The sequence below is a fragment of the Bubalus kerabau genome, chromosome 20, assembly GCF_029407905.1.
Source record: "Bubalus kerabau isolate K-KA32 ecotype Philippines breed swamp buffalo chromosome 20, PCC_UOA_SB_1v2, whole genome shotgun sequence".
Lineage (NCBI taxonomy): Eukaryota > Metazoa > Chordata > Mammalia > Artiodactyla > Bovidae > Bubalus > Bubalus kerabau.
In genome coordinates, this window is record NC_073643.1 from 56,511,627 (window position 1) to 56,774,730 (window position 263,104).

A 263,104-nucleotide genomic window follows, 5' to 3' on the forward strand; every position below is an offset into this window, starting at 1 on the left:
CACGCCAGGCCTCCCTGTCCATCACCAACTCCCAGAGTTCACTCAGACTCACGTCCATCGAGTCAGTGATGCCATCCAGCCATCTCATCCTCTGTCGTCCCCTTCTCCTCCTGCCCCCAAATCCCTCCCAGCATCAGAGTCTTTTTCAATGAGTCAACTCTTCACATGGGGTGGCCAAAGTACTGGAGTTTCAGCTTTAGCATCATTCCTTCCAAAGAAATCCCAGGGCTAAACTCACACATAACAAGGCTTAAAGGACAGCCTCAAAGATATCAAACTGTTTCTGCTAACTTAACTGCATCTCAGAACAAAGATCAAAAATATTTAAAGAAAATTTAATAAATCCATCATCCAACATTAAATCCAGAATAACTTAAGAAAAGTACTAAGCATGCAAAGAAGCATAGAAAAGTGTGAGCCATAATGAGGAGAAAACTCATTCAATTGAAACAGATCCAGAAATAATGTAGGTGATAGAGGTAGTGGATTAACATTAAAACAGCTATTTAAAAATAGTCTATATATACAAGAAGATAAATAAAAGCAAGGGCATGTAAAGGAGAGATATGGAAGATATAAAAACTCCCAATCAAACATCTAGAGATTAAAAGTAGAATGTCTGAAATATAGACAGGATTAACAGAAAGTTTGTTCCAGCAGAAGAAAATATTAGTGAACTTTATGAATAGTGGTGGAAACTATCCAAAATGAAATACAGGAAAAGGAAGAGGAGGAAGAGGAGAAGGGAAAGGGGCTGAATACAGCATTGTGGGCTATGAAGCAAGGGGCCTAATATTCATAGCACTGGTGTCCCCAAAGGAGAGAAAAAAGAAGCTGATGGAAGCACCGGAAAAAATATCCTAAGAAATAATGGCCAAACATTTTTAAATGTCGATGAAAACTATTAATCCACAGAATCAAGCAGCTCAACCCACTTCAAGCACAGGGAAGATAAAAATACACTATAAACAAACTGCTTAAAACTAATGATAAAGAAAAAACCTTAAGAGCAGTGAGAGAGAAAGCACAAACTGTAGCGAGACAAGGGAAAGACAAGAACAACAACAGACTTTTCACTGGAAACACTGAAAGCTAGAAGAAAGTGGAACAACACGACCAAAAAACAGAAAGAAAAAAGTGTCAACGTATAATTCTATCCACAGTGGGAATGTCTTACGAAAATGAAGACAAATAAACAATAAGGGATGGTAAAGATGTGGAAAACTGGAACCGTGGGACATTGCCAGTGAGACTGAAATGGTACAGGTACTGTGGAAAGTAGTCTCATTTAAAGGGTATATACAGAATTACTACATGTGTGCATGTTAAGTCACTTCAGTCGTGTCTGACTCCTGGCAACCCATGGACTGTAGCCCACTAGGATCCTCTGTCCACAGGATTTCCCAGACAGGAATATTGGAGTGGGTTGCCATGCCGTTCTCCAGGGGATCTTCCCAACCCGGAGACTGAACCTGTGTCTCTTAAGTCTCCTGCATTGGCATGAGGGTTCTTTACCACTAGCACCAGCTGGGAAGTCTATGACCCAGCAATCCCACTCCTAGGTATATACTCAGGAGAAATGCAAACAAATTTCCACACAAAAACATGTACATGAGTGTACATATGTAACAAATTATTTGTAGTAGGCAAGAGTGAAAACAACCCAAATCTTCATCAGCTGATGAATAGATAAAATATGGAATGCCCCTATGATGGAATATTTCGCCATAAAAAGAATGAAGTACTGATACATGCTGTAACACGGACAGATGACAAAAACACACTAACTGAAAGAAGTCAGACACAAAATGCCACGTACTGTGTTTCCAATTACATGAACTGTCCAGAGTAGGCAAATCCATAGAGACAGAAAGTAGAACAGTAGTTGCACAAGGTTGTGGAGAGGTGGAGAATTAAAAGTGGGTGCAAATGGGTATGGGCTTTTTTTGTGGGTGACAAAAATGTTCTAAAATTAGATAGTGGTAATTGTTGAATTATACATCAAACTGCACATTTTAAAAGGGCATATTTTATATGTAAATTATGCTTCAGTGCAACTTAAAAAAAAAAAAAGACTTTTCAGACACACAAAAGCTGAAAGACCTCATCACAAGCACTGAAATGTTAAACAAACTCCTTTAGGAGGAAGGAGACTTATAATCAGATGTAAAATATGGACCAATACAATGGAATGAAGAGTACTAGAAATGAGACACAGAAGGGTTAATAAGAAATATTCTTTAAAACATCTCTTTAAAACACAACTGACCATTTGAACGTAAGATAGTAATTTATTGTGGTTTCATAAAATAAGGAGAATAAGATGCAGGACAGTAATAGCTCACAAGGTTGAAGGAGAGTGAAATGTCCTATTGTAAGCTCTTCCATGCGTGGCATGTGGCGTACTGGAGTATAGAGACTGTAATAAGCTAAAGACACAGTACAGCACAGTGCTAAAGAATCTGCCTGCCAATGCGGGAGACACAGTTTCAATCCTTGGGTCAGGAAGATTCCCTGGAGAAAGAAATGGCAACCCATTCCAGTATTCTTGCCTGGAAAATTCCACGGACAGAGGAGCCTGGAGGGCTGCAGTCCATGGGGTCAGAAAAGCGCTGGACATGACTGCTTGTGACGGAGCACTCACGCATGCAAACCTGAAATCAACTGCTTAACAATCAGGCATGAAGTAAGCCAACAAGGAACAGAAAATAGAACCATAAAAGTAGTTGATTGGCCAAAAGAAAGGAAAAGCAGAAAAAGAGGTGATGGTGAGATAAAGACTAGGTAGGACAGATTGAAAGCAGACAGCAAGAGGGTCGATATAAACCCAATCATACCAATAGTCACATTAAATTTAAATAGCATCTACACAGGAGGTAGATATTGTCAGACTGGATAAAAAAGTAAGACTTAGCCATATGTTGTCTACAGCAACCCACTTGGAATATAAAGATACAAATCAGTTTAAAAGGAAAGTACAGGAAAGGATCTACCCAGCAAACACTAATCTAAGGAGAACGGAGGTAGTTATATTAATATCCCACAGTGAAGCAGGATTCCTTGGGGGTAAGCTGGTTTAAAAGTGGCTTCCTAGATTCTACCTGGGGACCAGACCACCCCCATAGGGCTAGGAGGTAGTGAGCCTTGAATGCCTGGCTAAGGAGCTGGCACGGAGCAGGCAACAGTGTCCCTGCAGGGTTTGGAATGCATGGGGGCAGTGTTGCTGGAGACATAGCCAGTTAGACAAGCATGATGGAGGCCTGGATCACTGCAGAGACAGCTAAGGTGCATGATGTGCTTGAGAGACCACAAAGGGGGACTGAAGGGCCGAAAGCGGAGGCCAGGTAAAGGAGACAATCTGCGACAGGGAAAATGGGAAAGTGAGGAAGAGTTAGCAAGTAAGGAGATTCAGACTGGAGAAAGGATGTTGATCCATTCAGCATTTACTGTGCATCTGTGGGGGCTTCCCAGGTGTCACTAGTGGTAAAGAACCCTTCTGCCAATGCAGGAGACTTAAGAGAAGCAGGTTCAATCCCTGGGTTGGGAAGATCCTCTGGAGAAGGGCATGGCAACCCACTCCAGGGGGTATTCTTGCCTGGAGAATCCCATGGACAGAGGAGGCTGGCCAGCTACAGTCCACGGGTTCGCAAACAGTTGAACACGACTAAAGCAAGCAACTTAGCACGCACACACATGCATGCGTCTATCATGTGACAAGCCCTGAGCTATTGGCACTGGAGAGAGTTCAGAGACAGGGAAAGCTCAGAGCCCAACTTCCAGAAGCAAAATATGTCCATGTGACCAGCATCTGTATTATCTCGCTCTGCATCATGAATCTCGAAGAATGCTCCACAATGCAACATGTCCCAAACTCATTCAACCATCTGAAGAGCAGAAGCACAGGAGTCGTCGTCAGTCACTGAGCACTTGTTGTGTCCCAGGAGATTTCTCTGTAGCCGGGCTTTCAGGGCATCTCTAAGATGTCAGGAGTCCCCCTCACAAAGCCCCAGTGGCACGGGTCTCATTCCTATAGATGTCCTTCTTCCCCCACGACAAGGTATTGGAAGACAGGGAATAAATGTCAAGTCCTGTTGGGAGGAAAGAGATGTCAGCTCAGACAGACAAAGCATCCCACTGGTGAGCCCAATTGAGTTAGGGTCTCTAACTCAGCTCTGTACACTCTGCAGTGGGTCCAGGAGTCCCCTTCCCAATTTCCCAGCCCCTGGTCACCTGCTGGTGCTGGTGGTGTTACATCATCTGCAGCAAAGTGAGCTCCAGGAGACAGCCACCCATGTTTAGGAGAGGGCTCCCTCATTTCTTCCCCTTTGAAGCAATAGGACAAATGTGCCCATTTTACAGATGAGGAAAGACTCCTGGGTGTTTGCATGAGTTGCCCATGGAAATAGTAAGTGGTGGGATCTGAACCCAGGTCAGTCTGACTGCAGAGTCCAGTTTCTTCCCTCCTGCACTGTGAGGCTTCTGAGGGTTGGCATGTTAGAGCAACAGAGTTTGAAAATGCCCCTCTGCAGGATGACAAATCCACATTTGTCGTAAGTGGAGAAAACAGGGGCAGGAATATAAGATCAGCCTGCAACACCCTGTGCCAGAAAGTAAAGTGTTAGCTGCTCAGTCATGTCCGACTCTTTGTGACCACATGGACTCTAGCCTGCCAGGCTCCTCTGTCCGTGGGGTTCTCCAGGCAAGAGTACTGGAGTGGGCTGCCGTTCCCCTGAGTTGCCATTCCCTTCTCCAGGGAATCTTCCCAACCCAGGAGTCAAACCTGGGTGTCCTGAATTACAGGCTGATTCTTTACCATCTGAGCCACCAGGGAAACCAGAAAATAAGGAAGTATATAAAGAATATGGGTGCACATCTAAAGCACACAGGAGGCAGTGTTAAGGAGCTCCCACTGGCCAGACCTGGGACCATTTGAGCATCAAAATAAACAATCACAGTAACAGATCATAACCTATTAAACACAGTGGGAATCCATGAGTCCACACTGAGTCCACACATAATGAGTGACTAACTGGGAGAGCAGAAAGCTTTTCCTTATATTTGGATTGCTGATCGATCCATTAGAAGGGAATGGCAGAATCAGAAAATCACCATTTGGCAACTGTCATAGTACTAATGCTTGATTCAGGGTAAAATCAAGTATTGATTCTGATGAGGGGGCTTGAGGTGAGGCAGACACAGACTTTGTTTTGTCACTCCCAAAATATCTGGGGTTGATAGGGTATCACATTAGCAACTTACTTTCAAGTGGTTTGGGGTGGGGGCGGGGTGGGGGAGGGCAGGGTGGAGCTCTTTGTACCGCTGCTGCAACTTTCTGTAAAATGTGAAATGATTCCAAAAAAGAAATGGAGCTACTTTGGGGGAACCTTGCTGAGCTGTCAGAAAAGGAAGGTGTCTGCCATGGAAGGAGGTAGGGGACTAATGCATGCATGCATGCTAAGTTGCTTCTGTCGTGTCCAACTCTGCAACCTCATGGACTGTAGCCCGCCAGGCTCCTCTGTCCATGGGATTCTCCAGGCAAGAATACTGGAGTGGGTTGCCATGCCCTTCTCCAGAGGGTTGTCTCAGCCCAGGGATCAAACCTGCTTCTCTTATGTCTCCTGTGTTGGCAGGTGGGTTCTTTACGGTTAGTACCACCTGGGAAGCCGAGGGGCCTAGATCTAGGAGACCCATAAAAAGGCTTTCCCTTCCCTTCCCCAGCAGGCAGAAACTAGGGGGCTTCCTAGGTCTCTCCCACCTTGGGAAGCACCAGCAGCTGCCAAGGGTGGGTCAGGAGACCAGCAAACTGCAGATATCTCAGGCAAAGGCCTGGGTTCACTCCGGAGACCTCGGTTTGAGGCCAGCCTTCTTCACTTGCACACCTATAGCAATGCAGAGCTCACCACCTGAATGGTAAGCTGACTATCATACTCAGCAAGTTCTTCCTCTTATAACTGACAATCTGCGCCCTAGAAGGACTGGGTCCCTTCTGACTTAAGCATCAGGTCAGTTTCATTGGGAAGTGTTCTGAGTCCTTCCAGCTCTCAATGTGGGGGGCTGCAGTGATGGCGCCCCCTTGTGTCCAAGAAAGGATGTGCAGTTGCCTCAAGCCAAGATCCTTCCAGGGGAAAGGCATGATACCTCCCTATTGTCCTCACCCCAAACTTACTCCCCCTTGGACTAGCCAGGCCACTTATTCCCATTCATTTAGGCATTAATTCTTTATTTTTGTTCATTTATTCATCCATTCAAACAATCACTGCTCTCTAGGGAGCTGGCTGTACCTCACCTAGGAAGTACATACTTGGGTCATTCCTAGGCCTTACTATCAAAGAGCTCTCAGTATGATAGAGGGACAGAGTACTACACCACAGCAGAGTCTGTGTCTCACGACTGGTAAGTGCAAGGGGCTTTGGGAGCACCCAAAACAATCTGGGAAGTCTGGGAGGTAACCACAATTCAGCTCCTTTCTGTCCCCTGCTACCACCTGCTGGGGGCTCTCCAAAGCTCCCGGCCCTCTCCTCCCAGGCTTCTGGATCTGTCTAGGCCTGGGTGAAGCTAATGGAAGCAGAAGAGATTAAGAAGAGGTAGCAAGAATATACAGAAGAATTATACAAAAAAGATCTTCATGATCCAGATAGCCATGAAGGTGTGATCACTCACCTAGAGCCAGACATCCTGGAGTGCAAAGTCAAGTGGGCCTTAGTGTTCATCACTGTGAACAAAGCTAGTGGAGGTGATGGAATTCCAGCTGAGCTATTTCAAATCCTAAAAGATGATGGTGTCAAAGTGCTGCACTCAGTATGCAGCAAATCTGGAAAACTCAGCAGTGGCCAAGGGACTGGAAAAGGTCAGTTTTCATTCCAATCCCAAAGAAAGGCAATGCCAAAGAATGCTCAAACTACCACACAATTGTACTCATCTCACACACTAGCAAAGTAATGCTTAAAATTTTCCAAGTTGGATCATTGAAAAAGCAAGAGAGTTCCAGAAAAACATCTATTTCTGCTTTATTGACTATGCCAAAGCCTTTGACTTTGTGGATCACAGCATACTGTGGAAAATCTTTAAAGTGATGGGAATACCAGACCACCTGACCTGCCTCCTGAGAAATCTGTATGCAGGTCAAGAAGCAACAGTTAGAACCAGACATGGAATAACGTACTGGTTCCAAATTGGGAAAGAAGTATGTCAAGGCTGTACATTGTCACCCTGTTTATTTAACATATATGCAGAGTACATCATGGGAAATGCCAGGCTGGAAGAAGCACAAGCTGGAATCAAGATTGCCAGGAGAAACAGCAATAACCTCAGATATGCAGATGACACCACCCTTATGGCAGAAAGTGAAGAGGAACTAAAGAGCCTCTTGATGAAAGTGAAAGAGGAGAGTGAAAAGGTTGGCTTAAAACTCAACATTCAAAAAACAAAGATCATGGCATCTGGTCCCAGCACTTCATGGCAAACAGATGGGGAAACAATAGAAAGAAACAGACTATTTTCTTGGGCTCCAAAATCACTGCAGATGGTAACTGCAGCCATGAAATCAAAAGATGCTTGCTCCTTGGAAGAAAAGCTATGACCAATCAAGACAGCATATTAAAAAGCAGAGACATTACTTTGCCAAAGTCCATCTAATCAAAGCTATGGTTTTTCCAGTGGTCATGTATGGATGTGAGAGTTGAGAAGGCTGAGAACTGAAGAACTGATGCTTTTGAACTGTGGTGTTGGAGAAGACTCTTGAGAGTCCCTTGGACAGCAAGGAGATCAAACCAGTCCACCTAAAGGAAATCAGTCCTGAATATTCATTGGAAGGACTGATGCTGAAACTGAAGCTCCACTACTTTGGCACCTGATGTAAAGAACTGACTCATTGGAAAAGACCCTGATGTTGGGAAAGACTGAAGGCAGGAGGAGAAGGGGACGACAGAGGATGAGATGGCTGGATGGCATTGCCAACTCAATGGACATGAGTTTGAGCAAGCTCCAGGAGTTGTTGATGGACAGGGAAGCCTGGTGTGCTGCAGTCCATGGGGTCGCAAAGAGTTAGACATGACTGAGCGACTGAACTGAACTGAATCGAGGCCTGGCTGACAGAAGCCTGCTCTTCCAGGGTCCTATACTCAGAGGTATCACAGCTCAGTGAGTCCCTTCAGGCAGCCCAGGAACATAATTTCCCCTGCTGGCTATAGTACTGATGACAATGACATTGATATTAATAATAGCAGCCGACATCATTGGAAAAGACCTGATGCAAGGAAAGACTGAAGGCAGGAGGAGAAGGGAACAACAGAGGATGAGATGGTTGGATGGCATCACGGACTCAATGGATATGAGTTTGAGCAAACCCTGGCAGATAGTGAAGGACAGGAAGCCTGGCGTGCCATCCATGGGGTCGCAAAGAGGCAGACACGACTCAGTGACTGAACAACAACAATCATTTAGTGAGTCTTGGTTTGTTTCAGGTGCCGTGCTCAGAAATGTATGATACTATGTCATGTAATCCTCACAACTACCACCAAGACTGTGCCCATTTTACAGATAAGGAAACTAAGGCCCAGTGAAGTTAAGGAGGGGATCTCACCAATCACCTTCCAGGCACTGGGTCTACAGCTGCACGTGGTCTGCACCCATTTTCTCCCTGCTGCTCCATCCCCTGAAGGTCTCCACTCATCTCAAAGTTCAGCTCTGATCCCATCACAGCGCATGCTCTGGGGGCCAACCCTGCAGTATTTGATAAGCTCGAATAGTACTGGACGTCTCCTCCCATCACAGAGGAGACTGGGCTGGGACGCACTGGAGCCGAGAGCATTGTGCTTTCCCATGCCCCCAAGTCTCCTCCTTATGCAGGCTCAATCCACATTTGCTATTTCAGGGAAACTGCCTCCTGTTTTAACACCTCATATTGGTCTAAAGCTCTCAGAACTTTTATTTCTATTAAGAGTGCCCAAGCTGACTTTGATATTAGGCTGGACTCCTACGACGCCAGGAGGTACAGAGCTTGCATCTCGGGGGGTGGACATTTCCCGGGGCTTGGCCTGCGCCAGACTTGGTTACGTTCATTGTATCGGCGGTTCCTCACCACAGCCCTTCCATGGAAGATCACGGTGTCCTGGACACCCTCGGATCTATATTCCAGGCTGCTGCCCTTCCTCCTGCTCATCTAACACATACTCAACCCTGTGCACGGCCCTGCCCTCTGCTCGGCCCCCAGAACCATGTCCTGACCGGCTCCTGCCTGTCATTCAGGTCTCAGCTCATCGTCCCCGGCTCTGACCGCCCTGACTGTCCCACCTCCCCTTCTGCCTCACCTCCCCGTTCAGCCTGCTCCGTGGCTCCAACCACGCACTGAGATCCTTGTGTGTTCCCTGCCTGCTCGCTCACTGCCTTTATCTCCTGCAGGTACACGAACCCGATGAGGGCAAGGTCTCTGCCATCCACACAGCCAGGGTCTGGAGCAGGGCTGCCACATTGTAGGTGCTCAGGAAGTATTTGCTGGGTGAATCAACTTGCTCTCAGTCCCTGTGCACCTGACTTCTCACGACTCTTTCACAAGGACCCCTCTCCCAAAACACACACACCTCTCTTGGCTGCCGCTCTAACCACGGCCCTGACCACCAGTGACATTCGCAGTAGCTACTCAGGTGTTCAGTCCAGTCTACAGAGTCGTCTTTCTGATCACACTTCTGTTCACACACCTCCTCTCTTCAAAAACATTATTGTCATCATTATCATTAGGACTCTTCTCTGATGAAGACTGAATCTGCCATCATCATTGGATTAAAAATCCCCCCAGTGCCTCAAGCTTTTTGTGATTTCATTTCACAGATAGGGGGCCAGAAGTTCAGAGAGGTTAGCGACTTGACCAAGGTCACGCAGTGACTAAGTGGCAGCACCGGGGATTCGAGCCCTGGCCAGCGTGCTTCCCCAAGGCCCCACTCTCTGCCGCTGTATTCTTCTAGAGCTCAGCCCTCGCCACCGTCAAATCAGAGCATGCATCAGGATCCCTGGGGCCCATCAGAGCACAGATGCCTGGACCTCAGCCCCTGAGTGTGTGACTCAGTAGGCCTAGGGCAGTGCATTTGCTAACAGGTGCCCAGGAGAGGCTGCTCCTGAGGGCTCACACTACAAGAACTACCAACTTAGAAACACCGTGTCTGTGATTTCAGCAGGTTCTTGGACCTCCCATAATCCCTCCACGCACTTTAGGCAGCGGGAGGGTCTGAGGACCACTCCTGAGTCTCAGTCCTGCTCGTTTGGCAAATCAGACTCTTCCTTAATAAAAGTGAGTTATCTGACCTTGAAACACACCATAGCTGACACTCCATGGAAAGGCCTCTGCTTGTCTTAGCGACGCGATGATAAATATAGGCCCTGGAGCTTTGTGTCAGTATTTTAATAATCGTTGAGCAGAGCCTTGGGAGCCAATTACAGAACTAGGACAGGTTTTTTTTTTTTTTTTCTTCTTCTTCTTCTTCTAAAACTACTTGGTTTCCAACTACTAAACCTTGTGGGCATCTAAGACTGATGGGTCCAGAAGGGTTTTGACTTAGTTTCCCCCAAGTATGAGTGCTGCACAGAATTTGAAATCTCGTTCCAGTAAAGCGGATGCACTGATGCGCCCCTCCGCCAGGCCTCCTCCTCCTCTTCTTCCTCCTTCTCCACCTCCCTCACCTCTTCTTCTCCTCTTTCACCAGCTTCCTCTCTGAAGCTGAGTCAGCCCAGGATCTGAACAGGTGGGTGCAGCCCTGCCTGTCACCAGCCTGCCTCCTCCTCCTCCTCCCACGTGGCCAGAAGCTGAGAACCTGCGCTGTCTGGAGGTGGGAGGGGGCTGGGGGGCCAGGACCCTGGGGAGCTTGCCTGGCATCCCCCTCCTCACCTGCAGACAACTGCGTCCTCCCAGGCCATTGCGGTGGTGAGGGTGGAGCTGTTGCTGACTCAGTACAGACCAGTAACAGGCACTGGTCCTCAACGCTCCCACCCTCCACTACCCCAGGAATAAAACAAGCCTCCCACTTGGTCCAGCCCCCACCACTCTCACTGACTGCACCTCCCCTGTGCTCCCTCTCAAACTGTGCTCAGACACGCTGGCCTCCTTGCTGCCCTCCAAGTGCACCAGGCAAGACCTGTCTCAGGACCTTTGCACAGCCTTTCCCTCCTCCCCAGAGACCTGCATGGCTGGTTCCTCACATGATTCAGGTCTCTGCTCAAAGGCTACCTTCCACATACCCCCATGAAGAGCTCCTCCCAGCCCTCTCCCCACACCCTGCTCTCTTTTCCTGGAGCACTGGTCACCACCCTCATTGCAGGACTTGCTCTGTGTCCATTATTGTAATCTCTCTCAATAGAGTGTAGGGAACACAGAGGCACAGCAACCAGGCTTGGGCTCAGCTCAGCACTGTATTCCCAGGCCTGGACTCACAGGAGATGCTCAGTAATCGTGAATGAGTGAACGCCACCACCGATGGAGGAGAGCATGAGTGCTGGCTGGACGATTTTACGCCTATCCTCTCACCCATGCTGCAACGTAGGAGTCACTGCCCTTTTTTTCATGTGATGATGGCTCAGCTAAGCAAGGGGACTGAGTTACCCAGAGTCACACAGCAGTAAGGGGACCTGGGCTAGGAACCCAAGTCTGTGTGCCTGCAGGCCCAGGGATGGGGAGTCGGCTGGACCCAAGTGAGGGTGCCTCCCAGGATGGGACCAGGCCCGTGGTGATGGAGGGCAGGGGGGAGGTCAGAACATGGGGTCAGGCAGCACGGGGTGGCTGTGGCCCTGGGTCTGGGGGTGCCCATAGAGAGAGACTGAGGGCTGAGGCAGGACCCCAGATGGACTTCACTATAGGACTTGGAGCAAAAGCTTAGTTCTCCAGAGTGGGGAGGGGGCTTGTAGAGACTATCTCAGGGCTAGGGTTGGCCAGGGTGGGCTGGCCCCAAACCTTTCCAAGCCCCACACACATGATTTATGGAGCTGGGCTTCTGACATGACCCTGTCCTGCCAGGATGGGATTGGGCAGGACCAGTGTAAGAGATGGGGTGTCAAGAGATGGGGTGTCAGCAGAGGCCGGAGCTGGGATCATACACCCTGCCAGAGGACTGTCAGCTCCCAGAGGGGCCATGGGGTCTCAGTGGAGATAATGGGAATTGGCACCGAGTGGAAACAGTGCCCAGTGCCAGGATGACAGACAGGCACATCTCCCTGGGAGATGGAGAGGTAAGACCAAAATGAACCAGCTCAGAATGACCTGACCGGGAGGGAATGGGGACCCACCCCAGATTCAAGCCTCGGGGACTGTGGGCAGATTAGCAGGAACTGTAACAGCAGCCTGGCCGGGTGGAAGGCAGCCGCCCTCTCCCATTCCTGCTCCTGCATACATGCGCCTTCCTCAGCTTCCTCATCCCTGAGACAGGACAGCTACCCCAGCCTTGAGGGGGGTGGTGTATGTGTCCTAGGACATATGAAAGGTGTCATCACGGTTCCTCACCCACAGTCGTAGCTCAAACCATGGTTATCCTACAGCTTCCTTTGGTCCCCCCGGGAGGAGAACATCCGCTTCACTCCCAGAAGCCCCTGGCTCCCTTCGGAGAACTCATGTTCCAAAGCACTTGCAGGAGAGGGGCTCGGGTATCAACTCCAGGTCTGTGCTTGAGGCCCGAAGTGAACCAGGTGCGATTCTGCCTCAGGAGTCCCACAACTGGTGGAATGGGCCTGCAAGCAAATTAATGATGACATCAAATTCCAGTCCCTTTGAATATATTCAGGACATGCAGACCCCACCCTGCAGCTGTGGATTCAGTCCTTGACCACTTCAGTCCCTGGGAGCCAAGGCCAGTGAACAAGGGGCATGACCCAGTTCAGAAACTCTGGAAACGGTGGGCATGGGCTCTGGAGTCAGACCTGGGTTCTTCCTCTGGCTGGGAAAGTGCCCCAACTTCTCTGAGCCTTAGTCTCTTCTGCTGTGAAATGGGTGCCCCCCTGGGCTGCGCAGCTGGCGGCAAGGAGATGAGATTAAAGCTCCGAACACTGAGTGAGCCCATGCCTGTCGGGTGGTGAGGGCTCTTACAGGTCCCAGCCTTTCTTAGGACGTTCTCACTTCTCAGCCTGAGCCCCCCGGGTGGGCACAGAGGCGGGGGAGGGCAGGGCAGTGGATAAGCGTGGGAAGCGGAAGGGCAGTGCCACGCCAGCAGAGCCTCCTTCACTGTGGGGACACCGTCGGGACACTGTTGGCCTTAAAAGCAGGACAAGCCTGCCACCCAGTGCTGCTAGATGCCACCACAGCGGCAGTGCCAAGCAGCCACCTCGCCTGGCTCCAGCTCCATACTCTCTAGCTTGGGCCTGGGTCTGGGAACTACAGTAGCCTTTAGGGAGCTGATGACCCAAGGCTGCCACTGCCTATTCTCACCTGAGAAATCACTCTCACGTCTGATTCTCCAAACAACTCACAAGTCCCCAGGGAGGCTTAAGACTCCATGCAGGAAGCCCAGCAGGTGCCAAGAAGGTCCCGCGTGGCTGGAGTGACTCCCCGCAGGAAATGACTAAGGATCCAGAGCGGCTGCTTCCTAAGGCGGCTCAGTGGTAAAATAACCCACCTGCCAGTGTTGGAGACTCAAGAGTTATGGGTTCGATCCCTGGGTTGGGAAGATCCTCTGGAGAAGGGAATGGCAACCTACTCCCGTATTCTTGCCTGGGAAATTCCATGGACAGAGGACCCTGGTGGGCTACAGACCACAGGGTCGCAAAAAACGCTGGACACAAGTTAGCGGCTAAACCATCCACATTATTTAAATTTTAATTTTTCTTTTCTTTTTTTTTTTTTTTGGCTGCACCATGCAGCTTGTGGGACCTTACTTCCCTGACCAGGGATCAAACCCACGCCTCCTACACTTGAAGTGTGGAGTCTTAAGCACTGGTTCTCCAGGGAAATCCTACTCTTATTTTATGATTAATATTGCCCAGAACTGTTATAGGACTTTGAGACACATTATCTCATTAATGCTCAATCTCTGACCTGTGACCTAGGAGCCATCACTTCCCCCACTTTACAGATGAGGAAACTGAGGCACGGAGAGATGAAGTCATTGGTTCAGTATCATGGAGCCAGGAAGAGTCAGAGTGGGGATTTGAACCCTGATCCTGGCCTGAGCTTCTAAGCTGCAATAACACAGAGGCTTCTGGGTCTTACAAGCTTCTTCAGCTCACTAATACAAATCCTGGAGGAAAAGACAGTTTCTTGAAAAAAAAAAATTTTTTTAAAGGTCTGGTAAGAAACAGTTCCATACATCGCTTCTTTAGTCATCCTTTATAAATAGTGGGTCGCTGAGGGTTGGACAAGACTGAGCGACTTCACTTTCACTTTTCACTTTCATGCGCTGGAGAAGGAAATGGCAACCCACTCCAGTGTTCTTGCCTGGAGAGTCCCAGGGACAGGGGAGCCTGGTGGGCTGCAGTCTATGGGGCCGCACAGAGTTGGACACAACTGAAGTGACTTAGCAGTAGCAGCATAAATAGTTTTATAATTTTAAAGAAGACAGAGGGGGGGAAAAAGAGGGAAATCACCCGCACCAACAGGAGTGGTCCACAGTGGACTGTGGAGGGAATGCTGACCTCTGACCCTCTGCCCTGTCTTTGGCCCTTTTTCTCCCTCAGCAGGGTCCTGTCCCCATCCTCAGCCTTCCCTCCTCTTACTTTTTAAACCCTTGCCCTTGGGAAAAGTCCTGTTCAATGGATCAAAAAAGAGAAGGGCTTTCTTGGTGGTCCAGGTGTTGGGACACTGAACTTTCACTGCAGGGGGCACAGGTTCAATCTCTGGTTGGGGAACTAAGATCCCACATGCTGCACACAGAGAAAACATATGATGGGAAATAGGCTTTAAAGGCAGAATTCCAGGCGGAAGGCGGGAGGCAAGAGAGAGGAAGACAGAATGAGAAGAGGAGGCCGACAGAGAGGAAGGGAGTCTGGGGTTTACTGTGCACAGACTTGGCTCCAGATACATTCTTGCACCCCTTTGTGAGCACCGCTGCCAGCCTATGGAATGGGCACTGCTCCCATTTAAAAGATGACAGGACTGAGGCTCCCAAGGGTGCAGGGATAGTGTGAGGTCACCCACTAGGAAGTGCTAGAACCAAGATTCATACCCAGTCTCCTCAACTTCCTGTGTGGTTCACTGGGTGTTTTCTGAGCCCTGGAGTGAGCCTTGGGCATGCTGGGAGCTGGGGTGGGGGGCGTGGGCAGGTAAACGAGACCTAGCTCCTGGCCTTCAGCAGCTTGGGCTGAAGCCTCATGTCCAGTGAGGCTCCGGTGCCTGGACTCCTAGTTCAGATTCCTGGCTTTTGGACTATTGGAATATGGAATATTACACACCCAGCAGAAAGATTCTCAAGACAATGCTCTCTACTTGGACACTAAAAATCTAACAAAGGAAGAAGTGGAGCTCATGTTTAAAAAAAAAAAAGAGGTGAGAGTCAGTGTTTTAAGTGACTCTGCCTTGATTAGCTGTGTGATCTTGGGCAACATATTTGGGCGACAATCAGTCTTGGCTAAGTGTCTTCATCTGTAAAATGGGTCAGTGCCTTGGGTCACGCTACTCCAGAAGGCTGGGGAATAACATAACAGATATGTAAGCAATCTATAAGTTGAAAAGCATTTCACTACACAGATGATATCACACTAATAAAGAATCATTGATTGCTTTCTGAACTTCTCCTGTCAGTGAAGCTGCTTGTAAGAACTTGATCATTGGATTTTGAGAAGCTGAGAGTGGCCTGGACCTTGGTGACCCTCACAGGGGCTCAGAAACATTGCAGAAGTGTTAAGCCCTACACTTGTTCCCCAGCTCCCATCATCAAAAGTGCTGATACTGCTACACTCTCCAGGGCAGTAGGCATCTCCTCCAGTTCTGTAGATGGAAAAACTAAGGTCGACTTGCCTCAGCCTGTAAGCCACAGAGTCCAGACACACCAGATTCCCTGCCTCTTTCTACACCTCCTCCCACTCTTCCCCTCTCCCCGCCCCCATCCTTCACAAGGATGAAGACAAGAGGCAAAGCTGACATGAAAAGGCAGCCCAGTGGCTAAGGACCAAGATCCCAGCGAGCAGAGACCTCATTTATAAAACCAAAGAGAGTCCTGAGGAAAGTTAATTGAAGTGAACGAAATCCTGAAGAATTTAGCACTCAATTTGAGAGGCTATTTTTGGCTGAACCAAGATGAAAAGACAAAAGAAAGTGCACCAAAATTGAAGAGAAACTAATTTGGAAGACATAATAGGGAGCAAACTTCTCAAATTTCCTCAGAGCCCGGGAGACGTGATTATTCAGGAAATAATTAGATGCTATCCTGGGGGTAATAAAAGCTAAAAATGAAGAGGAAAGAAATTGAAAACTGCCAGAAAGGTCATGGACTGCTCTCAATACTTTTTTTTTTCCTTTACAGATTTGAAGATGCAAGAATTAATTTGCAAAAGAACAACAAAGCAGTACAAACTAATCAGAGAGGAAATTGAGTTGGGAGAATCTAAACACCTCGCCCATCTGTTCGGGATGACTCTGCTGGGAAAGGTAGAGCTAGATGTGTCCTGAGTCTAAAAAGGATGGCAGTCCCTCCTGAAGGTGCTGGAGGCACACAGAACCTTGACACTGCCCCAAAGCTGAACTGCCCCCAACCTGAGGGTTCAGCACACTTCTGTAAAGAGCCAGATAGAGAATATCTTCAGTTTTGAGGGCCAGGTAATGCTGCAACTAAATTCTGCTGGTGTAGCACGAAGGCAATAGCAGTCAGAATGTCAATAAGTGGGCGTGGCCATGTTCCAAATAAAACTTTATTTATAAAAACAGACAGCAGGCTGGATTTGGCTTTCCGGTGACAATCAATTCCATCCCACCTGAATTAGCACACCTGGTCTTCTTATTTGCAGTCTAATCCTGCTTCTATTTACACAAAAACACTGCCGATTAGAACATGCTTTCTAAAACCCAACTAATAGTAATAATGATGATGATGAAAAAGACAGCTGCTAGCACAGAAGCACAGAGTTTCTGGTATACGCTGCTTGTGGTTCTGGGCACTTCAATAACACCTACTATCTTCACAATGACCTTTATGAGGTAAGTACAATCTTACAGATGGGTACTGATGCCCAGAGAGGTGAAGTAACTTGCCCAAGGTCACACAGTCAGTGAGGGTCAGAGGCAACATTTGAACTCACAGTGAGTCCATGCTCTCAGCCACTATGATTTATTGCCTCTAATAAGTTTGGGTCCAGATTCTTCAGGAGCTTCCCACTGCCTACAGAATCAAATCCACATCTCTTAGCTCAGCACACAATGGCATCTGTGACTTAGTATTTCATCTCACCTCTCTAGCCTCATCTTTCTCCAAGCCTCACCCTTGCCCCATGCATCAGAACTGCTCAAAGAACCCTATGTTCCCATGCCTTTATTCATGCTGTTCCCTCTGCCTGCGACTCTCTTCTCCTGCACTAATATCTGTTCTACCTTCCAAACTCAGCACAAGTGTCATCTCGAAACAGGTGTCTGCTCCAGGTTGATCAAGTCACTTCCTCTCTTTGGGTCCTAGTTCCAATGCCTTCAACGTAATTGGTGGAAAGTAGGGGAATGACTGATTCCCTAATAGCCATGAACACTTTAATATAAATTACACTATCTGATTAGCTTCAATTTCCTAGAAGCATCTTTGTTTTTTGTTTAAAGATTTTTTTTTTGATGTGGACCATTTTTACAATCTTTATTGAATTTGTTAAAACATTGTTTCTGTTCCATGCTTTTTGGGGATATTTGCTCCAAGGCATGTGAGGGCTTCCCTGAAGGCTCAGACAGTAAAGAATCCGCCTGCAATGCTGGAGAGCTGGATTCGACCCCTGGATCAGAAAGATCTGCTGGAGAAAGGAATCACTACCCATTCCAGTATCCTTGCCTGCAGAATTCCATGGAGAGAGAAGCCTGGTGGGCTACAGTCCACAGGGTCACAAAGAGTTGAACACGACTGAATGACTAACACATACACGTGGGATCCCAGATCGGGGATCCCAGTTCCCTGATCAGGGATGGAACCCACACCCCCTTAGAAGGCAAAGTCTTAACCACTGGACCACCAGGGAAGTCCTGCTAGGAGAATCTTGAAAGAATGAGATACAGAAGAAATAAGCCCAAGTATAGGAGAGGAAAAAGATTGTTCATCATATGACTCAACTTAGGTTCAAAGTTTTGATTCTACCCAAACAAGCCTGACAACTTCTCTCTCCAGCCTATATTCTTCCAGGGCACTGAGTTCTGTCAGCCTGAGCCCGGAGCTCTGTATCTGCTTAAGGAGAGCATCCGCTTCACCAGAAGCCAGATTCCTTAACTCCAAGAACAGTGTGACTTGTTTCCAACCCCATACTGCATAAAGAGCTGCACTTGTCAGGACAGGCAGCTTGATTAAAACACCCCTTCACGATGCCAACTCCTGCTCTAATTCCAATCCTCTGAGGGAACTTTGACCTATAAATTGGTTTTCATCCATAAATCTGATTCAAATTATTCCCCAGTGCACTACTCAAAAAAAATTTTTTTTTACTCTTTCGCACATTCTTTCATTTCAAAGTAACTTTGAACTAGGAGTGTTAACTCTGATGCTAGCATATTATCCTTCTGTCTTCTATCCATTCATCCTTCTATATAGATAGATAGACACACGGACAGACAGATAGAGATGGCTGCATCAGGTCTAATCGTGGTGCTTGGGCTCTCTAGTTGTGGCACATGGGCTTAGTTGCCCTGTGACATGTAGGATCTTAATTCCCTGACCAGGGATTGAACCCATGTCCTTGGCATTGGAAGGCAGATTCTCAACCGCTGACCCACGAGGGGAGTCCCCATCATCCTTCTTTCCATCTCTTCTTCCACCCATCTGACCTCCCATCCATCCTCCATCCATCTATCCTTCCTTTCATCCATTCTTCCATTCATCCTTCCTTCTACCCATCTTTCCATCCAACCTTCTTTCCATCCATTTCATCCATTCATTCACTCAAAAACGGGTTGGGTGCCCACTGCAAGCCTGGCCCATTACTGGGGCTCAGTGGTTGGTGCTGCACCCACAGGGAAGGATTTGACCTCTTGGGGCTTACCACAGAAGAGGGATGATGTATGGGAAGAAACATTTGTTGTCCTTCTGTCTAAGCATCTCTCCTCCCGTGCCATTATTTCCATGAAGTGCTGCGTCCTGTTTCCTGGAGGCACTTGAGGTCCTGCCTGCTCATCCTCACCCTCCTTCACCTCTTACCCTACATGTCTCTGAGCCTCAGTGGTCTGTGTCTTCTCCACCCCTGCCGCACTTCCCTTTCTAGGTGAACTCCTCACATGCCTCCCTTCAGTCCCTTCATCTCATTCTTTCCTGCCCTCTGCAGCCCCTTGCCTTTCCATTCACCACCCCACTAATTATTTTCACATTCCTGGCTATATGATGTTTATATTCAGCAACTCCTTCTCTGGTCTGAGTCCCTGGGACTCTGGTCTGGATGCCTGAAGAGCTGCCTCACTTATCTCTCTCGCTGCCCTGAAGTCTTAACAGGATAGCCAAGGTTCTCCACATAAAATGACAATCAGGCATTAATATCTGTCTGCTCCAAACCCTCCACGGGAGCCCATTTCACTCCACGTAAAATCTGAAGTCCTGACAAGATCCCATCCAGCCTCCTAGGATCGCTGACTCTCCTGCTGCCCTCCCCCCAACCCCACTCCTACCCCAGGGCCTTTGCACGGAGATTCCTCCCACTTGGAGCCCTCTCCTTTCAGCTTTCCCATGGTTCATTCTCCCTTCATTTGGGGATTTACTCAAATATTCCTCGGGCTTCCCTGGTGGCTCAGATGGTAAAGAATCTGCCTGCAATGAGGAAGGCTCAGGTTCAATCCCTGGGTCGGGAAGATCCCCTGGAGAATGGAATGCCAACCCACTCCAGTATTCTTGCCTGGACGATCCCATGGACAGAGGAGCCTGGCGAGCTACAGTCCATGGGGTCACAAAGAGTCAAACACGATTGAGTGACTAAAACACACACACACATACACATACACATACCCCTCATCAGCAAGGTTTTCTCAAACCACCATCACAGAATAACCCCCCAGCCTTCATCATTCGCTATCTCATTTCCCTGCCTTATTTTCTCTCATGACATTTCCTACCACTGGGCACACAATATATTTGGGTATCTCTTTGGTGCTGTCTTCTCCCACGAGGATGAAAACCGCTGAAAGCAGGGGCCGTTCTTGGTTTTGGCCACTGCTCTACCTGCAGCACCTCTCACAACGCCTGGCATGAAGTAGGGACTTGATACCTCCGCAGAATGAATGAACGCAGGGACGAATAAATGTCTCCCTCTCGAGCGAATCTCTCCACTCAGCCTGCAAACAAGTCCAACCCTCTATTTTTTTAAAACAAAATTAAACAAAATAAAAACCTCCCCTTGCCTATGTAGCTTATCACCTTTGTTTTTCCTTTCACCACCAACCAGAGGCAGAACTTCTTTTCCCATAATTGCTATCAATGTGCATGGACAGTTTGGAGCTCTCCTTTCTCAACTCACCACCCCTGTATATGCTGACTGATGTTTTGGATTCAAGGTGGTTTGGGGGAAGGCTTCCCACAAGTCTCCAACTCTGGATCCACTTCCCAGCTTTTGCTACATCCTTAACACTCCCTTTACACTCTTTGATTCAGTATCTTTCTTGAAACAACTGATCTATTTATTTAAGCAAGGTTATTTGGAAAGAGATCTTATAATGCAACCAGAAATAGAAAATCTGGGTGACTAATCATAATTGAGATGCAACCGCAAAAACAAAATGAAAACAAAGTGATTAAATTCTAGATGGAGGCTGTCACTTGCTGGGGGCTCTGGGCTAGAATGTCCCTCACCTCCTTTCTCTTTGTGGAAAAAGAGCTCAGAGGGACATCAGAGACACTGTGTCAGGCCTGTTCCATGGTAACTGCTGTAAACAGTGCTGTGCTGGATCTTGGAAGTTAGCAAAGAGAGATCTCAAAACATATATTACTTAACCTGCAACCATTTCCCAGTGCATACCTATATCAAATCAAAGCACTGTATATTTTAAATACATACAATGTTATTTGTCAGTTATGTCTCAATACAGCTGGGAGGGAAACAGGACCTGGGAGTTCCCTATTAGTTGGAGTCACCAGGACCAGAGGAGGACCTGGGAAGTGCCTGGACATTCTCAGCACCTCTTGATGGTATTTAATGCCCCTGAATTTATGGCACTTAATGTCCTGCCTGCATGACCTCCCCCACTTCAAACTCACTTTCTGAGTGAGGCATAAGCCTCCCCCTTTGGAAGATTCTAGAATGGTGGAAAGGGAGCTGGACTGTGAGTCACCCTGAGGCCAGTCCTTGCCCCATTCCAGACCCACATGCAATCTCAGAGAACTCACTTCTCTCTCCAGAATGTGCTTTCCATGCCATTAGCAGTAGGAGTTGATATTGAGCATTTTAGACATTTATAATCCGCTGAGACCTTATGTTTATCATTTTAGTGACAAATTTAATATCCCACTAAATTAATACATCACAACTCACTTAACCCCAGCATGAGACATTCATATAGTCTTTGGCCTTTCACAGCTCTAATTCACACTGTTATAAATGTGTTTTCCCATTATACCAGCATTTTCCCTATTTCTGAGTTATTACATAGGATAAATGTCCAGAATTGGTATTCCTAGACCAAAGCATGTGGGTCTAATCCTCTCTGGCCAACGACCCTCCCGCAGGCTTGGACCACTTCAGAACCACACACACAGAACCAGGGAGTGGCTCTGGGAACTGACCACAAGTGTTAGCAGCAAGGATATCCCCTTTAGACATCTCAAACACATGGAAGTTTAGGAAGATGTGAATTTAAAGGGAAGAGCTAGTCCGTCTTCAAGCAAATTTGTGATGTGGCTCAGAGCAGATCCCTTGAAAGCCCCAGGGGCCTCAAACCCTCCCCTCCCTCTTGGTTCCACCTTCTCCCCAATTGTCTGATGCCTGGAACAAACAAAGCATTCTGGAGAAAGAAACTTTTCCCCCCTTGCTTTTTCTCCTGTGGACCTGTCACATCACCTGCTTCCCTCTAATGAAGAGGCCCACAGCCTGGGTGCCTCTTATACCCACCAAGATGGAAATCTGAAACTTCACCCTTTGAGATCTCTGTGGATGTCTGGGAGCATCTTATTCTTGGTTTTGAAGAAGGAGGTGTGTTTCTTCTACATGAGTTCTCAGCTTCATCCAGCAGCAGATCATATTGACACTACCTTCCTCCTGAGGGACACATGTCAGCTCCCTGAGGGCAGAGATTTGCATCTGTCTTATTCACAGCTGCGGTTTCTGAATCTAGAGCAATTCCAGATTCAGAGTGGCAGCTCAGCACATACTTGAAGGAATGGCTGTTGCAACCAACTTCCTCCACTTTGAGTTGCATCTGGTGTAGGAAGTGGGTTCAAGCCATTCCAAGTCATATCTTTTCAGCTCCAATGGGCATGATGATGATCTAATAACATGGCAGCTTATGGAGAAATACAGTGTTTCTAGTCTGAACAAATGTAGGATTCAGAGATTATTCAAGTTCAAATCCAGACTGAATACAGTGAAGTCACTGAGAATCATTTTTTAAAGAAGATGATTAGAATGTGATTCTTTCTGCCCCTGAAGGAAGTGGATATTCATTCTGAGAAGAAAGAGAAAAGAAAGAGAAAGGAGAAAGACGGGGAAAGAGAGAGAGTGAAAGATGAAAGGGAGAAGAGACAGATAAGAGAGGAGAATATGTGACTTAGTGAACAAATGCAATCTAAGAATAGAAAGTTTAAAAGTTCCAGACCTATGTTGAAAACATTTGTTCACTAAGTCAGTTTTAAATATTGGCAGGGAAAGGTAAAACAAGGTTTTAAAAATTGCGTTTAAAGCCGATTATTAGGTTTCTGAATGCATTCCAGGGTGGTGTGGCAGAGCTGCCCCTGAGCCCTGAGCCCTGAGCCCCGCTGTCAGGAACCTGGGTGGAGGAGCCGGCCTCCAGGGCAGGGAACCAACGCCAGAGCCAGGTCAGGACCCTGGAGAGCAGCGAGCCTGCAGGAGGCTGGGAGGTGCTCAGCTTGCCCAGTAAGGCAGGAGGAAGAAGGCTCCTTCCCCCAAACCTCTTCTGAGGATTAAGGACTGGACCCCTTCCCTCCTCACTGGGGCCCTGCAAGTGCGGGATGTTGAGACTGAAAAGCAGAACCGTGGGGCTGAAAACTGATTGTCATGGCTCTCCTTCTGAGATTCCAACCTCAGATCCAACTACATCACAGATCACTCCTCCTCACTGCCGGCTTCTGGGTTCTGTGTGTACTTGATTCTAGACACCATGGGTCCCCTAGTCTGCCCACAGTATAGGTGAGAAAACTGAGCTTCAGAAAAGTGAAATCAAAGTCACCCTGAGAAGATGTCTCACATTCTGAAGGGGAGGCAGATGTGCAAAAAAGGTTTTGGGGCCTGTCAGATGATGACTCCTCCTCAGAGGGCAGTCCTGGACCCTTGGGGGTTCACAGATATCCCTGTCTAATAGTCCCAGAGCAGTGGTTCACAAAGACACTAGATTATAGTTCTTTGTACGTCACTTTATCTTGCCTTTCCTCTTTTCCCTTCAGAAAGCCTACAACAGAGAAGCTAAGTAAAAACCAGCAAGTGGTTTCCTTTCCATAAGGAACAGTTGCTGTGCTTGTCCAGGCTCCTTGCCAGCTGAACAACTTATGAAACCCCACACTGCCCCCACATTTTCTCTGCTTCTGCTCTGGATAAAGCTTAGATCCTTCTGGAGCTCATCGCTGGGCAGCAGTCAGTGGTGAGTGCAGGAAAAGCTAGGAGGCGCTGGTGACCACAGCAGTGCCAGATAGCTGGACCCTGACGCTGGCCCTCTGAGGCTAGAATCACAGTACAGCTTAGAGAGAGAAAATGCTGAAGAGGTCAAGAGCAAGCACACAAGTTGCTGACCTAGCGCTGTGGACAGGGACCGCTCTGAGCCTGCGAGAGAGAGTCGTGTCTCAAAGCAAAGCCATCAGTACTGGTCTTCAGGGGCCTGTGGGATGCTGTTGAGTGTCTGGCACTGGGTCTCATCCCACTGCATGTTATGAGAGCCATAACATGAAGAGACTTGTCTCTGAGTGTCCCCTCCTCTAGGCACAATGAGGTCAGAAATCCCACTCTGGAGAATCCTGACTAATGCACTATCCCACTACCCAAGGCTAGAGACCCAGCCCTGGAAGTCTTTTATCTTGGAGGTGCTAGTTATACCATCTATGTGTGTGTGTGTGTGTGTGTGTGTGTGTGTGTGTGTATCAGTTCAGTTCAGTTGCTCAGTCGTGTCCAACTCTCTGCGACCCCATGGACTGTAGCACGCCAGGCTTCCCTGTCCATCACCAACTTCCAGAGCTTGCTCAAACTCATGTACATTGAGTCGGTGATGCCATCCAACCATCTCATCCTCTGTCATCCCCTTCTCCTCCTGCCTTCAATCTTTCCCAGCATCAGGGTCTTTTCCAATGAGTCAGTTCTTCACATCAGGTGGCCAAAGTATTGGAGTTTCAGCTTCAGCATTAGTCCTTCCAATGAATATTCAGGGCTGATTTCCTTTAGGATTGACAGGTTGGATCTCCTTGCTGTCCAAGGGACTCTCAAGAGTCTTCTCCAAAACCACAGTTCAAAAGCATCAATTCGTTGGCACTCAGCTTTCTTTATGGTCTAACTCTCACATCCATACATTACTACTGGAAACACCACAGCTTTGACTAGATGGACCTTTGTTGGCAAAGTAATGCCTCTGCTTTTTAATATGCTGTCTAGATTAGACATAGCTTTTCTTCCAAGGAGCAAGCGAATTTTGATTTCATGGCTAAAATCACCATCTGCAATGATTTTGGAGCCCCCCAAAATAAAGTCTGTCACTGTTCCATTGTTTCCCCATCTATTTGCCATGAAGTGATGGGACCGGATGCCATGATCTCAGTTTTTTGAATGTTGAGTTTTAAGCCAACTTTTTCACTCTCCTCTTTCATTTTTATCAAGAGGCTTTTAAGTTCCTCTTCACTTTCTGCCACAAGGGTGGTGTCATCTGCATATCTGAGGTTATTGCTGTTTCTCCCAGCAATCTTGATTCCAGCTTGTGCTTCATCCAGCCTGGCATTTCACATGATGTACTCTGCATATAAGTTAAATAAGCAGGGTGACAATATACAGCCTTGACATACTCCTTTCCCAATTTGGAACCAGTCTGTTGTTCAATGTTCAGTTCTAACTGTTGCTTCTTGACCTGCATACAGATTTCTCAGGAGGCAGGTAAGGTGGTCTGGCATTCCTATCTCTTGAAGAATTTTCCACAGTTTTTTGTGATCGACATAGTCAAAGGCTTTGGCATAGTCAATAAAGCAGAAGTAGATGTTTTTCTGGAACTCTCTTGCTTTTTCAGTGATCCAGTGGATATTGGCAATTTGATCTCTGGTTCCTCTGCTTTTTCTAAATCCAGCTTCAACATCTGGAAGTTCATGGTTCGTGTATTGTTAAAACCTGGCTTGAAGAATTTTGAGCACTATTTTGCTGGCGTGTGAGATGAGTGCAATTGTGCGGTAGTTTGAGCATTCTTTGGCATTGCCTTTCTTTGGGATTGGAATGAAAACTGACCTTTTCCAGTCCTATGGCTGAGTTTTCCAAATTTGCTGGCATATTGAGTCTAGCACTTTAACAGCATCATCTTTTAGGATTTGAAATAGCTTAACTGGAATTCCATCACCTCCACTAGCTTTGTTCGTAGTGATGCTTCCTAAAACCCACTTGACTTTGCATTCCAGAATGTCTGGCTCTAAGTGAGTGATCACACCACCGTGGTTATCTAGGTCATGAAGATCTTTTGTGTACAGTTATTCTGTATATTCTTGCCACCTCTTGTTAATATCGTTTGCTTCTGTTAGGTCCATACAATTTCTGCCCTATATATATATATATATATATATATATACATACATACATATATAAAATAAATATTAAAAAAAAATATATATATAAAATCTGGGATATCTATCTATCTGTCTATCTGTATCTCTGAGCAAGTAAGTGAGTGAGAAGGAACGGGGGGTGGTTATTATGAGAAATCGGCTCACATAATTATGGACGCTGAAAGCCCTAGGATCTGTCATCCGCAGGCTAAAGCTCCAGGCAAGCCAATGGTGTAGTTCAGTCTGAGTCTGATGGCCTGAGAACAGGGAGCTGATGAGGACAGCCCCAGTCTGAGGTCCAGAGAAGATGAGATTAAATGAGATGCCCAGCTCAAGCTGTGAGAATCTGAAAAGGGACAAATCCCTCCTTCCTGCACCTTCTGTTCTATGTAAGCCCTCAGCAGAGGGCAATCTCCATCTACTTGACTGACTCCACTGATCCAAATGCTAATATCACCCAAAAACACCCTCACAATAGGCCCAGTATACCCAGAAAAAATGCTTCATCAGGGCACCTGGTGATCCAGTCAAGTCGACATAAAATTAGCCACCACAGGCGGGGACCAGACCCTGTCCGGGTCCCTCCTGTCCGCGCCCCTGACGCTGACGGTGGCTGCTCCATCCTCAGCCCCACGCAGGGCTTCTCCTCTAATGAGAGTGCTGCTGCACTGTTTCCATTGCCCACGCGAGTGGGAGGTTTGCTCTGAGGCTGCACATGAGAATCACGGGGCTTCTGAAAACCCCAGAGCTGTGGCCACACCCCGATCACCTCTGATGTTAAGGCCATCTGACCAAGCCTGCATTTATCTGGGCATTTCCTACGCTCCAGGTGCTACACCAGGTGCTTTATTCCCATCAGCCCATTCGCTGCACCACCCTATAGAGCTACAGTCCTCCCCAGTCTACAGAGGAGGAGCTGAGGTCACTCAGTGCCAGGACCAGGACTCAGGTATCTGATTGCAGAGATCCCACTCCTAACTCTGCCCTGGCTCTTCTCGGAGAACCGACCTCTTTAATCATGCTGGGGTTGCGAGAGTATATATACAACACATACAATCCCTGCCCGTGAGGAAGCTGCAATCACGGGGCGAATGCAGTGGGGGGATTTCTGAGCATGTGCGCTTTGCTTACATTCTCTCAGTTGTTTATATGACAATCCTAAAAAGTAAAGGCATGATCATTCCCATTTGACACTCTGAGGCAGGGCTCAGAGAGGTCAAGTAACTTTCCCCAGGGTCACACAGCTGGGTCCAGCAAGACACGGGAGGGGCAGGTGAAGAGCCCACCTGTGGTGTCTGGGTGATAGGTGAAGGTGTGAATGTGAGTACTGGGGCTTTTTCAAACCACCCTGACTCCCTGCCCCTTCCAGAGCTGGAGTCCACTGAATTGCAGCAGGGGAAGGCTGGTGTCTTCTTGCCATAATCTGGAATTCCTAGAGGCAGTTTCCCTGCCCCCAGTTGGCTGTATGGCTTTGAGCCCTCTGAGTCATCATGCCGCCCTCCCGGCAGGGTCAGTGTGATGGTCAAATCAGACAGACCATGGACGAGTGGTAGCAGACAGGGGCGCCAGCACATATCAGTCAGTTCTCCCAAACCTCAGGACGGCGGTGAGGTTGTGGCAGATCCACACCCCCACTGGGAGAACCATTAACTGATAGAGGGCACGCTAACAAGTGGCCCCAGGCCCAGAGATGCAGCCCCTCTGGACTCAGCATTGGTTTTCCGGCGTCTGTGAGCCTCTGAGTACTGCCCAATGGGGCTCAAGGGGCAGAGGCCTTTCCAACACTAGTGCAATATTCACCTTGGCCACAGGAGGGCAGCATGCGCCCGTGCAAGGCCCAGCTCCTGGGAAAGTGATTCTGGGGCAAGGAGCACTTACTGCTTCTCCCAGGGGAAAGGGGAGCTGAGCTCATGCACAGAAACTGGGGAGAGCCCTCCACCCATGCCCACCCACCCAACTCTGCCAATGTTCTTCCTCACTATCCTCCTGCTTCACAGATACCACCAAGTCTTCTCTGTAAGGTAAGTGCTTAGTTTAAGATTTACAGACACAAGGTAGATGGTCTATCATCACATTCCATTCAGCCGTTTTACTGAAAACCTGCTTCATGCCACTATTCCAGGTGCTGGGCACTCAGCAGTCATAGGCTAGCCAAAGATCCCTGTTCTCACTGAGCTCACAGTCTAATGCCAAGTTATTAGCTGCCTCCCCTCCACATAATATCTTATTATGAAATTTTTCAAACATGCAGAAAAGTTGAAAGAACTGTCCAGTGAACACCCACAGACTCACCACCTTTATTGCGTATCTATCCATTTATTTCTTCTTCTATTCATCCATCCTATTTTTCTTTTGAGCACTTCAAAATAAGCTGTGAATCTCTCTCTCCCTGCTGCAAAGCATGACTGGAGTTCATGCTCTTTTAAAGGTAAAATTGATACATAGTAAAATGGGCAGGTCTTAAGTGAGCCAATGCATGAGTGATGACCAGTGCACATGCTTGTGCACCCACATCTAACCAGGGCAGAAGCCATTATTCACTGCCTTTTATTAGTTCTGCAACTCTGGGCTGCTTACTTAACCTTTCTGATTTAGTTTCCTCAGTTGTTTTTTTTTTTTTTTTTTAAGAATTAACTTGTTGGGCTTCCCTGGTGGCTTAGTGGTAAAGCATCCATCTGCCAATTCAGGACACACAGGTTCGACCCCTGATCTGGGAAGATCCCGCAGGCTGTGGGGCAACTAAGCCCATTTGCCACAACTGTGGAGCTTGTGCTGCAGAGCCCAGGGAACCACAGCTGCTGAAGCTCACGCACCCTAGAGCCTGGGCTCCACATCCAGGGAAGCCCCGCAGTGAGAAACGTGCACGCTTCAGGGAAGAGGCGCCCCCTCTCACCTCAACTAGAGAAATTTCCACTGTCCAGCAAGGAAGACCCAGCACAGCCAAAAATAAACAAAACCACATTAAGAAAGAACCAACTTGCTGAGAGCATGAAACGAACTGATAATATGAGAGTCCCTGGACCATGATAAACACCCAGTTACACAGTCAGCCTGCCTGGCATGGGATTCACTCTCTTCTGGCTGTGTGACTTTGGGCAAGTCGCTTAACTTCTCTGAGCCTCTACTTCCTCCTCTGAAGCGAATCATAAAACTAACCTTTTAGCAATAATCTTAACCCTAGGTGAATGCTAGGATCACCTGAGGAACTGTCAAACATAACCTACACGTCCCAGGTATTTAGAAATGTACAAGTATACTTTCAGAAGGAGAATGACTAGAGCCAGGAGAACTGAGTTCAGGTAACTCTTCTGCAGACGTGGCCCGACCTTGGGTAAGAAGCACGGAAGGTCTCTGGGCCTCAGCTTTTTCACCCTTAGAATGGCCGAATCATGGGCTCCTTATGAAGTACAGATGAGCTAGTGGATATAAGAGGAGGCTGGGAGCTGTAGCGCATTCCACACTTATGCTGCTGTGTGTTCAGTTGCTCAGTCACGTCCTACTCTTTGCAACCCCGTGGACTGTAGCCCATCAGGTTCCTCTGTCCATGGGACCTCCTGGCAAGAATATTGGAGTGGGTTGCCATTTCCTTCTCCAGGGGATCATCCCGACCCAGGGATCAAATTCGTGTCTCTTGCATCTCCTGCATTGGCAGGCGGATTCTTTACCACTGAGCCACCCAGGAAGACTCTACACCTATGAGATGCAATTATTTAGGGACACTGGGAGTCAGAAAGGATCTTCCAGGTCTAGTTGGACAGAATCAACTGTTTTAAAGAAGGGGAACCAAAGCATAGGGAAGAATTAAATTTTTTTTATTACATCTGAGTAAATCCAATCTGGTCCAGATGATACCTCAGACCCCAGGGGGTGCAGTGACCCCAGAAGTTCACCTCTTCCCTTCCTCAGGCAGCCTTTCCTAGGAGACATCAGTCTCTTTTCTCTGTTGCCTGCTTTACACAGTTAGGGACTTACAGAAACTCCCGTGTTTTCCATTGTGTTCAGTTCAGTTGCTCAGTCATGTCAGATTCTCTGTGACCCCATGGACTGCAGCACATCAGGCTTCCCTGTCCATCACCAACTCCTAGAGCTTGCTCAAACTGAGGTCCATTGAGTCAGTGATGCCATCCAACCATCTCATCCTCTGTCATCCCCTTCTCCTGCTTTCAATCTTTCCCAGCATCAGAGTCTTTTCCATTGAGTCAGTTCTTCGCATCAAGTGGCCAAAATATTGGAGCTCCAGCTTCAGCACCAGTCTTTCCAATGAACATTCAGGGCTGATTTCCTTTAGGACTGACTGTTTTGATTTCCTTGCAGTCCAAGGGGACTCTCAAGAGTCTTTTCCAACACCACAGTTCAAAAGCATCAATTCTTCGGTGCTCAGCTTTCTTTATAGCCCAACTCTCACAACCATACATGACTACTGGAAAAACCATAGCTTTGACTAGATGGACCTTTGTTGGCAAAGTGATGTCTCTGCTCTTTAATATGCTGTCTAGCATATTAATTTTTCTTCCAAGGAGCAAGCATCTTTTGATTTCATGGCTGCAGTCACCATCCGCAGTGATTTTGGAGCCCAAGAAAATAAAGTCTCTCACTGTTTCCATTGTTTCTCCATCTATCTGCCATGGAGTAATGGGACCGGATGCCATTCCATGGTGTAGAAACAGAGAAATGAAATGTGTGGCACATGGACCTTCGGTAGCCACTCCTGTGCCCCAAAGAGACATGAATAGCTGACCGCTGAACTTCTCCCCACCTAGTCCACAGCTGCCTTAGACATACATCCATACATCCACACTGCACTGAAGTCGACATCACCAGATAATCAGCACTGACAGCCGAAATGAAACCTCTTTGCTCTTTTTCCTGATATGAAGTTTCACAAGCCAGACATGCTCCCCTGAGCATGACACAGGATGAAAAAGTCACCCACCAGTGCCTGAAGACAGTGAGCGCTTGATAAGCACTTGTCACTTCACCTGGCAGCTAACGCAGGTATTCGTTACTGCAAAGGTGGCAATTTCTGGGACACAGCTAGATCAAGAAAAGCTGGGGTGAGATTGTGTCTGGGGAGCTCCTGGTACCCAGTAGAGAAGGAGGTTGAGGGCCTGGCCATGCCAACTGGCAGAAGCAGGGCAGGTGTGTCTGGGGACGTACTGACCTAGAGGTGATGGGGAAGAAGGCAAGGCTGGAAGATGGGGCAGTGAGACAGTCCCATCCAGATGAATGAAGGCAGCAAGGGGAAGGTGCCTGTGTGGGTCCCAGCAGGTGAGACAGAGATACCTGAGAGCAGGTGATGGGCACGGGTCCAGGCAGTTCGCAGTCAGTTGGTACTCACTGAGTTGGACCATAGAGAAGGCTCAGCACCGAAGAATTGATGCTTTCAAATTGTGGTGCTGCAAGAAGACTCTTGAGAGTCACTTGGACAGCAAGGAGATCAAACCAGTCAATCCTAAAGGAAATCAACCCTGAATACTCATTGGACTGATGCTGAACCTGAAGCTCTAGTACTTTGGCCACCTGATGCAAAGAGCCAACTCACTGGAAAAGACTCTGATGCCAGGAAAGACTGAGGGTAGGAGGAGAAGAGGGTTGACAGAGGATGAGATGGTTGGATGACATTACCAACTCTATGGACATGAGTTTGAGCAAGCTCTAGGAGAGAGTGAAGGACAGTGAGGCCTGTGTGCAGCAGTCCATGGGGTCACAAAGAGTCAGACACAACTGAGTGACTGAACAACAACTCACTGAGTGTGGAGGTGTGGATAAGAGTCAAAGAAGAACAGGAGAGAGTGGAGCACCCAGCCGGGGCTTGGCTCCAAGAATGAGGCTTCCTCAGTTCAGCTAAATCAACAAGCAAAGTCAGGAGGCTGGGTCATATGTGCCTGCTCCTGGGATCAGCAGTCGCTGGGGGCCATGAACCCACCCCTCAGCTGCACTCGTAGCTCTCAAGGTGCCTGGGCCACCAGCCTGGGGAGCTTCCCCGAGCAGCCCCCTCCGGCCCACAGAGCTGCACAAACTCTGCCTGCTTCTCCATCAGCAGCTGTCAGAGCACATCTGCCGTCATAGCGTCATCCATGCTCCAGGAAGCCCGGGAGGCAGGGCACTTCAGGGAATGGCCAGATTTAGTGATGCTTCAGATCTCTGGATGACTTCAGCGGACTCGTGTCCTGGCTAAAACAGGGGAAGCAGGACTCGGTGGGCTTCCAGGGGGAAAAGGGAAGAACAATCTACTCAAATGCCACCGCCTTGGTCGCAGTGGGCCTTCCAAACACATCCTGAATGGAGTAAGAGCTGAGATCCCTCCATTCTTGTCCTCTATTCCGTGATTAAGTTGCTGTGTGCTACAATGGTGTAGAAATTGGTTCAGCCACTTCTGATTCTTTGCGACCTCATGGACTGTAGGGTCCTTTAAAGGACCTGGTCCCACCAGGCTCCTTTAATTGTGGATTTCTTCAGACAAGAAAACGAGTGGGTTACCATTCCCTTCTTCAGGGGATCTTACCGACCCAGGGATCAAACACGAGTCTCCTGCATTGCAGGCAGATTCTTTACCATCTGAGCTACAAGGGTGGTCTCCCCATCTGTGAAATGAAGACAGCTACACTTGCCCTGATGAATGGGGCAAAAAACGAGTCTCAGATGTGAGTGAGCTGTTTGGAGAACACAGACGGATGGACTAGGGACAACCAAGTTGTTCTCCTGAGTGTCAGCTCTGCTTGGCAGTGGCTCCCTGATCACTGTTTGAGAAGGATTCTGAAGCTGAGATCAAGCCGGGCCAGAAAGCGTGCTGTGATGGCTTAGCTGTATCTGCTGTGGTGTGAGACGGGAGGGCACCCCCTCCTATGCAATCTTCGCACATGTGCGTGCTCAATTGCTTCAGTCATGTCTGACTCTTTGTGCCCCCATGGACTGTAGCCCACCAGGCTCCTCTGCCCCTGGAATTTTCCAGGCAACAATTCTGGAGTGGGTTGCCATTTCCTTCTCCAGGGGATCTTCCCGACCCAGGGATCAAATCCACATCTCCTGGGTCTCCTGCCTTGCAGATTTTTACCACTGAACCACTGGGCAAGTCCCCCTCTGCTATCCACTTGCTATTTTTGTCTTAAATAGCTGTAAGATATCATTATTGGCATTTCTTCTTTAGGCCACTGCCAAAACCAGTCTGAGAAGAGGCCAATATGCAGAATTCACAACTCAGAGGCAGTCCACGGGCCCCCTTCCGGGCAGTGAGTGCAGAGCAAAGGGCCTGCCACCCCGAGTCACATCACATGGCTCTCCAGCCCTCACTTGCCTCATTTCCAGCTACATCCCTTCTTCATTCCAGTTAAAAACAAATGTTTCAGCTACTGTCTATCACACCACACACTTTCAGGCCTCAAAACTCATCCTTCTGCCTGGAATGCACTTTCCTTCCCTGCCTGGCAAACTCCTACGCATCCTTCAAAACCCAGTGTCCATGACAGATCTTCTGGGAGGTCTCAGGATAGAACAAATCTCTCTCTCTCTCTTTTTTGCTGTATTAGAATGAGGCTGGAGAGGGCACGCACCCCTGGCCCACACACAGTAGGTATTTGGCTAGCACAGGGATCTGCACCAGTACCTCGACCCCACTCACCCAAGACTGGCATGTGTTCAGCCTTCAGAACACAACACAGGCTCTCTCCTGACTGTTTACAAGCCCTTGATTTGCGTTTGGCTTGGCCCATGTTCTCCCAGACACCATGGAGCAAGGCCGTACCGGGGGAGCCACGGGATGCTGTGTTCCTGTGTGCCTGGGGTGTGCGGGAACAGAGGGGGCAGTGGTCACGGACGAGCCAACTGGGAGCTCCGAAGGCCGCCCATTGCCATGGAAACGGGGCCCTGTGGGCCAGCCAGGCCCAGGCTGGTCAGTGAATGAATAAACGTGGCCCATTTTTCTGCCTTTGTTAGGAGCCTCCCTGGGGCTTCCTGCTGTCAGCCCCAGCTGTGGGGAAGGCGGAATTTGCCTGATATCGCCGGGCCTCCGCCTGGCAGCGCTGAGCCCAGCCCGGGCTGCCCCACGCCAAGATTCATGCCCGGCTAACAAGCCCCACTTTGTTCCTGTGGGAAAGTCCAGCCCCTCAGGAAAGAGCCCTCTCTCTCCGGCCGGCCCCTGGTCTGGGGACTCAGCGAGCCAAACAAAGCTCCATCCGCTGGCGATGATTCACAGGCCCCAGTGTCCACCTCCGTGCCCGGCGAGGCCAGCAGACCTGCTCGGAGAGGCAGAACTCCGGTGCATCCCTTTCCTGCTTCTCCAGGAGGCTGAGGTGGGAGCCACTCATTCCCAGACCTGGTCCCAGGTCTCCCCACTCACCTCCGCCTCTGGTCTCCGAGTGAGGGCTGTGTGAGAGGCAGGTGGGCCTGGGCTGGGAGCAGCAGGAGCAGAGCTCAGCTGGTGCACATGTGAGGCACGGGGGTTGGGGGAGGGGTTCGGCCTGGCCCCCTACCCTCTCCCCAAGGTTGAGGTTCAGAGGACTCGCATTCTCCCCCTCCCCTGTCCCAGGGCGGTGTGGGGTCCTGACCCAACCGCCGTCCACATGAGTGGCCTTGGCCTTATCATGTCGCCTCATCAGCCTCAAGACAAGGATGCTGATTCTGGCTGCCTCCCAGGATGTCATTGATAGAGGCTGTGATTAAGGAACAGCTGATGCTCCTTTGCCAGGCTCTCTGTAAAGGGCACCCATGGGCTATCTCATTGCAGCGTTTCTTGCGGTAAGAATTCACCAGCCCAGACGTCCATGGGGAATAGCGGGCAGGTAAATGAAGGAGTGCAGAGTCCAGGGAGGGGACAGCAGGAGCTCCAGGAACCAGGGGTCCTTGCGGATCCCTATACCACCTACCCAGTCCATCCCCAATGACTTAGAGCCGACAACTGTTACCATGTGGGGATGTGGGTCCAGCATGGTTGGGTCTTCTGACCCTCCTTACAGGAGGTTGGAAAGGTGGGTTTTGATGAGAAATCCCAGGAGGCACAGGGGTAAAGAATCTGCCTGCCAATGGAGGAGACTCAAGAGACGCAGGTTCAATCCCTGGGCTGGGATCAAACCCAGTATTCTTGCCTGGAGAATCTCCATAGACAGAGGATCCTGGCAGGTTACAGTCTAAGGGGTCACAAAGAGTCAGATATGACTGAGCGCACATACATGCCTGCATCTCAAGTTGTGAAAATGCGACATGAAACAGTATGTCATTGACATCGAGAGTAAAACTATGACTAAGAATGAGATGATATGCACAAAATTCATCACAGTGGTGACCTCTTGGGGTTGCTGGGGAGTGAGGATCCAGGGGTGCAACAGTCTTGTGGTTGGTTTATTTCCGAAGCTAGAAGGTCGGTACGTAGATGCTTATTATATGAATCTTTAAACAAACATCATATACTTTGGAATGCATGACACAGACTCCACAATAAAGTTTTAAAACTACCTGTTTGCGCTAAGTCGCTGCAGTCTTGTCCGACTCCGTACAACCCCATGTCCTGTAGCCTGCCAGATTCCTCTGTCCATGCGATTCTCCAGGCAAGAATACTGGAGTGGGTTGCCACTTTCTCCTCCAGGGGATCTTGCCCACCGAGGGATCGAACCTGTGTTTCTTATGTCTCCTGCATTGGCAGGCGGGTTCTTTACCACTAGCACCACCTGGGAAGCCCTAAACTATCTGGAGACCAGATAAAACCTACTTGGAGGCCACATCCGGCAGTCAAGCCTCCTGTTTGTAACACCTGCCCTGTGGCTCAGGTAACATTATCCCCATTTCACAGATGAGGAAACTTGAGCCCTGAGGGTTGAAGCCACTTGTCCAAGGTCTTACAGCTCTTACTGACTGTGTGCTTTGGGTGCTCCCAGAAGCAGCCTGAGCCAAGGGTATCTGAGCAAGTGTTTTTTGGAAGGTGAGACCCGGAAACACAGCTAGGAGCAGGAAGACAGACAGCGAAGGAAGCCAGACCATCAAGCAAGTGACCCCCATGGGCAATTGGAGCTCAGTCCTGCCAAGAACCTCTGGGAGACAGCATAAAACATTTACCCCCAAGTTCTCTTGCCCGATGGATGAGGGAGTTGGGTTATTTATGAGTGCTTAGTCACTCAGTCATGTCTGACTCTTTTCGACCCCATGGACTGTAGTCCACCAGGCTCTGCTGTCCATGGGATTCTTGAGATAAGAATACTGGAATGGATTGCCATTCCATTCTCCAGGGGATCTTCCTGACCCGGGGACTGAACCCAGGTCTCCTTCCTGCATTGCAGGTTGATTCTTTACCATCTACTGTTATTGTTCAGTAGCTAAGTCGAGTCCAACTCTTTGAGACCCCATGGACTGCAGCACACCAGGCTTCCCTGTCCTTAACTCTCTCTCAGGGTTTGCTCAAACTCATTTCCATTGAGTCGGTGATGACATCCAACCATGTCATCCTCTGTCGTCCCCTTCTCCTCCTGTCCTCAATCTTTCCCAGCATCAGAGTCTTTTCCAATGAGTTGGTTCTTTCCATCAGGTCACCAGAATATTGGAGCTTCAGTCCTTCCAATGAATGTTCAGGGTTGGTTTCCTTTAGGATGGACTGGTTTGATCTCCTTGCTGTCCAAGGGAGTCTCAAGAGTCTTCTCCAACACTGCAGTTCAAAAGCATCAATTCTTTGGCGCTCAGCTTCTTTATGGTCCAGCTCTCACATCCGTACATGGCCACTGGAAAGACAGTATCGTCTGGTATTTATACCCGCTTCCTATCAGCATTGGTTCAGGACTGTTCTTAGGAGGTGTAAGTTCCCCTGGCTCTCTGTTCTGCTGTTGATGAGTAAGCATGGCTCTGGGACACAAGAGTGTCCTCAAGAAAGGGACGCAGAGCTGGCAGGTGGAAGTCAGGCAGGTGTGTGCTAAGAGATCAGGGCTGGGCCTGGAGCAGGACTCTGATGACCGTGCTGGGACACTCTGGTGGCTGAGCATCCTACACTATGATGTCATCGCCTGCTCAAATTCACTTGCTGAGGAGCTCCCTACCCTATAGCTACTGAACATGAACTTGAGGGGAGAGGAGAAAGGATAGGCAGATGTGTTTTTAAGATGATCCCATGTAATCCTCTTGCATTAACATCTTGGCTGGGGGGGCTCTTTATATCCTACCCTGCCATTCACACTCAGCCCCCATCCCTGCCTTCCTGCCCCAGCCCCCTAGGCTACAGCCCCCAGGCCCCCTCAACCTGCCCAATTATCTCTCCAAGAAACAGCCGGCCCAGGAAATGCAATTCTTGCAGAAAAGTTCATGTGCAGCAATTTCAGACTCTGAGGATTTAAGAAACTGCCCAAATTGAGGGTTTCTGAAATTACTCCACTTATCTCTTCTTGGCCTTATGACTGCTTTTTATAAATTGAGATGATGGAAATGTTTCTCTCTTCCAAAGAGATGCATAAAGGGAACCAATTCCATTCGGCAACCCAAAACAGAGGCCTTAATTTTCTATTTCCTCTGGAGCCACAGTAAAGCTGTTAATCTTTAAACCTCCACTGATGTTCTCATGTGGACGTCAAAGGAATCTGAAAGCTCATCCTGCCTCCCTGGAGCTTATCCGAATTCAGCCCTGTAAACAGACATGGCAACTGAAGCCTTGAGTTCACTAGGGGTCCTTGGAGCCTGGAGGTGTCTCTGCACTGTGGTGTCAGCATTGATTGAGCGGGAACTCTGTGCCAGGCATGGCGCTGGGTCATGGGAGTGCCTGGGTGAGTGAGCAGCAGCCCTGACTCGGGGACCTCAGCACGGTGGGTGGGGAGCCAGATGGAGCAGCAGATCACGGGCTCACCACTCGGTGCATGTCATGCCTGATGGGGTGATGTCTGAGGGGCAAGGGCATGACCTTGACCGGAGCCCTGGCACCATGAGGACACCACCCTCACCTGGGGGTGAGTCCAGGTTGAACCTTATGCAGAATCCACCCACCGCAGTTTCTACACTCACTCCCTCCTCACTCTTTCCAGACACATTTTTAAAGATCACTGATGAGAGGAATCTGAGCACAAAATTCTTCAGAGACTTGAGCCTGTTTTTCCACCGGCTGTTCAACGTTTCTGATGCCTTGAGGATAGTACCTCAGTTTGGCACTAAGGCATCTTTAATACTCTCCTATTCTACCAGAGCACGCATGTGCTCTATCACTCAGTCCTGCCCAACTCTTTTTGATCCCATGGACTGTAGCCCATCAGGCTCCTCTGTTTATGGGATTTCCCAGGCAAGAATATTGGAATGGGTTGCCATTTCCTCCTCCAGGGGATCTTCCCGACCCAGGGATCAAACCTGCATCTCTTGTGTCTCCTGCATTGGCAGGCAGGTTCTTTACCACCGAGGCACCTGGGAATCCCTTCTACCAGAGCAGGGCTCAGCCAAACGGGCATTTAAACCAGTCAGGCATTCAGTCAAAATCATCCCCTGGAGGTGACATCTCATCCTTCCTGCCAGAGAGGAGTGACAAGGTGACATCATTCAAAAGAAGAAGAATGTCTCCTTAAGTGGGCTCCTGAGTTCTCCTTATATACTTCCACACAAGCTTATTCTATGGGGCCAAGGGGTCCGTGGAATACCAGTGCCCCATGCCCTCCAGCAAAAGGTTTATGATCCAATAAGTCTGAGAACCTACAGGGGTCTCAGCAGGATGGATTGGGATGGACTGAAAGACACCAGTGACGTCATTGAAGAGTCCAATGTTTCCTTAGAGGCAAAGGCCATAGAAACAGACTGGTTTCATTTGGAGTTCAGAGACAAATCTGGGGCTATTCCAGCACATGTCTGGTGGGGACTCCAGGCTCCCTGCACTTCTAAGTTCCTTCCAGAGACACCAGGTCACCTGTGCTACCAATTATATAGTAGAAGTTTTCTGTCAGCATTTCAACATTAGATCATCAGTTTCTTTGGGGTAGGTATATTCCTCTTATATGTCTGAACCATCCTGAGCATTCTGGCTCGAGCTTGTCTGCTTAGCAGATGAAAGAAACTGCTACAAATCAGTTGGCTGCCAGATCAAGCCTGTGCAAGGTCAATTCCCAAAGTTATCCTCCGCCTAGAAGTGAGCTGCCATTGGAATCCATGGCTGCCAGGGGAGTGCTAAGAAGCACGCACACGGAATCCCTTAGGCCGTGGGTCTAGCGTGTGGCCTGCACATTAGGCTTTCTTTCAAATCTTCCCAGATGATTCCAGTGTGCAGCCAAAGTCAGGAACACTGGCCTAGAGGGACCAGGCAGTAGGCCCAGTTGACTCTCTCCTTCAAAGGCAACAATTCACATGCTATTAAAGATTCTGAGAACCGCTGTCTTAAAGACCCCTCCGTAACCCAATGCGTCCCAAACTTACTTAACCACAGAACCTTCTGTCTCCCAGCACTTACTGACATTGGAAAAATAGCATTCCACACAACACACTGAGAATGTGCCAGCAACAAAGCATTCTACAGGGGGAAAGGGTTCATGGGGTGCTGGGAATAAAGGGCCAGCACCTTTATGGAAGACAGAAGATCATTCTGAACTTTGCCTATGATGAAAGGTTGACTAATTGATCAAAATATTTGGTGTCTCTACATTGACCTCTGGCGTGGCCATGAGCTCTATCCTGGCCAACGAAACATGAAAGGAAGAGACGCATGTCCTTTGCCAGCAGAAGGTTTAAGAGTCATTGCCTGGTGTCACTGAGTTCTCTCTTTCCCTTTTGCTGTGAAACAGAAAGTGTTAGTGGCTCAGTCATGTCCGACTCTTTGCAACTCCCTGGACCACAGCCCGCCAGGCTCCTCTGTCCATGGAATTCTCCAGGCAAGAACACTGGAGTGCTCATCCATCCCCTCCGCCGGGGATCTTTCCAACCCAGGGACTGAACTCTGGTCTCCTACATTGCAGGTAGATTCTTTACCTCTAGTGCCACCTGGAGACAGCGATGTTTCAGACAGGGATGTTCTGTGAGGCTGGGGCGTAGAGTGAGAGAGACATGACACAGACCCCCAGCCAATCCCCAGTGGACACGTAGCTTGAGCAAGACATAAATCGTGGTGGTTGTAACCACTTAGATCTCGGGGTTACTTGTTACCAAGCATAACTTAGCTTATGCTGATTGATGAACCTATGGAAATGGTGCTGGTAACATGCTTGTTCTTGCCATAAATTCCTGAAAAATTAGGCTGGGTATTCAGATTTTCTGCTTTACTTGAATTTTTACTCTCAAGCATGTATTTCATTAAAAAAAAACAAACAAACTGATTTAAAAGTGTTTCAAATTTTACCCTCATATTGACCTTTGCAGATGGAATCTTTCTCCTGCTCAGGCTGGCAGGGTCAACTGGAATCTTTTTAAGGACATTATTTTGCTCAGGCAAGACAACGAAATGCCTTTCCTGGAGGAGATGCCTAACCTTTAAAAAATATCCTTTTGGAACTCAGATGTGCAGAAGGGAAATGCTCTGGGGGACATGGCTTTAAAATCAGTGGATGCTATTTTTGGTCTCTGCCCAACATACATAGGACCTGGGTCACCCACCTGGAGGGGAAATAGCTCAGTCAACATGTCAAGGCAATAACTTCCACAAGACCTCTCGGTTTCCTTCTTCAGGGACAATTAGGCAGTGGAGAGTAATGTATATCCACCCTCTGGAAAGACATTCAAGAGCAGCATGGCGCTCATCCTTTCACTGGTCCACTTGAGTCAGCTGCAGTCCCCTAGGGTGGACCCCCTGTGTGAACATCACTCAGTCACTACTGTGGTGCCTGTAATTCCACCAAGGAAGCTTTGTTCCTTGCAGCCTCCCGCCCTGGCCTGTGATGGAGCCAAACAGAGTGGGACAGTGCGCCTGCTGTCTCACGAACAGAGGTGTGCAACTGCTATCAGGTTAGAGGATCTAAAGGGTAGATTGTGAGCTGGAGGAGTGGCCTGGAGCTGTCCCTTTCAGAACCAGGCAAGACTGTGGCTAAGACAGGGATAAGCCTGACACCACAGACCTGGTCAGGGCTGAGCGCTGAGCGCTGAGCAAACCCTCTGCAACAACATAGGAATCACATCCTCAGGTCACTAGCTGCTGTCCTTGAGGGTTGAAGCTCTAACAGTGGGATCTCAGGCACAGTGACCAGTGGTGGGAAGGACCCAGCCATTCTGTCTGCCCCTGCAACCCTTCCCTCCATCTATTGACCAAAAGGAGTGGAGCCTCTTGGGCAGAAGGTACCCTGAAAGTGATTTGGTTTCTACCAGCTGAACAGAAGGCCCATGGGAAGGGAATGTAGGTGGTGGACACCAAAAAGTGAAGAAGAGGCACAGAGGGAGGTAGAGTAGGGAGGGGGCCCGAGACAAGGCTCTCTAGCTTCTACGTGCAGAGGAGCACATTGTACTCTGAAGGGGAAGTGGCGGCAACAGGCTGGGAAGAGAATATCTCTTGAATGCTTGTACTCAGTGGGTTTCCATCAAGATCAGAGCTCCTGATGTACTCAGGGTGAAATGTCTGGGAGACAGGCAGGGCTTCTAAAGCCCTAAAAACCTAAAGAGTATCCAAAATATACAAAGAGTTCCTACAAATCAATAAAATGATAGCTAGCCCATTAGACACTGGGGTAAAAGACTTAAATAGGTGGTGTACAAAGAGAATGTCCACAATGTTCCTGATGGTACAGTGGATAAGAATCTGCCTGCCAATGGGTTTGATCCCTGGTTTGGGAAGATTCCACATGCTGCAGAGTAACTAAGCCTGAGCACCACAATTACTGAGCCCAAGCTCTAGGGCCTGTGAGCCACAACCGCTGAGCCTGCATGCTGCAATTACTGAAGACCATGCACCATATAGCCTGTGCTGCACCACACGAGAAGCCACCGCAATGCAAAGCCGGTGTACCACAACAGAGTGTGGCCCCCACTCGCTGCCACTAGAGAAAGCCCGTGTGCAGTAACGAAGACCCAGCACAGCCAAAAATAAAATAAGTACATTTTTTAAAAACGGAATATCCAAATGCCCAACAGGTGTATATTAGGAGGAATGACCTCATTACTGATCAGAGAAAGGAAAATTAACACCACAATAAGGTACCTCTGAACACTCACCATGATGACTAAAATGCAAGACAGACAGTGTGGGTGTTTGCAAGGATGGGCTGACCATGTTGGAAGTGTACGGATGGCTCTCACCAACACAACACTGAAGGAAGGAAGGCAGACACCAGCACTACACACTCTAAGAGTCTGTTCTTATCCAGTTCCAAAGCCAGACTCGGGAGAGTGTATTGGGAAGGACATGATGGGGGCTTCTGGGATGGTGGTTCTGGTTCCAGAAGCTTCTTAACTTGGTGCTGGTTTCATGGATGTCATCAGCTAGTGAAATTCATGGAGCTAATCATGTGCAATATGTGTGTTTTTCTGCATGTCTGTAAGACTTTAGTAAAAATACCTTTAAGAAAGTATTTCTGTATTCATTCCCTCCATTAATTCACCTATGTATGAGGACAGAAAAAGCACTAAGAGATACCTATTTCCTGAAAAATATTTACCTGACTACACTCCTGTCCCTTTACGCAACAATGAAAGAACAACCACGTCTAGCTAAAATATGCCTCTCCAAAAAGACTGCTCGGTCTGCAGAATCTCTGTATGGAGGAGTGAGAGGGCTCTGCAAGTAACCAGCACCCACAGTGTTTGAGAAACTTTTGCCCACAGGATCTCATGTCACACTCCCAACAACCTGTGAAGGAGAGAGGATGACCCACATTTTAACAGATAAGGAAGCCAAGGCTCAGAGAGGATGGACGGCATTCACCGGGCCACATGGTCACGTGCCAGACTGGGATGGGAGCCCTCGGATGTCTGGCTCTGAGTCTAGCCCTACTCTATCCCAGGTCACAGCTGCCTGTTCACATTAGAGCAAAAGTTCTGAAACTTGAAAGGAAATTCTAAATCAAACACCATCTTTCATTAATTATAGATTGTTTCCCTTCCAGCCGTCTATTCCTGTTGAATGCACACAAACACACATGCAGCCCTGATCAAAGAAGTCTGGGGGCCCTGGGGGCCCCAGGAGTCCCCGGGTTGTTGGGGTGGGTCATGGGGAAAGGCAGACCAGGGTCATGCCCACACAGTCTAAGGGAAGCTGTGGCTTTTTCCTCCAGGACAGCACAGACTGCCTGCCCAGGGGCCTCATACAATCTGCAGAGCAACTCTATGGATGTCAAGTCCAGACAAAACTGGAGGGCAGGACTCTGTCCCACCTGGAGAAAGCAGGGAAGGGTTTTCTGAGAGTGAGTGGTGGCAGGGCAGGATGCCTGGGATCAGGCACCAACTCCAGCCTCCCAAAGGTTGGGGGGGCTTCAAGCTAGTGAAGTAGTACCTCCATTTCCTCGTACCTTCTCCAGGTACCGAGAACCCCACACCCCTCTCTCCTCTGGTCCTCACAAAGAGACAGAACCACTCTGGTGTGAAACCTTGGCCAAGTCTCCATCACACTGTAAGCCTCAACCTTGTCATTTAGAAGATGGAAAATCTGGACAATACAAATCTCATAGCCCCTTTCAGTTTTCATGTCTGGGCATGTCTCAGACCTTAGTGAAAGCAAAACACACAGGCCCCCAACCCTGAAGATTCAAGGCGGCAACCAGGTTCCAGTGCAGCTGGATCCGCTGTGAGTTTCATCGTGACCCCTGAGCACCTTCGCTAGTGCCTGTTGACCCTCTAAGACCACGGGCCCCACACGTGACTTGAATCGGCACTTTTAATCAGCTCCCAGAGAACCTGCCATGGGTAGAGGTGTGTGAAACGTTGGGCCCCAGTTAAGACAATCGCTGCTGGCCTAAGCTCCCCTAATTGGCACCCACATCAAGCGACCTAACCGTGCCTCAGTTTCCCGATCATACTGTGGAAACAGTGGAGGTTCACTCGAGTTCCTGGAGCGGTGTGGCAGGGCGCCAGACCCCGGATCCCCATCAGAGAGAATTCTAGGCTGTATCTCCTGGATGAGGCAGGGTCGGGGCAGCAAGCCCAGCCCCACCTCATAAATCAAGAGCCAGGAAACGCTGAGCAGAGCCCTTGCCTCCATATATACCACATATTAGATGCTTCACTGGTGCCCCACAAGGGAGCTTTGTGAGGTGCAGGCCCCTGGGAAGAGGGGCAGGCAATTAACATAAATAAAACCGTGGGCCAGCTCTCCCCCAGGGTCCTCCAGCTCTTCAAGAAACCTCCTCACACGGGGGCTGGAAACACAGCTTTTTTTTTTTTTTAATTGGAGGGAGAGCATTTGGCTCTGAGTTTGAGGGCACACAAAAGGCTCTCAAAAAGGAGACAGAAATCTATTACCCGCCTGGCCAGAAATAGCCCTGTTGGAGGCTGGGCTGAGGCCAGGAGCTGAGAAGCCATCCCAGGGGGCCTGGGGAGGCCTCTGAGGGGGGACCAGGGGGTCACTCGCCAGGTCCCCGGGGGGCTGCCAGCTGCAGCCTTGAGGGTGCATCTTCCCTTTGGAAACCGCAAGCAGCGCGTGTGCTCTCGGGCTCCCCACCAGCCAGGCGTCCAGCTGAAGAAGGACTCAGGGTATCTCTAAGGAATGGTAACTTGGGGGCATCAGTTTTCAGGGGTGAAGCTATGTCCTGAGCAAGTGCCAGGCCCGGGGTGGAGGAAGTTGCTCTGGTGAGGCTGAACACCCAGCCTGTGCCCCACCCCGCCCCAGAGGGAGCACCTCTGCGCACTTTATCTGCTCAGGGGGCAGCGCTTCACCCCATAGAGACAAAGGCTCAGTCTAGGTGGCAGGAGGCCCTGGCCAAGTTTGTTTGGTCAGATTAACAAAGATGGTGCCCATTTTGGAAGTAATTTCTCTGTGGCAGGCACTGGAGGCCGCTTAGCCTACTGGTAAAGAAATAGCTTTAGAGTCAGAGCTAGCATTTCCTAGCTGTGTGACCTTGGCCATGTCACCTCACCTCTCTGTGCTGGGGTTTCTCCAGCTTCAAGACACAGTTAATGTGGCTGCCTTGAGGATTCAATAAGACCATGCAAGTAAAAAGGGACAGTACCCAGTTGTAAAAAGGACAGTGAGTGCTTATTAGAGTAGAGGTTCTCTGTGTTATCTTTTTAGGTTCTTTACAACATGGAGATATGATTATGTATTGGTTAGCACAATGCCAGCTGCTGTAACAAATAAACCCCCATGATTCAGTAGTTTAACAAATATTTTTACTCACATGCTCCAATGCTGGTGATTCTAGTTGGCAGGCAGCTTCTCTCCACATGGTGATTCAGGGACCCAGGCTTAGAACTCTGCATCTAGGAGAAAGTTGAGAGAGATGATGGAGAAGATACAGCTGCTTCTTAACCACACTGGGCCTGGAAGTGACACACATCCCTTCCACTCACATTCTGTTGGTGAGAACCCATCACCTAAGAGCAGGGAGCACTGAAAAATGCCATTCCAGGCCTGGGCAGCCTCTCCAGCTCTGTTGCAGAAGGAGGTGCACAAATCAGAGGACAGTTACCCTTCTCTGCCCCCTGTCATTCGAGGCTAAAAATGCTGAATCTCAGAGAGATGGACTTGCTCAAGCAGAGAAGTTTGTACATGGTGGTGCTGAGACCTGAGCTCAGTTCTGTCTGCCTCATAAACTCGTCCTTCCACTCACTGTGCATGCAGCCCTGCCTCTGCCTGGGGCATCGCATCTCCTCCTGGCTGAGGGAAAGGGCTGGGACTTGACTCTGAAATTGTGGCTGCACCAGCCACATGTTCTGAGCAGACTCAAGGGTCTTAGTGGATACTGGAAAAGGCTGCCATTACAATCAATGGAGCAGAATGGAGGGAACTCAGACTATGAGCAATGTTTGAGGTCCCAGCAGGCAAGATGCTAAATGGGAACCATGGTCTGGGTGGTGGGGGTACAACAAGTGAGAGAGGAAGGGTAGGGAGACGAGGCTGAGCCCTTTGGGCTGAACCAGCATGTGTCTTCCAGGGAGCTGGTCTCTGAGCTGGGAGGGGCAGCCAAGAGACTCTAGCAGTGCTGTGGAGTGTGTCTTACTTTGGTTTTCCCAGAAATAGACTTGAGGCAAGTATTCAAGCATAAATTGAGTATCTGGACGGTGATTCTAGAAAATTTCAGTAAGGGAGATGGGGCAGGGGACAGGAAGGGGAAGGCTGTTATGAAGCAGACGACCCCCATGGGCAACGAGAGCCCAGTTGTGCTGGAACTTCTGGGGGACAGTGTAGAATACACCTCAGAGATATCCCAACACGGCTTTTAATCCACCAGTCCCCCAAGTAGGCACCGTCAGCCCACAGGTGGGTACCGGTAGCAAATCAACAGCATCTGCTCCCTTGGTACTGTCCTAGGGCTCAGAATTATGCAGAGGGACCAGATGTTGGTGCCAGGGCAGCTGGTATATTTCCTGCCTTGGCCAGGACCGGCTTAGAAACTGGGGTGAATCCATGGCTGTGTGCAGGCAGCAAAAGGCCAGGCATGACCCTATGATGTGGGAGGGAGGGAAGTAACAGGATCTTCCGAGGAGGAGGATGAAGGCATGGAGGATGCCTGAGGCACCCCAGCCACTGCCCCGAGGCTCACCATCAGCAGGACACATCCCCTCCCACCCTCCCTCTACACTTTTCAAGTCCACATCCAGATCGCCAGACAGCCCAGAGCACGCAGCAATTCAACACTCGGCACAGCAGACAGCCAGGCTGGCACCCACGCAAGCCAGGTGGCCAGGTGGCCAGGGCACCATCCTCCTAGGAAGCAGTGCCCTCCTAGGGAGCCAGCCCATCCCCAAGGCCAAAGGCCCTTGAAGTCATACCTGTGAGGACTTTTCTCCCCTCGTTCAAAAGGGTCCATGGAAGACATCAGTCAGAACAAATGCTCAATTAAAAGCACTGAGAGGTAATTAAGTGCCATTTCCCTGCTGGAAATGCAAACACAGCTGGGGGGGTGGTGGGGACAGTGGCATCTTTCAGCCAATCCTTGGGGTCCCAGATATGTGGCCAGGGAGGTTTGAAGTTTGGGGGAGTGGAAAGGGTTGTGGGCAGGAGCCCATGACTCTGTCTCCCCAGAAGAGCACAGGGACGCCCGGAAGGTATCTCGGTGCTCCATACAGAAGCACAGGCTGACGTCCAGAACTGTCAGTACTGAAGCTCTTCAGCCTGCACACAGGGGGCTGAGATGGGGGGTCTGATTGGAGATGGGGGTTCAACTTGGAGAGAGCGCTCATGGTAAACCCCCAAAAGAGACAGAGTTTTGGATCAAACATCCAATGTTTCATTGATTATAAGGTATCTGACTTTGACCAGCTGATGTTAACTCTTGAATCTGTTTCCTTAACTGCAAAATGGGAACTATGCTAGCAGTACCTACCTTCCTGGTGACCAGGAGGATTGAGTGGGACAGACTACAGAAAATGCCTGATATGTAGTGCATGCAAAGCCCTTTCAGTCGTGTCTGACTCTTTGCGACCCTATAGACTGTAGCCCGCCAGGCTCCTCTGTTCATGGGATTCTCCAGGAAAGAATACTGGAGTGGGTTGCCATGCCCTCCTCCAGGGGATCTTCCCGACCCAGGGATCAAAACCGGGTCTCCTGCATTGGCAGTTTTTTTTTTTTCCCCACTACCGGGGAATGTGTAGTAGACAATCAATTACTTATTAAGGAAGACAGATAGCTGTGACATAACACATGTACTAGCATCTCGTGGAGTACCTACTCTGTATGTGCATGCATGTATGTCACTTTAGTCATGTCCAACTCTTTGCAACCCCATGGACTGTAGCCCGCCAGGCTCCTCTGTCCACGGGATTCTCCAGGCAAGAATGATACTGGAGTGGGTTGCCATGCCCTCCTCCAGGGACCTACTGTGTTTGGACACTGCCAAATACTCTTTGGCCATTTGTTTGTTTTCTCCTCTAAAGCAGGAGGCTGGGCTCAGGTAGAAGTGGAGACTGGACAAACTAACTGAGCCATTAGGGTGGGTCCAGGGTGATGGCCAGCAGGGGGACAGTGGGCATAGCACACTTGGGCTTGGGGGCAGCAGGCAGCTATGTCAGAGGAGCTGCCTCTGTGGGGCGAGCAGGAGACCCCCGGTTGCGGAGACATCTGAGTCCAACAGGCAAGGAATGTGGCTTAACTGGGACGCCAGCTCTGGGAACTGCTGCCACCACTCTGCAGCCTGTGCCTCTGGCAGGCATGACTAACCCATCACAGAGTGGTCCCTGGAAGTCTCCCGATCCTTCTCAATGAGAGCTGTCAGATGAAGTTAGTTTGCTGTCTTTGTATCTATAGATGAACCCTTGGAGAAGGGGTAGGTGTGAGAGACAAGAGTCCCTCACGTAACACTTGGGGTGCTGCTCTTGGACCGAGCCTTAGATGAAGTGTGGCTTCATCATGCTGGCAGGGAAGAGATACCTAAGACCTGCTTCCCCATACATACCCCTGTTGGCCAGGATTGACTAAGAAAGGCAGCGTGGGCTGAGTCTCCAAGTTCAAGAGCACTGGGACCGCAGCTGAGTAAAGGCGGGAGGTGGTAGAGGTCACTGACAGCCCATGAGCCAAAAGGGGCTGCAACTTCCCCACCTGGAAAATACCTTGGATGGAGTAAGCTCTCCAACAGCCTCCACTTTACTAAAACCCAGTTGGCCAACCCTGCTGCAGGCATGCCTCCAAAGATGTTTGTGGCAATGAGCACAAACTTGAGTCTGGCTCCCAAGCAGCTTCCCTGGGAAGAACTGAGGGTGCAGAGCGGAGATTGGGAACCTCTGAAAGTTGGACAGAAGCCGAGCTTCATCAGGCATGTTACAGCCATCTTCTCCAGTCTTCTCTAAGTGTGAACTGTTCGTTTAACCTTTTCCCGGAGCCGTCATTCAGTGAACCAGCCAGCAGGGACCACCTGCTCCATGCCACCTCGAGCACCATGTAGGAAGAGCCAGAACCTGGTGCCCTGCAAAGACCAGCGTTCCGTCCGTGTTCTGCTTTACTCAGACTCTGCCTGTCTCTTCTCCCTCACCTCTCTTCTCCACATGTTGTCTTCGGTATTTCTTTGATCCGCTCGTCTGAGCATTCTCCCCTCCCAGTTGCACAACTGTGCCTTAAATTCCTCTGCTCTGTTTGCTTTGTGTGCTTTCTGACTGCTGATGTGTGTGCTGATGCCTTCTTACAGGCTCTGTCAGAGAGTCAGGATGAGCATTTTCACGGGTTTTCAGAAAGCAGGAGAGAATTGTACAGAGCAGAATGTTGAAGTCATTACTGAGTGTTTGAAGTGGCAAGTCTCTCCACTTTATATCTATAAGGTTCTTGCTCAAGGCCTCTGGCTTTCTGTCTCCCCTGGGTGCCTCTCCCTCTTACACCTGATCATTACCCACCCAGGGTGATTTCTGCCTCTTATCATCACCTGGAATCAGATCCAGGCGGCAGTGAGCCAGCTGCGGCATCATTACAGAATCAGAAGGGAAAGGACTCTATGGTTGTAACCAGGAGGAGATGGAGTTCAGAGGCCAAGGTCGAGGGACGAGGGGTGTTTAGCTGAGGAGGCAGGGCCACAGCCACAGTTAATCAGTTGCTGAGGCGAAAAACGAGCTGGGTGATGAAAACCAAGAAAACCGCATGTCTTGTGGTGATGTGCCATGCTCAATCATTCAGTCGTGTCTGACTCTTTGCAACCACGTGGATTGTAGCCCACCAGGCTCCTCTGTCCATGGGGATTCTTCAGGCAAGAATACTAGAGTGTGGTTGCCATGCCCTTCTCCAGGGGATCTTCCTGACCCAAAGATCAAACCCTCATCTCCTGCGTCTTCTGCATAGGCAGGCAGATTCTTTTACCACTGAGTCACCTGGGAAGCTCCCTTGTGGTGATGTCTGAGAGCAAAGTCTCTAGGACCACCTCCCCATGCATGGACTTTTCTGCAAAGCCTGGCTCCACCAAGCAGTCAAGGGGTGTCTCTGAGAGCAGAGTCCAACAGCTCCATCCACACGGCAAGTTAAGTCTATCGGCTTGACTGCCGGTTTTTCCACTTGTGTACATTTCGTCTTATGTTGTTGTTCAGTCACTTAGTTATGCCCCACTCTTTGTGACCCCATGGACTGCAGCACACCAGGCTTCCCGGTCCTTCACCATCTCCCCGAGTTTGCTCAAACTCATGACCATTGAGTCAGTGATGCCATCCAACCAGCTCATGCTCTGTCATCCCCTTCTCTTGTCCTCAATCTTTCCCAGCATCACGGTCTTTTCCAATGAGTTGGCTCTTCACATCAGGTGGCCAAAGTAGTGGAGCTTGAGCTTCATCGTCAGTCCATCAATGAATATTCAGGGTTGAGTTCCTTTAGGTTTGATTGGTTTGATCTCCTTGCAGTCCAAAGGACTCTCAAGAGTCTTCTGCAACACCACAGTTCGAAAGCATCAATTCTTTGGCACTCAGCATTCTTTATGGTCCATCTCTCACATCCATACGTGACTACTGGAAAAACCATAGCTTTGACTAGACGGACCTTTGTCAGCAAAGTAATTCATCTTATGAGCCAGACACTAAGCCTGGCGTGGGAGGGTGGGGTCCTGTCTTCTTTTTAATACCCCAGGAGGTAAGTACAGAGGACAGTAGATGTACCTGGGCCTCGAGAGCTGGCGTGGGCAGGTCTGGTACCAGCCCTGGGATGCTCGGCAAACCTGAAGCACCAAGGACAGAGTCGACGGCCTTCCCTAGACCCAGGAGTGCTGTAAGGCCCCCTTGCGCCAGTGTGGGAGTCTCAGGCAGCTGCATCAGTGCTCAGCCTCTCTGTGCACATCCCAGCCCCACGGGCCCCTCACAGGCCTGCTGCACTGCTCACCCAACTTGTTCTCTCCTGCCTCGTATCCACCCCCTCGACCTAGACTCCAAGGATGCCCACATCCGTATTTCCCACCCTGACCTCTCCCACAGACACAAACCCACAATTCCAAGAGCCTGTTGGACACATTCACTGGCTACCCCACTGGCAACAGACACTTTCACATGTCAGCACCAAAGTTCTCATTTCCCCTGCCTGCCTGTCAACTCTTTCTCCAGGGTCCCCCAGCTCAGGGCTGACCATCCATCCAGCTGCCCCAGCAAGAACGCGAGGACCACCCTGGACTATTCCTTCTTATTCTTTCATCTCCCACCTCTCTCCCTCTCTGTCCCTCCCTGGACTGGACCACTGGCATCTGTTGCCAGGACAACAGCAACACTCCTTCCCTGATGGTCCTCGCCTGGATTGGAATCTCTCTCCTCACTGCCATCCGGGGTTTTTTTCCCCAAAACATAAATATGCAATGCAATCATTCTCCTGCTTAAACAAGTTCAGGTGGACTAGATGATAAGTTGCGTGGGAGTGGGGACCTCATCTGCCATTTGTATGAGTCCTGGGAGGAGATGGATGGCACCCGTGCCAAGCTGGGTAACTGAGGGCAGCTTAATGAAGGGGCTACTTAGAAGGGTGTGTAGAGTTTAAGGAGAGCAACAGAGATGGTGCAGCACCCCAGACAAGAATCAGCAGGGAGCCATTGCCAGCCCAGATGGGCTGAAGGGTCAAGGGGAAGGAGTGGTTTCCTGATCCCCAGAGATTTATGTGGAGAGAGCAGAATGACAGCAGCCATGGGCTGAGAGATTTGGGTGCTGTAACCCCACAGGCAGGGGACCAGGCTGACAGATACCCTGATCTGTTTCCCCCTTCACCTTCTGGTCTCTTGCTAGTGCTCTAATTTCCCACCCCTAACCAGCACCCAGGAGGCTTCCCAGGTGGCTCACCTGCCGGTAGAGAGCCCACCTGCCAATGCAGGAGACGCAAGTTTGATCCCTGGGTCAGGAAGATCTCCTGGAGGAGGAAATGGCAACCCACTCCAGTATTCTTACCTGGGAAATCCCCACGGACAGAGGAGCCCGGTGGGCTACAGTCCCTGGGGTCACAAAGGGTCAGACACAACTCCGTGATGGGGCATGCACACACACAACCAGCAGCCCAGCTGATGCAGTCTGCATGGGTCAGCCTCCTGGGGATCAGGGCGGTGCAGAGGAAGGCTCCCGGTGGCCTGAAGGCGCTAACGGGAGACGCTAGCGCACCACCGGCTCCACTGGCACCCAAGGGCCGACCACTCAGATAGCGCGATAAACCAAGGAGCCAGTAAACGTTTCCAAACACGTACGAGGACGACGGAGGCCGGGCTTGTAGGCCAGGTATTTGGAGACTCTCACATCTGATCCAAACCCCCTTTCTAATTGCTCCACTTCCAGTGATGGCACTGCTCCTTATTCAAGGCGCGTCTCAAATGCCACCTCTTCTGGGAAGCCTTACTCACTTCTCCAGAAAGTTATCCCCTCAATATGGACCTCATTTACCCTCGCCTTTATTACATCAGGCTTCCCCAGTGGCTCAGCTGGTAACGAATCTGTCTGCCAGTGCAGGAGACACAAGAGACGTGGGTTTGATCCCTGGGTTGGGAAGATTCCCTGGAGAAGGGAACAGCAACCCACTCCAGTATTCTTGCCTGGAAGATTCCACAGACAGAGGAGCCTGGCAGCTACAGTCCATGCGGCCGCAAAGAGTCGGACATGACTGAGCACACATGCCTTTATTACATCAGGCCACGCGCTCTGTTCAGATCTCTTCGCGTCTCTCTCTCCATCAACAGGAGCACCATCATATTTCTCTCCACATCCCCAGCATCTGGTCCACATTAAGTTCTCAACAAAATGTTCAGTAGTTAATCAGACAGCGTGACCTTGTGACATATGATCATTCCTAGCAACCCCACTGGAGATAATGAGCTTTTCTAACCATTGCCAAAGACAGTGAGGGTTTTTCTACCTTCTGATTTTTTTTTTTTAATCAATGTGCTATCTTACAGACTTGAGATCAATGCTGATGTAATTTTTTACTGTATAATAACCGAGGTAAAAGATGAGTAGGTGCTTCAGTTCGTATCTAAGCAAAGCCAAAGCCAGTGAAGCTAAAGCCGGAGAAGCTGGCACCGAGGGAAAGTTCCCCACTGCAGGGGAGTGCGGACACCTCAGCTCCTCAAGCCTCATAAACTGATGGAAATGAAAACCACCGCTTGGAAGCAGCGTTTACAGTCCACTGACTGACGGAGAGGTACTTTGTGAGCGCAGGCAGTGAAACTTGTTTTCATCTTCAAGTTTTAAAAATCTAATTTCCATGTAAATAGGAGAGGATGCATCAGTGTGGAACTTGGGATGTTTGAGCACCAGGCGGCATGACTAATATTTGGGGCTTGGAAAGTGGCCAAGGACACTTAAGGAATCCCAGTGTTACAAAGGAAACCAAATATGTTGTGATTAGAGCATTCACTGTCCCAAGCAAATAAATGAGCTGGCTCAGAAGAGGAGCCGCTCTGCACTGCCCATCGGCTTCTGAGCCATTCTGCTCCCAAGAACCTGTGGTCGTGTGAGAAGAACCACTGTTCAAACTTCGGTTAAAAACTCATGTATTCAAATGTTTTGAAAATAGGTTTTTAAATATTCAGAGGAAGGAAAAAGGGGGAAATGTTAGGCCTGAGGGACAGGGACCTAACTGAGTTTTAAAAAGTAATCTACTTTTGTATTCCATCATGGTGAGCCTGATGCTGGGAAAGATTGAAGGCAGGAGGAGAAGGGGATGACAGAGAATGAGATGGTTGGATGGCATCACCGACTCTATGGACATAAGTTTGAGTAAACTCCGGGAGTTGGTGATGGATAGGGAAGCCTGGTGTGCTGCAGTCCATGGGGTCTCAAAGAGTCAGACATGACTGAGCAACTGAACTGAACTGATGGTGAGCCTGAACTTGAGAAGTGAGAAGGGAGAGGTAAGGATTGAGATGCCTGGAGTCTGTCTCCTGACTAAAAAGGGAAAGAATCATGAAGAATCTGGTGTAAAGATTTACGAAATCCCCAGGTTTTAAGAAATCATTCTAGTAATGCAGAATTCAGCTTGCCTTCAAATGGGATGCAAAAAGGATAAGAAAGCAAAAGCCGCTCAGTCGTGTCCGACTCTTTGCGACACCATGGACTCTATAGTCCATGGAATTCTCCAGTACAGAATACTGGAGTTTAGCCTTTCCCTTCTCTGGGGGATCTTCCCAACCTAGGGATCGAACTCAGGTCTCCCACATTTCACGCAGATTCTTTACCAGCTGAGCCACCAGGGAAGAAAAGTTCTTATTTGAATAGGGTGGGGCTGGGGTAGGGTGGGATGAGGCAGGAGAGACAGCATAGGAAGTTCTCAAGCAGAAATAGTTTGAAAAGGGCAATTACCTCATTCTATCTGAAAGAGCAAGTGAATAGTTAAAGACTTAAAATAATCAATCTGAAGTCTCTACAGAGAAAAGCAAGATGTTGAGCTGGGGACTCAGGAGGCCCAGAAAGCCACTGTGTCTTCCTAATGCCACACCAAGGACCAACCTGAACGACAGATACTGAAGTTTAATGTGAGAAAAGATGCAACTTGGATCTAGATGTTTGTAATTTTCCCTATCTTGGCCCAAATCTGATACCGCAGTTGAATCAGATTCCTATTGCTGTGATAAAGAGCTAGACCTGTGTGTGTGCGAAGGGGAGGGAAAGAGAGAGCGAGAGAGGGAATTATATATATGCTTAGTCACTCAGTAGCCCACTGGGCTCCTTTTTCCATGGAATTCTCTGGGCAAGAACACTGGAGTGAGTTGCCATTTCCTTCTCCAGGGGATCTTCCCAACCCAGGGATCGAACCCAGGTCTCCTGCATTGCAGGGGGATTCTTTACCATCCGAGCCACCAGGGAAGCCCATATATATATAATAGAGTGTAGACAATGTTAGTTGCTCAGTCGTGTCTGACTCTTTGCAATCCCAAGGACCGTAGCCCGCCAGGTTCCTCTGTCCATGGAATTCTCCAGTCAAGAATACTGGAATGGGTTGCCATTTCCTTCTCCAGGGGATCTTCCTGACTCAGGGACTGAGCCTGGGTCTCCTGCATTGCAGGCAGTTTCTTTTACCATCTGAGCCACCAGGAAGATCTCATATATATAATATATCTTGGTCCATTGCCCCAAATCTGCAGTAATCACTACCTCCCCTAGTGGCTGTATCCATAATTGCAGGCCTGCATCTGCACAGCCCCTCGGCGAAGCTGAAGAGTTTTGTTTTACAGTGATTTCTGGTCTATTGTTTGTCTCAGGGTACAAATGACATGGGAACATGAGTCACAAATGCTCCGAAGGTTCCAATTAATAGGACTGTGATTTCCTTATCACCTGCCTGGGACTTAACGTGGAACTCTTGGCTCTGGAAAGACTGAGCAAGGACTCACAATTTCTTTCTGACTTCTTGGCACACAGCACCAGAAGTACTGCTACAAGCCCCTTCTCTGTCCCAGGAGGAGAACCACATTCATTAACGTTAGGTCTCCTTAAAAGGCTAGACAGCTATCGGTCCTCTCTTCCCACACCAGAAAAGCTGGCGGTACGCGAAAGATCTGTGGCCTGACAGCTACTGATCTCAATTTTTGTTTCATTCCTATTTATGCTCAAACAACTCCTAGTTTGCATTTCTGTCGCTGTTTTAGCCTAGTATCCTGGCAACCACCTCCAAGGTTCTTACTGTCTGACAAGAAAGGAGGCAAGGAGGGAGGAGTGGGAGAAATGTGTCTTAAGTTGGGGGGAAGGGGAATAAAAGGTAGACATGAGGGAGGGTAAGGTGGAAAGAAGGGAGAAAAGAAGGGGAGGAGAGAGGAAGCAGGAGTGATGAGAAGGGAGAGAAAACATGAGTTGAGAAAGAAAAGGGGATGAGATGGGGACTGTTAGGGGAAGGAGGTTTGTATCCAGCAGGATAGAATTTCCAGGGCCCTGGAATCTCAGTGGTGACCCCAAGACAAACAAGTGGATAAATGAAGTGATGTCCTAACATCTGACCCACTCTAGCCAGAGATGGCCAACTTGGTGACTCTGGAATCCAGGACAGCCTCTGCTCCCTGAGATGGGGTGATAGGAAGGCTACCCATCAGGCCCCTCGGTTAGGAGGTGACTTTAGCTCAGAGGCTCATGGCCCCACCTGGGCCTCACCCTGACTTCACTGCTACCTCTAGTCCCCACCCAGATTCTGGAGAATTCTTCTGGTTTCTGACTCATGAACTATTTTTCCTGGCTCCAGCCTCCAGGGAGCTGCTGATTGTAGGAAGTGATTTCCAGTGAGGTGTCTTAACCCCTCAAAAGGAGCTCTAAATCCTGGCTACCACGAACCTGGTGATGCAAACATGTATACCAGTTTTCCTTGGACGCTAGGAGACTCTTGTTGTTCGGTCACTAAGTTGTGTCTGAGTCTTTGGGACCCCATGGACTATAGCACACCAGGCTTCCCTTTCCTTCACTCTCTCCCAGAGTTTGCTCTAACTCATGTTCTTTGAGGAGACTCTTAGCAAGCTGTATTTTCCAACCCATCTTAGCACAGCACACACACACACACACAGAGCATACAGACTTAGCCAACAAGCATCTCAGGCATTCCAAAATATGTTTTCACCTCACTAAAAACCCAACAACAATCTGTATGCATTCACTTAACAGCGTGTAAAGTGTAGTTGAAAGTGAAAGTCGCTCAGCTGTATCCGACTCTTTGCAACCCAGACCAGGATACTGGAGTGGGTAGCTGTTCCCTTTTCCAGGTGATCTTCCCAACCCAGGGATTGAACCCAGGTCTCCTGCATTGCAGGCAGATTCTTCACTGTCTAAGCCACCAGGGAAGCCCAAGAATACTAGGGTGGATAGCCTATCCCTTCTCCAGCGTATCTTCCCAACTTAGGAATCAAACTGGGGTCTCCTGCATTGCAGGCGGATTCTTTACCAGCTGAGCTACCAGGGAAGCCCAAAAGTGTTGTTCCACGCTACCATAATTTTTCTCCTAAAGTGGTGGGATGACTTTCCTGGTCTTGCCTTTGGCCCGTGGGTATGCTGATAAAATAAAACTGACACCCTCTGCTGTAGGAAACTTTACATGAGTGGATGTTCATGTTGCTAAAAGGGGAAATTTTATGCCATCATTCTTTGAAAAAGATAACTTGCCAAAATGAAAACAAGAAGAAACACTAGATCTGAATAGTCCTATATTCTTTCAAAAAGACAAACAAGTCTTCCTACATATTTAAAAAATACCAATATACATCATCTTGTCCCAAAAATAAAAAGGGGAATTTTCTCAACATTTTATTTTGAAACCAACTCAACCCTGGTACCAAAACCAAACAAGGATATTAAAAGAAAATAACATTACTGGCCAATACCATTCATGAATAGAGATGCAAAAATGCTATACCAAATATTAGCAAATTGAATATAATGATATATTTTTTAAAAGGATAATCTAGCATGACTGAGTGAAGTTTATTTGAAAAATACCAGTATAATTTAATACACAAATATCAATCAGTGGATTTTGCCATGTTGAGAAGAATCATATCTCAAAAGAGTATTAAAAACACTTGATAAAATTAATGCCTATCTATATAAAAATTCCTCAGCACTAGGAACAGAAGGGGACTTCTTTAACTATGTAATGAATATGTGTAAAATGCATGCATGCACGCTAAGTTGCTTCAGTAGTGTGCAACTCTATGGACTTCAGCTTGCCAGGATCCTTGGTCCATGGGATTCTCTAGGTAGGAGTACTAGAGTGGGTTGCCATGCCCTCCTCCAGTGGATCTTCCCGACCCAGGGGTTGAATCCCTGTCTTTTACATCTAAATTGGTAGGCAGGTTCTTTACCACTAGTGCCACCTGGGAAATAAGATATCCACAGCTAAATTATAGTTAATGATGAAATACTGCGTTCTTTCTTCCTGTGGTTGGGAACAAGATAAGGATGTCCACTGTCTCATTTGCATTCTTAGGAGCAAACTATTATAATTAATAAGTGAAATTTTCAAGGCCACTAGATACAGGATCAATGTAAAAATCAATGCATTTAGCATTTCCTTGATGGTCCAGTGGTTGAGAGTCCACCTGCCAATGCAGGGGACACAGGTCGGGTCTCTGGTCCAGGAAGATTCCACCTGCCGCATGGCAAGTAAGCCGTGTGCCGCAACTGCTGAGCCTACCTGCTGTGACTACTAAGCCCAAGCACCCTAGAGCCCCTACCTTGCAACAAGAGAAGCCACTGCAATAAGAAGCCAGTGGTTTAGCGACTAAACCACTACCATATAACAATAAATTAAGCATTTTTAATGAAATGGATAAACTTCTTGCAAGATACAAATTACCAAAGCTCACTCAAGAATAAATGTGTGTCCTACATAGCCCTATATCTAGTGGAAACTTCTTCTGGTAGTTAAAACCCTTCCCACTCCAGGGCCAGATGGCTTCACTGGTGAATTCTATGAAACCTTTAATAGAGAGCATATCAATTTTACACAAATTCTTCTTCAAAATCAAGGAGAAGGAGCACTCAATTCCCAACAAATTCTATAAGGCCAACATCAACCTGATAGCAAAGTCAGACAAACACATTACAAGGAAAAGGAAAACAAAACCATAGATCTGTATCTTTCATGAATGTAGGCACAAAAATATGAAGTTTAGTAAATTGTAACTACAACATGTAAAAGGAATGACCAAATAGAGTTTATCCCTGGAATGCAAGGTTGGTTTTACACTTAACACAAATACAAATGTAATTCATCATACTTATGGAAGAAAAAGAAGAATAAAAGCATTTATCATCTCAAAAGATGTGATGAAGAGGAAGAGGAGAAAGAAGAATAAGGAAGGGGGAATAGGAAGAGGAGGAAGCAGGTACAAGAGCAGTATTTGATAGAATCCAACAACCAATCATGACAGAAACTCTAGGCAAACTAGGAAGAGATGGAAACTTCCTCACCCTGATAAAGGTGATCCATAAAAACACATGGCTATTAATAATATCATCATACTTAATTGTGACAGACTGAATACATTCCCCACAAATATCAGGGGAGAGGCAAAGATGTCTATTCTTAAAACGTATATGACATTATACTGGAGGGTCTATCCAGTGTAATAGACAAGAAAACTACTAAGACATGTATAATTTCAAAAGGAAGAAATAAAACTGTCTTTATTTATAGACAAAATTATAAGAAATATTGTCTATTTTCTGTCCTTAGGGCAGAAAATCCTAAGAAATTCACCAAAATATGTTGAAATAAGTGAACTTAGGAAGGTAAAAAGATACCAAGTTAACAACAACAACTAATTATATTTATATTTATACATATTTACATGTATAAATACATATAAATTTATACATAAAATTTATACATATTTATATGTACCAGAAAAAGACAATTTGGAATTGGTAATTTTAAAAAACAATATGATAGCATCAAAAATATAAAATACTAACCAAATCTTTAGATAAAAGTTACACAAGACTTGTACATCAAAAACTTCAAAACACTGCTAACAGAAGTGATAGAAAATCTAAATAGATGGAGAAATACATTATGTTTAAGAAATGGCAAAATCAATACTAAGATAGCAATTCTCAGCAAATAAATCTATAGACACAGTCAATCTCAATCAAAATTCCAGCAGGTTTTGTTTTTTGTGGAAATTGACAGCTTGATTTTAAAATTTATATTAAAATCTGAAGGACCTTGAACATGCAAAATAATTTTGAAAAAGAACAAAGTTGGAAGGCTTAGACTACTTGATTTCAAGATTTATTATAAAGCAATTCTATAAAGGCAGCGTGATATCTGCATAAAGATAAAGTAACAGTGAAAAAGAATGGAAAGTCCAGAAATAGACCCACATCAGTTAAGTTCAGTTCAGTCGCTCAGTCGTGTCCGACTCTGCGACCCCATGAACCGCAGCATGCTAGGCTTCCCTGTCCATCATTAACTCCTGGAGTTTACTCAAACTCATGTCCATTGAGTCGGTGATGGCATCCAACCATCTCATCTTCTGTCATCCCCTTCTCATCCTGCCCTCAATCTTTCCCAGCATCAGGATTTTATTTAAGTCATACCTGAATGGTCTAGTGGTTTTCTCTACTTTCTTCAATTTAAGTCTGAATTTGGCAATAAGGAGTTCATGATCTGAGCCACAGTCAGCTCCTGGTCTTGTTTTTGCTGATTGTATACAGCTTCTCTATCTTTGGCTGCAAAGAATATAATCAGTCTGATTTTGGTGTTGATCATCTGGTGATGTCCATGTGTAGAGTCTTCTCTTGTGTTGTTGGAAGAGGGTGTTGGCTACGACCAGTGCGTTCTCTAGGCAAAACTCTATTAGCCTTTGCCCTGCTTCATTCTGTACTCCAAGCCCAAATTTGCCTGTTACTCCAGGTGTTTCTTGACTTCCTACTTTTGCATTCCAGTCTCCTATAATGAAAAAGACACCTTCCTTTGGGTGTTAGTTCTAAAAGTTCTTGTAGGTCTTCATAGAACCATTCAACTTCAGCTTCTTCAGTGTTACTGTTCGGGGCATAGACTTGGATTACCATGATATTGAATGGTTTGCCTTGGAAACGAACAGAGATCATTCTGTCATTTTTGAGATTGCATCCAAGAACTGCATTTTGGACTCTTTTGTTGACCATGATGGCTACTCCATTTCTTCTAAGGGATTCCTGCCCACAGTAGTAGATATAATGGTCATCTGAGTTAAATTCACCCATTCCAGTCCATCTTAGTTCACTGATTCCTAGAATGTCAACATTCACTCTTGCCATCTCCTGTTTGACCACTTCCAATTTGCCTTGATTCATGGACCTGACATTCCAGGTTCCTATGCAATATTGCTCTTTACAGCACTGGACCTTGGTTCTATCATCAGTCACATCCACAACTGGGTGTTGTTTTTGCTTTGGCTCCTTCCCTTCATTCTTTCTGGAGTTATTTCTCCACTGATCCCCAGTAGCATATTGGGCACCTACCAACCTGGGGAGTTCATCTTTCAGTGTCCTATGTTTTTGCCTTTTCATACTGTTCATGGGGTTCTCGAGGCAAGAGTACTGAAGTGGTTTGCCATTCCCTTCTCCAGTGGATCACATTCTGTCAGACCTCTCCACCATGACCCATCCGTCTTGGGTGGCCCCACACGGCATGGCTTAGTTTCGTTGAGTTAGACAAGGCTGTGGTCCGTGTGATCAGATTGGCTAGTTGTCTGTGACTGTGGTTTCAGTTTGTCTGCCCTCTGATGCCCTCTCTCAGCGCCTACCATCTTACTTGGGTTTCTCGTACCTTGGACATGGGGTGTCACCTCACTGCTGCTCCAGCAAAGTGCAGCCACTGCTCCTTACCTTGGACGCGGGGTAGCTCCTCTTGGCCACCGCCCCTGACCTTGGACATGGGGTAGCTCCTCTCGGCCACTGCCCTTGATTCTGGACATGGGGTAGCTCCTCTTGGCCACCTCCCCTGACCTTGGACGTGCGGAAGCTCCTCTAGGCCACCGCCCCTGATCTAGGACGTGGGGTAGCTCCTCTTGGCCACTCCTGCCCCTTGCAGCCCCAGCTCCTGTGCCACGCAGATAGACCCACATACCCGTGGTCAATTAATTTTCAACAAAGGTTCCAAGGGAGTTTGATGGAGAAAGGATAATCTTTTCAACAAATGGTTCTGAAACAGCTGGATATTTGAAATAAAAAATTAACCAGATAAGTACTCAAACCATATATAGAAATTACTTAAAATGTATCATAGATCTAGGTGTAAAACCTTAAAACTATAAAACTTCTAGAAGAAACCATGAGATAATACCTTTGTAATCTTATATTTGGCAAAAATTATTAAATAGAATACAAAAAGCGTAAACTATAAAAGCAAAAATGATTTAACTAATGTCCAGCAAAATAAAAAAAAACATTTGGTCTTCAACAGATACTGTTATCAAAATGAAAAGGCATGCCACAGACCAGGAGAAAATATTTGCAAAGCATAATCAACAAAGGATTTGTATGTAGAATATGTTCTTAAAATGTGTAACTCAATAGTAAGACAAACAGCCCAAAGAAAATGGTAAAGGGTTTGGTTTGATCTGATATTTCAAAAAAAGAAGATGCCAAATAAGTACATCAAAATATGCCCCACATCATTAGTCATTAAGGAAGAGTAATTCAAAACCACAATGAGATACCACTTCACAATCTCTGTGACATTATATATGCACTGTGTACATGCTCAGTCATGTCTGACTCTATGCGACCCCAAGGGCTATAGCCCACCAGGCTCCTGTGTCCATGGCATTCTCCAGGCACGAATACTGGAGTGGGCTGCCATGCCCTGCTCCAGGGTACCTTCCCAATCCAGGGATTGAACTTGCATCTCTTACGTCTCCTGCATTGGCAGGCTGGTTCTTTACCACTAGCAGCATCTGGAACTAGGATGGTTCGAATTAAAAAAACTGACCACTCCAAGTGTTAGTGAGGATGTGGAGCAACTGGAACTTTCCTACTCTGCTCATGGGAATATAAAATGGTATGGTCACCTTGAAAAACAGATTATAGTTGTTTAAAAAGTTAAAAATACCTCTTCCTTTCCTGTTTGGATTCCTTTTATTTCTTTTTCTTCCCTGACTGCTTTGGCTGTGTGTACGCTAGTCGCTCTGTTGTGTCTGACACTTTACGACCACATAGACTGTAGCCCACCAAGCTCCTATGTCCTTGGAATTCTCCAGGCAAGAATACTGGAGTGAGTTGCCATTTCCTTCTCCAAGTGACCTTCTCGACCCAGAGATTGAACCCGAATCTCCAACATTGCGGGTGGATGCTTTACCATCTGAGCTACTAGCGAAGACTGACTGCTTTGGTTAGGACTTCCAAAACTATGCCGAATAAAAGCATTGAGAGTGCATATCCTTGTGGTCTTCCTGATCATACAGAAAATGCTTTCAGCTTTTCACCACTGACTATGATGTTATCTGTGAGTTTTTCATATATGGCCTTTACTATATTACAGTATGTTACCTCTATACCCATCAAATTGTCACTGTTTGCAGGTGACGTGATACTATACATAGAAAATCCTAAAGACCCTACCTGAAGACTATTAGGGCTCATCAATGAATTTGGTAAAGTTTCAGGGTACAAAATTAACATACAGAGATCTGTTGCATTTCTATACATAAAAATGAACTATCAGAGAAATTAAGGAAACAATCCCAATCAAAAAGAGTAAAATACCTAGAAATGAACCTACATAAGGTAGGGAAACTCAGCTGGGAAAGAATCCACCTGCAATGCAGGAGACCCTGTTTCATTTCCTGGATTGGGAAGTCCTCCCAGAGAAGGGATAGGCTACCCACTCCAGTATTCTTGTGGCTCAGATGGTAAAGAATCCACCTGCAATGTGGGAGACCTGGGTTTGATCCCTGGGTTAGGAAGATTCCCTGGAGGAGGGCAAGGCAACCCACTCCAGTATTCTTGCCTGGAGGATCCCCATGGACAGAGGAGCCTGGTTGACTACAGTCCATGGGGTCACAAAGAGCCATACACAACTTAGCAACTGAGCACACAGCACAAGGTAGTAAAAGAACTGTACTTGGGAAACTAGAAGACAGTGATTAAAGAAATTGAAGATGACAAAAAGAGATGGAAATGTATACCATTTTCTTGGATCAAAAGAATTCATATTGTTAAAATGACCATACTACCTAAGGCAATCTACAGATTCAATGCAATCCCTATCAAAATACCAAGGGCGTTTTTCACAGAACTAGAACTAATAATTTTAAAATTTTGTAGAAAAACACAAAAGACCCCAAATAGCCAAAACAATCTTGAGAAAGAAGACAGAGTTGGAAGAATCATGGTGCCTGACTTCAGACTATACTACAAAGTTATAGTAATCAAAATGGTATGGTGCATGCTGAGTTGCTTCAATAGTGTCCAACTCTTTGAGAACACATGGACTGTAGCCCTCCAGGCTTCTCTGTCCATAGGATTTTCTAGGCAAGAATACCGGAGTGGTTTGCCTTGCCCTCCTCCAGACTATATTTCTGACCCAGGGATTGAACCTGCATCTCTATGTCTCCTGCATTGACAGGTGGGTTCTTTATCCCTAGCTCCACCTGGGAAGCCTGAAAAATAGTATGGCACTGGCATAAAAACAGACACATAGCTCAGATAGAATGTAGAGCCCAGAAACAACCCACACAATTATAATCAATTAGTGGAAACAGTGTCAGACTTTATTTTTTGGGGCTCCAAAATCACTGCAGATGGTGATTGCAGCCATGAAATTAAAAGACACTTACTCCTTGGAAGGAAAGTTATAACCAACCTAGATAGCATATTGAAAAGCAGAGACATTACTTTGCCAACAAAGGTCTGTCTAGTCAAGGCTATGGTTTTTCCAGTGGTCATGTATGGATGTGAGAGTTGGACAATAAAGAAAGCTGAGGGCCGAAGAATTGATGCTTTTGAACTGTGGTGTTGGAGAAGACTCTTGAGAGTCCCCTGGACTGCAAGGAGATCCAACCAGTCCATCCTAAAGGAGATAAGCCCTGGACGTTCATTGGAAGGACTGATGCTACAGCTGAAACTCCAGTACTTTGGCCACCTCATGTGAAGAGTTGACTCATTGGAAAAGACTCTAATGCTGGGAGGGATTGGGGGCAGGAGGAGAAGGGGACGACAGAGGATGAGATGGCTGGATGGCATCACCGACTCGATGGACATGAGTTTGAGTGAACTCTGGGAGTTGGTGATGGACAGGGAGGCCTGGCGTGCTGCGATTCATGGGGTCGCAAAGAGTCGGACATGACTGAGTGACTGAACTGAACTGAACTGAAGTATGACAAAAGAGGCAAGAATACACAATGGAAAAAAAGACAGTTTCTTCAATAAGTGGTGTGGGAAAGCTCGACAGTTACTTGAAATTAGAAGATTCTCTAACATGATATACAAAAAAAGAACAAAAGCAAAACTTCAAAATGGATTAAAGACCTAACTGTTAGACTGGATCCTAGAAAACTCTCAGAGGGAAACTTAGGCAGAATAGTCTTTGACAAAAACTGCAGCAATATTTTTTTTGGATGTCTCTTAAAGGAAATAAAAACAAAAATAAACAAATGAGGCCTAATTAAACTTAAAATCTTTTACACAGCAAAGGAAACCACTGACAAAATAAAAAGACAACCTACTAAATGGGAGAAGATATTTGCAAATGACATGATTGATAAGGGGTTAATATCTAACATATGTTAACAGCTCATACAACTCAAAAATTTTTTAAAAAATTAAAAAATGGACAGAAGAACTGAGTAAACATTTTTCTAAAGAGGAAATGCAGATAGCCAACAGGAAAAGATGTTAATCATCAGGGAAATGCAAATCAAACTCACCATGAGATATCACTTCAGACCTGTCAGAATGGTTATCATCAAAAAGAATATAAATAAAAGATGTTGGCAAGTATGTGGCAAAAAGCGGGCCCTCCTACACCGTTGGTGGAAATGTATATTGGTGCAGTCACTGTAACAGTATGGAGGTTTCCTAAAAAACTGAAAATAGAACTACCATATGACCCAGCAATTACACTCCTGAGTGTGTATTTCGGAAAAAAAAAAAAAAAAAAAAAAACCCCAGTTCAACCTGATACATATACCCTAATGTTCACAGCAGCATTACTTACATTTGCCAAGGTATGGAAGAAACCTAGGTATCCAACAACAGATGAATGGATAAAGAAGATGTGATATATTCAATATACACTGGAATACTATTCAGCTATAAATAAGAATGACATTTTGCCATTTACAACAACATAGGAGGACTTGAAGGATATTATGCTAAAAGAAATAAGTCAGACAGAGAAAGACAAATACTGTAGGACATCACGTATACACAGCATCTAAAAAATACAACAAACTAGTGAATATACCAAAAAAGGAGACTCACAGATATAGAGAACAAATTATTAGTTACCAATGGGAAGACAGAAGTGGAAAGGGGCAATATAGAGGTAACGGAAAAAAAGGTTATTCCTGGATGCTATGAAAGCATGTTTGTGAAACTTTTACAAATTGTATAGCATTATAGAATTTAAAGAATCTTTCATTCAATAAAAAATTAAAGTATCTTACTTAATTTCCATATAAAAAAGTTAAAAATATTATATATTCCATCCAACTCATACTCAAGACGTGAGAAATGAAAATAAAAGTCTGCAGAAAGATTTGTACATAAATATTTGTAGTTGCTTTATTTGCAACAGCACAAAACTGAAAATAGTTAAAATACCCATCAACTGATGGGTATGATGAAGATGGACAAATGAACTGTGTTACATGTATGTAATGAATGCTAACTAAACAACAAAAACAGAAGTCAACTACTGATACATGAAGCGGGACTAACTCTCAAGATAATTATCTTTGTTAAAGAACTCCTATTCCCCTCCCCCAAATAAGTACATATAATATGAATTGCAACTTATATAAAAATCTATAAAATGCAAATTAATGTATATTGACAGAAAGCAGATGGCTTGTTGCATGTGACAGTCTAGGGAAGGAAGATACGGAAAGCATCGTGATAAAAGTTTTGGGAGTGACAGACATATTCATTATTTTGATTATGGTGATAGTTTCACTGTATATATGTATGTCACAACTTATCATTTGTACACTTTTTCCAGTGGTCATGTATGGATGTGAGAGTTGGACTGTGAAGAAGGCTGAGCACCGAAGAATTGATGCTTTTGAACTTTGGTGCTGGAGAAGACTCTTGAGAGTCCCTTGGACTGCAAGGAGATCCAACCAGTCCATCCTAAAGGAGGACCAGTCCTGGGTGTTCATTGGAAGGACTGATGCTGAGGCTGAAACTCCAATACTTTGGCCACTTTATGCGAAGAGCTGACTCATTGGAAAAGACCCTGATGCTGGGAGGGATTGGGGGCAGGAGGAGAAGGGGACGACAGAGGATGAGATGGCTGGATGGCATCACCGACTCGATGGACATGAGTTTGAGTAAACCCCGGGAGTTGGTGATGGACAGGGAGGCCTGGCGTGCTGCAATTTATGGAGTTGCAAAGAGTCAGACATGACTGAGCGACTGAACTAAACCGAAACATGTACAACTTACTGTACCTCAACTATACTTCAAAAAGCTGTAAAAAAAAAAAAAAATCAATTGTGTCTCAATGTGTTTTCATGAAACAAGAAATGGGAAAAAGATTTTAAATACCATCTCCAACCATCAGATCGGGAAAGGAGGATGTCAAGGCTGTATATTGTCACCCTGCTTATTTAACTTACATCCAGAGTTCAGTTCAGTCACTCAGTCGTGTTTGACTCTTTGTGAGCCCATGGACTGCAGCACACCAAGCCTCCCTGTCTGTTGCCAGCTCCTGGAGTTTACTCAAACTCATGTTCATTAAGCAGAGTACATCATGGGAAATGCTGGACTGGATGAAGCACAAGCTGGAATCAAGATTGTCGGGAGAAATGTCAATAACCTCAGATACGCAAATGACACCACACATACGGCAGAAAGCAAAGAAGAACTAAAGAATCTCTTTTTTTAATATAAATTTATTTTAATTAGAGGCTAATTACTTTACAATATTGTATTGGTTTTGCCATATATCAACATGCATCCGCCATGGGTGTACACGTGTTCCCCATCCTGACCCCCCCTCCCACCTCCCTCCCCATACCATCCCTCTAGGTCATCCCAGTGCACAAGCCCCGAGCATCCTGTATCATGCATCGAACCTGGACTGGTGATTCATTTCACATATGATATTATACATGTTTCAATGCCATTCTCCCAAATCATCCCACCCTCCCCCTCTCCCACAGAGTCCAAAAGACTGTTCTATATATTTGTGTCTCTTTTGCTGTCTTACATACAGGGTTATTGTTACCATCTTTCTAAATTCCATATAAATGCATTAGTATACTGTATTGGTGATTTTTCTTTCTGGCTTACTTCACTCTGTATAATAGGCTCCAGTTTCATCCACCTCATTAGAACTGATTCAAATGTATTCTTTTTAATGGCTGAGTAATACTCCATTGTGTATATGTACCACAGCTTTCTTATCCATTCATCTGCTGATGGACATCTAGGTTGCTTCCATGTCCTGGCTATTATAAACAGTGCTGTGATGAACATTGGGGTACACATGTCTCTTTCAATTCTGGTTTCCTCGGTGTGTATGCCCAGCAGTGGGATTGCTGGGTCGTATGGCAGTTCTATTTCTAGTTTTTTAAGGAATCTCCACACTGTTCTCCATAGTGGCTGTACTAGTTTGCATTCCCACCAGCAGTGTAAGAGGGTTCCCTTTTCTCCACACCCTTTCTAGCATTTATTCCTTGTAGACTTTTGGATAGCAGCCATTCCGACTGGCATGAAATGGTACCTTATTGTGGTTTTGATTTGCATTTCTCTGATAATGAGTGATGTTGAGCATCTTGTTGAAAGTGAAAGAGGAAAGTGAAAAAGTTGGCTTAAAACTCAACATTCAGAAAACTAAGATCATGGCATCTGGTCCCATCACTTCATGGCAAACAGATGGGGAAACAATGGAAACAGTGACAGACTTTATTTTGGGGGGCTCCAAAATCACTGCAGATGGTGACTGCAGCCATGAATTTAAAAGACGCTTGTTCCTTGGAAGAAAAATTATGATCAACCTAGACAGCATATTAAAAAGCAGAGACAGTACTTTGCCAACAAAGGTCCATCTAGTCAAAGCTTTGGTTTTTCCAGTAGTCATGTTTGGATGTGACAACTGGGCAATAAAGAAGGCTGAACGCTGAAAGAGTGATGCTTTTGAACTGTGGCATTGGAGAAGACTCTTGAGAGTCCCTTAGATGCAAGGAGATCAAACCAGTCAATCCTAAAGGAAATCAGTCCTGAATATTCATTGGAAGGACTGATGCTGAAGCTGAAACTCCAATACTTTGGCCACCTGATGCGAACTGACTCATTGGAAAAAAACCCTGATGCTGGGAAAGATTGAAGGTGGGATGAAAGGGGGAAGACAGAAGATGAGATGGTTGGATGGCATCACTGACTCAATGGACATGAATCTGCATAAGCTCTGGGAGTTGGTGACGGCCAGGGAAGCCTGGTGTGCTGCAGTCCATGGGGTCACAAAGAGTCGGACACGACTGAGCAACTGAACTGAACTGAAAACCATCAGAAATGTCAAATACCAAAGAATAAATCCACCGAAACATGTTTAAGACCTCTAGACTGAAAATTACAAACATGATTGAGAACAATCAAAGCGGAACTGAGTAAAAGGAGAGAAATTCCATGTTCATGATAAGAAGACTCAATATTGTGGAGATGTTAATTATCTTTCATGTGATTGCATTCAGTGCAATCTACATCAAAACTCCTAATTGGTTTTTTATGGAAATTGAGAAATTATTTTAAAAATATATATGGAAATGCAAAGGATCTAGATAGCCATCTTGAAGAATCAAACAAAGTTGCAGGACTTATGTTACCAGATTTCAACTTGTAGTAAAAAAAAATTATAACAAGTAAGACAGCATGGTATTAGCACAGATACAGACAAACAGACCCATGAAACAAAACAGAGGGTCCATAAAAGATCCACACATACATGGTAACACAACAGAGTCACTGCAATTCAGTGATGAATGAATGATCTTTTTAATAAGTGCTGCTGCAGCGATTAGATTACCATCTGGGGAAAGAAGAATACTTCTAGCTCATATCATACACAAAAATAAATTCCAGACGGATTGCAGATCTACATGTGAAAGATAAAACAATATTACTTTTAGAAGAAAAATGAGAAAATACCTATATGCCCTCAAGTATGCAAAGACTTCTTAAACTAAAAATAAAAGCACATAAAAGTTATTGCAAAGGAAAGCCACATAGTGGGAGAAGATATTTATGATATGTGCATCTGACAAGACTCATATCTAGAATTTAATAGGAACTCCTAAAAATAAATAAAACAGCAAAAAAACTCAGTGGAAAAATGGGCACACAACCTAAACAGCATTTCACAAAATAAAACATCTAAATGTTCAGTAGACAGGAGAAAAGTACAAAAAAATGCAAAAATGAAAATTAAAAACCCAATACAATACCATTATTCACCCATCAGAATGACTAAAATTAAAAAGGCAGAAAATACTAAATGTTGGCAAGAATGTAGAGCAGTTAGTAGTAGTCTCATCTATATTGTTGGTAGAAGTGTTAACTGTGTAACCATGTTGAAAACTCTGCCAGGATCTATTAAATCAAACATACAAGTACCCTATGATCCAACATTTCTACTTAGGAGTATATCTGACAAGGATGTGTGCATATGTTCAAGCGTGCATGCTTAGTCACTCAGTCATGTCTGACCTTTGCCACCTCATGGACTGCAGCCCTCCAGGCTCCTCTGACCATAGGGATTCTCCAGGCAAAAATACTGGATGGGTTCCCATGCCTTCTTTCAGGGGATCTTCCCAACCCAGGGACTGAACCCAGGTCTCCGGCATTGCAGGTGGATTCTTTACTGCCTGAGCCACCAGGGAAGGCCAAGAATACTGGAGTGGGTAGCCCTATCTCTTCTCCAGGGGATCTTCCTGACTGAGGAATTGAACTGGAGTCTCCTGAATTGCAGGTGGATTCTTTACCAGCTGAGCTACCAGGGAACCCCAAAAAGGAGATGCTGTAGTTGCATGGGCTTGGAATATGTTTTGTATATGTTCAAGACATATACAAAAATGTTCACAGAAGCACCATTCCTCATAGCCAGAACTGGGAACAACTCAAACGACCATCAACTGTAGAATTAATAACAAACAAGCTACAAACATAGATGAAGGCTACGCTGATGATACTGAGTAAAACAGCCAGCCAGACATGTAAAATTACATGCAGTAGGACTCATTTCTATCAAGTTCATAAGCAGGGAAGGGTAACATACACATGCTGAAAGTCAAGGTAGTGGTACTCTTAGGAGCAGGAACAACTGAGACGGAGCAGAAGGAGACCTCTAGTACTGTTCTGTTACTTGATCTGGGTGCTGGTTATGACGGGCTCACTGTGTGAAATTCACCCACCTGTACACTTATGACTTGAATATTTTTCTTATGAACGTCACACTTATCAAAAAAACAGTGACCCTCTGAGTGCAAAGGGCTTCCCTGGTGACTCAGATGGTAAAGACTCTGCCTGCAAGGCAGGAGACCCAGGTTCGATCCCTAGGTGGAGAAGATCCCCTGGAGAAAGAAACAGCTACCCACACCAGTATTCTTCCCTAGAGAATTCCAGGGACAGAGGAGCCTGGTGGGCTACAGAACATGGGGTCGCAGAGTAGGAAACGACTGAGTGACTAACACTCTTGAGTGCATGATGAAAACCAATAGAATTCTGGAGAGAGAATTTGGGATGTTTATTTAGCTGTATTTAAAGAAAACTAAGATTATGATATCTGTTCCCATCACTTCAAGACAAATGGAAGGGGAAAAAGTGGAAGCAGTGACAGATTTTCTTTTCTTGAGCTCCAAAATCACTGCAGATGGTGACTGCAGCCATGAAATTAAAAGACGCTTGTCTTTGGAAGGAAAGCTATGACAAACCTAGACAGCATATTAAAAAGCAGAGACATCATTTTGCCAACAAAGGTCCTTATAGTCAAAGCTATGGTTTTTCCAGTAGTCATGGACAGAGGTGAAGAGTTGGACCATAAAGAAGGCTGAGTATCGCTAAAGAATTGATGTTTTTGAAGTCTGATGCTGGAGAAAACTTGAGAGTCCCTTGACTGCAAGGAGATCAAACCGGAAAATTAACCCTGAATATTCATTGGAAGGACTGATGCTGAAGCTGAAGCTCCAATACTTTGGCCACCTGATTTGAATAACAGATTCATTGGGAAAGACCCTGATGCTGGGAAAGATTGAGAGCAGGAGGAGAAGGGGGCAGCAGAGGATGAGATGGTTGGATGGTATCACCAACTCGATGGACATGAGTTTGAGCAAACTCTAGGAGCTTCTCTGGTGGCTCAGGATGGTAAAGCATCTGCCTACAATGCAGGAGACCTGGGTTCGATCCCTGCATTGGGAAGATCCCCTGGAGAAAGAAATGGCAACCCATTCCAGTATGCTTGCCTGGAAAATCCCATGGACCGAGGAGCCTGGTAGGCTACAGTCCATGGGGTCGCAAAGAGTTGGACACGACTGAGCGACTAACACTAGGAGATACTGGAGGACGAAGGAGCCTGGAGTGCTGCAGAGAAGCCTGGCATTCATGGGGGTCTCAAAGAGTCAGACATGACTTAGCAACTGAACATCAACAACAAATTATGACATCCTGGAGTCCTGACTTTGGCCCTCAACTATCTTCTCTCTGCTACTGGGAAAAAAAAAGAAAGATTCTTTCTTGAAAAGCAATCACTTGTCTAGTTAGTCACCCTTAGCTGTTCACTACTTTTCTTCAGTATAGAGTAAGAATGAGCAAACCACAGCTCATGGATCAAACCTGGCAGACAGCCTGTTTGGGGAAAGTTTTATTGGTTGACATATTGTCTACCGCTGCTTTGTGCCACAACAGGAGAGCCGAGTGTTACAACAGACTGCATGGGCTGCAAAGTCTAAAGTATCTGCTGTCTGGCCCTTAAGGAAGAAGTCTGTAACCCCTGGGTATAAAGCTTCAGTGGTGCTTGGGCATGGTCATCAACCCCATGTATCCCACTGTGTCCTCCATCCCTGTCAGTCTCCCAATGCTCCACGCCTACTAGAGCAGTTCCTTCCACAGATCCACCTTCGATCCCCTTCTTGTGAAAGTTATAACAAGTGGGCTGCCTCTGCTATGTCAGCCACCAGCCACGGGCCCTCTCACCACCCAGGCAGTGAGGGTTCTCGCTCCAACAGCCCATGACCTGCCTTCTCAGACCAGCTCTGGCACCAAATGTTGGAGGTTCTCCAAGAGTAGATGCCCGGATAGTTCGGGGTGCAAGATGACCCTTTTGCCATTTTCATTTTTAACCATAATATCTATTACTCTTTGGTATTATTTATTTTTCATTCCTTACTACAAAATAAAGAAGCTTCTTGAAAAGAGGGGCTCTGTCTGATTTCTTGACCACTGTTGTCAAGTGTCTAGCACAGGTCTTGGCATTTAAAGGTGATCAATAAATATTTCTGAATTAAAAATGAGTACGGGAGGAATTTCCAAAGGATCTGGAAGAGGACAAAGGCAAAGTGTGCTGCTGCTGCTGCTGCTGCTAAGTTGCTTCAGTCGTGTCTGACTCTGTGTGACCCCATAGACGGCAGCCCACCAGACTCCGCCATCCCTGGGATTCTCCAGGCAAGAACACCGGAGTGGGTTGCCATTTCCTTCTCCAAGGCATGAAAGTGAAAAGTGAAAGTGAAGTCTCTCAGTCGTGTTCGACTCTTAGTGACCCCATGGACTGCAGCCCACCAGGCTCCTCCATCCATTGGATTCTCCAGGCAAGAGTACTGGAGTGGGGTGCCATTGCCTTCTCCGCCCAAAGGTGCTAGACAGACATAAAACACCAGCTAGAGCATCCACCATTGAATTCTTAGTGATTCATTTTTAGGAAAATCGACAAAACAACTGCTTTTTCAGTGAGCAATATATACATACCTAAATAAAAGTCAGTGATAAGTCAGTGATCTCTGGTTTCTCATTGATTTCCCTGACTGGCCTGAGACCTTCTGCTTGCTTAGTATCTACTAGAGCCCAGCAGATAGTAGGTGCTAAAATAAAGGCTATCTCTTAATCCAGGTTCTGAAACAGGAACGTGAATTCAAACAACCTACTGCTGTTGTTCAGTCTCCAAGTTGTGTCTGACGCTTTGTGACCTCAGGAACTGCAGCACACCAGGCTTTCCTGTCCTTCACCATCTCCCAGAGTTTGCTCAAACTCACATCCATTAAGTAGGTGATGCCATCCAGCCACCTCATCTTCTGACACCCCCTTCTCCTTTAGCCTTCAATCTTTTCCTAGCATCGGTGTCTTTCCCAATGAGTCAGCTGTTTACATCAGGTGGCCGGAGTACTGGAGCTTCAGCTTCAGCATCAGTCTTTCCAATGAATATTCAGGGTTTATTTCCTTTAGGATGGACTGGTTTGATCTCCTTGCTGTCCAAGGGAATTCTCAAGAGTCTTCTCCAGCACCACAATTCAAAAGCATCAGTTCTTCGGCACTCAGCCTTCCTTATGGTCCAACTCTTACCACCATCCATGACTACTTGAAAAACCATAGCTTTGACTATACAACTATACAGACTTTTGCTGGCAAAGTGATGTCTCTACTTTTTAATACACTGTCTAGATTTGTCATAGCTTTTCTTCCAAGAAGCAAGTGTCTTTTAATTTCTATTACCTGGGGATTTGTTAAAATGCAGGTTCTGATTTTAGTAAGTCTGGGTGGGGCTGAAGAGTCTGTATTTCTAACAAGCTCCCAGATGATGCTGCTGGTGTGAACCATGCTGTGAGCAGAAAATCTCAGTCTACTAACAAGAAATCTGTGGGCATCTCACAATACAAACAGGTAAAATGAAGAGCCAAGAAGACCTTTCCAGAAAGAAACATGGTAGGAGGGTCATGGAACCCAGATTCTAATCCCAGGTCTCCTGTCTATAAACCTGTGAACTTGGACAAGTTTCTGCACCCTCTGAACCTCACCTGCCAGGTCAGGACTCCCTGACCAGCCCCATGCTCCTCAAACACTGTCTGAGCAGAAGTACTGAGGGTGGGGAAAGGTGTCTAAGGTTGAATCAGACCCAGTGCTGCCCCTCTGAGCTCTAAGAACATAGACGGTAGCCTGCCTTGCAAGTATGAGAAAAGGAGTTAAGATCAACAAGGACTGGAGAAAAGAACCCCTGAACTCTCACTGCTGCCAGACAGCAGGTTTCATATCTAACACCAGTTCATAAATCCTCGGCATCCACATGCTGGTTGTTTTCAGTCTCCTAAGGCTGCTCTCTACCACTAGCTGGACCTCTCTCTTCAGCACGGATCTTCTGATCTCTGAATCTTACCCTACCTTCTTCCTGGAAAAACAAAACACAACACAACGCAAGACTCTCTTCTGCCTTTGCAGCTCCACACTTATTACCTAGACCATATTCATGTTTCCCAAAATGCAATAAACATCAACTACAGCCTGTGATACACAGACAAGTGTCACTCTGATAGTTCTATTATTAAGGGGTTACCATCTGTTTATGGTAAATGCTAGTCTTTCCACTTAGAGTAACAATGTAAAATCTCCTTTAAATATAAACCAAATGAATCTATAACAAAGAAAAGCAAATCAAAACCATAATTAGATACCACTTCACACCAAGTAGAATGGCTACAATTTTTCAAAAAAGATAATAATAAGTATTGAAGAAATTGTAACCCTCATACAACAGTCTAACAGATCCTCAAAAGGCTAAACATAGATTTATCATATGACCAGGTAATTTCACTCCTAAATACATCCAAGAGAACTGAACACATATGTCCACACAAAATGTTCGTAGCATTAGTCACAATAGTGAAAAACTGAAAACAATCCTGATGTTCATCAAGAGATAAACGAATAAATAAAATGTGACCTATCCATACAATGGATTCCAGCTATAAAAAATAAAGTTCTGATATATGCTACAATGTAGATGAATCTTGAAAACATTATGTAAATGAAAAAAGCCAGACACAAAAAGCCACATATTTTTATGATTTCATTTATATAAAATGTCCATAATGGGAAAGTCCATAGAGAGAGAGAGCATATCAGAGGTTTCCCAGGGCTGGAGATTGGGTGAGCTGGGGAAAATGGAGAGTGACTGCTAAAGTATACATGGCTTCTTTCTAGGGTGATAACTGGGGTGTTCAAAAACTGATGAGAGTAATACTTATATAACTGTGAATATACTGAAATCACTAATTTGTATACCTTAAATGGGAAAGTTGTATTAGGTGAACTATATATCAATAAAGATGCTATAAAGTATGTAAAAATATTAGGTAACACTACAGGTGGCATACAAATATGAAAAAAAATCATAAGGAGACAAAGCAAAGATTAGGAAACACTGGATTAGATCAACAGGCCTAATAATCCTATGAGGCAAATGCTTTTTTCTTTTTATAAGGAAACTGGTTATGGTTTTTCCAGTAGTCATATACAAATGGAAGAGTTGGACCATAAAAAAGTCTGAGCACCAAAGAATTGATGCTTTCAAATTGTGGTGCTGGAGAAGACTCTTGAGAGTCCCTTGGATAGAAAGGAGATCAAACCAGTCAATCCTAAAGGAAATCAATCCTGATTATTCATTGGAAGAACTTATGCTGAAGTTGAAGCTCCAATACTTGGGCCATCTGATGCGAAGAGACAACTCACTGGAAAAGACTCTGATGCTGGGAAAGATTGAGGACAGAAGGAGAAGGGGGTGACAGAGGATAAGATGGTTGGATGGCATCACTGACTCAATGGACATGGGTTTGAGCAAACTCTGGGAGATAGTGAAGGTCAGGGAAGCCTGGCCTGCTGTAGTTCATGGGGCCACAAAGAGTTGGACATGACTTAGCAACTCTATAACAGCAAAGGAAAATGGACTAGTGAGAGGTGAGAGTGTTCATTTAAGAACAAAGAATTTTAAGTGGATTCTGAACCCAAGCTGTTGACCCCAAGACCAGTGCTCTTACCTGACATGCTCTACCGCTTCCTGGGGTCCCAGTGCCAGAATTCAACTCCCATCCATACTTTTTCTCATGATGCCTCTCTGAGACTTGGGTCTGAACTACACCACTGAGTATCACCTACAACTCTGACCTGTGTAACCAGAATAACATAGAAATGATGGTGTATAATTTCTGAGGTTAGGTTGGATTCCCTTACTTTGGAGAATGTGTGTGTGTATGCTCAGTCATGTCTGACTCTTTGCAGCCCCGTGGACTATAGTCCACCAGGCTCCTCTGTTCATGGGATTTCCCAGGGAAGAATACTGGAGTGGGTTGCTATTTCCTACTCCAAGGAAACTTCCCAGCCCAGGAATCGAACGAACCCATGTCTCTTGCATCTCCTGCATTGGCAGGGGGGTTCTTGACCACTGAGCACAAGGGAAGCCCCTTGGAGAACATTAGTTGACATTCTGAGGACACTCAATGAGCCTTAGGGAAAGATCTACATGGCAAAGAAAACTGAGGCCTTTTGCCAACAGTCATGTGAGTGAGACATGTTGGTAGCAGGTCCTCTGCAGTCTCATGAGAAGCCCTGAGCCAGAACCACTCAGTGAATCTGCTCCTTATTTCCTGACCCTAGAAATCGAACCCGGGTCTCCTGCATTGCAGACAGATGCTTTACTGTCTGAGCCATCAGGGAAGCCCAGAAATCATAAGGTACTATATATTTGGGCTTCCCTGGTGGCTCAGAGGTAAAGAATTCACCTGCTAATGCAGGAGACGTGGGTTTGATCCCTGAGTCAGGAAGATCCTCTGGAGAAGGAAATGGCAACCCACTCCAGTATTCTTGACTGGAAAATCCCATGGACAGAGGAGCCTGGTGGGCTACAGTCCATGAGGTTGCAAAGAGTAGGACATGGAACTCAGCAAGTAAACAACAACAATTATGTATTTATGTTTTTATGCCACCAAGTTTTGGGGTAACTTGTTATTCAGCAATAGATAACTAGTTCACACTATGACTAGTTTCTGCCAATGATACGTGAGCTGAAAAGTCACACACTACTTCCAGGTCCAGGATGTGAGCGTGCCTTTTCTACTTTCCCTTCCTATTCCTGTGGAGACCTTTTCTTCATAGCAGCATTACTCACAATAGCCAAAAGGTGGAAGCAACCCACGCATCCATCAGCAAATGAATGGGTAAACAAAATGTGATCCATCCATACACAGAATATTATTCAGCCTTAAAAAAGAGGGAGATTCTGACAGGTGAATGAACTTTGAGGACATTATGTCAAGTGAAATAAGCCAGTCACAAAAGGACAAAGACTGTGATTCTACTTCCATGCGGTCCCGAGAGCAGTCAGAGTCCTGGAGACAGAGAATAGAAGGGTGGTTACCAGTGGGTGGAGGAAGGGAGAAGGGGGAGTTAGGGTTTAATGGGTACAGAGTCTCAGTCTGGATAGATGAAGAGTGTTCTGGAGATGATGGTGGTGATGGCAACACATCAGGGTGAATGTACTTAATGCCCCTGAACTGGTCTCTTAAAAACAGTTAAGATGGTAAATTTATGTTCAGTTCAGTTCAGTCACTCAGTCGTGTCTGACTCTTTGCAACTCCATGGACTGCAGCACACCAGGCTTCCCTGTCCATCACCAGCTCCCAGAGCTTGCTCAAACTCATGTTCATTGAGTCTGTGATGCCATCCAACCAAGTAGGTTATATCTATTTTATCACAGTAAGAAACATCATGATATGCCCAAAAGGTGTTATTCCCTCTACTGACCCCCTAAGCACCTAAGCTAAGGTCTGAGGCTTGTGGGCTAACTCTTTTTCCATCCACTGTTTGCCCAGAGTCCTGTTGTGGACAAAAAGAGTGGGCTCCCTGTATTTAGGATATAGGCTCAACTGCACGGATGAGGTAGGCAAAACAACAGTGGCTTAAATGAGATAGATACCCTTTTCTCCTGTGTACCGTCTGGAGGCAGGTAGTACGGGGCTGGCATGGACACTGGGCTCCACGTAGTTAGTTATTCAGGGACTCTGCCTAGGTTCATGTGCTCTGCCATCCCCAGGGTAATTTTCTCAACCATGTGGCTCAAGACCATGCCTATGTCCTGAGCAGCAGGGTAAAGAAGGCAGGGGAGAGGGGCAAACCTCCTCTATTTAAGACATCATCATTTGGGGTCCCTGCCCTAGAAGCGGAATGCCATTGCTGCCTGATGTATTTTCCCCAAACAGAAAGTGAAATTGAAAGTGTTAGTTACTCAGTCATGAGCGATTCTTTGTGACCTCATAGACTGTAGCCCACCAGGCTCCTCTGTCCATGGAATTCTCCAGGCAAGAATATTGGAGTGGGTTGCCATTTCCTTCTCCAGGGGATCTTCCCAACCCAGGGATTGAACACGGCTCTCCCACATTGCAGGCAGACTCCTTACCCACTGAGCCACCAGGGAAGCCCTGTGACATCCCCAAACAGGATCTCAGCTATGTTCTGTCCTTTCACACAGCCATGGGGGCTTCCCGGGTGGCTCCATGGTAAAGAATCCACCTGCAATGCAGGAGTTGCAGGAGACGCAGTTTCAATCCCTGGGTCGAGAAGATTCCCTGGAGGAGGGCGTGGCAACCCACTCCAGTGTTCTTGCCTGGAGAATCCCATGGACAGAGGAGCCTAGTGGGCTACAGTCCATAGGGTTGCAAAGAGTCAGACACGACTAAAGTGACTTAGCATGCACATGCACCCAGGGAGGTGACTGGCAGAGATCTTAGGAGCCCCATATTAAAATTAATAGGACCTCAACATGGGTGGAACCTGGGTCCTTGTATCACTGCATAGAAAATGGCTGAGTGGGCTTTGCATACTGAGAGTAAATCTCAAATGTATGTAAGCACTGGGGTTTCTGTGTTCATGTGTTACAGCCACCAGCATTCTCTTAACTAACACAGAGCTCTGTGATGGGAGCTTGGGAAGTGTTCATAACACAACAAGGCTGAGGCCAGGTCAACAGCCCTGGGAGGCAACAGGAAGATGGCTTTGAAATCCATAGTGCCCTGCTTATGAGCTATGTGGGTCATTCAAACTCTTTCAGCCTGGTTTGCTCAAATGTAAATTGGAGGAGACAAAGATATGCAAAGCACACACTATTTGTGGTTGGGAACTGAGTGAGGGAATCTGCAAGAAAGACAGTTGAGAAAAATCTACTTGGGGAAGCGACAGACACCTGTCCCCTTGCCACTCTCCAAAGAGGAGAACAGATGGGCATTTAGAAATGGGCACAGCGCACCGTAACTCACAGCTTGATGAGAAGCAAATGGCCCACTGGGTGGGGTGGGGGCTGGGGGCTAATCTCTAAGTCATGGCTGTATTCTCAGCCTCCGGCAGGAAGCTGTCTCAGGCTTGGCAACAGCTTTGATTCAAGACCTCAAATGGGCCCCTGAGAGCTTACTTGGTTGGGACTCAGACTGGGTTTACAGCATAGACCAGGCAGCCCAGGAATGTGAGTCTGGACCTCTTCTCAATATATCTCAACAGGGTTGCACTGGTCTAGAAAAGCTGGGACATTCACGCTCTGGCTGCCACTCTGGGGACTGTGGCCACCACGGCGCTCACAGCAGCACTGGAAGCACAGATGCTTTGGGGACCGCACAGAGCGCTTATCAATGTGAAGAGGCTGGCTGCCATATAACAGGGAGTGACTGGTACTCCGAGCTGCGCGGCAAATCGGGCATGCGTACAGGCTCATTTCAGCCCACAGCCGAACTAAAGGCTCAGATCTGAATTTATTGCCCGCTATGGCCCCAGTTTTTATAGACTAATAGAAATATGTCACATAAGTAATTTAAATTGTTCTAGTAGCCACATTTAAAAAGTGTAAGGAGAAAGATGAAATTAATTTTAATATTCTATTATACTTAACCCAATAGATGATTCTGATCACCAATTCCAATATGGGTGGGGCTTTCCTGCCCCCACCAAGCAATTCTCAAGACACCAGCTCAATGTCCTACCATTCAGATCAATTCTAACGTTATCTACCCAGAAATAGCATCAGATTCTTCAGACTAAGGGCTCTGTCCCACAAGACTGCACCCTCCCCGACTTCAGACGCCAATCACAAGTGCAGGCTGTCACCTGTGCTTCTGGCCAACAGGCTATAAATCCCAGGATCCCACTGCCCACTCCTTGGGTCTGATTACTGTGCTAGAGCGGCTCAGAGAACTCAGAGAAACAGCTTACTTACTAGATAATTGGCTTCCTATAAATGGATATAACTAAGGAACAACAGATAGAAGACAAGCACAGGGCAAGGTACGGGAAGGACATCTTTGTGACACTAATCTAGAAGTGATTAGCCTGTCCATTTAGATTTTACAGAGGCTTCATGATATAGGTCCTGTCACTTCATGGCAAATAGAAGTGGGAAAAGTGGAAGCAGTGATTTTATTTTCTTGGACTCCAAAATCACTGCAGATGGTGACTGCAGCCATGAAATTAAAAGATACTTGCTCCTTAGAGGGAAAGATATGACAAACCTAGACAGCATATTAAAAAGCAGAAATATCACTTTACCAACAAAGGTCCATGTAGTTCCATAGCTTTTCCATGTACAGATTTGAGAGTTGGACCATAAGAAGGCTGAGCACTGAAGAATTGAAGCTTTCAAACTGCGGTGCTGGAGAAGACTGTTGAGAGTCCCTTGGAAAGCAAGGAGATCAAACCAGTCAATCCTAAAGGAAATCAGTCCTGAATATTCATTGGAAGGGCTGATGCTGAAGCTGAAGCTGAGGCTCCAATATTTTGACCACCTGATGTGAAGAGTCGACTCATTGGAAAAGACCCTGATGCTGGGAAAGACTGAGGGCAAGAGAAGAAGGGGGAAACAGAGGATGAGATGGTTGGATGGCATCACCTACTCAACAGACATGAGTTCGAGCAAACTCTGGGAGATAGTGAAGGACAGGGAAGCTTAGTATACTGCAGTTCATGGCGTCGCAAGGAGTCGGACCTGACTGAGCGACTGAACAATAAAGGGATAACTGAGGAACAGCACATAGTAGAGATGTGTGGGACAAGGCACGGGAAGGATGCTCTGTGTTCACTAATCTAGAAGCTCTCCCAGTCTTATCCAGTTGGGTTTTATGGAGTCTTCATGATACAGGCATAATTCATTGACCATGAGTGATTAATCTGACCTCCAACCCCTCTCCCCACCCTAGAATCAGGGAGCGAGAATGAAAACTCCACCCCTCTATTAATGGTTGGTTCTCCTGGCCATCAGCCCTCATTTTTAGCTGTTGTCCAAAAATCACCTCATGCTATGACTGGAAGCTGTGGTGGAAAGAGACTTGCTATGAATAAAAACATACCATTTCCCTGTTATGGCTCTCAAGGATTTTAGGAACTGAGGACAAGAGACCAAATATGACAAAAGATGTTTCCACTGCCCTTTTTATTCAGGAAGTCCCAAGGGTTTTGAGTGCTATGAGCCAGGAACTGTGGATGAAGACTAAAAGTATATGAGAACTAGAGTTTGATCATCTGAATGTTTAAATGCATATTTCTTATAAATTACAATATCACACCCACTAATCCAAAATATTACCATTTCAACATATAACCAATGTTAAAAATACTGATGAGCTGTTTTACATTCTTCATTTTTATACTAAGTCTTCAGAATCTGGACTGTGCTTTATTTCTCCAGTAAGACCAGCCACATTTAAAGCACTTAGTAACCACGTGCAGCTGGTGGCTGCTCTGCCAGACACTTCAGTCTTAGGTAGTTGTGTGTGTGTGTGTGTGTGTGTGTGTGTGCTCAGTCATGTCCAACTCTTTGCAACCCCATGGACTGTAGCCCTCCAGGCTCCTTTGTCCATGGAATTCTCCAGGCAAGAATACTAGAGTGAGTTGCCATTTCCTCCTCCAGGGGATCTTCCCAACCCATGTCTCCTGCATCTCCTGCACGGCCAGGCAGATTCTTTACTGCTAGAGTCACCCGGGTTGGCATGCCCCAAACCAGTGAGCATCTCCACACCTCTGTACCTCTGCCTACACTGTTACTTCTGCGTGGCACAGCCTCCTCCCCTTTGCCTACCTGAATGCCTGCTCATACTTCAAGGGCTTAGTGCAAATGACACCTCCTCCCTGAAGCCTTATCCAGTTCCCTAGGATGAGGACACTCTTCCCCCTGTTCTCCCATAGGGCCTTGTTCCCACTTCTATTTGAGCACCCACCACACTGGATTATGTTTGCTAACTTGCTGAAAGGCCAACATCACATCCGAGCCATCAGTAGCGCCCAGGACCTTGCTTAGCACACAGCAGACTGTGGAGCAACTTCAGGTTCTTTCTGGGATGAGGAAATTAGGGCGCCAGGAAAATTTCTTTAAAAGTTCCCCATTGATTTTTTTTTTTTGGTTATGGATAACAAAAAACCAAGGTGGTGTAGAGAACATTGCCTAGGGATTACTGTTAACAGAGAAATGGACCCAGAGAGCTATGATTTGGGGCTGGATGTATCGTTGATAGTCACCCAGTTCTTAGCTTATGCTCCTTACTGGAAATATCTGAGCAACCTTGATGTACAGCTGTAAGGCACTGTATATCTGGAGCCCACGGGGAGCGTAGCCATCTCCCCACTGTGTAACCTAGGGTCAGGTTGCCATGTGTCATAACAGGGTCAGGGCTACCACGTTGCACAATTCCCAAGTGACAATGTGAATGGTGCCGCTGGGGCTGAGCACACACAGCCTGTTGGCTGGATGTGGTCATTCTGTAAGCCCCACGCATAGGTAAACACAAAGGTCTTGACATGTCACTGGCTTCAGACGTCTGAGCCAGGACATCAGGGAGATGAGATACAAGCACAGGGAAGCTCAGAAGTGAGGAACCACGAGTGTTCACAACACAGAGGCCACCCAGCTCCAGAAGGGCTGTGGCTCAAAGTCCAAGTGTAAAATCAGGGTTTGGAAACTTGGAAAGACTCTCCTCCAGAAAGGGCCCAGATGGAGCTGTTCTTCCCAGCTTCACATCCAGGATGTAGTGGTTAAATTTGGAGCTAATGATCTCAGGCTCAGATAAGGAAGAGGACAAGGACTTCTTCCTTTGTTCTCTCCTTTTTCTGCTTAGATCAGACAGGGAAAGGCAAAGTTCATGTGAGTGAAATCACTAGCTGGAAGAGGACTGTGGTCAGACCTGGCAGGTCAAAGAGTAATTCAGAGAAAGAGCTGAGGTTCAATTCTGGTTCCACTGGACGAGGGGCTCAACCTCTATGAGCTTCAGTTTCGTTGTCTGTAGAATGGAAATATTATATTATTCCTCCCCCAGAGTGGTGTTGTACAACATAACAGAGAAGGAGTATACAAGGTACCAAGTGCAGCCTGTGAAAAGTGTGTCAGTCAGGGACTTCCCTGGTGGCCCAGTGGCTAAGAATCCACCTGCCAGTGCGGGGCACATGGGTTCAATCCCTGGTCCAAGGAAGATCCCAAATGCCTTGGAGCAACTGAGTCTATGTGCCACAATTACTGGAGCCCACATGCCCTAGAGCCGCTGCTCCACAACGAGAGAAGCCACCACAATGAGGAGCTCGTGCACTGCAACGAGAGAGTAGCCCCTGCTTGCCACAACTAGAGAAAGCTCTCCTGAAGCAACAAAGACCCAGTGCAGCCAAAAATACAAATTTTTAAAAAAGTGTATCAGCCCTTTGTGTAACAAGGCCCCTGTCCCCTTCTGGGGTAGGGGCTGTGAGGACAGCAGCCATGTGGGGAGTGTTCTCACAATAATGTCAGCAGATAAGTGGGCACAGCCAACTGTGTAGAACAGTCAATCCACTGCTTGGCCACTGTGAATCACATGGGTGAGCCCAAAGTCAAGGCAAGGAGAAGGACAGTCTGCCCCTCATGGGACCATAGCAAGAATGAGGATATGAACACAACTACGGGGGAGTGAAGAGACAGGACCAATCATTCAATCTACTACAGTATACAGACAGATTTGTCATCTACTGGTGCTCATTCATGCAAACATTTCAGTGGAAAATCAGGTAGTTCTTTTAGTATTTCCTTCCTATAAAAGACAGCTGTCCCAGATATTGTGGCAGGAGGTAAGTAGATGGAGTGAAGACTTAATGGAGATTACTAGTGGTTAAGGAGAGGGACGCACTACCAGCAAGGCTCCCCCGTCCTTCCATCTAAATTCTGGTGCTACCAGTAAAGACCTTGCCTGAAGCCAACACTGAGGGCTTTCAGGGGAAAATATTTCTACAGGGACCTGCCTGGGGGCATGTCGTTGGTCTGATGTGTAAGGGTTACAAAACAAAGCCTCATGCTGGAAGATTCAGTCATCAGGGAGCCCCAAGAGTTCAGAAGGTGGAGAAAGAATTTTAGAATTTGTGAAGGTGAGCATTAATATGGTCTTGAGCGAATGAGCTGCTCATCCCTAAGGCATAAAGGGGGGTATTAAAGAATGGGAAGGACCTGAACAAATGTGTATAAGCCTCACCCAAATCAGTGGCTCAAAACAACAGGCTTTGACTATTATGGCTTTTAAGTCAGGAGGCAGCCTGGGCTGGGTTTGCTCATCCTTCTGTGGGTCACTGCAGACTCTGCTTCAGTTCAGGTTTGTCTGGGGGCACTTCAGCTGGGGAAGTTCTGCTCTGTATCTTGTTTTCCTCCTGGACCAGCAGACTGACCTGGAAAATACTTTTGAAGAAGCAGGTGAACAGAAAGACAGTCCATCGAGGCTTGGAACTCACACATCCATCACTGGATTGTAGACTTATTAGAAAAATGTAAGCTTATCAGAAAAAGGATGGTGGTAATAATGATGAATCGATGCTTTCCAATTGTGGTGCTGGAGAAGACTCTTGAGAGTCCCTTGGACTGCAAGATCAAACCAGTCAATTCTAAAGGAAATCAACCCTGAATATTCTTTGGAAGGATGTTGCTGAAGCTGAAACTCCAATACTTTGGGCACCTGATGCAAAAAGCCAACTCATTGGAAGAGACCCTGATGTTGAGAAAGATTGAAAGCAAAAGGAGAAGGCGGAGGCAGGGGATGAGATGGTTAGATGGCATCACCGACTCAATAGACATGAGTTTGAGCAAACTCTGGGAGATAGTGAAGGACCTGGGAGCCTGGTGTGCTGCAGCCCATGGCGTCGCAAAAAATTGGACATGACTTAGTGACTGAACAAAAACAACAATTGGGCAAGGTGTTTCCAGAAAACTGTGTTCTCTGTGCCTCCCATAGTTGGGGAATCCCATAGTTGGGGAATCCCATCCCTAAGTTCCCTGCCGTGTCCCTGCCACAGGCCGGTCCAGCTTCCACCTGGACACTCCGGCTATGAGGAGCTCACCACCCCCTGGAACAGACTATTCAGACCAGACAACTTGCAGGAAGCTCTTTCCGGAACCCAGTGCCTTTTTGCTTCCTGTCTTTGATCCTGGTCCTGCCATGCAGGTTTTCGGTCTGGCAGTCATTCACACGGTTGAAGACCGTGCTCGAGTCCCCGAGTGAGCCAGCGGTGGGCACACCTGGACAAAGGTGAGCAGGACAATCACCCCACCCAGGGATGCTGAGCTCCACCCACCGGGAGATTTACCTGACACCACGCCTTCCCTCGTCCTCCATATCCAGTCCCAGGCTGAGCCCTCTGCGTTTCACCTCTCCCAACCCCTCCCCCATGCCATCTCACTCTACTCCACCTTCTTCTGTTCTTCTCCACTGTCACCTCCCTCCTCTAAGCTGCCATCCTCTCCTCTGACCAGGATCACTGCAGTAGCTTCTTCACTGTCCCCACCCTGCCCCGTAGCCCACTTCTCACCCTGCAGCAACAGTAGTCTCATTATAACACAAAGCTGCTCATACTGCCCGCTGCTAAAGCTTTCCCCACTCTGCGCTCCAGCCTCAGCCCTGGGGATCATTTATCAGGACCCTCACATCCCTCCTCACTGCTCTTGTCCCTTCAGGCTCTGGCTCACCTGTCACCTGCCCGGACCTCCTTGACGAGGTCAGAGCTCTCAGTTACAAGGTCTCCTAGCGCCAAAGACCTTTCCTTCGTGATGCATACCACCGACTTTCCATTCACTACTGTGACTACTTGACTAGCAGCTGCCTCCTCCCATAACAGCGGGTGGTACGCTGGCTGGGTAGGGTGGGTAGGACTGATTGACAGTGTCTGTAGCATCTGCAGTGCAGACTTCCGTGGTGTAAATACAACTACCATGACAGATTTCAAGCTACCAACAATTGTGGCTTGCAAAAAACCCTGAAAATGTCATCATCAGCTTCCCCCAGGTGGTCTGAGGGGGTCTCTAGCATCCCCCTGGGGCAGGCCTTGTATCTGCCCCCCTCAAGACCAATACAGTATCTGAAAAACAGCTCAGGAACCATTAAGTATTTGGTGAATGAATGAATGAACAATGCTGAAGTTTAAATAAGCCTTCAGGACAGTAATTGCTGATTCTAGAAGATAAAAGACTTCTAATGCTTGCCTCAGGAATGGGACTTCCCAGGTGGTACAGTGGTAAAGAATCTGCCTGCCAATGCAGGAGACGCAGGTTCAATCCCTGGGTCAGCAAGATCCCCTGGAGGAGGAAATGGCAACCCACTCCAGTATTCTTGCCTGGGAAATCCCATGGACAGAGGAGCTTGGTGGTCTGCAGTCCATGGGATCACAAAGAGTCAGACACAACTGAGCACGCACATACATACACACACCCCTCCAAGAAAAGAGTAGGGAGTCATGGCATTTCTGTTCTCTGAAGACTATTTCTACATTTATTTAACAAAATGTCTACATTAGGCACAGATTCCCAGTGCTTTTCAAATGCTAACCCATTCACTTCTCATAGCAATTAAAAGGCAGATATGTCTAGTATTCTCATTTTACAGATAAGGAAACTGAAGCTTAGAGTAATTTGCCTAGGTGGTGGAGCCGGGCTTTGAACACAGTATGACGGTAGAACCCATGCTCCTAACGACTATGCTATGCTGCATCAGGACCAGCTCTGGAAATGAGACATGCCTCGTATCCCCATCTCTGCTCCAACCTAAGGACATCCAGCCCATGGATATGGTGTGCGCTCATCAGGTCACTGAACCTACACAAAGAAATAACCTAATAGAAAAGGTCCAGAGTTGAGGCTGTGAAACGATAAGGGAGACGTGGCTCTTCCGGATAAAGACAGAGGAAAAAGAGGAAGGCTTTTCAAGAGCCATGAAATAATCATGGAGATGGACTTTAAATATTTATTTACTGAATTCTAGCAAGAAGACCCTGACCTGGTTAACTTTCATGAAGGGAAATGCTAAAACTTGAGAGGTGAGTTTGGGACATCAGGATTTGTACAGTGTTCTCCGCATACGGTCTTGCTTCATCTTGAAGACCACCATGGAAGATGAGGATAATCAGCTCATGTTAATGAACTGGAAACATCAAAGCTCAGAAGTTAGGGGAGGTAGCCAATGCCACAGAACCCATCAGCAGAACTGAGCCCGGGTTCCCCACCCCCTCGTGCTGCTAGTTCACGTTACTTCCCAAGCAGGTCTTCTAAATCCATAGCTGCTCAGAGGAAGTCAATTCCTGTAGCTAACTATGCTGATGGGCTGTACAAAGTGAAAATATAATTAGCTTTAAAGGAGGTTTACATAGATTCTGGGGTATAACCTAATATTGCAATAACAAAATCCAGGAATATATCTCTAATTTTAGATGTAGCTGTTCACTTAACAAATGAACTCCTAGGTGCTTATTATGTGTAGGGACCATCAAGGCCAAAGACGATTTTGACTGCTCATTCTGTATGCAGCACTGAGGATCACTGCAAAGAAAATGAAAATGCTGATGCAGAGTTTTTAGCATGGGAGAAGATGGAATCAATCTAGAAGGAAAGTCTGGGACAATCAGATTGTGGGCATAATTCAAAATGCCAGGGTCAGGGATTTGATTTTATCCTGTAGGAAAAGAAGGACCAATGAAGGAATGACAAAGGAATGACATCACCACCACCATCATCCTGATCACAATTAAAAAAAAAAAATACTATTCACAGAGCACCAACTGTGCTCAAGACAATTATCCCTCAAACTCAGCCCATGAGGTCATAACTGATATTAACCACACACTACAGAGGAGAACCCCGAGGCAGAGGTAATACAGCTTATAAGGGGCAGAGCCTGGATCTTCCTGAGTCCAGTTCACTCTCATCCTAAACACTCCACAGGATCTCTGCTTTTGAGTATATGCAGGACAGCACCCGGGAGTGGAGGTTTGGGAGCTATCAGCGTTTAGTTGGATGGCTAATGTATTGAGAAAGACCCAGTTTCTTTGGGAGGAGGACCAGAGAAAGAGAGGAGGACCAGAGAAGCGGAAAGAGAAAGAGTTTAAAAAAAAAAAAAAAGGCAGGCAGTGCCAAGGAAACCATGCAGGTAGAAATTTTAAGAAGGAAAGACAGGTATAATGGTGCAGAAAGCTACCTAGAGATCAGGCAGGATGGGGAGGGACAAGGAACTGTAGGATCTGTCAACTTAAGAGGGCTTCCGGGACTTCACAGACAGCATTTTCAGGGGAGTGGCGGGGGTGGACGCCAGATTGCTGTGGGCTGAGGAATGAGTGGGAGGTGAAGACAGGGCAGGCAGCATGTAAACTTACTCTTTCAAGAAATATGATAGTGAGGGGGAGGGTAGGGAGGAAGCCTGAAAGGGGAAGATGGTAGCTGGAAGCATTTTCTGTGGGAGACAGAGGTGGGGAGAGACTCAAGCAGTTGTACACCATAATGAAGGAGAAGCTGAGGCCACAAGACAGGGAGGCTCTTCTCCAGAGCCCCAGAGAGAGTTCCAAGGGATGGATGGAGGGCTAAGTGGGTGGTGTTACAGACAGCTCACGTGGCTGGACTTCTTCAGGGCTGTGAAATCACAGAGCGAGGGTCTGACAATCTCTGTGGCCCCTTGCAAGCCTTACCTCCTTCTGCTTTTTTTCTTCCTTCTTCTGGCCTTTCCTTCCTCTCTCCACAAATACTTAGTGAGCACCTACTATGTGCAGGTTCTTGTGTTAGGTTCTATGCCTTTTATAATAAGCAAGGTAGGGTACATCACCCTCTCAGTTGAGTGGAAAGACAGATATTAAACAAGATGATACATAACCATATGTGACTACATAGCGTAGGATAATGTTCATAAAGCACTTCCAATACTTGTAAGCATTTTCGTATTAAGTCCACACACACATTTGTAACAAAAGCACTATTTGCAATATTGGTATTCCTATTTGCAAACCAGGAAACTGAGGCACAGAAATGTCAGATGACTTCTTCACACGACTAAAAAGACTAAGATAGATGGCGGTTCAAATTAGATTTGCCCATTTCCACAGGCAAATCTAACTGCCACACTGTCCTGAGTCACTGTGTTTAGAACGGTGGGCACCAGGATGGACAAGATCTGGAGGCGTCACTAGCCTAGGGGAGCTCACAGTCTGAGCGCTGGGAAGAAAGTTCATTTTCTTTCCCAGAAGTTCATTTTCTCTCTTCTTCCACATTGTGGTCCCTGCCAACATTACTAGCACCACCTGGGCGCACACGTTCCAACAAACGCAAAAGCTCCAGTCCTGCCCCACCCACTACATCAGGGTCTGCAGTTTAACACGACGCGCAGGCGCTCAGACTACAGAAGCCTGTTCTACAGCCGCTTCTCTTATTAGAGGTGAGAAACTGAGACCCAGAAATTCGGAGATCACAGAGTGGTGAAACTTCAGGGCTTGGTGTCTAGAGCCCAGCCTAGGCCTGAATGCACGCTTCCACTCTTCTAAAGAGGCCAGTTTGTAGGACCCAGGGAGGGAGGGAGCGCGCGCAAGGTGCTCGGCGCGCGCAAGGTGCTCGGCGCGCGCAAGGTGCTCGGCGCGCGCAAGGTGCTCGCGGGCTCCCGGGCCCGGCCTAGCCGGGCTGAGGCGACGCGGGCGCCCGGCGGGGCCCGGCCGCCGCGTCCCCGTCCCCGTCCCCGCGCTGGCCCGGCCCGGCCCGGCCCCTCAGCTCCACCCCCTGCCTCCCCCTCCCGCCCGCTCGCGCCTCCTGAAAAGCAAGCCCGCCCGGGGCGGCGGCGCAGAGCCGGGCCCGGCGCACGAGGAGGCAGCCAGCGCGGCCATGACGGCGGAGAAGGCGCTGCCTCTGGGCAACGGGAAGGCTGCCGAGGAGGCGCGGGAGTCTGAGGTGCTGAGTGGCGGCGGCGGCGGGGGCGCGGTGTCCGCGCGCGACAAGCGCGACAAGGCGGTCCACGAGCGCGGCCACTGGAATAACAAGGTGGAGTTCGTGCTGAGCGTGGCGGGGGAGATCATCGGGCTGGGCAACGTGTGGCGCTTCCCTTACCTGTGCTACAAGAACGGCGGAGGTGAGGCGGCGCGCGCGCGGCCCTGAGGAGGACGGGGTGGGAGAAGCCGGCCCTGTGGGGGAGGGGAGCCGGGCCCCCTCCCGCGCCTGCGTGTGGCGGGACCCCAGTCTCGCGGGGACGCCGGCCGGCCGCCCGGCCCGGGGCCACCTGGCGCGAGCGCGGTGCGCATGCCCGCGACCCCCGCTTCGCACCTGAGCGCGCCACCTGCTAGCACGCGGGCACTCGTCCGCCGGGTGTGTGTTCTGTCCCCGGGTGCATGAGGTGTAGACCGAGGCCGGGAGCCCTTGGCGGGAGTTCGGGGGCAGGAGGCAGTCCCTTGGAGCCTCAGCTTTCCTGACTGCAAACGCGCGTGAAGGAAAGGGGACTTTGGTCATCCGAGCAGCTTCGGGGTTCTGAGGGCTTCCCGAAATGCCAGCCTCTGGACTCAACTTACCTCATCTCGTTTCACAGTCGTCTTTGTAGGTAGGGGTATATACCCCGTTTTTCAGGGCAGGAAACTGAGGGACAGAGAAGTTGCCCACTCCCCAAGGGGTAAAGGTGGGGTTCCGACACCAAAGGCCTGGTTTAAAAAGTGAGATTGGACGCACAACTGGGAGCACTTTTTTAGGTGAGGACCGTTGCCGTTTGGTTTCCCTTCCTTTCATTTGCCCCTAGGGCCCTTTCTAGGACTGTCTGGTGGGAAGATGGGCACCGAACAGCTTCTTTGGTCTCAGAACAGTTAGCAACAGTATTGACTTGCTGTTTAGAAGGTGCTTAGAGCTTGCTGGGGTCAGGGAAACGAAGGTGACCAGAGAGTCGTTTCTAGTGACATTATGTCCGAGGCTGCGTGGTGGAGACGGAGCAGTTAAGTCCTCAGATCTCCCAGCTCCAAGAAGGGCGTGGCGGGGGGGAGGGGGGCTCCAGACCTGAGGAGCCCCCACCTGTCATATCAACAGGACAGCTGGCAGGGCCATGGCAAGGGACCCTGTGAAACCTCGAGGGGCACAGTTTCTGCAGAGAAAAGCCCGTGTCTGTGTTTTCCTCCTTCTCTTTGCTGGGTCCCTTCAGCGGATCCCCAGAGCCCAGCAAAGGTGGCTCAGAGGTTTGGCAGGGACCACACTGTCGGGCTTTACGGGGCAGGACTTCCTGTGCGGGCAGCTGCAGGGAGAGAGAGAAGGGGACTGCCTGGCCAGGGCCCTTTTCTTTGGAGACATTCATCCTGAAGGCACAGGCTGCTCCAAGCCTGCTCTGCACTGGTAATGAAGTGGCCGCCGGTGTCGGTGGCTTGGCACCGGGAGAGAGGGAGTGGCCTCAGAGACCCTAAACATGCCCTGAGCCCTCAGCTGGGAACCTGCCTCTCCTCTTTGCACATTCAGCCTGTGTAAGCTGCTGTCTCTGCTTAGACGCCTGTGGAAACCCTTTAGGATCGTCCCAGGCAAGAGTTGTTTAAACCTCTCCCTTTTGTTTTTTTTAAGCAGGAAATTGTTATACCAAAACCAGAAACGCATTCTTAAAATCAGAACATTGTATAAGCTGCATTAATTACAAACTCTCAGATTTTTTTTAAAAAAGGTTGTAGTGAGTGCAGTTTAAAAATGAGTCTTTTTTTTTTTTTTTTTTTTTTTTTACTCTAACTCAACAAGAATCTCCGCTGGGTATACAGCTATCCTGGTTTAATTATCTTAAGGATTACTACCTTTGTGAGTAGAGAGGCCACAAGGCTTTCAGAAAGTGTCATTTTATTTTAAATTACAGCATGTTTGGGAAACTTCTGTGGCTTGTCTTAATCACTTAGATTCAGCAAACAGACCCTTTTATCTTCTTTCAGGCACTTTTTGCTTTCTAATATAGTTGGGGTATCTGCTTATCAACTGTTTAACTTTCTTTTAAAAAAAATCTACACAGCTCTACTCTTAAGTTGCAACAATACTTTAGTATTTCTTTCCCAATGTGAAACTTTGTAAAAATAGAAAAGCTAAGACCCTTTCACAACCTGGCAAATATTGTCCTATTACCAGGATTGATCAAAATCATTGCTGTTAATCCTGGGTTAAAGGGACTTCATTTAGCAAAAAGCAATTTCAGTGAAAGCCTTCATTCGCAAGATCAGATGGTGGGGAATAGCTTGTGTTTTCATGCTTTGTTATTAGACAGGAGAGAGAGAATGAGGGATTTGGGAAAATCCCTTTCTGCTTGTAATGGCTCATGTTCACCTCAGTTATTTAATTTGTTTCACAGAAAGGCCCAGGCGGTGGGCATTGTGTTTCAAAACAGGAGCACTAAAGCTTATGGTGGTCTTTTCTCCAGGCTGATTCAAAGCCAGCTCTCTGGCTGTATTCTTGCTATGAACTCCTCGTATCTCAGCTCCATACCTGGGGCTCACGTACAGGGACCCGTTATGCTCATTGTATATCTCCTTGAGAATGCCTATCTTTATGAAGATTTTTTGCAGGTTACTTCCAAAGTAAAAAGAAGAGGCCCCCTCCCCTGGCCAGTTGAGGTTACTTTGTAATATAAAAGGAGGATGCAGCATTCAGGGAGGGAATAGATTTGACTTGTGCTGGAGGGTCGAATGCGTAAATGAAAGAGTCAAGCATATTACACAGTTTCTTAAACTTTATCATTTTAACTGTACAACCATTCTGTGAGATAAGTGGTGCAGTTCTTACATATTAAAGCCTTATTTTACAGGTGAAGAAGTTGAGGCTGGAAGATGTGACATGGACTTACTCAAGGGAATAGGTGGCAGAGAGTCCGAACCCAGGCTCCCATTGTCTGACTCTGGTCCTCATAGCAGGAACTTGAACTCAAGCTCAGAGCATATGCTGTCTTGCCTCTAACAGGTTATTCAAGGGCTGAAGTGGCGGAGGCAACTTTAACTTCATTCCTTTCCTTTGCATCTTTGCAGGGGCATTCCTGATTCCCTATGTGGTGTTTTTTATATGCTGTGGGATTCCTGTTTTTTTCCTGGAAACAGCTCTGGGACAGTTTACGAGTGAAGGTGGCATTACATGTTGGAGGAAAGTGTGCCCTTTATTTGAAGGTACGTGCTGAGTTAATCAGAAAATGAAAGAATGCCTGGGTATTGTCAGGCTGTGAAGGGCAGCTTTTTTTTAACAAGTTGGAGAGGGACTCAGATCACTGCCTTTTCTTTGTTCTTTCAGGCATTGGTTATGCAACGCAGGTGATTGAGGCCCATCTAAACGTGTACTACATTATCATCCTGGCATGGGCCATTTTCTACCTGAGCAACTGCTTTGCCACCGAGCTCCCCTGGGCCACCTGTGGGCATGAGTGGAACACAGGTATGGCCTCCCTGGAGGCTGTCTCTGCTGGTCTTACTGGGCGAGCTGGGATTGGTGGTGTGTCACGTGTCTTGCTGTGAGTTCAGATTCCACTGAAGCTGGGGGTCATTTCTGTACCTGGTCTGCATACTCGCATGAGCTGAGCACTAGCCCAGGGACTGGCACAAGGAGAAGAACTGTGGCTTTCTTACCTTGCTTTGCCAAATATAGAGGCTGCGTCCTTTGGGCACACAGTAAGGATGCAATTATAAAGTGCTAAACTGAGATCCAGGGGTTCAGGCTGTGATTCCAGCCCTGTCTCTGAGTGTCAGATTTTCCTCTGTAAAATGAAGGGGTTAGACTAGATCAGGGGTTGCAGACAGGAGGGCTATCAGCCAATTAGGCTTTAAATCAGTGACCAGCCCATTTTAAAAATGTATTTGTTGTATTTGTATTTTCAAAAGTTGAAAAATCAGAAGGCTGGGGATGAAAATCCAGATTCCCAGCTTCTCTTGAAAAGCTAAAAAGATCTGGCAACAGCAGAGCCACATTCCCACAATCATACTTGGCAGCAGTGGCTGCAGCTGAGAAACGGCTGTTGTCTGTGGGTGAAGCATCTGTCCTCAAGCTGGCCACAGTCCCTACCCAGCTCATACGGCTCATTCATTCTACCTGTCCACCCCAGGTAGACACTTGAATTCACCACCCGCCTCCTTCCTTCATTGGGTAACTTTTGAGATTACTTTGGATTCTAATATACTGTTTACTTATCAATTTGTCAACCTGTCAGGACTGAGTCTTACAATCTAGGGAAGACAAATACTTCTAAACCCCTATGTATGGAGACTGCTCTGTACAGACATCACTAATCGACTGTACAACTCTTTCCTTTTGAGTCTAGTTTTGGCCTTCGAGCTCTGCTCAGTACTGCTGTAGACAGTCACTGCCTTTTGACTGCAGTCAACATACCTGCTCTAATCTATTCACCATCTGTGTTGTAACCTTTGGTTAGGTTGTCCCTATAAGTGGCCAGTCATCCTGAAAGCTGAGATACAGTAGACAGGTCAGGATATTGGTCACTGGCAGAAGGAACAGCAGTCATTAGACCAAGAAAATGCTGTGAACTAGTTTTTATCCCTGCAAAACTTTACCTTGTTTCCCAACCCAGCACATTCTGGGGGGGGAGGTTGTGGAGAGTCTCATTTTCTCTCCCTGGTTCTTAACCTTTCTTTGCCCAGGAGCATAATCAAGATGTTTATCAAACTAAAATTCAAGGACATATTCTTGGAGGCCTGCAAGTTGTCCATGATAAATTAATTGTGCAAATTTATTTTGAGGGTACTCTAAAAATAGGTGCATGTTCTAATCATCTGTACATTCACCTTGTAAATGAGGATGGTTGGGGATCTCAATGCCTGACTTTGTCCACCTTGACTATTTAAGATGCATTCTTGGTGAATAGGATGGATGATGGTGGCCAAGGGAAAAAGAGATTTAATTCATAAATGGTCATTGATACTAAGTCCAGACAAAAATGCAAAGAACTGTAGGAACAAAGGTTCTGCAAACACATGACCAGAGAAAAATGGAGATAAAACTGAATCTCAAATAGCACATGGAAAAATAAGCAAGTTTAGCTCCATAGACCTTGCCTCCTACCTGTCAGGTCCATTTTTCGGTTGGGAAGTCAATTTAATCTCACAAGATGGCATTATCGTGCATACCTGTTTTATGCTATCAATTTGAATTGTGTTGGTTCAGTAGGATAGTTGGTGTTTAACTTGTAAAATCTGGCTTTATAGTTGTCTGAATACTTGAATCACAAAGGCTTTATAACTCATTGCTTATTTGTAAAGGATTAAATATTATTTTAATAAAAATGCCTTGTCAACTTTGGTTGTCCGAGAAATTTTTTTACTCTACAAAAAAAAGTTGAGAGATACTGTATTAGAGAATCTGATTAAAGCCAAGGGCTCCTTGCTCTAGAAAAAGGCACAAGGGCACATTCAGGTATTTTGCTTATAACTTTAGGTTCCCAGACTTCTCTTAGGACTGACTGTGGACCCCCCAGACCATCTCCTTTCCTGGTATGGTTAGCACTTGTCCAGAGAAGTGGGAAGGGAGCAGACACTTGGGGGGCTTTTCCCCCAGTGGGCTGCAAAGCTTTCTTCCACTGGTTTGCACTCCCCTTTCTCTGAAGGCATGTCAACACTTGTAATGTGTAAAGTGTCATGTACAGGAGGGCTTCATGCTCCAGCGATTATAGACGTAGTTGGAGGGTTTGTGCATACATGAGCAGAGTGAAGGGCCAGCATGAAGCTAAATGCAGGCTTCAGGCTGGTCACCGTGCTGGGTGCGGGGGCTTTGAAGTGAGTGGGTGCACACGACGCTGTCCTCGGGGAGCTCACAGCATGGTGACTAAGGTGGCTCTATGAACAGGGAGGTGCAGTAAAGAGACCTGGATTCCATGGTGGCAGATAGAACCAGGCAATAACCATGGCAAAGGAGTGGAGCCTTGGCTGGACTGTTTTCTTCCCTTAACTGGCTGGTGACTTGTGAGCAGGGAGAAGGTATGGGCAGGGGTCCCTTGACTGCTTCTGACCCTTGATTCGTCCTCTTCAAAATAAAGGGAGTTGGAGAAGGAGGTTTCTTGGAGGACCTTTAAGTTCTAACTGCCTTAGAATTCAAGAGAGGGACATCAAAGAAGGCTTTTCTGGAGGAGAGGATAATAGGCTGATCTGGGCTCAAAGGACAGACACTCATGTTTTTACCTTGAGATTCAAATCCCCCTTGGTCATCAAGTCTCATGAAATGAGAAGAGATATTCAATAAATCCTTTCTTAGATTGAATGAGTGAGGGAATGATGAAGGAACCAGGGATTCTTTCACATTCGAATATTGTTTCATCCAATTGTCAGGTCTTTCTGAAGTAGCTGTGACTTTAGCCTGAGTCTCACCTGCGTTACTGGCCCAGGGACACCATGGCTGATGCCCGTTTTTAACCCTCACGTTCCTGCCAGGGTGGAACAGGTAGATGCCATGAACAAGCCTTAGGCAGGGCAGTGGAAAAGGTGAAAGATTCAGGAGGAAAGAATTGGACAGGGCATACTAATGGGAAATAGAGGGAGGAGGTGCCCTACCCCCAAAACTTCTTTTCTGGTTGGAATCAAGCCAAGCCTCCCTGTTAAACTGTTTGTACATGATTGATTTTCCCCACAGCGCTCTCTGAGGCATGTTTACCTGGAGCGGCTGGGTAAAAACCACCTGGTTGCACCATCCGCTCTGAATGTTGTCTAAGCACCAGCCCTCGCAGAGGGTAATTTTCTTGTGTTTCTTGTCCTGTTTCCCGCTGCAGAGAACTGCGTCGAGTTCCAGAAATTGAACACGACCAACCATAGCCACGTGTCCCTGCAGAACGCCACCTCTCCTGTCATGGAGTTTTGGGAGTAAGTGGAAACACTTTGTCTCCTTCGGCCTTTGGGTCTCTGCCCTGGTTGCTGCCACCCCACCCCTGAAAAAAGCCTGACCCTGCCTCCAGCCTCCAGCCTCGAACTTCCTGGCTTCTGTGGGCATTTCTTTAGAAGCCAGAATGGAGATCTTGAGAGGTTTTCCAAAGGGGCACAGCTGAGAAAAATGCTTTCTCATTCTTTGTTGACGTGTCAGCATGCCTGGTTATTTACTATGGCAAGAAGTGCTTGGTAAAATGATGGGCAGTTTAAAAATTCATTTTTAGCAAAAGAGAAGGTTTGGACTGTTCGCAGTAAACCAAGTCAAGAGTATATTTAGCCTGGAAAGCAGAAGTCTCCTGGGGGGACAGGTAGGCTTTCATTCAGTAGCTGCAAGGTCACGCGGAAAGGACGTAGATCAACTTGAACAGGGAGAGGTTGTAAAGAAACAAGTACTTAAGGAAGAGTGCAGTCCCACAGTGGTGTCTGCAAGTACTTTCACAGGTCGTGAGCCCTCATACCTGGAAGTGTTTGACCAACAGAGGCTATTGATGGTTTTGGGGACAGTGCCTGAATCCACTGACTTTATAGGCAGTAGTTGTGTGGGTGGGCATTTTCCCAGAGACGGGCATTTGTCATCAGTGTTCCAAAGGGATCTATAGCCCTTGGAGTTGCAGGGCTGCCATATACGGTTGTATAAGTTGTTTACTGCACGACCCTAGAGGGCATCATTTACACTGTGAATGTGCAGAATTGTGCAGTGCCCCAGGAATGGAAGAAAAGTTTCCTCTATGGGTTGAAGACTGGATAAAGGCTCACTGAGGCTTTTCAGTTTGAAAAGGTCTGACTTCATTGAAGAACCTCCCCTACCCTAGTGCTGATGAATAATAGTGTAGAGGAGCAGTGGTTTTATGAGTGACTTTTTAAAAAAATTTAGCCAGATACCATTCTTAGTGTGTGGCTTTTCTTCACTATTTATGTATAGTATACGGAAGTTTCAACTATATTGAATTCAAAGCTGCCAGTATTTTTCTTTTTGGTTTACACAGTGAGTGTCTTACTTAAGATATAGTTCCCTACCTCAAAGTTGCAAAACAAACAAACAAAATATATATATATATATATATATATATATTTCTGGGTTTTCTTCCAAGAGTTTTAAAGTCTTTTTTTTTCACATTCAGGAATATAATCTACCTGGAATATTATTTTGTATAAGATACGAAGTAGGAATCCAGTTTTATTTTTATATAAATTTTTATATAAATAAATAACCAATTTCTCCAGCAGTATTTGCTGAATCATTCATCCTTTCCTTACTGATTTGTAATGCCATCTTCCATATAAAGTTTCTAAAAGCATAGATCTGTTTGAGGGCACTGTGATCTCTTCATCTGTTTTGCTGACTGTGTATCAGTGCTATACCTAAAGTTTAATTTTAAGCCTTGAACCCACAAGACAGGTCCCTCGCTTTGCTGTTTTCCAAAATTACTTTAGTCTTCCAGATGAACTTTAGAATAAGCTTGTCAAGTTAAAAAAAAAAAAAACAATAGCGATAAAGAACAGAACAACTCGGTGGGGTCTTTGGCTGGGAGGATAATGGATTTATAGGTTAATCTGAGAAAACTGACACCGTGGTGATTGAGCCTCTCTGTTCATGAACATGGTATAGCCCTCAGTTTATTTAGGTCGTTTAAAATGCCTGATGAAGTAGTGCTCCCTAATGTGGTTGGCAAAGAAGCACCGCGTGGTTGGAAATGCAAACTCTCCAGCTCTGTCCAGACCTGCTGTTGTTCAGTTGCTCAGTCATGTCTGATTCTTCGAGACCCCATGGATCGTAGCATGCCCGGCTTCCCCCCTTCACTATCTCCCGGAGATTGCTCAGACTCATACCCATTGAGTCGGTGATGCTCTATTTGACTATGACCTACTGAGTCAGTCAAATGATCATCCATGTGACACTGTGCCAGAGTGAAGGCTGCTGTGTGTGTGGGGGGGTGGGAGGGGCACCACCTGGCCTGTTCCAGCCCCAGTGGACTGTGGTTTCCTATAGGCATGTTTTGGACCTGCACATTTGAGGATGGCAAAAGATGGTCTCTGTGGTCCCTCAGAGAACAGAACTCGAAGTCCTACACTGGACGAGGTCTCTGTGTAACTTACATTGTTGTGTACCATGCGTTTCCTTTGTAATGTGTATGGGAAACCTGGATTAAGTTCTTATTTGTGCAGCATGTTTGTCTGAATTCCCCAGGAGGCTGTCATGAAGCAGCACCTTTTCTGGTTTTGCTCCCCACTGCTGGTATATGGAAGACCCTCAGTGAATATTTACCAAATGTAAAGGTACATGGGAGGAAGGCGAGCAGACAGTATTTTCTAGAAAATAGTACATGAGGAGAGTCAAAGTGGGCTCTGGCAAGTACTCATCTTATCCCTAAGCTCCTCAGAACAGCACTGACTGCTTCGAGGATCCCTTTGTAATATCCATGTGTGCATGCATACTTGATCGGTTCAGTCATGTCCAGTTCTTTGCAACACTATGGACTGTAGCCCACCAGGCTCTCTGTTCATGGGATTCTCCTGGCAAAAATACTGGAGTGGGTTGCTGTGCCCTCCTCCAGGGAATCTTCCTGACCTAGGGATTAAACCTTGGTCTCTTGCATCTCCTGCATTGGCAGGCAAGTTCTTTAGCACTGAGCCACCTGGGAAGCCCATAATATCTATGTTACCCACTCATTTGGACACCAAGTAGTGGGAGGGGACAGTTAGTCTGTGTCCTCACATGTAACTGGGCCTTTTTGCCTGCTACTCAGTCATTCAAGATGAAAGTCAATGGCAGAATGAGCCCATGGTTCCAGTTTTCTACTCTGATTGTATTTGTATCATCTATGTTGTGCATTTCTCCGGTGGCTCAGACGGTAAAGCATCTGCCTACAATGAGGGAGACCCGGGTTCGACCCCTGGGTCGGGAAGATCCTCTGAAGAAGGAAATGGCAACCCGCTCCAGTACTCTTGCCTGGAAAATCCTGTGGATGGAGGAGCCTGGTGGGCTGCAGTCCATGGGGTCGCAAAGAGTTGGACACTTCTGAGAGACTAAACTTTCACTTTTCACACGGTATTGAATTCTACATCCAATTCTGGTGTGACACTCTTTCCTTCCTTCATAAGATGTTTGTATCAGACAGCTCTAATTCATCTTTTCCCCAGAGGTGAACTTGGAACATAGACACTCTGTGAGATGTTTGTAGCATCCTGTGAAAAACTGTTTGGGGCCACATAAACTTGAGAAGGGCTGAAAGCTGTGCCCTCCAATAAGACTATCCATTACCTTTGATTAGCTCAAATTCCCAAACGTATTTTCCCATGCAGTCGTTTGGAATCTTTCCCCTCATCCCCCTGCCCTCCCCAACCCCAGAATGCTAGCATTCCACTAAACACAGCCTGGCAAATGCCATGCTAGGAGGAAGTTCTTCCTTGAATTCAGCCAAAGATTGGCTTCTGGGGCTTTAGAGGAAATATGCCTGATTCTTTCCCTGTGTGACAACGCTTCAAGTATTGGATCAGGTGTCCTCGAAAGTGTGTCTTTCCTGGTTCTCTTGCTGTTTCCTCGTGTGTCTGATTCCTGTCTACACTGTGCTCTTAGTGTCCTGTCCCTGCTGCTTCTAACCCCAGGGATCTCATTCAGGGCCACACGGCTTGGTCAGAATAGACTACCTCGGCTGGGTGCTTGTTCATTCATTCAGCAAACACCTGAGCTCCTGGTGCATGTGAGAAGGAAACTGGCATAGCTGGGAGTGGTGGAAGTAGAAGATGCGGTCCTAGCCCTCTAGAAACGGAGGAGAGACAAGCCTGTGGATCTCATAAAATCAGTTATAAGCTGCTACTTCCCTGCCCATGGCTGGCCCTGCCTTTACCCTGACCTTGGGCTTCTGACATCTTGAAGGTTCATTTCCCCTTTCAGGGAATAATTAAAATGACTGTCTTAGCCACTGAGAACAGCTCAGGCTCTGGGTCAGTCCCGGGTTCTGGGTCGGGCAGGGGACCTCTGGGGCAGGGGCGGCTTGTCTTCCTGATGTCAGATTTCAAAACCAAGCCACCCTGGTTTCCCTTAGTAACTCATTATGCGTCTGGCACCTGTGCATTTATCTCAATGTGTTTGCAAGTCTGCATTTTAAGCCCGTGTGCCCTGTGGGGATTGAGTGCTATAAGAGTGTGGCCAGCATTGTGGCATCAGATGGACTGTGTTCTTTTTCACTTCCTTTTCTAGGCACTCTCATCTCTCTTGTCCACGGTTTTGCAAGTGAGTGCATGTTCGCCATGCGTACAATTGAAAGTGCTTTTGCATGGCATCCGTTCAGCTCACATTTGTTGTGAGCATATTGTGTGCTGAGCCTGCATTAAGCTCTAAGGGTAATTTCTTCTCTATCTTTATTCAGAAGGATGCAGTCTTGTCTTTTTGGTTTTTCTTACTGGAGGAGGTTTTAAAAATTTGTGTATTTTTAAATCACGTGGCCACTTGGTTTTTATTTGGATACAGAATTTGGGCTCAGAGTTGCTGAAGTGACACTCTTAATTCTTTCTGTGGTTCTGGGGTTGCCCCTGCCTCCCTCACAGCCTCATCTCCCCTTCTGCCCACTCCCCTTCTCTGGACTGGTGCCCTTGGTATGTCCTGGGCCTGTTCTAGGCTCAGTCTCGGGCTTTTGTAGAGAAGAGTCCCTTTGCTTAGAAGATTCCTCACCAGTTCCTCGTGTATCTGGCTCTTTCTTATCATCAAGTCTTAATTCAAATGTCATTCAGTAAACTCTCCCAGCCCATCCAGCTGAGTCAGTACCCTAGTCCTTCTCTACCCCATCTATCTGTTTTGTTGTCTACATAGGACTTATTTGAAATCCTTGTGCCTTTATTTACTAGTTTATTCTCTTTCTGTCTCTGCTAGACTGAAAGCCCCATGCCAGCAAGGACTGTCCTGTTTTGTTCCCTGTTGTCCTGCCAGCACATTCTAAGTGCTCAATAAATATTTATTAACATGCATGGGTGGAAGACTGAATGAATGAGTGAATGAGTTTCTTAACCCTGTGGAGGTCAGTGTCGTCTTAGTTCACTTTTGCCCTGTGTATTGAAGAGTGTACATTGCCAGGTTCAGAAACGTCATTCATCTCTTAGATCAGCTCCCCTTTATAGAAGTGGGTTCTCTGGTGAACACTTGATTTCCTTATTGCCAAAGTCACCTGTGCTTTCTTGTAGAAAAATGTAGGAAGTATGTCTGAGTAGAAGAAGGAAAAAACTGCATACAATGCGATTTTATTTTCCATGATGCTAAAGCAGGGAAGAGTTACTTGCCTAAGTCTGTTGTTCAGACTTGCTGGTATCCACCAGACCCTCCCTGGATAACCATCCCCGAAGCATGAACCATGCCTCCCCCCACAGAGCAGAGAGCAGTGCTTCTTCACTCTCGTTGCTGCTGGCAATTGTCTGCCCTGGCTTGTCAACACCAGGGGTCCCTGCTTGCCCAGAGCCCCCGGGGCCTAGAAGGACCAATAAATAGATGAGGAGGTCTGAACACGATGCTGAGAGCGGAAGCTCAGGGTGGAGGCACTGCTTGTATATCCAGGTGCTGAAATGTTCCAGAGAAGTGTAGTGATAAGATGCGCGGATGCAGACAGAGACCTAGGCTTTAAAGCCAGACAGCAAGAATTTAAATACTGTTGCTTCCACTTATCAGCTTTGGGCTCACTGCTTGAATCTGTTTGCAGCTCATTTTCTTTGTCTGGAAAATGAGAGGAGGATGGGGAGGAGGAGGAGGAACAGTTGGGCTTAGTAACTGTGGAAGAGCTGTGATCTATAAAATATTACTCATTCTTGAACATTAGAGTAAAGATACTTGTATATAAAATCTGCTATGAGGAGATTTGTTTTCACAAATAGTGGGTGTCTCACACTGAGTCATGGGAAGCAGGGATTTACTGAACTGCAAGAGTTGTGTCTGAGGTTCCTTTTACATCCTGATGCATGCAGGAAGAGAAAGGAGGTCACGGTTTGTTACTAAGCACTTGCTGTGTACCCTGGCCCCAAGCATGGCCCTCCAGGCCCATCGCTTCATTTACTCCACCCGCCCATGGGAGAGATGGTTCGGCATCACTGGACAGATTCTCATCTCAGGGGATTCTGAGGCAGGAAGAGGTTAAGGGGCGCATCCAGAGTGCCTTTCTTGGCGAGCAAGAGCTGGAGCTGGGCTGAGAGCCGGCCTCTCTGATCCCTGCTGTGTGCCTCCACCCTTCCTTGCATGTTCCTCTTGCCCGTGACTGAAATGCCATCAGCTGCCTGTTTTATCTCGGGGCAGAATCCCACTGGCCTGTCCCTCCGCTCTGCAGTCCTGAGGCACTAGGTTCTCAAAGGGAGAGTTTTGCGGCAGATTGTAGTTGTTCAGTCACTAAGTCGTGTTTGAGCCTTGGCGACCCCATGGACTGCAGCACGCCAGGCCTCCCTGTCCTATATTATCTCCTGGAATTTGCTCAGACTCATGTCCATTGATTCAGTGATGCCATCCAACCATCGCATCCTCTGTTGCCGGCTTCTCCTGCCTTCAATCTTTCCTAGCATCAGGGTCTTTTCCAACGAGTTGGCTCTTCACATCAGGTGGCCAAAGTATTGGAGCTTCAGCATGAGCATCAGTCCTTCCAATGAATCTTCAGGGTTGATTTCCTTTAGGATTGGCTGGTTTAATCTCCTTGCATTCCACGGGACTCTCAAGAGACTTCTCCAGCCCCACAGCTCTATGTAATTGATGGAGGGAGGGAGGGATGAACGAGGAAGGACCTAAGTCTCCAGCGCCCAGCACAACCAAAACACAGAAAACCAGTTGGCTTATGTCTTCTTGGATTTCAAAAGGCACCTTTAGGAAATGACTTGAACCTTGCTTTTAGCAGAACACTGGTTTCCAGCTGAGCCAGATGTTGTGTGTGAGGCGAGCAGGCTCTGAACTGCTGTGATGACAGATGGAGATTGAGGCTGGCCCCCCCTCAGTGTGTATTGTGGCCCCGCAGCTGGTGGCACAAGGGGTTCATGAATGGCTTTAATTCAGGCTCAGGCAGAGAGTCACACAGAAGGGCCTGCTCCCAAATTTTAGTGCATTATCTCAATTCCGTATTCTGATAAAGCCAAGAGAAACTGTTTGAAACTCTCCAGATTTTACACACACACACACACACACACAGTCTCTCTCTCTCTCAGCTCCATGCTTTCCCTGGAAGACCTGGAAGATTAGGAAGAAGCCCCAGAGCTGGAACCTGACTCTCCTACTCACTCATGGGGACCCTGGCATGCAATTCTGAACTTGAGCTTCCTCCCTGGAGAAACAGGTGTGCCCGCCACCCTTCCAGGTGCAGGCGCAGTCAGCAATACAGAGACGGAGGTGGGGCGGGGGCCAGTAGTCCATCAACAGTCGTAGCTCCTCTCACCCCTGCATCTTACTCATCCTCAGCCTGTCCCCGCTTCCACCCCACAGCTCAGGTGGTTCAGGTGACATTTAAAGAATGGAGGCCTCCTGGTGGGATACCCTGGACCAGCGGGTGTGGGGGGAGGACCGGGGGGAAGACCCCCCCACACACACACACTCCCACGCCGGATCTCTCATCCAGGACTTTTCCCATGTCATGTGTGTTTCCTGCCCACCGCCCCCTCTAGAGCAGACAGTGACTCTCTGCCAGCCTTAACACAGAATGTGGTGTCAGACCCTCTCTGAGCCTTTGGCTACTTGTAATACAGAGCTGCTATACTTGGGAGGTGTGGAAGGCTTGGGCAGCACTTTGGAGCTATGCTGAGTCCTGCCAAGGGGGAGAAGGGCAGGAACCCCAGGGTGCTGGGACCCCAGCCTCGGGGCAGCGAGGCCCTTTCCGTTGCATGGGATCCCTGCGTATAGATGCCTCTTCTTATTGCCTCCTGTGTTGCTGATCTTACCCTCCAGCCATGCGGGACTAGAACAGGTGTTGAGCTTGGGGTCAGGAGATGGGGGTGCAAGGCCAGTCTCTGCCACTCACTGCCTGTGGTCCGTGGCAAGGTCCACACCTTCCTGGAGCCTGAGTCTGCTCTGGGCAGTGGGTGTGACACAGGATAACCTGCACACCGTTATCTCTGCCAGAGCGTGTTCTGCACACTCTAGACGTATTGCTTTGGAAAGGCAGAAGCATGGTGGGGCACTTCCTTCTTAATAGCCTTTAAATGACTTGGTGGTATATTTACATACCATAAACTGTACCCCTTTTAGGTGTATAATTTGAGTAAATTTGCCAAACATGAAGTTGTCACCACAAGATTGTTTTGGACTATGTTCATCATCCTAACAAGATCTCTCATGCCCATTTATAGTTCATCTCAGTCCCACTGCCAGGCAACTACTCACCTGCTGTATGTTTCTTGGATTCATGTAGTCTGGATATCACATACTCAGTGGAGTCATACAATGTGAGGTCCTTGCTCAATGCCCTCTTTCACTTACTTAGCACAATGTTTCCAGGCTTCATTCATGTTCCAGCATGTGTCACCGCTTTATTCTTTTTTGTGGCTAATATTCCATTTAATTACTTAATTTAATTTCGTTTGTCTGACTGTGAGTTGATGGACATTTGGGTAGTTTTCAGTTTGGGGCTATTTTTGAATAACCTAGTTTACTTCAGTCATTCAGTCATGTCTGGCTCTTTGCAACCCCATGGACTGCAGCACGCCAGGCTCCCCTGTCTATCACTAACTCCCAGAGGTTGCTCAAACTAATGTCCTTAGAGTCGGTGATGCCATCTGACCATCTCATCCTCTGTCATCCCCTTCTCCTCCTGCCTTCAGTCTTTCCCAGCATCAGGGTCTTTTCCAATGAGTCAGTTCTTCGCAACAGGTGGCCAAAGTATTGGAGCTTCAGCTTCACCATCAGTCCTTTCAATGAATATTCAGGACTGATTTCCTTTAGGATTGACTGTTTTGATCTCCTTGCGGTCCAAGGGACTCTCAAGAGTCTTCTCCAGCACCACAGTTCAAAAGCATCAATTCTTTGGCACTCAGCTCTCTTTATAGTGCAACTCTCACAGTCATTCATCACTGCTGGAAAAACCATAGCTTTGACTAGATGGACCTTTGTCAGCAAAGCACTATCTCTGCTTTTTAATATGCTGTCTAGGTTGGGCATAGTTTTCTTCCAAGAAGCAAGTATCTTTTAATTTCATGGCTGCAGTCACCATCTTCAGTGACTTTGGAGCCCAAGAAAATAAAGTTTGTCACTCTTTTCATTGTTTCCCCATCTATTTGCCATGAAGTGGTGGGACTGGATGCCATGATCTTAGGTTTTTGAATGTTGAGTTTTAAGCCAGCTTTTTCACTCTCCTCTTTCACTTTCATCAAGAAGCTCTTTAGTTCCTCTTCACTTTCTGCCATAAGGGGTGGTTTCATCTGCATATCTGAGGTTATTGCTGTTTCTCCTGGCAATCTTGATTCTAGCTTGTGCTTCATCCAGCATGGCATTTTGCATGATGTACTCTGTATGTAAGTTAAATAAGCAGGGTGACAATATACAGCTTTGACATACTCCTTTCCCAATTTGGAACCAGTCTGTTGTTCCTTGTTTGGTTCTAACTGCTGCTTCTTGACCTGCATACAGATTTCTCAAGAGGCAGGAAAGGTGGTCTGGTATTTCTGTCTCTTGAAGAATTTTCCACAGTATGTTGTGATCCTCACAGTCAAAGGCTTTGGTGTAATCGATAAAGCAGAAATTTATGTTTTTCTGGAGCTCTTGCTTTTTCAATGATCCAGTGGATGTTGGCAATTTGATCTCTGGTTCCTCTGCCTTTTCTAAATCCAACTTGAACATCTGGAAGTTTATGGTTCAGGTACTGTTAAAGCTTGGCTTGGAGAATTTTGAGCATTACTTTGCTGGAGTGTGAGATGAGTGCAATTGTTTGGTAGTTTGAACATTCTTTGGCATTATCTTTCTTTGGGATTGGAATGGAAACTGACCTTTTCCAGTCCTGTGGCCACTGCTGAGTTTTCTAATTTTGCTGGCATATTGAGTGCAGCACTTTAACAGCAATATCTTTTAGGATTTGAAATAGCTCAACTGGAATTCCATCACCTCCACTAGCTTTGTTCATAGTGATGCTTCCTAAGGCCCACTTGCCTTCACATTCCAGGATGTCTGGCTCTAGGTGAGTGATCACACCATCGTGATTATCTGGGTCATGAAGATCTTTTTTGTATAGTTCTTCTGTGTATCCTTGCCACCTCTTCTTAATATCTTCTGCTTCTGTTAGGTCCATACCGTTTCTGTCCTTTATTGTGCCCATCTTTGCATGAAATATTCCCTTGGTATCTCTAATTTTCTTGAGGAGATCTCTAGTCTTTCCCATTCTGTTGTTTCCCTCTATTTCTTTGCATTGATCACTGAGGAAGGCTCTCTCATCTCTCCTTGCTATTGGAACTCTGCATTCAGATGGGGTTTGAAGAACCTAGGGGTTTTGCAAAGGCTGAGTTTTACGTTTACCTTTTTAACAAACTGGCAGACTTTCCCAATGTGGCTGAACTATTTTACATTCCTGCGAGAAATATATGAGTTCCATTTCTCCGTATTCCATTTTTTTTTCTTTTTTAGCAGATGCTCTTGATTTATTCAGATTGGCTAGGAATATACTCTTTATGGGTCTATCTTAAGGAGTTACTCCAAATATTATTTTTTATACTAATTAACAAGAAAGTGATGAGATAGAAAAAATTATACTCGAATAGTACATTTTTAGAAGTCAAAGTTCAACAAAAATTCTTGAATATGTATGAGTGATATTATGATTTCGATATGTTGACAGAAAAGACTGTACATTTTTGGTGGGATGAGTACACATTTTGATTTCTCTGGTCCCAGTGTGATTGCTTGCCTTGGTGTAATTTTTTTTTAATTTATTCATTTTAATTGGAGGCTAATTACTTTAAAATATTGTGGTGGTTTTTGCCGTACATCAACATGAATGAACCACGGTGTACATGTGTCCCCCCGTCCTGAATCCCCCCTCCCACCTCCTTCCCTATCCCATCCCTCTGGGTTGTCCCAGTACACTGACTTTGAGTGCCCTGTTTCATGCATCGAACTTGGACTGGTCATCTATTTCACATATGTTCTTGAAGATACTTATTATTGTCTATCTTTTTGATTAAGCCATCCTCGTAGGTGCACCCTTGTGGGCATGAAGTGGCATCTCATTTTGGTCTTAATTTGCACTTTAATGAAGAATAGTTCTAAGTAAGTTTGGGAAACATTGGGTTAGACAGAGCTATTGTTAGTTGCTCAGTCACATACAACTTTTTTTGACCCCATTGCCTGTACCCTGCCAAGTTCCTCTGTCCATGGAATTCTCCAGGCAAGAATACAGGACTGGGTAGCCATTCCCTTCTCCAGGGGATCTTCCTGACCCAGGGATTGAACCCTGTCTCCTGCATTGCAGGCAAATTCCTTACCATCTGAGCCACCAGGGAAGCCCAGACAGACAGAGCTATAGAGATGCCTTTATTGCAGGACTTCTCAGAGCCTTTAATATTCTAATGAGCACTGGGACTCTCTAAAGAGGGCCATTCCTCAGTGAGGTCCCTGTATGACCTCAGGGTGCCATACAGGATTAGTGTTCTTTGGGAAGCATTAGCCTAGGACAGAGGTCAGAAAACCATGGACCAAACCCATCTGCTGCCTGTTTTTGTAAATAAAGTTTTATTGGAAGACAGCCTCAGCATTTGTTTACAAATTGTCTCTGGCTGCTTTCACACAGCAAGGGTAGAGTTGAATAGTTGGAACAGAGACCATGTACCTTGTGAAGCCTAATCCCATACTGTCTGGCATTTTATATAGAAACAGTTTGTGCACCAGGCATTTCTAGGTCAGAGGTCAACATAGATGCTTACTGCATCTTCAGGGTTAAGGAGGTTCTCGGTTTGGTTCTTGGTCTGTACAGGTACAGACCAAGGAAGCACTTGGTAAGGTTTTGTGTTATTTGAGCTGGTGCTTGCAGGACAGGCACAATTGTGAAGGCACGTGAGAATTGAGAGGGACATTCCTGGCAGAGAGAACTGTGGGATGGATCCTGGGGAATGGAGAAGTGTAGGATGTGTTCAGGACTGGAGGGGACTTCCACACGATCTGGGAGGATTTCTGCAGCCACAGAAGAAATTGGTGCGGGAACTCCACACGTTACAGACCAGCTTCATTGCCTTGTTGTCGACCCTGAGTGACACATTTCTGGTCCATCTTCCCAAGACAGGGCTGTGGGTCCGAGCTCTGGCTCTCAAGCTGAGCACTTGTGGCTTCAGTGTCTGCCTTTCTGGGCACATTGCTTCCCTAAGCCACGGTTTTCCCATCTGTGAACTGGGAACCGTAGTTGCACTGACCTCAGTGAGCAGGAAGGAAATGCCAACTGTCCCTGTCCTTGTCATCACCCGTCTCCTCCCAGAGGGCAAGCCATCTGCCTTCCTCATCACCGCAGCCCCTGTTCTTAGGGCACTGAGCAGCCCGCAGGTAACACTCGGTCATTCTCCCGAGGGAATGCGTGATGCGGAGGCCTGAGTTTCCTGCCAGGAGGGTCCTTGCCCTGAGTCCCCAGCTCGGTTTGGTGCCTCCACCAAGGGCCCTGCAGGAGCAGACCCCTGATACGAGGAAAGTTGATGGCCCGCACTGGGCCAGGGAGGTGAGCGCAGGACCCCGAGGGGGCAGGGAAGACGCCTTTGTTTGGGTGATCAGCTGTTTTTTTGTTTGTTGCTTTGGGAGACCGGACAGGAGGCCCGAGCAAGGCTATTTATAACTCGGCCCCTCAGTGCCAGTATTTAGGGCGGTCTCCACGTCCCCAGCAGCGCTCCCATCCATGACGGGTTAAAGAAAGGTAATGTGTATACCAGCTACATGCTGGACATTAGGATGAGGCCCCCCCACCAGCTGGGGGCCTGTTCCCACACCGCCTGCCCCGAGCTCTCTGCCGTGGTGGGAGAGGGGCCTGCTCCACCTCTGCTTCCTCAGGTCAAACCGCTCTCGGGTCTGGAAGCTGGTGTTTGGAAGGGAGGTGCCAGGTGTGGGACTCCCCTCCAGACTCAGCCCCTCTGTGTGTAAGGGGCGGGGAGGGGGGCATGGAGAGGGCAATGAGGGTGTTGCAGGATCAGATCTAGATACTTCCTTGAGACCATGGAGGACAGAAGAGAAGCCTTGAGCAGAAGGCCTTCTCTTTCTGGGGCCAGCTTCTGCCAAGGCTGTGGGCATCATCATCTGAACCCTGTTTTGGGTCCCAATCTGGGTCAGTTGCTTGGCCTTTCTGGACCTCAGTTGCCCCACTTGTAGAATGGGTATAAGAATGTCCTCAGGGTGGTTATGTTGCCGTGAGGACTGAATGTGTGACATATGAGGACTCTCACGTGGCACCCGCCACAGTCACTTCTGCCACCAGCTCCTTCTTGTTCCTTCCTCCGAGAATCTCTTAAAAAGGATGGTTTGCTTTTAAACTCACCTGTTGGATTCCCCAACTCTTTCCCTCCTCTTCCCGCAGAAATGACGTCTCCACCTATGGACTTTGCCCCTGTTGCCCATCTCAGAGACTTCTACCTGCTCTTTCCTCCCTTGTCCCCCATTCCATCCTGTATTTGAAACTTTTCCCTCCCTCCTGACTCTTTCCCAGTCGTGCCAACCTGAAAATAAAACAAATGTAAGACAGCTCTGGTACCCTGTGGCCAAGAACTACCAGCCTTCGACCCCATCAGAGCAGCTTCCCCAAAGAGCCGTCTCAGCAGGTCTCACCTCCCCACATGCACTGCTATCTAAAGCCTGCCCCACCAGGGCTGAGCAGCTCTCCTTGCTTCCCCTACCTCCCGGGTTCCGAACCCCACAGCGCTGTCCCTCTCACCAGGCTGTCGGAAAGCCCTTTCCTTCTGCCTGCAGATGCCGCCTTCTCCAGGGATGCCCAGCCCTTCTCTGTCCTCTGAAAGGGCTCCTCCATCGTCTTCTCTGCCTGTAAATGATGGGGCTCTGGGTGCCCCTCCTGCTCATTTCTCCACCTCTGCCCAGTCGACTTCATGCTCTCCCCGAACACTTGATGGCCAAGGGCTCAGGTCTGATCTCCTCCCTGTATCTCTGTTGTGAGCTTTTACAGCCAGAGACCCAGCTGCCTCCGGCCCTTGCAGCCTCCTGGGGGTTCCACGGGCATCTCAAAATCGCCTTATCTAAAAGACTGGCTGACTGTCCACCTCCTCCTCTTCTACCCTACTTAATGGTTCACTCCTGCTCAGCTAATGACTCCCCCTGCCACCCCCGTGTATCCATTCAGGTACACACCTGGTGTCAGCCTGGACCTCTCACTTCCCTGCTACCTGCCACCCCCAGGGAGCCACCTGTTGTCCCTGCTGCTCCTCAGCCCCCCTTTTCCCCTCCAGGGTCATTTCCCTACCTTAGTCCAGCCCCTCCTTCTTTATTGTCCTAGTTAATGCAGAAATTTCCACACCTGGCACCTTGCTCCATTCCACGCCTACCGTCCAATCTTCCCACTGCAACCAAAGAGAGCTTTCCAAAACATGCACCTGATGGAGCCTTGCCCCTTTGTGAGGTTCTCCTAGGCTTCCATTACCCTCAGGAGGAGGCGCCCGCCCCTCAGCAAGGCTCACCTGCTCATCACTCCAGCCTTGTCCTCACCCTTGCTTCTCACCCCGCTGCCTGCTGCACACTGAGCCCTTTGGCCTCTGGGAGCCTTGGTTCCAGCCTCCCAGCTTTGGCCTTTCTGCCCCCAATGCCTCCCTCTTCTTTGTTAACTGTCCTCCTGCCCCCCGGGACCTCCCCACCCCACCCCCTCATCCTGACACTGGCTGGACTTGCAGTGAGGGTCCCCTGCTGCTCCCTGTCTTCACCCTCTCCGCACTCTGCTCTGTTCACCGGGCTGTCTTCCCCAGTGGACCGTGAGCCCCTGAAGGGCGCCAAGTGTAGCGCAGTACCCGACACTGAAGACACCTTCATAAGCGCCACTTGAATAAAGTGAGAAATGCATGAAGGACGCATGCCGGGTACTGCTTTTACCCAGCACATGAAGACACGTGAAGTAGCTTTGGGGTACATGCCTTTGATTTGTAAAGACAGGAAGGGTGATTTTCATGTCATGGGGGAGTCTAAGGAGCAGGCACCACAGGTGAATGTCTGGGCCCTGGAGCCAGGATCCCTGGGTTCAGATCCCGACCCTGTCACTTGCTCTCAGTGACTTTGGGCAAGTTACCTGATTGCCTGGCATGTCAGTTTCCCCATCTTTGAAATGATGATAACAACTGTACCTTCATCAAGGATTGTTAGGAGGGTAAGATGAGTTCCTGCTTGAAAACCAAGAGAGACACAGACCTAGGGAGCAGACTTGTGGATATGGTGGTGGGGAGGAGGAGACGGTGGGACAAATGGAGAGAATAGCATTGAAACATAGACATTAACTGTATGTAAAAGTAGATGACCGGTGGAAATTTGCTACATGATGCAGGAAGCTCAAATCCCACCTAGAGGGGGTGGGATGGGGTGGGAGGTGGGTGGGAGCTTCAGGAGGGAGGGAACATGTGTATACCGATGGCTGATTCATGTTGATGTATGGCAGGAGCCACCACAATATTGTAAAGCAATTATCCTCCAATTAAAAATAAATAAATGTTAAAAAAAAAGACTAAGAAAAAATACAACAACAAAGAGAAAACCTATGGAAAGGGGTGATGTCCCTTCCCCAGGGTCGCACAGCTGGTCGGGAGCAGAGCTCGGTTTCAAGCCCAGGCATTACTGTATGTGCTGAGGGCTGAAGAAGCAGAGACATTACACCTCCCAAGTGCTGGGTTAGGGTTAGGAAATCTCCAGGCATAGTCTTAATGGCCTGAAAAAAAATGCTACGTGAAGAACCTGCTTTCCTGCCTGTCTCACAGTAGGTGCACAGTATAACCCAGGTCAATGAATGCCTCCGAAGGGCCCCATGCAGTCTGCAGCATCTCCTGCTCCCCAAACGGTGTCGGGAGGTCTGTTCCTGGGTCCTTTTTGGCCAGGGTGTTGGCAGCAGACTCTTCTTTATTCAGACCGTTCTTCTGTCCCAGCACTTCATGGGGGAGGGTCATTAAGAAAGTTTTTTTTTCTTTCCCCAGGAAGAGCTGTGCCTTCTCCAAGTCTCTGGAGTTGAGTGTCCCAGCCCCCAGGCTCTCAAAGGCTGCCCTTGTGGGTTTGAAAACAACCCCACAGCCCTGCAGGCTGAGAACCTGGCCCCCCGAGCCTCCTTTCTTTAGAAACTCAAGGTCCAATGCTAGTTAGAGTCAGCGCTGGTAAAACCTAAAGAAAATAGTTTGAGGATGTTTTCAAATAGTGTCTGGTGGAACAAAAGAGCCATTCATCCCGCGTAGCTTTTAGTAGTGTGCTTCCCATTCTGGGAACTAGATTGTTCAATTAAGCGAGAGGGCGCTGAAGCCGGCTGCATGACTCGAAAGTGTGCAGCCTCCAAAATGTGGCTGAGGGGGCCTGCGCCAGCTCGCTCCTGGCAGGTCTAACCCCTTCTTTGTCCCCGGGTCCCCGCACTGTTTGCAGTTTCAGATGCTCCGTTCAGAAAAACCACGACATTAGTCAGAGGGCATGTGTGTGCGTGCAGCCCTGCTAGATCTGAGTCCTCGGTACCCCGGACATCTCCCGCTGCCTCGGCCACTTTCTCTTCTGCTCCGGGTTGTCCTTTCCCATTCGCCGGCTGATGGATGTTCTGGAAGCTTTCAGGGGCCGGGGTGGGGAGATCGTATGCGGTATGTCAGGTGGGAGTATGCATCCTCGGCTACGAGGCTCTCGGTCTGGAGACAAGGAAGTCGGTGAGCACCCTGAAGTTCCTGCAGAATTTTGGGGGTGAGCGGGCACAGCAGTGTATTGCTGTGTTCTGGGGAGACAGTGCATCCCTTCAGTAACTTCTCAGAGGACCCCAGCTCCCTCTTCAAGTAGTGATAGTGGTAGTGAAAGTCACCCAGTCGCGTCCGACTCTTCGCGACCTCGTGGATTGTAGCCCGTCATTCTCCTCTGTCCATGGGATTCTCCAGGCAAGAATACTGGAGTGGGTTGCCATTCCCTTCTCCAGGGGATCTTCCCGACCCAGGGATCAAACCTGGGTCTCCTGCATTACAGGCGGATTCTTTACTGTCTGAGGCATTAGAGAAGCCCCCTTTCCTTCATGTTCTCTCTCTCTCAAAAAAAAAGCCTTGTTGTTTATAAGTTATTCCTTCATTACCAGAAAATTCTACCCCTGCACAAGCAATCCTTGGGAAAATGTAGCAAAATGCAAGCTTCCTCAGAACCATTCCATAAGGATTCAGACCTGATGGGTCCAGTATGGGACCCAGGAATTTTTACATTTTCAGCAGCCATCCCACAAGGATCATGCTCTGGATCTTGCTGCTCGGTTATAAGAATATGCTCAGTTGCTCAGTTGTATCTGACTTTTTGTGACCCCATGGACCGTAGCCCGCCAGGCTCCTCGGTCCATAGGATTTCCCAGGCAAGAATACTGGAGTGGGTTGCCATTTCTTTATCCAGGATGTTATAAGAATAGAAGTTTCACTTAATACAGCCCTTCACTTTAAAGTGAATTAAAGCCAAAGACTGCTAAGACATGAGAAACAAATAAAGTAACCCTTATAATGAAGCAGCTGTCTCCTTTCTTTCTCAAACAGGTGGTACTTCTTTTTGCCCAACTCCTCCTAATACAGGGCAAGAGCTGCACATGCATACTTCTTTATCCTCAGTATAATTGCAGTGCCTGGCACCTAGTATGTGCTCAATAAATGTGTATTTAAGTAGATGTTCCCCTTTCTGGCTATCAGTCTAGTGAGAGCTGGCTTTCTTCAGAGTAAATCCCTGACTGCACGCAGCCCAATTTTGTCTGGGGGCCTGCCTGATTTCTCCAGCAGGGTTTGGGGCTGGAGGGAGCCTGCAGACCAGGGCTAATTGTTGTCATTGAGTAATTAATGCAGAAGCAGGCCCCGAGTGGATTCCCAGGGAGATAGACACTGAGGGAGGCTTTCATGCTTGGTGGGATGGGAGCTGCTTTTCTCAGAGGACGTTCCCAGAGTGCCCAGGCGACTGGCGTGGTCCGGTGGGGGTGGCTTGGCAGCCGAAATGGGGTTCGTGGAGCAAGTGTGGAGGGGGCTGGTGTTGATGCCACGGTTCTGGACAATATGGAGCATGGAGAGTCTGACTCGGGAGAAACACAAGCCCCAGGATCTGCTTTGAAAGACAGGCCCGTGTCAGCTCTGAAGGATGGGTGGGTTCCAAGCGAGGCTGTGGCTGGATGCATCCTGTGGCCTGGGCCCCCTGGACACCCCTGCCCCTTGGCCCGCTGTTCAGGGCTCCCAGTGATGCTTCCTCTGTATATCTATCTGCCCTGCTTTTCCCTTCTGCTCTCTGGGCCCCCACGTTCCCTGAGTACTCCATGCTCTGTTTTCTGGCCATTGCTCGTGCTTGTCCCTGGACCTGAAGCTATTTCTACCCACTCCCTCTTCTGGCTAAACCCGACCATCCTTCAAATTCTAGCTCAAATGTCACTTCTTCCACAAAGCTTTCTCTGAGCCCCGTGGCAGTCAGGATAGTCTGGGTTGTGCTGCAGTAACGAAGATCTTAGTAGCCTGAAGAAATCGAGTTCTGTTTTTTTTTGAATGAATGATTATTTAAATAACACAGTGCTTTACAACTTTGAAAAGTGTCACACACATGACTTTATATATTCCCGTGTGTGTTAGTCGCTCAGTCATATCTGACTCTTTTGCAATCCCAGGGACTGTGTATCCCTCCAGGCTCCTCTGTCCTGAGTTTCCCAGGTAAGAGTCCTGGAGTGGGTAGCCAATCCCTTCTGCAAGGGATCTTCTCAACCCAGGGATCGAACCTGTGTCTCCTGCGTTGCAGGAAGACTCTTTACCATCTGAGCCACCAAGGAAGTCCTGTAATAACCCTGTAATAACTTTTTTTAAAGAAGCTCCTACCCTATATTTCCCCTTGCCCTGCCTTCCTTCTCCCCACTGGTAACCACTAGTTTGTTCTCTGTATCTGTGAGTCTGCTGCTCTTTGGTTTTATTTACTAGTTTGCTGTATTTTTAGATTCCTCGTACAAGTAACATCATCCAGCACTTGTCTTTCAGCAGAATTTCTTTCTCGCTCACACAGTGGCTCTGACCTAGGGTGGCCGGAAGGCTCACGTATCCTCTCATGAACTTGAGCTTCTAGAGGGCCGCTTGGAAACATGCTTCTGTTAGGGCAGCAATACTCGTGTGAAGAAACAGGGCAGACCACACCGCCTGGCTCTGAGTGCCACTGTCTGAAGGGCCGTGTGTGCCATTGGCCACAGCAGGTCCTCTGGCCAGAGCTGAGCTCAGCAGGAATGTGTCGTCACCCCTTGCCCCTCAGGGAGGGACCTGGAGTGTTTATGGATGGTCCTGCCGTCTCCCGGGATCCCTGAAGTAGGTTCAGTGCTTCCCCTGGACGTCCTCCACATAGCTCTTACTGTACTGTCCCATACGCCATCTCTGAACCCCCAGCCGGTCCCCTTCACCCCTCAGGGTGAATCCAGGATGGCTGGGGGCTGGGTCTCATTCCTTTCTGAGACCCCCACACCGGCCCTGGTATGACCCAGAGAAGACGCTTGGTGAACGGTGGGCGCATGGCTGAGTGACCTGCCCCTGCCGCTTCTACAGCACTAGCCCCTGCCCATGGTGGGGTCTGTGTGGGCCATCTCCAGCCCCCATGACTCTGGGCCCTCCATTCTGCAGGCGCCGGGTCCTGGCCATCTCGGATGGGATCGAGCACATTGGGGACCTTCGCTGGGAGCTGGCCTTGTGTCTGCTGGCGGCCTGGACCATCTGTTACTTCTGCATCTGGAAGGGGACCAAGTCCACGGGAAAGGTAAGAGATGGATCTTCAGCTCGCTGCAGGAGGGGAGGGGGCAAGTGGTCCTCGTACAAGCTCACAGGTGACCCAGAGAGCGCCAGGGGCATCACAGTACAAAGGCCAGCTCCTGAATTGGGAGCTAGGAGCAGCCCTGTGCAGTGCTCTGGAGTCCAGAGTTGAAATCCCCTGTCCACCAGCTGTTTGCCACACGCCTTGAGATTGCTCCCGTCCTCCTTCTGCACCTTGGTTTGCTCACCTGTGAAATAGCAGAGCCTCATCCTGCTTTCTTCCTGGGTTGAGAGTCATATACGGAAAGGAGAGTTGAAGTGCTCTAGACACCAGGGAGTGCTGAACTACGACCATGGGGGATTCTGTGATGAGGACCTGGGCTCCAGGCATGTGCTCGGGCAGGCGGCACGGGCCATTTCCACCAATGGACCTGGAGATTTCACCCGCCTGCGGTCCGTGAGGGGCAGGGCAGCCACCTCCACCCTTCGGTGCTGTCTGTACCACGTGGCCTCTAGTGCCTCATTGTTGTTTGTTTGTTTTCTAGTCAGTCAGTCGTATCTGACCCTTTGCGACTCCATGGATGTAGCCCACCAGGTTCCTCTGTCTGTAGGATTTCCCAGGCAAGAATACTGGAGTAGGTTACTATTCCCTTTTCCAGGGCATCTTCCTGACCCAGGGAACAAACCCACATCTCCTGCATTGCAGGTGGTTTCTTTACGGCTGAGCCACCCAGGACCATAGGAGAAGAAAGATGGGAGCAGACAGCAGGCTCTGAGCTGCCCTGGCCTGAAAGTCACAGCAGCTCTTCCACTCCCAACCCGCTGGCCAGAGCCTGAGACACGGCCTCACCAGCTGCCAGGGAGGCTTAGACGCGAGGGGAGCAGAGGGATGTCTGATGACTGCAGCCGTCTGTGCCACAAGGGTCACAGGTGCAGCTCATGGCCAAGTCCAGCCCACTCATGTATTTTATTAAAAAAAAAAAAAAAAAGAAGGGGAGGAGAAATCGTTACCAAGATGTAGAAACCAGGTAATTTCATTTGAAATATATGAAAAAACCAACAGGATTCCATTGTCCCTTGGAAAGTTGGAAGACTGGACACCACTGGGCTTGGGTACCTGCCTGGCAGTCTTGGGCTGAGCTGAGCAGCAGCCACCTGCTTCTATGGGTACTCGGCTGGCTGCAGTCCACAGTCCTGTGGCTGAGTGTCAATGCCATGAACAGCGTTAGTTGCTCAGTCATGTCTGACTCTGTGTGAACCCATAGGTTATAGCCCGCCAGGCTCTTCTGTGCATAGAATTCTCCAGGCAAGAATACTGGAGTAGGTAGTCATTCCCTTCTCCAGAGGATCTTCCCGACCCAGGGATCAAACCCAGGTCTCCCATATTGCAGGCAGATTCTTTACCGTCTGAGCCACCATTGGCTTCCTCATTTGTGGGAAAAAGGAAGATAGGGCTTTTTTTAAATGCCTGTGTCACCCTGACCGTGTCATAGTCCCTGACTGCCGGCTTCTGGTAGGCAGTTGCTCGTAAGCTTTACTCTTGAGTCATTGGCGGAGGCAATGCATGGAGACAAAACCTCTGAGGAAGTAAGAATGACTCTGGGATCTTTGGCAAAAGATGGTACCCTCAGCTCCCAGGGTGGTAGGTGGGATGAAGAACCAACTGCTAAAATGTGGGAGGTGGGCAGACCTGAGTGAGAGGACTTAGAAGAACACAGAAGAGACGTCAACAAGCCTCATGTTATGAGCTATCAGGAGGCTGAGGACGTACTAGAAAGTAATCATGAATGTGCCTCAGAGACCAGAAAGTAGGACAGAGACTCATGTCCCTTCAGACGAAATGGTTTCGCTGATCTTTGCTTCCTCTGGTTTGTGTCTTAAAGACAATAGGATTTTTTTTTTTTCTGTTTTTCCAAAATATAAAAATCATTGTATTATCAATCTACTATTTTAGACTACATGCATCCTGCTCCCATGCACCACTCCCTTCCCGCCTGCCCCCAGCCACTGCCTTTTTTGGCTAAAAAAGAGGAGACAGACTGCAGGAGGTGAGAACCAGGATCTAAAACCAGGGTCCATATCCCAGGTCTGTCTCTCACTGACTGAGACCTGGAGTGAATCACTTACCTTCTCTGAGCCTGTTTCCTCTTTGGCCAAACAGGGATTGATAAGTGAGCTCGTCTCACGGGGTGGTTGCAAGACTGAAATGCACGGCTGCACATTTTAACGCTTAGCAGAATGGAGACCTGATCGTAGTGTGAGAAGCAGATGGTGATTTTTAAAAATCTTGTTGTCAAACTTATTCATCCAAGAAATAGTTTCCGAGTATCTGCTTGATACCTGGCATTATTCAGTGGGTATCTAAGATGAAAAAAAACAGCCTCTACCCTCCGCAGGTGACCTGTGTGACAGGGCTTCGTGAACCATCTGAAACAGGGAGGAGAGCTGTCATGCTTGGTGCTCTTGTTGCTTCTACTACGATGACCAGCTTTTCGGGTGTTCGTGCGGGGCCAGTGGGGCCTGGCTGGGTGGCGGTTGTCCAAGGCTGTGGGGAGGACAGTGCAGATGAGGTTTTGATGTGTGCACATGTGTGGGCTTGTGTGGCCTTGGGCTCTTGGGCCTGGGCATGGGCCATGGTGGGAGGAAGCTCAGTCCCAAGACAGGACCGCTTACCACTGGCGGGACCATCAAGCCTGTGTGTCGGAGAATCCTAAGGCAGGGACCCAGTATCAAGGAAGGACCAACAGGCTACATGCTGAGAGACTTCAGAAGAGGTTTGGGGGAGGCAGGATGATGGTTACTGAGTGCTTCACAAGCCTATTCCATTCAGAGCTTGAAACAACTTTATGAGACAGATGGGCTGGCATTATCTCCACTGTACAGACGAGGAAACTGAGGATTTGCGGGGTTATATAAGCCCACAAGGACACTCAAGAACACTCAAGTGGGGAAGGGGGAGGGGCTGGGATTGACCCTGCGCCTTGGTGACTGCAGAGCCCAGGCCTCTGGGTGAGTGCACCATCAATCCTGTCACGTGTGGCCTGAGGACAGTGACAGTTTCCTTACAGGTGGCTTATGAAGAGGCTGTTAAGAGCACATAGTAGGTGCTCCGTGACTGTGGATGCAGCTAAATGGTCCTATTAAGGGAAATGTTGAAGTCACATGAGCAATTAAGTCCTTTCCTTAAGACTGGGCTTCATGGGCTCTTCTCCGTGTTCCATGCCCAAGACCAGGGTGAGTGTCCAGGATAAGATGTGGGTTTCAGGACCTGAAAGGCTCCTTGGAGACTATCCACACCCATATTTTATGGATGAGGAAACTGAGCTTCAGGGAGCAGAAGGGATTTGTTCACAGTCACATGGTGAGTAAGTGTCAGGTCAGGACCTGCTCTGGTGGTCCAGCTCCCTTGTTGTTCAGCCGCTCAGTTGTGTCCGACTCTTTGCGACCCCGTGGACTGCAGCATGCCAGGCTTCCCTGTCCATCACCATCTCCCACAGCTTACTCACACTCATGTCCATCAAGTCGGTGATGCCATCCAACCATCTCATCCTCTGTCACTCACTTCTCCTCCTGCCCTTAATCCTTCCCAGCATGAGGGACTTCTCTGGCTGCTTATCAATGACAGGGTTCTGGAAGTCACATCTGACAGTTCGAGGAGACTAGGCGACCCCAGATCAGCATGTGGGCTCTAGGATCTGATGCTTTTATTTATTTATTTATTTATTTTTTACTGTTTATTATTCACCTCACCTTGGATGTGAGCCCAGTGTCCAAAGACTTTTCAGATTTTATATAAAAGCAGTTAAAAATAAACGCAGGTCATCAGAATCTTCATGAGTGGGCAGAGGTCGCCCCTGCCACCTGCCTGCAGGACTCTGGCCAGAGTCGCCCACAGGGTTCAGTTCAAGGAAGCGGAAGGGACTCCATCTTCCTGCTGTTGTCCAGGCTACGCCCGAGCTGGCATTTCCTCTTCACCACAAGTTCCAGCCCTCTATCCATACCTGGGCCTCAGGAGAAATTTCATCAAGTTGAGGAAAAGTTCCTGGCTTCATCCCATCTCCAAGGCAAAAACTGTAACCCCAACTTTAACTCAGTTGAGACCACAACCCTTGCTCAGGAGTGGATGCAGACACTGTAGGCTCAGCCTCTTGGCAGGTGCTTCTGTAAGTGTGGATTTGGGATCAGGGCTTCCCTGGTGGCCCAGATGGTAAAGAATCTGCTTGCAATGCAGGAGACCCGGGTTCAATCCCTGGATCAGGAAGATCCCCTGAGGGAAGGCATGGCAACCCACTCCAGTATTCTTCCCTGGAGAACCCCATGCACAGAGGAGCCTAGTGGGCTACAGTCCATGGGGTCACAAAGAGTCAGACACAGCTGATAGATTAACACTTTGTCTTTTCACTTCACAAATAAGTAGATCCCAGATGAGGCTGTGGCAAGGCCGCAGGTGGAGGTGTGACAGTGCTCTCCGTTGGTCTGCGGGGCGGCATGTGGGCCCCGAGGCTGTGTTGGCATCGGTGTCCCCCACCCCACGAAGGATAATCGCTGCATGTGACCTTCAGCTCCATCTTCTGTACCTTCCTCAGCACTTTCCATCCTTCTGACATCACAGACCCACATTCAGGGTCTCCCAGGGTCTGAGTGAGCAACCTGGACACTCAGAAGAGGCTGCTCTGGCTGGAGAGATGGTCTCTGGGTTCCAGCTTCAGTGCAGAGCAAGTGGTACACAACTGCTGCTTAGTAGACTTTTGTGGAAAGGTTGAATCCCGCCTGTGCAGGGGCTCCCTGCGAGGTGCCAGGATGCACCTGGGAGGATGGTGGACAGTCTTGCCCCCGCAGAGTCTGCAGTCCACACTGGGTGCAGGGGACAGCAACAGATGAGCAATTATGATTCTGTGTAGTAGTGCTCACATTAAGCAGTAGAACTAGAGAATCAGGTCCTGTGAACAAGGGGATTCTAATGGCAGAGACCCAGCTCTGGAATGTTAGAATACAGCTTGTCTGAGCTGGGAGGGTTTAAGTCCAAACCCTACTGTACAAGTAAGGAGGTGGAGGCCCCGAGAGGTCGCGAAATTTGCCTGAGGCCATCCCGCTTGGAAGGAGCAGAGCTGGAATTCAGTTCTGGGTCTCTCTGCTTTCCCTAAGCCTGGTCCTCATCTGTTCTGATACCTCCAGCTGGGGGCTCATGTCCAGCGTCAAAGACAACATGTAGATCCGATTTCTGAGCGTGTGGCAAGAGCTTAGGAAGCCATTTATTTTCTTGTCCTGGTTTTAGTTCCACACAGTTATTCATCCCCTCTCTCTAGACGGTATTGAAAATTCCCAGAAGTCTGGATTAACAAAATAGATAAGAACACTTCTCAATTGTAAATGAGTAAATATAGGTTTCTGAAACACTTGGTTTCTTTAGGAAGAAACTTCCAAGCTGTTAATAAGTTGTCATCTTCTGGATGATAAACATTTTCAGTATGGATAATTGAAATCAAGTGGCTAAGACATGGAGACAGCTTTGTGATTTTCCTGTGTTCTTGGTTTTTTGTTTTGCTTTTAGAGATTTTCTCTTTAGAGTAGTTTTACGTTCACTGCAGAGTGAAGCAGAAAGTACGGGGATTTCTCATCTACTCCCTGCCCCCACACTGTGTTACCTCCCCCATTATCAACAACCCCCACCAGAGCGGTACATTGGTTAAAACTGATGAGCCTACATAGACATATCATATCCTCCCAAAGTCTATAATTTATGTTAGGGCTCACTTTTGGTGTTGTACAGTCTGTGAATTTGGGCAAATGTGTGATCCTGGTGGGCTACAGTCCATGGGGTCGTGAAATGTCTCACACGACTGAGCAACTAAGCACAGACATAACGCTTAATGCCTAAATCACTCGTGGGTCAGACAGTAAAGAATCTACCTGCAGTGCAGGAGACCCTGGTTTGATCCCTGGGTGGGGAAGATCCCCTGGAGAAGGGAATGGCAACCAACTCCAGTATTCTTGCCTGGAGAATTCCATGGACAGAGGAGCCTAGCAGGATACAGTCCGTGGGATTGCAAAGAGTTGTACACGACTGAGCGAGTAACACTTGCACTTTCATAATGTATAATGACATGGATCCAATATTAAAGTCTCATATAAAGTAGTTCTACCACCCTAAAAATCTGTGCACTTCCTGTTCATCTCCCCCCACTTTCCCCATCCCTGGCAACCACCAAAACCCAATCTTTTTGCTGTCTCCATACTTCTGACTTTTCCAGAATGCCATATCATTGGAATGATACTGTTTATAGCTTTTTTTAAGATTGACTTCTTTCACTTAGCAAGGTGCGTTTAAGTTTCCTCCATGTCTTTTTGTGTCTTGGTAGCTCATGTCTTTTTATCACTGACTAATAATATCCTGTTGTCTGGATGTGTACCACATCCACCTGTGGATGGACGTCTTGGGTACTTGCACGTTTGACAACTAGGAATAAAGCTGCTATGAACATTCGTGTATAAGCATTTGTATGGGCTTAGGTTTCAACTCTTTGGATAAATACCAAGGAGCTTGACTGCTGGTTCTTATGGTAAGAGTATGTTTAATTTTATATGAAACTACTGGACTATCTTCCACAGCGGCTGTACCATCTTACGTTCCCACCTTCAGTGTAAGAGAGTCCCTGTTGCTCTGCATCCTTGCCAGCATTTGGTATCATCAGTGTTTTGGATTTGAGCTGTCCTACATCCTGACTGGTATGTGGGGCCTCCCTGGTGGCTCTGTGGTAAAGAATCCACCTGCCAAGCAGGACACTCGGGTTTGATCTCTGGTTCAGGAAGATTGCCTGGAAAAGGAAAAGGCAACCCACTCCAGTATTCTTGCCTAGGAAATCCCATGGACAGAGGAGCCTGGCGGGCTACAGTCCATGGGGGTCACAAAGAGTCGGACACGACTCAGCAACTAAACAACAATAGCTATGTAGTGGTATCTCCTGATTATAGTAACTTGCATTTCCCTTATCACAGGTGCTGTGGAGCACCTTTGCATATGCTTATTTACTATCTGTATATCTCTTTGGTGAGATGTCCGTTGAGGTTTTGACCCATTTCATAATTGGTTGTTTGTTTTCTTATTGTTGAGCTTTAAGAGCTCTTTGTGCATTTTGGATAACAGTACTTTATCAGATGTGTCTTTTGCAAATATTTTCTCCTTGTCTGTGGCTTGCTTTCACATACTTTTGACATTGTCTTTTGCGTAACAGAAATTTTTAATTTAATGAGGTCCAACCTGTCAACTAGCTCCTTCCCAGAGTGTGCTTTTGGTGTTATATTTTATCTAAAAGCCTTTGCCATATGTAAAGTCTAGGTTTTCCCAAGATGACTTTGTTATAGTTGTGCGTTTTGCATTTAGATCTCTGACCCATTTGAGTAAATTTTTGTAAACGGTGTAAGGTGTGTGTCTCGATTCATTTCTGCATACGAATGTCCATTTGTTGAAAAGTCTTTGCTTTTTACTCGTTTTTTTTGTCAACCAGATTCATCTTGCCCATCCCTGCCAACAGGTCCTCTCTATGGTCTCATAGGCCTGAAGCCACTAACTCATTTGGACAACTTCTCCTCTAACATCTCATCTAAGTATTAACCAAGTTTACCTTATAATCACCTTAGAAAACAACCTGTCTTCTCCTTTTTTGTTGTTCATCCATCCATTCACCTACTCACCTAGACATTTAACAATAGCTCCCCAGGTCCTCCAGAGAGAAACTTGCTCTTAGAATTTCCCATTTGGACAAACATATTGAAAGTGAAAGTCACTCAGGCTTGTCTGACTCTTTGCAACCCCACAGACTATACAGTCCAAGGAATTCTCCAGGCCAGAATACTGGAGTGGGTAGCCTTTCCCTTTTCCAGGGGATTGTCCCAACCCAGGGATTGAACCCAGGTCTTCCACATTGCAGGCGGATTCTTTACCAATTGAGCTATCAGGGAAGCCCGTTGCTGACATGCAAAATGACACAACCAAAACCCTTTATGCTCTACAAAACAATAATTTAAAATGCATTCCAGGTGTTCTCGTCTTTATTCTGTGTTGTCGCACTACAGCATGGAAACATTAGAGTAGGGTGATCCTAGCACCGGCTCTGCGTGCTTGCCGAAGACTGAAAGACTCGTCTTTACCATGTGCCCTTCTCGTGTGGCTTTGCTAGGCCTTAGCCTGACCCACGGATCAGTCAGCATTGGCCTTTCACAGAATCTGACCCATGACCTGCTTTTGTAAATAAGGTTTTGTTGGAGCACAGCCACATCCATCTTTCTGCGTTGCCGTCAACTTCTTTTGTGCTGTACAATGACAGAGTTGAGTAATTGCAACAGAGTATGTGGACCCACAAAGCCTAAAATATGCACTATCTGGCCCTTCACAGAAAAAGTTCTTGGATCTCTAATCTGTTAAACTAACTCATGAAAACTGTTTGCCACACAAAAAGAAACTAACATCAAAATCGTTGTCACCCAAAGCATGGACCATTTGAGATACTGAAAAGTTACAGTGATGATTTGGGATGGAGAGCTTTTCCAAAGGATCCTTAAAAATCTCACCTCAGCCTTTCCAGCTCCCAAATGTGCTGAGTCTTTGTATCTAAATGCTCACTTGCAGTGAGTGTTACTCATTGACTATTTTATTAATCCACTAAGTGCCTTATTGCTCACCTACTGTGTGCCAGGTACGAGACTGGGGGGCTCTTCAGACTGTGAAGCTGATTGTCAGATGAAGAATGAGCAGTTATAGGAATATTGTGGGTAGAGACTGGGGGCTGGAGGGGGAAGAATGAAGGCAGGAGATCTCCTTGGGGTGAGGGGGGTAAAGGAAAGCAGTACTGAGTGGGGCCCCCATCTGTGATGTCAAGGATGGGAAGGGAGTGTCCAGGTGAGCAGCACAGATGAAATTCTCAAGTGAGGGAAGGACCTGGTGAATTGGAGAGGTGACACAGAACTGGGACCAGATGGAGTGGATGGTGGCATGTGATAGGGCAGGGCTCAGACCTTGCAGCTGTGCTGAGCGGTCAGGGGTTTTATTCTAAGGGCAGTGGAGAACCACTGGAAGATTTTAAGCAAGGGTGACATGATCTGACTTTCATCCTTAAAAACTGGCTCTGGCTACTCATTGTGAATGGGTGGCGAGGTGGGGTGTGGAATGGAGAGGTTAGGGAACCCAGTTAGTGGGTGTCCAGGGTGGAGGTGCAGTGCACAGTGAGAGGTGGTCCAATCAGAGACGCCTTCTGGTGTGGCATCTTCGTTCTGCAGGACCTGATGGTGCACCGGAGTTTGAGATCTTTCTCTTTTTTGACCTTTTTAAAAAATGTATCTATGGCTGCGCTGGGTCTTCATTGCTGCTCGTGGACTTTCTCTCGTTGCAGAGAGCATGGGCTACACTGTAGTTGTAGAGCTCAGGCTTCTCACTGTGGTGGCTTCTCTTGCTGTGGAACCCAGGCTCTAGAGCACATGGGCTTCAGTAGTTGCTGCACGCAGACTCAGTGGTTGTGGCTTATGGGCTTAGTTGTCCCACAGCATGTGGGATCTTCCTGGACCAGGGATCAAACTGGTGTCCCCTGCATTGCAAGGTGGATTCTTAACCACTGGACCACCAAGGAAGCCCTCTTTTTTGACTTTTGAATGGGGTGACTGGCCCAGCTCTTGCCTGGATGCTTTGCCCTCTGCAGGCAGCCCTCCCTGCCCACCAGATAGTCAGGTGCCCTCTCCTGCTGCCCTCACACCCCCCGGGCTGGCTCCTGTTCTCTGCTGTGTCTCCCTGAGCGTTCCTCCTGTCCTCCTCTGGAGGATGATTTATGGATTTTTCCCCCTCGTTTCCTGGTCTCCAGGAGCAGTGGTTGGGAGGGGAGGGTGCTGCAAAAACAATTCTGGGCCCCTCCCCTCTCCTCCTGCTGCCACTTTAAAGGAAGCTGCAGGATTAGCTGGGATTTTAAGAAGAATCCTGCCTTTTCACTGCTTTAGGCCACTGTTTTTATCCTTTTGAGAGCTCCAGGACACCAAGGCAGGAAAAAAGAAAGCACACACACAGACAGACACACTCACACAGAAACAGCTGCAAATAGCCTTCAATTGATTTTTTTTTTTTTTCTTTTCCTTCCTTCATTCACCAACAAGTAGAGGAGTTGGAGGTGGTACAAGGACTCTTTTTTTTTTTTTCCATTTATTAAAGTGTAGTTGACTTACAATATTAGTTTCAGGTGTACAACATAGTGGTTCAGTACTTTTATAGATTAAACTCCATATGAAGTTATTTTGAAATCTTGGCTCCACTTCCTGTGCTGTACTTACATCCTTGTAACTTATTTATTTTATACCTAGTAGTTTGTACCTCTTAGTTCCCTTCACCTATCTTCCTACTGGTCACCGCTAGTTTGTTTTCTGTATCTGTGAGTCTGTTTCTGTTTGTTACATCTGTACAAAGACTCTTTTTTTTTTCTTTTAATTTCATGTATTTATTTAATTTGGCTCTGCTGGGTCTTGGTTGCTGTGTGTGGGCTTTCTGTCGTTGCAGTGAGCGGGTCTACCGTTTCATTGTGTCATGCCAGCTTCTTATTGTAGTGGCTCCTCTTGTTGCACGTAGAAGCTTGGTGGGCTGCAGCCCACGGGCTTGCAAAGAGTCAGACCTGACTTAGCGACTAAACAACAACAGAAATTCTTGTTGCAGAGCATGGGATCTGGGGTGTCTGGGCCTCAGTAGTTGCAGTGCGTTGGCTCAGTAGTTGTACTGCAGGGGCTTAGTTGCTCCACAGCATGTGGGATCTTCCCAGACCAGGGATCAAACCATTATCCCCTGTGTTGCAAGGTGGACTCAACCACTGGCCCACCAGGGAAGCCCTGTACAATGACTCTTAAACAGCCTGCCTCTTCTGCATGACGCTAATGGTAAAGAAAATGCTTAAGTGGCACTTTGATCTGGGCCTTGTTTCAAGGCCCTTGCTAAATTAACCCACTGAGCATTCCCTGGTGACTCAGACAGTAAAGAATCTGCCTGCAATGTGGGAGACCTGGGTTTGGTCCCTGGGGAAGGAAATGGCAACCCACTCAAGTATTCTTGCCTGGAGAATTCCATGGACAGAGGAGCCTGGAGGGCTACAGTCCATGGAGTCACAAAGAGTCAGACACGACTGAGTGACCAACACACACACAGATGAGAACGGTACAGTTGATATCCCCATTTTACAGATGAGAAGACAGAGGCTCACAGGGCTTAGCTGCTTGTGCTAAGATCCTGGGGGAACAGATGCCTCCAGGATCGGGGAGGGGCAGGGTGGGGCCCCTTGGCAGGTGAGGGTGCCTGCTCCAGCCAGCTTACCCCTGACCTGCCAGATGGAGATGCAGGCTGGGGGGTGGGTATCAGTAGCTCCTCCTCGAATGTGTGCCTTTCCCCGCCCCCTCCACCCCACTACCACCAAGGCAGGCCGGAGCTGCCAGCAGGGGAGCCATCAGGAGCCCCACACAGAAAATTTATTCTTCAGGAGCACCCTGTAAAGTGGCTGATGGATTCAATGAGGCGTAAAGCAGCAGCAAGGGGGCAGGGGGAGTGAAAGGGAAAGATGTGTGAAAGGGAAGAGAACAGGCCCAGGAAAGGAACTGGGCAGCGCTGTCTCTGGGCCCTCAAGTGGCCTTTGTTGCAGCCCGAAGTAAGCGGGGACGGCGTTGGTGGTGGGGCTCTCCCAGTGCCCGGCTGCTGTCTGCATTCAGAGAGGAAACTAGAGCGTTCATGAGATGCATGCAGAGAGCCCCGCGAGGAGATCTCCTGCCCTCCAGCCCCGGGGCCCGAGGACACCCGAAGCCGCTGCCGAGGGTCCTTTGTGCGGCGTTGGGAGCTCTCACACCGCTGGTCTGGGCAGAGCCATCGATTGTCACATGAAGTCAAAAGAGTTTAGCGTCTTGATTCAGCCCTTTCTTTGGCCTTGAATGACAGCGCTTCACCTTTAGCGGGAACCCTGGCAGCGAGGAGGGTTGGAAAGGAGGGAAGCTTTGCGACTGGGTAATACCGTCTTTATTGAAGCATAAAGGCCCCCCCCAAAGTCCGAGTGGTTACTGGTAGGAGGGGTCCTACAGGGCTGGCCGCCTCCTGAGAAAGCCCTCAGCACACAGAGCGGGGCCCAAGGGGACTGGGTGCTGTTAACCCTTCCAGAGCACCCCGGGGAGCCCAGCCCCGCCAGAGCCCATCCACGCACACCCGTGTCGCTGGGAAATGAGCTGCCCTCCTGAGTGGCAGAGGCGAGGAGTCCAGATGGCTTTGAGCTCCACGTGAGACCAGGCATGATGCCACAGATTCAACCAGAAATGGGCAGAGGTATTTGTGGTGTGCCACTTCAATCTTAGTGCCAGGCTGAGCACTGCAGGGGAAGTTTTAAAAAATTGCTAGCTGGGACTTCCCTGGTGGTCCAGTGGTTAAGACTCTGTGCTTCCAGTGCTGGGGACACAGGTTTGATCCCTGCTTGGGGACCTAAGATCCCACATGCCACTTGGCATAGCCAAAAAAAAAAAAAAATAGTAAAAAATGAGATAAATAAATAAAAATAAAAGACTTACTCGCCATGTACCCTGCTTTCAAGAATCGGGCAAAGAAGCCGAAGACAGAGCTGGCAATGGAGAATGGAATGAGCCCACGTTTGGAGTCAGGAGTCTTGCCCAACCACGTGCCAGCAGTGTGGGTCAGTGCAGGCCACCACCAACCTCACTGGCTGTTCACGCTACTCCATTTCTCTTGGCCTCAGTTTCCCCTTCTTTCAAGTGTAGTGTAATAGGTGCAGTGACAGGTGGCGGGTACTGTGTTGGTGTCACTAGAACCTTTGAACCACAGCCTGCCTGGGAGGTGCAGGACATGGGGTCAGCGTGTCTAGGAGGCTCTGGGCAGGTGACACGTGGCCTGGCTCTGACAGATGTGGCGGGAAAAGTGATGGGCAAAGACCCAAAGAGGCACTGGGGGAGCAGAGAGGGAAGGCATGAGCCTCTGCAGAGTGCAGGCTGGGCGGTTAAGCTGAGGCTGGCCTGTTGTGGCGGAAGCAGTCACTCCAGTGTACTTGTCTCCCTCCAGGGGGCCTGCCGCTCCCCCTGCTCTGCACCCCTGTGGCCACCTCTGTCGGACAGCATTCAGCCAGAGCAGCAGAACCAGGAGATTCCGTACGAAGCATTGGTGTTGTGAGGGTGGGCCGGGCAAGGGAAGCAGTGACAGATTTTATGTTCTTGGGCTCCAGAATCACTGCCAATGGTGACTGCACCCATGAAATTAAAAGACGCTTGCTCCTTGGAAGGAAAGCTGTGACAAACCTAGACAGTATATTAAAAAACCAGAGAAATCACTTTGCCAGTCAGGGTCCATATAGTCAAAGCTGTGGCTTTTCCAGGAGTCATGTACAGATGTGAGAGTTGGACCATAAAGAAGGCTGAGCGCTGAAGAATTGGTGCTTTCCAAATAAGACTTTTGAGAGTCCCTTGGACTGCAAGTAGATCAAACCACTCAATCCTAAAATGGAAATCAGTCCTGAATATTCATTGGAAGGACTGATGCTAATGATGAAGCTCCAATACTTTGGCCACGTGATGTGGAGAGGCAACTTGTTGGAAAAGACCCTGATGCTAGGAAAGATTAAAGGCAAGAGGAGAAGGAGGTGACAGAGAATGAGATGCTTGGATGGCATCACCGATTCAATGGACATGAGTTTGAGCAGACTCTGGGAAGGACAGGGAAGCCTGGCATGTTGTAGTCCATGGGGTCACAAAGAGTTGCATATGACTGAGCAACTGAACAACAAGCTCTTCCTTCCCTACCACCCTTCTTTCTCCTCCTCCTCCTCCAGGAAGCCTTCTGGGGCCCCCCACCCCCATCCTTCTCAACCTCCTCTTCCCTTCACTGATGGCTCTCACCCACAGCAGCTTCCAACTGTCCTGTGTTGGCCTTTCATTGTCTCGTGACTGCTGGGCTTGTGGGTCCAGAGACATTTCTTATCCCATAGGGCAAATATTTATGAAACATTACTGTGTACCATGTCCTGTACCCAGGACCACAGATATCAACTCTAAACAAGTTTAGAGGCTGGACGTGTAGGCAGAGAAGTAAACAGTTACAAAATGTCCCTGTGCTGGAGATGAATGCAGCCCCAGGAGGCAGTGTGATCCACGCTGGCTGGGGAGGTGCAGATGGTTATTAATTACCCAAAGGCAGAGGAGAAAGGAGATTCTAGGTCAAAGGGCCCAGGTACAAAGGCCGAAAAGCTGGCTTACGTCGTTTCCCCCTCCCTATTTTCTTCTTTCCCTCCTCCTTCCTCCTTGTATATGTTGACAGAGCATCCATTGCATGATGGGCTGTTTAGTCGCTCAGTTGTGTCCGACTCTTTGTAACCCCATGGACAACTACAGTCCATGGGATTTCCCAGGCAAGAATATTTGGAGTGGGTTGCCATTTCCTTCTCCAGGGGATCTTCCCAACCCAGGGATTAAACTCAGTTCCCCTGCATTGGCAGGCAGATGCATTACCACTGAGCCACCTGGGAAGCCCTGCATGACCAGGGCCCTTGTGCATTTTTCTGTGTCTAGGGTAACCCACATGGTAGATAGTGCGAACCACCGCTTATTGATTCAGTCAGCAAACAAATGTGTGTTTGCTCGTCACATGGTAGGACCTGTTTGATTGAGGTAAAAGTTCTGAAGCCTTTCCTGGCACACAACCAAGCTCTCTCCCCTGACCTCCCCTGTGGGTTAGGAAACAGCAAAAGGAAAACCTGTCTTGGGGGAGAGGGGTGGGAAATGAAGCAGGGTGAATGGGAATGTGCGTGGTCCCGGTGCAGCTGTAGGTGTGAGACCCTCTCTGGGGACGAGGAGCAGATGAAGGGCAATTGCAGGTGGGGAGGGGTGCAGGGAGATGGGCAGGGGGCCACAGAAGCTGAGGAATCACGCGGCCCAGGTTCTAAATGCGGATCCTTCCCCTAGCTAAGCAAATGACTTTGACTTTACAGAGAGCCAAGCGTGTGCCTGATGTTAGGCTCGGTGCTTCTGTTCATTGTCTGATTTAACCCCCCAGCAGATGGACAGGGGAGTATCAGCAAGTCCACTTTAAAAGTGAAGTCCTGGAGGGCTAAGTGATGTGCTCGGATAGGTCACATGGCTAGCAGAGACAAGATTTGATCTTACACTTGATCTTAGCCAAAAGGCCGAGAAGCGATCAGAGACAAGATTTCGACCCAGGTCTACAGAGGGTCGCAAAGAGTCAGACACAACTGAGCAATAAAGCACGCACGCTACCTAGGTGGCTCCGCAGCCAGTGTTCTTCCCACTGGTGAATGCAGAGCCTTCAGTAAGTGCGCCTCCACCCGCCTGCCAGCCTGAGTGCGCACCACTTGCCCAGCGCTGTTGGTGGGGGATGGGAGGTGGGGCAGGGGTGGGGGAGAGCAGAGCCAGGTGGACAGAGTTTGCGTCACAGCCCTGCCTCCAGCGTGACCTCGGGTGTGCGCCTTTCTTTGCCTTGGAGCTGCTTCCTCGGCCTTCACCGCAGGGTCGTTGGTGCACACATCTCATTGGGTTGCTCTAGACCTTGAATGAGGCGATGCCTGTAAGTTACCTGCTTGTCACACAGTAAACACACAAATTGCAATTGTTTTTATTGTATGGCTGTGATTTCTATAAACCCATGCTCCAACTTCAAAGAGTTTTCAGTCTTGTGGGGCAGTAAGACTGGATTCATTCACTTGAAGATAATAACAGGATTTTGTAGTATAGGTCACGGGGCCCCCAACGTCTAGGCCACGGAATGGTACCTCATGTCAGATCAGTGGTAAAATTAGAAGTAAAGTGCACAATGAATGTAATACGCTTGAATCATCCCCAAACCATCCCCCATCCCCACCCTGGTCCATGGGAAAACCATCTTCCATGAAACCAATTTTTGGTCCCAGAAAAGCTGGGGACCACTGGGTAGGTGATGGCCCAGTCACTGCTGGGATGGAGTTTCAATAAGGAAGTTGCTGTGGACCACAGCATTCTGGAAGGGCCTCCTGGGAGGAGAGGTGAGTGGCACGTTGAAAGCCAGCCATGTGGAGGGCAGGGCTGTGCCTTCCAGGGGTATGGAGAAGGGGCACCAGGGGTGGCTGTGGAGGCCGGGAGGTGACAGGCTGGGCCAGGCTCCAGAGTTGGGCTAGACTAGGTCCTGTGGGCGGCGGGGAGCCATTGAGAGTCTTGTGTGTACTTGTGTGTGCTTACTCGCTCAGTCATGTCTGGCTCTGAAACCCTATGGACTGTGTAGCCCACCAGGCTCCTCTGCCCGTGGGATTCTGTCCAGTATTCTCTAGGCAAGAATACTGGAGTGGGTAGCCATTTCCCTCCTCTAGGGGATCTTCCGGCCCAGGAATCGAACCCGTGTTTCCCACATCTCCTGCATTGCAGGCAGATTCTTTACTGCTGAGCAACTGGGGAAGCCCTTGTGAGTTCTTGAGCAGGGGTGTATTGGAGAGTAGAGGGGTCACTGATAGGCCCTTACATTGCTGTCTGTGCTGGGCAGCATCTCTCTTCCTTCCTGATTGACAGCAACTCTCCCCCCAATGGATAATAAACAAGACCCGCCCCCCACCACCTAGTGAGAACATAGCAGCAGATGGTAACTCATTCTGCAGAAGCCAGACATGACTGGTCCTGAATCACAACCAAGCTGTGTCACAGTTGGACTGGCCCAGTCCTCTGGTGGTTATCATATCAACACCAGGAGGCCGGTGCTGACTCCCTGCCTGCCCTGGCACCACGGCCTTTATGAGCCCTGTTGATAGACCCAGCACCCCTGTAGATGATGAGGTTTGTAGTACTGCCCCCTTACCACCTGGAAATGCAGGTCGTCAATAATCTACCAGCCCAGGTTAAGTCCAAGAAAATCTATAGAATACTCCCTCTATATTTTAAAGGACGAGCAGAAAGGAAGAAACATATACTAAAACAACATGTGTTTCGACATGTTAACGCTCAGGTACAAACATGCCAGACTCAACAGGGGCGGACACCACCCCGGTGTGATTGCATTCGACTATGAGATGGGAGAGCCGAGGTTCCACTGAATGTTGTCGATTCTTTTTCTCTGCAGTTTACATCTTGAAATAAGAGCTGAGCAATACATTATGATAGAATCACCATGAATGCCACAGCCACAAGTGTGGACTTAGGAAGAGGTGGCACTGGCCACTTGGGTTCCACCAGTGGCATTGACAGTAGTGACATGATTTTCTCAAGTGATGGATAACGTTTGGTAAAGCACCAAATTAAAGAGAGCACAGTCCACTTTCCATTCACATGGTAAACTGCATTTCTGGAACACTCAGTTTCTATTAAAATGAGATGCAATATACTTTGAGGTTATACATAAAACAGAGTTAGATACTAGGCTTAATAATTATAAGCAGGACTTCTCTGGCAGGCCAGTGGTTAAGACTCCGAGTTTCCAATGCAGAGGGGCGCAGGTTTGACCCCTAGTTGAGGGACTAAGATCCCACATGCTGTGTGGCATGGCCAAAAAAATATTATAAGCTACACACATGAGTGTCTGGTGGCACATTTGGAAATCCTGAGAAACAGGGCAGTACTGTTGTGGGGGACTGTGCCCATGCATGTAGGATTACCAGCTTACCTTGGTCATTTAAATGCTGACCCTCAGTCTTTATCGTCACCTAAAATAGCCCTTGGGCTTCCCCGATGGCTTGGCAGGTAAAGAATCCACCTCCAATGCAGGAGATGCAAGAGATTCAGTTTCTATCCCTGGGTGGGGAAGATCCCCTGGAGGAGGGCATGCAACCCACTCCACTATTCTTGCCTGGAGAATCCCATGGACAGAGGAGCCTGCTGGGCTACACTCCATGGGGTCACCAAGAGTCGGACATGACTGAAGCAACTGAGCATGTATGCAAAACAGCCTTGTATGTCCCCTGGTGGCCCTGTAGAGGACAATACTGCTTTTGCAGCAACTGCCAACTTGTATTAAATTCTTTAAGCTTCACAACCATCCTATGAAGTCGATGTTTTCATTCCCACTTCCTGGATGTGCACACTGAGGCTTGAAGAAGTGCCGTTACCTGCTTAAGGCCCCAAAGCTGGGACCAGAGCCATCTTTTGTTTTTCTACCTCACCAGAGCATTTATTACTGAGTTCGTGTCTTGTGGGACCATGTGCCCTAGGATTACCTCAGCATGCATTTATTAAACACCTGCTGGATTACAGGCACCCTGGTGAGTCCTAGAGACAGAGGCAAATACCTAAGATGTGGTCCCTGTGGACAACGTGGGCTGGTACAGAGAGTGGACGGGGTGAGGGTTGTGGCTCAGGAGAGGAACAGAAAGCAGTTCAGAATGGCCAGTGCACAGGCTTTGAAAGGGGACAGAGAAACAGGCTGGAGTGGCAGGGAGGGGTGGCTTAGGAAGGGCTTGTAGGCAAGCCTCGTAATAAGATGAAAGCGGTGGAATGCCACAAAGGGCTTAACATAGAGGGGGTATCATGGCCAGGAATTCTTTATAGAAAGACCACTGTGGTTGCAGCGTGGGGAGTGGGTGCACAGGGGCCAAGGTTGCATTCCACATAGTGGTCATTTGGGAGAAGGTGGTGGCAGCTTTGAGAGAAGAGGGTGGTTTGGGAAATATGCAAGCGTGAGAATCCATCCATCCATTCCCAGTGCCTGAATGAAGAGGGCGTAGGGGGCTGGAGAGGCCCAGGCTGCTTCCTGGCTTGAGTGGCTGTGCTTGGTGGTGTCAGTGGTGGGTCAGGATAGTGTCAGAGTGGGGAGAGCTGTGGCTGGAGTTGGGGGAGATGTGCCTCTCTTTGGGGACCCAATAGGTTTGTGATGCCTCTGAGGCTGTAAGTAGGAATGTCTGGTGGTGGACAGGAAGCCTGGAGTGCTGCAGAGAGAGGGATGTGGAGGGGAGTCATCAGCTTTCGTGTTTAGATTTCTTAACCTGGGATCCAGAGATGCTTCAAGAAGCCCCCAAACCCCTTGGAATTGTATAAAAATGATGGGGTCATGAGAATAAGTACATTTTGTTAGGGTGTGAGTCCATAGCTATCATCTGATTTTTGAAAGGGCCTGTGTCCCCCAAAAGATGAGAAACTTCTGACATGCCATATTTCACCTGATCTGAGTTGCGCCATTATGGTCACTCAGTCGTGTCCAACTCTTTGCGATCCCATGGACTGTAGCCCGCCAGGCTCTTCTGTCCACGGAATTCTCCAGCCCAGAATACTGGAGTGAGTTGCCATGCCGTTCTCCAGGGGATCTTCCAAACCCAGTGATCAAACTCGAGTTTCCCACCTTGCAGACAGATTCTTTACGGTCTGAGCCTCCAGGGAACCCCCGAGAATACTGGAGTGGGTAGCCACTGCCTTCTCCAGGGGATCTTCCTGACCCAGGGATCAAATCCAGGTTTCCTACCCTGTAGGCAGATTCTTTACCTAAGTCTGAGCCACCAGGGAAGCCCATCTTATATACCAGAAGGTACCTAATGTGTCCAGTTAAGAAGAATGAACATCAGAAGCAGAAACACTACTAGTTAATCTGCTCTACATTGTCTTGACATTGGTTACTCCCTGTGACATGTGAGATACCACGTAGACTCCTGTTGCTTTGAGGGTTCTTTATCTCTCCTAAAGGCATCGGCAGGTTCTCCAGTCTGCAGGTGTGTTGTTTGAGGTGCCATAGTAATCAGTTTGCATGTGCTGCAGTAACAGCTTCATCTGCTGGTGGGTATCTTCTCAGATCCATAAAGTACTTGGTTGTTTCTTTGCGAGAAAATGTGTGATTGTTTCTCTCTAATGATTTATATCTGCTTTACAGTATCAACTTTCACCCCCATCTCTGAAACACAGTGTGATCTTTTTAAAAAAGACATTGTAAACCTTCAAACACCAATTGATTTAAATTGATTTAAAATATTTTAACCCAGCGAGCCCGTAACTCAGCCGAAGTGGTGATAATAGGATCAGCTCTGACCCCAGTCCCTTCTACTCAGAGGGGTGGCATCCTGATTTCAGAGATAATAAGGTGAATAGTGCTGCTGCTGCTAAGTCACTTCAGTCGTGTCCGACTCTGTGCAACCCCACAGACAGCAGCCCACCAGGCTCCGCCGTCCCTGGGATTCTCCAGGCAAAAACAGTGGAGTGGGTTGCCATTTCCTTCTCCAATGCATGAGAGTGAAAAGTGAAAGAGAAGTCGCTCAGTCGTGTCCGACTCTTTGCGACCCCATGAACTGCAGCCCACCAGGCTCCTCCGTCCATGGGATTTTCCAAGCAAGAGTACTGGAGTGGGGGGCCATTGCCTTCTCTGTGAATAGTGCTAAATGCATGCATCTTAGAGCTGATGGAATTAGAGCTCTGGGAACAGGTGGGATACCTAGGGAAAGAATTCAAGAGAAGGATGAAGGGTAAGGTCCATATAGTCAAAGCATAGTTTTTTCAGTAGTCATGTATGAATGTGAGAGTTGGACCTTAAAGAAGGCTGAGCACTGAAGAATTGATGTTTTCCAATTGTGGTGCTGGAGAAGACTCTTGAGAGTTCCTTGGACTGCAAGGAGATCCAACCAGTCCATCCTAAAGGAAATCAACCCTGAATATTCATTAGAAGGACTGATGCTGAAGCTGAAGCTCCAATACTTTGGCCACCTGATGCAAAGAACCAACTCACCGGAAAAGATACTGATGCTGGGAAAGATTGAAGGCAGGAGGAGAAGGGTGTGACAGAGGATGAGATGGGTTGGATGGCATCAGTGAATCAAAGGACATGAGTTTGAGCAAACTCTGGGAGATAGTGAAGGACAGGGAAGCCTGGTGTGCTGCAGTCCATGGGTTGCAAAGAGTTGAACAGACTTAGCAACTGAATAACAGCAAAAGATGTGGGACTTTGAGAGCTGAGAGATGAGGGAAGTAGAGAAGGGCTAGAAGGGGGGCCTGGAGGGGAGCAGGAGAGGAAGGGCCCCCTGAAGCTGGCCACGCCTGCAGAGGGCTGTGAAGGGCTGCAGCACAGTGGACCCCAGCTATGTATCTCTCTCCCTTTCAAAGGCTTTATTCATTTGAATTCAGAAGCTGGACTCAAAGAGGATGCAGTGAGGTCATCATGTAGGTGACACTGTTATCCAAGAAAGAGACACAGAGGGAGGAACAGATTGGGGGAGAAAGTGACGGTTTTGATTTTGAGCATGTGAGATTGTAGATAGGAAATCCAAGTGGATGTACAGAAAAGGGAGTTGAAAATATGGGTCTTAAACTCAAGAGATACCACTGGGCTGGTGAGAGACACTGAAGACCATCAGTGCATCAGTGGCTCCGAAAGCCATATGTGTGTGCTCAGTCACTTCAGTCGTGTCCGACTCTTTGCGACTCTGTGGACTGTAGCCCACCAGGCTCCTCTATGAGGATTCTCCAGGCAAGAATACTGGAGGGGTTGCCATGCCCTCCTCCAGGGCATCTTCCCGACCCAGGGATCGAACCCATGTCTCCTGCATCACAGGCGGATTCTTTACCACTGAGCTACCAGGGAAGCCCTCCATAGGAGTAGGTAAGAAAAGCCATGGGAGCGTGTAGAGAAAGAACAGACGTGAGAGGAGGCCGGTCTTGCAGGAAGCAGCTTAGAAATCTGCAGACGCAGCAGGCAGCCGCCAGAACAACTAGAGGGCAGGGCTCGTTCCCCATCTACCTTTGCATCTACTGTGTCCACTGCAGTGTCTGGCACATAACAGATGCTGCTGATCAAAATTGGCTGACTGGTTGATTAGCTGATGGAAAGAATGTGTGAGAAAATGAACCTGTAAATGACTTTTAAAAAATCATGAGGAAAGGAAGCAGGAAAGCGAAACTTTCTAATGGGGATAAGTGTTTAAGCTGGGAACTGGGAGAAAGACAAAGGCTAAGAAGCTATTAGACTTGACTTAATGGGGGCCTCTGGTGTCCTTGGGGGTGGCCCCTGGGTGGAGAGGTGGGAGATAAGGCACCTGAGGAAAGAAAAGGAGGTAACGTAGATTGTTCTTTTAACAAATGAAGTTGTTTTGGAAGGAGCATGTTATGGCTACTGCAGGTGGTCTGGGAAGGACCTGTGTTGCTCTGGACGCTTGAGGAAGGGCCCAGGAGAGCCCCCAGTAAGTGGCCTGTGGAATAGACGGGAGGCAGTCTGTCTCAGTGAACAGGTGATGTTTAAAGGATGCAGGCAGCATCTTGCCTTTCTGGCTAAGACACAGCCCCCAAGCATGGATGCTGTCCTCTCTCCTCCATCACCAAGAGCGTGTTGGAGATTGGAGGAAGAGGACACAGAGTGGTATTTCTGGCCCACCAGCCTCCTTGCACCTGTAGAGCCCTGCCCGGGATTTAAGGGTGTGTTTTCATGGCGCCCTTGGTTGCCATGGCGACAGCAGCCTTCCAGTCCAAGGGAGATGGATGGTGTTTAAATCATTATTAGCCAAGGTACCAATGTGTTTTCCAGGCAGTAAATAATAGCTCCTAATGCTGGTGAAAGCTTGGCTGGGCACTGCATGGAATACTTATGTCATTTGGACTATTCTGGGGATTTGTTTTCATTTTTGTGGTCTTCACGGTGGAGCTATGTAAAAATCAATAGCATTGACTCTCCCACTAATCTTAATTCACCGTGAAATAGGCTTAACACCAGACTCCCCTTCCAGTGATTTTTCTTTTTTAGATGTCCTGTGGACAAGGACTTGATTTGGGCTCAGCCGTCTTCATGCGTGTCGTTGTTCTTCAAGTCTCCTGCTTGCTCCAGGCCCAGCTTCCCTGTCCCTGTGCAGATCTTGTTTCTTTCTTTGAGGTGCGGTTCTTCCTAGGCTGAAGCTCTGGGTGCTCACTCTTCTTGCTGTGAGGAGTTTACTCACAGAGCACACTGTAGGTCCAGAGTCCTTGGAGCAACAGGACAGCCCATCCCCCTTCAAAGCCCAGCTCCAGGAGGACCTCCCTGGGAACACCACTGCCACCTGAGTTGCCTCCACGTGTCCCTAAGCTCCCATTACCATCCACCGAATGGTCTGTGGTCACGACTGTCACTGTCTGGGGCTGGCTCATTCACCAGCATAATCTCCAAGGCCAGCCCAGCAGCTGGCACCCAGGGGGGCTTACAAAACAGCTGGTGAATTGAACTGGACAGAAAGCCCTTCACACTCAGATGGAGAGGATCGGGCAAGAACAGAGCCTGTTTGCACCAAAAGCCCATTGTAGACTCATGGGAGTATGTCCTGTTCTGTTCCGTTCATTCCTGCTGGGTTATTGGGGTTTGTGTGTGCTCATTCACCAACTGTTTACAGCCTTCATGGGCCTCTGCAAGAAGCAGTCAGAACCGCAGAGATACGGCTCAGTACGGGAGAGGCAGGCACAGGAGAGGGCAGAATGAGAAAAGAGCTCAGTAGAGAGAGGAGGCTCTGAGAGGTGTTGACAAAGGGCCGCTGTGCCCGCTGCAGTGGAGATGCTCGTCCCCGAGGGAGGTGGGAACTCAGCCATGTTCCATGGACTTCAGAACCTGCTTTATTATTGTTCCCACTTCACAGAGGAGAATATCAAGCCCTTGAAATACATAGAGCTTGCCCCAGATCAGTCACAGACGTAGACAGAGCCAGAAGTTAGTTTTTGTACTTAGTTTTCCCAGAAAAGTGAAAGTGTTGGTGGCTCAATTGTATCCAATTCTTTCCAACCCCATGGACTCTAACCCGCCAGGCTCCTCTGTCCATGGGATTCTCCAGGTAAGAATACTGGAGTAGGTAGCCATTCCCTTCTCCAGAGGATCTTCCCGACCCAGGGATCAGACCTGGAACTCCCACATTGCAGTGGCGTCTTTACCATCTGAGCCACCAGGGAATTCACCATGTGGGAGGATGCCCTGATCCCGTACCTGTGTGCCATGTCAGCCAGTGTGCTGCAGACTGGGGAAGGCGCCTTGCCTTCCTGCCTAGGTGGCTTCATGCTGAGTCCTGAGAGACACAGTCACTGAACTGGCCTTGAAGGCTGGCAAGGTTTTGATGAGTTCAGAAGGGGGACAGGACCTTCTGTGTAAAGGGAATGACAGAAGGAGAGGCTTACACGTGGGAAAGTGCAGGGTTCGTTCAAGGAGCACAGGGAGACCTGGTGTGAGATGAGGCTACAGTTGAACTCCCTTTGGGTCTAGGTAATGGCTGGTGACAGGCTTTGGAGCTGGGTGGATCTGAACTTGAATCCTGCCTTTTTCTAGCTGGGCAACGGTGGGCCAAATACTCAAATCTGGGTGCCTCCATTTCCACCTCGGTAAGGATGACACTAGTTCCCATCTTTGAGAATAAGTAATGTGTGTAGTTGGCATTCAGTTGCTCAGTCGTGTCCAACTCTTTGCAATGCCATGAACTGCAACGCTCTAGGCTTCCCTACCCTTCATTGTCTCCCAAAGTTTGCTTCTATTCATGTCCACTGAGTCAGTGATGCTATCTAACCATCTCATCCTCTGCAACCCCCTTCTCCTTTTGCCTTCAGTCTTTCCCAGCCTAAGGGTCTTTTCCAGTGAGTCGGCTCATTGCATCAGGTGGCCAGTGTATTGGAGCTTCAGCATCAGCCCATTGAATATTCAGGGTTGATTTTCTTTAGGATGGACTGGTTTGATCTTGCAGTCGAAGAGACTCTCAAGAGTCTTCTCCAGCACCACAGTTCAAAAACATCTGTTCTTCAGCATTCAGCCTTCTCTGTGGTCCAGCTCTCAGGCCCATACATGACTACTAGAAAAACCGAAGCTTTGACTATATAGACCTTCACTGGCAAAGAGATGTCTCTATGTTTTAATACGCTGTCTATGTTTTTCATAACTTTCTTTCCAAGGAGCGAGCATCTTTTAATTTCATGGCTGTAGTCATCATCGGCGGTGATTTTAAAGTCCAAAAAAATAAAATCTGTCACTGCTTCCACTTTTTCCCCCATCTATTTGCCATGAAGTGACGGGACTGGATGCCATAATCTTAGTTTTCTAAATGTTGTGTTTTAATCGAGCTTTCCCCTCTCTTCTTTCACCATCATCAAGAGGTTCTTTAGTTCCTCTTCACTTCCTGCCATTAGAATGTAGAGCCAACAGTAATTATTTTTCCCATCATTGTATCTTTACTCGGTGTCTCCTGATCTTCTATTTGTCCCCACCCAGCACTTTCCCTCTTGAGCCCTCTGCTTTCAACCAGGATGTCCCTGACTACACAATAATAAAACCATGGAATCTCAAAGTCAGAACAGGCCATGGGTGAGGGTGATCTTTTTGGTCTCAACCATCAGCCAGAAGTAAGAGTAACACTATTCACTGGTCTCCTAAGATGTTAGTTTTCTTGCCCACAATATCCCAACCCTGAAGATGACATTAGATGTTGAGCAAATCCTTCTGTCTTGACCTCACCAGGTCTGGGAATGGCATTTTGGGGTCAGTATCTGAGAAGTCTCTGCAAGTTTCTTACCATAGGCTGCACCCAAGCAGCTTGGCTGCAGAGAACAGCATGTTTCCTCATGGAAATATTGCTACCCTGCTAAAGGACTGTCAGGCTTCCCTGGTGGCTCAGTGGTAAAGAATCTGACTGCAATGCAGGAGACTCTCGTTCAATCCCTGGGTTGGGAAGATCTCCTGGAGAAGAAAATGGCAACCCACTCCAGTATTCTTGCCTGGGAAATTGAATGGACAGAGGAGCCTGGTGGACTGTAGTCCATGGCATCTCAAAGAGTTGGACATGACTGAGGGACTAAAGCACCACCACCAAAAGACTGTTACCTCCTTGAATAGTGAATACCTTCATTATTTTCTTTTTAAAACATTATTTCCTGTACCTATTTAGGATGTGGTTACTTGAAGCAGAGGGAATGTTGTATTTCTTCACTTACTATTTCTGATAGACTGGTCTAAGAACATCTCTGAAACTGGTGACGAGGAGAGGTGTGTCTCTGGTGACCTCGCTTTTCCGATTCTCATCCTCCTGGCATCTTGTTCCTGGAGATCAATAGCATCTTAGTGGCGGTTCTGCCAGACTGTTTGGCACCTGCTATAGCGTTCTCTCATGGGAATTCAGGTAGTACTCTCTCAGAATCCCAATCTGGGAAAAGTCTGTTGGTGTTCAAAGCAGTGGTTCTCTTAGCATTGAATGTTCAATACTGTGCTTTCCAACCATATAGGATGTGCAGATATACCCCAGACACAGAGGCAAGCATGGCTGAAAGGAAAGGGGGACAGGGGCTAGGCTACCACAGTGTTTCCCAGTCTGGGGTAGCTGATAATAAGTTGCTGCCCAAAGTCAGGCAAGATGGACCCTTGAGGTTAAAGGACAGACAGAGGAGCACAAAGAAGTTGAAAGCAGGATGGTATTGTGTGGCCATGTTTGAGGCAGAGAGCCCGGCACATGTGGTGGAGAAGGCAGACTTCTGATCACTGACTGACAGCTCTGTTCTGTTTAGTTCAGTCGCTTAGCCATGTCCGACTCTTTGCAACCCCATGACTGCAGCACTCCAGGCTTCCCTGTTCATCACCAATTCCCGGTGCTTGCTCAAACTCATGTCCATCAAGTCCGTGATGCCATCCAATCATCTCATCCTCTCTCGTCCCCTTCTCCTCCTGCCTTCAGTCTTTCCCAGTATCAGGGTCTTTTCCAATGAGTCAGTTCTTCGCAACAGGTGGCCAAAGTATTGGAGCTTCAGCATCAGTCCTTCCAATGAATATTCAGGACTGATTTCCTTTAGGATTGACTGGTTGGATCTCCCTGCAGTCCAAGGGACTCTCAAGAGCCTTCTCCAACACCACAGTTCAAAAACATCAATTCTTCAGTGCTCAGCTTTCTTAATAGTCCAACTCTCACATCCATACATGACTACTGGAAAAAATCATAGCTTTGACTAGATAGACCTTTGTTGGCAAAGTAATGTCTCTGCTTTTTATTATTCTGTCTATGCTGGTCATGGCTTTTCTTCCAAGGAGCAAGCGTCTTTTAATTTCATAGCTGCAGTCACCATCTGCAATGATTTTGGAGCCCAAGAAAATAAAGTTTGTCAGTGTTTCTATTGTTTCCGCATCTATTTGCCATGAAGTGATGGGAACGGATGCCATGATCTTCATTTTTTTAATGTTGAGTTTTAAGCCAGCTTTTTCAGTCTCCTCTTTCACTTTCATCAAGAGGCTCTTTAGTTCCTCTTAGCTTTCTACCATAAGGGTGGTGTCATCTGCATATCTGAGGTTATTGCTGTTTCTCCTGGCAATCTTGATTCCAGCTTGTGCTTCATCCAGCCTGGCATTTTGCATGATGTACTCTGCATATAAATTAAATAATCAGGGTGACAATATACAGCCTTGACATACTCCTTTCCCAATTTGGAACCAGTCTGTTGTTCCAGGTCTGGTTCTAACTGTTGCTTCTTGACCTGCATGCAGATTTCTCAGGAGGCAGGTCAGGTGGTCTGGTATTCCCATCTCTTGAAGAATTTTCCACAGTATGTTGTGATCCACACAGTCAAAGGCTTTGCCATAATCATTAGAGCAGCAGTAGATGTTTTTCTGGAACTCTTGCTTTTTCGATGATCCAGTGGATGTTGGCAATTTGATCTCTGGTTCCTTTGCCATTTCTAAATCCAGTTTGAGCATCTGGAAGTTCTCAGTTCATGTACTGTTGAAGCCTAGCTTGGAGAATTTTGAGCATTACTTTGCTAGCATGTGAGATGAGTGCAATTGTGCAGTAATTTGAACATTCTTTGGCATGCCTTTCTTTGGGATGGAATGAAAACTGATCTTTTCCAGTCCTGTGGTCACTGCTGAGTTTTCCAAGTTTGCTAGCATTTTGAGTACAGCACCTTAACAGCATCTTTCAGGATTTGAAATAGCTCGGCCAGAATTCCATCACCTCCACTAGCTTTGTTCATTGTGATGCTTCCTAAGGCGCACTTGGCTTCAGACTCCAGGATGTCTGGCTCTATGTGAGTGATCACACCATTGTGGTTATCTGAATCATTAAGATCTTTTTTGTATAGTTCTTCTGTGTATTCTTGCCACCTTTTCTTAATGTCTTCTGCTTCTGTTAGGTCCATACCATTTCTGTTCTTTATTGTGCCCACCTTTGCATGAAATGTTCCCTTGGTATCTCTAATTTTCTTGAAGCAATCTCTAGTCTTTCCCATTCTATTGTTTTCCTCTATTTCTTTGCATTGATCACTGAGGAAGGCTTTATCTCTTCTTAGTCTGTGACTGGGAACAAAGCAGTTCTCTCTCAAGCGTCTGTTTTTTCTTCATCTGCAAAATGAGGATAGAACTTATTCAAGTGGTATGCGGATCAGTTAGAGATCTTCTGCGACATATCTCAGGCACCAGGTCAGAGCTCAGTCAACCTCAGTGTCTCCCAAGCTGCTGGTAGCTAGCTCGAGGAAGGTTCAGCCCAAGTCAGAATCAGGACCCCGGAGAGATCCCAGGAGTCCTCCTGGTCCTTTGAAAAGGCTTGTGTTCTAGAAAACACTGTAGTTGCTAGGATAGACCTCAGCAATCGTCTGTCTTTCTCAGGGATGTGGGAAGGGCTCTTTCTCCTGGCAGTCTGCAGGGTGATTTTAGGGATGCATGAACCTAGATTAAAGAACATCACATCATGCCCATGTGTCTTAAGGCAAAAGGTGCAGTAAGCTTTTTAGCTATTTTAGTAACTCTGACACTTGCTAGTCTTGCTTTTGAACTGAGAACACAGTGCAGACTCAGAGCCTTTGGCTAGAATTTAATCACATTTTATCTTCGTTGCATTTATTTTTGCTTTTACCTTCTGTTTGTGGTAAGAGATAAAGATTTTCAGTTTATGGTGAAAAAAAATCACAGTTTTCTTATTATATACTATTTATTTAATGCAAGAGAGCATAAAGATGACACATGTATATAGCAAAAAAAAAAAAAAATTGGGAAGATGGTAAGAGTGATTGCACTTTAGATTAGTTTACCCTTGCCTCATTGTCCATGGTAAAATGCCAGCCCAGAGAGGGCATGTAACTTGCCTATGCTGCCCTGCAAATTGTGTCTTCTGACCCTGTGGTCTTGGGTCCCTGCCTCTACACCACCCTTCCAGCTCAGTGCCTTTTGATTGATGCTTCTAGCTGACTCCATCAAAGGGACAGCCCTTCTGAACTTTCATGGCATTCTCAGTGATGACACAGTTCCCTCCCCGTCATGAAATAAATAGCAGTGTCCTGGAAGTAGGGAGAAAACACCCCACCATTCCAGTATTGGAATGCAAATGAGCAATTAGAGTCAATTAAAACAGGATACAGTATAATTACCACAAATTGTGCTAACCTTTATATTCAGTAGGACTTGACCTGCTGAAAGGAAATTAAACAATAGTTTAAAAAAAAAAAAAAAAAAACCTCTTTCTTAATCCAAGGGTGTCCTTTGGTCAGGAGTCTCCTTTCAGAGGCCCTCGGGGTCTGACAGCTGAGACCACCCCTTCCCCCACGCCCGCCTCTCCGGGTCCACACCACTATGACAGTGGCCAGGAACCGGCCGGCCAAAACAGCACCTTGTCAGGGACCTTATTTTTGTCCGTAACCAGATCCTGTATCTTTAGCATAATGCCTGAGCCCTGCTTGGCTCTTCCAGACGGATCCTAGGGCCTCAGACACAGTGAAACTAAACTCTGCACCTGGACGTCTTAGCCCTCCATCATTGAACTGGTCCATCTTTTAAAGCCATATCTACTGTGGTTTCCTTATTCTTGTGTGTGTGTGTGTGTGCACACACGCGCGTGCTTAGTTGCTCAGTCAGTCGTCGGTGACTCTTTGTGACCCTGTGGACGGTAGCCTGCCAGGTTCCTCTGTCCATGGGATTCTCCAGGCAAGAGCACTGGAGTGGGGTGCCGTGCCTTCCTCCGGGGGATCTTCCAGACCAAGGAACTGAACCCTCATCTACTGTGTCTCCTGAATTGCAGCCAGATTCTTTACCTGCTCAGCCATCAGGGAAGCCATGAATGCTCCTTAAAATCCGATGCAACTTTCTGAACCCCATTTTATATGGATCTGGTGTTTCCAGTGGACAAAGCACAGGAGCTGTTCTGAAGACCTACATCTAACCTCAGGTTCAGGTATCAGCCTGCTGATTTGTCTCTCACAGATGTTTTTTGAGCTCGTTTTGTGAAACATAGGCTGGCCTGGGCACTGTGGATACAGCAGGGAAAGGAAAAGATGAAACTCCCCTTTTTTTGTGGAACTTGCATTTTGGAAATCTTAAACTGACACAACAGTAAGATAAACAGCTGACAGAGAAGAACTCTAGTGCTGGGAGGATGCAGGCATGAGTGGGGGTGGATGTGGGTGGGGTGGGGGTTGGGGGAGGACAGGGCACACGGGGTGGTTTCTAGTGAATCAGGCAGCCCCTGACGTGAGACCAAGGAACTTCAAACCCACCGCTGGGGCCACCCTGCCTAACGTGGACAGTAATGGCACCAGGACATCACAGCTGGAAGGCAGGGCCCCTGCCTTTGAGGGGCCCTCAGAGCTGTGGGGAGTCGGGCATACCCAGGACTGACGCTGTGGGTGGCCCAGGAGCTGGGGGTGGACGTTCGGACAAAGGGAGGCATGAAAAGGCAGGGAGGCCTGCAGGAGGCCTGGCCTGCGCCCCAGCAGCGAGGGGCCTGGCACAGCTGAGAGCGGAGTGGCTGTGGGGGGGGAGGCGGTGGAGGCTGGTTGAGCCGCACGGCAAGTGGGGGCAGTGCCAGGACTGGAGCGCGGGGTCCCTGACTCAGAGCCCAGCTCTCGGCTCTGTATCCCACAGCCTGGGTTGTGTGCCTGGGGGTTGGACTCAGGGGAACAGGAAGACACATGCCAGAGTTTTCTTTGTAAACCTCGGGCCACGGAATGGGGCTGTCACATGGCTGAGAAGAAGGGTGATGGAGGGCCCCGATGACAGGGATGAAGACGGGGCTGTAGTTTCAGAATACAGTTGGAAGTCAGGTTGGCAGGACCTGATGCTACTGCTGAGATGCGGAGGAAGCAGAGGGAAGTGACAAGGCTGACTCCAGCCTGAGGACCAGGGGACAACCTGGAGGTGCCTACACGTCCCAGGGGACCAGATCTGTGCTTGCGTCCACATCATCAGCTGGTTCCATACCTTCCCCACCCGACTGGCCTCTCCCGTTCTCCCGAACCTCAGAGACCCAGCTTCAGCCTCATTGACTTGGCCAGGAGAAGGCCAGAGCCCTTCCTGAGACCCTCCAACCTGTCTCTCTAGCCTCTGGCCCTGGTTTTGTGCTGCTGCGGTGGGCTCTTGACCCCAGGTTCTTCATCCATGTGCGCGCATCCGGCAGTTGTTTCCTTGAGCACAACACCTGGTCTCACCACTCTGGGGGCCAGAACTAAGGATCCGCAGTGGAAGACAAAGGCATGAGTGAAAAATGGGCTAGAGCAAGGGGAGCAGATAGCAGTCTTGTCCCAGCCGGGAGCGGTGCTGCCTAGAGTCCCGTGCAGAGGGTTCTGGGGCTGCATCCAGGCTTAGCTGCAGAGGAAGGTGGTCCATTAGTGATATCTGGCATGGACATGGGAAAGGTGTGGCCGCATGTGAGCCATTTATAGGTGTGCTCTCGATGACGTGATCTGTATTGTTTGGACAACCTGTAGCTACTCTTGGGAGAAATTAAAGGTGATGTTCACGTATTTGGGATGGCTGAGGGGAGAGACAGACTGGGACAGCCTTTTAGGAGAGCTGGGTCAGCACTGCATCTCACCTTTCATAGCACTCTCCACTTGCGTCCATTACGTAATGATGCCCCTGAACCACCTTTTGTACCCTGACTCTGGGCTCTCAAACATTGGCTTACAAAAGGGATTGTTCTCGCCAATGCCTGCCAGCCAGCGGTTTCCTTCTGGCAGCCTGACTCATTGTCCACACCGTGGTCTTTGGGCACCGTACCTGAATGTTTTATTTCCCTTACGGTTTTACAAAATGAATGTTGAAAAGGAGGGTGTGGGTACCAGTGGAGGGAGTAGAGTTCTCCTAAATGTCGTGTGGAAGCAGAGCATCCATTTAGGACTCTGAACATTGGAATTGCTTCAGAATAATGATCAGCCACTTCATAAATCGTGCCCCTGTGCTGACTGTCTGCTCTGTGTGCTTCCAGGACACTGCAGACATGTGTGCGGCCAGGTTATACATGACACCTAATGACACACCATTGGCCCAGTCCACTCACTACAGACCAGGCAGAGAATAAGCAGAATGTCAAGTCACACCAAGATGGTCCCACAGATTGAAGGACAAATGTCTATGATTTTCCTTTGTTCTTACGTTTCACATAGTAACACTTCTTCCCCCCTGATTTAGTGAGCATTGAGAGTTAAACTCCAGAAATATCATTAATCGGGTCCTAGGCATTCTGGATAATTAATCTTCCACCATATAGCAGAAGCAGAAGTGGAAATTATACAATGAAAGCAATAGAGTTTAGCCTCCCCAGCTTCATAGACATAAGCTAGTTGACTAGGGGGCCTTCATTTTGAAGGCAGGAGAATCAAGCTTTTACCTGAAATGTTGAAGATCTATAATAGATTGTGCTAAGGGAGGTGGAGATTCTATAGCACTCTTAGCTCTCACTCTTAGCAACACTTTTTGCTGATTGGTCTCCAATTTATTATTAATATTACTATTATGTACGTAGTATGTATACAGCCCTATGACTAGTCCACCAGACTCCTCTGTCCATGGGATTTTTCAGGCAAGAATACTGTAGGGGGTTGCCATTCCCTTCTCCAGGGGATCTTTCTGACCCAGGGATCAAACCTGTGTCTTCTGCATTGGAAGGCCGATTCTTTACCCCTAGTGCAACCTGGGGTGTTTTATTATACTACTAATAATGACTGCTGGTCTCTCGTTATATATTTAACTTGCGTTTACCTTCTCTGGATTACATTTGTGATGGCAAGAGATTGTTCGCATTGATTACATGGCGTGTGGATTGAACACGGATGCCAGAATCTGCGGGGCAGGACTGTGGGTGGCCTGAGGGTGGCGTGGTCACCGCAGGCTGGGGACAGTGTCTGGAAGAGGTTATCCAGCCTTCCAGGTTGTCTCAGTGGCGGGACCCATGGACACCACCCCCGCGTGGTTCTTATTTTTTTATTTTTGAGGACTGAGTTAAAATTACCAATCAAATGACTCGACTTCTCTGAGAGTCACATCTCTAAAAATGGGGGAAATAACACTGAATTCGCATTGCTGTCGTGAGAGTCACATACACAGCCCAATGGTTGATCACATGACCTTTACCACAGGCCTCCTTCTAAATCCACATCAGCTATTCCTTAGCTGGGCCATCCTGAGTTAGCGTCTAGGATGCTAGATATCTTCTTCATATCTAATAAGAGGATAAGCCTACCTATCTGAAGAATGAATGACTGGCGTGTGGAAGTGGTGAATAAACATAGCCATTTCTGCCGTCATGTGTAAAGTGTCCAGCATGCAGTAGGATTTTATTTGTTCCTTCTTCCTTTTCTGCAAGTTTCCTGTGTCCTGAAACTCCTCTTCATCCTTTATGGGTCAACAGCTGGATCACCTCCTCGGAGAAGCCCTCCCTGCCTGTCCCTGAGGTTAGCTACTCACTTCTCTGTGCTCCACCATCCTCTGTGTTCCCCCAGTTACACAGTGGATGCTGTATCTACCTACATACACGTCTGTCTTTTCTTTTTTTTTACCAGTGGGGAAGCCTCTTGAACAGAAACCTGCATTCTGTGACCACCCCCCACTTAATCCAGAAGTCTAGCTCAGTGTTCCATTCATAGGAGTGTTGGGGGTGGGTGTGAGTGAGTAGAGAGATGAGTAAGTAAATATTGTAAATAAATGAGTAGCGTGAAGGCCTGAGCCACTGGTAGAAGAAACCCTGCCTTGCAAAGGGGTGAGAGGCTCCAGAGTGACGGAGGGATTAAGATCATACGTAGGTCCTTTACCTAGGAATCGGAGCCTCTGGGCCATCCAAAAGCTGGTGTGCGTGATCTGTGAACGGAGAGGGGGAGTCTGTCCACAGTTGTCAGGAGAGTCTCTGAAGTGTCTGCGGCCCCCAGAGGTTAACAAGTTGCTGCTCTAAATAGAGGAGCCAAGTGATTGGAGGAGAGGATGTGCAGGAGGACGAACGTGACTAGGAGCAGGTACTGAGTCCCAAGGGCACCCCGGGCAGACAGGAACTCCCGAGATCCATCACCCTGTGGCCATTTCCTTCGAAGCTGCTCTTGCTCAAGGAAGCTTGGGGAAGATTCTGTCTCTTTCCGTGCCTTGATTTTTGCACAGAATCCTTGGGCTGCAGGGGCCAATCAGGCTCATCAGTCTCCTCCTTTCAGGTGGACCATGCTGGAGTGATTCCAGGAAAACAGCTCCCTAACAGCTCCCCAGCCTCCTCTCCCCTTCCCATTCCCTTCTGTTTTATTCTATCTTCTTCTGTCCTGTCTTTGGCTAAGAAAACTTGATTTTCTGTTAAGAGCAGTGATTTTCAAAAACGTGTGTCTTGACCCATTGGTAAATTGAGATGTGAATTTAAAGGATCATGACCAGTTTTGTTTTTTTTTTTCAAATGGAACCAGCTGATAGGAAGTCTTAGAGTACATCACATATGTGAGATGAGCATGAGTCTGCAAAACTTCCTGTCTTGGCTCTTCGTGTGTATGGGTTGTGGTATTGTATGTATATATTTCTTTGGTGCCGGTCAGAAGAAGATTGGAGAGGACCACTGATCCAGCACCACCCATGGGCTCTCAGTAGATGCTCACTGCAAGATCTGGCCTTGAGGGGAGAACACATATGTTAGAGCTCTTGCTGCTGCACTGGGCAGCCCTTTGCTGCCGGCGAGAATTTGGGGGGGCGGCTACTGTGTTGCCCATCATCATCACCCCTTCTTGACCCTTGCCCTCCTCTCCTGGCAGGTGGTGTATGTCACCGCGACGTTCCCCTATGTCATGCTGCTGATCCTCCTGATCCGAGGGGTCACGTTGCCCGGGGCCTCCGAAGGCGTCAAGTTCTACCTGTACCCCGACCTTTCCCGGCTCTCTGACCCACAGGTAAGAGTTGCTGGCTCCGTTCACAGCCACCTGCCACCTCCACAGAAGCTTCTCCATGGAGGCTTAGTGGCCCTGTCGAGTAGTTGGAAGGTCTGTGGCCTCCTTTTCAGAATAATGCTTCTCAATGCATAAAACGGGGAATCAGATATATTGAAATACAATCACCAAAACATGAGAAAAGACAGATTTTGTGACACGGTCAAGTAGCAAGCGACTTAGCACAGCACAGTGTAGCAAGATCCAGCATATGATGAATAATTTCCATGATTTCAAAGCAGTGATGAGCATAAATGGTATTTGGAGATATCTATACCATGATATGAAAATATCTGGCATTTCTACTGCTAACAGGGCTTCCCTAGTGCCTCAGACAGTAGAGAATCCACCTATAATGCAGGAGACCCAGGTTCATTCCCTAGGTCAGGAAAATCTCCTGTTGAAGGGCATGATAACCCACTCTAGTATTCTTGCCTGGAGGATTCCATGGACAGAGGAGCCTGGCAGGCTACAGTCTTTAGGGTTGCAGATAGTTGGACACAGCTGAGCGACTGAGCACACGTATGCATACTGCTGCTTGGACGGTGGTCTATTGCCTGCATTCATAATCGAAGGAATTGCTCAGTTAGAGGCCAGTAAAAATTAAAATATACTTTTCCCCCCACCTGAGAACACAGATCTCTGCAGCCATGGTTCTCTGAGAGAAACTGGGTCTTGGTGATTTTCTTTGCAGGGGGTTTGCTCACAGAAAGAAAATAACCAGTGACCCGTGAGCAAACCCCCCGCAAAGAAAATCGCCAAGACCCAGTTTCTCTCAGAAACTGGCCAAGCTGTTAGTTGTCTTTGGAAAGGCATCAGCCATTCTGAATCCTGGGTGGAACTGTTTATGCTGAAGCATCTCCAGGTGGGCAGGGGTGGTGTGTGTGCCTGAGGGTGTTAGATAAGAGATGAAGACAGCATCTTAGGGGATGCTGTCCCCTAACAACCCCCACCACTTGTTAGAAAGCCCTGGGGAGCTTTAGAAAATCCCAATTCCCAGAGCACAACCCAGAGCAATGAAAGCAAACTCTCTGGGTGGGGGGGTCCCAGGTCTCAGTGTTATTTGAGGGCCCCCTGGCAGCTCCAACATGTGAAATAACATACTCACAGATATCCCAGTGGGTGAGGAGGCGCTCGTTTTTCTGTGAAAACAAACACGGATTACAGAGTAGAGTGTAGAATCTGTGTTCAGCTGATTACAAAGCTTGCAAGAGATGTGCCGAATAAAGAATATAGTCATGACCTGAAAGTAGAGAGTTACTTTATTTGGTGGGAATGTTTAGGACTCCAAGCCTGGAAAGACCAGCATCTCAGTAGCTCTGACAAAACTGCTCCAAGGAGACAGGAGGGGAAGTCAAGCTATCTACAAGTTTGCAACAAAGGGAGCAGGTGGTCTGAACAGCAAAGCTCATATATCAAGTTAAAGAATTTAGCATTCTATATATGGGAAGATGCAAGTCTCTAGGCTCACTGAATTCATTCCTTTCCTATACACCTCAGCTGTTTAGGGACAATCCTGTCCCCTTCCTCACCTTGCTTCTTGCATTTCCCCCAGCGCCTCAGCAGTCACCTTGAGGGGTGGCAGCATCTGCTGGGTTGCAGTTTGGGGAGCCCTCATTCACATTTGGAGGCCAGAAATCTCTGATGGCTGTGCCATTTCTTGTTTGTTAATATGGCAGGAGATATTTTCATTTCACAGATGTCATGCCTGTGGTCTCGGCTGAGGCTGCCCCCTGTTAGGAAGGTAGGAGTGGGAATGTTTGAGAGGCCTGGTCTGTGCAGCTCAGGTATAGCTCATTATGGTGGATTAAAGCGGGTGGTGGCACGGGCCTGTGTGTTCATTTCTGTCTCAGTTTGCCACACCGTGAGGGCCCCGAGGCTCAGACCCCACCAGGCTGCTGACAGCAGCCACCTGAGTTGCAGGCAGAATCCCTAGGAAGAAGGAAATGAGCTCCTGACGGTTGGCCTCTCCAACTCCAACCTCTGATGCCAAGGGCTCAGTTGAAGAAGCAGTTTTGGAAAACAGATTTCCAAAATCACCGGTCTGTGTATTTTTGTTATGTCCATGAATTCTGCCTTGACCCAGGAACGGCCATCCTGTTCTCTCCTCTGCTCACTGGCTTCCTTCTCCTGGTCCTCAGGGTCAGCTGGTCCCAAGCATCTCCCAGAGCTTCCAAACCTGGCTGATCCCCGAGACACCTGGGCACACATTGAGATGCATTGTTGCGGGGCTGAGATGGCACATGGGTGTCTATATTATTAACAGGCTTCAGTGACCACCCTGATGATCAGAAAAGTTTGTGAAAAACCGACTGTGATACCTACAGTCTTAGTGTTGTTCAGTTGCTAAGTCGTGTCTGACTCTCTGCGACCCCACGGGCTGCAGCACGCCAGGCTTCCCTGACCTCCACTATCTCCCGGAGTTTACTCAAACTCATGTCCTCTGAGTTGGTGATGCCATCCAGCCATCTCACCCTCTGTTGCCCCTTCTCCTCCCGCCCTCAGTCTCTCCCGGCCTTGGAGCCCTGCACGTGGACACATGTGCACACACAGACACATGCATGCCCACAGGCCGAAGAACAAAGGCGAGGCCAGGCGGTTCCCTGTTCAGACCATCTACCCTAATCATCCCAGTTACCTACCAGCTCTTCCTTTAATAAAGTGTCTGGGTCTCCAGCCAGCACTCACCTGCAAGGCTGTTCTGTGGAGCGTGACCACTTGGAGTGATGGAGCTGGGAGTCAGGGCTTGGGTTCTTCCTCTGGTCCTGAGTGACCTTGGACAAGTTCCTTCTCCTTTCTCCTTCTAGGCCTCAGTTCCCCACAGATGACATGAAAGGCTGAATTCACTCAATGGTTTTCAAAATAGACTTGGAGAGCCCTGAGTTTTCTATGAGTGTGGGTTGGCAAACTATGACCTTCTGGTCAAATTCAGCCCTCCGCCCATTTATATAAATAAGGTCTTACTGGAGCATTGGCCATGGTACTATTATTTTTTTACATATCGTCTGTGGCTCTCGAAAGGCAAGAATCAAAGATAGAATTGAGTAGTGGAAGCAGAAACCATGTGACTCCCTTTATCAAGGGTCCCAAGACCTCCCACCCTTACCATCCTGCATTCGGTGGAAAGGGATTAGCAAGACGTAGAAGCTCCTGTTACACAGTAGCTCAATAAATGTTTGCTGAATGAATGTAAGAGCCAGAGCTATTTTGGCTTTTAAAGAAATGTTTTGTTGCTTTAGCAAGAAGTCTAAAAACCTCCAGCTCACCAGATCTGTGAGCTGTAATAATTGTTGTTTCTGTATCAGTATTGGCCAAGACATGGATATGTTTGCTGTTGTTGTGTTGTCATTCAGTCACTAAGTCACGTCCAACTCTTTGTGACCCTGTGGACTGCAGCATGCCAGGTTTCTCTGTCCTGTACTATCCCTAGAGTTTGCTCAAAGTCATGTCCATCGAGTCGGTGATGCCATCCAACCATCTCAATCCTCTTGTCGTCCCCTTCTCCTCCCACCTTCAGTCTTTCCCAGCATCAGAGTCTTTTCCAATGAGTCAGGTGGCCAAAGTATTGGAGCTTCAGCGTCAGTCCTTCCAACAAATCTTCAGGGTTGATTTCCTTTAGGATTGACGGGTTTGATCTCCTTGCTGTCCGAGGGACTCTGGAGAGTCTTCTCCCACACTGCCATGTGTGTAGCTCCACCAAAAAGCAATAGTCATCGCTGATTGTCTGGTGCATAGATAAGGATAATGACCCCACAGGGAAAGGCAAACAGCACTCCATGTAGCTAGTGTTTTTGAAAGCTGGGTGTGTTGCAGGAAGGGCTCGGCATGGCTGGAAAGGGAGATGGGAGCAGCCCTGAACCAACTCTCTATCTGCTTTGGGGGCTGAAAGGTGGGCAGTGGAGTGTACAGGCACGCTGAGTGTATGTGAAGATTTCGACAATTCCTCCACCTTTGAAGATGGATGCACCATGCAAAGCTTGTCTCCTCGTGCCCAGAGAGGGCAGCCCATGAGCAGGGCAGCAGAGTCACAGGGTCCTAGCTAGAGCATCCACTTGGCAGGCAGAGACTCAGGTCAGAGAGGCTGGGACACTTGCCTGTGGCCACACAGCAACTGAGCAACCCAATGAGGACTTAGAGCCCAGAGTCCCTGGGTTCTGGGCAGGTCAACTCCTAAATGAAAGGAGGTGAGTATCCGTACCACCCAGTTACAACTGGGTACATGCTCCAGACCATGAAGAAGCCAAGGGCACTATTTTTTTTTTCATTTCTTAAAACTATTTTAATATCCTCCCCTCCCACCCCAACCCCTCAAATTGGGAAAGGCCAAAACAGTCTGCTGCTGCTGCTGCTGCTAAGTCACTTCAGTCGTGTCCAACTCTGTGCGACCCCATGGACTGCAGCCTACCAGGCTCCCCCATCCCTGGGATTCTCCAGGCAAGAACACTGGAGTGGATTGCCATTTCCTTCTCCAGTGAATGAACGTGAAAAGTGAAAGTAAGTTCACTCAGTCGTGTCCGACTCTAAGCGACCCCATGGACTGTAGCCTACCAGGCTCCTCCGTCCATGGGATTTCCCAGGCAAGAGTAATGCAGTGGGTTGCCATTGCTTTCTCCACAAAACAGTCTGGATGGGTTTAATTACCAGTTGATACATATTTTTTGTCATTGTTTAAAGTAAATCAACATTGTGGCAATAAGGGATTATCCTTGGAAAAAGTGAAACCCGTGTTGACAAAGTACATCATGGAAGAACTCCGCTTACTGATTTCACTGGCTACTTACAAGTCTAGAAAAGGTCACCATTCTGCCTGTTCCCTGGGGCTTATCCATGCTGTGGAAAGAGGCCTTGCCCACAGGCCTTGCTCACACTGAACCAAGCCCTGAACCCAATACGAGCACATGTGTCAGACACTCAGTGTATAGAATGAGCAAGACCCCCTTCCCTGCAGGGGTCCCACCGTGTGGTGCAAGAGAGCAGAGTCTCCCCTCCTCACCCGAGTTCCTCTCCCTGTGAAAAGAGGGATGTGGGATCAGGCAAGATCACAGCCTCCTCCTTCCTTTCTGTCTGTTGAGGAGAATGGGGCAGCTTGTTACTGATAACCATGCTTTTGCCAAAGCCAGGGACCGATCAGCCTTGTCTACATCCATCCCAGGGGATAGGTAGTGGCTGCACTCTTGCCATCACTTTCCTGCTCTTGTACCCAGAGGCTCGCTGGGTGGGGGCTTGGGGGATGCTGATGGCTGAGGCTGCAGGCGTTGGACAGAACCCCAAGTCGCCTGGTCTCTTCTGCAGCCTGCTGCAGCCAGCCCTGTCCCAGGGCTCCAGTGATAACTGGGGGGCTGCACCTCACTGTCAGAGCGTCACTTTTCTGCAGACATGTTTGGCGTTCCCTAAAGTCTGGGGCCTGTGGTGGGAGGGGCAGTGCCTGTGCGGGTCAACAGGGGAGGGGAGGCAGTGACGCACAGAAGGGGGGTCCCCAGGGTGTCTTCCTGCCCCATGGGGATGCTCTTCTGCCAGCATCCCAGCCAGGGTGACAAGGAGTTCAGATGCAGCCTCTACAGGGTCCAGGATCTCCGTTAATTCCAGATCCGGCCCAGCCCCCCTTCCTTCCCACTTACAAGGGGCTCAGACATGCCTATTTGCTGTGTCATTTACGTTTGCAAAAGGACACAGGGAGCCTGACTGATGCAAAGCTCTGGACACCAGCTCTCAGGGCCTTTAACAAGGGACAGTTCCCTTTGAGGGGCCCTCCTGGCCCCTCAGCTTGAGCAGGGATTCTCCATGAAAACTGATTGTGGGGCTGGGCGGGGGTAGGGGGGGTGTTCACAGCAGTCCCCTTCTCCTCTCTCCTAAGCTAGTGAGGCAGCAGAAAGAACTCCAGAAATGGAAAACAGGTGAAGAGCTGAGTGCTGGGAGCTGGGAGAATGCCTTCGTCATGGGACACTGTGGTGTCGAGAGAGCCATGGACGTGGTCTCCAGGTCTGCAGGGCTGTCGTGTCCCTGAGGGCTTCCCGCCCGCCTGGTTTCAAACTGCCGCTCCCTCCCACCCCCCCGCACATCCCACCCACCTTTCCGGCTCTGACTTCTCTGTGGCACTTGCCAACATTCAGACTTTATTCATTGTGTATCACTGTCTGCCACGCGTGACAGTGTAGGGTCCATGAGGGCAGGGATTGACCTGTTACAGTCACTGTTAGATCACCAGTGCCTGCAGGACCATACTTGCTCAGTAAATCTATTTTGAATGAATGAACGAAGAAAGGAAGGACAGTTCCCACCAGAGTCTGTGTGACTTTGCATTATGGTGACATAGCACATGCCATGGTTGGGGGTTCAGAGAGAGGGATTTTCAGTGCAGTGGGAAGGAAATTTGAGACTCTCCTGCCATTGAGTTCCTGGACAGCCTTCAGCCCATCCCTCTCTGACCTAAGGGCTGTCACCTGTCCACCCAGGTATGAACATGTGCTGCACACGGCAGCCGTGAAGCCAGTACGCCTGGGAAGGCAAACGCACTTTCAGTTTTCAGTGTGGGCGCCTGGCCAGGGCCTGGCACATAGTAGGGCATCGGGCACTCTGCAGTGTTCCTCCTTCTGTGTCCATGCCACTGGCTCTGGCCAGGATGAGCCCAGGCCCCACAGCCCAAGGGGAAGGCCTTGAACTCAGAACCGAGCGCCTCTAATCGCGGGTCCAGTAATTAAGTTTCTTGTCAAGCACTTGAAGCGACACAGCAGCTCGCCGCCTTTGTCCCCTGGCAATTTGCATTCCGTGGTCTGTTATAACTTTCTAAACATCTATTTGTCTTCTCTGTCAGCCCTGTGTTCTCTCTCAAGTGTGAAGTGCTTCCACTCCATTTTTCCCCCCCTCAAATTTTTATTTTCTGCCTTTTCAGTCTTTGGGGGAGTGGAGGGGCTCTTGCAGGAAATCACATTTTCCCTGCCCCAGATTTCTGCCACTCTCGCTCTTCTTTGTGTTTCAAGTGTGTGTTTTCAGGGCAGGAACAGAAAGGCCTGTCACAGATCCAAGTCCCGGGGTCTGCTTTCCCAAGTCAGGGACAACCACCCCAAGACAACCTCCTCTCGGAGGGAACTGGAGCCTGCAGCTAAGGGGACAGGGTTGGACGATGCCCAGAGAAAGCCCTCAGAATGCCAAGTCTTCCCCTCTCTCCACCTCACTGGGGGACAAGTCAAGGAAAACAAGACCCCGGTTTAAAACCCTATCTGCTGTATATGGAATCTGGAAAGATGGTACCAACGATCCAAGGTGCAGGGCAGAAAAGGAGAAACAGACATAAAGAACAGGCTTTTGGACATGATGGGAGAAGGAGAGGGTGGGATGATTTGAGAGAATAGCATTGAAACATCCATTACCCCATGTAAAATCAATAGCCAGTGGGAGTTTGATGTGTGATGCAGGGAACCCAAAGCTGGTGCTCTGTGACAACCTGAGGGATGGGGTGGGGGGGCGGTGGGAGGCGGGGTTCGGGAGGGAGGGGTCACATGTATGCCTATGACTGATTCATGTTGATGTACAGCAAAAGCCATCACAATGTTGTAAGGTACTTATCCTACAATTAAAGTAAATAATTTTTTTTTTAAAAACCTACCTGATGAATCAGTCCTGAATATTCCTTGGAAGGACTGATGCTGAAGCTGAAACTCCAGTACTTTGGCCACCTGATGCCAAGAACTGACTCATTGGAAAAGACCCTGATGCTGGGAAAGATTGAAGGCAGGAGGAGAAGGGGATGACAGAGGATGAGATGGTTGGATGGCATCACCGATGTGATGGACATGAGTTTGAGTAGGCTCCGGGAGTTGGTGATGGACAGGGAAGCCTGACGTGCTGCAGTCCATGGGGTCGCAGAGTCTGACACGACTGAGCGACTGAACTGAACTGAACTGATGAAGCTCAGGGATGGGACCATGGACTTGCTGCCACCTGGTGGCAGTGTACTCTGATTCCAGGTTCAGACCCAAGGCAAAATGGGCCACTTAGCTGTTGCACGTTCAAACCAGTATTTACAGAACTGATACTGACTTAGAGACATTGGATATATTTTGGAAAAGATTGCAAACCTCACTGACATGGGTGCTTGCAAACCTTACTCCTTGGGACTGAAAATCCCCCAAAGTTTTCCTTTCACTTCATTTGATCCTGGATTAGGGTCATGGTTCCACCACGCAGGTGTGTTTTCCACTCAGAACCAAGCATGGGGAGGCAGAATCAGATCACGTGTTGTTCTTATCTTCAAGGGGTTGGTTGACAGTCTCCTCGGAAAGAGACACAGTAAAGCCAGTGATGGCAGTGGTGGCGGGCTGTGCGGGGGTTGGGCTGCACCTGGCACAGGTGTGCTCCTTCCAGTCATCGGGCGGACGCCTCAGGAACCCGAGGGGTGTTATCAACCTGACCATCATGTGCCTGCCAAGTCACCTCAGCCGCCTCCAGCTCTGTGCAACCCTATGGATGGTGACTGCAGCCATGAAATGAAAAGACGCTTGCTCCTTGGAAGGAAAGCTATGACCAACCTAGACAGCATATTAAAAAGCAGAGGCATTACTTTGCTGACAAAGGTCCCTCTAGTCATGGACTAGATCCATGGTTTTTCCAGTGGTCATGTATGGATGTGAGAGTTGGACCATAAAGAAAGCTGAGCGCCAAAGAATTGATGCTTTTGAACTGTGGTGTTGGAGAAGACTCTTGAGAGTCCCTTGGACTGCAAGGAGATCCAACCAGCCCATCCTAAAGGAGATCAGTCCTGGGTGTTCATTGGAAGGACTGATGCTGAAGCTCCAATACTTTGGCCACCTTATGGAAGAACTGACTCGTTGGAAAAGATCCTGATGCGGGGAAAGATTGAAGGCGGGAGAAGGGGACGACAGAGGATGAAATGGTTAGATGGTATCACTGACTCAATGGGCATGAGTTTGCGCAACCTCTGGGAGTTGGTGAAGGACAGGGAAGCCTGGCGTGCTAGAGTCCATGGGGTCGCAAAGAGCTGGACATGACTGAGCAACTGAACAACAGCAACAAATGGTCTGTAGCCGCCAGGCTCCTCTGTCCATGGGATTTCCCAAGCAAGAATACTGGAATGGGTTTGTCATTTCCTTCTCCAGGGGATCTTCCTGATCCAGGGATCGAGCCTGCATCTCTTGCATCTCCTGCATAAAGAGGAGGATTCTTTACCCCTGAGCCACCAGGGAAGCCCCATGTCCAGTAGTTTTTGACTGAATATTGTGGATAATATGTTGTCAACATTCTGGATTTGTTATCTTCCTGTGAAGAGGAGTTGGTTTTTATTTTAATAGATAATTCAGTTACTGGCTGATCACCTTAAACTTGTATAAATTCAGATTTGTTTTTTAGTGTGAGTCAGTGGAAATCGCAAGCTGTTTGTCAAGCTCCTCTAACTTAATAGGACTGAGTAGGGCTTAATGGGATGCTCAACTCCATCTCCCCTGTAGATCGTTCCAGGGCTTGGCTTTAGGCTTTTTAAGGATGGCTCTAGAGTAGTGATTACTCCAGAGTGATGGTTCTCAACTAGGGAAGTTTTGCCTCCCAGGAGACACTTGGAAATGTCTGCATTTTTGAAGGTTGCAACTTGATTGTGGGGAGGGACGGTTACTGGCATCTAGTGAGTAGAGGCCGGGGATGCTGTTAAATGTTCTACAAGGCACAGGACAGCCCCTGTGACCAAGAATTGTGGGTCACAAATGTCCATAGTGCCACAGTACAGAAACCCTGCTTTAGGACATGGTTCTTTCCCTAAGGGAAGGTCTTGCTTTGTCTCAGCCAGGTACCAAGGATGAGTGAATGCTTGGTGTTGGCCAGACCTGTCCACTCCGGCAGGGCGGGAGCCCGACCCTCTGACTCTGCTCTCTCTCTGGCCGTGTCTGGCCTCGAGTGTGCTACTGCACTGCCAGCCCCGAGCAGTGCTCCTGGGGAGCCTTGGTGGTCTCACCCTGGATGTTTGCAGCCCAGCCACAGCCGCTCAGGAACCTCCACATGGACATACGGGGCCCCTGCTCTGCCCAGCTCCCCCTTCCCTGTGCCGCACACTGTAGCATCCAGTTACATCAGCTGCCCTACCCTCTGGCCCTGCCTGTTCAGCGTGACGGGACTCTGTGCTCTGTTTGGGCTCCAGTTCTTGTCCCCAGGCAGAGGGCTCAGCATATCCCTCTTGGCATCGCCCCATCTCTCAGGGATAATAGTCTTGCCCTGAGTGTTATCTACTGCCTGAAAATGGTTCCGTTTTTGTCTGTTCTGATAGCTGCTTATGGCAGGAGGGCCATTCCTTTCCAGTCACTCAGTCAGGACCAGAAGCAGAAGTCTGACTCTCCTGCTTATAAGTCCTAGCAGCTTTTCCTTACACTAGAATTAGAATTCAGACTACTCAATCATGACTGAGGCTAAGGAACCCCTCTGTGGCCTGGTCCCATCTCCAACATGGCCCTGGACATCCAAGGCTCTTTCCAGAGCATCACAGACCCTGTCTGTCTGGACCACTGTCCCATCAGATATTCCCGTGGCTGGCTCCCTCTCACCCTATAGTCTCTGCTCCACAGTTATATCTGATCAGCTGGGCTCAAACATCCCCACTAAACCTCATGACTTTAACCAAGCCTCTGTATTGTTTTATGCATAGGGCAGATGGCTGTTTGAAGCAATCTCGTGTTCATTTGTTGAAGCTGCATTGTTAACCTCCCTGCATTAGATTGTCAGCTCCACGTAAGCTGAGGATGTTTGTCTTATCCACTGCAACTCCCTGGCACCTTTCAGAGAAACTGGCACATGTTAGGCTCCCAGTCAATACAGGATGAGTAGGTAGGTGGTTGAATGAGAGGATGGATAGGTAGATGAATAGGTGAATTGATAGATAGGGGGATGGATGAGTGAGTGAGTGGATGGATGGATGGATGGATGGATCGGTAGATGGGTGAGTGCCTGAGTGGGTGGATGGATGGATGCTTGGGTTGGTGAATGGGTAGATAGAGGGATGGATGGATGAGTGGATAGGAGGATGGGTAGGTGGGTGAACGGGTAGATGAGCATATGGTGTACAGTGATTTAGATAAAGGACTGCAAACAGAGGAGACCAAAATTATTTCCAGTTGGATGTCCCAGAGAAGATTTTATGAAACCATAAAATCTTTTATTTGATCCTTGAAGTATGGGGAAGGGAAGACTATTTGGAGACAAAGCAAAGCCCAGAAAGTCTACATATACGGAGGAAAAGGTAAGTAGTTTATTGTGGCCACGGGATAGATTTTGTGACAGGGAATCACAAGAAATAAGGTTCAGACAGCAGACTGAGGCCCCTTCGTTGGGAACACCAGATGTCAAGCCCAGAAAGCTGAAGATTTTACCCAGTGGTCTACAGGGAGCCGTTGAGTGTTTCAGTACAAAGGGTTGACAGTCATGAACAGAGCTGTAACTTCAGAAGATTATGCAGATGAGAGGCTCAGCAGAACTCGGTGACAAAGAGCTTTAGAGTCACAAGGAACTGCATTTGATTGCCTGACCCGCCTTCATCTGCTGTGTGACCTGGAGCGTCTCTCTGAGGCTCAGTTCCTCTCTTGTAAGCTTCTTGCGGGCAGAGTCCAATCTTTTACTCGCCTCCTGCCCCCTCATAGATGTGATAAGGGTAGATGAATCAGCACAAGCAGACTTCTCTGGGTACACAGAAGGAGCGAGCAAATAGAGTAAGTTTGGAGATAGAGAGGGCAGAAGTGGAGACATGTATCCAGTGACCTTGCCGTGGGGGTGGGAGAGCGGCTTTGCTGTGTCGGAGGGGATGTGGGAAGGTCCCTCCTGCTGTGATGTCACAGATTCACGGGCAGTTGTGTGAGTGTGTCTGGCTACCTGCAGCAGCCCACGAGACAGGTATCAGCAAGCATTCAGGATGCACCTCCTGTGTGCAAGGCCTGCCTGTGGGGTAGGAGTATGAGAGATGAATCAGGCAGTGGTTTTGCCCTTGAGATGCCACTGGGAGGGGCCACAGCTGGGGCTGGTGAGAGCAACAGAGGATGAGGCCTCGGCTGTACCAGCACAGGACGGGAACAGCTGTGAGCCCATCTCCGGGAGTCCTTAGGCCACTTTTTTAGAATTCCAGTCTTAGGTTTGTTCATCTGGCAGGTATTACTGACACCTATGCCAGGCTTTATGCTGGGTCTTTGCTTTTAAAATGAATTAGCAGAAATGTACAAAGTATCCACTCTTGCCAGACCTTTGCTGGGCTCTAGGGCAGTGGGTGGAGTGGGTAGATGAGTGATATATTCTGGGACAGGAGTTTCGTCATTGCTGGAGGGTCTTCGGCCCCCCTCTCCAAAGTTAGATATAAAAATGTGTGCATTAAGCATGTTCTTTTTCAATTAATAAACTTTTTAAAAGCAGGTTTTACAGAATAATTAAGCAGAAAATACAGAGTTCCCATATATCTCCTCTCCCTTGGCCACACTTTTCCCTACTATTAACATCCTATATATATGTGGTGGGCTTCCCAAGTGGCTCATTGGTAAAGAATCCACCTGCTATGCAGGAGACGCAGATTCAATCCCTGGGTTGGGAAGATCCCCCGGAGCAAGGCATGGCAGCCCACTCCAGTATTCTTGCCGAGAGGACCCCATGGACAGAGGAACCTGGCGGGCTACAGGCCATGGGGTCCCCAAAGAGTTGAGACTAAACAACAACAACAAATGTGTGTAGCCTCTGATTCAGTCCTTAAAAGGTGAGATGGTACATTTGTACAATTGATGAAGCAGTACTGATACAGTATGATTAGCTCAATAAGCCCGTATTTGACATTCAGGCTCACTCTTTGTGTTGTGCAGGCAGCAAGTTTTAAAAGGTGTCATGTATCCGCATTACAGCATCATTCAGGATAGTTTCACTACCTTAAAATTGCTCCACCTGTTCATCCCTCCCCCTTCCTCCCCAAACCCCAGGCAACCTCTGATCCTATTCCTGTCTCCACAGTTTTGCCTTTTCCAGAATGCCATACATTATGTAGCCTTTTCAGACTGGCTTCTTTCACTTAGTAATATGAATTTAACTTTCCTGTATGTCTTTATGTGTCCTTAAGCTCTTATCTTTTTATCTCTGACTAATATTCTGTTGTCTGGATAATGTGTAATTTGTTTATTCTTTCACCTATTGGTGGGCATCTTGGGTGTTTCCAAGTTTGATCACTGTGAATAAAGCCACTATGAATACCTATGGGCAGGTATTTCATTAGAATCTGTTTCTCTAAAAGAGTCCATTGACTTGCATAGAGATGCCCTGATCTTAAGCTTTCAACCAAAGCTGCGGGTACAGGGTGAGGGTCCCATCAGACTACTTGGATTCCATGGCTCATCTGCTTACTAGCTGTATGACCACAGGCACATTACTTGGCCTATCTGTGCCTTGATTTTGTCTTCTGTGAAAAGCGTTGTTATGAGGATTAAATGAGATAATACTCATGCATTGTATGCATAGCACTGTGTCCAGCACATGGTAAATGCTCAATAAACGTTGGCTATAATTTTCTGTAAGAGACAAATATGCATTTAATTTTATTTTCTTGACCAAAGCTTCAGGCATTTTTGTGACGCTGTACAGTATGAACTGATTTAACCCATCCTGTTCTCACAGAGTATGCTTTTAAAAGTCTTTAGAAAACAGATTCGGCAAGAAGATGAGATACAGATATTAATGTAAGCTATTATGCTAGCTGTAATGGCAGGTGGTGGTGTTGTCGTTCAGTCGCTCAGTCACGTCCAACTCTTTGCAACCCCATGAACTGCAGCATGCCAGGCTTCCCTGTCCTTCACCATCTCCCAGAGTTTGCTCAAACTCATGTCCATTGAATCAGTGATGCCATGCAACCATCTTGTCCTCTGTTGTCCCTTTCGCCTCCTGCCTTCAATCTTCCCCAGCATCAGGGTCTTTTCTAATGATTCAGCTCTTCACATCAGGTGCCCAAAGTATTTGCAGCTTCAGCTTCGGCATGATATGTGTAGGCAGAACGAACTGACATTTCAAGACAACTGTCTACAACCTTACTGCTCAAAGTGTGGTCCCCAGACTGGCAGTAGCATCAGTCTCATATGGGAGCTTGTTAGAAATGTGGACCCTCAGGCCCCACCGCCAACCTGCCCCATCAGAGTCTGAGTCTCAGCGGTATCTTCTGCTGGTTTTACAGCGCGAGAGCCTGAGGAGCACTGGTCTAAGAGCATTCCGCGTTCAGCATTCTGAGACCTGTCAGACACATCAGTGAGGGGTGTGGTCGGGGAGGCAGAGGTGCTGGGGCCAAACAAGGTGAGCAAGGATTTCCTGGGTGTTGGGGTCACCTCCCTGCTCTCACTCATGCTCCAGGGCAGAGGGTGGGAGAGACCTGCACCCATCTCTCTCAGGGTGATCTGGGAATGGAACGGATCCCTTCAGGGAATGCCCACCCTCTAGAACTATACCATCCAGCACAGTGACCACAAGCCACATCTAACCATTTAAATTTAAAGTAATTGAAATTAAGTGCAAGTCAATATTCAGTTCCTTGGTTTCACACCTCAGACTTCAGGTGCTCAATAGCCACCTGGGCCTGGGCCCTCCCTTATTGGACAGAGCAGATACAGAACGTTTCTATCATTGCAGAACATTCTATTGGACATTCATGCTCTACAGGGAAAGAGGCCCAAGAAGCAGAAGAGTCTGTGGAAACTCAAGCTCAGATTGCACCAGGGGCCAAGTGAGCCCTGGCTCTCTGAAGGCCTACTGTCAGCATTGTGGGTTTCTTTCCCCTACCCCTTAGGGTGTGTTAGAAAGTGTTAGCCACTCAGTCGCATCCGACTCTTTGTGACCCCATGCACTATAGCCCACCAGGCTCCTCTGTCCATGGAATTCTCCAGGCAAGAATACTGGAGTGGATTGCCATTTCCTTCTCCAGGGGATCTTCCCAATTCAGGAATTGAACCTGAGTGTCGCACATTGCAGGCAGACTCTTTACCAACTGAGCCACCAGAGAAGACCTCTACCCCTTAGAGGGACCTGGTTATTTCAAGAAGAGTTCAAAGACTGCATGTTGAAGAGTCAGGACCAGAACTGCGGCCACCGCTGCCTTGGGCAGAGAGGACTGCAGTGGAGGTCCACCCAGTGACATGTCACGGAAGCTGGACTAGCTGCATTTGCAGTGGCCCCAGGATGGGAAGAGAGAATCTCCCCTCCAATGCATTGGGAAGACAGAAGATGCAGGAGCCCATCAGTCAGAGTGGCTCTTAACTAGCTTTGTCCTCTTTCTCAACAGGAAAATACCATGGGACACAAATTTCTCTCCAGCTTCCACTCTCTCCCTATCCTTGTTATTGTTTTCTGCCCCTTTTAAAATTCTGCTTTATTACCATTTAAAGTTGATGTTTACTTGAATTTTACAAGGTGTTTACTGATTCCTTTGCTTCCTATTTTCACTCCTTTCTAATGGATTAAATTTCCTTCTTATTGGAGTACATCCTTTAGTAGTTCTTTCAGCAAAGGCTTGTGAAAACCAGGCTCTCTTAGTTCATGAAAAGGATGGTAATTTTAAAGTTTAGACTTGGATGCCCACTTTTCAGGAGCAGTGTGTGATCACACGCATACCTGTTACTTCTAGATGGAGTCCTGACCTGAGGCACAGAGTTTCCTGATACGTCATTCACTACAGGGCAACTCCATTCTGGCTTCTACATTTTACAGTACAACCACTCAGCATCTGGTCTTGCTCAGGGCTTGAAATCTTTCTAAAAAATATTTTGTTTTACTGAGGTACAGTCGTTGTACAGTATTATGTAATTTATAGGTGTACAACATAGTGATTTGTGATATAGTGATTTTTAAAGTTTATACTCCATTTATACTTATTACAAAATACCGGCCATATTCCCTACATATCCTTGTAGCTTATTTTATACATAGGAATTTGTACCTCTTAATCTTCTACCCCTGTGTTTCCTCCCTTCCCTCTCCCCACTGGTAACCATTAGCTTGTTCTCTATGTCTGTGAGTCTGGTTCTTTTTTTGTTATATTCACTAGTTTGTTGTATATTTTAGATTCCACATATAAGTGATATCACATAGTGTTTGTCTTTCTCTGTTTTAGTTATTTCACTTAGCATAATATCCTCCAAATCCATCTATGTTGCTACAAATGGCATTATCTCATTCTTTTATATGACTGAGTAGTATTCCATTGTATAAATGTACCACATCTTCTTTATCCGTTCATCTGTTGATGGGCACTTATACTGCTTCCATAGCTCAGCAATTGTAAATAATACTGCTATGAATATATGTATTTTTTCAAATTAGTGGTTTGGTTTTTTTTTCAGATATATACTCAGGAGTGAAATTGCTGGGTCATATGGTGGTTCTGTTTCTAGTTGGTTGGGAAGCCTCCCCCAACACTGTTTTCCCACAGTGGCTGCACCTGTGGATATATATACTCTATACCAACAGTATACAAGGGTTCCCTATTCTCTATATTCTCACCAACACTTGTAATTTGTGTTTCTTCTGGTGATAGCCGTTCCGACAGGTGTGAGGTGGTCGCTCATTGTGGTTTTGATCTGCGTTTCCCTGATGATTAATGGTGCTGAGCCTCTTTTCATGTGCCTCTTGGTCACCTGTATGTCCTCTTTAGAAACACGTCTATTCTGCCCATTTTTTAGTTGGGTTGTTTGTTTTATTTTTTTTTATGTTGAGTTGTATGAACTGTTTATATATGTTGGATATTAAAACAGTATTGGTCATATAATTTGCAAACATCTCCTCCCATTCAGTAGATGGTTTTTTCATTTTGTTGATGATTTCTTTTGCTGTGCATAAGTTTTCAAGTTTAATTAGGTCCCATTTGTTCATTTTTGCTTTTATTTCCTTTACTTTAGTTGACAGAGCCAAAAAAACAAAAATTTTGCTGTGATTTATGTCAAACAGTGTTCTACCTAAGTTTTCCTCAAGGAATTTTATGATTTCCAGTCTCACTTTTGTATCCTTAATCCATTTTGAGTCTATTTTTGTATATGGTGTTAGAGAATATACTAATTTCATTCTTTTACATTTAGCTGTCCAGTTTTCCCATGGCCACTTATTGGAAAGTCTGTCTATTCTCCTTTGGGTTTTCTTTCTGGGCCTGAGATTTTAACTCTATCATTGCTGCTGCTGCTGCTGCTGCTAAGTCGCTTCAGTCGTGTCCGACTCCGTGTGACCCCAGAGACGGCAGCCCACCAGGCTCCCCCGTCCCTGGGATTCTCCAGGCAAGAACACTGGAGTGGGTTGCCATTTCCTTCTCCAGTGTGTGAAAGTGAAAAGTGAAAGTGAAGTCGTTCAGTCGTGTCCAACTCCTAGCGACCCCATGGACTGCAGCCTACCAGGCTCCTCCGTCCATGGGATTTTCCAGGCAAGAGTACTGGAGTGGGGTGCCACTATCATTGGGAAGGAATTTAAAAATCCCAGCCACTCAGATATCTGTCTACTTGGATATCCCCATGGGTTACTGAGTCTATTCCTTCTCCTCGTCTTTCAGCTTTGATCTCTCTCATTTCTGGCATCTGGGGGAATTCTCTATCTTCCTTTTCAGCTCGGTTATGAACTTTCAGTGTGTATTATATTTCATAAGGACTTGTTTCCTGTAGCTCTCATTAAAAAACAAGTTTGACCCTTGGCATCTGCTGCTCTTCATCTGCTGGCCTTGAACACGACACATCAGAAGTTCAGGCAGGAAACTAAAATCAAAGAAAGTCGCCTTGAGTCATTCATACTTAATTCAACAGTTCAGTTTTATTCATAAAGTCGTACATTTGTGAGGATGATTTCATATTTCATATGATCCATGATTATGTTTTCTGACAGTAAATTTGTTTCCAGCACATGAAGTAAAATCAGATTCACCAAGCTATTTGGCAGAAGTGCCCCATGGGGCGCATTTCTTTGCTGTCTTAACAAGTTTGAGAGTCAGTTTCTAGAGTCACCTTCTTCTTTGGTGGACAAGTCTGGGTTTGAGTCCCAGAGCAAGGAGATGACTTACCCCCAGCCATAGCTGGGAGAGAACTGGACGAGGAAATAGAACCTCCAGTTGAAACATCTATTACCCTTCCACCCTTGAGCCTGTTTCCTCAACTGTGAAATCAAGAGGTTAGACCAGACGTGGAATGAGGTCCTCACTCACTAGCTTCACGACCTTGAGCACATCACTGAACCTCTCTAGGCTTCTGTCCTTACAAGCTTGACCCTCTCCACCTTGGCTGATCAGTGAGAGTATCAAGGGGGCTGACTTGGACGATGGCGCCCTGAGGAACGCAGGGCTGCCGAGAGGTGTACGCCATTCCTGTCTTGAAGATGCTGGGTCTGCCTCCCCAGACTCCTCCTTGGTGAGGAAGGTGCGTGTTTTGCAAAGGCGACGCAGTCTGATGATTCCTGACCCAGCACAGATGGGGGCAGGGAGAGCAAGGCTTTCTCCTGTCTGTGAGCAGCACGATGATGAGGCTTTGATGCATCTGAGTTTGCTGGGGATTGTGACTTTTGATGCTGAAAACTCACTGGTGTATGAACCTCATGTTCCGCCTCCCTTCCTTCTCATGTGTAAGCAAGCGCTGAAAAGACCCACAGGGCAAGCGCCGAGTCCTGCGGGACATTCACAAAGACGGCGGACGCTGCTCCCGCTCCGTGCTTAGTGCTTAGAGATGTCTCACATGGTTCAGCTCCTTCCTCTGTGTCTTTGCCTCCCTCTCCTGCCCACCGGAGGCAGTGTTGCCTAGTGGGAAACTCCCAGGCTCAGGATCAGAGATCCAGCTCCATCACTGACCTGGAAGGGCTATCGTCCTTCCTTACTAAAGGACAATATTGTCCTTTCCTACTGAGTTCCCTCAGTCATAAAATGAGGGCATGGAGTAAAATCACTGATTTTCACACCTTTTCATGTTCAGTGACCCTTGACTTTTCTTTCTCCCCTTATGACCCGTTCTCCTGCTTTATTTCATGCTGACAGGAAGTTCTATTAGTGGTTGTTTGTGTGTGATTAACAAAAGGTGTCAGAGCCCAGAAATTACTCTTTAAAATATCCTTTGTGAAAGTAAGACTGAGATGGGAGATGATTTATCTGTGGGCATGTAAATGTGTTTATGTTATAAATCACCCACGTGTCTTCAAGGTTAGAGATGGTAGCGCATTAACAGTTCTCAAGGCCAGCACAGGGAACTCTGTTCAATATTATGTGACAGCCTGGATGGGAGGGGAGTTTGGGGGAGAATGGATACAGGTATATGTATGGCTGAGTCCCTTTGCCGTCCACCTGCAACAAAGTTAAGTTGTGATATTAATTGGCTATACTCCAATACAAAATAAAGTTTAAAAATAAATCCATCATTTGAAAAAAAAAGAATTTTCAAGGCCATGTGAATAAGTGGGGAGGGAGAGTTGGATGAATGTCATTCTAAGCAAGAGTAGTTAACATCCTTAGAGAGATAATCTAAAATACACCATCCAAGACTACCCATGCCGAACGCGGGCCACATCTGAACCAACCATACCTCCCCCATGGGGGCTGCCTTGCTGCCCAGCACACAGGACGCGCTCACTAAATACCTGCTGTAGAAGGCCTTCATCTTCTCAGTGCTGTGCTGTTGCCTGGGACAGGGGCTACCCTGTCATTGTTTATGCCTCGAAATAGGTGACAGCGTAGAGAAGACACAAAAGGAGGCAATAAGTAAAGATCCTCTAAGGAAGATAGATGAGGACAACAAATTACAGACACGGGCTTCTGAGCGAATGCCTCAGAGACAGTGTCAAGTGTATCTGGGAAATCGTGCAGCGAGCGGTGGTGGGGAGTGCACCCTTGTGCCATCTCAGTCACCACTCTTGCTCCTCTCTTGAACCCTGGAAACCTGTTCTGCCTCAGCCAGAAAGGAATCATGGCTGACAGTGAGGTTTAAGCCCTGCTCAGATAAATCCAACCCCTTCATCCTCTGTCACCCTCTTTTCCTCCTGCCCTCAGTCTTTCCCAGCATCAGAGTCTTTTCCAATGAGTTGGCTGTTTGCATCAGGTGGCCAAAGTATTGGAGCTTCAGCTTCACCGTTTCATGGGCACGAACTTGGGCAAATTCCGGGAGATGGTGAGGGACAGGGAAGCCTGGTGTCCTGCAGTCCATGGGGTCACAAAGAGTCAGACACGACTTGGCGACTGAACAACAACAGATAAACCCATGAATCACAATGGAAGTGTTTTTAATCTTTGAGGTGAGGTCAAGGAGACTTGTAACTCCAAGGAAGCTGCTAGGTTTTCTGTTCGGGGACTGAACACTGGCTTTGGCTCTTGAATGTCACCTGGGCAGAGCAGGGATTTCCTTCGTTCACCCGCAGTGTCTTGCTCGTGAGGTGTTGGTCACAGAGCACACGTTTTCTCGCAGACACGGTCCTCCTGGAAGTTATGGACCCATCTCCGCAATGAACCTGCCAGTCCCCACTGCAGGGCTGAGAGCATCCCGTCCAGCGTCCTGTTTCTACCTGCACAGGGAACACCCCCACTTCACCCACCACCTAGATTCTGCCTCGACATTTTGCCATGTTGGCTCCATCCAGTATCTTCCCAAGATTTGTATCCATCGATCCATTTTATTTCCTTGTATACATTTCAAAGTAAAGGTTTCCCTGGTGGTTCAGACGGTAAAGAATCTGCCTGCGGTGTGGGAGACACAGATTCGATCCCTGGGTCAGGAAGATCCCCTGGAGAAGCAAATGAGGACCCACTCCAGGATTCTTGCCTGGAGAATCCTACAGACAGAAGGGCCTGGTGGGCTACAGTCCAAGGGGCCACAAAGAGTCAGACAGGACTGAGCAGCTAACACTTTCACTTTCTTTCATTTCAAATTAAGCCGCAGACATCGGCACACTTGCCCCCCTAAACGCTTCAACATCCATATCTTGATTTATTTTTAGCCTGGTCATCCTGGGTTTTGTTGCTCAAGCAGATGCCCAGGGATGTCAGTGAGGGGGGTCTGAGGAGTGAGGACAGTCCTGCATCAGGTGGCTCTGCCCAGAGCTGAGGCCACTGTCCTGCAGCATCAGTGGGGAGGGAGTGTTGTGGCCACCTTTCTCGTCTCCCGTGAGTCCACATGTGACCTTACCCATCCCTTCAGTTTTCCCATCCTCCATGACCTTGACCTTGTGTGGTCAGGAAGACAGCCTCCGCGCTCGTGGGTGAGGGGGTGGCTGGCCATACACTGCCGGTCTTCCACTCACCCAGTCTTCAGACCTGCTTTTGCATTCTTCCTGGGTGCCCTGGGCTTGCTGCTCTGTTAGTCAGCTTCCCGAGGATCTGGTATTGTTTAAAGCTGTCACCTCTCCATTCATATGAGCAGGGGAGAGGTGGTGTGGAGCAGATGGCCATGTGACCACAAAGGTTGGCTGGGACACAGGGTGGGGTAGGGGCTAAAAGGAGAGTGCGTGAGTGGACAAGGCAGGCCTCCGGATGTTAAGGGCCACATCCGCTGGGATGTGGACGTGGGAGGAGCAGAGACCTGGTAGCAGGCTGGTCGCCCTGGCTGCTCCCTCTTGGCTGAGATGGTGAGAGTCTTCAGGGAGATTGAAGGGAGGGGCTTTGGGGTCAACAGGTCTGGGTTGTGATCGTCCCCCCTACCTGCTGGCTGATCCAGGCCCACTGCTGTAGCCTCTCTGGGTCTTTGTTACTGTCGTTTAGTCGCCAAATTGTGTCAGACGCTTTGCGACCCCATGGACCATAGCCCAAGCCCACCAGGCTTCTCTGTCCATGGGATTCTCCAGGCAAGCATACTGGAGTGGGTTGCCATTTTCTTCTCCAGGGAATCTTTTGGACCCAGGGATAGAACCCGTCTCCTGCTTGGCAGGCAGATTCTTTACCGCTGAGCCGCCAGGGAAGCCCTTTCTGGGCTTTAGGTAGAGATAAAAACAGCACCTGGCTCAGACTGTGGTGAGGACCCAGTGAGATGAGCAGTCAGCTTAGTAAGCCCCCAGCACAGAAGGAGTCTGCCTGGGCTCAGGGGCCTGGCTCTCTGCAGTGGAGATGATGAAGAGAACCGACCGCCTTGCTTCTTTGGGAGCAAGGGTGTCTGTATCCCCAGGCAGTGTTCACACAGGGAGGCACGAAGGCTCACACGGTGTCCTCGGTGGGTTTCTTTTTTGTTCTCACTCCAGTGCTGCCTGGATGCCATGGCCCCAGGGAAATAGACGGGCGCCCTGAGGTCTGCAGTCCCTGGGGTGTCTGTGGGTCTGGGAGAGGAAGAAGGTGTGGCTGAGAAGGGGGCTGTTGGGGCACCCGTTGGGGCAGTTCTGAGCCTTTGCCAGAGGGCTGGGTGTCCTGCCCTGGGATGGGGGGCTCTCACACGGTGGGGTGGGTAGGAGCCGGGCCTCTGGACCACCCCCTGACTGGGCCAGGAAGAGCTGACTTTCCTCTGCTTTCCCTCCCGGGACACACACCTGCTTAGCCCCCAGATCCTTCGAAGATGCTTCTTAAGCCTGAAGTCATGAGCCATCTGTGGCCACTCAGCCCTTTCCTCTGGATGGGTGTTTACTGGGAACCAGAGGCCAGCACACACTCTCCACATACCCACTTATGTCAGAGCAGCTTGGAGCTGTTCTCATCCCCATTTTACCCACAAATAAACTGAGGCTCAAGGGGTGACCTCCTTGAAGTCACCCAGCAGAGTTGGCATTCAGCCAGATCTGCCTGAATCTGTGTGACCAGGGACGGTGTTTGCCTGACTTCCTTTTCCCATGTACACATGCTAGATTGCAAGCCAGTGAGCAGGGGATCAGCATTCTTAATTATCTCTGTATTGGCCATGCCTGGCAGATACATGATGCTCAGAAAATGTTGTTGATGGGAACTGACCCAGTGACCATCAAGTTTCTCACAAGCAGAAAACCTCAGAGACCTTCCACCCTAACTTCCAGTGCAATCCAAGAATTCCCCCCCTGACTCTGCTAGATTGATTACCTCTAGCAACAGGGAGCTCACCCCCAACCCTAAACCTGTGATTGATTAGCAATGTCTGCCTTGAACAGGAATAAGGGTGGGATTTGCATGCCATATATCTTTATCGTCTCCTTACATTCCAGTTTCCTTATTTTGAAGATTGGAAAACTGAGGCCAGAAGGAAAGAAAGAGCCTTAGGGAAAACACATAGGAACTTTCAGGATAACCTGGAGTCAGACCCTCCTATTCCTGACCCTCCTAGTCCAGCATGTTCTCCACTTGGCCTGGCAGCTAGAACTCTGCATAAGCCTTGAATTCTCCATTCCTGTGTACTGGAGACTCTAAACAGCGGTGGCATTCGGTACATATTTGTTGAGTGCTTAACCCTGTGCAAAAACAAGAGGCCTGGGAATACACCAGTGAAAAAACAAAACTTCCTGCTCTTCTGGTGCTTCTGTTCTGGTGTGGGGGAGACAAACCAAAAAAAAAAAAACACACACACACAACAAATATGATGATGTCATTAAGTGTATTGACTGCTCTGTCTCTGGGCAGACGCCTCCACCAACCGAGGCTGCTTGCTCTTTTGTTTTCCTCCCAAAGAAGTCCCTTCTCTAGACTAGAGTATATGCGCCACTGGTTGGCTCTCCCAGGGCCTGGAGCCTCCTCCTGAGCTCTTTCTTTTCCTGCCTCTCTGCCTCTGAACCAGCTCCATGGTTCTTAGCAGAGCAGTGGTTAAGGCAGGAGATGACAAGGCTTCATGTCCATCTCAGCACTTGCTTGGATGACACAGGAGAATGTGCCAGTTCGGAGCTCGGTTTGGCCCAGAAGACCCTGGCCTTGTGTACCCAGTGAAGGCAGTTGGGTTCTGCAGCTCCCCCACGGATGCCAGCTCAGGCTCCCCCACCTCCATGATTCTCCCAGGGAGGAGGTAGGACCACTACCATGGGGTCATTTAGAAATACATGGAGGTATAATTCTGGTTCCTCTCTGATGGGACAGCTCTGATGTTTAGAGAGTGGGACCCAGTGATGCTGAACCTCCTACAATGAACAGGACCATCCTACGTGATGAGTGTTCTGTCCAGAGGAGCACTCTCTTAGAGGAGCACTTTGTGAGGGGAGAAGACATTGCCCTAAAATGTAGCCCCCAAGGCTGGGTGGACAGTCCTGGGAACAGTTCAGAGCTGAGAACATGATATTATCAGGTCTTGCCCAACCTGCCCGCTGCTGCAAACCTCCTCTGTTTAGTCCTATAGTAAAGTGGGGCTCAGAGCTTCCCAGGTGGCTCAGTGGTAACAAATCCACCTGCCAGTGCAGGAGATGCAGGATACTTCGTTCAAAAGATCCCCTGGAGAAGGAAATGGCAACCCACTCCAGTATTCTTGCCTGGAGAATCCCATGGACAGAAGAGCCTGGCAAGCTATAGTCCATGGGGTCACAGAGAGTTAGACATGACTTAGCGACTAAACAACAATGAAATTGGGGCTCAGTTGCCTCATGCAGTGGGTTAAGGGGTAGACGTGCACAGCCCCAGGGTTCTACCATATAAAGCACAGAAGTCGTTGCCATTGGTCCCGTACCAGCAACTGCTCGTCCACTCCCTCTACACTCTGTGACCAGGATGCGGCTGTCCAGCCTCTGGGCAAAGGCCTGGCCCAGTGACCCCGCTGCCTGCTCTGCACGAAGGGGCCGCCAGGGTCAGACGACACACCAGGGCTCTCCTCACCACCCACGGCGCCACCTTCAACCCAGTGACACTGCACTGGCAGGGCCTCTGGCCGGGCTCGAGTCGGCCAGCAGGGCTGGCTGCCCGAGGACAGGCTGGCACTGGAGCCAGAGGCCACAGAGCGTGTTTCCAGTGGGGCTCCCAGGCCAAGAGCCTCTGCCCCTTCCCACCACTGTTCCCGCTGGACCTGCCCGGCTGCCCAGCACATTAGCATTTAAATACAACCAGAATCTTCTTCCCCTAGAGCCTTCTGGAGCCCTCTTCCCGCATTGAATCCACGGGGGAGGGGCTGCTCCAGTCTTCCCCAGTCCTGGACTCCCTTCCCTCCGAATGGCCATACTGTATTCACCCGCATCTGTATGTGGCATTAGCTGAGCAGAGGAGACAGGGAGCCTAGCAACCCGGAGGGGGCTGCAAAAGAGGTGGGAAGGAAGTGATTTTCATGTAATTATTCACTCCTACAAAGGCCGTTGTCAGGTACACACTGGAAACACAGCTGTTGTATTATTCTCCTAACCTACTTTTAATCATCGTTTGAGAATATTTACCCATATAAACAGCCCAGAGAAAGAGCTTAATTTCAGCCCTTTTCTGCCGGGCTGTATGTTTTCACCTCAGTGGAAGGCTTTATTTACAGAAGTTGTGTTGTGTGTGTGTATTCGTGTGTCTGTGTGTGGCTGTCCGTCTGAAAAGGAAATGTTAAAGAAAGAAAAGGCTGTGGGTTATCATGGGCCCAAGACGGCCACCGAGCTCTGTCCTGGCGGCGTGGACAGCCAAACGCCACGTGTGCCATCGGGTCTGGTGGTTTGAGCACCTTCTTGGCTGGGTGCTGGGTGGGCTGGGGTGGAGGGAAAGCCCCGGGAGCCTGTTTTCATAGCACGTGTATTGGAGAAGTGTTAACTGCCAAGAAGAGGCAGAGTAAGGGAGTTGTATGGTGCTTTTGAATTGTGGTGTTGGAGAAGACTCTTGAGAATCCCTTGGACTGCAAGGAGATCCAACCAGTCCATCCTAAAGGAAATCAGTCCTGAATATTCATTGGAAGGACTGATGCCGAAGCTGAAACTCCAATACTTTGGCCACCTGATGCGAAGAACCAACTCATTGGAAAAGACCCTGATGCTGGGAAAGATTGAAGGCTGGAGGAGAAGGGGGCAACAGAGGACAAGATGGTTGGATGGCATCACCGATGTGATGGACGTGAGTTTGAGTGAGCTCCGGGAGTTGGTGATGGACAGGGAGGCCTGGTGTGCTGGAGTCCATGAGGTCGCAGAGTCGGACACAACTGGGCAACTGAACTGACTGACTGACCTGGTGCCCCGCTGTGTACTTTGCATGCATTGTGTCTCTCTTTTGTGGACAAGGAAGTTGGGGCTCAGACAAGTGAAGCAACATGCAGATAAGTGGCAGCCTGGGTCTACCTGACCCTGGAGCCCAGGCCCTATCCACGAAGCCCCAGGGAGATAGGGAGCCAGGCACCTGGGAAGAGCCATCTCGTCTAACGTGTCTTTGCACGAAGCTTCAGTGCCGTCTCCCACGGCAGGCTGGGTTACAGAGGTTTGTTTGTCTCTTTAGTGTGTACATCTCTCCAAGGCTAAATAGACAAGAAATGCCCCCTTTCTGGGAGTTAGTTTTTTTCTCATGCATAAAAGGGGGATAATCATTGCACCAGACCACAGCAGTGAGTCTCATGCCTGTGAAGTGTGTGGAACTCCCCACCCCCTCCCCAGCATGTCATCAGTGCTTCTGGAGGTGAAGCCAATGCCTGATTCCTGGCTCCTCTCGCTGGTACTTCCCTGGCAGGTTGGGTCACCGCTGGGTTTGTCAGAGACCTTGGTGCATCAGTGTGACCAGTGCCACCTCCTTCAGGGCACAGGGAAGGACAGACCAGGCCCACCTGCTGGCACCAGCTTTGATCCCAGACAGAAGTGCTGCCCTTATGCTTGGCCAGGTGGCTGTTCGTAGACATGAAAGCGGGTTACTGGGAGAGCTTCTGTCTGCAGCCTGCGCTGCCTTAGACACGACAGCAAGTCACGCCTGCAGCTCCCATCCCCTTCCAGCTGCCTGAGCAGCAGGTTCCGTGCCCCTCACGGAGCAGAGCCCTGGCCCCTGCTGCCCCATGCTCCATGCCCCACCTCACGCCATCCTTCACACTCCCCTCTCCACCAGATGATGTGTTCCGGAGTATCTGCCCGCCTTTGTTGTCTTTCTCTCCTGCTCTTAAGAGAAGGGAGGACTGGAGCTCCTGGGACTTCACCTGGCACATAGTGGACGCCCCATCTTAGGTACTGTGGAGAGAAAAGGGAAGAGAGGCTCTTCTCTCCAGATTTGTGAGGACTGGTGGATCCTGAGAAGGAATGAACATTGACTAAGCAATCTGTTGTCTCTCGGAGCTCACGGCTGGGTTTCTGAGCACATCCTCTGCGCTCTCCGAGAGCCAGGCTCTGTGCTGAGTATTTGTTCCACACATCTTAACTGAGGGGCTTCCCCAAGGGCTCAGCAGGTAAAGAATCCTCCTATAATGCAGGAGACATGGATCGATCCCTGATTCGGGAAGATCCCCTGGAGGAGGAAATGGCAACCTACTCCAGTGTTCTTGCCTGGAGAATCCCAGGGACAGAGGAGCCTGGTGGGCTACAGTCCGTGGGGTCACAAAGAGTCGGACACGACTCAACTAAGCACGACGCATCTCACTGAATCATCTGTGCTTGAGAGAAAAAGGGAGGGACTCACCACACATGCACTGTGACCCTCTCTCCATCTCCCCAGTTGGGAGGTCGCTTCTCTCCAAGAGGTGAGAGAAAGACGTGAAGCGCTCCCCTTAAACTTCTAGGATATTAGACACTCTGTTGATACATGTAAAGGTCAAGGTGGGCAGGCATGTTCCCCCGACACACACAGCAGTCTCTAACCTGGTTATGATGACGCCCTCCCCAGGGCAGGGGCCAGGTCACAGGACATGGATGATGCCTTGAACACCGTAGAGTACAGTCCATGGGGACGAGGCAGCAGGAACTAAACACCCAGCTTGACAGTGTACCTCCTGAACTTTGTAGAGGAGACTGTGTCTTCATCCGTCCATCCTTCCTTGCTTCTCCCATCTGGGCCCCGCTGGTCCAGTGGGGAGGGAAGGTTACACCCCAGTGTGTTGTTCTCAGCACCTGCTATGTGCCAGGGCTCACTGGAATCAGTTGCTCTGAACTGGTTGCCCCAGAGCTAGGGGGCGGGACCACCTCTCTTCCAAAGGGTCCCTGCCCCCTAGATTCCCATGCAAATTTGTTCTCCAGACCTCTGAATGAAGACCGCCCCCAGCTACAAGGCCAGAACGCCCCCCATTCACTGCCACAGATCATGGGGACTGATCCCTTCTCAGCTGCTGACCCAGCTTCCTTAGGGTTTGTTTGTTCAATGGAGACTATTTCCCCTTCAGATTGTGTCAAGAACTCAGAAGCCCTTTGAGCTGAGCTGTTCCCTTTGTTGCATCCTGGGAGATGCTGGTCAGTCAGTGGGGCTCAGTGGCCTGGTCTTCCTTTCATGGAGGAGATGTTGCCTTTGTCCTGTTGACCTCACAGTCACAGAGCTGTGTGAACCCCTGCCGAAAGTCCAGGCCTGCCCAGCACACCAGAATGCCCTGGCTTCTCTCTTCAAAATGTGGAGCCAGGACACTTTGGGTTCAAACCTGACCCTGTCCCTCATTAGCTGTTTGACCATCTATGGGTCCATTTCCTCTTCTCTAGAAATGGAGATAACAATACTCCCTAGTGAGATGGTTATGCAAGTTATGAGTCCCCTGAGAGCCTCACATACACAGTAGGTTTTCAACAAATGATCACTCAGGATTCCCACTTCCTAAGGCATCCCCAAACTGGTGGAAGGTTCATGAATGTCCTGTTGGCCTGTTCTGTTAGCCTCACTTTGCCCCTTGTGTCAGACCATCGCAGTGGCTTTACAATATCGTGTTGGTTTCGGCCATACATCAGTATGAATCAGCCATAGGCATACATACGTCCCCTTCCTCTTGAATCTCCCTCCCTCCTTCCACCCCACCCCACCCCTCTAGGTTGTCACAGAGCACCAGGCTTGAGCTCCCTGCATCTCACAGCAAATTCCCACTGGCTAGCTGTTTTACATATGGTAATGTGTATGTTTCAGCGCTGCTCTCTCAATTTGTCCCACCCTCTCCTTCCCCCACTGGGTCCACAAGTTTGTTCTCTATATCTGTGTCTCCATTGCCATCTCCTGCAAATAGGTTCATAAGTACCATCTTTCCAGATTCCATGTACATGTGTTAATATACAATATTTGTTTTTCTCTTTCTGATTTTATAATGAGGCTCTAGGTTCATCCACCTCATTAGCACTAACTCAAGTGTATTCCTTTTTGTGGCAGAGTAATATTCCATCGTATGTACCACATTGTATGTATGTACCACGGCTTCTTTATCCATTCATCTGTTGATCAACATCTAGGTTTCTTCCGTGTCCTAGATATTGTAAATAGGGAAGCACAGAGTCTTAAACCCTGGACCACCAGGGCTTGGTCGAGTGCTGAGCATCCTCACACCATGCTCCTGGGATCTGACTTTGTTTCCTGGTTCAGCAGCAAATCTGTCTTTTTCTTCTCTGTAACATTTACTGGCCTTCCCGAGGAGAAAAGGGAATCCACTGAGGTGGCAAGTGGGGACACCGAGGCAGAGGAGGACTTTAAAATATACCCATTTCTCTCTCAAATCTTTTTTTTAACACTTTTTCCCTACCCTGGGTTGTTTCTTTCAACATTTAAGTATTCTAAAGTTTCTACCATTTGGAAAAAATCCTCCCTGAATGTATTTACTCTCACCGCTATCCCATCTCCCAACTCCCCTTTCTTGAAAAACGATTTTAAAAATTCTTCTTCGCATTTCCCCCTCACCGTGTCTCAGTCAACTATGATCTGCTGGCATCCTCCCCCACGCTGCCCAGCTCACACACACACTTCATGAAATGGCTTTCCCTAAGCTCCTCATTTAGCTCCAAAAGCACTAAACCCAAAAGCTCTGTGTTAGAGGGGGAAAAAATGTATGCACTTTTTAGGTCAAGGGACAGCATTGTGAACTTTGCTCATAATAAGTATTTGTTGAATGATTTAACAAGGAAGCAAATCCAGGGTAAAGTAATGTGGGCTGTGTAGTCAAATCCCCAGAAAAGAGGAAATAGTGATAATTTGCCTGGAAAAGGAAGTGTTCTAGAGGGTTCTTCAAGTCTGTAAAGTGATGCCACATGGGAGAGGGAGATATGGCCTCCGTGGCCCCAGAGTTGGGAACTCAGAAGGTAGATTTCCTCTCATTTTAAGAAATGTGCTAATGGTCAGAATTCTCTGAAGAGAAAAGGGACTGTGTCAAAAGGTAGTGAGCTCCCTGTCACTGGCAATAATCAAGCAGAGACTGTTCTGTCAGAAGTTCCAGAAGAGAGTCCTGTGTTGGGTGGGTGGTTACAGCAGAAGACTTGGGGAATTCCGGGACTGGTTAGGTGTGCTTCTCTAGAGGCAGGTTTCCTTGGATTCATTTCTGCCACTCTCAGCTGTGTGGTCTTGAGCAAGTAACTCAACTTCTCTGTTCCTCAGTTTCCTCAGTTGTAGAAGGGGGCTAATAATAGCGCCTCCTGCATGGCGTTGGTGTGAATATTCAAGTGTAGTAACACATACAGGGTTCACAGCAGTGCCTGGCACATCGGACATGCTTAGCACATGTTTGCTAGTATTTGAATTGGTATAAAACCTTATTCTCTAGACAACACTGGATTCTCAAGCATCAGTCTCATCAGCTGCATTTGGGTTTGAGCTGTGGCGTTTCCTGATGACTTCTAAAGTGGAGCTCAAAGAGAGCCTGAAGGAGTGTTAGACAAATTACTGTAATTCCTCTTGCATGTGTCACGCCATCCCCTGGCAGTCCTCTCTGAGGGACACTTGGAGACTGAGAAAGGAGTTTGCACATGTACCACACGGAAGCCCCCAAGTAGCAGCTCTCTGGAAAAGTGATCGAGACGTGGTGCCTGCCCCCTTTCTTGTCCTTTTACTGTCCTCTGGCTGAGTGCCTGGGGCAGAGTAGGAGAAGCCTCCAGACCTGTAGGAAAACTAGGGCTTCTTTGTAACTGGGCCCCTGGTGAATGTCCCCCACCCCCGCTAGACACTGTAAAACTCTGAGTTCAAAGACACCCAAGAGAGCTTTTATCATGATGGTCTCAGCCATCAGAAGAAAAATGACTCTTGGCTTCAGTAGTCCTGAGAGGGAAGTTTATTCCCCACTTTGCTGGTGGCGAGACTAAGCCTCAGAGAGGTTAAGTAACTTTTCCAAGCCCACACAGCTGGAGCAGGGTCCTAACACGCAAATTCTTCCTGCTTGGTGAACTACTGTCCAAAACCTCCAGAAATTTCTGGATTTAATTAAGGACACTTATATTTAATCATCCTGAGAATAGAACTTCTAAAAACCACATTCCTGAGATGAGGATATTTGATTGTCCCTTTTTGGAGTCTTTTGTGGGGGTTGGGCGTGGGCGGGGGATTTCAGAGAAAGGGGCCACCCCGCCTCCCTACCCCCTGGCCGTGCATCTGACTTCTGTCTCTGCCAACTTCTTTGTGCCCTCCTACAGGTCTGGGTAGATGCTGGGACGCAAATCTTCTTCTCCTATGCCATCTGCCTGGGTTGTCTGACCGCTCTGGGAAGTTATAACAATTATAACAACAACTGCTACAGGTGAGCATGTCCCCAGCCCTGACCGCCCGCTCTCCACAGAACCTGGGAGCCCTCCATGCTGCCTGGCTAGTTCCTTGTCATCTCCCCCCACCCTTGCAAGGCTGGGTGAGGGAAACAGGCCTGTCAGAGGAGGAGAGGCAGGGTGCCAGCCATCCAGGTGGGGCGGGGAGGACCCTGGGTAATCTGACAGCCTCTCCCAGCCCAGGGTCTAAGAGTGGTCCATCAGAGGAGCTCAGAGAATAACAAACATGATCAGAGCAAGTTCCAGGCTTCGGAGGGAGTCCATGCCAAGAGTTGTATTCAGGCCTCCATCCCACCCTCTCCAGCAGAGCTTTATCCCAGGGCAGATAAGGGATTGGCCCAAGGTCACACTAAGGTCGCACAGCTAGTTGAACCCAGGTCTTCCAAAACTGAGGGCCTTATTCTGCCTGCTGGTCAGGAATTTCTTTCCTGCTTCCTTTCGCTTGACTGTAGGGTCCTGCCCAGTCTGACTTGGAGTGGCCAGTGCCCTGCTGCCTTTTTCTTAATGGACCTTCCTACCCACCCCCAGCCTCCTGCCACTGCTGCACCTAGTGTGGAGAGGGGACCCATGCTGGGGGTGAGCCTGGGGCTGTGTGACCCTGGCTGCCTAGTCCTCCTGCCTGCAGCCTGCATTCTGCCCTGAGGCTGAGACCACAGAAGTCCAAGGACTTGCCCAAGGTCAGCCAAAAGTGTCTGGCAGAAGTGAACTTGGCACGGTGGTCTCTAACCATAGGCCAGTGGCTTGTTTGCTGAGGTCTCTACACCTCTGATTCCATGCCCATCACAGACACAGATGGTGAATATGTGGGGCCGGGCAGATGGCACATCTCTGCCCCCAAGATCAAGAGCTCCTCATTGTAATGTGGAAACTCGTAGACTCATGGCAATGATGCTGTCCCTCAACACAGATTCACTGGAAAAGGAAGGGTTTTTCAGCAAATGTTTCTGAGCTAGGATAAGTATTTTAGTAGAAATAGTTACGACGGAGCCTAATTACTTTGCCCCACATATACACCATAGTAAGTGCAGGAAAACTAAAGAGTTAAATACTTTTTTTAAAAAGGATACCCTCCTAAAATGAGGAGTAAAATACTGTTTTCATAATGAAAAAGATATGGAAACACCCAAAATGATTAGGTCAGGAAGGGAAATGACACATTGATTCACAGAAATATCTAGAACTTTGAAATTTCTAGAAAGACACAATAAACTATTAAAGAGCCACCTCTGAAGAGAAGCATTGAGATGGAATGATGGGCTTTTTCTACCTGTACTTTCCCATACAATTTAAATGTTTTGTCTTGTCTTTACTCTTGAGTACATATAGATTTTATAATCCTTAAAAAGTCGCATTAATACAAATGTTATCTATATACATTCTGCATAACATCTCCAAACAAAATATGAAAATCATCTACAAAATTAAAGGACATAATAACATGGAATTCAGTTTAGTTCAGTTGCTCAATCATGTCTGGCTCTTTGCAACCCCATGGACTGCAGCACGCCAGGCTTCCCTGTCCATCACCAGCTCCCAGAGCCTGCTCAAACTCATGTTCCATCAAGTCATCACTTGATGGCATCAAGTGATGCCATCCAACCATCTCGTCTTCTGTCGTCCCTTTCTCCTCCTGCCTTCAATCTTTCCCAGCATCAGAATCTTTTCCAATGAGTCAGTTCTTTGCATCAGGCCAGAGTCCTGAAGCTTCAGCTTCAGCATCTGTCCTTCCAATGACTATTCAGGACTGATTTCCTTTAGGATGGACTGGTTTGATCTGCTTGCAGTCCAAGGGACTCTCAAGAGTCTTCTCCAACACCACAGTTCAAAAGCCTCAATTCTTCGGCGCTCAGCTTTCTTTATAGTCCACCTCTCACACCCATACACGACCACTGGAAAAACCACAGCTTTGACTACGTTTGCCTTTGTTGGCAAAGTATTGTCTCTGCTTTTTAATACGCTGTCTAGGTTTGTTGTAGCTTTTCTTCCAAGGAGCAAGCGTCTTTTCATTTCATGGCTGCAGTTACTACTGCAGTGATCTTGGAGCGCAAGAAAATAAAGTCTGTCACTGTTTCCACTGTTTCCCCGTCTATTTGTTGTGAAGTTATGGGACTGGATATGCCATGATCTTAGTTTTCTGAATGTTGAGTTTTAAGCCATTTTTTTCACACTTCTCTTTCCCTTTCATCAAGAGGCTTTTTAGTTCCTCTTTGCTTTCTGTCATAAGGGTGATGTCATCTGTATATCTGTGGTTATTGATATTTCTCCTGGCAGTCTTGATGCCAGCTCGTGCTTCTTCCAGCCTGGCATTTCACATGATGTACTCTGCATATAAGTTAAATAAGCAGGGTGACAATATACAGCCTTGACGTACTCCTTTCCCTATTTGGAACCAGTCTGTTGTTCCATGTCTGGTTCTAACTGTTGCTTCCTGACCTGTATACAGGTTTCTCAGGAGGCAGGTCAGGCAGTCTGATATTCCCATCTCTTTAAGAATTTTCCACAGTTTGTTTTGATCCACACAGTCAAAGGCTTTGGCATAGTCAGTGAAGCAGAAGTAAATGTTTTTCTGGAATCTTCTTGCTTTTTCTATGATCCAATGGATGTTGGCAATTTGATCTCTGGTTCCTTTGCCATTTCTAAATCCAGCTTGAACATCTGGAAGTTCTTGGTTCACATACTGTTGGAGCCTTGCTTGGAGAATTTTGAGCATTGCTTTGCTATCATGTGAGATGAGTGCAGTTGTGAGGTAGTTTGAACATTCTTTGGCATTGCTTTTCTTTGCGATTGGAATGAAAACTGACCTTTTCCAGTCCTGTGGCCACTGCTGAGTTTTCCAAGTTTGCTGGCATTTTGAGTGCAGCACTTTAACAGCATCTTTTAGGATTTGACATAGTACAGCTGGAATTCCATCACCTCCACTAGCTTTGTTTGTAGTGATGCTTTCTAAGGCCCACTTGACTTTGCACTCCAGGATGTCTGGCTCTAGGTGAGTGATGACACCATCATGGTTATCTGGGTCATTAAGATCTTTTTTGTATAGTACTGTGTATTGTTTCCATCACTTCTTAATATCTTCTGCTTCTCTTAGGTCCATACCGTTTCTGTCCTTTATTGAGTCTATCTTTGCATGAAATATTCCCTTGGTATCTCTGATTTTCTTGAAGAGATCTCTAGTCTTTCCCATCCTATTGTCTTCCTCTATTTCTTTGTGTTGATCACTTAGGAAGGCTTTCTTATCTCTTATTGCTATTCTTTGGAACTCTGCATTCAAATGGGTATATCTTTCTTTTTCTCCTCGGCCTTTTGCTTCTCTTCTTCTCTCAGCTATTTGTCAGGCCTCCTTACACAACCATTTTGCCTTTTTTGCATTTCTTTTTCTTAGGGATGGTTTTGATCACCACCTCCTGTACAACATTACAAACCTCTGTCCATAGTTTTTCAGGCACTCTGTCTTTCAGATCTAATCCCTTGAATCTATTTATTACTTCCAGTGTATAATCGTAAGGGATTTAGGTCATAGCTGAGTGGTCTAGTAGTTTTCCCTACTTTCTTCAATTTAAGTCAATTAACATGTAATGTGATACTCAAAAGGGTTAGTATCCCTACTAATGTAAAGAGTAGAAACAGATCTAAAAGAAAAATCCTAAGAAAAAGATCAGTAACACGCTCTTAAAATAATCAGCTTGTTTTCCTCCACCAGCAAATGAGCTGTGATCTGAAAATGAACCCTCGATGTAGGTGAGGGTACAGTGAGAGGAGCCATGTCAACGTGTGGTGGTGGGATGGGACCTTGGATGTGATAGCCACATCATTCGGTTGTTGTAAGGCTCACGTGGGCGCCTCGTTTCTGAGGACTTGTTCAGTGATGAGGTCCCTCTCATGTTATCCCCATCTTCGAGGGAAGGGAAATTGGAGCTCATGGATATGGTCCCCACCTCCACCTGCCAGCTAGGTGTGGTGGACCTGGACTCTGGCTACGGTCTGCTAACCTCCATCCCAGCACTCCACCACATCTTCTCTGAAAGCTGACTTTGTGATGGCTTTACTTATCCACTTATTAAGCCAACCATGAGCTCTATGTGTCACTAAGTGTGAGACCCCCAATAGCTACCTTGAGAGGTACGGCTCCAGTCTATAAAGGTTGCAACTTGGCAAAACCGAGGCAAAGAAAGGGGGCAGATCCCACATGCTGGAGGAAAGGCCACAGGGGAAGCCAGCGAGCTCTCTTAAGAGTCCCTGGGCTGTTGGGCAGAGAGGTCACTGGGGACCACTGGACAGAGGGATGCTAGAGAGGTGGGAGGTCAGGCCAGGTTGCGAGGTAGACTCTCTCATCCTTCAAGGTGTTCACAGGAGGCGGGTCTGGGACGTGAGAGGTAGAGCACCGTCAGCAGTGAGACAGATAGAACCAGGGTAAGAAGAGAAAGGCATGGGCACAGGGGCAGCACCAGCAGGCCTCTGGTCCAGGTTGAGGGTGACCCCCTTGGGATGCTGGAGAGAGATGCTGTCCGCATCCGTCTGTCAGCACATCAGCCGCCAGCCTGCCTCTGTTGTGTGCCTGGCGGGTCGGAGATCCCTAGGTCACTTCCTGCTTGACCTTCCGCTCCATGAGGATGCAGTCTGAGTCATCTTGTTCATCACCGTCCCTCCAGCCTAGAAGAGCACTGGCCAAAGTGTAAGGAAGTGAGGAAAGAGCCATGCCATTATGCAGATGGGGACACTGAGGCTCGATGCAATGTGGCTTTGAACCTGCGCCTTTCTGGCTCCTGCACCCTTATTCCTCACTCCCAGGCCTGGCCAGTTCTTTCCCAACTACTAAAATCAGCAAGGATTTGGCCAAGACTGCCATGTCATCAGGTTGTGTCTTGGGACAGCGGCAGCTTTCTTCCCCGCTGAGCACGTGGGTGAAATATGCTGACCGCCCCAGACCCCTGCAGCTCCCCCATCCAACAGGCAGGTTTTTTTCCCCTTCCCATCAGCAGAAGAAAGCAAATCCCCTAAGTGACATTGCGAAAGTCTGAGGGCTCCTTTTATTTCCATTTCCAAATTGTTCCATGAACGGATCTTCCTGACTCAGAGGGAGTAAATTAATACCCTCTTCCGACAGCATAATAGCTTCTGGAGGTCTTCAAAGCCCAGCTCAGCTCCTGCCAACTTCAAAGTGCATGTTATGTAGCTTTTCACCTAGAAGGTGCCCTGTGGGGAAGGAATTAGAGGGCTGCAAATGGAGCAAACCAGATGGGGAAAATCCTCACTTCAGAACACAGGCCACTAGGCTCTCTGCTTGTAGGTGGCGGTGCTCTGAGGAAGGGGTGCAAGGACACAGAGCTGGAAGGGACCTTGGATCTGCTCAGAGACTGTGCCCCTCTGTGGTCAGGAAGTCACTTGATGGAGGGTGGGCTCTGAGGGAGGGTGGGGACCTTGCAATAAGGGACATTTGTTTCCAACAACCACATGAATACCCAAAGGTTATTTTCCTTTGGAAGTCCGAATTCTTAGAAGTCTGAATTCTTAGGGAGCACTGTTGCTGCGTAGCTCCTAGGAAAAAAGTGGGCTTTGGTGTCTGAGACAACTGGATTCACATCCCAGCTTCAGTGTTGTTGTTCAGTCTCTAAGTCGTGTCCAGCTCTTTGCGACCCCAGGGACTGCAGTATCTCCCACGTTTGCTCAGATTCATGTCCACTGAGTCAGTGATGCCATCCAACCATCTCATCCCCATCTTCTCCTTTTGCTTTCGGTCTTTCCCAGCATCAGGGTCTTTTCCAGCTTCCCCAGCAGATGACAGAGAGCTTGAGTGTGTGTCTGTCCTCCCTGGGCCTCAGGATTCAGTAACAGTGCTCAGCACTTCTGGTCTGAAAACACAGAAGAATCCCAGCATGGAGAGGCTGTGGAGAAAACCCTTTCCTCACCAGTGCTGCCTTGTTTTGCACCATTTCCAGGGGCCAGAAACAGGCATGCAGGACAGACTTATCTCAGCCTTAGTAATAACTTGGCCTTCCTGGGCTGAGCTGAGTTTCCCTCAGAGTGGAGGTGATCGTGCGTACTAAGTTACTATGGTCGTGTCCAATTCTTTGCGACACTATGGACTGTTGCCCACCAGGCTCCTCTATCCATGGGATTCTCCAGGCAAGAATACTAGAGTGGGTTACCATGCCCTTATCCAGGGGATCATCGCAATCCAGGTATCAAACCTGTGTCTCTTATGTCTCCTGCATTGGCAGCTGGGTTCTTTACCACTAGCGCCATGTGAGAAGCCCAAAAGGTGATCAGGCCTGCAGATAAAGTCTCCAGGCTTTGTAGCCCAGTCTCTGTCCACAGTGCCTGAAGAGTTCTGTAGAAAAGACCTGTATCAGTCAGTCACTGCTACAAGAATGCTGTGTAACAAGCATCCCCGGAACTCGGTAGCTAACCACCAAAACCACAGCATTTGCTTTTATTGCTCATAAGTCTGTTGGGGACTCTGTCTTTCAGGCTGTAGGTTGGACAGGTTTGGCTCCAGGGTCCAGGCAAGGCTCAAAGCCATGCCATGTGTACATTATGGGGTCCAGGCTGCAGAGATAGGAGCTACCCTGGGAAAGTGCTTCTCGTGGCAAATCACAGAAGGGCTGAGGACAAGACCAATTGCACAAGTGCATCTCAACCCTCTGTTTATATCACATCTGTTGCTATCTCATTGGTCAAAGCAAGTCACGTGGGTAAGCCCTCAGTCAATGGGGCCGGGAAATACACTCCACCCCAGGGAGGAAGGTGTGGAAGTGACTGCTTGCTGGAAAATTACTTAATTGATCACAAGGCTCAAGAGACCCTCTTATCCAAGCCACCTTGTCATCTAGCCAGTGAGAGCAGGCCCAGAGAGAAGATATTGCCGGGAGAATTGGAACCCCAGTCTAATGCTCTTCCCACCATGCCCTTGATTCCCAGGGTCAATGCAAGGCAACTGGGGGTCACAGTCACCAACATCAGTGTAACCTTTGATTGCATTACAAAAAGTATGGTGTCAGGAGAAGAGGAGGTGAGAGTCCTGCTCTGTTCTTGAGTCTAGTGCTCAGTCCTGGATGTGACACTCTTGAAGAGGGACAAGCTGGACTGAATTTCAGATCACAAACAGGATCACTGGTAAGGGAACTGGGGGGTTTAACTGAGCAAGCTAAAACCTCAAGGAGGTATAGGGCCTCTATCTTCAGGTCTTTAGGCTGTTGGGGAGGTTAGAACTAACACTTCCCAGAGAAGGTGGATTTGGGTCAAACAGAGCATGAGGAAGTTCTTACACTGTGAGCGGCAGGAGCCATCTGAGAAGCGAAGTGCCATGGAGCAAGGTGGGTGGTCCTGCTGGCTAGGGTCATGGTGGGGATGCTCGGGGCTGGTGCTGCTCCAGGGAGGAGACTGGACAGACCGCCCAGGCCCCTCCCTTCAAAGTGAGCGTCACAGTGTTGTAAGCCTGACTCCCACGTGCATGCTCTGTGGTGGCCGAGGTCCCGAGAGTCTGATCCCCTGACCCGCCTGCATGAGGGCGCATAGCCCCAGGTTGGAGGGGCCGGGAGGTACGGGCTCCGTCTTCTTCCTCTTGGCAGAGCCCTGTCGTTTGTAGCCTGGAATCTCCTGCATCACGGCTTTATGCTGGTGCTTCTTTGCTGTGAACCCTGGCTCAGAGCAGGGGGCAGTCACTGCCCTGGTGAAGCAGCCCCCAGCCCCCGCCCACCTCCATGAGGAGTCTGGCCTGGGAGGGTCTGCTCCTTGCAGCATCAGAGTGGAGGCTTGTGTGAGGTCTGGGAGATGCTGGGCTGGGAGGGCTGTCTCTCCTGAGGCCTCTGTGCTGGCTGGGAAGCAGCCCTTTCTTTCAGAGGTTGATATCTTCATGCTTTGAGCTCCCAGAAAATCAATCCTCTCTCGCTTCCCTTGGTTTTCTCTCCTGCCAGGAGTTTGGAGAAGCGTTGGTGTGTCTCCAAGTCTTTCCTTCCTGGTGTGCGTTTTACCACTTGCCAGCCTCCCTTCTTTCCCACCCCCTGTCTGTGCTTCCAATCTGCGACTGACCTCACCTTCTAGAAAAATGCAGGAGAAGCTGCGTGACCATGGGCCAGCCACCTCCCCTCTCTGAACCCCGAGGGCTTCCTTGGTGCTCAGACAGAACGTTTCAGCGCTGCACCGGTTCCCCCCACTGGGTTCTGACCCGAGCCCCTCTCCCTGCTTCCCCCGCCAGGGACTGCATCATGCTCTGTTGCTTGAACAGCGGCACCAGCTTCGTGGCCGGGTTTGCCATCTTCTCAGTCCTGGGCTTCATGGCATACGAGCAGGGGGTGCCCATCGCCGAGGTGGCAGAGTCAGGTGAGTTTGCCGAAGTGGAGCCATGGCCTTCCTCCTCAGCTCGCTCTTCTCCTGGGCCCAGGTCTCAGGAGGGGCCCCTGTCCATCCACGGACCAGGCTCCTGGGGGGAGCCAGCCCAGAGCGCCGTCAGTGTCACCTCGAGAGCCACAGGAGCCTCACTGGCCCCCCTGCCTCCACTGCTGTCCCCTCTGTTCCATGCGTCGCTCTCCTGCACAGTGATTGTGCTTTGAAATGCAAACCTGACTGTGTCCTCCCCTGGCGAACGGTCTGTTTTGGCTTCTCATAGGTCTGACCCTTTCGCCGTGGCCCCCAAGGCCCTGCACTGCCCAGCTTCTGGGGTCTTACCACCCACCTCGCTCCCCACCACACTGTGGTCTCCTTTCACATCTGTGGTTGCCCCCTCCCTTCCACCCCAGGGCTTTTGCACATACTGTTCTCCCTCTGCTGGAAGGACCCCTTTCCCTTTCTTCATTCTATGGGTAGACTCACCATGAGTGTGACGTTCTTCATGTTTAAATGACACGTGTTTGTATCAAACACACCACAGGTAGGGTAGTTGCTGCTGAAGTGATTGTGCAAAATGGTGAAGAACTCCCCTTGATTCACATGGTTTTGAATCCTGGGACAATTCATTGTATAGTATTATAACGTACAAAAATAGTTTATATCCACATGACAGAGTTAGATGCTAACCTCCATACATCTAAATAGGTTTCTCGGCTACAGGAATGTCTGGTGAGACAGTCAGGAGCATCACAGGGGGTCCAGCCTCCCTGGCTTCTGTCTGCTCAAGGCTGCTCATGCCCCCCATTTGTTATGACAAACCCTGCCACCTGCAGGGCTGCATTGCCTCCATTGAGAACTCTAGTCCATGGCATGGCTGCTTTTGCCTGACATGCACAGATAGGAAGTACACCTCTGACCCACCAAGCTGGGCAGGGTGGTGGGTGTGGACCCTGGATCAGTAAGCTGGTTGCTGAGCTCTGCTTCATGGCCCCTGGGGCTCCGCTTTCTTCTGCATGATATCTGTCAAAGAGAGAGAAAGATAGTCCCTGCTGAAATCAGGGGACCAGAGCTGTACCAGAGGATATTAATATGACCAAAGCTGTCTATCATAGATTGCATACTCTGGGCAGGAGCTGCCTCTTATGATCCTCGACTCAGCCCCCCAAGGTAGCACTTTTGCTACCCCTATTTTACCAGTGAGGAAGCTGAGGCTCAGAGAGGTGTGGTCGCTCACCTAAGGTCACATACACTGCAAGGAACAGAGGTACTGGATTTGATCCAGGCCATGCTCTGAGTGCTCTGTCCTGCAGCCCACAGTAGGCAGGCACCTGGCACTTCACACAACATCCATTTTCCTTCATGGCAGTAAAGCACAGAGCAGCCCTGCGAAGAGGGAGTGGTACCTCCTCCGTGGGACCTATGCCTTCTCTGAGCATCTGCTTCTTCCTCTGTAAAATGAGCAGACTGATTCCCAGCTCAGGTGTTGAGTGACACAGCGTGTCTGCAGCACTGTTGTTGCTCTTTTTACCATCATTTCCGTTAGATAGATGCATTTTAAAGCTGAAGCTCAGAGTGGAGGTGGAAAGGAAAAGAGCCAACTAAAAAAAAAATTTTTTTTTTCAAATTGTAAGCCTACTTACTGTAGGAAAATGTTGACAAAGGAAAAAGTCTCCAGTCTGACTCAGATTGCACTTTGAGGTTCTCTTGCCAGGATTTTCCATACATATACAGCTATACCTATATTGATGAAAACTGGATCGTATTTGGTTTTATTTTTCCATTCACAATAACGTATGACAGTTTTCTTCCTCAGTAAGTAGAGATCTCAGCATCCCAGGTGGCTCATTGGTAAAGAATCTGCCTAACAGTGTAGGAGATGTGGGCTCAATCCCTGGGTTAGGAAGATTCCCTGGAGGAGAAAATGGCAAGCCACTCCAGTATTCTTGCTGGGATAATCCCACGGACAGAGAAGCCTGCCGGGCTACAGTCCATGGGGTCGCAAGAGTTAGACATGACTAAACACAGATAGAGAGCTTAATCATGACTTTTCATGGCCAAGTGAGGTTCCACGGAATGGATATGCCATGATTGATTTACTCTGTCTCACCTATAAGGCCCCAGGCTGGTTGTTCATACTACTTCATGAAGTATCTACAGCACCTCTGCAAGGCAGGCTTTATGAAGGCTGTGCAGAATGTGCCCTGCACAACTACAGGGGATGCCATTCATATAGACAGCAGTCCTGGGGCCCATTAGAGATGAGGACGCTACTCTGTGGCTCCGACAGAACATAGGTGGTACAGCCTGGCTTGGCTGTCATCTCTTCTGCTTCACCCTCTGTGTCACTTCAGGTGCTAAGGAGGTAAGCCTGCTCTGTGTTTAGGGGTGTTAATCAGATCAAGATTCCCTTTAGGAGTTCCTGCCTTTTGCAGAAATTGCATATTGCAAGTATGTAGCCCTCTCACCTTGCTCAGCAGGATCTTACAGGGAAAATTGTAACTTTAAATACCTAATTAGAAGGATTTGAAGTAAACACTTTTAAGTTTTTATCAGAAGAAGCTGGGGGAAAGAAAGGAATACAAAGTAAGTAGAGAATGTTAGAAGTGTTAGTCACTTTGTTGTATCCAACTCTTTGCTACCCTGTAGACTGTAGCTCACCAAGCTCCTCTGTCGGTGGAATTCTCCAGCCAAGAATCCTGGAATCAGTACCCATTCCCTTCTCCAGGGGATCTTCCCAACCCAGGGATTATACCTGGGTCTCCTGCATTGCAGGTAGATTCTTTACTGCCTGAGCCACCAGGGAAGCCCAGAGTAAGTAGAAGCAAAGAACTAATTAAGGTAAGACATGCAAGCAATAGAGAAAATTTTCAAAGTGAAAATTTTGTATTATAAAAAATAGCAAAATTGATAATTGACAGGACAAATGAAAGGAAAAATGAGAGAAAATACAAATTACTGATATCAGGAATGAAACAGAAGACATGGCTACAGGTCCTGCAGACATTAAAAATGAGAATAAGGAAATACCATGAACAACTTCAAACTAATGTACTTGATAATGTAAATTAAATGGGCAACTTCCTAAAAAATACTACATAATTTAATTAAGCTAACTCAAGAAGAAACAGAAAAATTAAATGGCTTTGTATTTCCAAAAGAAATTGAATTCATTGTCAAAAATCTTTCTACCAAGAAGACTCCAGGCCCTGCTGTTTCACTGGTGAATTCTACTAAATGTTTAAATAGAAATAATGTCAGTCTTCTTGTTCAGTCACTCAGTCATGTCTAACTGTTTGTGACCCCATGGACTGCAGCACACCAGGCTTCCCTGTCCTTTACTATCTCCTGGAGTTTGCTCAAACTCGTGTCCATTGAGTCAGTGATACCATCCAACCATCTCATCCTCTGTCGCCTCCCTTCTCCTCTTGCCCTCAATCTTTCCCAGCATCAGAGTCTTTTCCAATAAGTTGGCTCTTTGCATCAAGTGGCCAAAGTATTGGAGCCTCAGCTTCAACATCAGTCCTTCCAATGAATATTCAGGGTTGATTCCTTTAGGATTGACTGGTTTGAGCTCCTTGCAGTCCAAGGGACTCGTAATAGTCTTCTCAAGTACCACAGTTCAAAAGCATCAGTTCTTCAGTGCTCAGCTTTCTTCATGGCCCAACTCTCACATCCATACATGAGTACTGGAATAACTATAGCTTTGACTAGGAGGATCTTATCAGTTCTTACACAGTCTTTTAAAACTTAGAGGAAGTAAGAGTATCTGAGGACAGTGACAACTGTATAGCTTCTTCTTATCCCAAGTTTCTCCCGCAAACAACAAGATAAAACAGGAAGGGAAAGGATATTCTACACAAGGCTGTGCCTCCTGGACAATTGGAAGACAGAAAATGTTGAAGCTGCAGATAACTGTGACAGAAAGAAAAATCACCAATCCCAGCACACAGTATCTCCACCAAAGGCAAGCTGAGAAAAACTGTGGGCCAGGTGGAAGACAGAGGCTAGCGAAAGGATCTGGGAGTGATTCGGAGCAGTCACCAGAAAGGTTGAATCTACTCTCAATCTGAAAGTCCTGGAAAGGATCCTGACAGATCCTTTAGCAGGGACTACAGGGTTCAAAGTAGGTGTGATTTCAAGAAGTAAGGACCATTTAAAGGCATAGGCACATTTTAAAGGAGCCATTTGAAACATAAACCTTGCAGAGAAAGAGGTGGGGGCAAAAAGAAAGAAAAGCATTGTTTTATAGGGAGATGGTGAACTCATGCATGGTGAAGGGAGCCCAAGAAAAAGAGGTAAAATGTAAAGACCTGCAAAACAAAAGAGAACCCGGGACCTTCCTGGTGGTCCAGTGGCTAGGACTCCACGCTCCCAGTGCCGTGGGCCAAATTTCAAAGAAATAGATAAAATCCTCAAGGCTTCCAGGCAAGAAGAGATCAAATAACTTATAATAGCAAAAGTATTAAACTAGCACCATACTTTTTTAAACCAACATACAAAGCAAGGCAACTATGGGATAGCATTTTTTTTAATTCATGTTAAGAAGTAAGAACCAGGATTTAATATCCAGCCATGTCTTCATGTATGTTATGGCTATATATGTTATATATAGTATGTTAAAGCTATATCGAAAAGCCATTTTTAATATGCAAGAACTTAGAGACTTCTGATGTTCTGACATTCTTCTATCAGTGCATGAATGTCATCCAACCCAATAATGACTGGTAAAACTCCAGAAAAAGACTTATGTTGAGCTCTTAAAATATACAAAATATGTATTAATATGTATGTATATGTATAAGATCAAAACAAAGGTAGGGAAGAAGATAGAGAACTAGTGTACCTGCATACTGTTACAAAGTAGAGATCATTCAACCAAAAAATAGAAAGAGGAGGCAAGAGAAGATAGAAAAAACTCCCTGATGTATGAGTAATAAGTGGTGGTGGATACTGGTGGGTGTGGGGGACCTGAAAAGACAGATATCAAAGGTTTAAATAAGAGACTTAAGGGCCTAAGAGCATTAAAAAGGGTACAAGTATGAAGTTAGCCACTAGAATAAAAACATTGTTGTTGTTGAGTTGCTAAATGAGTGTGATGCTTTGCTACCCCATGGACTGTAGCATGCCAGGCTCCTCTGTCCATGGGCTTCTCCAGGCAAGAATCCTAGAGTGAGTTGTCATTTCTTTCTCCAGAGGATCTTCCCAGACCAAGCACCAAATCTGCATCTCCTGCATTGGCGTTTTTTTTTACCACTGAGCTACCAGAAGAGCAACATAAGCCTTCCTAAATAATAATTAAAAAAAAAACAACAGAATACACAACTCATATGCATATGAAATATACATAATTATATATTGTCAGTCAAGACCAAATATATCAATCTTGTCAGTAGAGGGTTACTATCTATTGAAAAAAAAAGACTTTCAATTTGACTCATATAGTAAGACCTATGCATAGGCATACTGTGTTTTATTGTGCTTCACTTGTTTTATTTTTGAATTTTTTACAAACTCATGGTTTGTGGCAACTCTGCATCAAGCCACATCTCCCAGCACAATTTTTCCAACAGCATGTGCTCACTTCATGTCTCTCTGTCACATTTAGGTAATTCTCACAGTATTTCAAACTTTTAAATTATTATTAAAACTAGTGGATGACGAGTTGCTTTTTATGAGTGAGTAAAGAAAGTGGTTTCTTGAGATCGAATATACTACTGGTAAAGATGTTGTGAAGTTTGTCGAAATGACAGCAAAAGTGCTGGAGAAGACTCTTGAGAGTCCCTTGGACAGCATGGAGATCAAACCAGTCAGCCCTAAGGGAAATCAACCCTGAATATTCATTGGAAGGACTGACACTGAAGCTCCAATACTTTGGCCACCTGATGTGGAGAGCTGACTCACTGGAAAAGACCCGGATGCTAGGAAAGATTGGGAGCAGAAGGAGAAGAGGGTGTCAGAGGATGAGATGGCTGGATGGCATCATGATGCAATGGACATGAACTTGAGCAAACTTTGGGAAATGGTGAGGGACAAGGAGGCCTGGCGTGCGACAGCCCATGGGGTCACACAGAGTCAGACATGACTGAGCAACTGAACAACAGTAATCGTAGTTGCTAAAGCAGCAGCAGAATTTAAGAGGATTGACTGCAGCTTTGAAAGAAGTTCTACTCTGGGTAAAAATGCTATCCAACAGCCCTGCCTGCTACAGAGAAATCACTTGTGCAAAGAAGAGTCAATCGATGGCAGCAAACTTCATTCTTGTCTTATTTTAAGAAATTGCCACAGCCACCCCAGCCTTCAGCAACCACCACCCTGATCAGTCAGCAGCCGTCAACATCGCAGCAAGACCTTCCCCGAGCAAAAAGACGGCGACTCGCTGAAGACTCAGATGATGGTTAGCATTCTTCAGCAATAAACTATTTTGTAATTAATGTACATACCTTTTCTTAGACCTACTGGTATTGTTCACTTAGTAGACTATAGTGTGAACATAACTCATATTTGCTGGGAAACCAAAAAATTCATGTGACTCAGTTTGCCATGGTAGTCTGGAGCTAAACCTACAACATCTCTGAGGTATGCTTATCTATTCTGTGTGCAAGAGACACACCCAGAACAAAGTGACTCACAAAGGCTATAAATAAAGACAGAGTAGCACTCAAGCCCACAAGCATTAAGGATGACAAAGAATAATACTTTTTAATGTTAAAAACCACGATTCACAGTGAAGATAGAGCACACACACAAATGTATGCACCAAATAACACAGCAATAATCTTTATGAAGCAAAAAACTGCAGACAATGCAAGGGGACATAGAAATAAACTAACAATGAGAACTTTACTAAACACATGTATCAATAAAAGTGCAGAAATGATAATAATTACATTCCTTGTTCAGAAAAATAAGAACAGCAACAAAATGAACTAAAAGACAGTTCAAGGAAGGAAATAATAAAAAGCAGAAAGTAATGAAGTAGAGAACTGGGTTTTTAAAAAAAAATAAAATTCTAGGTTTTTCAAAATAAAAATAGGCGCATCACCAGAGGATCAAGGTGGGGGAGTGGGGGGGAAACAAGGTTGGGGGGTAGAGAACATACAAATAGCAAAATAAGAAATTACAAAAGGGAAATAACCATTGGAGCAGAAGACATTTTTTAAAATCATAAGAGATTACTTTGCAATCCTCTTTGCATATAAATTTGAAAACCTAGATGAAATGAATATTTTCCTAGGGAAATGGAGATTGCTAAAACTGACCCCATTTGACTTAGAAAGCTTAAACAGGCCAATCTCCATAGAAGAAACAAAGTTACTGAAGAGCAACCTCACAAGAAAACATCAGGCCCTGATGGCTTCTCAGAGGAATTCTACCAAACCTTTGAGACCAGATAAGATAGGCCCAGTGCTCTATAAATGATTCCAGATTCTTGAAAACGGAGGAAACTTTCCTAATTCATTACCTGAAACACACAGTATTGAAACCTAAACCAAACAGAAAATGCCAAGAAAGAAAACTACAGATTAATATCACTCATGCATATTGATGCCAAAATACCAAATAAAATATTAGCAGACTCAAATCTAAAATATTAGAATCCAGAATCACATTAAGAAGGTAACATACCATGTCCAAGTAAGATTTATTCCAGGAATAATGGAAGGTTGATTTAATGCTAAGAAAGCATTAATATCACACACCATATTAATAGTCCAAACAAAGTAAATCGTAAAATTATCTCCATAGATGCGGGAAAAGTCTTTGAAAAGTTCAACATTCATTCATTATAAAAAATAATCAAGTAAATGGAAATTAAAGGATATTTTTAAAAATAGGTCTGTGCATAAAAGTTTAAAAATTAAAGACAATGGTTGCCTACAGTGGTGAGTGGAAAAGGGATAGAAAAAGGTGAGGAATTAAGAAGTAAGGAGAAGGAAGAACACCTTCTCTGAGTATTTATCTTTAGTAGCTCTTACTAAGAGCCCCGGTATTGTTGCACAGAGCACTCAAGACAAATAGTTACTTTTTTGTGGATGGAACCAAATGTAATACAAATAGTAATGAATGAACTTAACTGTATTACAAATGCATAATGCAATCATTCTGAAAAGAATGGGAAAGAAAAGAGCTAACAAAAGTGAATTTCAGGAAGCAGTATGTTGACTGAACATTGTAAAGCTAAAAATATCGTACTGAAATTCCTACACAGTATAATAAGGCAAAAAAAAGTAAAAGTATTAAGATTATAAAAGAAGAATGAAAACTGTCTTCATTCATAAACAACATGATTAACCACATAGAAAATCCTAAGAAATCTACAAAAAAAAATTACTAAGTGAATTTAGTAAGGTCATGGGATAGAAAGACAATCAAAAATCTTTGGTATTTTTTTATACCAACAACAAACAATTGGGAAATTTTTATATTCTACTTTTCACAAAATTTAATTTAAAAATGAAAAGGTAAGCAACAGACTTGGAGAAGATAATCATAATACTTTTGTTTCATAAAGGGTTTGTATCCCAAATATATTAAGAATTCTCACAACTCAATAAAAAGGAGCTAACCCAGCTGAAAATGGGCAAGAACACAGGAGGCACTTCACAAAAGAAGATGTTGATATGTAGCGAATTCCTTGATAGTCCAGTGATCAGGCTCCTTGCTTTCACTGCTGAGGACCTGGGTTCAATCCTTGGTTGAGGAACTGAGATCCTGCAAGTCACAACATGGGCAAAAAATAAACAAAAAATTTTAAAAATAATAAAAAGAAGATTTATGAATGGGCAATAAATATATGTGAAGATACTTCACATTGTTAGTCATCAGGGAAATACAAGTTAAAAATACATACATAATGATACAACACTTCATACCCACTATAATGACTAAATTTAAAAGACTGACAACATCAAGTGTTGACAAGGATGTGGAGCCCCTGAAACTCTCAATTGTTGCTGGTAGGAGTATAAAATGATAGAGTCACTTTGGAAATCCGTTTGGCATTTCTTAGAAAATTAAACACGTGATTCCCATATGACCTGGTAATTCCCTCCTAGGTAGGATGAACAAAGCTAATCTAAGGTGAAAAAAAGAATATCAGTAGTTGCTGAGTACAGAGACAGGGAATGAGGGTGGAGAGACTGCAGAGTGGGGCCAAGGGGTGGAGGAAGTGCTCTCTGCTCCAGTAGCAGTTATCTGGGTGTCTCCACATTTCAAAACTCATTGAATCATACGCTTAAAATGAACACTTATGATAGGTAAATTAGACTTTAATACAGCTGTTTTTTAAGGTAGAAGATAATGAGGATAAATGTTTCTTGAACATTTACCTTTTTAAGTGCTTTCCATATTTTTGCATCATCACACTGAACTCCGCCAACTGCCTTATTAGGTAGGAATCCATTGTTCCCATTTTCTAGCTGAGGAGACAAGGGTGAAGCTCCCAGTAAAGAATGGGGATTTGAACCCTTGGCCACTGTGCTGCAGGGCTAGAGCATCGGACTCCCATGCTGAGGCTGTGCTGTCAAGCCCCCTCTTGGGAGCAGTCAGGAGAAGTGAGTGTGGACCTGGGAGATGCTCAAAGGAGAAGGTGGCCTGGGTGGGCCAGCATTTGTCCAAGCCCTGACTTCTGACTGACTTACATAGGAGCCACTGGTCCTTCTGTCACCCTAGACTGGCTGAATTAGGATCTCTAGGTGGGCCTAAGAACCTGCAATTTAATAAGAATGCCTCCCACCACCACCTCTCTTCACCTACCCCAGTAAGAATAGAGACACGTCTGTTCAGAGGAGGGTCTGGGTGTCAGACTAACCTGGGCTTGAGTCTTGACCCTTCCAGATCCTTGCTTCCTTCTCTCTGCCTCAGCTTGCTCATCTGTACAATGGGTATCCTCATAGAACCAGGAGCATGGGGTGGCTGTGAGATGTACATGATTCAAGGAAGAATTCAGCACAGCACCTGGCACAAAAGAAACACTTAGTCCATTTTAGATGAACATAGCAATTGAATGTGGAGAAGGCAATGGCACCCCACTCCAGTACTCTTGCCTGGAAAATCCCATGGGCGGAGGAGCCTGGTAGGCTGCAGTCCATGGGGTCACTAAGAGTCAGACACGACTGAGCGACTTCACTTTTACTTTTCACTTTTCTGCATTGGAGAAGGAAATGGCAACCCACTCCAGTGTTCTAGCCTGGAGAATCCCAGGGACGGGAGAGCCTGGTGAGCTGCCGTCTATGGGGTCGCACAGAGTTGGACACGACTGAAGCGACTTAGCAGCAGAAGCAGCAGCAGCAATTGAATGAAGCACTGAACTCTACTCAGCCCCCTTGTCTCTGCTTCCTCTCCAGGCCCTGGCCTGGCCTTTATCGCCTACCCCAAGGCCGTCACCATGATGCCCCTCTCCCCACTCTGGGCCACCTTGTTCTTCATGATGCTCATCTTCCTGGGCCTGGACAGCCAGGTAAGCGGGGAGCCCAGGTGGCAGCAGCAGGGGGGCAGGTGCTGCTCCCAGGAACAGATCTGGGGCCTGCACACCACGTCCTGGTTCTGGTCAGTCAGGACCAACCAGATCATAAAAGACTTGGGAACATAGAAAAGCATCTGCTTCCTTACTTGATCTCCGCATCAGGGCTCCCATGACATCTCCCAGGTGGCCACCTGGGTGGGTCCTAGGTACCACCACCAGCTCCCGCTCCCCCCACATCCGCACCCTGCCCCCACCCGCCTCTGTTCTCCTGCCTCTCCCAGACCCACCCCCACTTGGCAGCCCACCTTCCTCCGTGAAGGATGTGGAGTTAGAACTAACAATTTATCTGTTTGCATTTTCCTTTCTCTTAACGCAAATGTATGCACTTACATCTTTTCGCCCCCGCCCACCCTCCCACCCTCCTTCAATCCCCTCTTTGGTTTTCCTCCTGGAATCCTGTGGCCTCTTCATCTCCAGATGTCAACCCTTGGCCCTGCTGCTGTATTGTGGCTGGCCTTCCAGCCAAAGCCAGGCGCTCTGAGGCTCTCAGACAGGGGTCTCTTGGTGAGGTGCTCCCCGCCCCCCTACCTGTGACCTTGTGCAAGTCACTCAGCATCCAGGCCCCGTCGCTGGCGAGGCTGTCAATCCAGCCACGTCCTATTTCTTGCCCTGGATGGTTTCTCAGAAACTGCTAAGCCGAGCTGTAGAAGCACCGGGTGTTTTTGCTGATAACCGTCCCTCTGTTGTCGCCGGCAGAGGCCTCAGGAGGGATCAGCAGCTTGTGTGACAGTGACAGGCCTGTCTCCTCAGAGGGGTGTGGGGCCGGCCCTGGGCTCTGCGAGCCCCTGGGCTGAGCCAGACCAGCACTAGGGCTGAGATACTCTGTTTGCAAAGGGGGCCTGGGGCCCCAGGGTGGGGGGTGGCTGCTCAGACCACCCCCAAGTGTGCCTGGGCTGTGTCCTCAGTGTTTAATCATGATAGCCATATGGGCTGGGGGCAGGGGGCTTCTGTTATCCCCATTTTACAGAGGAAGAAGCAGGCTCAGAAAGGCCAAGTGACTTGACGGGATATGCTCCCAGGTCTCTGCACCTCGTAGCCCATCTGCTCTGATGCCTCGTCAGTTTAAGTGCTGGATCAACAGCGTCCCCTGAGTCCCCTTCCTTCCCTATAAACCCTAGAAAAAGGACAAGCACAGCTAGTCTTCCCCTAGAGACAGGACAGCCTGGAGGCCAGGAGCTTGGGCGTTGGAGTCTAGACTGAGTTCAAGTCCCAACTCTTGCCAGCTGTGTGACTCTGGGCTGTGCTGCAGTCCCTTTGCACAATGAGGATGGAAATACCTTCCCTGGGGAGATAGACATGGACCAGAAAAGACATGGAGCCAAGCAGTGGCTCCAGGGACGGGGGGTGCCCCCAAATAATGACCCCCCAGTGCCCCACAGTGGTGACAGCCCAGCCTCTGGAACAAGATTGCCTGGTTCAAATTCAGGCTCTAAATGGTTAGACCTTTTTGACCTCAGGGCAAGTTACTTACACTGCTATGCTTCTGTGTCTTCTTTACAAAAGAGGGACAATACTAGAACTTAATACATAGTGGTTAAAAAAATTAACATCTATTAACTACCTAGAACCTCTGAGCCTGGCACACAACAAGCACCGTATGTTCACCACATGATGAACACGGTTGTTATAATTCATTTATCAAACATTTTCTGAGCGTCTGCTCGGTGCCACTGGAAGTAGATATCAGTTACATGGCCCCTGCCTTCCAGGATCTCACTTTTTTGTAAGGAGACAGATCTAAGCAAGCATGGACCCTACAGATGAGGGGTATGGACTGGGCCTGGAATAGGGGCTGGGGTTTGTTCTGCCCAAGTCTAGGGCAAGAAGAAGCAGTCAGGAAAAGGCTCATGCAGGAGACCTGCCCACAGGGCTGGGAGAACTCCGGGAAGGGGTGAGGGATATGCTGGGCTATTTGGTCTGGGTGTTAAGGGTTGAGTAGGAGTGTGACTGATCTCACTCCTGGCCCTGCTCAGCATAGTGGGACACAGATGCATAGTGGCTCAAGCTCTGCCATCTAAACTTGCCCAGCCCAAACACAAGAGCTGGGTATTAGCTCCCCTGATTGCCCTCCCCCCGGCAGAAGGCCACCCACCCTCCAGAAGCAAAGGGCAGGGGCACTGTCACAGGCCTGGAGGATGCAGTAAGTCAGGCCCCCACAGACTGATCAGAGCCCTCAGCTCTCAAGACAGTTACCCAAACTGCCATCTTGCTTCCCAGGCCAAGACTGGATCTCATTTATTTCGTCCACCCCAGAACAAGGCCCAGCACATGGGCACATGACTGGCAGCATAAAGGAGAAGGAATTCTAGCTTTAGAGTCAGGAGACCTCATCTCAAGGCCTGACTCTCCTGCTTCCTAGCTGAGAGACTTTGGGCTGGTCACCTTCCCTCTCTGAGCCTCAGGGTCCTCTTGTGTTGAATGGGCCTGCTGGCATTCTGTAAGCGCGGGGGATACTGTTGTTATTTTTGGGTCCTCCGTCAGGGTGAGGAAGTGTGGCAATGAAGGCAAGGCCCAGTGGGGAGGGAAGCCCAGGCTTTAGGGCTGCTGTGTCTGCCTGGAGCCAGGGCCTCTAATGGCCTTTCTCTGGGGCTTCACACCGTCATTTCTGCCCCGTCCAGTTTGTGTGCGTGGAGAGCCTGGTGACCGCCGTGGTAGACATGTACCCCAAGGTCTTCCGGAGGGGCTATCGGCGGGAGTTGCTCATCCTGGCCCTGTCGGTCACCTCCTACTTTCTGGGCCTTGTGATGTTAACGGAGGTGAGTGATAGCCACACAGGTAAGTGACGTGGACAGGGTAACACGAGGCGTAAGTGCCTGGGCTTTGGTGGCGCTAGTGGTAAAGAGCCCGCCTGGCAGTGCAAGAGGCATAAGAGACGCGAGTTTGATTCCTGGGTCAGGAAGATCCCCTGGAGGCGGGCATGGCAACCCACTCCAGTATTCTTGCTTGGAGAACCCCATGGACAGAGGAGCCTGGTGGACTACAGTCCATGAGGCCATGAAGAGTCGGACACAACTGAAGGAACTTAGCATGGACACGTTTGGGTTAGACGGATCTGACATCACATCCCAGCTCTGACCTTGACTGGCTGGGTGACCCTGCCTCCAGGTCCAGCACTTCTCAGCGACTCTGTGTTCTCGTGTTCGTAATGAGTCATCGTGAGACTCCATGGAAGTTCTCATTCAGCACTTGTATAAGTGCTCGGCTCCAGGTCTCCACCGCCAGAAGGAGTAAAACTCACAGTGAGGAAGGCTGGGTTTACCTGGTCGTTATGAGCAGCCATGGCAACCCACTCCAGTGTTCTTGCCTGGAGAATCCCCATGGACAGAGGAGCCTGGCGGGCTACAGTCCATGGGGTCGCAAAGAGTCGGACACGACTGAGCAACTGAGCCCATGAGCATCCAGATGCCCAGGCTACCCCTTTTAGTAAAACTTCTGGGCGAAGGAGGCACTGTCTGCCGGAGAACCCTCAGCTAGTGACTTTCACTGGCCTCAAGTTCAGAACAGACTTCATCACTGAGGAACCTGGACGCCTTCAGGCACTGTGTGCTCCAGCTCCAACCCTCCGCATGTCCCCTCTTGTCTCTGCCAGGCCTGGAGGGGGCAAGGAGGGGCTCAACACACCCCCAAATTCAGACAGTCTCATAAAGCCATGATTCTCTTCCCTCCTGCAGCATCCTGTCTAATAAATACTTTCTTAAGTACCTTGGGGAGGCAAAATTAGGTATCTTTTTACCCACACTCACAAAATTAATTAATTTTAAAAACCAAGCCACTCTCCACCTCCAAATAACCAAAAAAACTATTGCCAGGAGACACAAAGGGGTTTTGTAAGGAACATGGAAAAAGTGAGGGATTTCAGAATCTGTCAAAGCAGCTGATGTGGTACTGAGGTTGGTCTGCTGACCTTCGTCATTCTCTGCCTCTCAACTAAAAAAAGCCACCTCCTCCTGGAAGCCTCCTCTGCTTTCCTTCCCACCCAGAACTTCATTCTAAGCTCGATCCAGTCTCCATCTGGACATTACAGTGACCTGTCTGTTCACCTGCCCCACCAGGCCCCAAGGTCCTCAGGAACAGGAGCCGGCTTTGATCTGTTCTGTGCCCTTGGGGCCTGGCCCAGGGTGTATAATTCCTGCTCCTATTCATTGTCACATTAATGGGAGTGATAATCAGCATTTGAGCAAATGAATGGTGCCACACTTCCCCCCTGCCTCTCTCCACACAACCAGTGAGCAGGGCCTCATTAAGTGCTGATTAATTACACAAAGTAGAGTCTTTTGTCACGCACAAATTGGGGGGTTACCTGATGCTTTCAAGAGGCTGGTGGGGCTACAGGAAAAGCAGGCATTCGGGGGCATCCTCGGCTTGCAGCAGGCCCGTTGGTGGAGGGCTGTCCTGGACACCAGCTGGCCGGCCCTGGTACCCTGGCTCACAGAGCCCTCTCCCAGGCCTTGGGCCCCAGGCCCATCAGGGAGCCAGCGCTGTGCCTGCCCTGGACTGTGGGAATCAGCAGACACTCAGGCCCCACACACCCACCTTCGCCCTCTGCAGAGGCGTGTCTGTGAGTGACCACACAGGGAATTTAAACCTGCCAAATGGGCCGTGGCAGACTCAGTAATTGCTGGCAGGATCTTCTCCCTCATTTAAATGCATTTAAAGCTCTGCTCTAGGGGAAAATAGTCTGCAAATACCTGCTCCTCCACAGAGGTGAAGCCGTGGGTGGCGAAGGTCACAGGGTCTGCAGCCGGACGCCTGGGCCCGGGCCTGAGGCCCATGGCTGGGTGACCTGTAGTGACCAGTGGTACGTGTTCTTACCACCCCGGGGCTCCACTTCCCTGCGTGCGCACTGAGGACACCAGTAGCACCGGCCTTATGACCACACGAGGCAGGACCTACGAAAGCTGCTGTGTGGACGCGTAGGAGAGGGCACGGCTAGAGGCAGGGAGGCCTGTGGGGAGGCTGTCACAGCCCCCTGGAGGGAGGTGCTGAGCCCGCCCGACCTCCAGTCTCCAGTTTTCTGGGTTGTGGCTAGCATTCAGGGAGCAGAGACAAGACAAACCTCTGAGATCCCAGCAACCCCTGAGGGTGGTCTAAGGGTGGTGGGTGCAGCATTCAGAATGCTGGAGAGACCAGTCTGCCCTGGTGGACGTGACTCCAGTGTGGGAGGTGACCGCAGGGCAGGGCGCCCTCGCCGAGGCCAGCTGGCTAACCCTGCTCTCCCATATGTCTGTCTGTCCCTCTTCCCTGCATCTGTCCTCCCACCCTGCAGGGCGGTATGTACATCTTCCAGCTCTTTGACTCCTACGCCGCCAGTGGAATGTGCCTGCTCTTTGTGGCCATCTTCGAGTGCATCTGCATCGGCTGGGTGTACGGTGAGTGGAGGCCGAGCCTGCCACCCCCCAGCACCCGGAACCTGGGTGGGCTGGGCTTCCCTGTGGCCCGTCTCCATCTCCATCAGCCTCTTCCTCTCAGGGATGTCTTGGGTTCTCCCACCTGTTGGAAGACCCTCCTGCTTCTATACCCTTTTGCAGCACAGGGAGGGGTTCCAGGCTCAGGCACTGTAACCTTGGGTCCATCCTTCTGCCCCTGAGGCTCAGTTTTCCCATCTGTATAATGGAGTAGTCATCACCGTGGCTCCCGGTAGGAGGGACTGTAGACAAACCAGCCAGCCCAGTGACTGGCCCTCAGCACCTGCCTTTGGGTCTTCCTGTTCCCCAGACAGAGTGAGTGGATGCGAGTTGCTGGGCTTGTGAATACCCACCAGCCCTTCTGTCTGAGCCCCAACCCCCACCCCACCCATGCAGGTCAGCCAGCCTGACCGCGCTCAGAGAAACCACCTTCCACCTTTTCCCCAGAAACTCCTAACTGAGTCAGGAGGGGTCTCTTCAGAGCCCCTTCTGCCACAGTTTATCCTAACGCCGCACATCGCTAACACCCTGGTAGTTTCTAAGCGCTAAGTAGGGTCCCTGCCGCAATTTGTCTCCTGCCGGAATTTTCTCCTGCCGGGGAATGCAGACACTCATCGCCTTTCCTCTGAGACTTGTACAGAAATTCTCTGGGGTGTCCTGTAATAAAGCAGGGTGCCTTCTGCTTTATTCTGGACAGGAAGCAACCGCTTCTATGATAACATCGAAGACATGATTGGCTACCGGCCGTTGTCACTCATTAAATGGTGCTGGAAGATCGTGACCCCCGGGATCTGTGCGGTAAGGGTGCTGCCAGGAGCCACCTGCAGCCCACCACACCCCTACTTCTCCATCCCCAACCCACTTCTCCACCCCAGAGCCCAGGCCTGACTGAGGCCAAAACTGAGGAGGTGATGTCCCCCTGGGGGATCCTCTGTGCACTCAGAAAGTCCAAGGCGACTGACACCTTTCCAAGCCCGTATTTTTTTGGGGGACAGTCTCTGGGCTGGGCCAGGGGGCCTCACTAAGACCCCAGTCATGCCACCAGCTTGCTGTGTGACAGTGAGCAAGTCACCTCTCTTCCTGGGGCCACTGATTCTGAACCCGCAAGCCTGGGCAGATGGCACCCACCTCTGTGGGGGCTGAGGCATGAAGACATCTGGCTCTGCTGTTAACAATGAAGCAACAGCTTGAGGGTAACCAGAGGCTCACACTCTGCCCCTCAGACCAAACTGCGGAGAGGCCTTGGTGAAAGGATGTTTACTTAAAGAAACAAAACCGCTGCTCTTCACCCAGTCCTTGGCACTGGAAGTATCTCAGAGCATCTTCACCAACCATCTTAGTTCTGAAAGTCAGCTTTGAAACCAGCCCTGAGAAGTAGCTAGAAAAAAATTAAAATTTCTGAGTGTTCAGAGGCTGGGGATCGGGCTCCTGGGGGGTCGAGGAGGGTCTCCTGGGACCTGTGCAACCTGTTCCCTGTGCGTCTCGCTGTGGACAGGCAGGGTGCCACCTTTCCGAGGCCACCGTACGGGGTCGACCATCTCCCCTGCTGGCCACCCGCACCCAGGCTGAGGGCCGCCCCGGGGACCTCTCCCCATCTCTCCGCAGGGCATCTTCATTTTCTTCCTGGTCAAATACAAGCCCCTCAAGTACAACAATGTGTACACCTACCCCGCCTGGGGCTATGGCATTGGCTGGCTCATGGCCCTGTCCTCCATGCTCTGCATCCCGGTCTGGGTCTGCATCAAGGTGTGGAAGACAGAGGGGACGCTGCCAGAGGTGAGCAGCCCGGGAGGAGGGGTCAGTGAGGATGGGGCGGCGGGGGGGTGTGACACAGGGAGGGGCTGGCTATGCTGGGGAGGGCTGTGCTGGTGAGTGTGACTGTGCCCACGGGAGCCTCTGGGTCCCTGCTTCCTCATCTGGGCCACGGGCGTGATGAGAACATGCCCCCACGTATCTCCTGGGGAAGCCCGGCCAGCTCCTCCATGGCAGGGGTTCATCGGTACTGCTGTGCTGAGGCCTGGAGATTGAGCTGCTTTCCCTGAGTTCAGCCTCGGTTTTCCCATCTGCAAAGTGGGTCAGCAGCAGTCCCTCACTTACAGAAGTGGTTTGAGGACTCAGTGAGTACACAGAGGGACAGCACTTGAGCCAGGACTTGGGGGAAGGAGGGGCCAAGTGTCAGCTCCTGGTGTCCTGTCAACCCCATTCATTAAGGACCCTGTTTCCAGGGCGCAGGGAGAGGGTCTGACATCTGGGGTCATCTATCCCATGCCGTCATCGTGCAGAGCTCTCTCTGTTCTGCATCTCCTCTATCCTCAGAGAAATTCAGGCGCTTGCCTAAGATCAGACTGCCAAGAATTAGCAGACCGACCATTTTCAACAATTCTATTGACATGTTTTCTGTATCATAAAATTCACCATTTCTGGTATGATTCAATGGCGTGTTTTTTGTAGCAGTGTTCTGTGTCGTGCCGTCATCACCATAAATCCATTTGCAAACATTTTTATTTATTTACACATATTTTTAGGTATTCATAAGATTCCCAGTGTCTGTTCCCAGTAAGCCCTGTCCCAAGCCCCAGACACCCAGAAATCTCTCTGTATGTGCTGCTTCGGGGCACTTCCTGCCAATGGAATCGTGCTGCCCATGGTCTCCTGGTTGTTTAGTGAATTTGGACCCCGGCTCGTCATAGCCTGGACCCCCTCTCCCTCTTCATTCTCCTTTCCTACCTGCGGGGGTCAGGAGGTCTGAGTCAGCTTCATGCCCCTTTTCCTAACTGTGTGCTCTGTGCCAGATGCTGCTGTAAGCCGTCGACAGTCAGTAGGCTGCCGACTCCTCACAGCTGTCCTGTGAGGTGGAGGTGCTTCTTGTCCCCACGTCACAGGTGAGGAAGCTGAGCACAGAGAGGGGAAGCAAGTTGCCCCAGGGCACACAGCCTTGGAGTGGTGGAGCAGGTACCTGAGGCTGTGCCTTCGTGCCCCATACCCCTTGCCTGGTTCCAGCCCCAGTGCAGCACCCCGGGGTCTTGGGGCTGAGCTGTGTCTCACAGACGTGCGGCCTGTGTGGCAATGCCCCCCAAGGCGAGTGCCAGCCCAGAGTCAGCTCCAGCCAGCCTTCCTGTCCACCCAGAGAAGAGCCAGCACCCAGCCAGGGGGAGCAAGCCGAGAGGGAAGGTCCCTTTCTCCAGCCTGCTCCTGCCCCCAGAGCAAGGCCAGGTCCTCCGCTCCTGTAGGGAATGTAGGGCAAGGGCAGTTGTTGATTCTGATTTGGGACCAGGCGTGTGCAGAGGAGAGCTGCCCTGGAGCCCAAATACCTTGGCCCTGGCTGGCCCCTGCCAGCGAGTTCACATCCCTCCATTTCCAGAGGGGCTTCCCAGGTGGCGCTAGTGGTAAAGAACCTGCCTGCCAGTGCAGGAAATGTAAGTGATGCGGGTTCTATTCCTGGGTTGGGAAGATACCCTGGGAAGGGAAATGGCAACCCACTCCAGTTTTCTTGCCTGGGAGAATCCTATGGACAGAGGAGCTTGGCGGGCTACAAGTCCATAGGGTGTCAAGAGTCAGACATGACTGAAGACACTTAGCACACATGCATGCATTTCCAGAAGTTTCTGCCAGCTGATGAGAAGGATCTGGAAGGAAAGATGGGGGTCAGAGAGTTGCTATGAGGGTGGGTAGTCTGTGCTAAGAGCCATGCACAGGTCAACAAATCTGAGGACACCTCAGGAGAATGACACTCGAGGCAGGTGCCGCTCTGAACCTCTTCGACAGATGAGAGACTGAGATGCAGGGGGTTAAGTTCTTGCCTCAGTGAAGCGGTGGAACTGGGAGTCCAGCCCAGGCACCCGGCTCCAGAGCCTATGCTCCCAGCTCCTGTCCTGTGTCAAGATCCTAGCGCCTTGCCTGGCACCTAGGAGATGCTCCACATGATGGTATTATGGGGGGAAGAGGGGCATCCTGCCAGTTAATTCCTCTTGGGCAGAATAGCCCCAGCCTATTAGGCATGGCAGAATCTGAACGTGAAAACAGACCCTTGATCGTAAGAAACTAGCACCCCAAAGTCCTTCCAGCCTTCCTGGGGAAAGGCCCCAGGAAGGACCTCCCAAATTCTGGCCTGACGTCTTCTGGAGGTGCACATGAGGCTGAGGTGGGGGAGTGGGGGAGGGTGCCAGGCAGGATCAAGAGGCAGGAGCATGTGTCGGGGTAGAGTGGACGATGGCCACCCTGTCTGCCCAGCACACTGCCGGCCACTCTGCAGGGTTGGGGCCTTAGCGAGAATGTTTCCATCTTCAGACACACACCTCCTGTTCCCTCGACGGGGATGATGGGCATGATGACGGCCTTCTATGGGAAACATACCCATTTATGCAGCTGCTAAGTCGCTTCAGTCGTGTCCGACTCTGTGTGACCCCATAGACGGCAGCCCATGAGGCTGCCCCGTCCCTGGGATTCTCCAGGCAAGAACACTGGAGTGGGTTGCCATTTCCTTCTCCAATGCATGAAAGTGAAAAGTGAAAATGAAGTCGCTCAGTCGTGTCGGACTCTTAGTGACCCCATGGACTGCGGCCCACCAGGCTCCTCCATCCATGGTATTTTCCAGGCAAGAGTGCTGGAGTGGGGTGCCATTGCCTTCTCCGCCATTTATGCAGAGACCACTGTATAAACGGCCCTGGAGGTGCTGTAGCTCACCCTCACAGCAGAGTCCCCAGGAGGAACAGCTGGCCCATCTCACAGGTGGGACAGCGCAGCTCAGTGATGTTAGGTGACTGGCCCCACACGCAGCGAGGCCAAGCAGGGACTCAGACCCCAGCCTCAGTCTGCCCAGGAAGGAAGGATGTGGCCTGGGTACAGCTCCTGAGTCCTGGTCATCTGCAGCGGGCCAGGTACAGGGCAGCCAACTCCACTCATCGTCTCCTTCCTCACCCAGTGCTGGTACCCTGTGGTCCCCATGTCCCGGGGTGGGGGCGGGAAACAGATCTCCAGGTCGACGCATCGCCCAGGGCAGAGCTCCAAGCCTGGCCTACCATTTCCATGCCCCCCTGCCCCCCGAGGTGTCCGCTGTGCAGATGGGAGGCGCTGAGGCAGGGCCCCCCAGGGACTCCAACAGCCGGTCTTCTCAGACAGCTCTTTTCCTCTCCAACCGTGTAGAGATTCCGCAAGTTGATGACCCCCAGCGCCGACCTGAAACTGCGGGGCACGCTTGGGGCAGGCCCACGGACGGTGGCGGTTAATGACTGTGACGCCAAACTCAAGGGCGATGGGGCCGTTGCGGCAATTACAGAGAAGGAGACGCACTTCTGAGCGCCCCGCCACCTCGATGTCCCTCCTCCTGCTCCTCGCCCCCTGCCGTCCACCACCGTGTGTACAAATGAACACCTGAACCGCGTACTTCACCTAATGGTAGAGGCTTGCTCGTTTCTGTTTTGTTTTTGTTTTGTTTTTTTGCACAGGATTTATTAACAAGTTAATTTTAAGGTGGCCGCGCCCACTCTGGTTTCAAGTCATGCCCCTTCCTCGTCCCATCCCGCAACTGCTGTGAGAGTAACGATGCGAAGAGATAACCCTATAGAGAGACTTCTCATGCCAGGAGGGTATAACCAGTATTCCCTGGGGTTAGGAAGAAGTCGTACCATAGGACCGGAATTTTTTATCCTCGGGCTGTGGGGTGAGCGGGTAGGAGTGACGTCTGCCTCCTCCGTCAGCCTCTGAACCGACCTGTCCGTGCCCCGCGTCAGGCCAGTCTGTCTGTCTCCAAGCCACCTGAAGCCCCTCCCTTGCCCATCCTCCCCGGCTTCCCGAGGTGGTGGGTTTGCAGACAGCGAAGCTGTGTCAGAGAAGAAAACATCCCGGCCTACTCAGGACTCCTGGGCGGCAGGCCCCCCTCTGCCCTGGTCCCACGGAGTGACCTGGGCTCTTCCCAGCCCTCCTGGGTCTCCCCCGTGGGGACAGCTGGGTCAGGTGAGCTCTGGGGGTTTCTGCCTGGCCTGGCCGCACCTCTCCGGGGATCCTTTGCATGCCTCCTGGGCGTGCAGACCTGCTGTTGATCTTGGATTCTTCTGAAGACTTGCCACTCTTCACTCCCTTCTTTAAAGCAAGTTTATCCTGGAAACCATGGGGCTTGTGAGAGGTTCCCTCCCGTGGAGACCAGCCTGGTCCTTGGCCCCGCAGACAGTTGGGCTCCTCCGGGCCATCTGCTCGCTCTCTTGGCTCTGCCGCTCTGTCCTCCTCAGCAGGCTGGCTGGAGGCGCCTGGCTGATGGTTCCTGGGCTCCGTCCTGCTTGTGGCTGTCTGTCCTACCACTGCCCCTGCCGGGGTCTGCACCATGTGACCCCCCACCAGCCTCCTGGGTCAGAGCTGCGGTTGGGCCTGGAGTTGGGTTTTGTCCTTCGGCCCCTTCTTCATCCCCCAACCTCGTCTCCTCCCTCTGGGCTTCCCCCTGCCCTCTTCCCTTGCCTGCATTCCTGTGACCCCCCAGTCCTTGCCCACCGTTTCTGCCACCAGCAGAGCCCTGGGATCCTCACAAGGCTTCTCCTCTACCTTTTCCCCAGGAGTTCGCCCGCCTGCCTCTCTGGCCAAGGGCTGAGGAGCCTCAGAGCTCACTGGTGTGGAGCCCTGGGCTCCCATCCCCTCCCTCCCTCGAACAGCTCCAGGGTCTGGGGCAGCAGCTGGCACTGTTCCGGGCCTCCCTGGCTGGTCCCTCTCTTCCTTAATGGGCTTTGATGTCAAGCCTCTGCCTTGGATCCTGAGTTATCTGGGGACAGGCAAGGTGCATCCTTTACCCTTCTACTTTCTGTGCCCAGTCTTATGCGGTGGCAATGCAAGCCTTCTCCAAACAGAGGATTTAGTTTCCTGGAATAAACCTGTGTGTCTGATTCACCCCAACGCCCAGCTGCTCGGCCCCCAGCGGTCCCCGTCTGAAGCCCGCGTTTGCTAAGAGAGAGGCCAAGCGCCGCCACCACCCAGGCAGGTCGGGGTGTCTGGTTCCAGGGCCCCCGCCCCCTTTTGCACACAGCCCGGCATCTTCTTGACCTGTCTGTTCCGGTGGACCCCGGAAATGGATGCAGGAAGATCGGGGCCCTGGCTGAGCCCCTGCCTGTGTCTGCCCTCCTCGGCCCTTCTCACAACAGGCTGGGGTGGGGTCTCCCCACTTCTGCTGCTACCGATTCCCCACCCACCGTGGTCACCAATGCACTGCCCCTCTGCCTCGCTGGGGACGCGATGCTTGTGTGGCACTCAACACTTCACTCACTTAACGGGACTCATGGGCCAGGGCGGAGGGAGGGCTTTTGTTCTTCGCTTTTTATAATTTCCTACTAGTATCTGGGTAACTTGGGGCGGGGGGCAGGGAGGGAAACGTGGGGGCAGGCGAAACGTCATCACGGTGACTCTTTTTGATATTCATTAGAAACAATACATCCTTTCTGAGATATTTACAGTATTATTAAAAACTGAAAAAGGTTGTACTGTTTTGCATAATGAACGTTTTTATGGGGTATTCAAAGGGTACACGATTGTCTGCTTACTCATTTTTAAAAATTAAAAGAAATGAACCAACTCTCTGTGGCTCTTCCTGGCGGAGTGGTTGTAACTCATCGGGTGATTCTCCTGGTTCTCTGACTTCCGTGATGTTCCTGCAAAACCATCTGGGTTCCATGTTTGGGGGTGGTTGTTTCAACGGAGGGGGTTATCAGTTAGAAACACCCAGGGCTGTTTCAGAAGCCCACACTGCCTTTCATGTGATCACCATACAATGAATGGCTACTGTCTGCTAAGTGGTTTACAAGAGTTGTCTTTCTAATCCAGCCACAACCCCACTTTGTTTATTCCTTCCCCCAGGTTGGCTGAGAGCTGCAAATTTTGGAAAATGGGGTTTGGTGTTCGGTGGGTTCTATCGAGCACCCCGCATGTTCCCTGCATGGACCCAGGACTAGGGGTACTGAGACAAGTAGAACGGTGCCTGTGCCGCTCCAGACTGGGGGGCATGTAGAGGGAGAAGCTCTCTGCCTTGGCCGGTCTTCTCCAGCCAGTTGAGCTCCGCAGTGTGGCCCTGGGCAAGGCTGCCCACTTGTCTGGGCCTTGGCTTGGCGGTCAGTAGAGTGGTGAAGAAAATGTGACCCAGAGAGGAAACATAACCAGCTCAGGGTTCCCCCAGAAGTCCTCTACCCTCGTGTCTCATACTCAGCCCCTGGCACCCTCTCAGGCTGTGAAAACTCAAGCAAGCCCTTGGCCTGGGCACCTCCTGACCCCGTAGAGAGCTGAGTCAGACTCTGTTGCCAACTCCTGGCCTTCTCTCTCTCACTTTAGAATAAGGTCCACTTCATGAAGGCGACTGGGAGGAGCCACTCAGGCACCGCCCTCAGCGTCAGGCTAGGTGGACTCTCAGAGCCACCCCGCACGAGAGACTGCAGGGCAGAGTGTGCCAGGGACGAGTGCTCAGGGAGTGCCAGGGGCAGGAGCAGGACAGTTTATTGAGCACCCACTATGTTCCAGGGGTCACGCCAGCGTTACCTCGTCTGAGCCCCACAACAAACCTAACAGGTAAGATTTATTCATCTCGTTGCTTAATACAAGGAACTAATGTTCAGAAACTGTAAATAATTTGCCCCCCCCCACCCCAAATGACACCAGGGCCTTCCCTGGTGGTCCACTGGTTAAGACTCTGAGCGTCCAAGTCAGGGAATGAGGGTTCAATTCCTGATCTGGGAACTAAGATCCCACATGCTGCACAACTTATATATAAAAAAAAAAAAGACACCAGATACGCCTCGTGGAAAGTGGAGGAGCCGAGTAGGATCGTGGTTTGCCAGGTCTGCACGGGGCCCACACGCCCAAGCACTTAACCAGGGGCTGGGGACTGGAGTTGCATGATGAGGGATGGAAAGAACTTGCTGGGCAGGGAAGCCCATTTGAGATGGGGAACAGCCTGAGCAAAGGCAGCGGCAGGAAGACGTCTTTGGGGAAACATGGTGAAGAGCAGAGTCCCTCCCCCACCAGCTCTGGCTGGCCCTTAAACCCACTCAGCTCCTGTGCAGCGGCCCCTCCCCTGTGCCTCGGAGTGAGGGGTTCAGGTAACGCGGGAATCAGTGCAGGCCCTCACACAGAGCATGTGCTTCCTAGAGCGGGGGCTTCCGAGAGTTAGTGCTCAGCTAGCCTGAGAGGGGGGCGCTGTGGGACAGGCAGTGAGTAGGAAGAGAAGACCTCCCTGGTGCTGGACACCATGCTGGCCCTCCCGTAGGTATCGCCTTCCCTCAATCCCCTTGTGGGTTGGCACGGTGGTCACGTTCCACCAACGAGCACACAGGCTCTGGGAAGTCAGGTTGGCTGCCTGGGTCTCAGCACTGGATGCCGGCTGACCAACAGCCCCGGGGTGCCTGGCTGCAAGGCCCACGCGCTTGCCACGCTCCCCCTTTGGAGAGCACTGATGGGCCACTCAGGCCCATCAAGGATGAGTGATGGCGGGAGGCCCTCGGGGCAAGTCCGAGGGTCTTCAGGAGCCTTGAAACCCCGTTGCTGGCACTTGGGACCTCTGGAAGTCTCCAGAGTTTCCCAGGAATGATATCCTGCCACTGGATTCACTGAGATGGACAAGAGGGATGTTTGAAGGGACCAATGGGATCCCTGGGCACCTAAGAGTGAGGTTGGGGGTCTTTAGGGATGCAGCAGAGCTATGTGAAGCCATGAGTGAGTGATGGAGCCCTTTGGGAGTTCGAAGGGGTTCAGAGTACTGGAGGGGACCCGTACTCCTGTGTATAGGGGATTATTGGGGGAAATGGAGGAGCACTGAAGAGCAAGTCAGAGTTCCTGAGGTCATTGGGAGCTATGGGCTTCCCAGGTGGCACTAGTGTTACAGAACCTGCTTGCCAAGGCAGGAGATGTACGAGACATGGGTTCGATCTCTGGGTCAGTAAGATCCCCTGGAGGAGGACATGGCAACCCACTCCAGTATTCTTCCCTGGGAAATCCCACGGGCAGAGGAGCCTGGCGGGCTACAGTCCATGGGGTCACAAAGAGTCGGACATGACTGAAGCGACTTAGCACGCATGCATCAGGAGCTATAAAAATATCTTGGTCATTACTGGGGGGCTTTGGAGCCATCTAGCATTCTAGGGGGACTCTTGTGGTCGCAGGGTGGAAAGCGTGCTTCTGAAGAGCACCCTGCAGGGCGCAGCCTTGAGGAAGGGGAGGAGCGGCGCTCGCAAGTGCTTTCAGGGGTTGGGTGGGGAAACTGAACCTGATGTGAATGTGAACAAAGGTGGGCCTGCCCGCCTGGCAGTGATGGGGAAGCCAGCCAGACTGCAGACCACTTAAGGTGGCGGGCAAGGCAGGTCTGGGCAAAGGACTCAGCAGGCAACTTTGACCTTGAGAGAGTGGACCGAGCTTGGCTCTCCCAGAGAAACCACCCCCCGCCCCCGCCGCCCCCACCAGTGTGTCAGACCAGTTCTAGCCAACACTCGATTTTTCTTGTTGTCCTGTGGATTTTCTCTGCCTTCCGTTTGAGTATCTTCCCCAAGTGAGCCGTTTCTAGAATGGAAAGGCTCTCTTAGCCTGGTCTGGACAGAAGCTTGGGCCCCACTTAGCCGGGTGACTAAGGAGAAGTCTGAAGAGGGTCTGGGCGTTATCTGTGGGTGACTGTGGGGGGAGGCAGGTATTTTCCATCAGCCTCAGAACTACCCTGCAACTGCGATTCATACCCACTTTACAGATGTGAAAACTCCAAGTCCAAACTTAAGAGAAATGAGTGGAGGAACTTAGCTGACATCACACAGACTGAGCTGGAATTCAAAGCCAGGTTTACAAAACCCAGAGCCCCTGTTTCTTCTCTATACCAGGCAACTGTTGGGTGACCCAGGGCTCCAACGCAGGAGAATGAGCTAGGGGGCTTCCCCAACCCGTCCATCACTGCCCTCCCACCCAGAGTCCTGGGCTCAGACAGGCTCTGGTGGCAGAATCAGCCACCAGGTGGTGCTGTTGCTAAACCCAAGCCCCCTCCAGGCCGTGGTCCAGGCCGTGACCAGTGAGGTCAGGACCGGAGCAGAGACTGGAATCAAGACAAGAGGGTCCTGAGGCTCCACTCTGGGTGCCCAGATGAGGGACAAAGAGGCTGCCCATGACAGAACAGTCACCCTTCTTATCCCAGCCCATCCAGAGCTCCTGTTTGCAGCCAGACACACCTGCCTTCAATTCTCAACAGCCCTGGGTGTGTGGTGTGGCCTTAGGCAAATGACCTCACCTTTCTGACTTCAGTTTCCTCATCTGTGCAACTGGACAGATGGACAGAATCAGGCCCTCTGGCAGAGATGTTGAGGGTGTGTGTCTGGCATATGAAAAGAATGTGCTTCTTGTTACACGTAGCTCTGCTTAGCATGCTAGTATCAGGAGACCTGGATCCTGGTTCTGAACTCATGCCATGCCTTGGACAGTCATAATTGCCTCCCTGGGCCTCAGTCTCTTCATCTGTAAAATGGAACTAATAACAGGAACTCACTCTTTTGGTTATTCTAGAGATTAAATGAGGTAGTGGCTATATGGTGTTTGTTTTATAGAGCTTCAGACAAGCAGGAAAGGTATTAAAGATATAATAGGGGTTGTGATGAGGTGAATATGCAAATGATGATAAAATCTGAGGAGTGCAAGGCAGCTTCTCAGGCACTGATGTAGCACGTGAGACAGACTGGGTTTGCTCTGACCATGTACCAGCAATTACACAGGCCCCGACACCAGTTACCTGCCTTGGTACCTGTCCACCTCCCCGCAGTCCCCACCTTGCTCCATCTGCCCCAGGGTCCGCCCCAAACCCATTTGGACACAAAGATATAGCACAGAAATGAGAAGGCCAAATCCTGAAATGTAGATGATTATTATCTCTGGGTGATAAAGTTTGGGCTGATTTTAATTTTCTTCTTTCTATGCCGTCTAATTTTTCCTTTAACAAAGAACATCTATTGCTTTTATCTTCCAAAAAATAAAATCAATAAAGCTATTTTTAAAAATCCTCCCCTCACCACTGAGAGGTTGGTTACAAATGCAGGCCCACAGGGAATGGAAAATGATTCCCATGTGGTTGCAAGAAATGATGACAGGGAGAAGGGGGGGATTTGCCACTGCACACAGTCCTCAACCTCAGCTCCAGCCTCTGCTGGGGCCTCTGGGCACCCCATGAGCTGAACCTCAGGAAGGGGGAGAAGCAAAGGGGGCAGGACCCCTCCTCCAGGCCACATAATCCTCCAAACATTTATGGACATGCCGGCGGCTTCATGCTTGTTGCAGGGAACTTGTCACAGCAAACTTGTCATAGCTCTTGGAAGGGAGAAGGAAACACACAAGCAAGGAAGCCACGCTTTGTTGAGGACTGACTGTGTGCTAAGTACTGCCACCCTTGTATCTCAACGGACCTGCCCTCCCCACACACATACCCATTGAGGGAGCTGAGATTATCAGCCCAATTTACAGATGAAGAAACTAAGGTCTTTGCTTAGATTTTTTTTACTGCTTTCTGAATAGCTGCTCCTGGGTGCCCATAGGGACATTTCAGACTCAGATTTCCCAAGTGAATTCATCTCCTCCAACACCCACACCCACCAGTCCATTCCTCCCTATCTCAACAAATGACACCACCCTCCAACCACTTCCTTCACTCAGCAAATATTGATTGAGGACCCACAGTGACTTTGCCCTCATGATGCTTACATTCTAATGGGAGGACCAGACAGTGATTTTTTTTAATTGAAGTCTAGATGATTTATAATGTCTCAAGTGTACAGCAAAATGATTCGGTTGTGTGTGTGTGTGTGTATGCTTTTTCAGATTCTTTTCCATTGTAGGTTATTACAAGATGACAATAAATATTTTGAAGAGTAAAAATAGACAGTATATAAGATGATAAATGATAGGGCTAGAAATAAAATAGGGAGGAAGTATCAGGAGGGTCCGGGAGTGTGGAGTGGTATTGGAATTTTAAATAAGATGATTAGGGCAAAGTAAAGTAGAAAGGAGAAGGGAGTCTGGGGAGTCTGGCGTGTCTGGAGCCTGTCTGGAGCCCGTCTAGGGAAGAGTGTTCTGGGGCAGAGGAAACAGCATGTGCAAAGGCCCTGGGATGAGTGCTTATCTGCACTGTTCCCAGAGTGAGGAGGAAGCCAGCATGGCTGAAGCGTGGGGAGCAAGGAGACCATGTAGAAAGGAAGTGAGAGGTGGTAGGCAGGTCACCAGCTGGGAGGCTGGGGCAGATGTGAGCCAACCAAGCAGAAGAGGGACATAACCTGACTTCTGTTTCAGTAAGACCTTCTGGCTGCTGTCGGGGGGATTGGGTGGAAGTGGGGAGATCAATGAGGAGTGTCATGTAGGCAAGAGGTGAGAAGACAGAGAAGGGTGGATGTGGTCAGATTGTGGCCATATTTTGAAGGTAGGATTTCCTGGGATTGTGAGGGGAGTCAGGGATGCCTGGGGTGTGGAGCCAGTGGGTCAAGTGAGACTCTCTCCTCACTCCCCACATTCCACCAGTCAGCTGGTCTCCTCAGAACTTGCTCCTGGAAACTTCTCAGATCCACTCACTTCCTCCGCTCCAGCCACTTCCCTGGACCATCTGCCCTCCCCTGGCCGCTGCTGTGGCCTCTTGCCTGGTCCACACCCCACCTCCCTGCTGTGTTCTCCCCTTGAGGTCCTGCCCATCACCCCTGTTAGAGCCCCTGACTGACCGCTGGCTGTCAGGGAGGTTTCCTTCTGCCTGGGAGTTACTCCCCAAAACGGGAAATCAGGGGGCATCAGTCCTGACAGAGAGAGGGAATGATGCTGGGCCACCAAAACCCCAAAAGTTCTTCAGCCAGCCATACCCGACCACCAGGTCAGTTCCACAACCAAGCGTCACTCAGAGGGGCAGCCCCAGATTGGCAGGGAAAGCTTCCTGGTGGCTGTGGCGCCGGCCGGGCCCTTGGAGAAACACAGAGCTTACTGATTTCAAGAGGCTCTGGCATCTCACAGACACGGGTTTGAGTCCTGGCTCTACCACTTCCCAGTCGGAACCCACCCCAGACTTTGCCAGGGCTACCAGGACTACGTGGACTCTGACCACGGGCTGTTTGAGGACCCCCATGGACCGTTTAACGTTAGGTGCGAGAGAAGGGATCCCAAAGTGGAGGTCTTGGAGGTGCAGGACCTGGACCGTGAGGAGAGGCGCCTGGGCAACAGCGCCAACTGAGCCGGGCGGGGCTGGTGGGCAGGTGGGCGGGCCTCAGAGGCGTTTCTCTTTCAGTGGCTCCTCAACTTCCCAGGTGGCTCTGCCTTATAGAATCAGCCTGCAATGCGGGAGATGCGGGTTCGATCGCTAGGTCGGGAAGATCCTCTGGAGTAGGAAATGGCAACCCACTCCAGTATTCTTGCCTGGAGAATTCCATGGACAGAGGAGACTGGAGGGCTGCAGTCCATGGGGTCACAAAGAGTTGGACACGAGGGAGCACCCACACTGGCTTGCTCTACTACGTACATCATCTGGATGACCTTGAGCAAGTCTCTCTATCTCTCTGAGCCTCAGTTTGCCTCATCTGCAGACTGGAACCAGTTATCCCCAGGCTTTGACATATTTTCAAGGCCTGAGAGTCCCATCAGGGTGTTGGCTTAACTCAGGATAAGGTCTCCTAGGGTCAGAAGGTCCCCTATAAAAGGAAGAGCCTCAAAGTCTGTCGTTGGATAGACTGGATTTCCATCCCAGCTCAGCCACTTACCAGCTGGGTGACCCACGATGAAACCCCCCACCTCACTGAGCGTCCACCACCCAAGCCGCCTCTTGTAAAATAGAGCCCTGTCCCTGCACGCTAAGTCACTTCAGTCCTGTCGAACTCTTTTCGACCCCATGGACTGTAGCCCCCCAGCCTCCTCTGTCCACGGGATTCTCCAGGCAAGAATACTGGAGTGGGTTGCCATGCCCTCCTCCAGAGGATCTTCCAGACCCTGGGATCGAACTCGTGTCTCTTACGTCTTCTGCATTGATAGGCGGTTACTTTACCACTAGCGCCACCTGTGAAGCCCAAAATGGAGCCCACTGGTCACCAAAAAAGCAGCCCTCTGTGCACCCAGTACATAGTAGGGGCCCAGCCAAAGTGCTGGAGAGTTTGGACTTCACCCCGGAGGCAGCTGGACCCACTGCCTGAACGCCCCCCTTCCTGGGCGGGGGCAGCTGCAGCCCCCGATGGGGTGTTTTTTATCTCCAAGCCGCAGTGGGCTCCGCAGAGCTCGGCAAAGTCCCTGCGCGCGGACAAAGAGCTGTTGTTCCCGCAGATCTAAAATTGCCTCCCTCTTGATTGCCGCTATACAAACCCAGGCGGCTGCTCGCTTCCCCCATCCAGTTGGGTCTATTTCAAGAACACGCTGATTAGCGCTGATTGCGCCTTGATGATGGCGAGCGCATCGCCCAGCCCCCTCCGCAGGCTCCCCGGGGCGTCCGTGCTCCCGCTCCGGGGACTGTGGCCCTGCCACCCACCAGCACCCAGAGACCCTGCACCCGCGAGGGGGTGCAGCACAGCCGGGCTGGGCTCCTCATTCTGCCTCCACCGCCGGTGGCACATGGGGAGGTCACATCCCCCACCCTCCACCTCCACCCACCGGCCTCTATTTCCTCCGCTGCAAAATTCTGTGCTCAAGAAGGCAAGGAACAAAATAGTGCCTAGGGAAGGGTGGTTTTCACAGTGGGCTTCCAGATACTGTGGTCATGATTGGTCATGAGCCGAAGGAGCATAGTTTTAGCCTACCCTCTCTCTTTCTTGCACACATACAAACTCACAGAGATTTCTCTGCTCCTGCCAGTACTTGGTGCAGTACTGGCAGGATACTAGGATGAACTTTAATAATCATTGTTTCCCTTTACTGAGCACATTGCCATGTACCTGGGACACCTTACCTTGAGCAAACACCACGGTCATCTTTGGCACCTATTTCGTGTCTGCTTGCTGGTGAGGCTCCTGAGGTTCCCAGAGGTGATATCACTTACCCACCACGGCCCAGCCAAGGCATGGTGAAGTCTGGATTTGAACCAAGGTCATTGCAAGGGCAAAGTCTATGCTTCCCAGCACGCCAGAGCCTGCTCAGGGCTCTTGGCCAGAGTTAAGGGAAACCATGAATTAGAATAGTAGAGCAGAGGTCTAATGCTGGTTACTTCTACTATACTAGTCCTGTGTGTGATCCTGGAACAGTTTTGTTTTTTTTTCCCGCTCCAGAAATCTGTTTCTTCCTCCTTAAAATTAGGAGTTGACTCAAGGTATCCCAGGTTCTAGCCATTACCCATGATGGATGGACTGATTCCTGGAATAATCTGAAAGTCCCTTTGAAAAATGTAGATTCTGCACCCCAGCCTTAGAGATCTGAAATCAATAGGCCTGGATGGGCCCAGGAGTCAGTGTTTTAAGACACTCTCCAGATGTGGGTCAGTGGTTCTGTCTGACAGCAGTCAATTCTGCACGGAGACCCCAGACCCCCACCCAGTCCCATCCATCCACACGACGTATCTGCTCTACTCTCAAATGGGCCTCCAGTCCACCTGGGCTCTCCACACGTCACACTCCCCGCCGCCAGCCCAAGCCCCCATGCAGAGAGGAGTGCAAGAAGCTTGTGAGTATTCACTGGGAAGGAGGTCATGGAGGGGATATCTACTTTGGGTCTGAACCCTAGATCCTTCTCCCTACATCAGAGAGCCTGTGGGCCTCTAGGACGAGGGAGCTCTGCCTGCCCTCCTGGGATACATGGAGTGAGAAGGCAGTAGCGACCTGGCCCTGGCTCCCAGGATGCCAGGCAGCCTAAGCGAAGGCCTGTTGGCAGCAACAAGGCTTCAGAGCTCTGGCAAAAGGGACTGGAGTTCCCCTCGATGGCTGCCCTGGTCCCTGGGTCCTGGGCAGCCCTGGGAGTGGATCACTGCTGACTCTTTGGTTGATGGCCCTTTCCTGCCCCCAGAAGTTTCTGAGGAGCATGCACATCAGTTCACCCCTCCCCTCTCTGCTACCCTAAGGCCCCTTCTCTCCAGCATCCCTCAGCTCCTCCCCTACCCACCTTTCTCTTCTTCTCTTCAGCATCTCTGCTCCCTGCCCACTCCCCGTCTTTTTACACCCATCTTTGTCTGAAGACCTCATCCCTAATTATCTCCCTCTCTGCAGATCCCCACCTAACGACCCCGCTCCCATCTCTTCACGAGGCAAGGGAACTCTGTCCATCCTGCCCAGGGTCCTGGGCTGGGTGGCAAGGATCAGACCAGGCCAGACCAGGATGGACCCCTATGTCACCATCCTGAGGAGGGAGATGCAAGCCCTAAGTCCTACCCTGATGTCCTGAGCACGCGCCTGACACACAGTGGTTCTCAGGAACTGTAATAAGGGGCTCGAGACCGACCTTGACCCCAGACTTGATCTCTGGGCAGGGAAATGAATGTGTGAGCCACTCAGTTTCTACATGAGCCCTCAAGAGGGGAGCAGAGGGTCTGGAGGGTTAAGATTTTCCAAGGCACCTTCACACCCATTATCTTCGTAACCCTTCCCATGCCTCAGCCAGGTTGGGTGAGTCACCTCAGTGCTCTGCATAAAGATACTCATCTCAGGAAGGTGAAGGCATGAGCCCCTGGTCTCCAGCAGGTCAAGTCCACAGCAGCTATATGGCCCCCAGAGACCTGGGTCCTAGGCCCCAGCTCTGGGGACCCTCATAGGGATGGTTCCGGGTCTCCAGGGCCCATGCTTGGGACGTGGGAGATAGGCAGAATGTTTGCCCAGATTCTGGGATTCTACAAACCCCTCCAAGCCTCCCACCCCCTGTTGCTAGGCAACAGCTGCTCAAGGCTGAAGGTAAAGGCAGAGGTTGAGTCGAGGGAGGCCGAGCAGCTGGCTCCATCCTTCACAAAGGGGCTGGTGGAAGGCGTTCCCAGGCCAGGCCTAGCGAGAACCTGAGCCTCAGAGGTGTGCAGGGACTTACCCAAGGCCACTGGGGCTGAGGGTTAACTCATTCTAGCACCAAAACATCAGAGCTGGCAGGACCCTTAGAAATCGGCTCCATAAGAAGACGTGTGCTACAACCCACAGTTCCTGAGCCAGGGCAGACATTGCTAGTGGATGACTGACCTCCTTCCCACCAAGCCCAGCCTGAGCTCAGAATTCTCAACACGGTAGTCAGGCAGTTCTAATACCAGACCAGAGTCGGCATGAAAGATAATCCTGTTTATTCTCTCTTATCTGTTGTGACCTCATTTACAGATGGATAAACTGAGGCCCAGAGAAATGTGGCAGAATGAAGTATGCATGGGACCTAGGACTCAGAGGCTCAGGTCTTAGCCACATGCTGTCCTCTTGCTGGGTGATGGTGGGCAAGCCCCTCCACCTCTCTGGACCTCAGGCTGTCTGCTGTAGAATGGGTTTGATGACAGGAAGCCTGTGCAAAGAAAGCCAGAGATTGGGTGCAAGCACTCCCCAGGCACCAAGCCCAGAGGAGGTCTCTGAGGACATTTTACCCCTTCTCCCCTTCCTTGTTTGCCTCCCCCCAGGCACACCTCCATCTTCCAGCTCTGCCGGCCGCTCCCTTCCTGGGGCAGATGTTGGCCCAGCCAGCGAGGTTAAGTGTGAGGCTGGAGGGGGGGGTGGGGTGGGCGGGGGGGGACCTGAGCTGAGCACGTGGGGCTTGGTGAAACTGGTGAGGGAAGGAGACGAGGGAGCTGGGGGATGGGTATCAGCTGGGGAGGGGTGACCACTGCTGGTCCTCTTGAGCAGCTGGCTGGCTGCTCAGGGGGAGTCAACAGCCTCCCTCTGTCGACTTCTTTTTCTCTCCCGACTCCAGACTCAGACCCCACCCCGTTCTGCCTCTTAGTGGCTGTTGGAGATAAGCTGGGTTGGGCTCCCCCTTCACACTCACACGCCAACTCATTAGAAAAGACCCTGATGCTGGGAAAGATTGAAGGCAGGAGGAGAAAGGGAAGACAGAGGACAAGATGGTTGGATGGCATCACTGACTCAATGGACATGAGTTTGAGCAAGCTCCAGGAGTTGGTGATGGACAGGGAAGCCTGGTGTGCTGCAGTCCATGGGGCTGCAAAGAGTGGACACGACTGAACAACAGCAACATGAGGAAGAGAAGGGAGAGAGTTGACCTGCCCGGTGCTGCGGTGTGTGGGTCCAGCTTGTCCACCCTTTGCTGGGCACAGGCCCTCTGCCGGGGCAGGAAGGACATCATGACATAGTCTGCCCTGCAGACCAGGTGCTGAGCGTTGAGAGAGGTGTTAGCCGAGAGTCAGGTCGGAGGGACCTTCCTGGGAAGATCTTCTAAACTGGAGGGTGGACTTGAAATGAGAAGTTCTAGGGGAAATGTGCCTGCATGTGCACCTATACACACACACACACACACACACACATACAGACATCACACACACCACACACCACATCACACACACCACACACCACATCACACATATATCACACACCACACACCACATCACGCACACCACACACATCACACACACACATCACACACCACATCACACACCACATAACATACACATCACACACCACATCACACACCACATCACACATCACACACCATATCACACACACACCACACACACCACACACCACATCACACACACCACACACATCACACACTTCACACACCACACACCACATCATACATCATACACACATACCACATCACACACACATCACACACCACACACCACATCACACACACATCACACACCACACACCATATCACACACGCATCACACACATCACACACACACATCACACACCATACACCACAGCACACACACCACACACCACATAACATACACATCACACACCACACACCACATCACACATACACCACACACATCGCACACCACATCCCACACACACCACACACCCCACACACCACATCACACACACCACACACCACATAACATACACATCACACACCACACACATCACACACACCACACACATCACACACACACATCACACACACCACATACCACATCACACACACCACACACCACACACACCACAGACATCACACACACCACACACCACATCACACACACACACACATCACACACACCACACACCACATCACACACACACTTCACACACCACACACCACATCATACATCATACACACATACCACATCACACACACATCACACACCACATCACACACCACACACCACATCACACACACAGACCACATCACACACCACACACAAACCACATCACACACACACACATCACAGACACATCACACAGATACCACATCAGACACCACACACCACACAGACACACACCACGTCACACATACACACACTATACCACACACACACAGAGCACAGCTCAAACCACACAGACACACACACACACACCACCTCCCACACATGCACACACACACAAACACCCTGCACCACACATGCTAACTTTTCCTGCGAGCTGTTTGGCTTTTCTCCCCCTAAGATGTTTCCATCATCTTCTTGGTCTTCTCATACACACACATCACATCACACACACACAGCACATACAGCACACACACACATCACACACATCACATACACATCACATCATTCTGACCCAGCCGAGGAACACAGGGGCCCCCACATGGGCCAGCGCCACCAGGGCCTCCAGTGGAGCTGAGGCTGGCCACGCAGGCCCTGTGGATGGGAGGTGGCTGAGAGCAGCGAGCAAACACAGGGAGCAGGCAGTGGGCCCCGTGGTCAGCCCTGCTGGGACTCAGGGCTTGGTCCACCAGCAGGGACGGGCTGAAGGCCTTACTGGGAGGGGGGGGCAGGGGCTCCGCTGACCCCAGCCTGGTGGGCCTCTCTGCCCAGCCTCTTGCTCCGGCAGCACTGGCTCTCGTGCTCCTGGTTTGGACGGAGGACTTTGTCACAGCCTCGGTGTGTCTGTCTGGATGGGCTTGGAGACTTTCACCAAATCGTCCTTGCCCAGATTTCTCTTTACATTTTGTTGAAGTCATCTTTTCACTATGACTCTGTCAGTCCCTTTCATCTTCCATTTTCAAACGATCTAGTAGTGGCAGGGAGCCAGGAGCAGGAGGGAAGGCCTTCAGTTAGAGGCACAGGTTGGAGATCATTCATTAATTGTTCATTAACTCACTAAATAAAACCTCGTTGAGGACCTACTATGAGCCAGCCACCACGCTAGATGCATATTCTTGCTGTGTGGAGGATATACCTTAATGTATCCATCTGGGAGTAAACGAACAATGACAGAGCTGCTTGCTAGGAAGGGGTCAGCGGCCTGAGATAGTGAGTCTTAAGCCTGGGGGTGGGCTGCTCCTGACAGTGGTCAGGAAAGACTGCTCTGAAGGAGACACCAGCAGGAGAAGACGCCAGCCAGGCAGAGTGGAGACAGCAACACGGTCAGGAAAGGAAAGAGCAGTTGCAAATCCCCGGGTGTGTGGACTACACAGAGGAGGCCGGAGCCACTGGACAGTGGTGAGTGAGGTGAGGTGGCGGGATGTGGGCTGCACAGGGGAACAGGGGCAGCGGCCGGGAGGCAGGGCTATCGGGGAGTAGCCGGAGTCAGGGACCGGTCAGTCTCCACTTTGGGCAAGTGGAGGGCAGTGCTGTGACTTGTTGAGGGCCTACTGTGCGCCACACCTGGCTGCCTCACCATAAGTGCCCCCCCAGCCAGGAGACAGAGTCCACAGGCCAGATGGGGCCCCCAGGGGTGCTGTTCAGGGCAGCAGCTGCAAAAACAGCCCCTCCTCGCTGCCTTCACCTGACCCATGGCCGCTCCCCAGGCAGAGATGCTCCTCTGAGGCCCACCTGCTGGGGTAGAAACAAGAGCTTTCAAGAGGTCTGGCACTCAAACAACAAATTCCCTCACGTCCCAGCAGTTCCGCCGTTTGGTTCTTGGACTCCCGATCCAGCTGAAGCAAACCAGGTGAAGGCAGCCTGAAACCCGGTCTGCAGTTACTAGGACCCCCCCCCCTCCCAGAACTCACCTTCCACCTTCTGATCAGTGTGGGGCTCCCAACCCCACCAGAAACTTAAAAACTCTGGCTTCCCATGGCCCATCCCTGACTTGCTAGTTCAGGATTATCTAGGGAATCCTGTATTTTTAACAGATTTCTTCGTGATTGGGAAAACACCATTCTGGAGTAGAGACCTGGCAAGTCTCAGGACAGAGGGGATAGCTGGGGAGCCCTGGAGACAGAAAAGCCAGCAATCTGCTCTAACAGACATACTGTGTGATCCTGGGAAAGTTGCTGAACCTCTCTGAGCTTTGCTTTCCTCATCTGTAATGGGAAAATGGGATATAACTCTGGTCTCTGCATCCATTGCAGATTCTATATGAGTTGCATCAAGTTCCCAGCACACGGTGTGCTTAATCAAGGGCAGGAGTTTTCACGGTTGTCTTTGAGAGATGTCCTTCTTGTGGATGTTCAGAGAGAAACCACCGGTTTGTAACGGCTGCCCAATGGATTCCCAGGGCCCATGGAGCCATCCCCTTGTTCCTGCTCAGATGGGCGTGCTGAAATCTCTCAGGCAGGTCTCCTTGGCGCCAAGGGTACCAGGCACGTGCTTTCCACAAGAGAGGCAAAGAGAGAAGGATCAACCCAGTGTCCCCGGCTTCCCTGTGGGTGGGGGCAAGCCCACTCACCCAGTCCCGATGGGCAGGGGAGGAGGAGCCCAAGCAAGGCTTAGAGAGATGAAACGAGCCCCAAAGTGGGTCAGCACTGCCCTGGACGCTAACCCACTTCCACTCCCTCCTGCCCGCAGGCCCGCCGGCCACGGGGCTGTCATCTTGCATTCGCTCCTCTCCTGCCACAGACTTTGACCCCGATTTCTACCTCTTGCCTCTGTAGGGAGAGGCAGGTTTGCACAACTCGAGCACAGCCCGTCGTGGGGGGTGGGGGGTTGCCAGGAGAGCTTTTGGTTTATGCTGGGTGCTCTGGAAGGCTTTTCCCTCCTTGTGTCCCAACTTTATTTGGAGTGGGGATTATGGGGAAGGGGCAATATTGTGGTCAAAATGATACATTTGTATCAAATGTATACAAAATGATATGTCAAAATTTGATACAAATGATACAGCCAGAGGTGGGCTGCAAACCTGACTCCCTCCTTTCTGGGCCCTCTGTGGTCTTGGGCAGTTGACTGCATTTCTTCGAGTCTGTTTCCTCCCCCATAAAATGGGCGGTTGCAAAGGTTCAGTGAAACAGTGTCCGTAAACTTCCTTGGGGCGGGGGTGGGCCTGCTGAGAAGTCTGCTCCATAAACAGCAGCTGTGATTCTCATCCTAGTGTACCAGAAGCTGGGGGGCTCGGCCCAGAGCTGGCTGGACCTAGGCTGGACTCCAGGCTCTGGCCCTCGGAGCAGTGAGATCTGGGACAGGTGATTCCTTTCATCCTGTTTCTTTATCTGTAAAATGGAGACCTTCCCAGAGACAGCAATGTTGTAACAGCCTTGTGCAGAGTAGACTTTCAGCTGGTGATAAATATTAATAATGATGATCAGGAATGGCGTGCGATTCTATAGACGGCACATTTATGCAGCACTTACCTGCATACACGGCACTGGGGGTCTAGGATGGAAGAAAACATTTGGCTGTGGGCCCCGAGACAGAGCTTGCAGACAAGCGGATGAGCACCCCAGTGCAGGTTATTACCCTGCTCCATCCTCTGTGACCCCCAGAAGGGAGACCTGGAGCAGCCCCATCTCTCTGCTCTCCACAGAGAAGCCCAGGGGAGGGTGATGGACCCTGAGTCAGCCAGCCAGGCAGGAGGATGGGTGCCCCAGGACACCATACTGTCTCCCCCACCGCCCCGGCACCCCTTTAGAAGCCATGCCCCTCCCCAGGGGACAGAGGGGAGCTGAGGGGAGCTGGCCTTGAGTGGTGCATTCAGAAGCAGTCAACAGTCCCTGGTGGCTTGGAGGGCTTCCCGGCTGTCAATGACCCAGCAACTCCCCTGCCACAGCTACTGGGAATCAAGCTGTGGAGGCCACCAGATCTGGGTAGCTATTTCTCAACAGCAATGTGCCTGCACCTCCAGGGTGCAAGACAAGGTTCTGTGGAGACCCAGGCCCAGGGTGGTGGCCAGAGACAGAGGAAGGGGCTGGATGAGGTCTGTAAAAGCAGTCCCTGGGAAGGCCTGCAGGGGTTAAAAAAGATACCCACCCCAGGCTTCTTGAGTCCCGTTTCCCCCAGCATCCCGGTGCGGGGAACTTGCTTTGTCCCAAAGTCCTCCGCATGAAGTGATCTGAGCCAGTGGAGGGCCACATGATGCTGAGGTAGCGTGCATGTGTGTGCTAAGTCGCTTCAGTCCTGTCCAACTCTTGCAACTCCAAGGACTGTAGCCCACCAGGCCTCTCTGTCCCTGGGATTCTCCAGGCAAGAATACTTGAGTGGGTTGTCATGCTCTTCTCCAGTGGATCTTTCCGACCCAGGGATCAAACCAGTGTCTCTTATGTCTCCTGCATTGGGAGGCAGGTTCTTAACTACTAAGTGCCGCCTGGCAAGTCCAACGCTGAAGTAGAAATATCCCAAATATTCTTCTGATGTGCCCAGCAACTTGGAATTTGGAGTATCACAAAAGAGTAATTAGAGGCTCAGACTTTGGGGCCAAATTTGTATCCAACTTTCCCCACTTAACTATCTCAGTTTTCTCATCTGTAAAATGGAAACAATAACAGTACTTGCAGAATGGTCGGAAAGTTTAAAAGAGTTCACAGATGGAAAGCGACGAGAACAGAACTTGGCACCTAGCAAAGCTTAGTGAGTGTTATCTGGTCTGTTGAGTGAGAGCAGTCATGCCAAGGGTGGGGAATCAAGGACATACTTAAGGACGTCCAGTGAATGGCAAGTGCATTCTGGTGCCTGGAATGATTCCAACTCACTTGCTCTCCACTTCCTGCCCCCCATGACCCCCATCCCATTCCCCCCACCCCGTCTGGTCCCCCTTCCACTGGCTCCTGATCTCAGCACAGCTGTCTGTGCAGGCTCCTTTTCTCTTTGCTTAAAGATATTCCAGCGTCTTAGCCTAAATAAAGGGGATGGCTAGGAAGTTCACAGGGCTTCCAGGGAACTCCCGTGGGAGGGCACAGTTCTGATGGCACTGTGCCTCAGGAGGCGCTGGCAGATTTGACTCCCATTTTCTGCTGAAGGCCCCCCTCCCTCGTTCCTGTCCCTTCAGTGGCACTCATCAGATTTTTGCCCTCGACTCCCTAAAGTGTAAGTCAGTGTTTCTGGAGGCCTTATCCTCACCCTCCCCAAAGCGCACCCACTACTCAAAAGCAGAACCTTGGGGAAGGCAGCTAAGGTCACGCAAGCTCCCCTCCCAGCCTCTCAGAGACAAAAATAAAGTGTGTAACTGTCAGAAGCATTATGGAACTGTCAACGGTGTATGCAGTCACTCCTGTGAATTATTAATAAGACACGGGCCTAACTAATCGGTGACAGCATAAAAAATGACAGAAATGTGTATCAAGAGATAAAGAGTTTAAAAAATAAAAGATATGAGCTGTGGGGATAGTTGTCCACAAGTTTCCGGAAGCAGGAGCCAAGGGTTAGGTGAAACCATGAGCCCTAGTGCAGAGCGCTTCAGGACCATGGAAAGCGACACGGATTGGGGAAAGGGGGACTTCTGGTCACCATGGCTCCTCTGATCCTAGACCAGCCGTCACAGCTGTCTTGACCTCCACTCCAGTGGCCTCCTGCTCCAACTGTGTTGTTGTTGTTGTTCAGTCGCCAAGTCATGGCCGACTCTTTGTGACTCTGTGGACCCCAGCATGCCAAGCCAACAGCACACCCTTGCCTAACCACGGTCACAGCTGGTGACCCCCCGACTGTGGCTTCATCTCCCTAGACTCTGGCTCACTGTTGAAACCATCGAGTCCGATGCTGCCATAATGCAAGAGACACTGTGGGTGCACCCTGATGATAATTGACTTTCTCTAGGTAATTTGAGGCAACTAATCAGCACCATGATGTTGGCAGCTGTGACTGCTAATGGAGTCAGATGCTGTCAAACTGAAGGTAATAACTGTCTCCTTTATTTAAAAAAATTACTTAATTAGCATAATTAGGGCATAAATGGGCCAATATTCTTAACCCACCATGGGAGATGAATATGAATTATGGTGCCTTCGGGGTCTCTGGTAGAGTTATCAATACCAGCCAAGGGTTGTGGTCATCAGTTCAGAAGGTAGAGGAGAAAAGGGCAGGTAGATATGTGTTTAGGAGTGATGCTGTGTAACTGTTCCCAGGAGATGTTGTTTTATGTGAAATGCCCCCCTGTTTTCAAGGCAGTGGTGTTCATCCTGGCATTTTTCCAATCCATCCTTTCATGTGTATTTACTGAGCACCTGCTGGGAAGGCAGCCAGGATTCATTCTTGGCAAAAAAATTAAAAAATGAAGTTCATAGAATGTGCTCCCCACCCCCCAGACCCCTCATCTCCCTTCCCACTCCCAAGGAGCTTTGTTCTCTGCATCATCTGGGTGAGATGAGAGCTTGTTCTAAGTTATACACATTTGGTAAGGGTCCCCAGGGGCTCTGGGAGTTGAAAGAAATCAGCTCTCGTGTCTCTCAAAGTCATCTGCCAAATCAATAGTTACCTGAGTTGTGTGCCATCTGAAGATGGGAGGGTGGAGACGCATCTGAAATGCTCCTGGCCACACAGACCCTGATACAGCACTTCCTACGTGCTGGGTGTTGACCAAGACTATACACACATTTGTCTAGTCAAAGCTATGGTTTTTCCAGTAGTCATGTATGGATATGAGAGTTGGATCATAAAGAAAGCTGAGCGTTGAAGAATTGATGCTTTTGAACTGTGGTGTTGGAGAAGACTCTTGAGAGTCCCTTGGACTGCAAGGAGATCAAACCAGTCAATTCTAAAGGAAATCAGTCCTGAATATTCATTGCAAGGAATGATGCTGAAGCTGAAGCTCCAATACTTTGGCCACCTGTTGCGAAGAACTGACTCATTGGAAAAGACCCTGATGCTGGGAAAGATTGAAGGCAGGAGAACAAGGGGATAACGGGATGAGATGGTTGGATGGCATCACCGACTCCATGGACATGAGTTTGAGCAAGTTGGTGATGGACAGGGAGGCCTGGCGTGCTGCAGTCCATGGGGTCTCAAAGAGTCAGACACAACTGAGAAGATGGAACTGAACTGATACACACATTTACTTTGGTTATTTACTATTACCTCAGTGAGGTAGATACCATTATCACCCCATTTTATAGAGGAAGAAAGGTTCAAAATGATTAAATAACTTGCCAAAGTCACTATGGTAGTGAATTCCAGAATCAGGATTTGAACACAGCCTAAATCCTTGGTTCAGATACTTAAATCTCAATACAAACAGGAGAGCTATGCTCTGAAGTCAAACATCCATAATAAAGGGCAGGGCAGGGTGCAGAAGGGCAGGGACATATACTGAGCACCTCATATGTGAAAGACACTGAGCTGAGTGTGGAGGCCAGCAAAGGAGCCAAGATTATAGGTGCCTGTAGATTTTAGGGTCCCTATAACTGGGGTGCTTGTAGGCTGCAGCTAAGAGTGACTGACACGTACAGCTCTGAACCCTTGAACATTCACTTCACATACTGTAGGTGTGAACCCTGGCTTCTCCACTCACCAGGCAGGTGCCCTTGGGTAGTGGTCTGAGTTTGGGTTCCTCTGAGAGCTAAGGCTGAAATGAGGATTCAAGTTTAAATAGTTCATTTGAGAAGCGAATCCAGGAAACCTTGATAGTGGAATAAGAAAGTGTATTAGTTAACAATCACCATAACAAATTACCTCAAAACTTAGCAGTGTCAAACAACAAATGTCTATTATCTAATGGTTTCTGAGGGTCAGGAATCTGGAAGTCATTTAGCTCAGGGCTGCTTATGCAGTTTTGGTCAAACTGTCAGCCAGAGCTGATGATTTTAAGAATTGACTGAGGCTGCAGCCATGAAATTAAAAGACACTTACTCCTTGGAAGAGTGACAAATCTAAACAGCATATTAGAAAGCAGAGACATCACTTTACTGACAAAGGTCTGTATAGTCGAAGCTATGGTTTTTCCAGTAGTCATGTATGGCTGTGAGAGTTGGACCATAAAGAAGGCTGAATGCCAAAGAACTGATGCTTTCTAATTGTGTTGGAGAAGACTCCTGAGAGTCCCTTGGACTGCAAGAAGATCAAACCAGTCCATCCTCAAGGAAATCAACCCTGAATATTCATTGGAAGGACTGATGCTGAAATTCCAATACTTTGGTCACCTGATGCAAGAGCCGACTCACTGGAAAAGACCCTGATGCTGGGAAAGATTGAGGGCAGGAGGAGAAGGGGGTGACAGGGGATGAGATTGTTAGATAGCAAAATCAACTCAAAGGACACAAGTTTGAGCAAACGCCTGGAGATGGTGAAGGACAGGGAAGCCTGGCATGCTGTAGTCCATGGGCTCTTAAAGAGTAAGCCAAGCCATGACTTAGTGACTGAATAACAACAAGCGAGGCTAAAGGATTCACTGCCAAGCTCTCTCATAGTTCTGGGCAGCTCTGGGATCCTCGCAGGCTGCTGGCTGAGGGCTTCAACACCTCACAATGTTGGCTTCTCCATAGTGCTTTCCATGATATGGAAGCAGGTTCTTCCCAGAGTGAGTGATGGGAGAGAGTGAGCCAGAGATCTCCAGATAGGAGCCATACATATCATCACTTTTGTCATATTTTATTGGTCACACAAACCAACTCTGATATAGTGTGGGCGGGGCTACAAGAGTTTGAATACCAGGAGGTAGGGGTCACGGGGGTCATCTTAGAGGTTGGATGAGACAGAAAGTGAAACAGGAAGCAAAGGACACCAGCAGAGGGTGTGGTAGCAAGCCAGATCCCACTGTTGGCAACTGGAGCTTAACCCCACAGAAGGACCCTGGAAGACAATGCAGAACACGCCTCAGCATCATCCCAGCCTCAGGGTGAGGACACAGGGGTGTTTGTCCTTCCAACCCCTGCCCATCATTGATTGAGTGGTGTTTCCATGGGCATCAGCTCCAGCATTTTCAGCTTTCCCTGTGCACAGAGCAAGCATAATGGGTGGTGCCCTAGTGGAATCAACTGCAGTGGTGACTGTCTCTTACGCTAAGATTCCTGGTCCACAAGTGAGGATGATAACATTATACGATAGAGTAACTGTGCAGTGGTTAAGCCTGCCTAATAGAGAGTGTTCAGTAAAGCCTGTGATGTGGCTACCGTGGTACTTCTGAGCAGCAGTCCCTAACCTTTTTGGCACCAGGGACTGGTTTCACGGAAGACAGTTTTTCCACGGACCAGCAGGGTTGGGGGATGCTGAATGGTTTGGGGATGATTCCAGCACATTGCACTTATTGTGCACTTTATATCTACTATTAGATATCAGATCCACGTGAGATCATCAGATATTAGATTCCAGAGGCTGGGGACCCCTGATTATGAGGGATGGCTGTGAGGATGAAATGAGATGATGTCGACATTGCCCTCGTTAAATCTCCGTTTCCTGACTCCCATTGCTGTGCCCTTTCCAGCTCACCACATCGCACACTCCAGACAATAACACTTCATGTCTCTGTGTTATGACACTTAGAGGAGCCCAGAGACAGGCTGGGAGTGGAAATAGGCTATTTTAAAAGCTGTTGCCTTCCTAAACATCCAAGAGACGCTCGGGCGGCCCAGGGAGCCCAAGGGCATACCAGCACCTCGGACAGCTCTCAGAGGCACTGCTTGCCTAGCCAGCTTGTTCTTAGCAACGCCTCTACGGTAGTCAGATGTCTTGAGACCCTCCTGTAGGGCAGGAAAGTGTTTTGTCTGAGGCTCTATAGCTAGAAGGGCAGAGCCAGGACTCAAAGCCCAAGTATAACTGCCTTAGATAAAGCACCTTACCGCTCTGTGACTCAGGTTCTTCATTGGTAACAAGGGAACAAAGTTGGCTCCATGGGCATGTGACACGGTTTAATTTTCTCCTATCACTGTCTTGAAATTCTCAATAATCGTTTAACAGAGGGGATCAACATTTTCATTTTGCACTGAGCCCTGCACCTCACACTCAGCTAGTCCTGCGTGGGAATGACAATCACAGCCCCTCCCTCTACTGGACATGTGTTTTCCCCTCCAGCCCTACTCTCCAGCCTTCTTCCCCTGCCCTATGGCCCAGGACGCTGGCTTTTAAGAACTAGCCCTCAGTCTCCCTTGTCCCCTGTTGAACAGTTGGGTTCAGAGGATGGGAGACCGGAGGGCAGGAGGAGGGTGGGTGCTTGGGTCCAAGGGCATGCTGCCCATCCCCCACTGGGGTGTTTGTCCTGTCTCCTCCCTGCAGTTTGGCCGATTCCCTCCATCGAAGCCACAGGTCCTGGCAGGCGGCCCTCTCCTGAGCTTCAGCCACTCTCTCTGTAGTCCTTTTTAGGCCCACAGCTGCTGAACTTAGGCACTTCATCATCCCTTATTGGTTTCCCTGCCTCTTTTGTTAAACTCTCCTGACTTTCTCCGTAATGTGTGCACCTCCTCTTTCCCATCAGGACCTGCCTGATACAGTCTCCCATGGAGCTATCAGGAAAGCTTAGAAAAATCCCATGTGTAACAAACACACACAGCATGGTCCAGATACACAATATGTACTGAATGAAAATTCACTGTGCTTATTGGTTATCTAGCTCCAAAGGCTTAAAGCTCTTAGCCAGTGTCCTACCCAGTCACAACCCCGCCCCCAGTACACACACACACGCACACACACACATACACAAGCCACTCTACAAAAATAGTTCATTTGATGGAGTGTAGACAACCAGAAAGAGCTGTGTCTACAGGTTTCTGGCTTCAGGAGTGAAGCTTGGAATGTAAATAGCTCCCAAGGACATCTTGTTTCTAGCCCATGGGCTGTAGGCTGCTCTGTGATTCCCATCTTGGGTTGGTCTCTCTCTCTCTCTCAAAGGAAAACTCAAAAGGCACTTTTAAGAAGACCACAGAGACATCTGTTGTGGTAGAAAGGCTTGGCTGGGATGGGAGAGGAGGGACATGGAGGTGCCCTAGGCAGACCTTCCAGGAATCCACTTGCCTCAGGTTGGATTCCCCAGAATCAGACCTTGAGACAAGGATTCGAATGGAAGCAACTTATTAGCTGGTGACCCCAGAAAGCCCTTGTTGGGGAAGCTGGGGAGGGAGGGAGTAAAGAAAAGGCTCACTGCTGAGTAGGTTCCTGCCATGGCTGCTGAGGCTTAGGGCTCACGTCAAGCCATGCTGGAGGGGCAGGAATCTGGACTACATCCTCCCACTCCCGTCCATTGTCCGTCTTTGGCCAGGGCTGCTTCCAGGAGTGTGCCCGGCCTGACCTGCATGGCCAAGAGAAAGCAATTGGGTGGAGAGGGGCAGAGCCCACAGCAGGAACTACCAGCACCTCTTCCACTTGAAATGCACCCTCAGTCAGAGGAACAGGGCAGAGCCTCCTGTGACAGGAGTCCTGGGTTTGCATGGCCAGCATCTGTGCAGGGGTCTGTCCCTTAACATATGCTGTGTGGGGTCCTCTCACAGCACTGTGAGGTGAGCTTGTGGGGACAGTCTCTGGCACTTGACAGACAAGGAAACTGAGGCATAGAGATTGTATGGCTTTTGTAAGGTCAGACAGCTGGTAAATGAACAAAATAAATGAAAACCCCTGCCCTGGTGTCCTTTAAATTCTGAAAAACAGACAGACAAGCAAATATGTAGGCCTTTAAAAGGCAACAAATGCTGTGGAAAACTTAAGGAGATAGGTATGTGTATGTGTGTGTGTGTGTATATATATATATAATATGTGTGTGTAAAATAGGACTGGGAATGCTGGGGGTGGGCTAAAAATAGAATAGAGTGATTAGAGAAAGATTCTAAAGATGGTAGCATTTAAGGGTTCCCCGGAGGTGAGGGCAGGAGGGTCCCATGTGAGGGAACCATATCCCAGGCAAAGGGAGTGGTGAGCAGGCTGCTGAGACAAGAGCCGGCCCATGTGTGGAGCACACAAGCAGCCAGGAGGTCTGTGTGGCTGAGACCAGGGGTGGGCTTCCCAGGAGAGGGGACCACCGGCCCAGATCCTGCCTCAAAGGCCACTGCAGGGGCTTTGATTTCTACTCTGAGGGTAGTGGCTTCTGAACAGAGGAGGGGTCTGGTCATTTAACAGAATCCCCCTGGCTACCAGGTTGAGAAGAGAATTTAGTAATGCATGAGTGAGTGAGTGAGAATCCTTGTACCTCTTCACAGTTTGACCACTTACTTTATGGAGGGACAAGAGGCAGGAGAGGGTGGGGAGCTGGTGGAAGCCACACTGCACACAGAGTCTGGAATCCGGGCCCCGCAGACAGACAGCTGGGCCCGGCGGGAGGCTGGCGGTCTTTGCTGTGATCCAGCTGCCCCGCCAGCCCTGTGTTCCCACCACCAGCGCAGCCTCAGGGGGCCAGTGTGATCATAGACATGAAAGCCAGCCCCATGCAGGGACGATGATCAGAAGCCTTGTGACAACTGTTTCCCCTCAGAACACCGCTTTCAGGAGGCACCAGGCCATCGGGGCGGCCCTTCTCATCTTCCTCCAGCTCCCTGGGCTGCCTGCCAGTCCCCCAAGCAGCAGGCTGAGGCCGTGGCCCTCCTACGGAACAGGAGAAACAGTCACAGTTACTCAAATACTAACCTTCTGCTGAAGGCAGGTCTGCTCTGAAGGGAGGAGCCCATAGTTGCAGATGAGGCTGGTCAGAGTGTGGTCATCCCAGATGCCTGACCGCAGCAGATGTGCCTAGGGCTACAATGTTGAATGAGACAAGGTCCCTGCCCTCAAGGAGCTCTCAGCCAGGCTTCCAGCATGCCTGTGTGCTTGGTAAGTCACCTCAGTCATGTCCGACTCTTTGTGACCTCATGGACTCTAGCCTGCCAGCCTCCTCTGTCCATGGGATTCTCCAGGCAAGAATACTGGAGTGGGTTGCCATGCCCTCCTCCAGGAGATCTTCCTGACCCAGGGATCAAAACTGGGTGTTCTGAAGTGCTGGCAGGTTCTTTACTATCTGAGCCACCAGGGAAACCCTGAGGCAATTGTGTGTTCTGGTTTTTTTTTAATGTTCCCATAACATTTTAAAACATAACTTTGTTTATTTATGTCTGTGCTGGGTCGTCATTGCCGCACAGACTTTTCTCTCGTTGTGATGAGCAGGGGTTACTCTCTAGTTGCGGTGCACAGGTGTCTCAGTGCGGTGGCTCCTCTTGTTGTAGAGCATGGGTTTCAGTAGTTGTGGCGCGTGGGCTCGTTTGTTGTGGTTCCCAGACTCTAGAGCGCAGACTCGGAAGTTGGGACGCACGGGCTTAGTTACTCCACAGCATGTAGGATCTTCCTACACCCGGGATCGAACCCATGTCTCCTACATTGGCCGGAGGATTCTTTACTACCAAGCCACCAGGGAAGCCCCAAATGTTTTTGTTTTTTTTTTAGGAAATTTTGTTCTTTTTAAAAAAAAATTTTATTAGAGTATACTTCATTTACAGTGTCGTGTTAATTTCAAGTGTATAGCAAAGGGATTCAGTTATACATGTATTCATTCTTTTTCAAATTCTGTACACATATAGGTTACTTTCATCAGTGTTTTTATAGTTTTCAGAGTATAGGTCTTTTGACTCCTCAGGTAGGTTTATTCCTAGGTATCTTATTCTTTTTGATGCAATGGTGAATGGAATTGTTTCCTTAATTTCACCTCTGAGGCAGTCTTTTCAGAGGTGAGTGGAAACCTAGATAGGGTTAATTGGAGAATGTAGAGTGGGCTTCGAAGTATGATTAGGAGTTGTCTTGAACCAAGAAGAGAGGCCTGGGCATTCCAAATAGAGGGAACCACTCAAGCAAAGGCCCAGGGGTACAAAAGGTCATGGAGTGGTCAAGGAATTGCCGAAAGGCTGAGACAGAAGGAGCAACCAGAATATGTTCGCATCTCTTCCTTTCTTTTCTCCCCACATAGTCTCAAAATCCTCTTTACTGCTCAAACAATTCTGCTCTGCCCTCAATTTGCATTTCTCACCCCAATCTGCCCCAAAAGTATACAAATATTCATCCAAACAAAACACCTGTCTTCCCAGGGAGGAAATGAGCTTCTGAGAGCATGTGATTTTCAGCACATTGTTGCCCAAGAAATGAGACGCTGTTTCAACACTCACCCTCTATTCTAACTGGGGGGTGCTGAATGATCTGGCCGGGGTGGGACTGGATTAGGAATCAAGGAAAAGTGGTGGATGGAAAGGAACGAGGGTGGAGTCGATTAAAGAGGCTGAGAACCCAGGCTGAGCTGCTGACATGCTGCTGGGGGCAAGGGGTGGCCTGGGCTCCAGGCGGCTCAGCCAGCGGCCACCCCAGGCTTGCTGTGAGGATGAGCACAGAGTCAGCATTCAGAGCTGTCAGAAGCGATTAATCCATCAACAGCACGGCACACTGGAGACCTGGCTCTGACTCAATGGCTCATTAATACTCGGACTCTGATCAGCCCGCAGATGCTAATTCAAGTCGCCCCAGACAAAGGGCAGCCTCCCAAGAGAGCTCCGCATTAACCCTCCGCAGCTTCCTCTGTAGGACACATTTGGGGCCTGGGGGAGATCTCGAGCCTGGGGTGGGCTCTGGGCCACCCACCGTCCTCCCACGTGAGGACAGGCTCATGCTCAACAGCTCTGCAGGGCCAGTGCCCAGGGGCACCTAGAGTATCAGGCCCAGCCCCTGCCAGGCCCAACCCCTGCCATTTGGCGCGCAGGTAGAGGCACTGAGGCTCAGGGAGGTCCCAGGGCTTGCCCAAGGTCACAGAGTAAGAAAGGAACAGAGCTTGGACATGACTGCAGGCTGGAGTTCTTCCCACCCTGCCCTTCTGTCTCCCAGTCCCTAGGGCAGCCCTGTGTCCCTGTCTCTGAGCCCCACAAACAGTGGGGAAAAACAGAGCTTGGCCACGGCCTCAGCCTGATAACAGGCACGTGGGCGGGGCATTTGGGGAGGGCGTTGACCTCCCACTCACCCCCACACCCCAGCCCCCAGCCCTGGGCCTGATACAGAGACGGGTCTTGAGAAAACACACAATTCCCGACTGAATAAACGCTAATTCTCCAGGGTAATGTGGCTCAGCTGGTAAAGAACCTACCTGCCATTGCAGGAGACAGAGACACAGGTTCAATCCCTGAGTGGGAAAGATCCCCTGGAGAAGAGAAAGGTGCCCCAATCCAGTATTCTTGTCTAGAAAACCCCAAGGATAGAGAAGCCTGGCAGGCTGCAGTCTATGGAATTGCAAAGAGTCAGATACAACTAAGTGCACACACACACACCACACACAAACTAATTCAAGCTCAGTGGGAATGGTGTTTTAATCAGGTACAAACTGCTCCATCAGTTCAGAGGGAAAACAGATCTTGGAAGGCTTCCTGGAGGAAGGAGCATCACATATGAGCCTTTAAGCAAAGACAGGCCCTGCCTGGGGCTGTTCTGAGCATCTTCTCATTTCATGCTTACCACAACAACCCAACAATGATTATAGCCATGATTATATCCACTTTACAGATGAGGAACCTCGTCAGGTAAGTCCTTACCCAAAGTTCCATATCCAGGAAGCAGCGGAGTTGAGACATGAATCCAGGTCTTTCTGTCACCAAAACGCGTGTCCTTGTTAGCTTCTGAAGGCCCAGCTCAGTTAGCCCTGCCGAGGGAAACCAGACTTCCCCAAGATGTGCCCACTTGTCCCTGGGACCACATGTCATTCCATCCCAAGATCCTGCGTGCCCCTCCTGCCGTGGATTCCGGTCAGCTGTGCCTATGAGCTCGGGGCGTCACTGTGGCATCACCCACGCTCAGCTCCAGCATTTGCAGGCTGGGAGCCACCCACAGATAGCTGCTGAGGGGACTTTAATCCACTGACCCTGAGATCTCAGAGGGCCCCTGTGAGGGCTCCACAAGTGGACTCCAGCTCAGGAGGAGGCTGACTCCATGCCAGGGGAAGGCTGTGTTGGGCTGTTTATCATTATTGTTCAGATTTGACCAGCCTCCTTCCTTCCTGGATTCAAAGCATTGCCCGTCCCCAGGGAGGTGCGGAGCAGAGAAGGGGACACGGCAACACAAGGCCCGACGCCAAGTTCCCTGACTCTTGACTCCCCAGAAAGTGCTCCTTGACCCTCGGAAACTTGCCTCACTCGAGCTCTGCATCCTTTGACAACAGAAAATCCCCTAATAAGGAAATAATTCAACCACAGCTCTGTTGGCTTCCCAGATAGAGCAGTGGTAAAGAATCCACCTACCAGTGCAGGAGATGCAAGAGACTCAGGTGCAATCCCTGGGTCAGAAAGATCCCCTGGAGGAAGAAATGGCAACCCACCCCAGTATTCTTGCCTGGAGAATCCCATGGACAGAGGAGCCTGGCGGGCTACAGTCCCTGGGGTTGCAAAGAGTCAGACACGACGGAGCAACTGAGTCCACACGCACACACAGCTCCATCACCGACCTAGGCGTCTGTTCCCACCTCATCCTGTCCCCGCCGCTCTCCCTGTTCCTGACCAGAGGCTGGATGCACTGCTTGTCAGACTAACCTGGTGTGTGCTGGGGACAGCATGTGAGCACAGGGGAGTGGGGTGTGTGTGTGCGTGTGTGTGTGTACCCTGCAGGACCCCTGAGCGTCTGTGTACATAAGAAAAGATGCTCCCTGCTGTGTTTCTCCTTTGCTCTCACACTGTGACCACACTCACAATACTTCTGACTCCAGATGTGTGGGTTTTGCACACCTCAAGCAATTCTGCAACCCCAGCTGGGAGTCCTACAATTGAACTCAGTGCTGACGCTGTCTACCTGGAGTCGGAGTCAGAGTCAGATCCCACACGTTATGGCCTCAGTCCCACGAGACTGCCCCAACTTCAGACACCACTCACATGCCCTGAATGCACCTGTACTTCTCACCAACCGGATAGAAGTCAGGGTCCCCGTGACCCCCACCTTGGATTTGATCGTTTGCTAGAATGGCCCATAGAACTCAGGGAAACACATACTTTAGTTACTGCTTTATTATATAACAAAGAATATGGGTGAACAGCTAGATGAAGAGGTATGTACAGAAAGGTCCAGAAGAGTCTGAAGTTTCCCAGGTGACAGTAGCGGTAAAGAATCTGTCTGTTAGTGCAGGAGATGTAAGAGACACAGGTTCGATCCCTGGGTCGGGAAGATTCCCTGGAGAAGGGCATAGCGACCTATTTCAGTGTTCTTGCCTGTAGAATCCCATGGTCAGAGGAACCTGGCGGGCTACAGTCCATGGGATTGCAAGAGTCAGACATGACCTAGCAACTCAACCCCCACCACCACCATCTGCTGCTAAGTTGCTGCTAAGTAGCTTCAGTCATGTCCGACTCTGTGCAACCCCAGAGACGGCAACCAAGCAGACTCCCCCGTCCCTGGGATTCTCCAGGCAAGAACACTGGAGTGGGTTGCCATTTCCTTCTCCAACCACCACCATCATATAGTCCCAATTAACTCAATCTCCAGTCCCTCTTCTTTTCCTAGAGGGTAAGGGGTGGGGCTGAAAGTTCCAAGCTTCTGATCATGGCTTTGTCTTTCTGGGGACCAGAACCTATCCTAAAGCCATCTAGGAGCCCACCAAATGTCACATAATTAGGAGAAAAAAACACTCCTGTCATTTAGGAAGTTTCAAGGGTTTCAGGAGCTCTGTGCCAGGAACTGGGGGCAGAGATCAATCAATCAATAAGTGTGTGTGTATATATATATATATATAATCTCATAGTATGTTTGTGAGACGTGTGTGTGTGTGCGTGTGTTGTCTCTCTTAGCCGAGGCTACGCCATGCTGCAGTAACTAGTGGTCCCCAGACCACAGTAGCTCACAACAATGAGGATTTACTTCTCAGCATCTGAGTTACTTCAAGGGTCGCCTCTGGCTCTGTGCGCTGGGCCAAGAGTAAATGGGCAGCATCTACCCGGAGTGCCGCTGGTCCCCACGGCAGAGGGAAAGGAGAGCATGGAGGAACTGGGAGCTGGCTCTGGGGGCTCCCAGCCAGAGGGACACACAGCTCTTCCCCTCCAGTTTCAGGGGCTGGAGCTGGTCACGTGATTGGGCCTGTTCTCATGGAAAGTGGCCCCTCCCTCAGGGAGAGCCAGGAAGCACCCTTGAATGGGAGCCAGCCTACTCAGATGCAGGGCTGTGAGAAGCTGTGTATGTCAGTTGTTGTCTCTAGCTGCTCAGTTGTGCCAAGTCTTTATGACCCCATGTACGGCACACACCAGGCTTGCCTGTCCTTCACTATCTCCCAGAGTTTGCTCAAACTCATGTTCGTTGAGTCGGTGATGCCATCCAACCATCTCATCCTCTGTCATCCCCCTTCTCCTGCCCTCAATCTTTCCCAGCATCAGGTCTTTTCCAACGAGTCACCTCTTTGCATCAGGTGGCCAAAGTATTGGAGCTTTAGCTTCAGCATCAATCCTTCCAATGAATATTCAGGGTCGATTCCTTTAGGATTGACTGGTTTGATCTCCTGGCAGTCTGAGGGACTCTTGAGAGTCTTCTCCAACACCACAGTTGGAAAGCATCAGTTCTTCGATGCTCAGCCTTCTTTAGGGTCCAACTCTCTTATCCATACATGACTACTGTGTGTCTCAGTGGCTCTTGGTGGCTCTTGGTTGGGGTACCTTGTACTTCTGGGTGTGCACAGGTGTCAGTCGGTGTTTCTGGATGTTAAAAAAAAAAAAGTGTGTAAATGGTGTGCACAAGAGCCTGTGCTTGAATGGACAAATGGGAGTGTGTGTGTGTGATGGGAAGAATGTGAGTCTGGGGAGGGTGTGAGCATGTGTGTGCAAGTTTATGTGTGTGTATACGAGTAAGTAAATGTGTGCACACACATGCACGCATGTATGTACCTGTGTGCCACAAGCCCACGCCCCGGCACTGCATCCATCTGCATGTACAGCAAACGCCCCCCACACTCACACCCCAACATACGCTCCCGTCCCCGGAGAAGAAGCCGTCACAGATGGGAGGCGAGATGCTCAATTTCCCAGCTGATGATTTAGCAGGTTTGTTCACCCCTCATTTGTGGCCATCTGTCGCCTTCCACGCGGCCGCTGGGCCGTTTCCACCTGGCCCGAGCACCGAGGCTGCACAGCGATGGCAGCAGGATCGGCCGGCAGCTCCAGAGACTGAGGTGCCTCCCGGACCCAGGACCAACTCTCAGAGCTGCCCCGGGGGAATGGGAGCCCAGCAGACAGACGCAGTCCTGAGCCACCGCCAAAGACAAGGATCTTCCAGAAGGGATTCGGGGGTCTCCAAAATGCCTTGTGCATGCTTAGTCGCTCAGTCGTGTCCGACTCTTTGTATCCCCATGGACTGTCGCCCCCCAGGCGCCTCTGTCCATGGGATTCTCCAGGCAAGAATACTGGAGTGGGTTGCCATTTGCTACTCTAGGGGATCTTGCCAATCCAGAGCTCAAACCTGCGTCTCTTGCCTTGGGAGGTAGATTCTTTACCACTAGCGCCCCTGGGAAGCCCCCCAAATGCCTTAGGCTGCCTAGACCTCCAGCAACACCCTCCCAACTCCTAACTCACCTCTCCCCGCCCCCTACATAGGAACCTTTGTTGGGGTAGAACAAGCCAGCCCCTAATAGTCACCTCCGCCAGGTTCTTGTCCTGGCTCTGTGCTCAGCACTTGACCTGCACCGTCTCATTTAGACCCAAGACAGAGATGCTGCTCCTTGCCCTGTTCAGCCGATGAGGAAACCGAGCCGCTGAGAGGTGCCCACGTTCACACACCCCACTGAGAGCAAAACCGAGTTTCTCGCTAAGGTCTCCCTGTTCACAGGGGCCAGGGCTGCTCCAGGTCACCTCTTCCAGGAAGCTGCCTGAGGAGCAGCCTGGAAGGGCCAGGCCTGGGCTACCGCAGGACTGCAGCCCTGAATGTGGATGCTGGTAAGGCGGTGGTGCAGAGGATACAGGTCACCCCATCTTCTTCTCTGGTGACCACGCTCCCCCTTTCCAGGAGGGAAGACGACCCCACCAACTTGGTCCTGATTTCTGATTCCAATACATCCTTGAAATGAGCCTCTCATGCCCAGGGCAGCCTTTGTCAGGCCCCCGCTCAACCGCCGTCCTGGCCTGGGATGGAGTCCAGCCTCCCTAAGAGCTGAGGCTGGCCCTGGCCTTGAGCCTTGCCCACCTGTCTGGCCTCTCAGCCCCACCTCCCCTCTGTTCTTTTTATTTCTCAAATACATGTATTTATTTGGCTGCACTGGATCTTGGTTGTGGCCCTTGGGATCCTTGGTTGCGGCAGACAGGATCTTGTTCCCGGACCAGGGGTTGAACCGGGGCCCTCTGCACTGGGCGCCCGGAGCCTTAGCCACTGGACCGCCAGGGAAGTCCCTGCTCTCTGCTCTAGCACTGAGTTCCTCCCCCACACTCCTTCACCTCTGATGCTTCCCTCCTCCAGTCTCCTTCACACTTTCCCAGCTCACTCCTGCCCACCCCTCCCTCCTCCAGGAAGTCTCCCCTGCCTCCTAAGGGCTGCCTTCCCTGCCGCGCTCCGTCCTTTCGTGGGGCTGCTCACCCCGCACGGGGCTCGCATCTCCCCCACTAAACTGTAAGTTCCTGGGGGGACATGCTGCTTCGTCAGTCACTCGCTTAACAAATACTATTGATCTCTTCCTGCCCCAGGCCAGGGACAATTCTAGAGGCCAGAGTGGATGAAAACAAGGAGGACAAGAGGGAGACCAACTAGGCTCGCGTAGAAGCTTTCAGATAGGTGGTGACGGAAGGCTTCTCAGAGGTGGTGACAAGCATGAGACTCAGGGACTCCTGGCTGGGCGAACAGCAGCCACCAAGATTCCAAGGCAGGAGTGGGTCTGGCATGTTTGGGTTATGCCCGTGTCGCTGGAATGTGGACAACTGGGGGCGCACAGGGTTCAGAGAGGTAGCAAAGAGTTTCCTGAGCGTTTCCTGAACATTTTTTACTTTGAATACCCTAGACTGCCTCCTCCAGGGAACCTTCTCTGACTGCACATTCTTTATGCCTCTGAGCCCTTCCAGCTCTACCCACAGTGATCCAAATCACCTCTCAGCCTCCTTAAGATAGTTATCATTCAGTCGCTCAGTCATGTCCAACTCTCTGCAACCCCATGGACTCCCACATGCCAGGCTTCCCTGTACTTCACTATCTCCCGGAGTTTGCTCAAACTCATGTGCACTGAGTCCGTGATGCCATCCAACTATCTCAATCATCTATCGCTCCCTTCTACTCCTGCCATCAGTCTTTCCCAGCATCAGGGTCTTTTCCAATGAGTCAGCTCTTCGCATCAGGTGGCCAAAGAATTGGAGTTTCAGCTTCAGCATCAGTCCTTGCAATGATTATTCAGAGTTGATTTCCTTTAGAATTGACTGGTTTGATCTTGCTGTCCAACGGACTCTCAAGAGTCTTATCCAACACCACAGTTCAAAAGCATCAATTCTTTGGCACTCAACCTTCTTTATGGTCCAACTCTCACAACCAAACATGACTACTGGAAAAACCATAGCTTTGACTATATGGACTTTGTCGGCAAAGTGATGTCTCTGCTTTTTAATACACCGTCTAGGTTTGTCATAGCTTTTCTTCCAAGGAGCAAGTGTCTTTTAATTTCATGGCTGCAGTCACTGTCTGCAGTGATTTTGGAGCCCAAGAAAATAGTCTGTCACTGTTTCTGTTTTTTCCCAATCTATTTGCCATGAAGTGATGGGAAGATGAACGAGTCTCCAAACCCCTACCTTGTCTTGTCTAAATGATGTAAAAACATTATATTAATACAAGTGGGCCCTCCCCTGTTCCTGGGCCCCCTGTCCAGGAGGGCATCTGCAGGATGTGGACGGGGTCCCCATCAGGACAATCGTCCTCCGTGTCTGCTCCAGTTCCATTTAGCAGGTCACTAGGGGAGGCAGGAAGGACTGGCTGGGCTGTCAGGCTTGGTTATTTATGGAATTCAATTTCCCTGGCTCCCTGCCACTCCCAGGAGCTTCACAGGGAGGCCACAGAGAAGGATTTTGTTTGGGCCTACAAGCAGGATTCAACTGTCAAGTGAACCAAACACCCTCCAGAAGGACACATGGACACTTCAGGACAGTGTCTGGGGACAAGGAGAGGCAGAACAAAGCACTCTAGCCTGGGTGTCAGAAAATCTGGATTCTAGGCTGGTTCTGCCCCAGTGTTAGGCAAGCCTTTCTCTGGGCCCCCCTTTCCACCTTAGTAAGAGGTGAGAGAGATTGATCTAGGTCATGTGTTGATGTATGTTTTTGTAAAAGTCCATGTGTTAGGCTTTGTGGGTCACAGGGTCTCTGTCAGAACTACTCAACTCTGCCTTGCAGTGCAAGAACAGCCATAGATGGCACGTAAACGAATGGGCAGGGCTGTGTTCCAAAACAACTCCACTTATGAAAAACAGGTGGCAGGCTGACCTTGGCCCATGGGCTGTAGATTGCTGACCCCGATCTAGGTGACTGGTGTGTCCGTCAGGACACTTTAGGAGAAAGAGCGTCTGTGTGTGCTTAGTCGTGTCTGACTCTTTGCGACCCTGCAGACTGTAGCCCAGCAGGCTCCTCTGTCTATGGAATTTTCTAAGCAAGAATACTGGGGTGGGTTGCCATTTCCTACTCCAGGGGATCTTCCCCACCCAGGGATGGAACCCTTGTCTTTTTTTAATTAATTTATTTTGATTGGAGGCTAATTACGTTACAGTATTGTGGTGGTTTTTGCTTACAGCAACATGAATCAGCCATGGGTGCCCATGTGTCCCACCGTCCAGAACCCCTTCCCACCTCCCTCCCCACCCCATCCCTCTGGGTCGTCCCAGAGCACCAGTTTTTAGTGCTCTGCTTCATGCATCAAACTTGCACTGGTCATTTACTTCACATATGGTAATATACATGTTTCACTGCTATTCTCTCATATCATCCCGCCCTCACCTTCTTCCACAGAGTCCAAAAGTCTGTTCTTTACACCTGTGTCTCTTTTGCTGTCTTGCATGTAGGGTCATCATTACCATCTTTCTAAATTCAGTATATATGCGTTAATATACTGTATTGGTGTTTCTTTTTCTGGCTTACTTCACTCTGTATAATAGGCTCCAGCTTCATCCACCTCATTAGAACTGATTCAAATGTGTTCTTTTTTATAGCTGAGTAACATTCCATTGTGTATATGTACCACAACTTGCTTATCCATTCATCTGCTGATGGACATGTAAGTTGCTTCCATGTCCTGGCTATTATAAACAGTGCTGCGATGAACATCGCGGTACACGTGTCTGTTTCAATTCTGGTTTCCTCAGTGTGTATGCCTAACAGTGGGATTGCTGGGTCGTATGGTAGTTCTATTTCCAGTTTTTTAAGGAATGTCCAGACTTTTCTCCACAGTGGCTATACTAGTTTGCATTCCTACCAACAGTGTAAGAGGGTTCCCTTTACTTCACATCCTCTCCAGCGCTTATTGTCTGTAGACTTTTTGATGGCAGCCATTCTGACCTGTGTGAGATGGTACCTCATTGTGGTTTTGGTTTGCATTTCTCTGATAATGAGTGGTGTTGAGCATCTTTTCATGTGTTTGTTAGCCATATGGATGTCTTCTTTGGAGAAATGTCTGTTTACTTCTTTGGCCCACTTTTTGATTGGGTCATTGATTTGTCTGTGAACCCGTGTCTTTTGCATCTCCTGCATTGGCAGGTGGATTCTTTACCACTAGTACCACCTGGGAAGCCCCCAGGACACTTTAGGTTGTAAGCGAAAAAATCCCAATGCAGACTAGCTTACACTAAACATTGTTTAGGGGAGGAGGGCTTTTGGGTCACATAAGAAAAAAAGTTCCAAGGGGACTTCAGGCATGGCTGGATCCAGGAGCTCAGATAATATCATTAGGATTCATTATGACTGAGTTTCACTCTCACTATTCCTTGACTACATTTGCCTCTAGTTTGGCCTTGATTTTAGGCAGGCACCCTTCATCAGCAAAAGTCTGGGATTTATTCATTCTGGGCCAGCTTTCATCATGCGCTCCTTCCTGAACTAATCACCCCTATGGGAATGATGAATTTATCCTGGTTGGCCAGGCCTAGGGTATGTGCCCATCTCTAGAGCCAACAGTGAGTCCAGCTCCACGATATGACATGCATCATGGTATATGGACTGGCCCCAGGAGTGGCCCTCCTAGTGGACAGTTGGGAGTTCTTTGTGCAGGGCTGGTTGTTAGGGTTTCTCTTCATGGCACCATCATTCCTTCCTGGATAATTGCACCCCCCTCTTGAATGCCTCTCGGTTCCCACTCCTCTCCCTCCATCCAACTCACAGCATGTACCATCACCAGATTAATCTTCCCAAGGCTTCCCAGTCACTCTGCTGCTCAAGAACCTTCCTCGGCTCCCCATTGTCCTCAGGACAAGATCCTTGTGCCTCAGTCTGGTTCTCAAGGCCCCCCATGATCCCACCTTAGCTGTTCTTCTCACCCTTGTCTTCTCCCCTCTTCCATGCTGGAATAAGAGCCCAAGACTTGAGTTAGTGCCACTGGTCACTAGTTGTATAACCTTGAAAGTGAAACAATATTGAAGAAGAACAAAGTTGGCGGACAGGTACTACCTGACTTTAAGACTTGCTATAAAGTTAGAGTAATCAAGACAGTGTGCTCAATGATGAAAGAACAGACAAATAGATCAATGGAACACAATGGAGAGCCCAGAAATAGATCCAGATAAATACGATCAACTGATCCTTGATAACTGATCAAAGGCATTGAAATAGAGCAATGATAGTCTCTTCAGCAAATGGTTCTGCAACAACTATATGTCCACATGCAGAAAAATGAATCCAGATACAGACCTGACACCCTTCACAAAAATTAACTTACAGTGGATCATAGTTCCTAAATATACCTACATATAAAATGCAAAATGAGAGTACTCCTAGAATATAGGATAAAGTTTATACAACTTTGGGTATGGTGATGACTTTTTGTTGTTGTTGTTCAATCGCTCAGTCGCGTCTGACTCTTTGTGACCCCATGGACTGCAGCACGCCAGGCTTCTCTGTCTTTCACCATCTCCCAGAGCTTGCTCAAACTCATGCTCATTGAGTTGGTGATGCCATCCAACCACCTCATCCTCTGTCGTCCCCTTCTCCTCCTGCATCCAATCTTTCCCAGCATCAGGGTCTTTTCTAATGAGAAGGCTCTTGACATCAGGTGCCCAAAGTTTTGGAGCTTAAGCTTCAGTATCAGTCCTTCCAATGAATATTTAAGGTTGATTTCCTTTGGGTATGGTGATGACTTTTTAAACAACACCAAAGGAACAATCCATGAAGGAAATACTTGATTGGACTGGACTCCATTACAATTAAAAACTTCTGCTCTGCAGAAGACGATATCGAAAGAATGAGAAGGCAAGTCATAGACTGGGAAAAATATTTGCAAAAGACATATCCAAAATGCGCAAAGAACTCTTAAAACCCAGCAATAAGAAGACAACACAATTTAAAAATTATAAAATCTTAACAGACATCTCACTGAAGAAGATATGCAGGTAGCGCATAAGCATACGAAAAGGTGCCCCACGTTACATGTCATCAGGGACATGCAAATTGAAATGATAACGAGCTACCTATTAGGATGGCTAATCTGGAATACTGACAGCATCAAATGCTGGTGGGGATTCAGAGCACAGGGAGCTCTCATTTATTGCTGATGGGAATGCAAAATGGTGCAGTCACTGTGGAAGACATTTTGCTGCTGCTGCTAAGTCGCTTCAGTCGTGTCCAACTCTGTGAGACCCCACAGACAGAAGCCCACCAGGCTCCCCCATCCCTGGGGTTCTCCAGGCAAGAACACTGGACTGGGTTGCCATTTCCTTCTCCAAGGCATAAAGTGAAAAGTGAAAGCAAAGTCGCTCAGTTGTGTCTGACTCCTGGTGACCCCATGGATTGCAGCCTACCAGTCGCCCCCATCCATGGGATTTTTCCAGGCAAGAGTACTGGAGTGGGGTGCTATTGCCTTCTCCAGACATTTTGCTGGCTTCTTACAAAGCTAAACATATTCTGGCAATGCTATGCAGCAATACCACTCATTGTTATTTACCCGAAGGAGTTGAAACTTACGTCCACAAAAAAACTCGCGCATAGATATTTATAGCAGCTTTATTCATAACTGCCAAAACTTGGAAGCAGCCAAGATGTCCATTCAGTAGGTGAATGGAAATATAAATTGAGGTACATCCAGACAATGGAAAGCTTTTCAGCACTGAAAGGAAATGAGCTATCAAGCCATGAAAAGACATATTAAATGCATATTATTACTAAGTGAAAGAAGACAATCTGAAAAGGCTACGTATTGTATAGTCCTGACTATATGACATTGCGGAAAAGGCAAAACTATGGAGACGGTGAAAAGATCAGTGGTTGCTCGGGAATGAGGGGTGGGGAACGGAGATGAATAGGTAGAGCACTGAGGATGGTAGAGCAGTGGATACTATTGGGCTGGCCAAAAGTTCGTTGGATATAACAGAAAACCTGAATGAACTTTCTGGCCAACCCGGTGTAATATATGTTTGCACAAACCCACAGAATGTACAAAGCCAAGACTGAACCGTAAGGTGAATTGTGGGCTTAGGGGGCTAACCTTGTGCCGGTGCAAGTTCATCAGCTATAACGAGTGAACCTCTTTGCAGGGGGTGTTGATACCGAGGGAAGCTTTGCTTGCGTGGGGGCAGGAGGCGTGGGGGAAACCTCTGTCCCTTCCTCTTAATTTTGCAGGAGCCAAAATATCTCTCTTTTTTTAAAAAGTATGTATTTATTTGTGGCTGTGCTGGGGCCTCATGGCAGTGCGTGGGGCTGTCAGTGGGGTGGCTTCTCCTGTTGCAGAGCACAAGCTCTAGGCACATAGGCTCACTAGCTGCAGCTCCCGGGGGCTCTAGAGCACAGACTCAGTAGTTGTGGCACAGGAGCTTAGTTGCCTTGCCGCACGTGGAATATGCCCAGACCAGGGATCCGACTCATGTCCCCTGCATTGGCAGGTGGATTCTTAACCACTGGACCACCAAGGAAGTCCCCCGAAACTTCTCTTCTAAAAAAAGTTTGTTGTTGTTTTTTTTTAAATAAGCAAGTGACAGAATGACAACTAGAGTACAATGCTATTTTTATAATGTAAATGATGCACACCAAAAACATATTTACTAGGTGTTTATAGATATATCGGAGAAGGCAACGGCACCCCACTCCAGTACTCTTGCCTGGAAAATCCCATGGACGGAGGAGCCTGGTAGGCTGCAGTCCATGGGGTCGCGAAGAGTCGGACATGACTGAGCGACTTCACTTTCACTTTTCCCTTTCATGCATTGGAGAAGGAAATGGCAACCCACTCCAGTGTTCTTGCCTGGAGAATCCCAGGGACGGGGGAGCCTGGTAGGCTGCCGTCTATGGGGTCGCACAGAGTTGGACACGACTGACGTGACGTAGCATAGCATAGCATATAGATATATGCAAATGGAAAGAAAGCAAGCTCGAAAAGGACACACAGCAGACTCTTCCTGTCTGCTAAGGGGAGGAGGTTGTAAGTTAGGATTGCTTTTGGAAGATCAAAAGGAATATCTGTCTTAAATATTGTGATAGTTTACAAGGAGTAAATACCAGAAATACTCGGGTAATTAAGGGTAATTTTTAAAGAGGAAAAACGAAGGAAAACAAAATAAGGAAAGAAGACAGGGAAGGAGAGAAAAGGCAGATAAAAAGAGAAGACAGACGATCAGAGAGAAAGGGATGGGGTGGATGGCAGAGGGGAGCAGAAGGGGCAGGACTCCCCAAGGCCTGTCTTCTCCCACCCGCCAAGATGCCCCCAGCCCGTGCCAGCTGGGGCAGGCAAGCTGCAGCCCAGGGTCTTGCAGTGCTGTCTCCCATTAAGATGTCAGCTCTCTGCTGGCTCCCGCCCACCCCTGGCCCCGGCCTCCAGTGGAAGCTTTCTTTATTCCCCTTATCAGTGAGAACCAGCGAGGACCACATCCCTGGACCCACGCCTGGCCCACTGATTGCAAATTGTTTCTGAAGGAGCATTTTGCAATGGGCTTTCCCTCTCCAGGGACTATTCTAGGAATGTCAACAGCTTCTGTTCGGAATAAAAATGCTGAATCCATCGCTCTCATAAATAACGATAGTGTGATTAGCTGCCATTCTGATGGCAGATAATGGAAGCAGAGCAGGCGTTTGCTGCTTCTAGATTTCCGAAGATAGAGACAGATGGATGGGTGCCAGTGCCTTCATGGGGCATCCACTCCATGCCAGGGTTTGAGTGCCATGAACTCCTCTGGCCCTCTCAACAGACTCTCCTGGGTCATCGCGGCTGCGCCTTGTAACAGAGGAAGAAACTGTGGCCTGGGGATGTCACTGAGCCAGGGTTGATTGTCAGATGCCCACAGGTAAGACTGACCCTCAGCTCCATCCTGCTTCTCCGTCTCATGCTTGCCAACAGGCAGGGTTTTCACTTCCAGGAGTGTTCAGGGGAGAAAAAGCCAGGATTTTCAGAACTCTGAGCCCTACTCACGCCTGGTCTGTCCCAGGGACCAGCAGGCAGGTCCTTAAGAATCTGCCACTTGAGTGAGACAAGAGCCCATAGTCTTCATGTGTTTATTTGTCTCTTCGGGCTTCCCAGGTGGCGCTAGTGGGAAAGAATCCGCCTGTAATGCAGGAGATGTGTGTTCGATCCCTGGGTCCCCGGAATGATCCCGTGGAGGACGGCATGGCAACCCACTCCAATGTTCTTGCCTGGAGAATTCCATGGGCAGAGGAGCCTGGTAGGCTACAGTCCATGGAGCCACAAAGAGTCGGACATGACTGAGCAACTGAGCACGCATATGCTTCTCTCTTCAACAGATATTTAGCGAGCACTTCCTGTGTGCCAAGCACGGGGCTGTGTACCCATCCCTGACCTCGCGGAGCTTACAGTCGAGCTGGAGAGAGAGGATGAAACCAGTAGTTAAGCAACCCAGTGCGTGCATGTCTATGATGGGGAAATATGCAGGGTGGATCCAACCAGGGAACTCAACCGGGCCAGGAGGGCAGGACTCATGCTGCCGGCATCCGAGCAGAAATGAGCATGGTACAGGTGAGTCCACGAGAGAAGAGGGTAAGGGAACAGTGTTCTTGGCAGAGGGAACAGCCATGGGTAAAGGCCTAGAGGTGGGAACCTCTTGATGAGTGCTGAAGGTAGTCTCACAAGGCTGGATGTCCACAAGGAGCGTGGAAGGAACCCAGAGGCTCTGGTTCTCTGCCCTGGGAGCAGATATTAATGAGGTCTCAGTGGGTATTGAGCCGATATTGTGTGCAAGGCTCCTGGGGGGCAATCCCCACTCCCACCAAAGGGAAAGTGGTGAGTACCTGAAGGGAGGCAGGAACAAGATCTCTGTGGGAATTGGAGCAGAAGGAATCCTATGCAGTTGGGTGAAAGTCAGACAAGATTCTTGGAGGTGATGGCATTTGAGACTGCCTTCAACCCTCAAGTAGAGTCTTCTGAGTCAGGTGGTGAAGAGCTTGCAAATGGTACCTGAATAATTGGAGCATTCCCCACACACCAGAACAGGAGCTAGCTTTCTCCCACCAATGTTGTCAGGTAGAAGCTATAGCTATTGTTATTTTTTAAAAACATTTCTTTCTTTATTTGGCTGCACCAGGTCTTGGCTTTCCCAGGTGGTGCTGGTGGTAGAGAGCCCATCTGCCAATGCAGGTAGACATAAGAGATGTGGTTCAATCCCTGAATCAGGAGGATCCCCTGGAGGGGAGAATTGCAACCCACTCCAGTATTCTTGCCTGGAGAATCCCATGGACAGAGGAGTCTGGTGGGCTACAGTCCTCGGGGCCATACAGAGTCGGACACGACTGAGCAACTCAGCACGCCCACACCAGCTCTTAGTTCCCACACCAGGGATGGAACCCAGGCCCTGTGCACTGGGAGTGTGGAGTCTAACTCACTGAACCAACGGGGAAGTCCCTATAACTATTGTTATTATTGCCATTCTATAGATGAGGAAACTGAAGCCCAGGATCGTGAGGTCATTTTCCAAGGTCTGTCTAGCTCTGCAGACTGCACATAACCCACAGACTGGACACTGTGAAGAAATGTTATCAGGCCGTGTCCTTGGGACAGGCTCTGTCTACACCGAGCACAGCCTGCTCTTTACCTTTGAGGGATGTCTGTTTGGAAGTAGCAGTCTGTCAGAGTGTTTCTGTGTTGAGTTCAGCATGGTGAGACATGAACAAATATTTCAACGTTCAGCGAAGAGGACCTCCCCCAGCATGATTCAAGGGCAGGGTAACAAAATGATCATCAGTTCAGTTCAGTTGCTCAGTCGTGTCTGACTCTGTGACCCCATGGACTGCAGCACACCAGGCTTCCCTGTCCATCACCAACTCCTGGAGCTTGCTCAAACTCCTATCTATCAAGTTGGTGATGCCATCCTGTCATCTCATCCTCTGTCGTCCCCTTCTCCTCCTGCTTTCAACCTTTCCCAGCATCAGGGTCTTTTCCAATAAGTCAGTTCTTCAAATCAGGTGGCTAAAGTGTTGCGACTTCAGCATCAGTCTTTCCAATGAATATTCAGGATTGATTTGTTTTAAGATTGACGGGTATGATCTTCTTGCAGTCCAAGGGACTCTCAAGAGTCTTTTCCAATACCACAACTCAAAAGCATCAGTTCTTCAGTGCTCAGTCTTCTTTATGGTCCAACTCTCTCATCCATACACGACTACTGGAAAAACCATAGCATTTACTAGACAGACCTTTGTCAGTAAAGTAATGTCTCTGCTTTTTAATATGCTGTCTAGACATGTCACTGCTTTTCTTCCAAGGAGCAAGCATCTTTTAATTTCATGGCTGCAGTCACTATCCACAGTGATACTGGAGCTGAAGAAAATAAATTCTGTCACTGTTTCCATTTTTTTCCCTATCTATTTTCCATGAAGTGATGGGACTAGATGCTGTGATCTTAGTTTTTTTGAATGTTGAGTTTTAAGCCAGCTTTTTCACTCCCCTCCTTCACTTTCATCAAGAGGCTCTTTGGTTCCTTTAGGACCATAACAAAATGATCTTACCTCCCATTATCTCCCGCGAGGTTTATTGTGGTTTATCAAGTGGTTACACGCATTAATGTGCTGGCTCTTTTGCTAATGGAGGAACTCCTTGCATGGAGGGGGGTATGGTTAAGGTAATAGCACCATTTCTGAAAACAAAACACAAAGCCTTGTTTCTCTACGGGAGATGTTTTCTTAGGTCAAAGAGAGGCTTCTCAGTCTTACTAGAGCTTCAGAGAAGCTGGTGGAGGGAATTCTGTTGTCCAGGGAGACAGAGTCTGTTCTGAGCAGCTGAAGGCATCAGGGCAGAGGCCCAGGTGAGGCGTGGGGAACAGACTCAGGCATGGCCTTTCCTCCTGAGCCCCTCACGCCTTGCAGTGGCAGATGGTTACTGTTGTCTGGTCACTCATGGACTGCAGCCCACGAAGATCCTCCGTTCATGGGATTTCCCAGGCAAGAATACTGGAGTGGGTAGCCATTTCCTTCTCAAGGGGATCATCCTGACCCAAGGATCAAAATTGCCTCATCTCCTGCACTGGCAGGTGGATTCTTTACCCCTGAGTCACCAGGGAAGTCCAAGGAATGGCAGAAAGGAGGTGCCATCTCTTTAATTTACAGGTGAGGAAACTGGGGCTCAGAGAGGGAAAAGGACTTGCCAAAGCACACACAGAGGGCTGGTGATAGATTTGAGTATCCTGACCCCCCAAAATCAGGTCCCTACCCACAGCATCACCCGTGGCCTGACAAGGGGTTGACTGGGGTGGCAGGAAAGCCCTGGCGGCAAGACTGATGAACTCAATGGCACAGCATGCTAGCTTTGGAGGCTTGACTGGGGACTCCAGCTCTGTTCTTCTCTGTGACTTTGGGCCACTGACTCTCTGGGCCTGTTCCCCCAGTTGCCAGTGATGAGCCCAGAACAGTGCTCCAAAACACAGCTAGTGGTCATCACCTTCCTGGCTCTGGTACCAGGTAGCCAAATTCTCGCAGGCAAGGTACTTCTTCTCTCTGGACCTCAATTTTGTTGTTGTTGTTTAGTCGCTAAGTCATGTCTGACTCTTTGCGACCCCATGGACTGCAGCACGCCAGGCTTCCCTGTCCTCCACTATCTCCTGAAGTTTGCTCAAACTCATGCCCATTGAGCCGGTGATGCCATCCAACCACTGCATTCTCTGTTGTTCCTTTCTCCTCCTCCCTTCAGTTTTTCCTGGCATCAGGGTCTTTTCCAATGAATTGGCTCTTTGCATCAGGTGGCCAAAGTATTGGAGCTTCAGCTTCAGCATCAGTCCCTGAATATTCAGGGTTGATTTCCTTTAGGGTTGATCTCCATGCAGTCCAAGGGACTCTCAAGAGTCTTCTCCAGCACACAATTCAAAAGCATCGGTTTTTGGTGCTCAGCATCCTTTATGGTTCAACTCTCACATCTGTACATGACTACTGGAAAAAGCACAGCTTTGACCATACAAACCTCAATTTACCTATTTCTAAAATAAAACGATTTGACTAGGTAGTATCTCAAGGCCATCTCCAGTCTGATGCCTTGTAAGTCTATGACTCAGAGAACCACCCCGAGTCAAGGGAAGGGAGGGGACTACCGCAACAATATTAACAATAGTCGTCTTAGCCGTGTATTGAACGCCCACTGTTAGGCGCTGGTTCTCCCTTCGTGCCAGGCCTACAGTATCACAACAGCCACCTCCTGGCCTCCTGGCTTCCAGTCCTCTCTTCTTTAATCCACCATGCATACCTGGCCTGTCTCAGCTATCTTCAACCCAACTTTACTCTCTGCTTTAGCACATTCAATGGCTCCCCAGAGCCACCCCCACTCCAAGGTGAGGTCCAATTCCTCCATATGGTGGTGAAGCCTTCCATGCTCAGGCCCTGCCCTCTCTAATGGAATTGCATACCAGCTGCATTGTCTCTTTGTCCAGTCCTCCCCCGTGTCTCGTCTCAGAGGTGCTCAATGAACATTTGTTGACTGAATGAACACATGGGTGAAATATTTCTCTAAATTAAGGCTACGCAAACTTTAGTCATTTGCAGACCAGCCACAAGAGTTTTGCAAAAATCTGTTCATTGTGTCTATTTTTGTTTACTTAAGTATTTTCCTTTTTTAGATTAAATAAATGTATCTGAAAAGGAAACCGTACATCATACTGTAACTAGAGGATCAGTATTACTTGCCAGAAATAGGTCTCCACTAAAATAGACACAGGACAGATGAGCACTGTGTTCAGTTCTAACTAGACATCGCTGTCTTCCAGGGCTGCAGGCCTAGGGCTTCTCTCTCCCTCAGTTAACATGGGATGGCTCAGAACCGCGAGAGGCGGTGGAGACAAAGGAGCACCATCTTGAGGCTTGCCCATGGACAGCGATCACAGGGACGCTACAGGGGATGAAAACGGAAAAGCTCTTCCACGCCGAGTTATTTCACCCCACTAAAAATTATCCTAACTACTGCCGGTGCTTGCTGCCCACATTTTGGGAACTCTACTAAGAGAACCCATGCCTCTAAGCCCACAAGGGATGCATGTGAATTCTCTGGAAGACTTCATCTGGGCCTTTAGGAAGGACATGGAGATGGTGCCTTGGCCATTTCAACTTTATAGTATGGGGTCCTTTATCTGAAGCTGCCCCTGCACAACAGACAGACAGTCCTCAGAACTCCACCAAGATAAGAGTTTGTTGGCTGAAGCCATCTGCCTGTTCCCCACCACTGGAGAGGTGCAGACAGATGCTGCTAGACAGTTATGGGCAGGTGGGATGGGGAGGGGAGGCGGGGAGCAGGGGGTGTGATGGAGATAATTCAAGCATCAGATGGCCAGTCTATGAAACTGACCTGACAGCTAGACAGGCTTTCCTTTCGTAAGTAGGCAAAACACATTTAGAGCAATGAAAATAGAGGTGAGTTAACTTCTGAACAGAAATACAGAAGCAAAGAGAGATGATTGTGAGGAAGAGAGACTTGAGGGAAGAAGGGGGCGTGGAAATGGTTATTATAATTCGCTTCTCTTGGTAATGTTTCCTGTTTTTCAATCCAGCACTGGATTCTTTGGGACTATTTTGGTTTTAAGTAACATAAACTGAACTCAAACCTGCGTAAATGACAAAAACAAAAAAAGGAACTTAATGAGATTTAAATAATAAAACTGCCTTCGGGCATGGCTGAGTCCAGGGACTCAGACAATATTCATCAGTCCTGTTCCTTCCCCATCACTCAGCTATGCCTTCCTCTGTGTTGGCTCCACTTGCAGACATGACCTGCTCAGCTCAGTTCAGTTCAGTTTAGTAAATTGCTCAATCGTGTCCACCTCTGTGACCCCATGGACTGCAGCACACCAAGCTTCCCTGTCCGTCACCAACTCCTGGAGCTTGCTCAAACTCATGTCCATTGAGTCAGTGATGCCATCCAACCATCTCATCCTCTGTTGTCCCCGTCTTCTCCTGCCTTCAATCTTTCCCAGCATCAGGGTCTTTTCCAGTGATTCAGTTCTTCACATCAGGTGGCCAAAGTATTGGAGTTTCAGCTTCAGCATCAGTCCTTCCAATGAATATTCAAGACTGATTTCCTTTAGGATGGACTGGTTAGATTTCCTTGCAGTCCCAAGGTACTCTCAGGAGTCTTCTCCAACACCACAGTCTAAAAGCATGAATTCTTCAGCTCTCATGACCTGCTAAGGAATGACAGAGCTGGCTGCCAGCAGCTCCAGGCTTAGGAACTGTGGTTGTTGCTGTTGTTTAGTCACTCAGTCGTGTCCGACTCGTTGCAACCCCATAAACTG

At 48.8% G+C, this 263,104-nt stretch overlaps 1 protein-coding gene and 1 long non-coding RNA gene across 2 annotated transcripts; one reads left to right on the forward strand and one right to left on the reverse strand.

Moving 5' to 3' along the window:
* Positions 1-3,425: 3,425 nt before the first annotated feature.
* Positions 3,426-34,585, reverse strand: LOC129635161 (uncharacterized). The gene is made up of 3 exons (XR_008706128.1): positions 34,348-34,585; positions 12,482-12,705; positions 3,426-4,088 (listed from the first exon to the last, which is right to left on the reverse strand). It is a non-coding gene; the product is annotated as an uncharacterized LOC129635161 (long non-coding RNA).
* Positions 34,586-90,687: 56,102 nt separating this feature from the next.
* Positions 90,688-213,673, forward strand: SLC6A11 (solute carrier family 6 member 11). Its single transcript, XM_055557868.1, has 14 exons — positions 90,688-90,931; positions 93,819-93,953; positions 94,075-94,215; positions 97,550-97,640; positions 117,426-117,558; positions 152,433-152,567; positions 183,906-184,009; positions 192,226-192,350; positions 202,703-202,815; positions 205,500-205,637; positions 208,148-208,250; positions 208,984-209,084; positions 209,892-210,062; positions 213,429-213,673. Exons 1-14 carry the CDS (start codon positions 90,688-90,690, stop codon positions 213,579-213,581), a joined length of 1,887 nt encoding a protein of 628 aa, XP_055413843.1. The 3' UTR covers positions 213,582-213,673.
* Positions 213,674-263,104: the final 49,431 nt, after the last annotated feature.

Excerpts from the sequence above, each read along its gene's own strand:
- SLC6A11 (XM_055557868.1), top strand. The coding sequence starts at position 90,688 with ATGACGGCGGAGAAGGCGCTGCCTCTGGGCAACGGGAAGGCTGCCGAG. Across the intron at positions 205,638-208,147 it reads GCCTTGTGATGTTAACGGAG|GGCGGTATGTACATCTTCCA; the intron begins GTGAGTGATAGC and ends CCCACCCTGCAG. Across the intron at positions 210,063-213,428 it reads CAGAGGGGACGCTGCCAGAG|AGATTCCGCAAGTTGATGAC; the intron begins GTGAGCAGCCCG and ends CCAACCGTGTAG.